Raw genomic sequence first — 288,358 nt, 5'->3', positions numbered from 1 at the left:
AGTGCTACAGTCTTTTTTTTTCTTCCAGTGACCTAGATACACCCAGAGCCTGTGAGATTTGCTCTGAATTTATCTTAAAAATCAATATCAGTTTTCCTTTGCCTACTTCTATAGGGAAAATTTTCTCTTTGCCTTCCATCTATCTGCAGTAGAAACTTTAGTCAGAGACAAATAATATGACAAGCTTTCCAGATTCATCTCTTAGAAAAGAAAGGAATTTTTCACATTGGTTCATTAAGTAGAGATATCCTATCCTGAGCAAAGTCCCAAGCTAGCAGTTGCTAGCTGATGTTCAAAATAGATAGATTTAAATCATCTAGTATAATATTTGCATAGAAGATCTTTTTCTCAGTAATTAATCATTGAATCATAATGTGTGTTCACTAACGTACCGAATAATTAGTTCCAAAAGATGAGCATAAAAATTCCTTACATGTGTTTAGCACTTTGTAAATTCTAAAGATTTTCAAATCTGACAGCACAATTGATCCTCATAACAACCCTTTGGGGTAGGTAAGGTGAGTGTACCTGGCATTGTATTGGCTCATACAGTGTTCATTCCTTAAGCATTTCTCTTTTATATTCTTCTACTCCAGAGGTTGGAAAGATGAATTCTTGTTTTCCAGTCTCCCCTGCAACCAAGACTGACCTTGTGGCATAGTTCTTGCCAAAAAGATGAAAGAAAGAAAAATCTAAGTAGTGTTCTGAGAAACAATTTTGATTACTGATGAAAATAAGGACAGATAACATGTGTTTAGCCTCATTCCTTTACCCTCTTTGCCTATAACACACGGATGTGATGCCTGGAAGTACAGGAGCCATCGTACAACCACATGGTAATGTTGGGGAGGAAGAATTTTCCTCTACCCTTCTAGGTTCTTCTGGCTAGTCTAAATTGACATGAGACAGATTAGCAGGAGGAAATCAAACAAAGTTTAATAACATGTATACATGGAAGAGACCCAGGAACACTGAGTAACTCACCAAATGGCTGAAACCCTCACCTTATATACCATCCTCAGCTAGAAACAAAAGAGGATGTTGATGTAGTTAGTGGTTTGGGATTTCAAGGGGGAGAAAGGCAATTGACATGGAGATGGAAAAGCAAATGTTTGGTAAATAAATGTTTGCTGGGCCAGGCAGAGACATTGGGACACAGAAAGGAATTTTAACCAACAGACTTAGCTAAGTCCGTCCCTGTCCACACACCTAGTTCGTAATTGTAGTTATCTTTAGGGATAGCTCCCTTCCTGGAACAGGTCCTCTATCTACATCTTTTTAGGCACTTAGGGGGAAAGCCAAAGGTTCTTCCTGAGTCTTTTGGGCCTTGATTGTTTTCAGCTCCAAATAATCTGCATGCCAAAGAGACATTTTGGGGTGGCAAATTTTACTCCCCTACAGTAATGATGGTGAAACACAAAGAGCCTTAGTCCTTTAATTCATTGTTGAGCACGTGAAACAATGCCTGCTCATTTTTGGATTTCTGTTATTGTGAGAGAAGATAACTCCTATTTGAACCACTGTTCTTCAGGTATTCTGTTATTTGGTGACATTTTCACCAACTGAAGTGTCATTTGTGTTGTATAAGTTCTTTGCCAATGTCCTTTTAAAACAAGCCAGTCTCATCAGCATTGTAAATCTCTTCCCATTACTCTTTTCCTGTACAACACTTAGTGGATACTTTTAAAATTCTTCCACAGCCTCCTGACCTGCAGAACCTGCCTCACCTACAAGTTTAACGTTTTTCACACCATATTGCCTTTTGAAACAAGCAAGCCAATCAGCCAGGATTAATCAAGAGGGTTTAATATTTTCCTAACCCTGAGTAATCTGACTGTAAATTTCTTTGGCTTTCAGCCTCACAACAATGAGGCCCACTATGCTTTTATTAATTGGTTATCATCTTATAAATCCACAGACTTAGCCACTCTTCCATCTTTTCCATAGCATCATCACACACTATAGCTGTTACTTTTGCACTTTCCAGAGCTGCCTGATGTAAAGATGGACAAATTTCCTCTTCCTTTTTCTGGATATACCAAATTATTGACTCATTAACTTCGAACTTGTGAAATGTGAAATAAAATGGAGTCACTTATGTCAAGGGGTCTTAAAATAGAGCTGGGAGGCCATTACCAAGGTGGACTTTATGCATGTCCCAACTGGGTGGAACCCCAATCTGGGTTCTGGCTGGGTTCGAGTCCCAGCGTGTGAGTTCAAGTCCCAATTTGTGTTGCACGGTTTCAGAACCATGAACGTTCTTTTTTCTTTGTTTGTTTTTTTGCAGTATGCGGGCCTCTCACTGTTGTGGTGTCTCCCGTTGTGGAGCACAGGCTCCGGACGTGCAGGCTCAGCAGCCATGGCTCACGGGCCCAGCTGCTCTGCGGCATGTGGGATCTTCCCAGACCGGGGCACGAGCCTGTATCCCCTGCATCGGCAGGCGGACTCTCAACCACTGCGCCGCCAGGGAAGCCTCAGAACGATGAACTTTTGAACTGGGTCAAACTACAGACCAAGGACTGGGAGTCGGCAAGAACACCTGCAACTTGTCACAGTAACAAACTTTACCTCCCTTCTGCCTCTAATTCCAATTAAAATTCCTTGTAATGCAACCCCCCCCCCTTCTTTGCCTTTAAAAGCTCCTAACTTTTACTCCCTAGTGAGACACTTTGGGTTGCAATCCAAATCTGTGTGCTCCAGTTGCACTTCTTTGATCTCAAATGTCAACTACGAATTGGCACTCACCATTGGCACTTGCCATCTATTGCTACAAGGATTAAATCAGGTGCTGCTGCAGCTGCTGACTTTCAACACCCCTGAAAGCAGTTCAGGGTGGAGATCAGGAATGAGGCGCTCTGTGCTCTGGGAAAAACTTGCAGAGCAGGTCTTCAGATAGTTAGATATTTTCAGGAGCTGATTTTATGAGCCCAATTCTTGCATCTCCTCATATCTAGAGAAGCACTAAAAGCCTTCATGGTGACGACCGCTCCCCGTGACTAGTAGTAACCTGCACGAGACGAGCAGAAGCCTTCTGTAAAAATATGTGCCCAATTGCATGTATTCCCCCGTCACCAAAATCAGATATATACTGGCCTTCCCCCCTGCCTCTTTGGAGCAGTTTCTCAGAGCTCTCTGGGATGCTGTCTCCCGGGCTATAGTCCTCATTTTGCCCCAAATAAAACTTAACTTGCAACTCTCACGCTGTGTAGTTTTTAAGTCGACACAAATAAATGCTTTCTACTTGATTATTGCCTCCTAGGTTTATTTAGGTTGACAAACTCATGGCCAACAGCACTGTAACTCATGCCTGAACAAAGTTTATTAATACTCATAAAGCAAATCATAGCCTGCTTAGGAACACTTGAACAGTACTCCAATGCTGTGCTTGGAGGCCATTTTAAACAGCAAAATCACCGAAAACAAGCGAAAAAAAAATGCAAGAAATATGGCGCTAAATAGACCTTGAAAAGAACACTTGTTTACGGTATGAGAGCTGAAATAAGGCAGAGCATTGCCTTATTCGACCTCAGCTGGCAATGTCTGTGTTGAAAGACTCAAATTCACCACTCAGTGCATGATCACAAATGACCACAAAAACACGGTAAGTATTGATTTACAAAGAAATTTTAGTGAGCAAATGAATCCACAAGTACCAAATCTGTAAATAACGAGGAGGGATTGTGTATATTGATGTATGTGTGTGTGGTGAAGTCAGGGTTAAATTTCATTTTTTTTTCATTTTTTTCCGTGTGTATACCCAATTGTCTCAGCACCACTTAAGAAAAAAAACCAAAACTGACCTTTCCCCACTCCTCTGCAGTGCTACTTTTGTCAAATATCAAATATCCATTTATGCAAGATTCTATGTGATATTATGATTTATAATGAGAAGTATGTATTTGGTCTTTGTCCTGTTTCTGGCTCAGAGCTCCTAAAACATTTAGAATTTCCTAAGAGATGAGAGCCATAATGGTGTTTTGTTATGTTAATGAGGTGACTTTTGGAAAGCACTTAAGAAACCTATGGGTGGTAGCTGATTGCCAGGAGAGCCAACCACGTGATTAGAGGGTTGGAACTTTCACTAACCTCCCCCACCTCTGGGGAGGGCCGAGGGGCTGAAGGTTGAATTCAGTTTGCCAATGGCCAATGATTTAATCAACCATGCCTATGTAATTAAACCTCCATAAACCCCCAAAAGGACAGAGTTTGGAAAGATTCTGGGTTGGCAAACGTGGAGATTTGGGGAGAGTGGTGTGCCTTGAGAGGGCTTGGAAGCTCTGCGCCCCCTCCCACATGACTTGCCTATACATCTCTTCCATCCTGCTGTTCCTGAGTCATGTCCTTTTATAACCAACCGGTGATCCATCCAGTAAGTAAAACGTTTCTCTGAGTTCTGTGAGCTGATGTAGCAAGTTAATCAAGCCCAAAGAGGGGATTGTGGGAACCTTTGATTTATAGCTGGTTGGTCAGAAGAACAGGTGATAACTTGGACTTGAGACTGGCCTCTGAAGTTGGGGTCAGGAGCAGTCTTGTAGAACTGAGCCCTTAACCTGTGGAATGTGATGCTGTCTCCAGGTAGACAGTGTCAGAATTGAGATAACTTGTAGGACACCCAGCTGGTGTCCCAAGAATTGTTGGTATGGAAAAAACCCCCTCACCACATTGGAAATTGGTGACCCAAACCATTATAGCAACTCTATTTCTGCCTTCTCCTGTTCTGTCCATTTTACTGTCCTTATACCAATATCACACTGCCTTAATTACTATAATTTTATAATTGTTTTTTTAATTTAATTTAATTTTTGTCTGCATTGGGTCTTCGTTGCTGCACGTGGGCTTTCTCTAGTTGTGGCTACTCTCCTTTGTGGTACGCGGGCTTCTCATTGCGGGGTGGCTTCTCCTGTTGCAGAGCATGGGCTCTAGGCACATGGGCTTCAATAGTTGTGTCACGTGGGCTCAGTAGTTGTGGCTCGCATGTTCTAGAGCACAGGCTCAGTAGCTGTGGTGCACGGGCTTAATTGCTCCACAGCATGTGGGGTCTTCCTGGACCAGGGCTCAAACCCATGTCCCCTGCATTGGCAGGTAGATTCTTTACCACTGTGCCACCAGGAAAGTCCCAGATGTTATCTTTTTAAATGTCACTTTCTATCTGTTGTTGATGGTACACAGAAATACCATTCTCTTTTATGTGTTTTTTTATGGAGAACTTGCTAAACTTACTTATCAATTCTAATAATTTATCTCTATATTATTTTGTATTTTTATGTGCCTAATTATATATATAATGTGCACGTATATATATATATATAATGTCATCTTCCCCTGCCCCCTTTCTGATGAATATAACTTGACCATGCTGGCTAGGACTTCAGTACAAATGTTAAATTGAAGTGGCGGTAGTGGGCCTCCTTGTGTTGTTCCACATTTCAATGGAAATTGCTCAGTGTGTCACCATTAAGTATCTTTTGTAACTGTTTTCAAGTAAAGAAAGTTAAAAAAAATTTTTTTTTTTTGGTCACACTGTGCGGCTTGTGGGATCTTAGTTCCCCAACCAAGGATTGAACCCAGGCCCTCAGCACTGAAAGCACAGAGTCCTAACCAGTGGACCGCCAGGGAATTCCCTTAAAGGAAGTTTTCTTATAGAAATTTAGCCAAGTCTTTCTCTTATGACTATGTTATTAATTATATCAAGTGATTTAACTCCACCTATTTTGATGATCGTATGATTCTCCCATTTTAATATGGTAATATGGTACATTACATTAATTAAAATTTTAAAGCAAAACAGAACAAGCATTTCTGAAATAACTCCACAATCTAATGATATATTATCGTTTTTTTCTGTTGCTGATATTTTGTGAGGATTTTTGCACATATACTTTTGAATAAGATTCACAAGTAATTTTCCTTTCTTATACAACCCTTCTTAGAGTTTTTAACAAGCTGTTAGACTCACAGAATGAGTTGCAAACTGTATCTTCTTATTCAATTATTGGGAATAATAGTGTAATGCTGGAATTATTGTTGTCTTGAACGTTTGGTAGAACTACTAGTGAAGCTCTTTGTACCTGCAGCTTTCAATGTAGGAAGATTTTCATTACTAATGCAAATGCTTTAATCATTAAAGAACTATTCAGTTTTAAATTGCTTCTGGGTAATTTTTGGTAAATTATAGTTTTCTAGAAATTTATACATTGTATATAAATATTAAGTGTATTGCCATAAAGTTGTTCATGACATTCCCTTATTAATATCTGAAAGATCTGTGACAAACTTTTGTTGTTCATTCTTAAAGTGTTTTGGCAGACATTTATTGAATTTTTAGAATAAATGTTATTTTTAATTTTAATTAATTGCAGAAAAATTGTGAATGTGAAATAAGCTACCTAAAAGCCTTATAAAGGGTTATTTAGATAGTCAAAATGTTTGCTTTTCTCCCTTCAAGATGGTTTTAGACACTAATTTTATTAATTCCAACTTTAAGCTTAAAATATCCTTCTAGTAACTGTAATTTAGTGTGAATTATTTATACTCTTTAGAAGAATTATGCATAGAGAAATGCTGAATCATAAAATGGTGGTTATTACTTATGGCAGTAGCAATCACAGCCAAGTTCCCTTGAATGGTCCTATCTGCTGCCTTAGTAGATAGAGGTGGGTTGTTGGTACCATTATGGCCACCCAGGAGGTGCCGAGGGCTCACTCTCCACCTGTTCTGAAGGAGTAGATGATATTGTGCATGCTGATTTTCAGAGTACTGAGGCCAGAGTTTATTTTATTGGCAGCTTGAAAGCTAAAACCCCGGTCTTCTGCCGACCTCTGCCTCTCACAAATGAAGCCGTAGTCTTTCCACCTGGGCTCTAATGGGCTGATGGTTCTGAAGGATGCCTGGGGATGGCCTTCATTATTTCCAAACCAGCATCTGAGGCTAGTGGTTCTGAACATCCAGCTCTACTCTTACAAGTTATACCTGAATACAAACATTGATATTTCTGTACACTTTAAATCTGAGTTCCATTCAGGTCTAGTTTATTTTAATCTCACAGGAAGTTGGATGGGCACTGTTTGGGAATGGTGCTGTAGTGTAATGTAAAGGTCAAGAACGATTGTTTTAGAATTAGATAGGCTTGGGTTCACATCATGACTCTGTCACTTACTAGCAGGAGAACCTTAAGCAATCAATGTAACCTTTCTGAGCCTTAGTTTCTCCATGTCAAAGTAGATAATGATAGAATCATAATATCCATCTCATAAGGCTATTGCTGAGATTAAAGGAATCTATCTAGCCAACCATCCATCCATCCATCCATCCATCCACTCACAGCATCCATATAGGCTTCACATAGTACTTGGAACACCATAAACACTCAAAAATGGCCTTTGAAGTCAGAGAAATGGATAAGATTACACAAGCCAAATGTATAGAGTGAGATAAGAAGAGGGTCTAGGACAGCAACCTGAAGAACACCAAGCCTTAGTCCAAACCTCAGCTCCATCACTCATTAGCTCTCCGACTCCTGGCAAGAGGCCCTGTTGGACATGAACTGCCAAGTATTTATTAGTTTTAGCATCAGTGATGATATTGATGACTTTGGTATGAGAACTTTTTCAGTGCAGGGGAAGGTATTGGAGGGTAAATGAGTGAATGGGCAGTGAGGAAGTACAAACAATAAATATAACAACCACGACTACTAATATTACTCCTCCTCTCCCCCCCGCCCCCACTGCCATGAATGAGGTCCTACTGTGAGCCAGGCTCTGTGAAGCATTCCTCAAGAATGATCCCAGTCACACGATTACTAACTCCATTTTACGGATGAGGAAATGGAGGCTCAGGAGGATTAAGTAACGTGGGCAAGGTTACAGTTAGTAGGTGGCAGGACTGGGACACAAATACAAATACAGGGGCTTCCCTGGTGGCGCAGTGGTTGGGAGTCTGCCTGCCAGTGCGGGGTACACGGGTTCGTGCCCCAGTCCGGGAAGATCCCACGTGCCGCGGAGCGGCTGGGCCCGTGGGCCATGGCCGTTGGGCCTGCGCGTCCGGAGCCTGTGCTCTGCAGCGGGAGAGGCCACAACAGTGAGAGGCCCGCGTACCACAAAAAGAAAAACAAAACAAAAAAAAATACAAATACAATTTCTTCTCACACGTGACATGTTAGAACGCTCTAGGCATCTATTTCACATTTGCTGCAGATGAGGATTCCTGTGTGCTTAGTTTTCTTAGCATGAGGACTCTGAAGCAAAAACACATCATAAAGCAACTTTCTAACTCAAATAACTGTATTGCAAGGCTGGGGCTTTGAACCCAGGGCACTACACAGTTGCTGGGGTGACTGAGACTTTTCAGATTTCCACTAATGATGTGACTACAAGGCAGGGATGCTTCAGCGGTGGTGCCCCAAACTGACATTGCTGGGGCAATGCCAAACATTTAGCTGGAATCACAGAGAACACACAGCAAAGGAACAGTCACAGTGAAAATTTTGAAAAATGTGGCCTGGGTTGGAAAAGAGCTAGGTTTTATCCATGTACTTTGGGATGCTCTCTTGTCTCCTGAGAATGTAGATGGATTTTTTTTTTTTTTTTTCAGTACGTGGGCCTCTCACTGTTGTGGCCTCTCCTGTTGTGGAGCACAGGCTCCAGACACGCAGGCTCAGTGGCCATGGCTCACGGGCCCAGCTGCTCGGCGGCATGTGGGATCCTCCCGGACTGGGGCACGAACCCGTGTCCCCTGCATCGGCAGGCGGACTCTCAACCACTGTGTCACCAGGGAAGCCCTGGATGGATCTTTTGATTTGAACTTCCTTATGCAGCTCCTCTTGGGTTGGTTTCACCGTTATCTTCTCTACTGGGTACCCAGTCAAAGCCTAGCTGGTGACAGTGGCCCCATGAGGCTGCAATGACAAAGACCAGCAGAAGGTCCTTGGGATGCGGCAGTCCTGTTTGCAGAGCAAAAGGAGAGGGCCAAAGAGCTGTAGTGGACTAGGTACAGCACCTGTCCCACTTCATCAACCCATTGCTATGCTCCACCCTAGACCACATCCTCACCCAGACCCTGGACCTCGTCATCACCCACACTGCCAACCTGAAATAACAAACTCAAACTCTCCTCTCTGGCCTGGTCAAAGCAGAGAGAAGCAGGGACTAAAACCAGACTTACCAAAGCTGTACCACTTCTTAGCTGTGTGACCTTACACACATGATTTAACCACTCAGTGCCTCAGTTTCCTCTTATACAAAATGTGGAAAATAATAGCCTATGTCTCTTCAGGTTATTTCGACTTGATGGCTTAGAACAATGGCTGGCTTTTCGTAAGTGCTTGCTCTTGCTACTCTTCTCTCTCTCTCCTTCAACACTGCCTTTAAAAAACCCATTTGATAGCTCCCAACTTTAAACTCTTCCATTTTCTCCCAAACCATCTGTTTTCTTTGGTTATCGGCCCCTCTTCTGTTTTAATCTAGATGCTAGATCTATCTCCTCAATTAGTCAGTGGCTGACCCCTTTACCTGCTTTGAGTCTTCACTGTCCTGTGTATCATCTGGAAAAGCCATAACCCTGGATCAGTCCAACTGTCCTTCCATTTCTGACCTCCTTCTCTAACCTCTCCTTTCTCCAACCACAGTTACCTCATTGTACTTATTTTTAAAATTTTGGATAATAAGTTTTTTTCTATGCTGCTTCATGAAGGCAAGGTTTTTATAAATTTATTTATTTTATTTATTTTTATTTTTGGCTGCGTTGGGTCTTCATTGCTGCATGTGAGCTTTCTCTAGTTGCAGCGAGCGGGGGCTACTCTTCATCGCGGTGCACGGGCTTCTCATTGTGGTGGCTTCTCTTGTAGAGAAGGTAGAGCAATAGGCACACAGGCAGAATCTGTAGGCACACCGGCGGATTCTTAATCACTGTGCCACCAGGGAAGTCCGTCCAACCACAGTTAAAGACCTACTCTTCTGTCTGAAGCAAATCCCATTTCTCACCCATTTTCAGATGCAGGAGCCTATCTCCTCTATTTCCAATCTTGTCTACTGGCTTCCTTGTTCCTTCTCATTAGCACTTAAACATGCTCAGTTTCTCCCACTATAGAACGAAACACAAAACAAAGAAAAAAAAACACACCCTCCCACTACCCTGTGTCTCCATTTAGCTACCCACTAGACCAGCAATGCTTCTAGATTCCAGATTTCTAGAATCTAGAAAAAACACTTTACACAATGTTGTCTTCACATGCTCATTAACCCTGGCTCCTCAGTTAACTGCTCTGCATCTTGCCTCTCTCTTGTCACTGACATCATCCCAGCAAAGTCATATGTGCCTTATGGAGGCAGTAATCACAGGGGGAAAGATAGAGAAAAAAGTTTGTCTTCCTCACAGGGTATAATATGATACCTGACACAGGATAGGAGTTCAGTAACTGCTTCTGGGAAGAAGGAAAGATGTACAAAGGATCAGTCTCGTTATAACAAAAGAGTGACTTACAATATTTCTGTCTTGAGCCCAAGCTCATACAAATTCATGGGAATGTAGTCAGTAAAACCTCTCCTTGGAAAGAATGGAGAGACTTGAGCTAACTTTGATTAGGTAGCAACAAATGGTGTCAGTTGGCTTTTTAATTTTATTTTCATTAAATATTCATGAGGAAATTGCTAACTCATTTCAGAAACAAAAGTATAAAGTGGCATGTTATCAAGTTTAATGCATTAAGAGACCAGCATGGGAAAGTCTGTGAACCACAGTTTGAGAAACACTCCTGGTATGTAGAGGGCATGCCCCTCCCCTTTGCCCAGTTGCTCCTGGCTATCTTCTGTATCTTAGCTCCATCCCAGCTTTGTTTGCATCCTTTCCGCTCACTGATATTCATGGCAGCTTTCGATTTTAAGTTGAGAAGGAAGGAGTCATTTTCCCTGGGGGCTGGGATGGAAGGAGGGCAGAAATGTGGAAGATCCATGGCTAGTTTCCCATCAGTGGAGTGGATACCTTGGTCCAGATCCCCCATGCTGGCACCATCCTTAGCTCCTGGGAATTTGGCTGCTGAAAGGTCACAGTTGCTTCTTCTCACTGGGAATCACTTTAGGCCTCAGAGAACTGTTTTGCTCCAGGTTACATCTCCTGCCTAGGGCTGGATAACTGACTAATTCAAGGACAGAAAGGCTGGGGGTCCTTGCTTGAATTTGGGACAGCTCTGAAGGACCACGTCAGCTCTGGAGCCCCTATGGGATCAGCTGAGGCCCCATTTGCAACTACACTGTCCTTTGGCATCTTCTACCACTCAGCCGTTCCTCCCTAACCTCCTCACAGCCCTGTCTCTGGTCAAAGACAGAATTAATGGCACAAGGCACTTAAGGAGATGCAATAGGTAGAATATTCATTAATAAGGAACTTCTCAAAGAAAAAGAAGGGGGCTCGAATTTTATAAAAGCAGGAGACAAGAGAGTCATTTGCTTCATCCAAGAGTATTACAGAGGCCAAGTAGATGGATAGAGATGGTCTTATCTGGGCTTATGCAAATATGCCAGTGTTGGATGGTCCTTTGTGGTTAGCCATTTCCAGAACAAAACAGAGTGGTCGTGGTGGATGAGTTCTTAACTGCTACTGCCTTCTGGGAACCCAGGGCTCAGGTAAACTTCAACACTGCCACTCTCAAGAGCTTTCCCCAGTTCACCTCTGGTAAGCAACTTTCTGCCTCAGAATCTGTTTCCAGACAACCACCAGAAAACCATCAGCCATCTGGTCTTTTGGCCTGGGTTTGAGCTCCTCTGGTTTGAGCTCCTCCTGGGCCCCAGGAATCTAGAGAATCATATTTTTACAAGATAACTGATGAAATTCTCAGCAAGTAAGGGGTGAGATTCCAGCCCAAAGCTTTCAAAACTCTCCATGTGCAACAACATGGACCGCAAGCTGAGCTGCTTCAGGGCTAAGGTGAGACCCTGAACTGGAGTTCTTGGAGTCTTTTCTCCCAGCAATGCCTTATACCCTGAAGATGGGAACCTGAGACAGCATCTGGATATAGCACTCTTGGTGTTGACCTTGGGCCTTGCAAGATGGGCAGTGAAAATGGTTAAGCCTCTTCTCACTTACTTGGAAGGCAGCAACCTGGGGGAGAATAAAGCAAAGAACAGAGTGGACCCTGTGTGATACCTGCAACTGAAAGTACCCCAAGATACACCAAGGGGATAGTTTGGAAATAGAAGCCTGATTTCCAGCAATCAGGTTGGTGGAGGCTTGAGTTTCATGCTTTGGTTATGAAAAATAAATGTGATCTTTCAGGCTGGTGAGTTCTGGGATGTCTGGATTACTTGAAGGTATCTTTAAGTTGGTCTCATTAAAATAAGAATGTTTTCTCTGCAAGTTGGATCACACTTAAATAAAATTACAGATCAAAAAATTCTTTGAAAACCATACAGTACTTTAGTAATGTGAGATTTAAAAACAGATATTATTGTTCCTGTAAAGGGAGGTCACCTTTGTGGCTAGGCACTTTGGTTTTAGAGTCTGGCCAATCTGTGTGACTCTGGACTAGATTTTAATCAATGGGGGAGCAAGAGAGGAGAGAGGGATTTGTAAGTACTTTAGCCTTCCACATGCGATGGTTCAACAGCCCTATGCTCCACAATCTACCCCAAAGGAACACATACCTAAACACTGATAAAGACAGATTGCATCAGATACAAATGAAGCTTCAAGACAAGTACCCTAATCTTGAGTAACTTCCACAAACCATGCAAAACATTTTAAACAAAAACAAACAAAAAACACTAAGTAAAAAAACTGTTTTGTAGGCAAATTTAACTTCAAAACAAGTCAGTCCTTTAGCCAACTCCCACTCCTGGCTGTTCACTTCTGTGTTCTTTCTTTCATTCTCTCTCTCTCTCTCTCTCTCTCACACACACACACGCACACACACACACACACACTCACATACTAATGGAGACTGCAGGCCTAAACTCTTCCATACAGAAATTTCATCTCCTCAACTCATGATATATAACTTTTCTGAGCTTCCGTTTCCTCATCTGTAAGATGGAAGAAACAATCAGTATTTAATGAGATCTTGCACATATGGGGCTGCGCAGTGGGTGGCCCATTGTCAACATGTATCTCTATGGAAAAACAGAATTGGAATGACATTTGTATAGGTGTTATATCTGGTAATTTATGTCACCTATAATTAAACATTTATTGCATTTTTTCACCCACTTATGGGTAGAGTGAAGAGAGGGCCATGTTTCTCTGTGTCTGTCTCTGCACCACGCCGCTCATCAGAATCCAAGATCACTGGACTGCAAGGAACAATAAATAAAAACCTTTCAAAAGAGTTCAAGTGAAAAGGCGGTTTACTACTACAAGGACTCTCTTGGAACCCAATTTCGAATGTACCTACTTTATTTGCATTAATTAATTTGATCCCCTAAAACAATTAAGTAAATAGTATTTCCAATTTACACATAAGGAAACAGACTCAGAAGGGTAGCAGGACTTAACGCTTTAAAGAGAATTTCCCTGGCTGGGCGCACATGCGCCCCCTCCCCACCAAGTGATCGGCTGTTCCCGGCCAGTCCCGCGCGCTTTAAAGAGAGTTTCCCTGGCTAGGCGCGCATGCGCCTCCTCCCCACAACGTGATCGGCCGTTCCCGGCAAGTCCCGCGCGGAGCTCCCCTCACCCCACCACACCCTGGCCTGCGGCGGGACATTCCCTCCTTCCTCTGCCGGACTTGTCCGTTGGGTCACCTCAGGGTGACCTCCTCGCGTCTGGGACACCAACATGGATCTCACCCTCAGTCTCTGTCGGAGAAAAGGGGAAAACCACTCAGGACGGCGGGGCGTGCCCTCAAGGCCTGACTCAGGTTCTCGGTGAGAGGGGCGCGCGGGGCAGCGGGGAAGTGGCCGGAAGTGCGGGGCTGGGCGGGGTTTGCACGGACCGAGGGTGCACCTCCGACCTGGGAAGAGGGCTCGCCGCCTGAGTTGACATTGGGGAAGTCACTCAAACCCTCAGGGCCGTCACTCAAACCCTCAGGGCCTGTGCCCTGCTCTCTAAGATGGTAGCAGTGAGAGAAGCGACCTCCTAAGGGCTTTTGGTGGTTTGATTGAGAGAATTTATGGAACTTTCTTACTACAGAGCCTGGTCTGTAGCATTTGATGCATGGTGGGTGTAAACGTAGAAGTCGGGCGAGAAGAGCAGGTCTGATGGTGGAGACCCTGCTCCCAAGGGAGGGTCTGTGTGTCGGGAATAGGAAGAAATGAGACTGCAGAGGCCAAGTTTTTATGGACGCTGAGGATTTGGGACAAAATATCATTATAAAGCTGACAGTTCTGAAGGACCGATTATACACTTCACGGTTCACCTGAATTATCCTCACAACCCTATGATGTGGAAGTGATCAAATTAAATAATCATGGAGTGCCTCTGGGAAAAAAATTATTTCCCTATTCTTGGACATTTAAAGTGTTTCCATATGTTTTCTATTATTAAAGAACAGTAAATATTTTTGTTCTTATTGGGTTTTGTTCCTTTGGAAATGATTTTGTGAGGATAAATTTTGAGAATTCATATTATTTAGACAAAAGGTATGAACTTTTCAATGACTCTGTATGCATTGCTCTGGGTTTTATTTCAGGAGGTATTTACATTAACTAAGAAATATACAATCATTTTTTAAAGGTAAAGATCCTTTGGCTGCACTTAGTAATTATTGGACACTGGAAGATGTGTTAGATGATGAACATCAGAATTGAATCAACTGTGGGCACTTCCTCTTGTGTGTTTCTTGACTCTTTCTCATAATATTGAGCACCTGCTGAATGTGGGCCTTGTCCTGGAGTGTCCATGGCCATCAGCTCTGTAGTCAGGCAGCTTTGATTTCTAAAGGCAGGGATCCGCACCCTCGCTATGATGAATCCTCTTCTGAAGTCATTCCACACATAATTTTAGGAAGGGGAATTGGACTGAAAAAATTGGAATTTTTCACTTGCTTTCCCAGGTGGTTTTGATTAATCATAAGATAGAACTATTGTAAGGGTAATTAGGTGCTTTGTTCTCTTTGGAATAAAGGTTCCATAGGAAGAAGAGTGCAGTAAGAAGAAAGAAATGGTGGTGGTGGTGGTGACAATGATAAAGATGGTGAATGCTGGACTGGAATTGAGGGGTGATGACATTTTTTTTCTTTCTCTAGCTTAGCTTCCTCCTGTGATCAGAATACAAATGTTTAATGGAATGAATCAGCTCAACTAAAAAGCGTTCATTAAGAATATATGAATTTTTCATTAATTCAACAAATAGTTATTGAGTACCTCTATTGTGCCTATAGATGTATAATATATATGCATATATACACATATATGAGACAGAGAGAGAGCATGCTCGCACACAAACCATGCTGGGGAAGAACAAGGGAAATCATATTTAAGTGCTTATATCATACCAGTAACTTCTGTTATAAGGAAATTCAGGCATAGAGAGGTTAGATAACACGCCCAAAGTCAGACTCCTAAAAAGTAGTAGGCCTGGGATTTTAAACAAAACTTATTTGACTCCACCTTTTCTCCTAAAGTACACTACCTCCTAGTGTCATAAGAAAAAAAAAATAAAATGAAAGACTTACAGAGGTTTGGAGACGTTATTAATTCTTTCCCGGAGGAAGCGAAGGTCTCTGATGGTTGAGGAGGCGTTGATAGGCAGGGGGTAAGATGTAACTGAGGAGGTGAAAAGGCTGTTAAAGGTTGAAAAAGCAGCGAGAGCGAAAGCAGTGACCAAGGAGTTTGTCTGAGGTTTCAGAGAAAGGGACGTGGATGGCCCTTGTGGGTGGAGCAGAGTTCGGGTGCGGAGTGGTGAGAAACAGCCTGGAAACAGAGCTTGGCGCCCCGGTGTAGAGCGCCTCTGAATGGCGTGCTGGGGACTTCGGATTTCCTTATATCTGTGGTGCCAAAGGGGGGCGAAGGACAAATGTGAGCCATGAGAGCCTGACACAAGGCTGAGGCAATGAACAAGAACAGGCTAACAGGATTCCACAGAGTTTCATGGCGAAATGGGTGAAAGTTCATGACCAGTGATGCGGTGCTGAGAGAGGAAGGAAGGCGGTGAAATGCTGTCAGGGTGCCAGTCTGTGAGGAGCTGTCTAACTCAGCTTTGTTCAGTTCCACCAGCATCTCCTGAGAGCGTCTGTGTGCGGCTCCAGAGCACAGTGAGGCTGGTTTGTTTTTGCCAAGACATTCCTCGTGCTCCAAGTGTTAGGTGGTGTCCTTCCTCCAGGGGCTGAACTTCTGCTTTAATGAAGCAAACGCCCCAGAGCTCACCTGACCAGACTTTGTGGACCTGAAGAAAAGAGCTTCTTGTTGTCTATCCTTAGTGAAATCAAGAATTGTTTCAACACATGATGACAAGCTATGAATGCCCCCCACCCTATACACACATTCTCTTACCCTTGGTCTGACATCTGCATTAACCTAAAGGGATGATTGATGTCCATTCAAAACCTTAGGCAGACTGGACTTGCCTTTTAAGTATCTTTTCTGTGGCGCATATTCTAAGGTGGGCTGTTGGATTTTTCAGTGTCTCAAAACCATGAGGCAAAAAACTCACCTGTGAGAAGAGTGGGATGAGGTACGGACATGGCAGAAATTTACCTGTCACTTTCCTAGGTTCCTTGTTGTCATGGAAACGATTGCCCGGGCCTATACTGCCTGTGTGTGTTTGGGAGAACCCCTCTTGTATTATGGATCTCAAGGCAAGCCTTCTATGAAACGAGGAATCTTAACACATTAAACTCCAGCAATGGGAGTGGGCTAGCATTTCGGCCTCCAGAGGATACTAAGTGAAGCAAGAGGCCACCTGGTTATCACTTCTAAATCCAGTGAACCAGGAAGAATGAGTACTTACCTCACACCTGGCCACGCTTTACATCTTTTTAAGCTAACATTTATGGACCACTTGCTATTTGTCAGGCACTGTGATGTACATTTAGCTTCATGTCTTGCTTAATCTTTAGAATGAGCCAGTGGGCTGTACTATTGTTCTCGTCTGCACTTTAGTGATGGGAAATTGAGGCTGAGAGAGGTGAGGAGACTTTCCCAGGTTCGGCCTGGCTCCTTCTGTTGCTCTACCTGGCTGTGGGCTTCCTGTGACCTGTTCTGTTTGGCAGCAGTGGATATCTTGCTTATTCTGAGATCCCTGTGACTGACGCTATTGGTAAATGAGTAACCCTAAGTCAGCCGAGCAGCCAAGGCAGGGATGGATCTGTTCTAGGGAAGCATTTGTAGATGAGGCTGAAGTTCCAGAACTCCTTTGGTTTTGTGTTTGTGCATGTGTTCAAATGGGTCTACACCAATGTTTCTGTTTTTCTTTCACATAAAATGGAAAGGATTTGAGGCCTGGACCCTCCACATAGGATATCATCATTCACTAGTTTTCTGTTCTGTTTATGGGTAATAAGGAGAAGACCAGCCCTTAGAAAACGGGTTCAGCTTGGACATCGTTAAGAGTTGAATGGTATCCTGCAAAATACGCACGTTGAATCCTAATTCCCAGGACCTCAGAATGTGACTGTATTTGGAAACAGGGTCTTTACAGAGGTAACCAAGTAAACACCATGAGATCCCATATGACTGGTGTCTTATGAAAACGGGAAATGTGGACACAGAGGCACAGATAGAGGGGAGACGATGTGAGAGACGGGGGAGAAGACGGCCATCCACAAGCCAAGGAGAGAGGCCTGGAGCAGATCCTTCCCTCACAGGCAACTGATACTCGTGTGGTGTGTGCGCCTGTAAAAACACATGCACAGGAAAGGAATGGGGTGGGGGTGAGCTGTGTGTGTGTGTGTTAGGATGCAGGGCCAGACTGACAGGGTTATTCTCTAAGTCCCCATTTGTTTCCCTTGTCTTGACATTCTTAGCAACCTTTGCCCATCCCCAATCTCCTGGCATCTGTCTCCTGTTCTGCAAGTGATGACAAAATTTACTGACAGTGACTGAGATGATACCTGTGTGGTCCTTCAGCAGCAGGAACATCGGTCGTTAGGCTGACCGGAGGGCCTGTATGTGTTGTAAATGGTTAAATAATCTCCTGCCATCTCCCGATGAACCTGTGGCTGCCATTCCCTCCTTGAGCTGTCTGCTCTGTCATTTCGAATCAGAAGAACATTATCTTTCCTGGGTAAAATGGGTGCACAATAGAAAATTAGTGGTCTGGACTTTTTCAAATAATCCATGAACAAGATAATTTCTTTTTCCCCATTTTCTCTTCCTATAGGAATGTTTGCAGTCATTGGCATTGTGACCACCCTCTTCTTGATCTGCTTTCTTCACGTGAAACCATTCTCTCCTGATTTTCTCTCTGAGTGCAATCCTTCTTCAGACTCTGCCGGATAATCCTCTTTCCCTACTCACGCTTTAAAAGTTTATGTTTCCTGAACCTCTGCCTTGAGTGCACTGGGCATTCCTGCTCTTCAGATGTGGTCAGGGGCCCTCATTCATCCTCACCCTCACTGCCGACACCCTCACACCCGGATCCACCATGCACACCTATCTTCTAGAGACGCAGCTTCCTCCTTGGCATCTCCACTTGGATTTCCCCATAGATCCCGGAACCTCATCCTGTCAGACACTGACTGAGTCACTTATTCCTTCTTCCGTGAGGCACTCACATTGCTGCTAGGGGTCCACATGAGTTCAAGGTGCTGTAACAAAGATGCCACAGACTGGGTGCCTCAGAAACAGCAGACATTTATTTCTTACAGTTCTGGAGGTGGGAAGTCCAAGATCAAGGTGCCAGCAGGTCTAGTGTCTGGTGAGAGCCCTCTTCCTGGTTTTCAGAAGGCCATCTTCCCATCTTGGGAGAGACAGGGAGCCATGTCCCTCTTGTTTCTCTTCTTATAAGGACACTAATCCCATCCTGAGGGCTCCACCCTCATGATCTAATTGCCTCCCAAAGGCCTCACCTCCTAATACCATCACATTGGGATTAGGGTTTCAACATATGAATTTTGAGAGGACAAAAACATTCAGTCCATAGCACTAGGGTTGGGGAATTTACATCAAATTTTGCTGTCTGAGACGTTAAAGCGATTTATATCTGCTTTAATGTGGTTTCTGGCCTCCATATTTGAGGTAGGTTTAGCAATAATACCAAACGTCTGATAATAGGTAGAGAAGGAATAAAAGCATCCATAGTAGACTTGGATCTCAAGTACAGTTGAGACTGCCAACTTTAGGACTGGAATTTATATGATTGGCTCTCCTAGTTCTCAGGCTTTTGGACTCACACTGGATCTCCACATCAGACCTCCTGGGTCTCCAGCTTGCTGACTGCTGGTCTTGGGACTTCTCATCCTCCGTAACCACGTGAGCCAATTCTTTATAATAAATGTATGTATCTGTGTATCTATATATCTATGTATCTGTCATCTATGTATCTCTCTACCTGTCCATCCATCCGTCCATCCATCCTTCCATTCTATTGGTTTCTTTCTCTGGAGAATCCTGACTAATACCACTATTTTTTCACATACTTAACTCTCCCCAACTCCAGTGTTGTCTTTGTGATTGTTTTTAATTAACATACTATAAAATTAACTTTTTTGGTGTGTACAGTTCTATGAATTTTAACACATGCATAAATTCACATAACTACCAACACAGTCAGGATGCAAAACAGTTCTATCACCCCCTAAAATTCTCTCATGTCGCCCCTTTATTGTCAAACTCTCCCACAGCCAGAAAACCTGACAGTCACTGATCTATACTTCTTTCTATAGTTTTGCCTATTTAAGAATGTCATCCTAGAGTGTATAATCTTTTGAGATTATCTTTTTTTTTCTCTCAGCATAATTCTCTGGAAGATCATCCAGATTGCTTATATTAGTAGTTTGTTCCTTTTTATCACTGAGTAGTATTCCATATATAGATGTACCACTTCTGGATATCCATTCTCCCACAGAAACTCATTCCTGTTATTTACAGTTTTTGATGATTATAAATGTGCTATTAAGCATTCAGTTACAGGATTTTATGTGAACATAATTCACTTGGGTAAATGACTAGGGCAAATATATTAGGAGTAGGATTGCTGGGTCATATGGTGAATATATGTTTAACTTTATAAGAAACTGCAAAATAATTCTCAAAAAATATCATACCTTTTTGCATCCCAATCAGTAGTTTATGAAAGATTTAGTCGTTCTGAATCCTTGTCAGGACTTGGTATTGCCAGATTGTTATTTTCCCATCCTAACAGGTGTAGTGGTAGCTCAGTGTGGCATTAATTTGCATTTTCCTAATGGCACCTTTTTAATGTGTTTATTTGCCTTCTATATCTCTTTGGTGAAGGGTCTATTCACAGCTTTGCCAATTTTTAAAAATTGTTTTTTAGTTGAGCTTTAAATGTTCTTTACTCTGTATACAAGTTCTTTGTCAGGTATAAGATTAGCAAATATGTTGCAGGGCAAGAATAGAGACACACACATAGAGAATGGACGTGTGGACACGGTGCGGGAGGAAGAGGGATGGAACGAATTGGGAGATTGGGATTGACGTATATACACTACCATGTGTAAAACAGATAGCTAGTGGGAACATGCTATATTGTGCAGGGAGCTCAGCTTGGTGCTCTGTGGTGACCTAGATGGGTGGGATGGGGTGGGGGAGGTCCAAGAGGGATGGGATATATGTATACATATAGCTGATTCGCTTCATTGCACAGCAGAAACTAATACAACTTTGTAAAGAAACTGTACCCCAATTAAAAAATAAAAGATATATGCACACCAAAGAAAAAAAAAGATTAGCAAATATTTTCTCCAAGTTTGTAGCTTGTCATTTAATTCTCTTAATAGTGACTTTCTCATAGTGAAGATTTTTTTTTACACATTTTGATTAAGTTCTGTTCATTCATTTTTTTCTTTTATGGGCCATGGTTTTGGTGTCATATCTAAGAACTCTTCACCAAGCCCTAAGTTCTAAATATTTCCTTTTATGGTTTCTTATAAAAGCCTTATAGTTTTAAAGTTTACTTTTAAGTCCATGTACAAATTTTAGTTAATTTTTAATAAGGTATGAAGTTTAGGTTGAGGTTTAATTTTGTTTTCCATATGGATGTCCAGTTGCTCCAACAACATGTGTTGAAAAGTCTATTCTTTCTCCATTGATTTGCCTTTGTTGAAAATCTGTTGTCTATGTATGATAATCTATTTCTGGACCATCTGTTCTCCTGAGTGATTTTTAACTTTGCTAGTAATGCCAGTCTGAAGGTGGGTTGTACTGACTGGTGAGACGTGAGGTGCCCTTATTCTGCCAGAGGGTGGCCTAACAGGTGGAGCTGATTTTCATTGGATATACAGTTCTCTAATCTGATGTGGGGCTGGGATTTGAACTAAAAGAGGATTCAAGAACAGATGTTCGGTTGGCATTGAGCCACGAGGGATCAAATTCTTCACTCCATCCGCAACTCCAGGTATATGACTTGAGTTGTTTGGACCTGTTTTTGCAAGCATATAGATCTGTCAGGGAAAATTGACTTCCTCTATTGTTACATGCTATGAAGAATTTTAAGGAAAAAGATGATTGACTCTCTTTGTCCAGAGTAACTTTTCCCCCTTTATGTGCCCCCACTGACTTTCCACTGGGCAAAGGCGTAGTTCCCTCCATCTTACCAGCCTCTCCCTGCTGTCTCCTGGCTCCTCAGGAGGTTGAGGGGCTCCTTTCTCCGTCCTCCCACAGACTTTTACAGAGTTTCTTTGAGCAGGAAGGGGTCCTGTCTGCTCCATCTCTACTCCACCAGCACTCAGGGCAGTGTCTGGACGTCTGGAGATACTATGTGTTTGCTGTTCTTGAATTTGTTCCTGATTATTTTTGAACAAAATAAACAGTATGAGACATTTGTAAAACCTTTTCTAGAGTGAGGGGGAACCTGGATGATGCTGTATGGGATTTGGACTGAGAGTCAGAGACCTGAGTTTTAACCCTACCCACCACAAAGCAGTTGTGTGACTTAAGTAAGTCCTTTCATTTCCTTCTGGGTTGCTGTGTTCTTATCTGGAACTCATTGATACGTGACAGTTGGCAGCCCCTGGTAACCACCAGCCTACTCTCTGTTTCTACGAGTTTTGCTTTTTTAGATTCCACATATAAGTGAGATCATACATATTTGTCTTTCTCTGACTTGTTTCACTTAGCTTAATGCTCTCAAGACTCATCCATCTTGTTGGAAATGGCAGGATTTTCTTTTTTCTCATGTCTGAATAGTATTCCATTGTGTGTGTGTGTGTGTGTGTGTGTGTGTATCTATCTTCTTTATTCATTCATTCATTGATGGACACAGGTTGTTTCCACATCATGGCCATTGTGAATATATGATCTGTCCCTCTTTGAGCCCTGACAATGTCCCCTACCCCTCTTTAACTGTCTCTCTTGCTCATGCCATATCACATGCTATTTCCCATGGAGGCTACATGTCCAATTCATCGCGGTGTCCCTCACAGCTCAGTGCCTGGCCCAGGGAAGGAGCTCAGGAGATGATCAGGGATTTCAATGGGGAACATGCTGAGAAGTGGACGCTGCCATTCCCATGAGCTTCTCCGGTGTGGGCATCCAATGCTGGGCTCCTAGGGGCAGAGTGCATTCTGGCTGCAAGTCCATCTGGATGTTCAGTAATATGACACGATGTCTTCATGACTTTGGCTGTTTCTGGGGGTGACCTCATGGGATTCTGTCACCATTTGTAGTCCTTGTTATCTGTCAGCAGTGCACCCACAATTCTTCTCATGATCAGATTGATCCTGGCGAAATGTAAGCATCTTCCCACGTAAGGACAAAATAAATTTAACTGCAGACTTTTGTTGAAACAAACCATTATTAGTGAGAATCATATTTTCTTCTATCATTGCCAGTGGGTAATTGTCATTGATCCTAGAGCCAAGCTCACCCCGAGTGAGAACTTTGCTAATTCTAGGTCCAGTTTTTGGAAAACCGGACATCTCTCTGCCCTTACTTTCCTCCTTGTCCTGGAATCCCCCCAGCAGAGCATGTGGAATCCATGTTCTCCTCTGTGACATCCTGACAGCTTCACAGACGACAGCTCTTGATTCTGATTGAACCGAAAGGACTTCAGAGGGAGTGTGTGAACCTTAGGTGGAAGGTGGATTGTGTCCCCTATGTAAGGAGCAGAAGGGGCCTATTAGAAATGGAGGTCTGTGTGTGTTCATCCAGTGGCCCATTGGAGCCCGCTGTTCTGGTGAATGTAAATGAGAAAGAACCGCCACCCATCCTACCTATACTTATATGTTCCTGTGTTAGAAATGTATGCTTTATAAGGTGCAAATGTTCTATTAAATGTAAAGTGCTATACAACAGAAAAGTAAATAGCAGGAAAAAGTTGCTTATTGTTTAATGATTGGAAAGGCAATTCTAAAACAAAGTTTTCAATGCACCTTAAATGTTTATGTTCCTGGGGTAGTGAACTCAATAGTCTCTAACTGAGGTCAGTATGCCTGGCAAATATGTTGATATCTGCCAAGTGCACCCATTCAGAATAGCCATCAGCTGGAGAGGAAAGTAAACCAGGGTGAATGAGAAGAGCTGATTTCAAGCTGAATGTGGGCTGCACAGTAGTGACGTGGGTTATGCGTGGAGCCATGGGGATCATCTTTTATGCCAGCGAGGCTATTATTGGCTTTATGACATTTCTGCTTTGTACTATAATTTCCTGAAACTTATAATTTCATTAAGTCTATAGAAATTGATAAAATGATTTTTAAATATCAAACAGTTTAATCTTTATAGTAATAAAACCCCTTCTTGGTGGAGTCACATGGGTTAGAGGGACAAGACACCTTTGGGTTCACCTTGGAGACATGTGTGGACCACAGACCTAAGTGCCTCTGTCTTTGACCTTCAGGTGGTGCTTTTCTGCTTGGAGTTCAGAAGGCCTTGGAAAGATGATTGAATCTAAAATATGAGTAAAACAGGAAGCTCTTCTCATCAGGATACACGTGGGGGTAAAGAAAAATGTGGGGCAAATTTCAATTCTGTACTATTCTAGGTTTTTATCTACATTGTCACTGGTAACATGACAAAATTAACATAGGGGCTTCCCTGGTGGTGCAGTGGTTAAGAATCTGCCTGCCAGTGCAGGGGACACGGTTTTGAACCCTGGTGCAAGAAGATCCCACATGCCACGGAACAGTTAAGCCCGTGTGCCACAACTACTGAGCCTGCGCTCCAGAGCCCGTGCTCCGCAACAAAGAGAAGCCACTGCAATGAGAAGCCCGCGCACGGCAAAGAAGAGTAGCCCCTGCTCACTGCAACTAAAAGAAAGCCCGCCCACAGCAATGAGGACCCAACACAGCCAAAAATAAAATTAATTAATTAATTAATTAAAAAAATAAAATAGGAAATATTCTAAATATTGATAGGCGAAAACGTTTTTTTTTTTGTTTCGCCCTCTACTCAGATTTAATAAATGTTGACATTTAGCCACATTTTTTAAAGTTGTTTTTTTTTTTGCAGAAAATGTTGCAGTTAAAGCCTCTTTTCTAGCTCACCCTGATCCCATTCCCCTGCAGCTTTCCTAGAGGCAGCCAGTCTTCCAAAGTTGTGTTGTTACATGCATGTTGTTGCATTTGGCTCCTGGCTATGTGTCATGAATAATAACTGGTATTATTTTGTGAGTTTAAAACATTTACGGTAACGTTCTTACTCAGTAATCCATCTTTCTTCAGCTTGCTTTATCACTCAAAGTTACGTTTTTAGGATTTATCCTAATTAATTGATGTAGAGCTAGTTTCCTTACCTGCTGTATTAATTCCTTTCAATGAATATATCATAATATATCCATTCTCTAATTGATGGGAGTTTAGATTGTTTCCACCTTTTCATTTTACAGACAGTTGTTGTGTACTTCTTTTTTTTCTTTAATAAATTTATTTATTTATTTATTTATTTATTTTTGGCTGCATTGGGTCTTCATTGCTGTGCGCGGACTTCCTCTCATTGTGGTGAGCGGGGCCATTCTTCGTTGCGGTGCATGGGCTTCTCATTGCAGTGGCTTCTCTTATTGCAGTGGCTTCTCTTGTTGCGGAGCACAGGCTCTAGGCTCGCGGGCTTCAGTAGCTGTGGCTCGAAGACTCTAGAGCGCAGTCTTAGTAGCTGTGGCACACGGGCTTAGTTGCTCCGCGGCATGTGGGATCTTCCCAGACCAGGGCTTGAACCCGTGTCTCCTGCATTGGCAGGCAGATTGTTAACCACTGCACCACCAGGGAAGCCCCTGTTGTGTACTTCTTTGGGCTTGTTTCCATGTGGACATGTGAGCTTCTCAAAGGTATAGATGCAGATGTGGATTTCTGGGTCTTAGGGGACAAACATCATCCACTTTGGTAGATGTTGCTGAATTGCTCTCAATTTGCACTTCCAGAGCTGTGTATGAGAGTTCTAGTTGCTCTGCATCTTCTCCAACTCTTGGCATAATCAGGCTTTTACATTTTGCTAATCTGATACATTGAAAGGTATCTCATTGTGGTATTGATTTATACTTCTCTGGATTTCTGGTGATTTATGCTTTTCTTTCTCATGATTGTTGGTCATTTGGGTTTCTTTTTCTATGCATTGCCAGTTTATAGATTTTGCTCATTTTTTGTAGTGGGTTACTTGTGTTTTTCCTTACAGTTACCAATCATTCACTATATATCCTGGACACTTAATAAACAAAAACAAAACTACTCTCTCCATTTCTGTTTTGTTTTGGTTTGGTTTGGTTTAAAACAGAACTAATTAATTTTCTTACAGTTCTGGAGGTCAGAAGTCCAAATTGAGTCTTAAAGAGCTAAAATCAAGGTGTCAGCAAGGCTGGCCTCTTACAGCTTTCAGCTCTGTCCATTTCTTGCCTTTCACCTTTGTTTTCTGGTGTCTTGTCACAAAAGTTTTAAAATCATATTGGTCAATATTTTTTTTTTTTGCTTCATGGTTTGTGCTATGGTGTCATTGCCTAGTCTGGGATTATAAAAATAGTGTCTGTATTTTTTCCTAAATCTTTTAAAGTTTACTGTAATTCTCTTGGAATTCATTTTTGGATACAGCATGAGTTAGAGATCTATTTTTTTCCCCTGTAAATAACCAGTTGTCCCAGGACCATTTAATATATAGTTCAGTCATTTCCCGCAGTTCTATAATGCTACCTCTGTCACATCACAAGTTCCTACACACAGAGGGGCTCTCCCTATTACATTGGTCTAACTCTGTACCAATCCTATTGTGTCTTAATCATAAGGCTTTAATAAATGTCTTGATATCTGGTAGGACAAGTGTCCATCTTACACTTTTTCAATATCGTCTTGGCTGTTTTTTGGCTTTAATTCTTCCATATGAATTTTAAAACCAGCTAAAAATGTTCATGAAAAACCTTTCTAAGGGGCTTCCCTGGTGGCGCAGTGGTTGAGAGTCTGCCTTCTGATGCAGGGGACACGGGTTCGTGCCCCGGTCCAGGAAGATCCCACATGCCACGGAGCGGCTAGGCCCGTGAGCCATGGCGGCTGAGCCTGCGCGTCCAGAGCCTGTGCTCTGCAACGGGAGAGGCCACAACAGTGAGAGGCCCGTGTACCGCAAAAAACAAAAAGAAAAAAACCTTTCTAGGACTTTAATATTAATTACATTCAATTTATGTATTAACTTAGGAGGAACTGATGTTGATGTTGAATCCTCTCATCTCTGAGCATGAGATATATCTCTCTTTATTTAGGTCTTAGGACTTTCAGTGAAGTTTTATAATTTGCTTTCATTTAACTCTTGCACCTCTTTCTTTAGATTCATTCCTAGGTTTGTCATAGTTTATTGTTATTGCTAATGGGATCTTTTAAAAATTACATTTTCTAATTCATTGTTGCTGATAAGGACGCCATGGATGTCTGTATATTAATCTTGTCTCCAGCATTCTTGCCAAACTCTCTTATGACTTTTAATTGTTTGTAGTTTCTCATGGATTCTCTATGTAGAAAATCCTTTGTGCACATGATTCTTCTTTTTTTTTTCTCCATTTCAAATCCTTATTTCTCTTACTCCTTTTCCTTTGTTTATTGTGTCAGCCCGATATGTCACACAATGATGAGTGGAGTGTTGTTAGAAAAAACATATTTGTCTAGTTCCTGACTTTAAAGGAAATATGTTCCTAAAGTTTATTGTAGGTTTTTAGTAGAAACTGCTGAGTAAAAACTTCCTTCTATTCTTGGTTGGCTAGGTATTTTACTGTACTCTTAAATTGTGAATGGGTACTAAATTTTATAAATGTTTTTTTTCTGCATCTATTGTGATGATTAGTCTTTCCTTCTTAATCTGTCCGTGTGGTGAATTACAGTATGATTTTCTAATGTTGAATCTTCCTTGAGCTTCTGGGATAAACCTTACTGGTCATCACAAACACTCACACACACCATATATTTACCATGTGATAAATATGATATATGTGATCATGATATATATGATACATGATGTATATCATATCAAAAAACATATATTTTAAAATAAATATACATTTATTTACACACCACACTGCTGGATATGTTTGCTAATATCTTATTTAGGATTTTTGCATTGATGTTTTTAACTGAGATTGACCTATTGCTTTCCTGTTTTTGTACTGTCTACTTCTAAAATAGAGCTTTAGACTGAACTTATAAAGATACATTCAGCAGCTTTTGTTCTTTTTCTATTTTTTGGTGTCAATTTTGGTACCATATTTTTCTAGGAGATTTCCCATTTCATCTGTTTTTAATTTTACTGCTTTAAAGTAGAGAATCGAATTCTCATACTTAAAAAAAACATCTTTACTGTATTTATAGTTATGGCTCCTTTTCATGCCTAATAGTGTTTATTTTTGCCTTCTTTTGTTTCTCTTGTTCATTCTTGTTGAATATCTACCTATTTTCTTAGTCTTTTTAAAGAATCCACATTTGTTTTGTTCCTATGTGTATTGCATCTTTGTTTTAATTTTATTGATTTGTTATTATGATAGGCAAAAACTTTTAACAGCACGATCTTCTGTTCACTCTCAAAATACCTAAATACCTAGCATTGATTTCCAGAAAAGTGCCCACAAATAGCCTCTTTGGAAAAAAAGAATATTCTTTCAAGTTGTCAGGCCACGGGGTAAAAAGAAATCAGAATGCTTTTTTCTCTCTCTTTGATATGTACAATTGAAGGTATTTCTTACTGCAAACTGATATTCCATCCATCATGTGGCATTAAAGCATTTTTCATATTAGGCTTAGTAATAAAGGGTCACACTCCATAGCCTTAGGCATTTCAGAGGAAAAAAAAACTTAAAGTGTTGAGCATTGTAGAAAATGTCTGAATATTCAGAATGTTTGATTTTAAGAATTCAGGTTTATTTTCTATTAGCATGGAAATGACTTTGAGACATCTGTTCAGGATGCCATATGGGGAAGTACCCATTCGGGAAGGCATGGAGCAGATACATTTTCTTCAGAAAGCGTGTGACGAGGACCATGTCTTATTGGTCTCTGTATTTCTGTGCTCGACAAAGAACACATGCTTCTTCAAGGGTTGTTGAGTGGCTTAACAGTCTTTGTTCTATGGCTTACTTCTGTCTAAAGCGCCCTCTTTCCAGGATAATCCCCCAGATTCAACCAGAGACCTTGTTCTTAGGGGCCGACTGGGTCTGGTGTCCGTCCAGGGATGACTGAATTAGAAAGAGCAAGAGGGCAGCTCCAGCCGGGATGGCCCCTCGCTTATCATTTTATACTTCCGGGTTGTAAGACTGGTTGGCTAGAATCATAGTGATGAAAATTTAGAGGAATCATAATATTATTAAAAGTGAGAATTATAGAATCATAACACATTTTCTAGGGTTAGCATCAGTTATCCCAATTCCCTCACCCCATGGATGGGGAACTGGAGACTAGAGAGGGCATGTGGTTTATCCAGATGACCAGAGAGAACACAAGACGCAGGGCCTGGAGAACTGGAGTCTCGGTCGTCCCTCACAGTGTAGCACAAGTTATTTGGCTTCTCTGAGCCTCGATTCCCTGAATTGTCAGTGGGAATGGTAAATGGTGCCCACCTCCTGGGTTTGCTGTGCGTCTTGTATCTCTGCTGGGCATCTTCCCTCTGAGCATCCAGATCCACTCTCTACCCTTCTCTACCCTCTCTCTATCTTGGGAGGCAGTGTCCTGTGGATTACATCAAGGAGCCCCCGGGACCTCCATTGGGTTTGGTGGCTGGGGAGCCCCAAGGAGAGTTGGGGAGAGGAGAGTGGGGGCGGGGTGTTTCATCTCCTGGCTCCCTCCCTGCTAGTCATCGAGGACTGGCTCAGTCTCTTGGAGAGGTCACTGCTCTTCCCAAGATTGCCTTGTCCTCATGATAAGTGATCTTTCCAGGTTTGGGTGACCACTCCCTCTTCCCGTGTCTTTAGGTCTGAGGTGACAGTGGCTGGGCTGCTGCGAGCTCTGCATTATTGCCCTCTCCCTGATGGTCTCCCTGTGCCCAGCTCCTTGTCTCTCTATGCGTCCTGTTTCCTGCACTCTGACTGGTACTGGATGCTTGGACAGAGCCTGTACGTGGTTGGGTCTTGGTGCAGGAATCTGCTCCTAGCAGTAGGCATGTTAAGTGGCAGAGAGCTTGAGGTGGAGGTGCAGGCTCTGGTGTTGTCCAAAGCCACGTGGCGAATCCTGGCAAAGTGTGTGGGAAGTACCCCTCCCATCATCCTCACACAGCTCTTTCCTGTCTTTTGTGCTTGGACTCGAGAATGGATGGCTGACCTCCAGCACCTGTCCTTTGTGTCCAGAGTGAAGCAAATGCTCAAGCAGATTCCATCCTGTATCTGGTGCCCTGTGGAGTGTTTAAACCTGCCTTCTATAGTTAAAACATACAAGACGGTGAAGGAAATATAAGAAGTAAACCAAGTAAAAGCTGGTTCTGTTTTTATCGTCACCTCCATACCATGACATTTATAAATAATGTCAGTTATTAAATACTCTTCTTCCCCCAAGTCTTTACTTTTGGGGGATGGTGGTGAAGGGGTTTTAATATCAAGTGTACCCGCTTGGCTGCCTTCTGCCTGGACAGCATAGGCGTCTGGGGTGGGGGATCCATGAGGAAGAGGAGGAGCATGGGTAGGGTCATCCGACCTTGGCACTGTCTCTGCACTTGGATTGACAGGGGGTCATCCTCTCCATTTCTTGAGTCCTTGTGGCTGGTTGTTCTGTGCTTGGGGCTGGTTGTTCCGCACTTTGAAGGGGTTTTGTTTTGACTCATGTCTGGATTGTGGGTTGAGTTAATCATGTTCCTTGAGTTAATTGTTCAGGACCCTCTCCTGTTTCTTCACTGTCTGTTGCCCTTTATTTCCACTCCCCAGCCCCATTCTCCTAGGCAGTCATTCTAATGTATTTGATGCATATCTTTCCTTTGCATAGGAAACTAAACCAGATGCCACAAACCTGGCATTGATAAGACTGCTTTCTTCCTAAGAAACTTTGGAGGGGAGTGGTGGCCTCCCAAGGGTGAGGGGTGGGAGTGGCCCACCCCCCTCCATGCAGGCAATAAAGGAGAGCATTGTAGAGAATTTTAAAGCAAGACTAAAACCAAGTAAAAGCCAGTCTTTTTTATGATTACCATACTCCAGTATTTCTAAGTAATGCCAGTGATGAAATAATCTCCTCCAAAAGATCTTTTCCAAAGTGGCTTTTTATTTCTCACAGAAAATAGTTTTAAAACCAGCTTTATTAAAATACAACTGGCAGGGCTTCCCTGGTGGTGCAGTGGTTGAGAGTCCACCTGCCGATGCAGGGGACACGGGTTCGTGCCCCGGTCCGGGAAGATCCCACATGCCGCGGAGCGGCTGGGCCCGCGAGCCATGGCCGCTGAGCCTGCGCGGCCGGAGCCTGTGCTCCGCAAGGGGAGAGGCCACAACAGTGAGAGGCCAGCGTACCCCAAAAAAAAAAAAAAAAAAAAAAAAAAATACAACTGGCATACAGTAAACTGCACAAAGTATACAATTTGATTAGTTTTGACCTATGTATTCACCTGTGAAACCTTCACCAAAATCCAGATAGTGAACATATCTGAGTGTTTCACAAGTGCAGGTGCCACTGGGAATGGACCAGAGTTTCAGGGAAAGTCCAGTGTATTCCAAGTCATATCTAAGCTCCAGGCACACCTGGAGAAGAGTTGCTACTCTCACGTCCCAAATTTCTGTCCACACCTTGCATGTGTGGTGCTACACACACCTGATTCACTGACAGTGGTTCACTGTCAGTTCTCCACTTTTCAAGAGCATTTAACATTGCCTGAATGCGTAAGATTGTTCTGTTTTTTTAAGTAACACATAAATATTTGAGCATTGTTTTTCTCATATCCCATCTTGTGAGCGCCCCAATTTTTTCTATGTTCATCAGATTTTGTTTGAAATTTTGCTTTCATATGAACACTCAGCAGAAAACTACTTTTTTCCAATTATCTAGTAATAAAAATCTTTGATTTGTAGTTTTAAAGATTAACGCTCAAAGTTCTCCTCATAACTGCCTTGATGTTTAGGGTTGTTCTGTTAATTTTCATTTGCTTTTTTGTGGTTTTTGTTTTTACTTCTGCACTGAAGACCATTAAATTTGATTTTGTTTTGCTCAGGAAAAAAAAAACTCAGAAGTTTCCTCATGCCTCCTGGTAATCCTCTTCTGCCTCTCTCTCCAACTCCATCTTTAAGCATCCACTGATCTGCTTTCTGTCACCATGTAATAGGTTTTATTTTATGAAACTTTATGTCAATAAATCAGATAGTATTTACTATTTTTGTCTGGCTTCTTTCACTTGACATAATTACTTATGTAATTATGTAATTACTTATGTAATTCATCCATATTGTGTGTATCAATAGTTTACTCTTTTGTCTGCTGAGAATTCCACCGTAGGGATATATGAAAACCTGTTAATGGATATTTGGGTTGCTTCTATTTGGGGAGGACCCCAAAATGAAAAGATGAAAAGATGAATATTTGACTATCACAAATAATGACTGTTAGTGGGAATGAGGTTTCTTTTTTGTAGAGAGGAAAGTGTTCCAGAATTAAATAGTGGGATGGTATCACAACCATGTGATCATTACTAAAACCCACTGAATTATACATTGTAAAAGGATGAATTTCATGGTGTATGACTTATATGTCAAAAAAATGAATACTCTTTGAATTATATATTTCACTTACAGATGTTTTTAAAGAAGATAACTATTCATGTGTCCAAAAATTATGTGCAGGGATGATCACTGCAGTGTTTCTTCAATACTGAAGTATTTGAAGCAAATAATTGGGACTGATTTAATATAATTCCTATGTATCTATAATATGAATGTATACAGCATTAAAAAATAGACACTAAATTTAATTGCCATAGATTGATCATTTGTTAGTGGCAAGCCAACAGAAATTCATCAAAATTACCATTTTAGTGTTCATACCAGTTTATGGTCACAGTGGTTTCTATTCTAGGTAAGCAGATATTGGCTGTGATTCTGGATTTGCCTGTCTTTCCAGACTTCTGGATGACTCTCACCTCAGTTTACTGATGGATCCAAGAGAAAAATCATTGATTTTCAGTTTGTCCAACTTTTTTCTTGTTGTAAATACAGGTCCATTTGGGCTGCTATAAGAAAAATGCCATGGACTAGGTGGCTTCTAAACAACAGAAAATTTATTTCTTATAGTTCTGGAGGCCGGAAGTATGAGATCAGAGTGCCAGCGTGGCTAGGTTTGAGTGAAGGCCCTGTTCCAGGTTTCAGAGGGCTGACTTGCTGAATCTTCACATGGTGGAGAGCAGAGAGGGGAAGCAAACTCTAGTAACTCTTTTAAATGGCACTAATCCCATTCATGAGGGCTCTGCCCTCATCTAATACTAATTACCTCCCAAAGGCCTCACCTCCTAATGCTATTACATTGGGGTGTAGTGTTTCAACATATGAATTGGAGGACACTCAAACATTCAGTTTGTAACATTCTGCCCCTGTCCTCCCCAAATTCATGTGCTTCTAGCATGCAAAATACAGATTCCACCCCCCAACCCCCAAAAGTCTTAACTTGTTCCAGTATCAACTCTAAAGTCTGAAGTTCAAAGGCCCATCTAAATGTCATTTAAATCAGATATGGGTGAGATTCAAGGTAAGAGTCATCCTGAGACAAAATTCCTCTCCAGCTGTGAATATAAGAAACCAAACAAATTATATGTTTCCAAAATACAATGCCGGGGCAGGCATAAGATAGACAGTCCCATTTCAAAAGGGAGAAATAGGAAAGAAGGAAGGAGTGATGGGTCCTAAGCAAGTCCAAAATCTAGCAAGACAAACTCCATGAGATCTTAAGGCTCTAGAATAATTTTCTTTGGCTCCATGCTTTGCCCTTCAGGCCCACTGGGGCAGCAATCCTGCCTTCTGGGCACACTGGAACAGTTGTTTTGCCTTTTTTGTATAAGCAAAGCAATGCCCCTTCCCCCCTTTTGAAACTGAGGAGGCAGCCCTAATGATCTCTGAATCATTTTCAGGGTCATACTCTTTTTTTGAAGAATAGCACACATGCTCAGCCATATACCTCTATGGTCCTATCCTGTAAAAGCCAAGAAGTTCAACAGTCTTCCTTTATTCCTTCTCATCTCCTTCCCTTTCAGTTCAAAAATGGCAGATTTCCTCCTGGGGTAGCTGATAAAGTATGCAGTTTATACTCAGACTGATTTTCCTATCAAATGGTCACTTGGCCACACCCTTAGTGTTCTCATTTTTTGCAATATGGATAAGCTGAGAATTTTCCAAATCTTGACATTCTGCTTCCTTTTTTAAAAAATTGATGTATAGTTGATTTACAATATTGTGTTAGTTTCAGGTGTATAGCAAAGAGATTCAGTTATTCTTTTCTGATTTTTAGATTCCATATATAAGTGATATCATACAGTATTTGTCTTTCTCTGTCTGACATACATCACTAAGTATAATATTCTCTAGGTCTATCCGTGTTGCTGCAAATGGCAGTCTTTCATCTTTTTTTATTTTTTAAGATGTTGGGGGTAGGAGTTTATTAATTAATTAATTTATTTTTGCTGTTTTGGGTCTTCGTTTCTGTGCGAGGGCTTTCTCTAGTTGTGGCAAGCGGGGGCCACTCTTCATTGCAGTGTGCGGGCCTCTCACTATCGTGGCCTCTCTTGTTGCGGAGCACAGGCTCCAGACACGCAGGCTCAGTAGTTGTGGCTCACGGACCTAGTTGCTCCGTGGCATATGGGATCTTCCCAGACCACGGCTCGAATCCGTGTCCCCTGCATTAGCAGGCAGATTCTCAACCACTGTGCCACCAGGGAAGCCCCTTTCATCTTTTTATGGCTGAGTAATATTCCAGTGTGTGTGTGTGTGTGTGTGTGTGTGTGTGTACACTACATCTTCTTAAGCCAGTCGTCTGTTGATGGGCACTTGGTTTGCTTCCATATCTTGGCTATTGTAAATAGTGCTGCTATGAACATTGGGGTGCATGTATCTTTTTGAATTAGAGTTTTCATTTTTTCTAGATATATACCCAGGAGTGGGATTGCTGGCTCACATTTTCAGTTTTTTAAAGGAACCTCCATACTGTTCTCCACAGTGGTCACACCAATTTCCATTCTCACCAGCAGTGTAGGAGGGTTCCCTTTTCTCCACACCCTCTCCAATATTTATTACTTTTAGGTTTTTTTTTTTTTTTTTGCAGTATGCGGGCCTCTCACTGTTGTGGTGTCTCCCGTTGCGGAGCACTGGCTCAGGACATGCAGGCTCAGCGGCCATGGCTCATGGGCCCAGCCGCTCTGCGGCATGTGGGATCTTCCCGGACCAGGGCATGAACCCATGTCCCCTGCATCGCCAGGTGGACACTCAACCACTGCGCCACCAGGGAAGCCCAACTTGTAGGTTTTTTGATGATAGCCATTCTGACTTGTGTGAGGTGAAATTCTGCTTCCTTTTTGTTTAACAATTCTATCTTTTTTTTTTACATCTTTATTGGAGTATAATTGCTTTACAATGCTGTGTTAGTTTCTGCTTTAAAACAAAATGAATCACTTACACATATACATATGTTCCCATATCCCCTCCCTCTTGCGTCTCCCTCCCACCCTCCCTATCCCACCCCTCTAGGCGGTCACAAAGCACCGAGCTGATCTCCCTGTGCTATGCGGCTGCTTCCCACTAGCTATCTACCTTACGTTTGGTGTCTATATATGTCCATGCCTCTCTTTCGCTTTGTCACAGCTTACCCTTCCCCCTCCCCATATCCTCAAGTCCATTCTCTAGTAGGTCTGTGTCTTTATTCCTGTCTTACCCCTATGTTCTTCATGACATTTTTTTCTCTTAAATTCCATATATATGTGTCAGCATACAGTATTTGTCTTGCTCTTTCTGACTTACTTCACTCTGTATGACAGACTCTAGGTCCATCCACCTCATTACAAATAGCTCAATTTCGTTTCTTTTTATGGCTGAGTAATATTCCATTGTATATATGTGCCACATCTTCTTTATCCATTCATCTGATGATGGACACTTAGGTTGTTTCCATGTCCGGGCTATTGTAAATAGGGCTGCTATGAACATTTTGGTACATGACTCTTTTTGAATTATGGTTTTCTCAGGGTATATGCCCAGTAGTGGGATTGCTGGGTCATATGGTAGTTCTATTTGTAGTTTTTTAAGGAACCTCCATACAGTTCTCCATAGTGGCTGTACCAATTCACATTCCCACCAGCAGTGCAAGAGTGTTCCCTTTTTTCCACACCCTCTCCAGCATTTATAGTTTCTAGATTTTTTGATGATGGCCATTCTGACCGGTGTGAGATGATATCTCATTGTAGTTTTGATTTGCATTTCTCTAATGATTAAAGATGTTGAGCATCCTTTCATGTGTTTGTTGGCAGTCTGTATATCTTCTGTGGAGAAATGTCTATTTAGGACTTCTGCCCATTTTTGGATTGGGTTGTTTGTTTTTTTGTTATTGAGCTGCATGAGCTGCATATAAATTTTGGAGATTAATCCTCTGTCAGTTGCTTCATTTGCAAATATTTTCTCCCATTCTTAGGGTTCTCTTTTGGTCTTGTTTATGGTTTCCTTTGCTGTTCAAAAGCTTTTAAGTTTCATTAGGTCCCATGTGTTTATTTTTGTCTTTATTTCCATTTCTCTAGGAGGTGGGTCAAAAAGGATCTTGCTGTGATTTATGTCATAGAGTGTTCTGCCAATGTTTTCCTCTAAGAGTTTGATAGTTTCTGGCCTTACATTTAGGTCTTTTTTTTTTTTTTTTTTTGCTGTATGCGGGCCTCTCACTGTTGTGGCCTCTCCCGCTGCGGAGCACAGGCTCCGGACGCGCAGGCCCAACGGCCATGGCTCACGGGCCCAACCGCTCCGCGGCATGTGGGATCTTCCCAGACCGGGGCACGAACCCGTGTCCCCTGCATCGGCAGGCGGACTCTCAACCACTGCGCCACCAGGGAAGCCCAGGTCTTTTTTTTTATTTATTTTATTTTTATTTATTTATTTTTTTTAGAGACGGGGTCTCGCTATGTTGCCCAGGCTGGAGTGCAGTGGCTATTCACAGGCGCGGTCCCACTACTGATCAGCACGGGAGTTTTGACCTGCTCCGTTTCCGACCTGGGCCGGTTCACCCCTCCTTAGGCAACCTGGTGGTCCCCCGCTCCCGGGAGGTCACCATATTGATGCCGAACTTAGTGCGGACACCCGATCAGCATAGCGCACTATAGCCCAGAACTCCTGGGCTCAAGCGATCCTCCTGCCTCAGCCTCCCGAGTAGCTGGGACTACAGGCGCGCGCCACCGCGCCCGGCACATTTAGGTCTTTAATCCATTTTGAGCTTATTTTTGTGTATGGTGTTAGGGAGTGATCTAATCTCATACTTTTACATGTCGCTGTCCGGTTTTCCCAGCACCACTTATTGAAGAGACTGTCCTTTCTCCACTGTACATTTCTGCCTCCTTTATCAAAGATAAGGTGACCATATGTGCATGGGGTTATCTCTGGGCTTTCTATCCTCTTCCAATTATCTATCTTTCTGTTTTTGTGCCAGTACCATACTGTCTTTATTACTGTAGCTTTGTAGTATAGTCTGAAGTCAGGGAGCCTGATTCCTCCACCTCCATTTTTCGTTCTCAAAATTGCTTTCGCTATTTGGGGTCTTTTGTGTTTCCATACAAATTGTGAAATTTTTTGTTCTAGTTCTGTTAAAAATGCCATTGGTAGTTTGATAGGGATTGCATTGAATCTGTAGATTGCTTTGGGTAGTAGAGTCATTTTCACAATGTTGATTCTGCCAATCCAAGAACATGGTATATCTCTCCATCTATTTGTATCATCTTTAATTTCGTTCATCAGTGTCTTATAATTTTCTGCATACAGATCTTTTGTCTCCTTAGGTAGGAGTATTCCTAGATATTTTATTCTTTTTGTTGCAATGGTAAATGGGAGTGTTTTCCTGACTTCACTTTCAGATTTTTCATCATTAGTGTATATGAATGCCAGAGATTTCTGTGCATTAATTTTGTATCCTTCTACTTTACCCAATTCATTGATTAGCTTTAGTAGTGTTCTGGTAGCATCTTTAGGATTCTGTATGTATAGTATCATGTCATCTGCAAACAGTGACAGCTTTACTTCTTCTTTGCTGATTTGGATTCCTTTTATTTCCTTTTCTTCTGTGATTGCTCTGGCTAAAACTTCCAAAACTATGTTGAATAAGAGTGGTGAGAGTGGGCAACCTTGTCTTGTTCCTGATCTTAGTGAACATGGTTTCAGTTTTTCAGCATTGAAGACGATGTTGGCTGTGGGTTTGTCATATATGGCCTTTATTATGTTGAGGAAAGTTCCCTCTGTGCCTACTTTCTGCAGGGTTTTTATCATAAATGGGTGTTGAATTTTGTCAAAAGCTTTCTCTGCATCGATTGAGATGATCATATGTTTTTTCTCCTTCAGTTTGTTAATATGGTGTATCACGTTGATTGATTTGCGTATATTGAAGAATCCTTGCATTCCTGGAATAAACCCCACTTGATCATGGTGTATGATCCTTTTAATGTGCTGTTGGATTCTGTTTGCTAGTATTTTGTTGAGGATTTTTGCATCTATGTTCATCAGTGATATTGGCCTGTAGTTTTCTTTCTTTGTGACATCCTTGCCTGGTTTTGGTATCAAGGTGATGGTGGCCTCGTAGAATGAGTTTGGGAGTGTTCTTCCCTCTGCTATATTTTGGAAGAGTTTGAGAAGGATAGGTGTTAGCTCTTCTCTAAATGTTTGATAGAATTCGCCTGTGAAGCCATCTGGTCCTGGGCTTTTGTTTGTTGGAAGATTTTTAATCACAGTTTCAATTTCAGTGCTTGTGATTGGTCTATTCATATTTTCTATTTCTTCCTGATTCAGTCTTGGCAGGTTGTGCATTTGTAAGAATTTGTCCATTTCTTCCAGGTTGTCCATTTTATTGGCATAGAGTTGCTTGTAGTAATCTCTCAAGATCTTTTGTATTTCTGCAGTGTCAGTTGTTACTTCTCCTTTTCCATTTCTAATTCTATTGATTTGAGTCTTCTCCCTTTTTTCTTGATGAGTCTGGCTAATGGTTTATCAATTTTGTTTATCTTCTCAAAGAACCAGCTTTTAGTTTTATTGATCTTTGCTATCGTTTCCTTCATTTCTTTTTCATTTGTTTCTGATCTGATTTTTATGATTTCTTTCCTTCTGCTAACTTTAGGGTGTTTTTGTTCTTCTTTCTCTAATTGCTTTAGGTGCAAGGTTAGGTTGTTTATTCGAGATGTTTCCTGTTTCTTAAGGTGTGGTTGTATTGCTATAAACTTCCCTCTTAGAACTGCTTTTGCTGCATCCCATAGGTTTTGGGTTGTCGTGTCTCCATTGTCATTTGTTTCTAGGTATTTTCTAATTTCCTCTTTGATTTCTTCAGTGATCACTTTGTTATTAAGTAGTGTATTGTTTAGCCTCCATGTGTTTGTATTTTTTACAGATCTTTTCCTGTAATTGATGTCTAGTCTCATAGCATTGTGGTCAGAAAAGATACTTGATACAATTTCAATTTTCTTAAATTTACCAAGGCTTGATTTGTGACCCAAGATATGATCTATCCTGAAGAATGTTCCATGAGCACTTGAGAAAAATGTGTATTCTGTTGTTTTTGGATGGAATGTCCTATAAATATCAATTAAGTCCATCTTGTTTAATGTATCATTTAAAGTTTGTGTTTCCTTATTTATTTTCATTTTGGATGATCTGTCCATTGGTGAAAGTGGGGTGTTAAAGTCCCCTAGTATGAATGTGTTACTGTCGATTTCCCCTTTTAGGGCTGTTAGTGTTTGCCTTATGTATTGAGGTGCTCCTATGTTGGGTGCATAAATATTTACAATTGTTATATCTTCTTCTTGGATCGATCCCTTGATCATTATGTAGTGTCCTTCTTTGTCTCTTCTAGTAGTCTTTATTTTAAAGTCTATTTTGTCTGATATGAGGATTGCTACTCCAGCTTTCTTTTGGTTTCCATTTGCATAGAATATCTTTTTCCATCCTTTCCTTTCAGTCTGTATGTGTCTCTAGGTCTGAAGTGGGACTCTTGTAGACAGCATATATATGGGTCTTGTTTTTGTATCCATTCAGCCACTCTGTGTCTTTTGGTGGGAGCATTTAGTCCATTTACATTTAAGGTAATTATTGAAATGTGTGTTCCTATTCCCATTTCCTTAATTGTTTTGGGTTTGTTATTGTAGGTATTTTCCTTCTGTTGTGTTTCTTGCCTAGAGAAGTTCCTTTAGCATTTGTTGTAAAGCTGGTTTGGTGGTGCTGAACTCTCTCAGCTTTTGCTTGTCTGTAAACGTTTTAATTTCTCCATCAAATCTGAATGAGATCCTTGCTGGGTAGAGTAATCTTGGTTGCAGGTTTTTCTCCTTCATCACTTTAAATATGTCCTGCCAGTCCCTTCTGGCTTGCAGAGTTTCTGCTGAAAGATCAGCTGTTAACCTTATGGGGATTCCCTTGTGTGTTATTTGTTGTTTTTCCCTTGCTGCTTTTAATATGTTTTCTTTGTATGTAATTTTTGACAGTTTGATTAATATGTGTCTTGGCATATTTCTCCTTGGATTTATTCTGTATGGGACTCTCTGTGCCTCCTGGACTTGACTGACTATTTCCTTTCCCATATTAGGGAAGTTTTCAACTATAATCTCTTCAAATATTTTCTCAGTCCCTTTCTTTTTCTCTTCTTCTTCTGGAACCCCTATAATTCGAATGTTGGTGCATTTAATGTTGTCCCAGAGGTCTCTGAGACTGTCCTCTGTTCTTTTCATTCTTTTTTCTTTATTCTGCTCTGCAGTAGTTATTTCCGCTATTTTATCTTCCACGTCACATATCCGTTCTTCTGCCTCAGGTATTCTGCTATTGGTCCCATCTAGAGTATTTATCATTTCATTTATTGTGTTTTTAATCGTTGCTTGATTCATCTTTAGTTCTTCTAGGTCCTTGTTAACTGTTTCTTGCATTTTGTCTATTCTATTTCCAAGATTTTGGATCAACTTTACTATCATTATTCTGAATTCTTTTTCAGGTAGACTGCCTATTTCCTCTTCATTTGTTAGGTCTGGTGGGTTTTTATCTTGCTCCTTCTCCTGTTGTGTGTTTTTCTGTCTTCTCATTTTGCTTATGTTACTGTGTTTGGGGTCTCCTTTTTGCAGGCTGCAGGTTCATAGTTCCTGTTGTTTTTGGTGTCTGTCCCCAGTGGCTAAGGTTGGTTCAGTGGGTTGTGTAGGCTTCCTGGTGGAGGGGACTAGTGCCTGTGTTCTGGTGGATGAGGCTGGATCTTGTCCTTCTGTTGGGCAGGTCCACGTCTGGTCATGTGTTTTGGGGTGTCTGTGGACTTTTTATGATTTTAGGCCGCCTCTCTGCTAATGGGTAGCGTTGTGTTCCTGTCTTGCTAGTTGTTTGGCATAGGGTGTCCACACTGTAGCTTGCTGGTCATTGAGTGAAGCTGGGTGCTGGTGTTGAGATGGAGATCTCTGGAAGATTTTCGCCGTTTGATATTATGTGGAGCTGGGCGGTCTCTTGTGGACCCGTGTCCTGAAGTTGGCTCTCCCACCTCAGAGGCACAGCACTGACTCCTTGCTCCTCAATTTGGGATGATTTTTTGTCTCTTCATGTATTCCACAGATGCAGGGTACATCAAGTTGATTGTGGAGCTTTAATCCACTGCTTCTGAGGCTGCTGGGAGAGATTTCCCTTTCTCTTCTTTGTTCTCACAGCTCCCGGGTCTCAGCTTTGGATTTGGCCCTGCCTCTCCGTGTAGGTCGCCAGAGGGCGTCTGTTCTTCGCTCAGACAGGACAGGGTTAAAGGAGCAGCTGCTTCAGGGACTCTGGCTCACTCAGGCCGGGAGGGAGGGAGGGGCACGGAGTGCGGGGCAAGCCTGCAGTGGCAGAGGCTGGCGTGACGTTGCACCAGCCCGAGGCGCGCTGTGCGTTCTCCCCGGAAGGGGGCGTGGACAATGACCTGCACTCGCACACAGGCCTCGTGGCGGCGGCAGCAACCCCAGCGTCCCACTCCCGTCTCTTGGGTCCGCGCTTTCAGCCGTGGCTCGCGCCCGTCTCTGGAGCTCCTTTAAGCAGCGCTCTTAATCCCCTCTCCTTGTGCACCAGGAAACAAAGAGGGAAGAAAAAGTCTCTTGCCTCTTCGGCAGGTCCAGACATTTTCCCGGACTCCCTCCCGGCTAGCGGTGGCGCATTAGCCCCTTCAGGCTGTGTTCACGCCGCCAGCCCCAGTCCTCTCCCTGTGCTCTGACTGAAGCCCGAGCCTCAGCTCCCAGCGCCGCCCACCCCGGTGGCGAGCAGACAAGCCTCTTGGGCTGGTGAGTGCCAGTTGGCACCGATCCTCTGTGTGGGAATCTCTCCGTTTCGCCCTACCCAGGTACGTGGGGTGTTTCTTGCCTTTTGGGAGGTCTGAGGTCTTCTGCCAACGTTCAGTAGGTGTTCTGTAGGAGTTTTTCCACGTGTAGCTGTATTTCTGGTGTATCTGTGGGGAGGAAGGTGATCTCCGTGTCTTACTCTTCCGCCATCTTCCCCGGAAGTCCTAACAATTCTATCTTTAAGTCATTTCTCTTTTCTCAATTTTTGCTATAAGTAGTCAGCAGGAGCCAAAGCAAATGAATATATTTCAGTAATAATAATAATCTTCCTCTGGTGTTTTCAAGACGAAGCTTTGCAAGTTTGCTTTCACTTAGTATTTTTTTTTGGTAATTAATAAAAACTTTATTTTTATGCTAGCAAATGTTGTGATTTGCAAACTCTTAAAAATCACATGAAACAATCTTGCAAACTATTACATTTGAGATAGTTTGTCAAACATGTTAACCTAAGCATGCTTACTTGCTGTAGGCATAATCTGTAAATGGTTTAATTTGTATGCAATATTCAGCATAGTTTAGAGGAGAATCAACTAATTGTAGTTTGCAATGGATTAAAGTCACAAATATTAATGTTTTCTCTTTTATTATTGAAATATGCTCATTTGATTTCATTAGCATGTTTTCTATTTTCTCCTTCACTGACAGTTGTGTAAATTAAACATTAATTAAAAGAGATGTAACAGCAGTTTTGAATTTATTAGAGTTTTTTTTTTTTTTTTTTTTTGCTGTACGTGGGCCTCTCACTGCTGTGGCCTCTCCCGTTGTGGAGCACAGGCTCTGGACGCACAGGCTCAGTGGCCATGGCTCACAGGCCCAGCCGCTCCGCGGCATGTGGATCCTCCCGGACCGGGGCACGAACCCGTGTCCCCTGCATCGGCAGGCGGACTCTCAACCACTGTGCCACCAGGGAAGCCCTATTAGAGTTTTAATGGCATTCGTTCTGTCCCTGAAAACAAAACATACACCTGGAATTCTAGAACAATTTGTTCTGATTTCACGGTTGCACTTATGGAATTCAATACTTTAGCAAATTTGGCAATTTCCATAATATTTGGATTTGCTTTAATAATATATTTTTAATAATTTTTTGTGCCATAAATGTCCTTTCATGCAAATCCATGAGAAAGTAATCCTGGGGAGAAATATTCTTAAGAAATAGTCTTTTGTTAATTATACTTCAACCTTTCTTCTAAATCTCAGAAGCCAAACAGTGTTCCAACATTGTCCCTGATCATATAATGTATTTAAATAATTAATTTACTTTTTAACAATTTATAGTATTGACTTGACAAGCCATTAATTGCACTCTGGCAAATAACTGTTTTATGAATGGAGAAGTTGAGTTCTGCAGAGGTCAGTTGCTGGTGATGGAGTTTGTCCATTTTTTCCTTCTGAATACTGAAGCAGGAGTTAGATTGCACCTTTGTTTGAGCATTTTGAGTGAAGCAGCATGATTAAATGAATTTGCATACCTTTTGTGAGCACCATTTAGCGAGATTGACTTCAGTTATAGTCACCTCTTCTCAGGTGACAGGGGCTGGTTTTGGAGGACTAGGAGTCTAACAGAAATCATTGCAGTCATCTGGCATACATATAAGTACAAATTAATATGTGCCATACAAATTATTTTGCTATATGAAATTAATATTTTGAGTTGCAAATTTTGCAATTTTGTTGATTTATGCTCTTATTTTTATTATTTTCTTCCTTCTGCTTATCTGGGTTTAATTTGTTCTTACTTTTGTAGTTTCTTAAGGTGGAACTTTTGATCAAGTTTTCAGATATTTTTATGTAGGATTTTAATGCTTTAAAAATTTTAATTAATTACTGCCTTGGGTGAATCCCTCACAAATGTTGATATGTTGTGTTTTCCTTTTCATTTATTCCCAAAATGCTTTCTAATTTTCCTTTTGATTTCTTCTTTGCCTCCGGTTATTTATTTATTTTTTTTTTGCAATACGCGGGCCTCTCACCACTGTGGCCTCCCCCGTTGCATGGAGCACAGGCTCCGGACACGCAGGCCCAGCGGCCATGGCTCACGGGCCCAGCCACTCCCCGGCATGTGGGATCTTCCCAGACTGGGGCATGAACCCACGTCCCCTGCATCGGCAGGCGGACTCTCAACCACTGCGCCACCAGGGAAGCCCTGCCTCCGGTTATGTAGAGGTGTGTCATCTATTTTTCCAAGTATCTGAGTATTTTCTTGATTTTTGTCCATTTTGGAATTCTATTTTCATTCTTTTGTTGTCAGTAATAATATTTTGCATGATTTGAATTCTTTTAAATTCATTGAGCTTTTCTTACGGCCCAGAATATTATCTATACTGGCAAATGTTCTATGTACTCTTGAGTAAATGTATATTCTGATGTTGTTGGCTGAAGTGTTCTATGAATGTCAATTAGAGAAAAGTGGTTGAGTGTCGTTCAGGTCGTCTACATCCTTACTGATTTTCCTTCTAACTGTTGCATCTATAACTAGAAAAGGAATGTTAAAGTCTCCAAGTAAAATTGTGGATCTGCCTATTTCTTCTATTGGATCTATTATTTGAAGCACACACACTTAGAATGACGTCTTGGAGAACGAATCCTTCTATAAATAGGTTAATATCCCTTTTTATCTCTGGTAATATTCCTCATTCTGAAGTCTACTTTGTCTGATATTAATATAGCTGTTGCATCATTCTTTAGATTTTTGGTGCTATATATTTTACATCCTTTTACTTTTAGTGTATCTATTTTTATTTGAAAAGGATTTCTTGTATAGAACCTATATCTGTGTCTTGCCTTTTGAAATCCAGCCTATATTTTACTTTGTGTTTTAGGAACTTTATACTTAATGGCATTATCATTATGGTTGGATTAAAATCTACCATCTTGCTAGCAGCTGTCTTTTTATTACACCTACTCTATGTATTATTTCTGCTCTTTTTATGCTTTCTTTTGGACTGAGTATTTTTATTCCATTTAATATCCACCACTAAGGAGAGGTCAACAAGCAGTGGCCCATGGACCAGCTGTCTGTTTCTACATAAATAAGGTTTTATTGGAACACAGTTAAGCCCCTTCATTTACATATATAACACTACGAAAGCAGAGTATGTAGTTGAACAGAATTATATGTCCCGGAAGTCTAAAATATTTGGTATCTGGCCTTTTAAAGAAAGTTTGCCAAGCCATACACTATTGAGTTGTTGCCCTAGGGTTTAAAATGTGTCCCTATGATTAATCTTCCCTTCAAATTAGACCTTAAAATTATATTCAAATAATATTTGACTTCGGTAAGGAAAGACCTTCGCCCGCGGGTGGAGGCTGTCTGGAGCGAGCCGTGACCCCAAGGCCAGTAGTGCAGGATACCAAGTACACCGGCGTGTGGTTGCTCCATGTCCGCATGGTCCTGATGTCTCATCAGCTCAGGCCACTGGGGCCCATGACATCACCTACTGTGTGATCCTTGGCAAGCTCTGTGGGGGGGTTCTCAGCTGCTGCCGGGGAGGCTGGGGTCCACCGCAGTACCTCCAGGTCCCAAGGCTAAGTGGTGGCCAGAGCTGCTGGGGAGCACACCCTCAGCTGCAGGGGTGGGGTTGGAGGCAGCTGCAGGCTCCTGTGTAGCGGGAGGGCAGGCTGCACACACACACACATGCACAGTGTGTATACACGCCGAGTGGTGAGGGCCGGAGCTAGTGGCAGGGCTGGGTCCCTCTGCAGTGATGCAGGTGGCTGGCAGAGCGCGGGTACAGAGCCGCAGCTGCTGGCTTCAGGTGAGCCCAATGGTGTGGGCCAGGGATGGGACCCAGGGCAGGATCCAGGTCCACAAGCAGCTCTGTGACCTTGGCTCTCAGCCCAGCGGCTAGGCTGACCTTTTGTACACTCATCATCGCTGCAGAGGCTGCACCTGGCTGCCGGCGTGGATCCCGGGCTCCAGTGGAAGGGGAGGGAAGGGAGCGGGAGGGATTCCGGCAGCTGGTTCTGCAAATGCCAATCCGCTTGGTGCGGTGAAAACCTCAGCATCTAATCGGCAGGGGTTCCACGGCTGCTGTGCTGGCCATTGGTTTTTACAGTGGCGAAGGCTGCTGGGGTCTTCTGCAGAACAGTCAGCTGGGGTCTGTGGTGAGGTCCTCAGTGATGAAGGCTGAGTGGGTCTGCAACGTCCACAAGGGCTGTCGAGGTGCGTAGCAGCACAGGCTGCTGGGGTCGTCTGCAGAGCAGGGCATTGGGAACCACCCTCCCGCTGCCTGGCTGATACTGGTTACCTCCGCCCTTCTGCCTTGTTCCTAAATGTCTCAGCTTTGCTGCTCTTTGGGTGAGGGGACACTGAAGTGAGTCCTTTGACCAGTGCCATGAAAGGCTGGGGAAATGGGTCACTCACCCGCTGTCCTTTTCCCAGCAGGGGAACTGTTGAGCCTGGGGGTTCATTCTTGGTGCTGGGCACTGCTGACCTGGGGAATAGGAAGATGCAGGCAAAGTGAAGCTGTTCTTACCCTTATTGTGCAGCTCTTCTCAGGTTTTTTTGTTCCACTTTGTTGCTGAAGCTCCTTAAATTCACTCCTGATCTCTCCCATGTGTATTTTCTTTCACAGGATAGCTGACTAATGTTGATCTTTGTGGGTGGATGGAGGCTGGGGTCTCCTACTCCACCATCTTGGTGACATCACTCCCTGGTTCCTAGAGATCTCGATCACCTTTCTTCTCTAGACAGTATCATACTGGACCATTACATTGATGACATTATGCCGATTGGAACTTGTGGGCAAGAAATCGCAACTATACTAGACTTACTGTTAAGATAGTTGCATGTCAGAGAGTGGAGGATAAATCTGACTGAAATTCAGGGGCCTTCTACTTCAGTGAAATTTCTAGGGAGCCAGTGGTGTGGACCATGTGAGAAATCCCTTCTAAGGTGAAAGATAAGTTGTTGCATCTGGCCCCTCATGCAACCAAAGAGGAGGCACAATGCCTAGTAAGCCTCCTTGGGCTTGAAGGTAAAATCTTCCTCTCATGGGTGTGCCATTCCAGCCTGTTACAGTATGACCAGAAGAGCTGCTCATTTTGAGTAGGGCCCAGAGCAAGAGAAGGTTCTGCACCAGGTCCGGGCCACTGTGCCACTTGGGCCACATGATCCAGAAGATGCAATGGCCCTTGAAGTATCAGTGCAGAGGGGGATGTTGTTTGGAGCCTTTGACAGGTCCCTAAAGGTCAATCACAGTGCAGGCCTTTAGAATCTTAGAACAAGGCCCTAGCATCATCCACAGGTAACTCCTTTTGAGAAACAGCTCTTGGTTTGCTACTGGGCCTAAGTAGAGACTGAATTCTTGATGATGGGACACCAATTTACCAGGCAGCCTGAGCTGCACATAACTGTATGCTCTCGGACCCACCAAGCTATAAATCTGGGCGGACACAGCAGCACTCCATTATCAAATGGAAGTGGAATTTATGTGATTGTGTCTGAGCAGGTCACAAAGGTACAAGTCAGTTACATAAAGAGAAGTGAACCAAAAGCCCATGGCCCCTGCTCTGAGTATAACGCCTTCTCTCTCCCAGCCTGTGCCTGTGGCCTCATCAAAGAAAACTAAACAAAATCAGTGATACCAGGTCAACAATTGGTATCACTACCTCAAAGCTTCTGCTCTGAGCCACCAATAGGGTAAGGTTATGTAGGGCAAGACCCTCCCCAATTTTTCCACAACTAAGTCTTGTTCTCCGAGACTTGGTCTATTCCTTTGATTTAGGAGAACACCTAGATGTTGCCTTACATCAGTATGGAATCGCAAAGATACCCATATTCAGAGGTGAGAAGAAACCCAGTTGTTGCATCTCCTAACAGCTCCTTGGTCTGCCTTTTTATTCAGTCACATATAATGTCAGCCATAACTATAAGTTACAGAATATTGGTGTCAGTTCTGAAAGAGACTCCTACAACTTACTTCCTGGAAATATCACTTTCTGTCAAAATAGGTTACTTCTCTGGGTTCCTTCCATGTATTCCATGGCTCTCTAATAGGACCTTCTGGTAGGGAATACCTACTCGGTTTTCATTGTCAGTGAATTTTGTTTTTCCCATTTGTATATTTACGTAGTTGATCAATGATCATTTTAGGAGTAGGGAGTTGTGTAATTATGCTCATGCTTATACTGCTATCTTAACTCAGAAATAATGTTGCCCTTAGTTATTTGAATCAGCATGCCATTTAGCTTCTCTGTTTGTGTGCTTTGGTGTGTACCTTCTAATCCATAGGATTGGATGAATGTTTTTTCCATGCCCCATGACAGTGTTCAGTCTATGTCCAACTATATAAGTACTAGTAGAGTGGACAAGAACTTATCCGTTAGTCTCCAGATGAAAATCAATGAGGGAGCCCATTAGCAAATACTCACTAACTCTTTTCGTCCTATTTGAAAATTGCAGTATCTCCAGGGCAAAAATGTATGTCACTTTTGTTTTTGAATGTTGAATGGTACTATTTGTCCTTAATGTAAGGAAGATTGATGATCTAATAATGTGGGTAATTTTTACATATATAAATTTTCTCTTGTTCCATTTTCCTTTGTTTTTTAAAAGTGTATTTGTCCCAGTTTAAAATTAAGCACATATTTTAAATGTTAGAAAAATAGAGAGTAAAAATAAACAAATCCATAGCCCCACCACCCAAAGACTACCCAATTGATTTGATATGTACATTTTTCTTCATGTTGAAATATATTTGTGATCAACCTTCCATAAAATTTGGTGTCTTGCCTCCATTTTCAGGTACTTTAATTATTCAATCAAACTTCTTGCCAATTTTGGAATATAATTTTGAAGGGATAACTATACATGTGCACTTTGCCTTATACTTTAAAAAAATATAGAAAATAAGTTTTCCTAATTTTGGTCTTTATAGTTTGAGCAGTAGAAACCATGGAAATTCCCCTCCAGGCAGGGAGAATGATTATGCCATGTGTGAGTGTTTACTTGGATTCTCCAGCCCTAGTTCTGAACTATTTTCAGACCTAGAGCCCAAGAGTGCTTGTCAGTTCTTCTATGAGAGGGAATATTTAGGTCTTTTCCCTTAGTTCCTACACAGGGATCAATAAACACATAAAGAAGTTGATGCCTTTGGCGAAGACCATTTGCTCCTATCTCAGGAAGCTGCTAAATATGCTTATGGTCAACGCTAGTAATGTTTCAATTGAATTTTCTCAAAGATTATGATTTAATGAAAATACTTTTATCTCAACCAGTCTAATAAATCTGGTCACTGACACAAATAATTAGGAATTATTAACTATTCCTTAAACTGGTCCAAAGTTACTTCTTTGACTTTAGAGCTTCTTAGAGGAGAACCGATTGATTCTCATCTCATTTCCTCAGTGAGCTATGGACAAAACATTGAGTGACATGCTTTGAGGTAAGGGAATTTCTAACTCATGCTTTATATGGCAAAGGAGAAAATCAAATGTCTTTTCAGAGCCTAGTTAAACAGGTTTGGAAATAAAACATCTAGAGTCAAAGCAATGCATGTATATAAGACAACTATCAAGCTTTCAATAGATTTAGTGGCTCTTGTTTACTACATTAATATCACAGCTCTACCTAGTGGTCAAAAGGAAAACTTCTAGCTTCTGTATAATAAATCAATTATAATAAGCAACTAACAACAACAACAAAAGAATTCAGTTGTAAATGTATGAATATTAATGAGAATGCTGCATTTCAGTTATGGAGTTTATTTTCTTTGCATATAATGCAATGATACAGTTTATTAAATTTCCTTTATTGGGTTTGAATTTATCATTACAGATGTAATAACAAAGTACAAGAGTAATTGCATTATAATGTTACATTCATTTTCCATTTCGTGGATACACAAAAATACAGATTCATTTTGAGATAACCAACTTTATTTTGCAAGAAAAGCTACATCATGAGTTTTTTAAAACTATTTGGTATTTGACAGTACAAATGTTAACATTGTCTAATGGGTTTTTTTAATGTATGTAGGTGTAATATATAAGAAAATTATAAAGGGGCAATAGCAAAGGTAGCTACATGGTGGCAAAGATTCTACATTCCACATGAAATGATAACATGTTGATTCTAAGTAAAAAGTTAATTATTTTTAAAGTTAATTATGTGTATGGTAATCCTGAGTCTGTCTATTAAAAATATATATATACACACAGAGATATAGCCAAAAACAATAGATCATTTAAAATTGAATATTAAAATATGTTCAAATAACCCAAAAGAAGGCATGAAATGGTATGGATATGAAGAACGAAGAGAACGATCTGACTAACTGATTTTTCACCAGAGTGTCAAGTCCATCTGATGGGGGAAAAAACAATCTTTTCAATAAATGATGTTGCAACAACTGGATTTCCACATGCAAAAGAATGAAGTTAAACAACTATTTCATACCATATACCAAAATTAACTCAAAATGGATCAAAATATAAATATGAATGCTAAAGCCATGAAACTCTTAGAAGAAAACATAAGGGTAACATCCATGAGTTTGGATTTGGCAATTGGTTCTTAGATATAATACAAAGAGCATGAGCAACAAAAGAAAAAATAAACTTGCCTTCATCAACTTCAAAAAATGTTTTACATTCAAGGACACTATCAAGAAAGTGAAAAGACAATCTAAAGAATGGGAGAAAATATTTGAAAATCATATATCTAATAAGAGTTTAATATCCAGATTATATAAAGAACTAAAACTCAACAACAAAAAAACACCAGAATTTAAAAAAGACAAAGAACTTGAAATAGGTATTTCTACAAAGAAGATATGCACATGGAAAACAAGCACATGAAAAGATGCCCAAAATCTTTAGTAATTATGGAAATTCAAATCAAAATCATAGTATATACCACTTCATACTTATTAGGATGACTATAACAAAAAAATTGAAAATAATAAGTGTTAGCAAGAATGTGGAGAAATTGGAACCCTTGTACATTGCTGGAGGGAGTGTAAAATGATGCAAACACTGCAGAAACAGTTTGACAGTTCCTCAAAAAACTTAACATCGATTCCTGTATCACCCAGCAATTTCACACCTACATATATACCGAAAATAAATGAAAACAGAGACTCAAAGAGATACTTGTATGCCAATGCTCATTGCAGCATTTTTCACAAGACCTAAAAGGTAGAAACGAGGCAAATATCCATCAACAGAAGAATGGATAAACAAAATGTGGTATAAACAAACAAGGGAATATCACTCAGGCATAAAAAGGAATGAAGTTCTGATACATGCTACTACGTGGTTGAACCTTGAAAACTTTATACTAGGTGAAATAAGCCAGTCAAAAAAGGACAAATGTTATACGATTCCACTTACATGAAATACGTAAAATAGGCAAATTCATAGAGACAGAAAGTAGATGTTATCAGGGGATGGAAGGAGGAAGGAGTGGGAGTTATTCCTTAATGGTTATTACAGAGTTTATCATTTTTGTTGATAAAAATGTTTTAGAAACAAATAGGACAGCTGTACAACAGTGTAAATGTAGCAAATGTTGCTGAATTGTACATTTAAAATAGTTAAAATCCCAAATTTATGCTATATATATTTTACCACAATAAAAAAAGCAAACTGGAAGCAAATAATATAGTGGTAGAACTAAATTCAAATATATCATTAATGACATGAAATGTAAATTATGTAAATATACCAATGAAAAGACAGAGATTATCATAATGAATTTAAAAATGACCCAGCTAGAGACACAGACCTACTGGGGGTGGGCTTGGGGATATGGGGGGGGTGGGCTGTGACGGGGCGGGGGAGAGGCATGGACGTGTATACACTGCCGGGCGTGGGGTGGATGGATGGTGGGGGGTGACCACGTGGCGCGGGGGGATCGGCTCAGTGCTTTGTGGCCTCCTGGAGGGGTGGGATGGGGAGGGTGGGAGGGAGGGGATGTGGGAACAGATGTATATGTATGACTGATTCACTTTGTTGTAAAGCAGAGACTAATAAAAAATAAATAAATAAATAAATAAAAATAAAAATGACCCAGCTATATGCTGTCTACAAGGAGACCACTTCAAATACAATAACATAGGTAGATTAAAAGGTATACTAATCAAAAGAAAGTTAGAGTGCTTATATTAATTTCAGACAGTAGCCTTCAGAGCAAAGAAAATTGCTAGGAATATAGAGGGTTGCTACAAAATAATAAAAGTTTCAATCAACAAAGAAAATGATCCTAAATGTATATGCAAATTATGAAAGTGATGGAAATTTATGAAATAAAATCTGAAAGAGGTAAATTAGACAAATCCACAGTTATAGTTGAAGACTCCAACACTCCTCCCTCAGTAACTGATGTAAATAGTAGAGAAAAAACCTAGAAATATATAGGAGAACTAAAAAATACTAGCAACTGACTGGATCTGATTAGGTCTAATGTTTATAAAACATTCCACCCAACAACAGCAGAGTATACCTTCTTTTCAAGTTCACATTTGACATTTGCCAAGATAGACCATACTCTGATCTATCTTAAACCTAACAAAAAGATAATGGGAAAATCTCCAAACACATGGAAATTTTAAAAATAAATGTATCAAAGAGGAAGTTTTGAGTAAAATCAGAAAATATTATGCATTGAATGACAATAAAATACAACATACCAAGTTTGTGGATTGCAGGTAAAACAGTGCTTTATTTTATTTAGCATTTAATTTATATAATTAAATGCTAATATTTGCAAAGTAGCAAGGTTTCAAACATTACTTTAAGCTTCTATCTTAAGAAACTAGGAAAAGAAGAGCAAAATAAATCCAAAACAATACAAGGAAGGAAATAATAAAGGTAAGAACAAATCCATTAAATCTGTAGCAAAAAGTAGAGAAAACAATGAAGTCCGAAGCTTTCTCTTGTAAAATATCAAAGAAATCAATAAACACCTAGCAAGACCTAAAAATTTTAAAATGGGAGAAGACACAAATAGTATCAGGAATAAAAGAAAGGGTAGCATCATGGATCTCACATAAAATAAAATGATAATAAGGCAATATTATTAACAGCTCCACACATATAAATTTGACACAGATGAAATGGACCAATACCTTAAAAAAATCACAAACTACTAGAACCATTCTATTATGAGAGAAATAATCTTAATAGTCATCAGTAAACCATAAATTGAATTGAACTCTCTCAAACTAATAAAGAACATCTACAAAAACCTACTGCTAGCATTATATATATGTGCATTCTTTCCCCCTTAATAACAGGAATAAGGCAATGGTGTCCACATTCAACATTCCAATTCTTCCCAGTTCTTCCCAGTGTAATACGCAAGAAGAGAAATAAAATGGACATACATTTATCAGGAAGAAATAAAACTGTCTCTATTTGTATATGGCATGAATTCTACATAGAAAATCTCAAGGAATCTACAAAAAACAAAAACCCTAGAACTAAAAAGTGTGTTTAGTAGTATCATGAGATACAAAGGCAACACACAAAAAATCAGAAGTATTCCTATATTCCAGCAAGGATTAATTGGAAATCAGAAAAATACCATTTATAAATCCAAGAGAACATATATAGGATCTATATGCTGAAAATTACAAAACACTGAAGAAAGAAATTAAAGATAACAAATAAATGGAGAGACGTACCATGCTCACGGACTAGAATACTCAGTATAAGAGACATCTGTTCTCCAGGTTTAACATAATTATACTACAGGTTTAACATCAGTCTACAGGTTTAACATAATTACACTAAAAATTTCATCAAGGTTTTTTGTAGATACTGCCAAGCTGATCCTAAAATTTATGTGGAAAGGCAAAGGGACTACAATAGCTAAGACTTTTAAAATGAAGAATAAATCTGGAGAAATCATACTATACAATTTTGTCTTAATATAAAGCTGCAATATTCAAGTTAGTGTGGTTGTGGTGAAGGTATAAAAACAGGGACCAATGAAACAGCATGGTGTCACAAGATTGACTCATAGATATATGACCAGTTGTGTGTGAGCAAATTCAAAGGCAATTCATTGGAGAAATGAGAGTCTTTTAAACATGGCTTTGGAACATTTGGAATCCATATGCAGAAATAAGAACTTTGATTCCTATCTCATATGTACAAATATGAACTCAAAATTGATCTTAAATCTCAATGTAAAATGAAAACCATAAACCTTTTACAAGCAGACAGAGAAGAAGAATTTAACATGGACTTCAACAAAACTAAAAATTTTGTTTTGCATCAGACACACTGAAAGAATAAAAAGGCAAGCTAGAGAAAAAAAACTTGCAAATCATGCATGTATCTGACAATTTGTTTTCCTTTGGGTATTTATCCTGATTATTGTTCTCTGAGTTTCTTGGGTCTGTGGTTTGCTGTCTTGTCATTAATTTTTAAAAATTCTCAGCCAGTCTTCTGCCCTTTTGTCTCTCCCTCTCTCTGTGTGCATGTGTGTGTGTGCATGTGTGTGTGTGTATCTGTCTTTCTCTTTCATTTCATTCTAGAATCCCAATAATGCCTATGTTACACAGTTAGATATGTCCCATAGCTCTTGGATGTTTTTGTCAGTTCCAACGTCTGTGTTGTGTCGTATCTGAGTTTGGCTCTGATGATTGTTTTGTCTCCTAGGAGATTTTCTTCCTCTTATCTTTTCTTATGCCTTAGAAAATGGTTTTTGAAAGCTGGAAATGATGTGTGACAGTAGAGACTAAGATAAATAGTTTTTATGTTTGGAAATAGGTATTGTTTTCCTTTTTAAGGGTGATTTGAGTTAATCTAATTAGGAATTGGGCTGGGCTTGTGGTTTGATATTGTCACCATCACTGCACTACAGGCTTCAGTTTCCTCAAGAAATACCTTGTGTTTAGGGTAGGGGCTGGTTTGCCAAGAGATCTTTGTTTTAATGTCTGCTTGGCATCAGAGAACTTTCCTTTCTCTCAGTTCTCCAGCAGAATGCCACTGTTCCTTCTAACTGATGCCTGTTAGCCTGGTGGTAGGGCAGGTGAGAGACTATTCTTTATTTAACGTGCAGATTAAGGCTCAGTTTTAGGCCAGTTTAGGTCCCTGGGTCTCTGGGGTGTGACTTTCAGACTGTCACAGGTGCCCTTCCTCCAGTGGATTTTGGTCCAGCAATTATGCCCGTCCCTCCCCTATGATGAGTGTTTTCTTGTTTGTTCCCTTCCCCAAACTGCATTAGGTTTTTGTTTTTTCTAAATTTTTATGGAGTATAGTTGATTTACAATGTTGTATTACTTTCAGATGTACAGCTAAGTGACTCAGTTATACATATGGAAAACAGTATGGAGGTTCATTAAAAAACTAAAAATAGAGCTACCATGTGATCCAGCAATCCCACTCCTAGGCATATATCCGGAGAAAACCATAATTCGAAAAGATACATGCATTAGGTTTTTTTTAAATTTAATTTTATTTTTTTATTAGTTTCTGCTTTATAACAAAGTGAATCAGTCATACATATACATCTGTTCCCACATCCCTTCCCTCATGCATCTCCCTCCCTCCCACCCTCCCCATCCCACCCCTCCAGGCGGTCACAAATGCATTAGGTTTTGACAGTGCCCCAGGCCAGCAGATTTTGTTCTTCCACAGATTGGGGCTTTTGTTATGTAGAATGAGGGAAGAGGCTTGGAGGGTTCTGGGCCCCTCCTGCAGCAGCTACTCTTTTCTCCTAGGCTCCCTCCACAAAGGAAGATCTTTCTGGACTCTCCTCAGCCTTCCTTATGAGTACCCATTAGGATCCAGAGACAATAACGCTTCAGGAGTATGACCTGCAGCCCCCAGGAGCTTCACATGTTCTTGCCTGCCTGAATCTACCTGTCTGTCAACTATTACAGCTGAATTTCTCTCACCGGTGTTCAGTAGCTTCTGTCCCAGGTAAGCCAGCATGCATACTCAGTCTGTTTCTGCATGTGGCTCTCTCCAGATTGTGGCTTATTTGGGTTTCCTTCAACCTTACCTCTATTATACAGTCAAAAAGTGTTGAAAAGTCACAAATTAGCGATTTGTCTATTTTTCTTTCTTGCAAGGATGGGAGCTGTGTGCTTTCCAGATGTGTCTATACCCAAGCAGAAACTGGAACTTCTGTAAAGATTTCTAAATACTGCTTCAGTTTCTTTAATAGCTATAGGCCTGTTAAGGTATTTTATTTCTCTCTGAGTCAATGTGGTTAGCTATATTTCTTCTGTTTTTTGGAACAGTTTGAGAAAAATTGGTGGTAGTTCTTTAAATGTTTCGTAAAATTCATCGGTGAAGCCATTTGGTCCTGAGTTCTTCTTTATTGGGAGGTTTTTTGATTCCTGATTCACTATCCTTACTCATTATTGGTCTGGAGATGACTCTTTCTGGTTTGAAAAGGTCACGTGGGTCAGAGTTAATGAATGGACTACCGATTGGTTTAAAAGTTGAGAGTCATAAGTAAAATTCTAAGCCCAGATTCCCTTTGGTCCCAAACTCTAATACTATCCTCACTTCCATACAACTTGAAGCCACTGATTTTACTATTATTGACTTAAATTCTCTACTTTCTTCGGTATACCCTTTCTCCCTAACTCCCACTACCTATTTTCCTTTACACTGTAAAATCAGTGGTTTCCAGAAAGGTCTGGGTCTGACCTCCCTCCCCAGCCCACAGAGGAGAAAGGCCATCTTGGACTCCTGTGCCCAAGCAGAGGTCTGAGCACCCATAGGGGCAGGCCCTGGCTCCCACTGATGTCCTGCCACTGCCACCATCACCACCCATCCAGCATGGGCAGCAGCGACTACTTGTTCCTGGCTGCCTGGTCTTGTGTGTCCTGGATCCTGCTCAGGCATTTCTTCCAAACAGGGAGAAAGATGAGCAGTCCTGACCCCTGCACCTTCCCCCGCCCTCCACCCACCCCAACCTCAGAGCCCCCAGTTTCTCCTCACTTTAGTATACTTTCCCCTTTAGGTTTTCATAAGACTTTGTTCTGGATACAGTGATTTTATACTGTCAGGCATGAAATGGAGAAGGTATTTGACAAAGAGATTTAGTGGATTCCTTGAATGTGAGAGAGTCCTTAGTAGCAAGGCTTGACTTAGAAGTTGGTAGTAATTATGTCAGTTCACCATCATTTTTTGCATCTGCATCATCATGGTATATTGGACTTGAGATCAAACTACCTTCTTTCATTCAAGAAATTAAAACTTCTTCCAGCTCTTTACTTAAAGTATTATTAAAAGAATGGTTCTAGAAGTAACTGTAATTAAGTTTTAATAGTGTTTGGTTTGTACAGTTGGTAAATCCTGTCCAATGGGTAATGCCATGTTACAGGAGGTGCTTCAGTATGAAACAGTAGATTGTATCAATGAGGGTCCAATCCAGAGACAGAAACTGTAACAGTAATTTGAACAGTGAAAAGTCAGTATTAAAATTACTAGCTAGCCTCTAAATAGGAATAGCACATGTAGGGGGCAGCTACCACCTCTAGAGCTTGGGAGAATACCAAAGGAAGGAACAGACTTGGAAGAGCCTCCTACCACAAGGCTGAAATTTAAACATTATTGGAGAGTATGTGGCTGCAGCCTACTGGATGGTGGAGGAGTTTGCTTTGGTGTCACAGACTAGATCTTGTTCACAAGAAGCCGTTGGATGGGGTTCCAGTGAAGTTCTCAGGGGTGCCATGGGCTGGTGCTGGCATGCAGGATGCCACGTGCTGGGATACTAGCAGGCTGAGGCTGGTCCACAAGAATCTTCCCACTGAGGTGCCAATAAAAACCTTGAGGGTGAGTAACGTTGGATCTGGAGCATGCTGCTGGCAACCGCAACCATAGGTCACCAGTTGATTCTAAAGGGATATAACTCAGGGACAAGCAGATGGAAGACATGCATAGGGCCAGGTATGTGGGAAAGGGCATGGAACTCCCATGCCTTCTCCAGCTGCACCACCCTCCCAGCACCTACACGTGTTAACCAACAGCTCCACCAGCTGTATTTCAACGTTATTTTTACTTACTGCATATTAGCATTGCAGTGGGGTGGGTGAAGGAAGTAAACTCTGAAGTCTGATTCAACCTTAGTTTTAGGCATTGTATAAATCAGTTTCATGTGTGTGATCTTCATGAGTCTTTCTGCCCGTCCACCGGACATAATGCTGGTTCTAATAGCCGTTCATGTCTTTCTCCCAGGAATAGTGTTTTTCTCCCTTCCTTCCAGCTGCACTACAATATTACATTATTCTTAGTGATGATAATACTTTCCCAAATTGAACCATTTCCACATTTTCACTTTCCCCCCCTATATTGTAATTCTAATATAAGGTGGAAAACTAAGCATGGTGATAGTTATGCAGGATGCTCAGAGAGGTAGTTGATGTAGATAAAAGAGCCTGAAATTTGGAGTCAGGCAGACCTGCATTCAAAGCTTTGGGAACCTTGCCAAGTAGCAAAGATTCTAGCTTCTGTGTCACTAACATAGCTAGCTAATATCTCCCCTTTGTGTTCTTAGTGTTAAGGGCAGCAGAGAGCTAGACCCATGGATTGTAAATTGGCAGAATTTATGTTATCTCAATAATTTGGTTTCCCATGACTAAAAGGTGTTAAATTCAATTACACCAGTATATACATTTAATATGGGGGCCGTAATACATTACCACAAACTTAGTGGCTTAAAACAATAAACATTTATTATCCTATAGTTCTGGATGTCAGAAGTCCAAAATGTGTCTTACTGGGCTAAAATAAAGGTGCCAGCAAGATGTGTTCTTCTGGAGACTTTAGGAGGCAATCTGTTTCCTTGCTTTTTTTCCAGGTTCTAGAGGCTGCCTACAACCCCTGGTTCATGGCCCCTCCTCCAACATCAAAGAGCAGTGTGACATCTTTAATCCTCTCTCTCTCTCTGACTGACTCTCCTGCTTCTACTTATAATGACCTTGTGATTACAACGGGCCCAGAAAATACAGGATAATCTTCTCATCTCAGAATCCTTAACTTAATCAAATCTACACAATCTCTTTTGCTATGTAAATTAACATATTCAAAGGTTTGGGGAATTAAAACGTAGCCATCATTGAGGGGCATTATTGTGCCTATCACAGTATATATAAAATTGGGGGGAGGTGCTGTAAATATGCCCTAGGCTATGAAGCAACGGTATTTCCATTATGCAGTGGTTCTAAAATCTAGCTTTGCTTCACAGACAAAAGGAAAGATGCCTCCTCCAAGCCAAATATAGGATCCTGAATTTATCCCAGATTTCCAGGTGTAGAACCGAGGAAAATGCATTTCCAAGAAACCTCCTTCTCACATCTCCTCTCTAAAATGAATTTCTAACAGCAAATCTATAAGTCAGCATTTGAGGCTTTTTAAAACCCTCTTTCAGTTTTAATGACTTACCATGTCACAACATTGATGCCCCAAAACTGTTTGTGAAGTAATTTTCCCACATTGACATGCTACAGAGAAAAAAGCTTGTGGTCAAAAATTTCTGAAGCTTTCTTCATGTTTGATTCTGCTCTTGGAGATTAATGATGGATATTAATATACAAAGGCTCTGAAGATGCTGCAATACAGAAGCCTGGTTAACTTCGTGTAACCCAGTTCCTTCAAAATTTGTCTACAAAATACTTTTCTATTCTTAACACTTACCAATATCCCACAGAATACACCTTGATAAATGTTTCCCTAGGATCCAGTGAAAGAGAGATCAAAATTCTTGGTTCAAAGGAGGAAGAGAATAAAGTATGGTTATTCTTTGGCAAATGGGATGTGGACATTTCTGAGAAAGCTAGTAATATCAGGTTATATCTGTCTATGCTCTATCTAAAATATACCGTGTAAATAAAACGTTCAACTCAGAACTTGCAGATAAAAATTGTCTGTTGCTAATCTTTTGCCTCATTTATTTCAACTCTCAGCTTCTTAACTTGTTTAATATTAATTTGAGTCATGGCAAGCAAGCAACAGGCTGCTTTTCTCATGGTAAGAGATAGTATGTATCTTTCCAGGTGGTTTTTAGAGAAAACAGATTGCTTCAATCTTAAAACATGTATTGGCACTTGGACACATACTTATGTTGTTTTTTGTTTGTCTCCGGAAGATTTTTGATAAAAATTGGAAATGAGATGAGCTGAATATTGAGGCTTTCCAAAATGTAGACCAAAGAAATGTGTTCTTAAAATACAAACTAATGAATATTGACTAGTAAAATATTGGGACTAACTGGAAAGTGGTATTCTGAATTAGACCAATATCAGGGTATAAAATATTTCCAGTAGGTATAATTCCTACTAAACTATGAGTATAAAGGCAATCAATGTGCAGTGGATAAAAGTTACAAATACTGGAGCTACCCTGTCTGGGTTAAAATACCCCGGTTCTTTTATTGCTAGTTGTATGGTCTTAGGTAAGTGATAATCTTTCTTTGTTTTAGTTTGTTCATATGTAAAATGGGGTAACAATAGTATCCACTCATAGGATTTTTTTTTTTTTTGCGGTATGCGGGCCTCTCACTGTTGTGGCCTCTCCCGTTGTGGAGCGCAGGCTCAGTAGTTGTGGCTCACGGGCCCAGCCGCTCCGCGGCATGTGGGATCTTCCTGGACCAGGGCATGAACCTGTGTCCCCTGCATCGGCAGGCGGACTCTCAACCACTGCACCACCAGGGAAGCCCTAAAGCAATATTTTTAATAGGAAAAAATGAGATCTGTTGAAAATGAAAGCATTCAGAAGGCAGAGAAATGGAACCATTTTATAGCATTTCACTACTATGTATTGAAGTTTTTATTTTGTAAACATGAGGAATTTATTTCATAAAAGAAAACTAATTATTCCCCAAAATGGGGACAGAAATCCCATAATTTCCCTATTCCACTCAGAATTAAAGATAAACTCCACAGACTTGAAATTAGACCATTCTTTTGAATGCTACTGGCTGGCATTTACCAGTTAGGTGTTACCTCTCTAGCTTTCCCATTAAGAGGCAATACACTGTCCTTGGAAGAGGAACAGAAAGCAAATAAAGGTCAAAATAAAACAAAGGCTGGAAGCATTTCAACAATTTAATATGCTCTGTTCTTCTCTTCCCTTACAAACATTGGAGTTAACTGTTGTTTAAAATGATAAGGTTTGGAAAGGAAACCTGGTAGCGTCCGTTGACTTGAGCAAAACTTTTTATTTTATAGGCAGGGGCAGCAAGTCAGTGGAGGTGATCCCAAGCACAGAATGTTTGCTTGCATTCATCATTCTTTTATGTCAGGAATTAAATGTTGAATTACCTCTCAACAGCCACTGTACTCAATAGTCATCCTTCTCTAATGGGTGAGTATTGTTTGCTTGAAGAAAAGTGTTCCCAGGATTTCTTGTTGGAACAGAATCCTTTCAAGGATTATATTTTTATAGCTTTTGAATACAGGTATACCTTGGAGATATTGTTGGTTCAGTTCCAGCCTATCACAATAAAGCGAATATCACAATAAAGTGAGTCACACAGCTTTTTTGGTTTCCCAATGAATATAAAAGTTATGTTCACACTATCCTGTAGTCTGTTAAGTGTGTAATAGCATTATGTCTAAAAATGTGCACACCTTAATTAAAAAACACTTTATTGCTAAAAAATGCTAACCATCATCTGAGCCTTCAGCGAGTCGTAATCTTTTTGCTGGTGGAGGGTCTTGCCTTGATGTTGATGGCTGCTGACTGATCAGGGTGGTAGTTGCAGAAGGCTGGGGTGGCAATCTCTTAAAATAAGATGACAGTGAAGGTTGCTGAATTGATTGACTCTTCCTTTCACAAACAATTTCTTTGTAGCCTGCAATGCTATTTGATAGCATTTTACCCACAGTAGAACTTTCAAGATTGGAGTCAATCCTCTCAAACCCTACCTCTGCTTTATCAACTAAGTTGATGTCATATTCTAAATCCTTTGTCATTTCAACAATGAAACATGAGATTTACTGTTTAAATTCAGCAGCTGAAAGAATCCCTTTATCAGGAAGATGGGAAATAAGAAATTTATAATGTGCATTACTTCCAGACTGCATTACTCTTTGGAAACATATGAGTACAATAAGTCCCTTACATATGAACGAGTTCTGTTCTGAGAGTACAATTTGTTCATAAGTCCAACAAAGTTAGCCTAGGTACCTAACACAATTGGCTATATAGTACTGTACTGTAGTAGGTTTTTAATATCTTTCACACAAATAATACATAAAAAACAAACACAAAAAATAAAGAAAACATTTTTAATCTTACAGTACTACAGTACCTTGAAAAGTACAGTAGTACCAGCTACATCACCACTGCTTTTATGCTTGCTTCCAGACATTCTGGGCTTGAAATAAAGATACTGTACTACTGTACTCTATACAGTACTTACAGTAAAATACAGAAAAGCACAACCAGTTGTAGAAGATGCACGCACGTGACAATGTATGCCAGACACATGAACATGATTGGACATGAGAACACACGTTTGCATCTTTGGAGAAGTTTGTAACTTGAAGGTTCTTATGTAGGGGACTTACTGTAATCATTATTGTAAGGAGTTATTTCATGCCTATCTCATCCTCTGTTGGATGCCCAACAAGAGCAGGAATTGTGTATGTTTTGTGTGACTTTTCTTCCTGTTTTTTCATGTAGAATCCCCTCACATGGGTCAAATTCACGCCTGTTTCCCTTTGTCTTTGATCACTCTTGACACTACTTTCTGGTTTTCCTTCACTTCTGTTCAATCTAATGCATCCTTTATCAATTTCATTTGATTAAAAAAAAGTATAGAGCAGAAAGGCATCCTGTTTGGAAAGAGGACAGTCAATTAACAAATAGGAGAAGACATTATTTGTTGTCAGATTTAATTAACCCACAAAACTAATACTGAAGGGGCAAGTCTGGGAAAAATTTGAATTGAGTTTTAAAAGAGTATTTTAAAAGAAAATAGATGGCTCTTTTTTAGCAGACTTCTATTTAAGTCTGCTATTCTATTTAAGACATTTAAGTTATCTGTAGTTTAACAATGTTTCTATTTTCATATTTATTCATATGTCTTTACCTATATGTACAAGCATGTCTCTAGAATGAATTACAGGTAACAGATTCACTGGGTCAAAAAGGAGATACATTATACGTTTTGAAACATATTGCCGAATTACATTTGATGAATGTGCATCAATTTATACTCACATAATCAGGGTATAAACATGTCTATTATGAATTTTCTACAATATCCTCTTTATTATTACAATAAAATAAATACATGTACAGATAAGAAAATTCCATTTGATTCATCAAGTACTTAGTGTTTATAAGTCTTGCCCTCAAGAAACTTTAAGTCTAAAGGAAAAGACAATTACAAAAATCCCAAGAGTAAGAGGTATTCTGTGGTAAATGCTGAGATGTATTTTTATCTGAGTTTGGAGAGTTTAGAAAATGGACTAACACATTGGACCTCCACAGTTACACACTGCAATGTGTGTAGTTAATCCTCCAAATGCCCTCAATAGTTTTCTGTAAAAACATCAAGAGGAAGAAAGTAAAAGTACACCTTCGAGCCTTTTTTTTTTTTTTTGCGGTACGCAGGCCTCTCACTGCTGTGGCCTCTCCCGTTGTGGAGCACAAGCTCCGGATGCGCAGGCTCAGTGGCCATGGCTCACGGGCCCAGCCGCTCCGCGACATGTGGGATCTTCCCAGACCAGGGCACGAACCCGTGTCCGCTGCATCGGCAGGCAGACTCTCAACCACTGTGCCACCAGAGAAGCCCATCTTGGACCCTATTTTAACCTATGATTGCTCTCTCTAAAATAGATTCTAACTAGACTACTCCTCCCCCTGCTCAGGAAATGGACACAAAGCATCTATTTCCTTTTTAGTTTTTCTTCCATTACTTAAGCACAGGTTTCAACCTTGGCAGGATGGAGAAGGTTGTTTGTGAAAACAAAAGAAGAATCAGTGTTTTCTCAAATATAACTTCAGTCTAAAAATAGATACTAGCTATTTTACCTGCAGTTTGAAACTACCAGCCTTTCTTCTTGTTTGTCAAGCTCCATTCTGCCTTTGTGATACAGGAGAGAAAAGTGCTGGGTGAGTGAAGGGCAAGACCTCCATGCTGTCAACCCAGCCGCTAGTGCAGAGTAGTACAGCCCCTACCCCATCTTTAGCGGGATCAGTTAGCCCCACAAGGGACAGACAGTGTCTCAGCAGTTTCTGACAAACCCCTCCTTGGCTTACTGTCCTCCCACAGAAGTCCTAGATACGGGATGATGAAGATGATGAAGGTGCGGGGTCAGGCCCTAGATTCTCTTTTCAACACTCCTAAGAGACCCAGGGATACTGGGACCTGCCTGCCTCTGAATTAGGACTCTACCATTGGTGAATCATGAATTATCCTTTGGGGAAATTCTGTATTTCCTTTGCTGCTTCTGAAGAATAGACTGTTCATTGTCCTCATGTGAAATATAAATTAACCTGTTAGAGAACATGTCTTCAGGGAGTGTGCTCTTTAAGCCTCTAAAAATGCTGAGTGAGGCCTGGCAAGGTTCTCAATTGCATAGTACATGGGAGGGAGGAAACAGAGGCACCGGAAATCGTCACACCCTCCCTGCTCTTACCCTTTCAGCCAGTGAAATTCTCAGCCACTTTCAAAGGTGATTGAGTCCTACTGACTTGGACTGTCAACTTCCTTCTTTCCCACCTCAAAATGTCCCCAATTTTTCTTTTCTACCTCAGAAAAATGAGTGCACTTTCTGTTCCAAGAATGACCCTTACACTTGTGATTAATTTTTCTTTTTCATTTCTTTTTGGGTTTTTTTGGCTCTCTCACCAAAGAGGTAGAGAGAAGACCTCTGACCAAGTCTAAATTTTCTGTTTTGTAGACTGTAAAAGTCTATTATTTTATTTTGCTCTTTTGATTTATTCCTGAAAAAAAATGTTACTTCTGGTAAATTTCCTGGCAAAGGCTCTTTCACGGGCTGTTATCAATGTCAAGTTTGGTTCATTTCATCACACTACTAGATCCAAGTGCAGGACATCCCTTTAGTGTGCTTTCCACAAAGCCTTGCCCAGGGGGTGGGGCTGGGAGGGGATGCGTCAAGAAAGGCACACTGTCTTTGCTGGGCTCTTGATTTCAGTTGCTGGATCTCATTCCTTTTATAAGTGCTTAGCGGATAGAGTAAGGAAAATAATTCCTTCTGTGTATGTGCTAAGGTTCAGAGTAATAACCACCACTTCCCCACCTCTTTAAAATCCAGTATGTCAAATAAGGAGATCGTAGTTAAATATACACACTAACTTCTACTACTGCTGCTCGAGTCCCTCCTGGTTCCTGGATCCCTGTCCACATCTTCAAGGAACACTTATCTCGACCCCTCTATGTGTCAGGCACTGCCCCATAGACTGATCTTGTAGAGGAGGGAGACAGACAATGAATGGAATAAATGAGTGAATTATAGTAATCTAGATGCTAAGTTCTATGGATAAAAATAAATAAGGGGAAAGGAAAGGGTGTGCTGTGGGGTGTGGTAGCGAAGGCCTCACCAAGAAGGTGTTATTTGATTACAATCATGAAAAAGGTGAGGAAACTGTGCCACCTCTTGTTTATCTGTGTACTCTTGAGTAGGTTATTAACTTCTCTGTGCCTCAATTTCCTCATTTGTGATTGGAGGATAAGAGCTACCTGACAGAGTTATTTTAGGATTAAATGAGAGGGTGTTAGTAAAGTACCTGCCACACAGTAGATGATTTATACATGGTAGCTTTATTAATAATGAATCCCTTTCTTCTGGGGTTGAGTGTTTCCTAAAATGAGTTAAGGTCAGTTATTGTTTTCTTTATATTCCTTTTGATATTAGTTAACTTTTCAGTTAACTTTCTCTCTTGGCTTCTGAATTTGAAAGTTGCCAAGTTGTTAAGAAGCATTCAAAATGTGATCTCCAATAATCAGTTACATTGTCTGCTGAGGTAATGGGACTTAATGAGTGGATTAGAATTGTCAGCCAGCTCCCTCGAGTTCATTTCTTCCTATGGAACAATGGTGAGAGAAGCAGCCAATAGAAACCTTACAAAAAGTTTCTATGAGATAGAAAGAGCCTATAACACGAACATGGCTTCAAGGAGATGAAATATGACCCAGTTATAAACATATGTTTACAAATTCAGTCTAGGGTAATAAAATGAACACACAGCTTTTTATTCTAAATGCCAGAGTTACTTTGCACAGTGCCAACAGGAAAAGAAAATTGAAATGCTCCAAAAAATAATAGTCAAACATAATTATGAGTAGGAAATGAATCAAATAGAAATATTTCCCAGTCTGAAAATTGATATGTTAAACAGTAATAATGCATTCATGTCCAAGGGGGTGAATCATCAAGTTAAAGAGCCAGATTTTCCTGGGAGAATTTTCAGAGTGATTTAGATGTGCGGTTTTTCTCTGAAGTCTTTCAAAATTTTAACTGTTACTAAATACCTGGCATTTGTCTTAGTAGCTTGACCTGAAAATGTGACATTTACTGTTATTCAGGAAAATCGACGGTAGGAATAAAAGTTTGTAATAAAAGTGGAGGGGAAAAAGGAAAAAAGAAAGTGGAGTGGGAATGGTCACAGGACTGTGAAACGTCAGGGCTCCAGTCACATTGATCCCATTTTTCATTCACTCCCTTTTTGGTCAGGATCATGACTGTAGACTTAATGTACCATGGAAATTATTTCCCACAGGATAGCTTTGGAGCCATCAATGAAAGAATGTGATTTTCCAGCAGGGCAAACTTGTGTATACTGGAAGAATTAACCTCTAGATCTGGTTGACTACTTTTATGCAATTTGCATATTCCCACTTTCCTGAAACAGTTTTAGCTTCCCAGGACATCAGTCTCCCTTATATTTCCTCCTACCACAATGAGCATTGTTTCCTAGCCTCATCTGTTACCTCTGTGTCCTCATCCAAACCTCTTAATGCTGAGGACATCAAGGCAGTCCTTGAACTTACGCTGTGCTCTATCTACACTTAATCCTAGGTGACTCATTTAGCCCCATGATTGAAATTACATCTATAAACTTAGGTCCCCGAAATGTATGTATCTCTCACCCAAGTTCTCTCCTGAGTCCAGACATTCACATACAACTGTCTACATCTCCACGTAGATGTCTAATTGGCGTCTCAAACTTAGTATATCAAAACTAAGCTCCCAGTCCCTTCTCTAAACCTTCTCCATCTCAATAAATGCCAACTCCATGTTTCCAGGTGCATAGGCAAAAAAATAGCGTTATTTTTGCCTTCTCTCATTCTCTCACACCTCATAATAAATCCAACAAATTTTACCACTTATACTTTCAAAATATATCCAGATTATGACCACTTCTCACCACTACACCACTGACACCCTTGTCTAAATCACTACCTATGAAAGTGTGTGGTAGCCACCTAATTGCTTTTTCTCCATCTATTCTCATCCCACAAAGTAGAGAAAGTGATCCTTTGAAAATATAAAACAGCTCATGTCACATCTTTACTTTCAACTCTCCTATGGCTTCCCATCTCGTTCAGAGCAAAATCCCATGGCCTTACTCTATTCTCATGGTACCTGGCTTCTTACATCTCTGACCTTATCTCCTCCCACTGCCCGCCTTGTTCATTTCGCTTACAGCCATAATAGTTTCCTTCCTGCAACTCAAACATGACTAACAATTTACTTTCTCAAAGATTTTGTATTATTTTCATCTGGAATGCTTTTCCTCCAGATATTTGCAAAGATTAAATTACCAGTGTATTCATCAGGTCTCTTCTCAGATTTTGTCTTACCAGAGAGACTTTATCCACCTCATGAAAAACAGTAACCCCTGTAGACACTCCCTATCCTGTTATCCTGCTTTATTTTTCTTCAGAGCACTTACACTTTCTGACATATTATAGCATGCATTCACTTATTTTTAATCATTTACACATCATTTAGTTATATGTATTGATGCATGTGTACACGCACACACGCACATGTGTGCGCGCACACACACACACACACACACACCATTAGAAGCTATGGGAGAATCATGAAACAGATTCTTCCTCACGGCACTCAGAACGAACCAACGCTGCTGACGCCTAGATCTTGGCCTTCTGGCCTCCAGAACTATGAGACAGTACTTTGCTAAGGCAGCCTTAGTGAACTAATACAATGCCTTTTGTCATGATGAGAAAGTTCCTATCCTTATTTCCCAGTCTTTTTTTTATCATGAAAGTGTGATATACTTTGTCAAATGCCTTTTCTACATCATATGAGATAATCATGTGCTTTTATCCCTCTTTGGTGTATTACATTGGTTGATTTTTCTTATGTTGACCCATCCTTGCATCCCTGGGATCAGTTGAACTTGATCATGGTATATAATCCTTTTAATTTGCTGTTGAATTTGGTTTGCTAATATTTTGTTGAGGATTTTTGCATCTTTATTCATAAGGGATATTTGGTCTGTGATTTTCTTTTCTTGTGATATCTTTATCTGCCTTTAGTATCAGAGTAATTAATATTGGCCTTGCAGAATGAGTTAGGAAGTATTCTCTCCTCTTCTATTTCTTGGAAGAGTTTGAGAAAGACTGTTGATAATTCTGCTTTGTTTGGTAGAATTCAACAGTGAAGCCATCTGGTCCTATACTTTTCTTTGTTGGGAGGTTTTTGATTACTGATTTAATCTCTTTACTTGTTGCAGGTCTGTTGAGATTTTCTATTATCTTCTTGAATCAATTTAGATAATTTGTATACTTTAGGAATTTGTCTGTTTCAGCCAGATTATCTAATTTTTTGATGTACAATTATTTATAGTCTTCTCTTATAATCCTTTTTATATCTGTAAGGTTGGTAGTGGTAGGTAGTCCCTACAACATTTCTGACTTCAGTTATTTTCACCTTCTTTCTCTTATTTTTTTCTTTGTCAGCCTGACTAAAGGTTTGTCAATTTTGTTGATCTTTTCAAAGAATCAACTTTTGGTTTTGTTGATTCTCTTTATCGTTTTACTCTTCTCTATTTTATTTATCTCCACCCTAATGTTTATTATTTTCTTCCTTCTGCTAGCTTTGGGTTTAGTTTGCTCTTCTTTTTAGTTTTCTTCTTCTTTTTCTAGTTCCTCAAGATGTAAAATTAGTTTATAGATTTGCATTTACAGCTGTAAAATTTCCTCTGATCACTGCCCTTGCTGCATTCCATAAATTTTGGCATGTTGTGTTGTCATTTTCATTCATCTCTAAGTACTTTCTAATTTTCCTCGTGATTTCTACTTTGACCCATTGGTTATTTAAGAGCATATTGTTCTTATTACACTAACTAGACTGTAACTCTTTGTGTCTTATACTTCTCAGCAGCCAGTACAGTTCTTAATGCAACAATAAATACCCAATATTCATTTAAAAGAAAACCGTATTGTTCAAATTCCACACACTGGATTTTCAAAGTTTTTTGTTTTCTTTGCAGTGGACTCTAATTTCATTCCATTGGGGTCAGAGAAGATACTTTGTATGATTTCAGTCTTTTTAAATGAACTGAGTTTTGTTTTGTGGACTAATATATGGTTGATTCTAGAGAATATTCCATGTGCACATCCAAGGAATGTGTATTCTGCTGTTAAGTAATTTTGCTTCATTTTCTAAAGTTCTGTTACAGGTCTTCAAATGGTTTATTCATAAAAAGTAACAAGTTCAAAATTTTTGAGTTCTTATAAGTGTGAATTTTTCATTCATTTGCCTTTTCTAATGAAGAACCATATACAGGATCTAGAATGTATTTGTCTTTAGAGTTCTTCGAGTGTTGCTCCATTGTCATTTAGTTTGGGGATTTGTAGAGAATTTTGATTTAATTCATTCACCACATTTATTTTAACCCCACTTCATTGCAGGTTTTAGTATTTCACTTCTGATGGCCAATAACACAGCCCCCTCAGGGACAGTAACAGTTACTTTGGTGCTCATTTCACAGTTATGTTACGGATGGTCAGGATGCATACCGTTTGCCATAGCTATGTTCTCCCCTATTTTTAAAGTAGACTATTTTTTAGAATTGTTTTAGTTTCACAGCAAGATTGAGCAGAAAGTACAGAGATTTCCTATATGCCCCCTGTCCCCACACAAGCATAGCCTCTCCCACTATCAACACCCCCACCAGAGTGGTACCTTTGTTACAATTGATGACCCTACTTTGACACATCATTATCAACTAGAGCACATAGTTTACATTTGGGCTCACTTGTGGTATTGTATGTTCTGTAGGTTTGGACAGATTTATAATGACACAACTGATAAGACATCCACCATTAGAATTAATTATCATACAGAGTAGTTTGACTGCCCTAAAGATCCTCTGTTCTCCACCTATATATCCCTTCCTCCCCCCAACCCCTGGCAACCGCTGATATTTTCACTGTATGTATCAGTTTTACTTTTTCCAGAATGCCATATAGTTGGAATCTTAGAGTATGTAGCCTTTTCATAAGGACTTATTTCACATAGTAATATATATTTAAGATTCCTCCTTGTCTTTTCATGGCTTGATAGCTTATTTCTTTTTAGCGCCAAATAATATTCCATTGTCTGGATGGACCACAGTTTGTTTATCCATTTACCTACTGAGGGACATCTTAGTTGCTTCCAAGTTTTGGCAGTTATGAATAAAACTGCTATAAATATCTGAGTGTAGGGTTTTGTGTGGACATAAGTTATCAACTCCTTTGGCTAAATACAAAGGCACATGATTATTGGGTCATGTGTTTAGTATGTTTAATTTCCTAAAAAATGGACAAACTGTCTTCCAAAGTGGCTGTATCACTTTGCATTCCCACCAACCATGAAGGAGATTTCTTGTTGTTCCACATCCTCACTAGTGTTGGCTGTTGTCAATGTTCCAGATTTTAGCCATTTTAATAGGTATGTAGTGGTATCTCATTGTTTTAATTTGCAATTATGATGATATGTGAAGCAGCTTTTCATGTGCTTACTTGACATCTCTATATCTTCTTCAGTGAAGTGCCTGTTAAGGTCTTTGGCTCCCTTTTAAACTGGATTGTCTGTTTTCGTATTATTGAGTTTTAAGGGTTTCATGTGTTTTGGATAACAATCTTTATCAGATATGTCTTTCAAAAATATTTTCTCCCAGTCTGTGGCTTATCTTTTTATTCTGTTGACAGTGTCTTTCACAGAGCAGAACTTTAAAATTTTAATGATGTCTAGCTTATTGAATCTTTCTTTCATGGACTGTACCTTTGGTGTTGTATCTAAAAATCATTGCCATATCCAAGGTCATGTAGGCTTTCTCCTATGTTATCTTCTAGAAGTTTTATAGTTTTGTGTTTTACATTTAGGTCTGTGATCCATTTTGAGCTAAGTTTTATGTAAGGTGTAAGGTCTGTGTCTACATTTATTTTTTTGCATATGGATGTCTAGTTGTTCCAGCATCATTTGTTGAAAAGACAATCTTTGCTCCATTGTACTGCCTTTGCTCCTTCATCAAGGATCAGTTGACTATATTCATGTGGGTCTATTTCTGGGCTCTCTGTTTTGTTCCATTGATCTAGTTGTCTATTCCTTTACTGGTACTACACTGTCTTGATTACTGTAGCAGGTATATATACCTTCTCCTGTTGCCTCTCCAAGCTGATGGGATTACCTCTGGAATTGCAATTTTGCTGGGTTTGAGGCAGGTTGTGAGGCTGTTGCTGGGTCCACAGGGGAGTCTGCGGTTGGCAGGCCTATTACCAGGGGCTTAGGCATGGATCTTATCAGGTCTTTGGGTGGATGGGACTGCCTCCAGGACCTTATTCAGTAGGGTGGCACTAGGCCAAGGGTCAATTCCCATGTTCACAGTTCGGTCCTCAGACAGTGAGCCTGTAACAAATTGTTAAGTTGGGGTGGTCCTGCTGAGTCCCTAGGTGGGTTCCTAGGCAGGCAGGATTTCTTGCTGACTATGGCTAGAAGGGGCTGGGGACTACTTCTAGGGCCCTTTTAGGATCTCCAGGGCTACAGACAGGAGTGTCTTCTGCCGGGAGCCTGGGTGGGCAGGACTGCTTCATGGACTGCAGCTGCGAGGGGCCAGAGCCCAGTTATAGGGCTGTTTGAAAATCTACAGTCAGACCGAGTTTGGCAGGCTTACCTCTAGGGGCTCCCAGACTATGCCTGAGCAATGCTGGAGACGGGTCACAGGCCACATCAGTGTCCACAGCCAAGACCAAGGTCTGTGGGCCTTTTACTTGAGACACAAGTGGGCATGACTCCTCATGGGTCTCTTGTTGTAGGGTGCTGGTGGCAGAGCCAAGGACAAATGGGGCTGAGGTGTGAGTCCACAGGGGCTATGAAGCTGTTTCTGGGTCTGTAACCAGGATCATGGTTGGCAAGTCTGCTGCCTGGGGGTGTCTGCCTTCTAAAAACAACTCGGCTGGGTTGGACCCCATCAGGGATTCGCAGCCTCCTACCTGGATCCCAGAGTTCCCACAAAGGTACTTTTGTCCATGGATGGCTGCCAAGTTATTGTTGTGGAGGGAGAATATGAGCGGGACCTCCTATTCCACCATCTTGCTGATGTCACTCCTGTTATTATTTTTAAATAACAGTTTTATTGAGATGTATTTCACATACCTTAAAGGTTATGACTCAGTGATTTTTAAAATATTTTACAGAGTTGTGAAACCATTACCACATTTTAATTCCAGACCATTGTTATTATGCCCAGAAGAAACTCCATAACTATTAGCAGTTATCTCCTGTCTCCCCTTTCACCCAGTGGTCCCTTTTGACTGACTTATTTCACTTAGTAAATATTTTCAAAATTGATCCATGTTGTAGCATCCATCAGTACTTCATTCTATTTTCACCACAGAATAATATTACATTGTATGGGTATATGACATTTTATTTATCCATTCATCCACTGATGGACATTTGGGTTGTTTCCACTTTGGGGATATTATAAATAATGCTGCTATGAACATTTGTTACAAGTTTCTATGTGAACGTATGGTTTTAATTCTCATGGGTATATACTTCGGAGGGGAATTGCTGAACCATATAGTAGATGTATGTTTAATATTTTAAGGAAATAACCAAATATTTTTGGAACCATGCATATTAGAGATTAAATATTTTTGAGAAAAAAATCACTTATCTTTAACTATAAATTAATATTGACTTGTAAAGTTGATACTGAATCTGGCAGGTAATTTCACAGTGCTAGGTTTGCATCTGCTGGCTCCTTAAAGTACATAGTCTAGTCATTTGCAACTACTCTCTCCTTTTGTGTTGGTATACACCATTTTTGGCTCAGTCTTGTTAGCAATGGTAGAAGATCAAAGTTTTGTATAACCCCTATGATTTTTTGTTAGTGTAATACCCATGCTTTCTATATATTACTTCGTATGCCCTGTTGAAACAAGTGTTATGTTAATCTATAGTATTTTGAACTTTCCATTACTCTCTAAAATTTAGGTGTATCCATATCTATATGGCACCATTGCAAATCAATTCAGTCAAATCCTTTAAATTTATTAGAAGAATAAAAAATGGATTTTATTTTTTGTTGATATTCTTATACACTGAACAAAAATGATTTGGCCACATGTTTGTCTTTAACCTCCTGTGCTGGTATCTTTAAGTGTAGTAACAGATTAACAGAGAGCATGAAGGGTTAGTTAATTCTGGAGTAGATTTTTTTTTTTTTTTTTTTGCGGGACGCAGGCCTCTCACTGTTGTGGCCTCTCCCGTTGCGGAGCACAGGCTCTGGATGCGCAAGCTCAGTGGCCATGGCTCACAGGCCCAGCCGCTCTGCGGCATGCGGGATCCTCCTGGACCGGGGCACGAACCCGCGTCCCCTGCATCGGCAGGCGGACTCTCAACCACTGCGCCACCAGGGAAGCCCTGGAGTAGATTTTAGAGGGTGGGTTCTTTTTGGTTCTCTACTTAATTTTGTAAAGTGAGAACATGATGTATGTAAATTTATGGCATTTTGATCAAGGATGAATAACAATATATAACACAGTATTCAGTATGCATAAAGATGTTAGGCCTTTAAATATAACATTTTGATAATTATTACTAGAAATATGCATTATTTATATATAATAACAAATAGAAATAGAATATACTAATTAAACTTTGAAAAAGGAAAAAAAATCTACTTGTTACATCTTGATGAATTCAGTCGATTAAAGGCCTTTGTAAATTAATGTTTATTGTTTCACACTTTGTTTCCTATTTGTCTGACCTCCTTCACTGAAAACAAATTTACATTACAGTTTCCTCTTATTAAAACTTTTCACCAAAGATGAAAGTAGAAATAACTTTATGGCAGCAGTAAGTGGGCCAATATTTGAGAAAATGGTAATGGCATTAACTAGCATAATTCTTCTGATGTATACTGTAGGGTATACTTTTTCTACAGAGAGGTAAATATCTCCTTTTAAAAGCCTCCTCTAAGTAATATTACTTCTTTCTCAGGATTTACTCTCTCAAATCTTCTTTAATATATTCTGGAACCTGAATGAAGCATTGCATCTTTCATGTTTTGTTTTGTTCCAATTTTACTTCCTAGCCATTTTTCAATGGGTTTTTCTATTACCTAATCAATCTCAAATAACAAGTGGATAATTGCTCAGTATATCTTGAAGTATAAGCTCATCTACAAACAAACAAACAGTTTTTGCCATTGTCTGGGATTATATATGTGTATTTGTATATATAAAAGGTAACACTGAGTAAAAGAGTTGAATATCAAGACTTGTTTCAAAAAAAGATCAAAACTTTTGAAAATATTATTAACTTTCAGAAACTATATATCTAGGCTGAGAAAAATTATAACATCAATTATTAGAAAATTTGATATATGAAATATTCTGAAGTGTTAAGTATTGACATGACATGGTCCAGTGATTTGCTATTTTGTGGAAATAATCTTACTGTAGACACAAATGAAAAGAAGGTTTCAGAAACATAAGGTCTTTGGGAAAGAACAGGTTGAAAACTTCTCCCTTGATCCATGATACACGCTCCAGATGGGACATGAGTCTGGATGAGTCCCATATCCCAGGAAAAAAGAAGTGCTGACTTTGTATTAATATTGGATTTAGAATCATTGGGCCCATTGCCTTTGATGAACTGCATTAACTTCATTGTTACCAGGGCCCTCAATCTGCTTTATCTGAATTTCAGAATTATTAGTTCTTCCATGTATCTATGCGTCCAGTTATACAATCTTACAACAGATATTTATTAAGTTTTTATAAGTTCCAGGCACTATTGTAGGTGCTGAGCATAAAATGAAGAGCAAGAAGATTGTATACACTGGCCTCAGGGAGATTACATTCTTTTGAGAGAGGGGAGCAGAGAATAGAGTAAGCACTAATAAATGTATTGAAAATTATTTTAGATGGTAATGAATAGCAAGAAGAAAAGAAATAAGATGTCACAAACCTACTTTTACTCAAGGTGTTCTTATTACACATAGAAAAATAACGCCTTAGCAGCTGTTTTCTATTTAAACAGTTTTATACTTTTCCCAAAGTTCAATAAAATTAACATTAGAGAAAATTTGTCTTCCTTATATAAAGCTTATGCATCAACATTTATTGTATATAATCCTCATTAGGGTAGTGGAAATATGATTATAACTATTCAGCAAACTGAATGAATTGACCAGAATAACTCCTATGTAATCCTTAAAATATGTAATTTAATATTGTAAGAAACATTTTTCACTGATCAAAAGAGATAAATGTAAATATAGCCTCCACTAAAATTCTCACTAATTCTAAATTATAGAGATGAAATGTAACATGGTTTTGTTGTATATCCATGTAAATTTTTCAAAAGGTCGTTATTGCATAAAGAAAACCATCCCTATACATAATCTATTTGTGGAAACTCTCCTGGTGTTTCATTGCTCATATGATTATAATATCTAATAGGTATATGACAACTGCTATGTTCAGGCACTCTTCTAACCACTTTACATGTATTAAGTTCTATAATACTTAGAATGACACTACAAAGTAGGTCCTATTATTATCCATATTTTAGAGGTGAGGAAACTGAAGCCTTCAGAGATTAGGTAACTTGTTCCAAGTCACAATTAAGAAGTGTTGGAGCTGGGATGCTACATCCTGCTTGGGGTGTTTCCTAATTCTGTCATTCATAATTAAGCTCTCTTTTATCTGTTCTCTTACAAGCTGTTTGTGTTTGTATCATTGCTTGGCAAGGGAGAAGCAGGGAGCCTCATTAAAAGAGGTTATTATAACAATATAGACTATAGAAGAAATCCAGGCAAGAGATGATGGGGTAATGAACCAGGGTGATAGGAGTGTGGGTAGTTAGAAATAATCAGATATAAATAACATTAGAGCCAACAAGACCTTCTGACAAGGGGGAGGCAGGGAATAAGAGAAAAAGGGAATGAAAGATGATATCAAAATGTTTGTCCTTGAGCACTGTATGCACAGAGTCGCCATTAATTAAGATGAGAATGCCTGTTGAAGGAGCAGGTTTGAGGGAGAAGAAAAGAAGATCAGATCTGCGTATTCGTAGGCATCCAGGTGGGGGTGTTGAGTATGCCATTTGATGTATGAGTCAAGAGTTCAATAGAGGGATATATGCTCAAGATAGGTGGTATTCAAAACTATAATACTTGCTGTGATTACTAATGGAATGAGTATAACTAGAAAAGAGAAAAGATCCAAGGACTGAGCCCTGGAGCACTCCAAAGTTTAGAGATCAGGAAGATAAGGAAAAAGCAGTACAAAGTAATGAGAAGGATTTTACAGTAAACCAAAAGAGAGATTTTTGGAAGCCTGAATGATTCATTGTGTTAATTGCTGCTAATATTTAAAGTAAGATAGACATCACATTGGGCTTAGCAATTTAGCGGTCATTAGTGAGCTTTATAAAAGCAGTTTTGGTCAAGGGAATGGAGATGAGAGTGGATTCAAGGAGAATGAGAAGAGAAAAATGAAGACAGTGATATAGACCACAATTTTGACGTGTTTGCTGTAAAAAGAGACACAGATTAACAGCTACACAGAGAACTGTGTGTCAAGAGTTTTTATATGAATTTGGAAAAGAGGTAGAATAAAGGGGGAAATGGTGATGCAGGATAGAGAGGTGAGAATTGCTAAAAATAGGCAAGAAGTGATAATCTAGCGCCCAATAGGAGTGATTAGCCTTAGCTAGGCACACCATTATTTCATGTACTGTAACAGAAGACAGGATGGAGAGTAATGGGTTCAGATGTAGGTAGCAAGTTGTGATGATGGGAGCTTTTGGAAATTCTCTTCTAATTTCTTTAATTTTCTTAGTTAATAGGAAGCAAGGGAAGGAAATAAGGATTATAAGCAGATAATGAGGATGGGTGATGGTGTTGGGGGTTTTAAGAGAAAGATGATGTAAAATACTTTCCTATGAGCAACGATAATGAATAGTATCACTGCTAAGTTGCAATACATGCCCACTTGAGATAGTGATTCTCAACTTAAAGTGAGACTGCTCAGCATAATTCTGTGTCCACCAGGATAAGCTTCATGGGGAAATGTGAGGGTAGACAGAGTTCAATTTAACCAGGGTATGGGTTTTGCCCAATGTGTAAGGAAAAGAAAGAAGATGAAGCAAGTGAAGTCCAGGAGAGTTGAGAACATATGTAGCCAAATGATTATACTGATGGATCATGAATTTTAAATGGATTAACGATTAAAATGGTGACATAAGGATGATGAGGGACAGTGAAAATGTAATCGTTTCAGTGGAATGTATGTCCTGATGGAGTCAAAAGATTGTTGCACTTTGGGTACTAATTAGTGTGAGCTGCAACTGTGTAGGTGGTGGTTGCAGAATGGGTGCTCTAAAATTAGGTGATGGAGGGAGTCCAGATGTTGGGAATTCTAAGGTCTAGGGTATGACCATGGAAATAGGTGGCCACAGTAGGGAGGAACAAAGGACACCCAGGAGAGGTTAAAGTGTTGGAAATGTTTGAAGGATCATCTGTGTAGATGATGAAATAATCACTATTCATTATAAGAATAGTGTTAGAATACGTGTCAGTGAGACTGCAATTAAAGCCTCAAGAAATGAGGAGGAGTGCCCAGGGATATGGAGACTGCTGCAACAGGGAGGAAGAGTGGGTGGCATCGTCTAGTTGTTGGGTATATGGGTATTTATTTTACTATTTTAATAGCTTTTATACATATCAAATATTTTATAATAAATTATTTTTTTAAAAGAAGCTTGTTGCTGAGGAAATTGATATGTCATTTGCAGAATGTTCTTTTGAAGACCTTGACTGTGAAACAAAGACGAGAGAGGAGAGCAGTAATTTAAAGGGTTATGTAGTCCAAGAAGACTTACTCTGTGTGTTATTTATTTATTTATTTATTTATTTATTTATTTATTTTGGCTGCGCCGGGTCTTCCTTGTGGCATGCATGATCTTTGTTGCGGCATGTGTGATCTTTTTGTTGCGGCATGCGGGCTTTTCTCTAGTTGTGGCATGCAGGCTCCAGAGTGCGTGGGCTCTGTAGTTAGCATCATGCAGGCGCTCTCACTGAGGTGCACGTGGGCTCAGTAGTTTTGGCACGAGGGCTTAGTTGCCCCACGGCGCGTGCGATCTTAGTTTCCCAACCAGGGATCGAAACTGCATCCCCTGCATTGGAAGGCGGATTCTTTACCACTGGACCGCCAGGGAAGTTCCTTTATTTCTTTATTTTTTATTTTTTTTATTTTTTTACAATAGGAGGTTCTTGAGCATGTTTAGCTTTTACAGGGAAAAGCTAAATAAATGGAGAATTTAAAAATACATAGGGAGGGCTTCCCTGATGACGCAGTGGTTGAGAGTCTGCCTGCCAGTGCAGGGGATATGGGTTCGAGCCCTGGTCTGGGAGGATCCCACATGCCGCGGAGCAACTGGGCCCGTGAGCCGCAACTACTGAGCCTGCACGTCTGGAGCCTGTGCTCTGCAACAGGAGAGGCCGCAACAGTGAGAGGCCCGCACACCGCGATGAGTGGTCCCCACTTGCCACAACTAGAGAAAGCCCTCGCACAGAAATGAAGACCCAACACAGCCAAAAATAAATAAATAAATAAAAATACATAGGGAAAGTTATCCAGCATCCTGGAGGAGATGGAACAATACTGAACAATGAGGGATTTTTCTCAGAACAGGGGAATGGGAACATTATACTCTGAAGCTGGGGAAATTAATAGGGAATTGGATAAGAAATTAAAGAAGTATATGTCTAATATACTCAAATTTCTCTATGAAGTCGAAGGCATCTACACTATAAGACAGTCCTTAACCTCTGCTCAAATCGCCTGCAGTGATTAAATGGTACTCACTACTTCCTGAGCAATTTAATCAATCTTTAGATACTTCTGGGTCCTGAACCTGTTTGTTTGCTTGTTTGTTTGTATTTTTGTTTTAAGGTGTAGCATCTAATAGCAGTTCTATATCTGTTCTTTGGAACATCACGTAAGAACAGGCCATCACTTTCTGAAAACTGGTATCTTACTTGTCACATCTTAAAATATTCATATTTTCTTTGTCCAATAACTCTTTGTAGTGAACAAAGAAATGAATGTTTCCTCTCATTAATTTTAATCACCTTAAACTTGAAAGATTCCTTAGTCTTTTTATATCTCTAGAACTTACATTGAATTTTATAGTCATGAATTACATATTCCAAGTATTTTATTTTAGTTGCATCTATAATAAAATTATCATTTGGTTTTGAAATTCCTTGAACTATAATTGTTAATTATGTTTGGAATGCTTTTATGGCTTTCAGTTAACAGAACTAAAATGTTTAAATTTGTTGAAATAATTTTTAAGTGATTTCAAAGCCATTACATACAATATAAATGACTTTAAATGAAAAACAAATATCTGGCATTTTTAACATATTCAAGTATTAAGTGCTGGTACTATATTATATATATTGACTATCACCACATTTCTGCATAGTTTTGTTGTTCCTTTAAAAAACTTAGAAACAACGGCATTTCCATTCTGTAGTTTACATTCATTTTATTACTTGCTACTTTTTGTCGGGATGATATTCTGAGATCTCTAAGATTATTCTCTTAATCTTTTCCTTACAAAAGTAATTCAGAGCCCTGAAAAACCTTTTGGTTCCTATGAAATCTAAATGAAATTTATAGGAGGCAATAAAATAATAAATTAACAGAAAAAAAGTACAAGACCATTTTCGCTCAAATATCATTGTGTTCATTTGAGTATACACATTTATTTCCCTAAAATTAATCTTTACATTTATTTCCTTCCACATCATTATCTCCCTCTGTCTTACTCCATATCCTATCTGTTCTTTTGCTGTGCAATTGCTTACATCTATTGCCTCATTGCCATTTTCACTGTCACTACCCTATTTCAGAATATTAGTACTTGAGACCTGGACTACTGATAAAAATCTCCTAAAGGATCTCTCTGTCTTTTTTTTTTTTTTTTTTTTTTTTTTAAGTTTATTTATTCATTTTTTTAATTAGTTTCTGCTTTATAACAAAGTGAATCAGTCATACATATACATCTGTTCCCACATCCCTTCCCTCATGCATCTCCCTCCCTCCCACCCTCCCCATCCCACCCCTCCAGGCAGTCACAAAGCACCGAGCTGATCTCCCTGTGCTCTGCGGCTGCTTCCCACTATCTATCTACCTGACGTTTGGTAGTGTATACACGTCCATGCCTCTCTTTCGCCTTGTCACAGCCCACCCTTCCCCCTCCCCATATCCTCAAGTCCATTCTCAAGTAGGTCTGCGTCTTCATTCCCGTTTTGCCCCTAGGTTCTTCATGACATTTTTTTTTTTAATTCCGTATATATGTGTTAGCATACGGTATTTGTCTTTCTCTTTCTGACTAACTTCACTCTGTATGACAGACTCTAGGTCTATCCACCTCATTACAAATAGCTCAGTTTCGTTTCTTTTTATGGCTGAGTAATATTCCATTGTATATATGTGCCACATCTTCTTTATCCATTCATCCGATGATGGACACTTAGGTTGTTTCCAGCTCCGGGCTATTGTGAATAGAGCTGCAATGAACATTTTGGTACATGTCTCTTTTTGAATTATGGTTTTCTCAGGGTATATGCCCAGTAGTGGGATTGCTGGGTCATATGGTAGTTCTATTTGTAGTTTTTTAAGGAACCTCCATACCGTTCTCCATAGTGGCTGTACCAATTCACATTCCCACCAGCAGTGCAAGAGTGTTCCCTTTTCTCCACACCCTCTCCAGCATTTATTGTTTCTAGATTTCTCTTTTTTTTTTTTTTTTAATTAGTTTCTGCTTTATAACAAAGTGAATCAGTCATACATATACATCTGTTCCCACATCCCTTCCCTCATGCATCTCCCTCCCTCCCACCCTTCCCATCCCACCCCTCCAGGCGGTCACAAAGCACCGAGCTGATCTCCCTGTGCTCTGCGGCTGCTTCCCACTATCTATCTACCTTACGTTTGGTAGTGTATATATGTCCATGCCTCTCTTTCGCTTTGTCACAGCTTACCCTTCCCCCTCCCCATATCCTCAAGTCCATTCTCAAGTAGGTCTGTGTCTTTATTCTCGTTTTGCCCCTAGGTTCTTCATGACATTTTTTTTTTAAATTCCGTATATATGTGTTAGCATACGGTATTTGTCTTTCTCTTTCTGACTAACTTCACTCTGTATGACAGACTCTAGGTCTATCCACCTCATTACAAATAGCTCAGTTTCGTTTCTTTTTATGTCTTTAATCACCTTCTTCCTCCTCAATAATCTATCTTTCTTACAACACCAGGGATGCCTTCTTTAAAAACAGGTAGGTGATAACATTCCATTGCTCAAAAACCTTCAAGAAAAAGTCCTCAGTCTTTCAATCAAGGTTGTTTACTATTTTGCCCAAGCCTGTTTTCTCACCTTTACCATCTGTTACATCTTCCCATGCAGTATACTTTCTATTTAACCTGGTGTATCAGTTTTTCTCCCAAATCAATTATAACACTCTGATTTCTGTGACTTTGCTCAAGCTTTACTCCTCTTGTTTCTCACAGATTCCTGTCAAGTCATACTATCATTTTTTAAGGCACAGCTCTGATTCTTTTTCCCCTAGGAAGACCATAAAGTATAAACAGTATGCATATAGCTACTGGTGTCAGATTGACTGGATTTACACTGGGCTCTACCATCTTCTACGTGTATAATTTTAGATAAATCACTTACTTATTGCCTATTATGGTTAGTGAGACTCATCTAAATTGCTCTTGCTCAAGGGCAACTTGGGAAAAAAACAAAACAAAATTTAAGAACACTTTATCACACATGTACTGAATTTTCCTTATAAAGCAGTAATTTGGAAAAAACAACTTATTTAAACGAGTGCAAAAACAGTATTCGGGAATCTAGTAGGAAATTGCAATTTATGGATGTATGGTAATATTCACGATGAAAATCATACTATTTAGCATCTAGTCAAAAGTTGCAAGTCATAATGAGGAGAAAAAAATAATTAAAAACAACTCAGAAATGACAGTCTTGTTTGGGGAGGTCAGTTTTGGGGAGCCAGAAATTGACACACTTGTTCTTAAATTCATATGGAAATTGAACGGACCTAGAGTAACCAAAACAATTTTGCTAAAGTAAAACAAAGATTAGGTACACCACCTGATTTCAAGACTCAGAAAGATACACTGTGGCAGTCGTATAAAGATCGACATGTAGATTGGTAGAACAGAATAGAAAACCCAGGAAAAACACTACACATGTGGTTAACTGGTTTTCTACAAATGTTCAAGGCAACATAATGAATACAATTATTATTTTCAGCAAATTGTGCCATAATGATTGCCTACCCCATGCAAAAAATGAACCACAGCCCCATATAAAAATTAACTCAAAATGGGTCGACATAAACATAAAACCTAAAAATTTTAAACTTTTAGGAGGAAGTTTGTGTGACCTTAATTAAGGGAAAGATTATTTCTACACAAAAGCATAAAAGAAATCCATAAAAATTAAATTTAATAAATTGGGCTTCATGAAAATTAATTTCTGCTCTTTGAAAGACACAGTTAGAAAATGAAAAGAGAAGCCATGCACTGGAGGAAATTTTTTTGAGATAAAATATCATATCCAAATGCAAGCACATGAAAGGATGCTCAACATCATTTGTCATTATGGAAATGCAAATCAAAACCACAGTGAGATATTCCTATATACCTCTTAACATGGCTAAAATTAAAAAGACAGACATACCAAGTGTTTGTAGGACGTAGAGCAACTGGAACTCTTACACATTGCTGCAGGGAGTACAAAACAGAACAGTCACTTTGGAAAACAATTTATCAGTTTGTTAAAAAGTTAAACATGCATTTATGATTTCACACAGCCATTCCACTCCCAGGTATTTACTCAATAGAAATAATATTCACACATACACACACACACATACCGCAAATTTCTATCAACAGGTGAATAAACAGACACAAAAATGAATGAACCATTGATACGTGCAACAATACTGATGAGTTTCAAAATAATTATACAGAGTGAAAGAAGTAAGACACAGAGTATATACTGATTCCATTATGATTCCACTAATATAAAGTTCTAGTCATGCAAATTTATAGGGTCATAAAGCAGATCAGTGTTTGGTTATGTGGGGTTAGGCTAGGTTGGACATGAAGGAGGGACTACAAAGGAGTATGAGGAAACTTTTGAGGATAATGGTTATGCATGTTATCTTTATGGTGGTTGTGGTTTCAGAAGTATATACATATTTCAAAACTTATATCAAATTGTGTGCTTTAATTATGTGCATTTTATTTTATATCAATTGTACCTCAATAGAGTGTTAAAAACAAGTATCTGATTCTGGAGTACCATTAACCACTGTGATGTATACTCTGTTAAAGGCAGTGGCCATGTTCTTTTTTCCATTTGAATCCTTACTCTCTGGTATAATGTGTTACATATAGTAAGTATGGAATAATTCCTCTTCAAATTGAGTTAACTACAGTCTTTCAGATCACAAACTGACAAAAAAATGAAAAAGCAATAAAGTATTTGATATTCAGAAATTATGGTAGATTTCATTACTGATATTTTACCTCAGAGTATAACATTATTGGGGTTAGGAAACCCAAAACATAGGTCATGCCACTTTACAAGTGCCAAGTGGGTCTTTCATGGCCACAGGCTAAACCCATACTTCTAAACAATTTCTTTGTGAAAGAGGGTTCTCAACCACATGGCTAATGGGGCATAAAGGGAAGAATGGTGCAGTCACCTCACACAAGCTATTGGGAACACACCACAGAATACATCCTGTTAACAGTCCATCTGTGGCCTTATTTTTAATGTATGGTAAGGAGTATGTTTTTGTTTGGTTTTATTTTCTGTCTGTTGGTTGTGTTTTATTTTGCTTTGCTTTGACCTGGGAGTAATTGGCAGATAGATAGTCATTTACCACTTTAATCAAGCAATCTAATAGATGTAAACACTACTCTAAGATCAGAATGTAGAGAAGATTTGCTGATTAGCTAATAAATATGAACATTATAAATACCCCAAGTTAGGGACTTCCCTGGCGGTCCAGTGGTTAAGACTCTGTGCTTCCACTTCAAAGGGCACAAGTTCGATCCCTGGTCGGGGAACTAAGATCCCGTGTGCCACGTAGCACAGCCATAAATAAGTAAGTAAGTAAGTAAATAATTAAATAAATGAATGAATGAATGAATGAATACATAAATAAATACATACATAAATAAATACATACATATATACATACATACATACATACATACATAAATACATACATACATAAATACATACATACCCCAGGTTAAACCATTTTGGGAAAAAATATATAACTTTATTGTACCAATGGGCCCTAAGTCTGAAATAACTGATAGGCTTCCCAAGGACTCCAACAGATCTCTGAACTTTACACTGAGCCAGTTCCCACATTGTACAATCCACTTGGGGAAGGAAATGTGGCCTATTTAATATTAATTTGTACCTATTGTTTGCAAACCAGAAGCTGTAGATGGGTGATGAACACCATGCGCTGAGCTAATAACATGGCTCTAGTTCCTTGGTTCTGAAATTAACATTAAATCATGAGTTCAATCACTTTTCTGAGTATAATATACTAGCCACTGAGTTGGGGGTTCTTGGTGTGCATCAAGGATGAATCAGAAAGAGTTTCTTTTTTCAGTTTGCAATAAAATAGACGAGACAAGTATGTAAACAACTAGGAAGAATGCAGAGCAGAATCAAATAACACACTAAGCAATACAAGCAATTTTCTGTGGGAATATAGAAGGAATAAGTCTCATAAGATCACAATAGTTCATGAAGCCCAAGAAAATATTTTTCTCATTAAATGTGGCTATTATTTTATTTAACAAGTCATGAAACGAAGATAGCTGTTAGGTGAATAAAATGGTATGATTCTTCACTTTCTCCACTATTGCCACTGGCATAATATTCATCAGCTCTGCCCCTAAGTTCTTTATCTTTAATAGGGAACGATAATATCAGTACATTTCAAAGAGCTTTTATGATGTGACTCTTTACCACAGAAAGGACCACTGAATACCAGAGCACAAAGGACAATTGCTAGAGAAAGTTAAACATCTGTAACCATGGAAAAATGACTTTCAAGTATCCCTACCCTCATAACTGAAATTAATCATGTAAATCACATAAGAAAATCCATTTTATTAATTCCATCTTGTATCCTTATTACCAGTAGTTGATAAGATCCTATCATTAGAATAAAATAAAAACACAATTTTATGGATGTATCACAAATTATGATATTTGTTTATGGACAAAATATAACTCATTGTGTTATTTTAAATTTACATATGTATTTTTTTAATTAAAGAAGTCACTGAGTAGAACATGGAAAAATTTGAACTATGGAGTGATAGATAAAACATCATTTGGCATTTCAAGATGTGATATGCAAGATAGTACTAGAAGTTCTAGCCTATGCAATAAGGCAAAAAAAAAAAAGGTAAATGAAAAGAAAAGGCATACAGATTGGAGAGGAAAGAGTACTATTGTCCCTATTTGTAGAGGACATAATTGTCTACATAGAAAATCTAAAGGAATCTACAGTTCTCCTAGAAGTAATAAGAATGTTTAGTAGTGCTATAATGTACAAGGCCAACACACAAAAATCAATTGTATTTCTATATTTTAACAATGAACTTTTGGAAACCAAAATTAAAAATATAATGCCATTTACAGTCACTCCAAACAAAATAAAATTCTTAGGTATACACTTAATCCAAACTTTAAAAGTTTTTCTGTGAAAGACATTGTTAAGAAAATAGAAGATATGGACTGGGAGGAAATACTTGTAAGTTGCATATTTGATAGAGGATTTGTATTCAGAATATATAAAGGACTCTCCAAGCTCAGCAGTGGAAAAGCAACCAACTTAATTAAAAAAACAGACAAAACACTTGAAAAGACATCAAACAAGATATACAGATGGCAAATAAACACATGAAAAGATATTCAGTATCACTTGCCATTAGGGAAATGCAAATTAAGAGCATAATGAAATATTACTATAAACCTATCAGAATGGCTGAAATAAAAACTAGTTGTAACACTACAATGAGATATCACCTCACACCTGTTGGAATGGCTATAATCAAAATGACAAGAGATAAGAGGTATTGGAGAGGATGTAGAGAAAAAGGGAACCCTTGTGCACTGTTGATAGGGATGTAAAATGATACAGCCACTATGAAAAACAATATGGAGTTTCCTCAAAAAATTAAAAATAGAACTACCATAAGATCCAGCAGTCCCTTTTCTGGGTATATATACAAAGAAAATGAAAATAGGATCTTGAAGAAGTATCTGTGCTCCCTTGTTCACTGCAGCATCATTTACCATAGCTGAGATATGGAAACAACCTAAATGTTTGTCAATGGGGGAATGGATAAAGAAGACACACACACACAATGGGACATTATTCAGCCATGAGACAGAAGGAAATCCTGCCATTTGTGACAAAAGGGATGGAGCTTGTGGGCATCATGCCAATTGAGAGGAGTCAGATAGAGAAAGACAAATACTGTATGATATCACTTACATGTAGAATCTAGAATAGGCAAACTCATGGAAACAGACTGGAATGGTAGTTACCAGAGGATGGGGAATTGGAGACATGGAAAGATGTTGGTCAAAGGGTACAAACTTCCAGTTATAAGACGAATGAGTTCTGGGTTTCTAATGTACAGCATGGTGATTATAGTTAATAATACTGTGTTATATACTTTAAAGTTTCTAAGAGAGTAGATCTTAAATATTCTCACCACAAAAAAGGAAATGGTAATTATGTAACATGATGGGGGTGTTAGCTACATCTATGGTGGAAATCATTTTGCAATAGGTAGGTATCAAATTAACATGCTGTATACCTTAAACTTACACAATGTTATATGTTAATTATATCTTAATAAACCCGGAAAAAATAGTGATAACACCAAATGATGGCCAGAATGCAGAGAAACTGGCTCACTCATAGATGGCTGTTTGGGATGTAAAATGGTACAGCCACTTTGGAAAAGAGTATGGCAATTTCTACAGAATTAATAATGCACTAATTGTACTCAGCAATTGCAACTCTCAGACATTTATGCAAGAGAAATGAAAACTTATCACAAAAACCTGTCCATGAACCTTCATACTAGTTCTAATTTAAAGCCCCAAAAAACCCTCAGAACAATTGAAATATCCCTTAAAATATCAATGGCTAAACAAACTGTGATATATCCATACCAAGGAATACTAATCAGCAGCAAAAAGGAACTACCTATTGACACACACAACAACTTGGATGGATATTAAGGGAAAAAAAACAATGTCAATTGGTCACATACTTTATGACTCCATTTACATAACACTCTTGAAATGAAAAATATTATACAGATTGAGAACGTATTCATGATTCCCAGAGACGGGTGAACAGGGAGGTGGCTGAGGCTATAAAAGTGTAGCATGAGGAATTCTTGTTATGGAACTGTGGTGATGATCACACAAATCTAGCATGTGTTAAAATTGCATGGAACAAAATACACACACATACAAACACATACACAATTGAGCAAATCGGTGCATGCAAAAAAACTGGTGATATCTGAACGAGGTTGATGGATTTTATCAATGATTTTCTGGTTGTGATACTGTAGTATAGTTATGCAAGATGTTACTCTTGGTTGACAATGGGTTAAAACTATATGGGATCTCTCTGAATTATTTCTTAAAACTGCATGTGAATCTACAATTATATCAAAATCAAAGTTTTTAAAAAATGTGATTCAATGTAATGTTTTCCTTCACGATGACATTACATGGGCAACTGAACAGGCTTTTAATGAAGACTGTGATGGTCAGTTTATATTTTGTGGTTTCAGGGTTTTGAATTAGGACGCATGGTTGGAAGTTGCAAGGAGAAAGATTTTGGTTTAAATGAATAAGAATTTTCAAGCATGTAATTTAGAAAAGTAAAATCAGAAGCTATGTTACAATTTGTTGTGGTTGTGTTGTAAAGGAGATTCAAACACTGGGTTAGTAGATGAAAACCATAGTTATTGTCTTTATTATTTATTTATTTATTTATTTATTTTTGCGGTACACGGGCCTCTCACTGCTGTGGCCTCTCCCGCTGCAGACCACAGGCTCTGGACGTGCAGGCCCAGCGGCCATGGTTCACGGGCCCAGCCGCTCCACGGCATGTGGGATCTTCCCAGACCGGGGCACGAACCCGTGTCCCCTGCATCGGCAGGCGGACTCCCAACCACTGCGCCACAAGGGAAGCCCCCTCTGCATTTATTAATTGGAATTGTTTTGTAAGCAAGAGTTGTCCTTTTGCCACCATTCATTTGTGATTTGGATCATTTATATCAGCATGCGCTCATGGATATTAATTTTATTCTTTGAGTTTTAATCCAAAACTACCATTATTTCTTTTATTTTTCACATTGTTTCACCTTTGGCCATTTGGATCTCTTTTAGACTGGCAACTTTGTCCTTTTGGTGTCCACTCTCTTCTCTTTTTTTGAACTTCTGTGTTTTCCGGCATCACAAGATATTCTAGGTGCATCACCAAGCCCTAGAATTAACCATCACTCAGGGGACCTGGCTCTTTTTATTAGGGAATGGTGTTCAAAGACCAGAACCTGGGAACTAGGTGTGTGTGTTGCTGCTGGGGTGTCATTGCTTCTAGGTCCTCTCAGCAGACATAACTATGAATTAAATGTATGCAAACTAATTAATTCAGGCATACAGAATATATATTTATGTATTTATTTATATAACTGTATACATACTAAAATAAACTTGAGTTCTTAATGATATTTCCAATTCTAACCCACCACCACAGGGATCATTATAGCATTTCCTTTTGCGTAATTGTCACCTCTTTCTTTGACAATGAGAAACTTGGCTCTCATTACTACAATGTGTTTTACTTATTTTTAAAAACCTAGTATACATGTGCAGTGATTTCAGATTTGCTAACCCTTACTCCTGTGAAAAAACATATTTAACAATGAGAGTACAAGGCTTCTGTGCAAGTGTTTTTCTCTTTAACCTTATGATATCTAGTCAAAACATCATTTTCCAAATTTACTTAAGTCAACTCCTTTCTTCCCTGCGTCCTTCAGTACAGTTACTACAGTTAGATTCATTTATCAGTCTTCATTCCATCTTGAGTTCCTGTGACATCCTGTTTGATTTTTAAATTTTTTCACTAAAATTAAAACTTCGTAGTGTAAAGTTCTAAGCATTTTGACAAATGCATAGAGTTATGTATCCACTCTCACAGTACCATACAGAACAGGTCCAATAGCACAAAAATTAGCTTGTGCTGACTCATTGTAGTCTACCTCCTTTCCCCAATCCCTGAAAGCCCCTGGTCCTGTTTTCCATCCCTGTACGTTTGCCTTTTTCAGAATGCCATATAAATGGAATAATACCATATGCAGCTTTTCTCTCTGGCTTCTTTCTATTAGAAAAATCTATCTGAAAACCATCCATGTTGTTGCATAGATCAATATTTTCTTCCCTTTCATTTCTGAATAGTTTTGTATGTTATGAATGTACTATAGTTTGGTTATACATTAACTTGTTGAGAGACATCTGGTTTGTTTTCAGATTTTGGCAATTATGAATAAAGCTGCTATACACATCCATGTACAGGTTTTTGTGTGAACATAAGTTGTCGATTCACTTGGGTAAATGCTTAGGAGTGGGATTGCTGGGTCATTATGGCAAGTGTTTATTTTACTTTGTAAGAAAGCGCTAAATTTTGCATTCCCACCAACTGTGTGTTAAGAATTACAGATACTCCACATCCTCACCAGTACTTTTTTTTGTCTTTTAATAAAGTGTACAACGGAGCATTATTCAGCCATGAGAAAGAAAGAAATCCTGCCATTTGCAACAGCATAGATGGAACTTGAGGGCATTATGCTAAGTGAAATAAATCAGGCAGAGAAAGACAAATACTGCATGGTATCATTTATATGTGGAATCTAACAAGAAAGTTAAACTCATAGAAACAGAGAGTAGATAAGTGATTGCCAGGGGTTGGGGAAATGGGGGAAATAGAGATAAGTTGGTAAATGAACAAACTTTCAGCTGTAGGATGAATAAGGTCTAAGGATCTAATGTAAACTATACTTGATAACACTGCATTGTGTAACTGAAATTTATTTTTCTATCTTCTTTTTAAAATTTATTAATTTACTTATTTTTGGCTACATTGGGTCTTTGTTGCTGCACATGGGCTTTCTCCAGTTGCGGCGAGCAGGGGCTACTCTTTGTTGCGGTGGCTTCTCTTTGTTGCGGAGCACAGGCTTTAGGTGCGCAGGCTTCAGTAGTTGTGGCTCGCGGGCTCTAGAGCGCAGGCTCAGTAGTTACGGCGCATGGGCTTAGTTGCCCCGTGGCATGTGGGATCATCCCGGACCAGGGCTTGAACCCGTGTCCCCTGCATTGGCAGGCAGATTCTTAACCACTGCACCACCAGGGAAGCCCTATTTGGGACTTTTAAAAAATCTGAATCTATCAGTAAACGTTTATGTTTGCCTCCATAAAGATATCATAGGTTTTGTGATTTGTAATTCCTTTTAGGTGACTTCTGGATTTTGTTGCTGTTGTGAATGGGATATTGTCTGTTATATGTTCTAATTAATTATTGCTTTTGGGTGGCAAGGCTCTTGATTTTGCTATATTGTCCTCCCATACACTTTCTTTCTGAAGTCCCTTATTTACTTGAATATTCCACACACTGATTCCTTTTAATTTTCTAGGCAGTTGATGATATTGTTACCAAATAGTATCTCTTTCTTTTCAATATTCATTTATATTGTTTATTTTGATATCCATATCTCTGGCTTTGTGTTCCAGTGCAGTTTTGAATAGTAGAGGTGAGAGTATCTGTCTCATTGCTGACTTGAATGAGAATGCTTCTAACATTTCACATCTAACTATGTTTGCTGTAGAATTTAGGAAAAGCAAGTTCCCTTCTATTCTTAGTTTGCCAGAAGTTTGTACCATGAACTCATGCTGAATTTCTTTCAAAGGCTTTTTCTATACCCATTGGCACAATCAAACGTTTTTTTTCTCTTCTAATTTGTTAATGTAGGGAATTACAATTGAAAGTATTTTCTAATGTTAAATCATATTTTCATTTCTTGGGCACAGCCCATTTGCTCATTTAATTCACTGCTCAGTTGACTATGCTATTGTAAGATATTTACTACTGTGTGAATGAGCTTGGCTCAAGTGTTCTTTTCATGGGGGTGGGGATGTCCACATTTGGTTTTTGAATCAAGGAGAGCTGGCTGGGGAAAATGAGTTGCATAATTTCCCCTCTCCCTTTTCGGGAGTATGCCTTAGAAAAGTTTGTTTTCTGTCTTCCAGAAGACCACTCCCTAGGTGGTGTACTTCCATTAGGAGGTATATAATGCCTGGTTGTTCTTTGTGTTGATGTTAGCAGTCCATGGTTATCACCTTTATCAATCCATTAGGAGTCACAGAATGTTCATTCTCTCATTCCTTCTTGTGCTATTAGCTGAAATACCTCTATATGTGGAAACATTTCCCTGTCCACGGTTTAGTTATCCTGAGGGAACTTGCTGTGTTCCCTTATATTAAAATCCCTTCATCCAAATTTTGTACAAGTTTATTTCATGTGTTTGTTCCTGATTTTTCTTTAGTAATCATATTGATATTTGCAAATATGACCATCTTATAAGTATTTCTAGAGGAATGTCTTGTGTTCAGTGGCTCTGCTGTTTCTATTTCATTACTTCTGCATTAATCTTCATTATTTCCTGGCTTCTACTTCTTTAGGTTGAATATACTATTCACTCCATACATTCTTGAGGTACTTGGCTGTTCTAAATATTTCTTATTTTCCAATACATCTATTGAAAACTATACATTTCTCACTGAGTATCACTTGAGCTGTATCATACAGATAGTATTTTATAGCTTCATGTGTATTGCTTGAATATTTTACAAGTTGAGGGTATCACTATTATGCTATTTGAATTTATATATGCATGTGTATGTATACACACACTAAAGTGTGTAAAAACTTTTTGAGTAGGCTTTAAAGAGGACAAAAGAGATAGAATATTTAGAGGATGTTTCATGATCCAGGGGTATTTGTTTTTGTTTTTTTGTTATTAATTATAACAGACACAAACATATTTAACTGCCAGTGACTGAGTTGGGTTTATCCCATGAATGTGAAGAAGTTTAATGCTAGAAAATCTGTCACTATGACTGGCCACATGTAAGTCAGGGATCGTCCAGGCAAATAGAAACCAAAGTAAATATATAACACAGGGAATTTAATGTAGGGGATTGGTTTCACAACTGAGGGAAAAGCTAAACAAGGGAGAGTTGGGAAACCCAACAATTAGCAACATGAGGAAGTCACTCCCACCTCTAGCCTGAAAGGACAAAGAAAGATGATAGTGTTACTGGAGTCCAAGTGTTGCATTCAATAGGATCTGAAGCCATGGTGGGCCAGTCCTAGGGGAGCTGGAGCCATGGAGAAAATGTTGCCATGGAGGGAGAAGCCACCTGATATAGAGCAAAAAGGACTCTGACTGCTTCATTCTCCTGGGTTGTAATCTCCTGCTGGTGCCACCAGTTGGCTAAACCAAGATGGCAACAAAATGTAAGTGAGCCTAGGAATTACAGGCTGCAGATGTCAGCTCCTACATAATAGAGAGCAGAGCAGGGGAAGAGGGAGGGATAGATCTCAGGGCAAATAGGTCCAGGACAGGCATACCACATTGAAATACATATCAGTAGAATAAAGGATAAAATTCATATGGTCATCAAGATAAATTCATCCTCAACAAACTAGGAATAGAAGGGAACTTCTTAAACCTAATAAAGGGCACCTATAAAAAAAACACAGGTAACACCATACTTAATTGTTGAAAGACTTAAAGCTTTTCCCCTAAGGTCAGAAAGAAAATAGGGTCTGCCTTTACCCCTTATAGTTAACATTGTACTGAAGGTTCTAGCCAGGGCATTTAGGCAAGAGTATGAAACAAAAGCCATACAGATTGGAAAGAAAGAAATGAAACTTTTTTTATTCACAGATGACATGAGGTTGTATATAAGAAAATCCTATGGAATCCCCACACAAAATAACTATTAGAGCTAATGCATTCAGGAAGTTTGCAAGATACAAGATCAAATACGTATAGCAATTGTATTTCTATAAACTATCAATGAAGAATAAAAAATAAAAAACATTTCTATTTACTGTAGTAACAGAAACAAGTATTTAGGAATATCTATTAAAAATGTATAAGACTTGTACACTTAAATTTATAAAACATTATTGAAAGAAATTAAAGAAGACCTAAATAAAGATATCCTGTGTTCATTGATTAGAAAACTTAATATTGTTAAGCTGGGAATACTTCTCTAATTGATAAACAGATTCAATCTAATTGTTGTCAAAATCCTAACTGACATTTTTGCAGAAATTGACAAGCAGGTTCTAAAATGCATGTGGAAATTCAAGGGACCCAGAATAGCCAAAAAATCTTGAAAAATAAGAACCAATGTCAACAGCAAAGTTACGATAATCAGGACAGTGTAGTATTGGCATAAGGATAGACATATAGATCAATGGGAAAGAATTTAGGGGACAGATATAAACATACACCTATGGTCAATTGATTTTTTAAGAAGGCTACCAAGACAATTCAATGTGGAACGAATACTCTTTTCAACAGATGGTACTGAAATAACTGAAAAATCACATGCAAAAAAAGAGTTTGTACCACAACCTCACAACATATACAAAATTTAACTCAAAATGGACCACAGACCTAAATATAAGAGTTGAAGGTATTAAACCCTTAAAAGAAAACATAGCTATAAACATTCATGACCTTGGATATAGTCATATTTTTAGATAAGACACCAAAGTTATAAGCAGTCCAAAAAAAAGGAATTTGAGATCATCAAATTGAGAACTTTTGTGCATCAAAGGACATTATCAAGAAAATGAGACGACAACCCACATAATGGGAGAAAATATTTGTAAATTACATACATGTATATCTGATAAGAGTCCATTACTCAGAGTATAAAGAATTCTTAAAACTCAATAATAGGGCTTCCCTGGTGGCACAGTGGTTGAGAGTCCGCCTGCCGATGCAGTGGACACGGGTTCGTGCCCCAGTCCGGGAAGATCCCACATGCCACGGAACGGCTGGGCCTGTGAGCCATGGCCGCTGGGCCTGCGCATCCGGAACCTGTGCTCTGCAACGGGAAAGGCCGCAACAGTGAGAGGCCCGCGTACCACACAAAAAAAAAAAAACCCAAAAAACAAAAAAACCCTCAACAATAAAAAGACAAATACAGGCATACCTCAGAGATATTGTGGGTTCAGTTCCAGACCACTGCAATAAAGTGAATACAGCATTAAAGCGAGTCACACAAATTTTTTTGGCCTCTCAGTGCATATGAGTTATGTTTATACTATATTGTAGTCTATTAAGTATGCAATAGCATTATGTCTAAAAAACAATGTACATACCTTGAATAAAAAAATACATTATTGCTAAAAAACGCTAACTATCATCTGACAATGCTGGGTTGCCAGAAACCTTCAATTTGAAAAAAAAAAAAAAACGCTATATCTGCAAAGCACAATCAAATGAGGCATGCCTGTAACCCAAATAAAAATGGGCAAAAGATTTGAATAGATACTTATCCAGTGAAGATATACAAATGGCCAATAAGCACATGAAAGATGCTCAACATCACTAGTCATTAGGCCAATGTAAATCAAAACCACAATAAGATAGCACTTCACACCCACTATGTGGATATAATTTTTAAAAATGAAAAATAACAAGTGTTAGCATGGATGTGGAAAAATTAAAAACTCTTGGATTGCTGGTGAGAATGTAAAATGGGGTACCCTCTATGGAAATTGATTGACTTTTATTTGTTGACCTTGTATCCTGCAACCTTGTTATGCGTACTTGTTAATTCAAGGGGCCATGCTGAGGTTTGAACATAGATATTGGTCTGGTGGGCACAGATCTAAAGACAGCATGTATCACTGTAGTCCTCTACATAGTATAAAAGTCCTCTGTTTCTGCTCACCCGCCAGGGCGGGTTGGGGCTGGGAGCTGAGGCTCGGGCTTCAGAGGTCAGATCCCCGGGAAAGGGATTGCTTTGACTATTCAAGGTCTTTTGTGTTTCAATACCAATTGTGAAATTTTTTGTTCTAGTTCTGTGAAAAATTCCACTGGTAGTTTGATAGGGATTGCATTGTATCTGTAGATCACTTTGGGTAGTATAGTCATTTTCACAATGTTGATTCTTCCAATCCAAGAACATGGTATATCTCTCTATCTATCTGTATCATCTTTAATTTCTTTCATCAGTGTCTTATAGTTTTCTGCATACAGGTCTTTTGTCTCCCTAGGTAGGTTTATTCCTAGGTATTTTATTCTTTTTGTTGCAATGGTAAATGGGAGTGTTTCTTTAATTTATCTTTCAGATTTTTCATCATTAGTGTATAGGAATGCAAGAGATTTCTGTGCATTGATTTTGTATCCTGCTACTTTACCAAATTCATTGATTAGGTCTAGTAGTTTTCTGGTAACATCTTTAGGATTCTGTATGTATAGTATCATGTCATCTGCAAACACAGGAAGTTTAATTCTTCTTTTTTGATTTGGATTCCTTTTCTTTTTCCTTCCTGATTGCTGTGGCTAAAACTTCCAAAACTATGTTGAATAATAGTGGTGAGAGTGGGCAACCTTGTCTTGTTCCTGATCTTAGTAGAAATGGTTTCAGTTTTTCACCATTGAGAACGATGTTGGCTGTGAGTTTGTCATATATGGCCTTTATTATGTTGAGGTAGGTGCCCTATATGCCTACTTTTTGGAGAGCTTCTATCATAAATGATGTTGAATTTTGTCAAAAGCTTTTTCTTCATCTATTAAGATTATCATTTGGCTTTTATCCTTCAGTTTATTAATACGGTGTATCACATTGATTGATTTGTGTATATTAAAGAATCCTTGCATTCCTGGGATAAACCCCACTTGATCATGGTGTATGATCCTTTTAATGTGCTTTTGGATTCTATTTGCTGGTATTTTGTCGAGAATTTTTGTATCTATGTTAGCATTTGCCTTATGTATTGAGGTGCTCCTATATTGGGTGCATAAATATTTACAACTGTTATATCTTCTTCTTGGATTGATCCCTTGATCATTATGTAGTGTTCTTTGTCTCTTGTTATAACCTTATTTTAAAGTCTATTTTGTCTGATATGAGAATTGCTACTCCAGCTTTCTTTTGATTTCCATTTGCCTGGAATATTTTTTTCCATCCCTCACTTTCAGTCTGTATGTGTCCCTAGGTCTGAAGTGGGTCTCTTGTAGATAGCATATATACGAACCTTGTCTTTGTATTCATTCAGTCAGTCTATGTATTTTGGTTGGAGCGTTTAATCCATTTACATTTAAGGTAATTATCAATATGTATGTTCCTATTACCATTTTCTTAATTGTTTTGGGTTTGTTATTGTAGGTATTTTCCTTCTCTTGTGTTTCCTGCTTAGAGAACTTCCTTTAGCATTTGTTTTAAAGCTGATTTGGTGGTGCTGAATTCTCTTATCTTTTGCTTGTCTGTAAAGGTTTTAATTTCTCGAATCTGAATGAGATCCTATCTGGGTAGAGTAATCTTGGTTGTAGGTTTTTCCCTTTCATCACTTTAAATATGTCCTGCCTGTCCCTTCTGGCTTGCAGAGTTTCTGCTGAAAGATCAGCTGTTAATCTTATGGGGATTCCCTTGTATGTTATTTTTTGCTTTTCCCTTGCTGCTTTCAATATTTTTTATTTGTATTTACTTTTTGATAGTTTGATTAATATGTGTGTTGGCGTGTTTCTCCTTGGATTTTTCCTGTATTGGACTCTATGCTTCCTGGACTTGATTGACTATTTTATTTCCCATATTAGGGAAGTTTTCAGCTATAATCTCTTCATATATTTTCTCAGTCCCTTTCTTTTTCTCTTTTCTTTCTGAAACCCCTATAATTCGAATGTTGGTGCATTTAATGTTGTCCCAGAGGTCTCTTGAGACTGTCCTCAATCCTTTTCATTCTTTTTCTTTATTCTGCTCTGTGGTAGTTATTTCCAGTATTTTATCTTCCAGGTCACTTATCTGTTCTTGTGAATCAGTTATTCTGCTGCTGATTCCTTATAGAGAATTTTTAATTTCGTTTATTGGGTTGCTCACCATTGTTTGTTTGCTCTTTAGTTCTTCAAGGTCCTTGTTAAAAGTTTCTTGTATTTTCTCCATTCTATTTCCAAGATTTTGGATCATCCTTACTATCATGACTCTGAATTCTTTTTCAGGTAGACTGCCTATTTCCTCTTCATTAGTTTGGTCTGGTGGGTTTTTACCTTGCTCCTTCATCTGCTGTGTGTTTCTTTGCCTTCTCATTTTGCTTATCTTACTGTGTTTGGGGTCTCCTTTTCGCAGACTGCAAGTTCATAGTTCACGTTGTTTTTGGTGTCTGTCCCCAGTGGCTAAGGTTGGTTCAGTGGGTTGTGTAGGCTTCCTGGTGGAGGGGACTGGTGCCTGTGTTGTGGTGGATGAGGCTGGCTCTTGTCTTTCTTGTGGGCGGGACCACGTCTGGTGGTGTGTTTTGGGTTGTCTGTGGCCTTATTATGATTTTAGGCAGCCTCTCTGCTATTGGGTGGGGTTGTGTTCCTGTCTTGCTAGTTGTTTGGCATAGCATTGTAGCTTGCTGGTTGTTGAGTGGAGCTGGGTCTTAGCATTGAGATGGAGATCTCTGGGAGAGCTTTCACTGTTTGATATTATGTAGAGCCGGGAGGTCTCTGCTGGACTAATGTCCTGAACTCAGCTCTCCCACCTCAGAGGCACAGGCCTGACACCTGGCCGGAGCACCAAGACCCTGTCAGCCACATGGCTCAGAAGAAAAGGTAGAAAAAAAAAGTAGGAAAGAAGAGAGAAATTAAAATATAATAAAATAAAGTTATTAAAATAAAAAAATAATAAAAATAGTATTAAAAATAAAAAAAGTAGTAAAAAATGAAAAGAAAGAAAGAAGAGAGCAAGCAAACCAAAAAACAAATCCACCAATGATAACAAGTGCTAAAAACTATATAAAAAAATGGACAGACAGAACCCTAGGACAAATTGTGAAAGGAAAGCTATACAGAGAAAATCACACAAAGAGCATACACATACACACATACACACTCATAAAAAGTGAAAAAAGGAAAAAAATATATATATAAAAGGAACCGAGCAACCAAATCAGTAAACAAATCTACCAATGATAATAAGCTCTAAATACTAAACTAAGATAAACATAATACCAGAAACAAATTAGATGCAGAAAGCAAACCTCAAGGCTACAGTTGCTCCCGAAGTCCACCACCTCAATTTTCGGATGATTGGTTTTCTATTCAGGTATTCCACAGATGCAGGGCACATCAAGTTGATTGTGGAGATTTAATCTGCTGCTCCTGAGGCTGCTGGGAGAGATTTCCCTTTCTCTTCTTTGTTTGCACAGCTCCTGGAGTTCAGCTTTGGATTTGGCCCCGCCTCTGCATGTAGGTTGCCTGAGGGCATCTGTTCCCGGCCCAGACAGGACGGGGTTAAAGTAGCAGCTGATTAGGGGACCCTGGCTCACTCAAGCCAGGGGGAAGGAGTGGTGCAGTATGTGGGGCGAGCCTCTGGCAGCAGAGGCTAGGGTGACTTTGCACCAGCCTGAGGCACGCAGCGTGTTCTCCAGTGGAAGTTGTCCCTGGATCATGGGACCCTGGCAGTGGCGGGCTGCACAGGTTCCTGGAAGGGGAGGTGTAGATAGTGACCTATGCTTGCACACAGCCTTCTTAGTGGCTGCAGCAGCAGCCTTAACGTCTCATGCCCGTCTCTGGGGTCCATGCTAATAGCCGTGGCTCGTGCCCATCTCTTGAGCTTGTTTAGGTGGTGCTCTGATCAGGAAATGTGATGCCTCCAGCTCTATTCTTTCTCAAGATTGCTTTGGCTGTTTGGGGTCTTTTGTGGTTTCATACAAATTTTAGCATTGTCTTTTCTATTTCTGTAAAAAATGCCATTGGAATTTTGGTAGGGATTGCATTGAATCTGTGGATCATTTTGTATAGTGTGACATTTTAACAAAGTTAATTCTTCCTATCCATGAGCACAGAATATATTTTCACTTATTTGTGTCTTCAAATTCTTTCATCAAATTTTTATAGTTTTGGTGTCCTGATCTTTCACCGTCTTGGTTAAATTTATTCCTATATATTTTATTCTTTTTGATTCTATTATAAATAAAATTGTTTTCTTAATTTCTTTTTCTGATAGTTTTTTGTTAGTGTATAGAAATGTAAGTGATTTTTGTATTTTAATTTTGTATCCTAAGGTTTTACTGAATTTTTTATTAGGTCCAACAGTGTTTTGGTGGAGTCTTATAGTTTTCTGTGTATAATATCATGTCTTCTGCAAATAGAGGCAATTAAAATTTTACTTTCCAATTTGGATGCCTTTTATTTCTTTTTCTTGCCTAATTACCCTGGCTAGGGCTTCAAGTACTATGTTGAATAAAGTGGTGATAATGGGCATCCTTGTCTTATTTCTGATCTTAGAAGGAAAAGTTTCATCTTTTTGCCATTCAGTATGATGTAAGCTATGGGCTTATAATATAGAGCCTTTATTATGTTGAGGTATGTATCCTCTATACTAAGTTTCTTGAGAGCTTTTATCATGAAAGGGTTTTGAATTTTGTCAGATGCTTTTCTGTATCATTGAGATAATCATATGATTTTTCCCTTCCTTTTGTTAATGTGGTATGTCACCTTTGATTTGCAGATGTTGAACTATCCTTGCATCCCTGTAATAAATCCCATTTCATCTTGGTGTATGACCCTTTAATGTATTGTTGAATTCAGTTAATATTTTGTTGAGGATTTTTGCATCTATGTTCATCAGTGATATTGAACTATAATTTTTTTCTTGCAGTGTCTTATCTGGCTGTGGTGTCAAGGTAATGCTTGCCTTATAAAATGAGTTTGGAAGTGTTCATTACTCTTCTATTTCTTTGGAAGAGTTTGAGGATTGGTATTAATTCTTCTGTAAGTCTTTGGAAGAATTCACCAGTGAAGCCTTCTGGTTCTGGATTTTCCTTGTTGGGAGGTTTTTGATAAATTATTTAATCTCCTTACTAGTAATTGGTCTGCTCAGATATTCTGTTTCTTCATGATTCAGTCTTGGTAGGTTGTATGTTTCTGGAATGTATCTCTTTTTTCTTGGCTATCCAGTTTGTTGGCGTGTAACTGTTCATAGTAATCTCATGATCCTTTGTATTTCTGTGGTATCATGTGTTGTGTCTCCTATCTAATTTCTGATTTTATTTATTTCAGTCCTTGATACTAACATTATAAAATTGTGGAATTCCAACTTACACCAACCCTAATAAAAATGTGATATGTCATGTACTAGCATCATTGCAATTTTATGTGTGACAAACGGCAATTTATATGAAATTTATGAGCTTATTTCCTCATATACCTAAGCAGTGGTTAATTCATCAAGGGAGTTGTAGCCGAGGACTCAGACCCTCCTGGGTCAGCCTTGATTATATGCATAGCTGCATTCCTAGCCCAGGTGCCACTATTCAGAGACTTTATTAGGGGTCTTAACTGAGGCACTTTCCCAGTGCCTTGGAAAAGACCTAATGATATGGGGGCCTTGGCTGAGGCACTTTTCTCCACCTTGGCTCAGTACTTTTCCATTTTTAGTCCTTCCCTTTTCTCCAAGGCCCTGGGTTCGTAAAGAGGCAGGAACCCTTAGTTTGCAGCACCTTAGCAGTGAGACAGTCCCCCTGTGTATCCCTCATGTCATCTGACCCTCACCTGGTGCCATTCTGTGGGGGGGAGAAATGGAAAACTGAGGAGATGGTGCCTCTTTCTACTTCTTGCTTGTACTGTCATAGTAAGTGAACAGAGATTTAGTTGTTTCTTTCAGTTTGGCTCATTGTCCTAATTGAATACCTTGATATGTGGCAACTTAACAATATTTTTGTGTGCATGTATGTGTATAAAACTGTTGTAGTCATCATTCATAATGGTAAAATCTTGGAATCTTTCCATTTAAGATAAATAATAAGACAAAGATCTGTGCTACCAACACTTCCATCAAACGATTTACAATTAGGTAAGAAGTTAAAATAAAACATATAAAAGTGGAAATGGAAGATGATATGATTGTGTATTTAGAAAACGCAAAAAATTTGCATAGGAACTATTAGAATTAATAAGTGAATTTATCATGTTTACTGTATATAAAGTCATTATGTGAAAGTTTGTCTTGGTTCTATGTACTTACAACAAATGATTTAAAAATGAAATTTAAAAGAAATACAATTTATAATAGCATCAAAAATATCAAACACTTAGAAATAACTCTAATGAAAGATGCATAAGACCTCTAGATAGGATGCTGTAAAACATGACTGCAGTAAATTAAAGACCTAAATAAATGGAGGAAGAAACTTTGTTCATGGTTTTAAATTCTCAATATTGTAAAGATATTCTTTCCATATTGATATATAGAGCTAATGCAATTCGAAGTATAATCTGAACATGTTTCTTCGTGGATATTGACAAAATAATTCTAAAACATACATGGCAATGCAGATGCTAAGAACAGGCAAGACAATCATGAAGATCAAATTTAGAGAACTTCTACTACCAGATACAAGTCTTACACAACTAAAGTAATAATTTTTTTTTTTTTTGTGGTACGCGGGCCTCTCACTGCTGTGGCCTCTCCCGTTGTGGAGCACAGGCTCTGGGCGTGCAGGCTCAACGGCCATGGCTCACAGGCCCAGCCGCTCCATGGCATGTGGGATCCTCCCGGACCGGGGCACGAACCCGTGTCCCCTGCATCAGCAGGGGGACTCCAACCACTGCGCCACCAGGGAAGCCCTAAAGTAATAAAATTTTTGATTTTGGTGTAAAGATAAACTTATAGACCAATGGAAAAATAATAGATGTACCAAAAGGAGATCCATACACAACAATCACCTGATTTATGACAAACGTGCCACTGCAATGCAGTGAAGATTAGATGATCTTTTCAGCAAGTGGTACCAGATCAATTGAACACACATATGGAAAGCAGTGAAGCTTGAACCCTTCCTCATAGGATACACAAAATCAAATCTATATGATTCATAAGCCTAAATGTAAAAGGTGAAAAAATGATCTTTCTTTAAGGAAAATATAGGAAAGCATACTTTTGATCTTTGAGTAGGCAAAGATTTTTTAAAGAGGTCACAGAAAGAACTAACTATACAATAAAATTTAAATTGAACTGTGGTAAAATTATGAATTGTTTATCAAACAACATCAGGAGCAAGAAGCAAGTGACACAGTGAGAGATGTTTGCAATACATATACTGGACAAGGGCCTCATATCCAGAATATAGAAAACATTTGTGCACAGCATTAAGACAGATACAACACCATGAGCACAATACTTGAACAGGTACTTGAGTCCAAATAATATACAAATGGACGATAAATATATGAAAAAGTGCTCAACCACATTTGTCAAAAAAGAAATGCAAATTAAGCACTTGATATAGTACCACTATACAGATACCAGACAGGTTAAACAAAATAACAGTATTGAATGTTGATGAAGATATACAGCAACAAGACAGTTCATGAGTTATATGACTATGTATCATTACAATAAATATGTAAATTTATTTTGAAATATCTATGAATGCTGAACATTTGCATTCCTTATGACTCAATAATTCTAGTGTTATATATATATCCTAAAGAAATATGTACATATGCACTTAAAGACATGTTCAAGAATGCAGAAGCATTATTTATAACAGTCAAAGATTGGAAACAACTCATATATATACAACAATAGTAGAATGAATACATAAATTGTAAGATAGTCATATAATGGAATATAACATAACTAAGATAAAAGAACTGCTACATGCAGCAACATGGGTAAATATCAAAATCGTGTGATATAGAGCAAAGGAAGGTAGACAAAAAAGAGTACAAGAATAGAGAAAGGTGTTGAATTTATTCAAAATGAAGACTACTATACAACAGTTAAAGTGAACTAACAAGAGCAACATCAGGGATAGAAACATTTACAAACATTATATTATGTAAACCTTACAGTACCCTTACAAATTAGATATGTCACCCAGTGTACAGACGAGGAAACTAAAACTTAAAAACTTTAAGTTCTCTGGAGTTATAACCTGAAGCCAGGATTTAAATTCTGATCCAGAGCTATATGAATTTCAAGTTCATATTCTCTGCACTACTGTATAGGACTTTCAGGATTTGTCCTCAGTCACGATGGAGCAAGTGAAATGATGAAATATTTTTCCTTCTTACCAGTCCCTAATTCCATTTGTCATTGAAAGGCTATTCTGTTCTGAAGGTCTAGCATGACTAAAATGGAAGATAGATTTCTAGTTTGTGATATATAATGTAGACATCAATATTTTTTTCTTCAGACTTGGGTCTATTTTTAATTATACTGATACACCTAAAGATGCATACTTTATTCTTCAGTGTAGATCAGTACTAAGAATGATATTGATTCTTTCCATAATCTCATCCCCAGACTTTTGAACACAGCAGTCCCATATGGTATTGATTGATGAATGTCTGCTCCAACCTGCAATTATGGCAACATCATCAGTACATTCTATGCTTTTCCGATTGAACTTTTTTCCAAAGCTCTAAATGTAGGAATTTAAATAAATAATAATAATCTTTCTTATTTATAGATGCTCCATAATAAAACATTAATAAAAATTTAGCCTTGGGTATGTAAAATGTGTACATTCAGCTGCATAACAATACCAATACTTGACAGAGTTTTGATTGGTTGTCTTACCAAGAAACCCTCTCTATTCTGTAAGTCAGTAGTCCACTCCCCTGCATTTCCTTTGTTAAAATTATTCCTCAGAGATAGGGTCCTTCTGAAAGAGCAAAACAAGTAGAATAGTTTCCATGGATGTATCCTGTACATAGGATGTATGCTATATATGCTATTATGACACACACAGAGATACTTATAAATTTATATATTGGCATATTTGGGGAAAACCAAACATACATAGAAACATGTAAAAATATCACATATTTCTAGAACAAAGCCATAAGAAAACTAATATTTCTCACATTTGGACTATGGACTAAATTCACTTTATCTGAATGCCTAAACATAAAATAATTTTACATGTGCAAAACCCAAATACATATAATTGTATGGAAACTAAGTGGGAAGGAAAAACACTTATGAAGAACTCTACAAAATCAGCAAGTAAAAACAAAGACACTCCAATTAGAAAATGGTCAAGAGCACTGAAAGACTTGAACAAAAACTTGGCCAAAGAAGTTACAGCAATGGCAGATAAGCACATTAAAAGGTGATGAGCGTCATTAGACATTAGGGAAATGCAAATTAAAACTACACCGAGTTCTAATCTCTCCACATCTATCAGAGTGGCTAAAATTTTTTAAAAAGTGACAACACAATAAGCTGGCAAGGATGCAGAGAAACTGGATCATTCATACATTGCTGGTGAGAGTATAAAATGGTACAGTTATCCTGGAAAATAGTTTAGCACTTTCTTATACAACATGCTCTAAACATGCAACTACAATTTGACAAGTTGTACTCTTGGGTATTTATTTTAGAGAAATGAAAGTTTATGTTCACATAAAAACTTTTACATGAATTTTCATAGAAACTTTATTTGTAATAACCAAAATGTAAACAGGCTAGATGTCCTTCAATGGGTGAATGAATGGTTAAACTGTGGTATATCTATACCAGTAACACTACTCATCAATAAAATGGAAGCAAATGTTAATACACATAACAACGTGGATGAATCTCAAGTGCATACCAAAGTTAAAAAAAAGGCCAATTTCAAAAAGGTTCATACTTTATGATTCCATGTATATATCATTCTCAAAATGACAAAATTATAAACATAGAAAACAAATCAGTAGTTGTAAGGGGTTGGGGGAAAGGAATGCAATTACAAGGTTGTGGTGTTAGGGAATTCCTTTATGGTTATAGAATAGTTCTATATCTTGATGTGGTTATGCAGATATATGTGTTATATAGGTCATATATATGATAAAATACTATATCCAGAATATATATGAGAACTCTCAAAAGTCATTAATAAGAGAACAAATAACCAATAAAAATGTGGCAAAATATTTGAATAGCAATTGATTGACATAAGATATACAGACAACTAGTAAACTCATAAAATGGATTAAAATAATGTCATTAGGGATATGCAAGTTAAGTACACAATTGTATCTTCACATTTTTTTGGAAAGGTTAAAAGAAACAAAGTGACAACACCAACTACACTCAAGAAAAGAAAGAAACTTGAACTCTCATCAATTGCTCATGAGAATGCAAAATGGTAAAGTCACTTTGGGAAATTTTTTTCGTTGCTTATAAATATCTACATACCATAAAACTCTGTAATCCCATTCCTAAATAATTCGCAAGCAAAATGTAAATTTATGTTCACACAAAACCATGCATGCCAATGTTTATGGTGGCTCTACTAATAAAAGCCCCAAACTGGAAACAGCCCAAATGTCATTCACCTAGTAAACCAATATACAAATGGTACATCCATACAGTGTAATACTACTCAGCAATAAAAAGGAACAGACTATTGGTGACTACAAGAACATGGATGTTTTCCAAATTAAGTAAAAGAACCAGATCAGAAAGGCTACTTACAGTATGAGTCCATTTATATGACACTCTAGAAAAGGCAAAATTATAAGGACAGAAGACAGACTGGTGGTTGCAAGTGACTAGGAAAAAAGGGAACGGTCAACCACAAAGGGACAGGGGAAGGTTGGAGGGTAATAGAACTGTTCTTTATCTTGACTGTGGTGTGGTGATGGTTACATAATTATATGCATTAGTTACAACCCACAGCATTGTACTCAAAAAAGGGTGAATATTACTCTATGTAAATTATATCTTAGTAAAAAATTCAAAATAAAATTAACATCTTAAAACAAAAATTAATAATGTTTTGAAGGCTTTCTCTACATTTCTTAGTAAAAGATATGAAAATAATAGCACAATGAATGGAGAGAATGAAAGTATATTTTGTAAGCTTGTTACAGTATAGGAAAAAAGATATTAGTTGCATCTAGAATTAATAATTTTTAAATGTATAAATGTTTTGCTAATTCTTATACTTATGTCAATAACCAATAAATATTATCACTCACCATGTCTTGGTGACTCTGTAAGAGCTTTTATGAAATGAGCTGTGTCCTATTAGGGCACCAGAGCTGAATCCTTGCCTGATTCTGCCCTTGAACACCTGAGGAAAAGTTACAAAAACTACTTAATCCTTTTAAGTCTCAGACACTTAATTTGATGAAGACCCATGAAAATAGCATGTTGTGTAATAAAAGATATTTACAAGTGAAAGCATAAACCAACATCAATTTTATTGAGTTAGGAAGCCATGTCTGATGTGTTAATCTTTGTTTTTCAGATAATATTTAGCATAAAAGAGCCAGTAGTCTTTATTTTATTCCTCTTAAGAGGTATTTGCTGAGAGTTTAATGTCAGTGGAGTTCAGCAGCTTTAGACATTTCAGAAACATGATACCATGATACTCTGAACTCATTGGCTCACTTTCTTAATCTGTTCTGGCTGCTATAACAAGGTACCATAGACTGAGTGACTTATAAACAACAGAAATTTATTTCTTACAGTTCTGAAGGCTGAAAGTCCAAGGTCAGGGTGTTAGCATAGTCAGCTTCTTATTTTTTTTTAATTTAAAAAATTTTATTAAAGTATAGTTGATTTACATTGTTGTGTTAATTTCTGCTGTACAGCAAAGTCACTCAGTTATACATATATATATATATATATATATATATATTCTTTTTCATATTCTTTTCCATTATGGTTTATCATAGGATATTGAATATATTTCCCTGTGCTATACAGTAGGACCTTATTGTTTATCCATTCTATACATACTAGTTTGCATCTGCTAATCCCAAACTCCCAATCCATCCCTCCTCCAACCCCTCTCCCCTGCCAATCACAAGCCTGTCTCTATGTCTGTGAGTCTGTTTCTGTTTTGTAGTTATATTCATTTGTGTCATATTCTATTTTATTTTATTTCATTTCATTTAGCGTGGTCAGCTTCCAGTGAGGGCCCTCTTCCAGGTTGCAAACTGCTGTCTTCTCATTGTGTCCTCACATGGTGGAAAGAGGGTGAAAGTGCTCTCCTTTATGAGAGCACTAATCCCATTCATGAAGGATTCATGACCTTATTAGCTCACAGAGGCCCCACTTCCTAGTACCATCACGTTGGAGGATAGGATTTCAATATATGGATTTGGGTGGGGGGCTAAAACATCCACTCCATAACACTCACTGTAGCCACAAAATGATGTCCATACTCATTATCAAGTCCATGGGACCTGTTACAAGTTCATTTCAACCTCCTCCTGCAGTGTCATCTCCTGTCACCCCATGCATGTACTATACTCCAGCCACACTCACCTCTTAAGAAATCAAAGCTCTCTCAAACTACATTCATTGCATCTGTTGTTCCCTTGGCTAACACTACTCAGTTTATCCTTCCAGGAACAGCTAAAATAGCACATCTTCTATGAAGGCTTCCTCAAACATCCTCATCCCATTTTTCTCTCTCCTCCAGCTCACATGGCCCTTTATACTTACTTCTTTTGTTGTATTTATTACAGTGTATTATGCTTTTTATACCTGGTAAATTGTGAATCTCTCAAGGAAGAGAATATACCTATCTATGTTTTGATTTTTAAGTCCCAGTATAGTACATGGCACATGGTAATCACAGAGTTACTGGATGAATGAATCAAGGATGAGTGAGGTTCAGTCTTATTGCTATCTTTAAAAAAAACACACAACCCAAACCCTCCAAGTCACATCCTCTTTCAGAGGGTAAATAAGACATGTTGACCTACATGCAACCTGTGATCAGGACAGTGTTTAGAGAAGAGAATGGTGAGGGACGGAGCTGGGGTGTCTAAAATTTTGCTGTCAGGTATTCATATACATGTGGCATCTGAAGTCAGAATAATCCCAAGATCAGAAATTTACAGGTGAAAAAAAAGAGAAAAGGTAGTCTTGTGAGATGATAGATATGTTAATTAACTTCATTGTGAGAATCATTTCACAATCTATACATACATAAAATCATTGTGTTGTATGTTTTAAATGTGTTACAATTTTATTTGTCCATTATACCTCAATAAAGCTGGAAAAAAATTGACAGATGAAAAGCTAATAAGAGTTTTAGAAATTTTCTTTAGGTATTGCTCAAAAATATGCTGTGTCTCCAATATTTATAAACAGCTTTTGAAATTTTCTCTGGTGAGGAAATATAGAAGTAGTTATATTATCCATTGCCAAAATCACCACCTTGACTCATCATAAATGGCATTCCTTTTGATGTAATCATAATAGTATTAATAGCCATTACCTATTAACATCAGCTATACACCATAATTGTGATAGTTGCTTTGCATATATTATTCCAAATCTTAATACGAGCTCTACAGTCACTTTATAGATGAGTAAATTGAGGCCCAGAAAGCTATAGCAAATTGTTCAAGATTAGTTAAGTAGAAGAGCCAGGATGTAAGTACAAATACAACTTCTCCAGAATTCATGATCTGTCCTCTATGTCATGAAGCAGTTTTGCTCCATAGGTGTTAAAAGGAGCTAGAGTTAGACAAGAAAACTATGTGTGTGTGTATGTATGTGTTTGTGTGTGTGTGTATGTGCGTGTAAAATCAATAAAGGTGAACTGGGAATACAAGTTGTTTCAAAAATAATTATAAATTTGGTGACCATGTAATTGTACTAGATTCCTTTAAGAAATAGTACAATAGTTATTCTAGCAATAGATAGTAGCTATAGTTAATGCTCAGTACATTTATCTATTGCATATTAATAGCCTGTAGTCTGCATATAAGAATACTTGAGAAGATATAAGCCTGCAGTGTTGGGTATTAACTTTTAAAGAGATCTGAAAATTGGATAGTATACTTTAAAAGGTGTATCTTTATTAAATAGAAAAACCTAAACATTGAAGAATAAAGTCGACAGTGGTTTCAGAATGGAAAATAGAAAACTGAGGAGAGCTACGTGAACACTGAGAAAAGGAGGTGAGATGGAAATGGTTCCTCATAGGTGGCCCAGAAGTACATGGTCTTCAAGGTGCATAAGAGCACCTTGTAGGAGGAAAGTGGAAGGACTATCATTTCCACAGACACTTAAATGCAGCCTCATTACCATGGAGGGATTTTAGGCAAGACATACAAAAACTAGGTAATGGTGAAAGGTGGGAGAGGACAGAAAGAACCCCCGAATCATGTGGCAGTGGGGCAAGGTTTGGAGGAGACACCTTCTCCCTGCCATGTGACCCATCAGAACTGACATGGGGAGATGAGGATGGTAGGTGAGTTTGGAGGGCTCTTTAGGGGTGCTAAAAATGCCCCCTTTCTCCCACCAGAACATCTGGCTTGCTTCCCATCCTCCCCTAGAGGTGTCAGGATGGGGCTTTGTGATGTCAAGGCCCACCCAGAGCCACCATCGGCTGGGGGAGTGACTTGCTGACCCCATAAAGCTGAAGGACGTGGCCCCACAGCACACTGGGTAGGGGCGTATGAGGGTGGGATGGGGCTCTGGGACAGACTGCTGGGAGTCTTCAAAGTGGCCAAGGTGACTAGGAAGCCACAAGGGCCAAGTGCAGTTAGGGACTCCCAGCTGACTCGAAGCACCAAAGGGCTGAAGAAGACTGCATCAACAGAGACGCAAAAGCAGGGTCAAGGTGAGCTGAACCCACCCAAGCTCCTCTTGCCCATTGACACCCCCCATAAGAACCCTTCCCCTGTCCTTGCCTGGCACATACCCCATCTCAGCCCATATCCCTTCTCCTGAAGCCCCCATTCCCATCCATACCCTACCCTCTTCCCCAAACCAGTGTCCTTCTGTGCTCACCCGCTTGTCTTTCTAGTTGACCAAGGCAACCAGGAGATTAAAGAGGCACCTTCCAGGGAGTTCGAGCAAAAAAGACTCTCCAAAATCTCCCGCCCCATCGAAGAAGGTTAAGAAAGCCGAGTTGCTCGTGCTTGTCAAACACTTCTACGGTGAGTGAAGAGCTGAATCAAAAGGAACACACACAGGTCCCAGAGATCGTGGAGAAGGCCGCTGCTCCAACTGAAACAGTGGGCAGCCCCTGAAGCCCCCATTCCCATCCATACCCCACCCTCTTCCCCAAACCAGTGTCTTTCTGTGCTCACCCGCTTGTCTTTCTAGGTGACCGTGAGGTTAGAGCCACCTTCCAGGGAGTTCAAGCAAAAAAGACTCCGAAAGCTCGCACCCCATCAGAGAAGCTAAGAAAGCCGTCAGAGCAGCCTGCCCCTCCAGCTGAAACAATGGGCAGAGCAGGGTCAGAGACCTCAGAAATCTCCAGGGGTCTAAGAAATGGCTAACTGTATAGACCCTGAATCTTACGTTAAGTAAAAATCCACCTGATATGAACATGTGTGTGTCAGAGTTCTCTGACGGTGGGGAGCAGAGCACGAGGGGAAGAAGCAAGTATGTGACGTGGGAGGGAGACGGGTGCTGCGGCGCTGGGGGTCGGACCAGAAGGTCCAGTTAGCCAGAAAGTGGGGAGAAGGACTCGGTCAGGACTGAGCCCCAAAGATACACTTCCCAGGGGACAAGAAGACAAGGACTTAGTGTTTCTGTGTGTGTGTGTGCAGGAGAGGGGACTTAGCTAGGGAGTGGTGTTACGTGTGGAGTGGCAGTGCCATCTCCTAAAAAGGCCTACAAAGTAGTTGCCCCCAGGGCACCTACCTCATCGTAGTGTTTGTTGCATCTCACCGTATGTCAGCAACTACCAGCCCTCAAGAAAACCAGACGCCTTGCCTTACTAAAAGTTAGTCCAAAGGACTAAAAGAATGGTGGTTTTAACCAAAATATTCATACATTTTAACTTTCTTTTTTAAATATTATATATTCACATCAGGTTCAGAGATCTGGTTCTATAATTTTAGCAGTAATATTTTTTTCTTCAAACCTGATTTAAATGAATTTTGAAACACCCTAAATAGGAGACAAGTTCAAGTTAATACCTAACTTTTTTCACCATTCTGTTCCTTTAATTGTAATTCATTTGACTATTTAGAAAAAAAAATCACTTATCTCCCTAATTGTTCCGTCAGCCCACCCATGTATTGTAGGACTTAGAGCAAAACAAGTGGCAGAGAAATTTATTCTGATTCACAAGGCCATACTTGAATATATGTCTGGCATTCTCATAATAATGAGTCCACATAAGAGACTAATTTGAAATATTCCCTCAATGTTTAATGTGAAACAATGTACTCTGAGAAAGTACACTCTTCATATAAATGCTACATGAGGAAGGGTGACCCTCCAGAATGAAATTAATGACTTATTTGCCAATCCCTTCTTGAAAACACTTTTTAAAATGTCAATTGCTGTCACAATTTTTCTTATTTGTAAAGGCTGTACTGGATGCCAAACAAGACTCATATGCTATGAAGATAGGCCCTGAAAACACTTTAAGACAAATGCCAGTGCATCTTTCAAAAAGTCCTATGTAATAAGTTTTTAAAATAGATATTCACATATATTCCAGGGACTAGAGGTTGGGGGAAATAGATACACAGATCATTCCATCCCAGCTGAGGTGTGGACTTACTATCCATAATATGCCTTTACAAAATACAATCTCGAATTGAGCTTCTCCTGCTCACTGGCTGTGTGAGCTTGGGCCAGTCTCTATGTCCTTAGAGCTCAATCTCCTCTTTGACATCAGAACACCTCTGAACTTTGACTAGATGTATAAAATATTCTTTCTGAACCTCAGTTTCTTTTCCATACAATAAAAATAATGCTAATATCTCCATTCTGAAGCTGTTGTGAGGGTTACAATAAATACGACAGCATATGTGAAAGCACTTTGTAAACTTACATACTACATAAATGCTCAAAGGAATGTCTATCTGGCTTACCTTAAAAGGTTGCGAGAAAAGTGTGGTTAATTTATATAAATGAATGAGTGGGTAACAATAAAGATAACTTTTCCTACCCCTCTCATTCTTACTTGTGGCTTTATTATGGTGCTGGCTATAGTCTGCCTCACAATGCAGGCACTTTCGTTTCTGTCTTGCCCACTAGATTCTGGGTACTTAAAGTGCTTAAACCATTTTTTAATTTATCTCTGTGTTTCCTGTAATGCCTACTGTTCTAACAACTTTACAGATATTAATTCATTTAATCCTCAAATGCCCAACTAAGAATGATGAAAGCTTAGATGAATTTGATGACAGTGAGGATACAATATAACAATGAACGTAAAAGAATGAGTAAACAGGCCTTTTAACACTTTTTAAAAATCTGCTATCGAATTCAAGGCAATAGTTTAGGTATTACTTTATCCAGGAGATCTTTGAGAATTTATCATCTTTGAGAATTTTATTTCTATCCTCCGTGATATGCTTCCACCTTATCAAACTAAACACCGGATACAGGTTCCCAAGTCCTCTGATTTTTAATTCAATGCTTCTCAGTCTTCAGAGACTTTCTATGTTAGGAAAAAATACATTCCAGTTTCAGTTCCATGTGTTTGTTAGTGAACTTTGGACAAATCATTTTCTCATGTTTTTCTATTTATTCTAAATTGTAGGAAATTATAATGGCTATTGCCTTCTCAGGATAAAACACAAATAATTCACAGCCATATTAGCAACCTCCTTGGAGCAAAGCTACTACATAAAGTGTGACTATTTTATGGTGCTCATGTAATCAGAAAGCCTGGTTTCTATATGACCTTAGCATCAAGAAATGCATTTTTCAGGTTGCAAGTGCAAATCTGAATATTAAAGGATAATCAGACAGAAAGAAATAACAAGCAATTCAGCATGCTGTCAAGAGTTTCATTAGCTAGTTAATATCCATTTTCAAAATTACCTATATATAGGACAACAGACCCCATGGATTCTGTGAGCAAAAAGTGCCCATTCCATACCAGAGTTTTGAGATCAAGGGTAAGCTTTCACTCTAAACACAAAGCAGAAGTTGCTTATACTATAATCCCTGAATTGGCAGCAAGAGAAAGGATGACTGTTTATTTCACTTACTCTCCCCATGGGATTCCTGGGTACCTTGGAGAAGGAACCATGGCAACAATAACTGCCTTAGAAATACATTAAGTTTAGCCTCAGGATGCCCTTGTAGTTGAAACTCCTAGAACAGTCATCTTTTCATTATACTATGCTCCTGGGTTTGGCAGAATTCCAGGGCTCCATTCTATTTGTTCTGTTTTGTTTTGCCCTGACTGAATGTATATTGCACCCAAGAAATTGGTTGAAAATTGGAAAAATTCAAACAAAGTCGTTATCTCACATTCCTGGCCATTTTACTGAAGTCAATCCATTAGTTAATGAGTTTTGCTAATTTTTCTCTGATTATCTGCATAGAAAAATCTGCCTGTGGACCTCATGGTAGCACTGCTACAATGGTAGCCTGCTAATGGGGTAACTATCATAAAGAGAGGGCAAAGAATATAAAGGATTGCTCATGTTTTTCAGTTGTATTGAAACAGAACCGAGGTTAAATATTTCTTCACTCATAATAGACCAACTCCATGTTATTACAGCTATTCCTATTCCCTATGCATTATTTATAGAGCAGTGGATGACTTCTGATTTGCCTTACAAAATATAACATACATTTGAATAAATTCAAATTCTGAAAAATCTTGGAATAGAAATTAAACTCTGGATATACGAAGTGTGACTTAAAACTAAGGTGATTGATTTTATTTTATTTTATTTTTCAACATCTTTATTGGAGCATAATTGCTTTACAATAGTGTGTTAGTTTCTGCTGTATAACAAAGTGAATCAGCTATACGTAAACATATACGCCCATATCTCCTCCCTCTTCTGTGATTGATTTTATAATGTGAAGATTTGAACTCATCCATCCAAATAAGTGTCATCCCCTTCTAAGGAGTCCACATGGGAGAATGTAACCTTATTTCAATGATGAAGCTACTGCTCAAATAATTCATAAAGCTTCATTCTTGGAGATATTTTGGAGCCTGTGTCTCACTTATTCATTTGCCCGTGAAACATTAATTTAGCATCTTCCATGTACCAGTCACCATTTTTGTATTACTCCCATCATTTGCAGGACTAAAAAGTAACGTAAGTTTACTCTCATAAGTGTGAGATTGACAAATATTTTGGTCTAAAATAGGTGTAATAATTACTTAGGTAAGTTTCTCAAGTGGCTTTCAGCTGGCTTCCAAGAAAATTCCAAATGATGAATTTCAAACCTGTTCTGAACACTAGCAATAGTATTGGAATAAGTGTTATTTTGAAGCAACACCTTCATTGGATATATAAGGCTTTACTATATATTAAAATCAGTATCTTTACTTGGTAAATAATGTGTAAATTCTTATATGTATACATATAAGGGTTAAATTATTTTATATTTTGTGATTATATTTTAGAATGGGCTTTTGTTTCATAAAATGAAATCAATATCTACCATTTCTGTCATCTATTCATGGTATTAATGTAAACCAAATTCTAGAAATTTTTCATCACAGTTATAGTACACAGTGCAATCATTTGTTGAAGACTCCTAGCCTATAAAATCCTCGCCAAGTCTCTCTGTCAAACTAAACTATAACCTTGGCAAGCCAAACTAATGTGATAAGTAAAGCTTCCGAATTATGCCTTTAATTTCACAAATTTAGGATTGATGCTTCATTCTGGGATGATAAGATATTCTTAACTGGGGCTTCCCTGGTGGCGCAGTGGTTGAGAGTCTGCCTGCCGATGCAGGAGACACAGGTTCGTGCCCCGGTCCGGGAAGATCCCACATGCCACGGAGCGGCTGGGCCCGTGAGCCATGGCCGCTGGGCCTGCGCGTCCGGAGCCTGTGCTCCACAACGGGAGAGGCCACAATGGTGAGAGGCCCGCGTACCACAAAAAAAAAAAAAAAAAAATCTTAACTGGAGCATCTTATTTTATTGCCACTATCTGCTGCTAACTTATGACTGGATTGTTTTTGTTGGGTACATTCTCAGCAGCATAGTTGTTAATCCTCTGAAACTTTAAATTATGTTAACATTATTTTCTCCCATGAGCCTCTGAAAGATGTAATTTGGTTGTCTTTGATTATATTTTTCTTTTTCACATATCAAATCATTTGTCAATATGTCAGCACTAAAACGATTAATGCTGTTTGTTGCAACATCAGGAGTATTAATAGTCCTATTAAAATGAGGAGGGTTATAAATATTCTCAGTTGATCAGTGCAGCATATCATTATGGAAAGAAATCCAGGTGACTGAAGAAATGATGCATATTCTTTTCATACATTGAGTGTAGCAGACTGACTGAGGTTGATTTCACTCACAGCTGAAGCTGTGCATTTCCAATGGTAAGAATAAATACATTCTTCAAAAAACAAAAGTTCCAACAGAGTGTAGAACACAGATATTCTGTGAGTAAATGGCAGGCATCCTGTATTTTTTTTCTTGTTAATTAGCATAATCTGGCTACAAAGCCCTGTGGACTTCCTAGTACAATCCACAAAGTCCATCAAATCTAAAGAAAGGATGAAAATCAAAGTAGAAAGGCTAAATTCCATCCCTGAACAAACGTTCTGATGATTTCTTACCAGATTAAAGAGGAAAGGATGGTGTAGCCCTTAAATTCACGGGCTGTAGAGTCAGACTGCCTGAATTTGAAAACTAGCTCTGCCATTAACTAGCTGTGTGACCTTGAGCAGATTTATTTCACCCCTCTGCACCTCAGTTTCATCATCTATAAAATGGGAAGAAGAATAATACCTTCATCCTGAATTACACGAGCTCATACTCTAAGGTGCTTAGAACAGTGCTTGGCATATAGCGGGTTCTCTTATTACTAAGCATAGTTGAGATGGTTGGTTTGTTTTTAGCTAAACTTTAAAAAATGATAATTTTTCCTCCCATGGCTACTATTGGAAAATGTCCTTCATTTTATGTTTTGCTGGTAGTGGTCTGCGTCATATATGTTATGAATAGGGATTATTTAAAACATTTAAATTTTAAGTTTGGTCAGTTGACCTGTAAGATTTCTTCAAACTCTGAGATGCAATACTTCTATGAAATATGTGGATATCAAAATATCATGTGTCCCAAGAGTAATTAACATGTTATTAAAGATAATGACAATAATCAATAAAAATGCCAATTCTGAAAATAGGTTCATAAACCACCTACAATTATCAGATACTTTAGCGATTATGGTAAGATAGAGCTTGTCTTTTTTATACTGCAAGTCAACATAAAATTTGAAAGGACAGACATATTTCATTATGTACAAAAAAGCTAACTGTTGAAGAATCAGAACAATTGGAAACTTGTAAATATTTAGGTCTCCTTGAAAGAATTGGACATCCCATAATTAAAGGAAAAAAACAGATAATAACAGAAAATAAAATAAAAACCAAAAAATGCATTTATTTTGGTATAAAAATTATAAAACTATTTAATTCCATGAAACATAATTAAGATACTATTTATTAGAAATATACCGTATTCTAATTACTAGGTATCCTAAACAGTCCAATGTAGACTTGGGAATGATCACATTTAATACTGCAGTTCTCTTTCTCAAATCTGCCCCCTCCTATTAATCCACTTCCTAAACCACAAATAAAAGGATCATTTAACCACTTGGAATAAGTAGGCAGAAATAATTAATTTTGGGTTCAGAATCACAATAGTACTTGCTAGTTATATAACACTGGCAATTTACTTAATCTCTCTGTGCTTTGGGTTACACATTTTTTCAAATGCAGAAAATAATATCCATCTTGTAGGAGTTTTAAAGTATTCATTAAGATAACATATATAAAACACTTATGCGAGGCACAATGTAAATGCTTGACAGAGGGTATTGCTTTGGTGCATCCGCAGAAAAGGAATATGATATCCCCATAGTTTCTTCGTGGGAAGATTAGGGAAATAGCAAATCAAGGTATGGAGAGAATTCACCATGGTCAGAGGAAAATGATGGCCTGAGACAAGTCTGTGATGTGAAGTGATCAGTGCCCTGGCTTGTAACCTCTAGGAGCTGAGAGATGATACTTAATATATCCTTTATCTTCTACATTGCCTACTATACGTTAAGTGTTAAATTCCTATTGAAAAGGTGATTTAGATAGTAGTTTTGATGGATATGGCCATAATGAGGGGAAGTGAGATTGTATTTGGAGAGGGAGACATTGAGCAGATGATATATAAATTAGAAAAATGATTTGTGAGTATGAGAGGTAGGGTGGGACCACACTGGCGAGTCCATGATGTGCAGTAGAAATGGACAGAAAGTGAGACAATATAAAGGTTAATTCACTAAAGAATTAGCAACATGAAACTTACTTTATTTCATGTCTTCTGTCAATCACCATTTTCTCCTAAATATATTTTTAATCTGTCCCCTTCTCTCTATTCCTACCCTTAATGTTCAAGGTTCTCATCTGTCACCTAGGTTACTACAACCTCATAGCTGCTCTTCCTGCCCTAAACCTTCCATTCTTCACACTATAGGCATAATGTGTTATTTTTTCTTCTCTTTCTGCCTGTCTTTATGAATTGGCCACTTTCCATGGCGGTATGCTCTGATTCCACTCTCTTTTGCCTTTTGCAAAATGTACTCCAGGTATTTCCTCTGTGGTGACCATGCGGCTTACATAAAACATCTCATAGATAAAACAGTCCACTTTAAGCTGATAGGAACCTAACTTCAGTTGCATACAAAAGCTTTACACTTTTACTCCCCCTTTTAGGTTTTGATATCACAATGACCTCTTTGTATATTATGTATTCTTTAACAAATTATAGTAGCTATAGTTTTTAATATTATTTTCTTTAACCTAGTTAAAATTTTAATACACCATTATATTACAGAATTAGAATTTTCCAAATTTAACTCTATATTTACCACTACCAAAGTGTTGTATATTTTCACATATTTTCATGTTACTAATTAGCCTCTTCATTTCAGTTTGAAGGAGTCTTCAGCATTTCTTGTAAGGCAGGTCTAGTGATGATGAACTCCCTCAGCTTTTCTTATCTTGGAAAGTCTTTACTTCCCCTTCATATCTGAAGAAGTTTGTTGGAGCTTTGCTGTTTTTGCATTTGAAGTATCAGACACCTCCTTAAATCTTTCCCTGTTGTCTTCAGGTGGCAGATATTTTTTGGTTGGTTGGTGTTTATATCTGGGACTTTCTCCAGCCTTGTGTGGATACACATGCTCCACGCTTCTTGCTCCCTCTTGTGGCAGAATTCTTAAGCTTGTAAATCTGTGGTTCTTACAACTCACCAAACTGGCTGCTGGAAACCTCTCTAGTTTTTCAGAAGGTGGCACTGCAACTCAAGTTTGTGGTTTCTCTCACGCCCACAGACGCTGGCCTGATTTCCGAGAGCCTCCCTGTTTACCAGCGTTCACTGTCACTGCCGCATTTGAGAGGACACACTAGGGGCCAACCACAGGCTGGGGGGAGGTGTGGGTTTAGAACTCAGGGCATTGGGATGTCCACGCTCCAGGTGGGGGGGATCCTCAGGTGAGGTTCTCCCAGTGGCTAAATGACAGGCTTCCTGCTGGAGTCCTGAAAGCAGTCAGCAGGAACCGCATTCCTTTAATGCCCTTTGATATTATCTGTCTCTTTCCTGATCTCCTCCCTTCCCCCAGTCATGGAGGTCCTGCCTTAGTACTCTGGGTTTTGCTGGAGAGAAGCGTGCTTCTCCAGCAGCATCCCACACAGCTGGGGTAGCCGAGCACTCACTCCCCTCTCTCCCTTTCCCACATCGGGAGATCACCGCCATCCAGTTCCACCCAGCACTGTGCCGCCTTGGGGGAGGGGTGGTGCTGGCAGAATTCCTCTTACCCTCTCCACAGCATCCAAACTTGCATTTTTTTTTTCTCCAACAGGATGCTGGAATCTCTCCTTGGGAAGGCTGGACTTTTACAATTGCTCTGTCATCGGTGGGTGTCTGCCCAAGTCAGCAATCTCCTGGTGTTCCCCTGACTGTGGCTGAGAGAGTCTCTGAATGGTTCTCAAGCTCTTGCTGGTTCCACAGTTCATACTGTGGTCTGTCTGCCTAATACCTGATGCAGAGGTAGGTAAGAGTCATCCCAGGTCCCGTGGCCTGGATCCCTGGATCTAGTATCCCACAACTCCCACAGAGGTACTTCTGTTTGTGGATTGATACCTAATTTAGTTGTTAAAAATGGGAGACCAAAAGGAGGGATATTTTTACATGGCAATGATGCTGATGTCACTGTCTCTGTAATGCCATCTTTAAAAAATTGTCTACTCTCCAAACCAAAGGGATACTTAAAGCTGGAGAAAGCTGATGTGGGGAGAGAAGGTGGAATGAGGCTCCAGCCACCCCAACTTTTGAGAGGATCAATAATAGCACAACTGTAACCCATTTTTTGCTTTTTGATGGTGTCTTAGTCAGTTTGGGCTGCCCTAACAAAATACCACAGACTGGGTAGCTTAAAAGGTGGAAATTTATTTTGCACAGTTCTAGAGGCTGGAGTCCTAGATCATGAAGCCAACATGGTTGGTTCTAGTGAGACCTCTCTTCATGGCTTGCAGATGGTTGCCTTCTTGTGGTGTGCTCACATGGCCTTTCCTCACTGCATGCACATGGGGTGGAGGAGAGAAAGAGAAACATCTCTACCTCTTCCTATAAGGCCACCAATCTTTATGACCTCATCTAACCCTAATTATCTCCCCAAAGCCCCGTATCCAGTACCACCACATTGGTGGGTAGGGCTTCAACATATACATTTTTGAGGGGTTACAATTCAGTCCATAGCAGATGGTGTTAATAATGCACTGGTTAAGGGCTTGTATTTTACTTCTGGATACTTGGATTCAAGATCTGATTTTTGTCCTTTACTGACAATGGAAAGTTTATTTTTTAAATTTTGTGATGATCATAGTCCCTACCATATGGGCTTGTTGTGAGATTAGAGGTAGTTAAAGTGTATCACCTGGTTACTATTCAATACATATCAGTTGTAATTATTAGTAGTAGTAGAAATTTTTTAGGAAAACTATGTACTACAGTGTTATAATAGTGTTATTCTTGAATGTGGAGGTGTTGGGGTCTTCTGAATATATTCCTTAAATATAAACAGACTCTTCTGTCTGGATGTCAGACTCTTCTAGTCTCCTATTCACATACTTGTGATTTCTCTAATCATGTTGTTTATATTTAAGAATATACATGAATAGTATGGAGAGTGATGGATGGGAAATTCCTTCTTTGCTATCCGTAAAATGACAATAGATTATCATTAAAAGTGAATCTCACATACTTGAATTTTGCTGTTTCTCCAGAGAAGGAGTTACAGAGCAGCCAGGAATGCTTGTTTTGTACATGCTTTCTGTCAGATTATTTGGGTAGAAAAATTGTACTTACTTAAAAAAATTCTCTGAAATAATGTATCTCTTTCAAGGTCTTTTGTACTTTAGTGCTAAAAATGATGACAGGTAAAACATATAAGTTATGTATTATTCAGAAAGAAATAATTTGGGAAAATATTTTAGGTTCAATGAAGTAAAACATAAATCTCTAAGAGATTGACTTCATAACATATAAATTAAACAATCAAAATAAAGCATTATGCAGTTTCAGCTAGATTATAAAGCTGTGACCTTAAACATATAGCAGCTGTGTTAGCTCTAAGAGTAATATTTTAGAAGAAAATCTAATATCATGGGAAAATGGTGATGGCATATTGTTAAGAGAAGCAGTCCCCCGAAGTAGAAGCCAATAAAGTAGGATCCCAATTTATGGTTAAAATGTAGGCATGTAATACATTCAAGTAGAGAAAACAGTGAGAAAACATACAATCATGTCAGTTTTCATCTTTGGGTCATTAAACTAGAGATGTTTTCTTAGTTTATTATTCTTAGTATTGCTTTTATAACCAGAGATAAAAGTTATATTTTTTAAAGTTTTTAAAAAATAGAAATTATATATAGAAAAACCTGATATCTGTTACAAGGATATGCTGATCCTTTCCCCAACATTCAGTGCTAGCTTTGTAATGGGGTTCACTTTGAGTAGAATTACTTTAATGCTACAGTAATAGAAATTGCTTTCATAGGGGTTTGTCAGTAATTCTATAATGTCTTGGGGGAAACTTGGCAAGGTCCTAAGATGTAGTTGCAGATTTAGGATTTTTTCATTTCCATTCTCTACAATACGAAAATAATGAGTTACTTACAAGCCTTAAAGACATTCATGAATGTTTCAAATCCTTTCTCAAGTAGAATTGCAACCTGGACTACAATGGAAACAATTTCGATATAGAGAGAATAATGATATCCTTCCCTTTTCCGCATGTTAATTAACAACCAGGGCTTGATTTAGAAATTCTATGGCAGTTCGAAAACCAATTATGGATCACCTGGATGCAGTGATTTTCTGATAAAACCTATCACAATTTCATGAGTAAATAAGTCCCTAAATCATCTTGAAAATGTTTTTTAAAAATCCCGATCTGTTAAGTTAATGCTGACCAATATTATGCTACCCAGAGAAAAGGAATAGTAAAAAGTTTGCTGTAGCTAATGAATCCCTTTGAGGTTGCTGTTGATGATTCTCATTTGGGTTATAATTTTAATATTGTGGGTTTTCCTGGTTTGTTATTAATATTGAAATCATGCAAATTCTTACCATTAAAAACTGGACATTTAATTTGTCATCAGTCTGTGGAATGGATGGAGTACATCATTAGGGGCATTGATGACAAGAGTTAGGCTCTATTGGCAGCCACCTCCTGGTCCACCACTGCAGTGATCTTTCTAACAAAGGAAATGAGTTTTTCTGCCATGGTTTTTTATGAGTGTCCACTAATGCTCCTACAATTATTTCCAAATGCTCTCAAGACATCTCTTTAACATTCAACTAACGTGTCTAGTATTACTGTCAAATACATTGGACTATAATCTGGGGAATATGCTTCCTTCTGTCTTTATGAAAATTATGACTTGATTTGCCTATCATCATTTTTCCATCATTTCTCTCATATTTTATGATCCTTTAATGATTACTGAGAGTGGCTTGAAACCTTTATCCACAAGTTCTTTCAACAACCCAGAATATAATTTATTATTTCAGGAACTTAAAGGAAAATAATTTTTCAAAGCAGGGGAGTTCTGAAAATATATGTAGGGATGAAAAAGAAGTTAGAGGATATTTACTGAGTAAATAAAATAGCATAATTACAAAATTAATGCTGGGGAAAATAAATAGGCCCTCCTTATTCTATTTAAAAATAAAAATTGGGCACTAAAAGTGAAGTAAATCTCCCCTGCTGAGAAATCTGAAAGGAACATTCATTTCGTTATCTAAAGGGTTATTTTCATAAGAGTAAGAGGCTATATCTACATGTATGTAAATTTTATATGCTATGAGATGTTGAGAAATTGTTTATCCATGTTGTGCATCAGTTTTTTATCTGTACAATGGAAATACTAATACATCCTCACAGAGTTGCTCTGATCTCTAGATGGGATAATTTTTTTTATTGAAGTATAGTTGATTTACAATGTTTCTGGTGTACAGCAAAGTGATTCAGTTATAAATATAAGTATATATATATATTCTTTTGCACATTCTTTTCCATTATAGGTTATTACAAGATGTTAAATATAGTTCCCTGTGCTATACAGTAAATCCTTGTTGTTTATCTAGTTTGTATATAGTACTGTGTATCTGGTTAGTCCCAAACTCATAATTTACCCCTCCCCCCCTTCCCCCTTTGGTAGCCACAAATTTGTTTTCTATGTCTCTGGGTCTATTTCTGTTTTGTAAATAAGTTCATCTGTATCATTTTTTAAGATTCCACATATAAGTGATAATATAGATAGGATAATGTATTAAAGTCTCTGTCATAGTTATTTAGACAATTTAAAGCTGAATGCAAAAGAAGATTGAATGGGTTATCTCTTGATTTGCATTATCTGATTTTTTTATGTAATCAAGTATTTTAGCACCTCGATATTTAAAATGTTTAATTGATATTTTATCTTAGAACATATAATATTCCTGACACAATATTCTTTAAGGATTACTTATGTTTTTACTTATAATTTGGGATAGGAATTGATTTCTGAAATATTTGCTCTCTTTTGCTGACATTTATAACAAAGACTTTAAAAAGAACATAAATTATTTAAACTACTACAACATTAAAATATTGTTCAAGCAAACCAGGAGGTAACTTTTAGTTCCTTCTCAGGTGCTGACAATATTCCTTCCACTACCCAAATTTGCTCCTCTTTTCAGATTATCTCAGACAGTAAATGTCTCTTCTGGAATAGCAAATATTTTAGACATACAAAACAGAATGCTTCAGTGGTACACTTCTGAGTGGTTCTTGTACTACCTCATAAGTATGTCCTATAAGTAGGATCACCTTCTGAGAAACAAAAGGGCAAAATAGACTCCCAGACCAGCTCTAATCTCAATTTGCCTTATCTGGGATTGCATTGTATAGGCTTTATATACATTTCTGTTGCTCTCACTGGACTTCCCAGTTTTGGGGTGGGGAATCAAAGACCATTTCATGTTTCCTTTTATCTCCCACAACTTCGGGAACAGTGCTTGAACTGTTATATAGAGAAATATATATATATATATATACACACACACATATATATAGTTAGATATAACTATATAGCAATAAAACCTATATGAAGTTAGTGAATAGCAGTGTCAGAAACCACTCATCAGACAGAACCCTGAAGACTGTTTCTCAACTCTCTAGATTATGAGGCTTACTGAAGCTTGGGTCTGCCCATCTCTGCATCTGTGAATGGGGTTTAACCTTCAACCATGATGAGATGAGAATAGCCCCTATCAGACACAGAAAGCCAGAGAACAAGCAAGAGATGAAGGCTCGCATGTAACCTATTCTTTTATTTTTCAGTATTGATTATTATGCGGCCAAGTAGAATTCTTCTAGGTAAAAATTTACTTTTGTAGAAATAGTGTCATTTTGCTTTCATTAAATCACTTCCATTTTCAGCTATAAATATGCATTCTGCATTGACACCTCAAGAGTTGGCAACATTCCAAAAGTGAGAATAATTCAGTAATATTTTAGAAACACCAAGTGAAGACTCTGAACATCAAAGACTTATGACTGGTCCAAAGTGGGCAGATCATGAATAATTCCTCAGGAAAAGTGTTCTTAACCCCGCAAACTAGGTTAGGCCCCTATATTCTATGCTCTCGTAGCACCATGTATTAATATATTTGGGGGTAATACTTTATTTTAAGCTGCAAAATAATGTTATTGTTTCCATTTGGTCCATGGCCTAGGATAAGGATCCACGTTGGTTAAAAAGCTGCCTAGTGGCTGGAGAGAGAGGCTCAGGCAGAAGCCCTGTTACCAGGTAGCTGAGAGGGCCCTCTCAAAGTCTGCTGGGATTCAAGGGCTCCTAGCTGTGCACTTGGTAGGCTCCTAACCCAGGGGCTGACCAGCCTGTCAAGATCAGTCTGATGGTTGCTCATCTTCTTGATGAGTTTCACCTCCTCGTCTAGGCAGTGGCTCTCCAGGAAGTCACAGAGATGAAGTCTGTGAGGGCAGAATCCATGGAATGCAGATCCCAAAGGGCCTGGTTCAGATTCTTCTCCAGAGCCATGGCAGCTTCCATGGCATCCAGGCTGTCACCCCACTCGTCTTGGGATAGCTCTGCCTGTCCTGAAAGTGGGCACAGTCACTGCTAGTTTTGCATCTTCAGCAAACACTCAGTGCCCTTGCACTTCTCCTGGGTCATCTCACAGAAGTAGCCCATGTTCTCTATGGCCATGGGGTCACCTTCTAAATAGAAAACCCAGAGACTGGTAGACCTCGAAGGGCTGCAGATGCAGAGTGACCATGAAGTTGATGGCAGTCTCCACGTTAGTGGGATAATTCTAATGAATCTGAGAACTTGTGGCTGATAATAAGGTGGTAACCACAAAACACAGTGTTGGCTAGTCCCAGAAGCAGACGATGGGCCACAGAATGGTCCCTGAGGTAGTGAGTGGAGAAGAGGTTGGAAGCTGGAAGAAGGGGAGTCCCCGTGTCTGTTCTGTCCAAACAATAGTGAAGCCAGAAACAGATGGCCAGGCATACTGCCCATTCTATTATTATATAATTTCAAATTTGCAGAAAAGTTACAAGAATAGTACAAGAAATCCTGAATATACTTTACCCAGATTCTCTAATTGTTTACCATTTATTCCATCATTTGTCCTCTCTCTCTCTTTCTCTCTCTGTCTCTCAATCTTTCTTCCTCATTCTTTCTTCCTCCTTATCATGGGAGAATAATTTGCACACATGCTCACTTACCTCTAAATATTTAGGTGTCTTTTCTTTAAGACATCTCTTACATAACCACAATAAGTTATCAAAATAAGAACATTTAACATCTATACAATATTATCTAATTCAAATTAAAATTCAAATGTTGTCAAATGTCTCAGTAATGCCATTTATAGGATTTTATCTCCTAGTGCATGAGACAGCCAAGAGTCAGGCATTGTACATCAGCAACATGACTAAATAAGATGCCCCTAATCCTATCCCTCCCCAACAATAACAATTTGGCATCCATCCATGTATGAAAGTGCCATTGTGGGAACTGGGATCCAGGACCATATGCCAAAGGACCCTGGAGGAGTCTCGCCTGCTTGTGCATTGGGTAATAGGTATACAGACCTTAGTCCCAGCTGTGGGCCCTGCAGTGGCCCGTGAACCAACTCTAGCCCCTCCTGGCTGCAGTCTTGGAGCCCCTGGAAAACACTGTCTTAGACAATCACCCAGACAAGAGAGTCTTTGTGGAAGTCTAGGCTTCCAGCAGAGAAGTGCTAGCACACGATTGGAGGGGGAAAAATGAGTTTGGATGCATTAGAGAGCTGTGCTACTGAGTCATGAGCTACACAACTCAGGGGTGAGAAGAAGTTGTGTGAGTGGCAGATAGGGCTCTCGGAAGGCATTAAAGAGGTGAGGATCCTACTAACGGCATCACGGACTCCATCAAGAAGCCCACCCACAAGCTACTGGGGACACCTCACCTGCATATCCCACCAACTGGCCCATGGGCACACCCAGTGTTCAGCATGCTTCATACGTGCACCCCCCTACACACACACCCTGTGGTCAGCTCCTCGTGCATTCTCCCAATAAAAGCAAAAGTGAACTTTGGCAGATGGCTAGTGAGCATACACAGAATGCTGGAGCAAATATACATGCCAAGGAGAGACTGCAAACTTGAGCTTGTGGCCTCTTCCTCCATTGTTAAGGTATATCACTCCAATTTCTGCTTCTGTCATTATACCAGTTGCTCCTCTTCTGTAGTCAAATATTCCTTGGCCTCCCTCTTATACGGACACTTATATTTACATTTAGGGCCCACCTGGGTAATCCGGGTGGAAGGGGATAACGTCCCCATCTCAAAATTCTTAATCACATGTGCAATGCCCCTTTTACCCTATAACATAACATTTACAGGCTCTGGACATTAGAACATGGACATGTAGTGAGAGGTATTAGTCAGCCTAACACAGGGACACAGGTTTCTGATTCAGTGAATATATTTGACGTAAAGGATGGTTTCCCATCCTCAAAGAATATTGCCAGTGAACAGGTGCTTCAGTTAATGTCTTCAGCTCTTTCTTTTTCCAATTGTTCTACCAATTACTTAGTGAAAAATCTTAAACTCTCCAACTATCTTTGTGAGTTTGTCTGTTTCTCTTTTTAATTTTGTTGTTTTTTTTCCTCCATGTATTTCGAAGCTCTGTTATTAGGCACATTCACATTGTTACTTTTTCCCGATGAAGCATTCCTTTTATCTTTATGGAATATTATAGGTTCCCAATAAATATTTGTTGAATTAATTTAGGTAAAAATACAGTATATTATTAAGTTCAACATAAATGCAAAGTAAAGTATTATAACTTGATGTTTTCTTCAAGTAAAGACTGGCCCCAGAGCTCCAAATTTTGGGAAACTTTTTAGGACACTTCTCAACTCTTTAGATGCTTATTTCCTTATTACAAATATACCTGTGCTTGCTGCTTAGAACTATGAGCTAAGAAGAAGGTGACTATTATATTTATAGGATAAATAATGGACCTTAGAGAATAAAATATCCAGCAAAATTCTGTGTCCTTAGGATGAACACAAAGAGAGTCCTTGATGTAGTTGATTTTGTCAGGTTCTTCCTTAGAACCTCCTAGAAACCTTGGTAACTGTGGTCTGCAGTTTGGGTGGCCCCCACTACATGGCAATCATATCCTCTGAAGTACAGTTTTCTTTTTAATATGACATTTTTGTAATTTTTTTTAAAAGTATGGATATACAGATATGAAGTAAATCTGTGGAAATAATTGAGTAGACCAAAACTTTTGAGTTCAATATAGAACGACAGGGGTCTTAGACACCCTGAGGATATCCTACCTCCCATACACGTGATAGAAACCTGATCTTTTACTTATTGAACTTCCTCAGAACAAGTGACAAATATCTTTCTTTCATTACAGGTCAGAGATCTCAAAACTAATCTTAACTTTCAGCTGCAGGATGGAGGTTAACTTGCTCAGGCTTATATCCAATGTTATCTTAAGTATCACTGACAGAGCATAGTAGAACCCATTTTGCACTGTGGAGTTGAACTATTCCACCAAAGAATCCATATCCCCTTCTTAAATTCAAACTGAGCTTCTCATCCTGGTCAACTTGGAGGAAGCCCATTATAGCCTCTCTCTCCCACTGATTACTACTAAAAAAAAATGGACTGAATATAAAAGCAACTACCTGAAGACCTTGAAAAGTAGGAATAACAGGTCGTTGGGGGAGGGAGTAAAAATGTGAAGGACAAGCACCATGCTGTGATTCCTGGGTTTTTTGGTTGTTTACTGTTTTCTTCCTCTATCTCCTGGCTTTGACCCAAGTTGCAGAAATGCACAGAACACTCCTAGAGAAATCTTTTTATGGCCAGAGGACCAAGAAAACATTGCACTTGAGAACTGGGAAGTAAGGTAGAACCAACCTACCTTCCTTCCTCCCTCCATCCCACTCCCTCCCTTTCTCCCCCCACCCCTTCTTTCTTTCTCGCTTTCCCCTCCCTTTCTTTCTTTTTTCTTTTTCTTTCTTTCTTTCTTTCCTCTCTCCTTCTTTCTTCTCTTTCTTTCTTCTTCTCTCTCTCTCTTTCTTCTTCTCCTTTTTTCTTGATTTATCTTTTTGCCATGATTAGGATAGAAGAAAGGTTTCTCTCCAGAGGGGCACTATGATGAGATTTGGGGGGAATAATTGAACTGTTTCCTCTGTTGTTTGCAGTGGTGGTTACATTGCTCTATGCATTTCTCAAAACTCACACACCAAAAAGAGTAAATTTTACGGTATGTAAATTAGAAAATAAATTACCAAAAACTCGAACTTGCCCTAGGCAGTGTGCTGTTTTGGATAGAATATGAAGTTTGAATTAGGAAGGCTCATTTCAAATACTAGTTCTGGTACTCACCAATTTTGTGATTTTTTTTCTGTATCTCATTACATAAGAATATATATATATTTAAATATAAATATATACTTATATATATATTTAAATATTTAAAATATTTAATACATTGTAAATATATTTTAATATATATATTAATATACATTTATATATATTTACATATAAATACATATTTATATATATATAAAATAAATTATTGAAATGGAAGTAAATTCAAAATATCTATTCTCAATTATATCTATCTATATCTTATGTATATCTATATCCATATCTATAGAGAGAGATTGAGATCTCAATAAATAGTAGTTGTTAGTAGCTCCTCCATTAATACTCAAAGAAGATTGTGAAGTCACTATGTTTTTGTTTAACCATGACTTTGCCAGTCAGACCTGGCCAGCCCTGCTAGCTTCCATCTCTGCCAAGTATACAGTACTGACAGGAAGAGTATGGGTCTTTAGACCTTCCTCAGCCTACTAGAGATATAGCTAATAGGTCAAAAACCCAATAGACCCTTGTCTGTTTTTTATCTCAGAGTGACTTTTTAAAGCTAAATTTGCAAAGGAAAAGTCCACATTACAAAACTAAGTAAATTTAATATTAATATGTGACTTATGTATGTAAGTTTGTGTCAGTAATGAAAGGCAAAATGAAGCTGCACTAAAAATATAAAACAACAAGGCTCTTGGGCACCCTGATAATTATAATAATAATTAATATGATATATCATGGAATTAATATATTAGAACAAACCGAACATTTAAATGGTAGCTTTCCCACACACATAGGTGGTTAGAGTTAAAAGGGATTTTAGTTACTACTGTCTCAATGCTTGAATAATCCTGAATAGGTTTTAGTTATGTTTATTGTTTTTCAATTTTATTTTATTTGCTTTCCAGTGAGAAGTCTAACCTTTCGTTGGGCAGAAGCCTGGAAAACTTTGGGAGAAAATTACAAAGTTTTAACAGCCAAGTTTTTGCTGTTTCAGTGTAATTAATTGAGAAATACTTAGGTTTTTGGTACATTGATTTCTTCAAATATTTTTGACAGTGCTGTACCAAAGAAAAAGAAATTATATAAAGATTGTAAAATTCCAAGACAAATGGAAACTGTTTTGGGTTCAGATACTGGATGCCCTTTGATCATAGCTTCTTCATAAACTGACCCCTAGACTTGAGTATAAATGAGGATACTTTGTGCAATCTCATCTTTTCCTTGAATTCAGACTACCCCCTCTTTGTGAATAATTTTTATACTGAGAACCTCCACAGCAAAAAAGAGAAAGAGAGAAATTCTGTATTGTTTTGACCCAAGATAATGTCCACTAGCTTTCCCTGATTCAATGATTATAGAATGATGTATTTTCTATGAAATGACATGTTCTCTGAGGAGTGTCCTCGTGGGCAAGGATAGAGGCCAGAGGGGAATGACAGCCCGATTTACATACTCTAGTGTTTTGTAACACTGAATTTGAGTTCCCACTCTAAGACAATGATCTCCCTTTTTCTTCATCCTGCCCTGGAAGATGTGCTGTTGCTGGTACTTGATGTAATTTAACAAAAGTTAAAGAGCAAATTTAAGGGAATCCCTTCTGAGTTAAATATATTAATGATGGGACTATTTCTCCTGCAAGGCTGGCTCTACATGAATATAATGATAAGATGGTACAGTTATAGTTCAGCCATGGTGACTAGTGAAAAGAGCTGAACCATCTAGGCTGACTATGTGTGATTCATGTGGTTGGCCATCCTGAAGTTATATGGTAGAATCATAGACTCTTCAAGGTGGAAGGGACTTTAGAGGCCATTTCTAATTCAATCTCCTTTCTAATCAGAAGTCCCTTTTTCAAAACATTTGGCACATTGATATTTAGCCTTTACTCCACTCCTTTCAGTGATAAGGGAGCTCACTGACTTAATTCTGTGTGAGGCACCAGGCATCCCATAATAATATTGTAATAATGTACACTCTAATCAATTTAACACAGAAGGTGCTCAATCCCCAAACCTAAATCCAGCAAGAAAGTTAGTGAGCTTCATTTATACAAGTAGTGCTTTGAACGATTAAAGTCTATATGAATTTGGGAACAATGGAAGAAATTTGTGTAAATTAATATAGTGTCATAAAGATAAAAATGTGTGTTGAATTTTCTATGTATTATTTACATTTTACAGACATGTTGATTATAAGACAATTCTGAAGAAGCTATGCCTTGATTTTTAAAATTCTTCAGTTTGTGTTTCAAAGGTTATTTCATTGATTATTTATAACTAATATTTACTGAGTTCTGCTCTGTGCTCCAAACTGTGGGAGATGGAGAATACTGGCAAACATTTATCACTGGTTATTGAGGAACGATATTTTAAAAAATTAATCTAACTCCAGATATAACTCCACTCAAAGCTAGATAACATTCAAATGTACAAATCTGATTATACACATATATTTTAACAAAGATAACTTGAAACAGGTACATGTAAAATGACCTGTCATATAATATGGCATGAGCAAAACAAAATTCTGAAATATTTGAAAAAGATAATGGCTTGTGTAATAGTATGCTGTTGTACACATTACAAACTAAGAAGAATTATTTAAAAACTATGACTTAGTATCTCAGGAGAACCAGAGGACATATAGATGTATTGGATACCACAAGGTGAAAGTGTTGGTAAGTGAACAAGTCACTCCCTGATGACATGTCTATTAAAAGGGCACAATTGAAAGAGGCAAGAAAAGTTTTAAGTGGTAGCTTAGAACTTTCATGGGTAGGGACTCTGTATTAGTTCTTACTGATGCAAATTTACAGGCTTAAAACAACACAAATTTATTATCTCACAGTTAAAGAGATCAGAAATTTGAAATAGGTCAATGGGGCTGTGTTCCTTTTGGAGGTTTTAAGAGAGAATCCATTTCCTTGGCTTTTCCAGCTGCCAGAGGCTGTCCACATTCCTTGACTCATGGCCCCTTCCTCTATACTCAAAGCCAGCAGCATAGCATCTTCTAATCTCTCTTTCTCACTTTCCCTCTTCTTCTCCCTCTCCCTCACCCCCTCTCATACACACACACCCCTCTGCTTCCATCTTCCCATCTTCTACTCTGAACTCTGAGCCTCCAGTCTCCCTCTTAAAAGGACCCTGTGATTACATTGGACCCATGTGGATAATCCAGTCTACTTCCCCATCTCAAAATCCTTAACCTTAATCATGTCTGCAAAGTCCCTTTTACCATTAAATTAACATATTCACAAGTTTTGAGGATTAGGACATAGACATCTTTGGGAGCCATTATTCTATCGACCACAGCTTCCATCTGCCTGAATGTGGGTGTATGACCCAGACGACCCAAATGTAGTAGTTGTGTGTTTAAAAAAATAAAAGCAGTCCCCCAAAGAAAGTAATAAGATATTTATATGTTTATTTTAGGTCAAACTTTTTTAAAAAGTAAAATGTCATGACCATAATTAAATAAATTAGTAATGATTATGTCCTTAAGTGTTGATAAGAATAGTCCTACTAGGAAAGTTTAAATTAGAAATTCAAATAGAATATTAGAAGGTCATTCTCCCATTGATTTACCTACAAAACCCACCATTTTCACAAGCTTATTTAAACAATTGAATTCTGCTCCTCACATCACTCCTTTTCTATGCTCTTTGCCCCAAGTTAATACAACATGACAAATATTTGAAGAGTAATCAGTTGCTTCAGTACATATAGATTTAACATATAAAGATAGTTCCTTCTATTAGGTAGTATACTCCTCGAATAATAAATATATTCTCTGTCAGTGTTCCTTTCTAACTATGCAAATGATATACTTTTGATGTTCAACTGGTCTTGTATGCTTTATTTGTGCACCATATGGTTTTCATAGATAACTGTAGTCTAATTGGTTTGAATCAAGCAACTAACACAAATATGCAAATATAGTCAGGATAGAAAATACTTCTACCAGAATTCCCTTCTGCACTATTGATTGAAATATGAATGCTTAAAAATAGTTCTGTAGAGCTAGTCTGTTTGAATAGTTTGTAATTACATCCATTCTCAATTGTCTACATTCAGGAGTATGCCGCTAACAAGGAAAAATGACTGACCATGTGCATTTATTTAACACAGGACCAACTCTAGAAGAACATTATGCTTGTGATTATTTGTATTTGGTTAGCACAAAGTCAGCATGTTTCTCAATAAAACTGTTAAGGGGCCTCCCTGGTGGCGCAGTGGTTGAGAGTCCGCCTGCCGATGCAGGGGATACGGGTTCGTGCCCCGGTCTGGGAGGATCCCATATGCCGCGGAGCGGCTGGGCCCGTGAGCCATGGCCGCTGGGCCTGCGCATCCGGAGCCTGTGCTCCGCAACGGGAGAGGCCACAACAGTGAGAGGCCCGCATACCGCAAAAAGAAAAAAAAAAAAAAAAAAAAAAAAAAAAAAAAAAAAAAAACTGTTAAGGATATACTGTTGTGTGACAAAATTCTATGCTGTTAGGCTAATGTTAGATTACATTCTTGGTAAAGTTGTTATTGTTTAAAGGGAACTTCGTTATAGAAACATTTTTTTCTTTCTTTTAGGTAGCTTCTTACTTTTTGAAATAGAAAGCCAAGTACAGTTGCTTTAATTAAGGTCTCTAGCTAGTTCTATCCCTGTTATTTGCTATCATTCTTTTTTTTCCTCTGACCTTCCACAGTCTGTTCACATTAGATATGAGGTGGACCATGTCATCAGTGAACACATTTTCGTTTGAAGGACTGCCAGCGTAGCTCTCTGCTGTTCCTTTCCATTAGCTCAAGAGTATTGATGGGGGTGTACTGTACTCCATTTAGGGTTTAGTTCTGTCAATAAAAGCTGAGTCACTCCTGATCATTCCTTACACCTCACCATTTTCCTTCTTACTTTGGACCATTTCTATAGTGCTTATTAGTATTTTGCTTGATACTGATTCCAAAGTCTATTTTCCCCATGAATACATATTCTTATGAAACTCAATGAGACTGAAAGTGTCAAGAAGAGGAAGTACATTTTCTGTGTCATGTATCTCCCCATAGTAACTAGCACAATGCTTTACATACAATAGGAACTCAACAAACGCTGTTGCCTGTCAGCCCATGTATGTTCACAGTATACTGTGAATACGCATTCTATCAGCCAGTTTTTCCCAGTATATACTTAGTCTCTGAGTGCAACTTCTACAGGTTTTTTTTTTCCTGTGGAGAGTAATTTGCTTAGGTCACAGAGATACTATCAAAGGACAGCTTTCTATAGTCAACGAACTGAAACCTTAATAATAATTTGCAATTATTAGTCTGTCTCCAAAATTTCAAAGTGATTAATTAAATATACAAAATCTTGTTGGGCTGATTTTCCCCTTCAGGTTGATCAGCATATAAAGCTAACTTTAAAGTAGCTGCTTATTTCTTTGGGAGAAACCTAGGTCCGAGGATTCTCTCAGTGGTTTTGTCCCTCATTTTTAACTGATCCAACAATGAAGCACAAAGTTAAGCAGAGACTGAAAACAATTCAATAAAGTACATTACTTTGAGTTTATCACCTTCCATTTCTTAATGATCTAGGAGCACTAATGGTAACATGACCTTGATATTATTCCTTGGTTAGAGTGGCTATATATCAATTGTCAAACAATCCATAGAACATAAAGTATGGTCATCATTAAGTTCTGGGTGCTTATTCTCTTTGAGGAAAGTAAACTGTTCTTCCTTTAAACAGTGATTCATCAGCCAGTATTTTTGTAAACACTGAGTCACTTCTTAATTTCTCTTTCTTATCTAGGCATTTTTCACTAAAGCTGGTAATTCTTTCAATGACAAGAGTCCAATGTTGAAGATAAAATAACAAGGAAATTGGAAAAGGCTTCTAAAGAATGAACTTTCTTTTTACACTTGTCATTGGAAAATTGTCACTACAGTAATTTGAATTTTTCTATGACATATTTATTCTTTTCATTGATGTGAGCGCTACCCCTTACCCATTCTCAAATAATTACATAAAAATGGAGCCATATACATGTACATTTCAGTAGATGTCTGGGATACTTGCTATATTTGAACTGGTTGAGAATCAGACCACTAAAAACTGAATTAATGCTATTTGACATAGAAACCAGATGGAGGAATGAGCAAGGGTTGTGTGTAATGACCCTACTATATAGGGGACAAATTCATCTCTTGCCAAAATGCACTTTCAATTCTCACTAGGGAATCTTACTCACTTCTGTGTCTTCATGTGCCATCTGAGCCCTGTCCATCTGTGACTCACCTTCAGGCCAAGAATCACTTGTGCTTTCAATACTAGTGAAAAAAAACTCATATCATAGATCTTTGCTTCCCCTACACATGTTTTCATGCTAAGTCTGTCCCTTGGCAATAGCCTCTTCTGTACCACCTCGAATTAGGAAAGAATAAATAATTCAGCTAACTATCTCCTGACCAAGAACAAACCATTGCCATAATGGCAGATGATATTTAGCATTAAATGTCTTGCAGTGACACAGGAGGTATATCATTTATGATCCCTACTTGCTTACAAACATGGCACATCAAGACATCCTTATGGATCGTGGCTAATTGGCATAAATTCTAAACCGTTATCTGTAGCCAACTGAAAAGGAAAATAATAGGTGGTGAAAATGATTGTAAAAGTTAAAAACCTCATTATAAATGTACACTACTACTATGAATTTTCAGATCAAATATAACTATGTGTAAGACAGGGTTTGACTTAACATCTAGTAAATCTTCAGTATTTATAGAAAGTTTCTATCCTTATAGCTAACCAGATTGATGTATATGGGACTTATTACTATTATTATTATTATTTTAGTGCAGTATACTTGTTCATTAGAAAGCACTGGTCAAATTCTGGGCAGGCAGATGTCTTCCACATGTGTCACACTGTTGAGCACTGGGTGCTTATTCTCTTTGAGGAAAGTAAAGAGAAGGGATGTGCATCCCTTCTGAAGCCATGTTATCAAAGAGGACAGCTTTCCCACATCATGAAGGAATATTCCTTATTCAATAGTATGCAAATAACTGTAATCCCCAACTAGAATCACAGCTAGTAAATACTATTAAGTCTCTTTAAATCAAACTTACTAGATATGTTCAATTCATTGCTCTAAGTGTTGACCACATCTCAAGTGTAGTGTGGTCAACAGGTAAGGTTGTGTCTGTTTAATGCTAAAATCACTCAGTTCAGTAATTAACAAGCAAACAAACTGTGGAGTCAGTAGTTGGATGTCATAGTTGCTGAAAACCTTATTAGTTAATTTTTTACTCCTAAGTAGGCATTATATTTTCAATTAAGCATTTCATTGACTATATCATTGTTTGCTTTGATTTTTCCATTTACACTTATAGATCTAAAGAAAACTGTACTCTTTCTCTGTAAAGTCAATATCCTGTTTTGTTGATAAGAAACTGCCAGCAATTATTTCTCATTCTGAATTTACTTTAAAAATAATTTTAATGGACTTGATAATGTCACATTACTTCTTATTAGAAATATTTGTTACCAAAGATACCTTTTCTATTTTCTCAAAAATATGGGGGATGGTAACCCATATAGACCTTAATTATTAGATCAGAACTGTTGTATGTACTTAAAGAGAACTTTGAACAAAGACGTTAGCAATGAGGGGAGTGTGATTAATTTTGACTTCAGCATTGGGAAGGACTTGACAGAAGATGACACATCTGAATTGAACCTTGAATCAAGAATCGTTTCATTCATAGTAAAAAAAGAGTAGCTGAGGAAATTATATTAACTATATTTCCTTATTTTCTGTATTCTGATGCTCTGGTATCTGGGGCCTTGCTGACCACTGAGGAGGGCCTGCCCCTCCCAAGGTTAGCTAATTCCTACAGATCAGACAGCTCATCCAGAAGTATGCCTTTTGTATGCAAACCAACAAATTCCAAACCTATACTCTCCAACTACCTCCTTTATCTAGTTCTTATACTCTAGATCACTATCCATCTTTCTTAATCACTCCAGGGCCAGGTATCATACAATTACAGAAAGCCCCTGTACCCTAGAACCCACTGAAATTATTCAAACTAGCCAATCCTAAACTTCCTTACCCTGCCTTGTCTTGCCTTTCTCACAGAAACCACCATAAAGGTTCTTGCCTGTGTTTTCCCCACTCCCTCTGTTCCTGATTGGCCCTGATGCTTCCCCATACAGCCCTAGATGGTGTACCATGCTTCTTATTTCTAGGGAACTGTGAATAAAACCTTATTCCTTCATGACAGTCATTTCCATGTCTGTGTGTCTTACTATCCCTGATTGGAACAAATCCCAGGTACATTTTGAAATAGCAATAGCAGAAACAAAAACAAAGAGGCATGGCATTGCATGGTATATTCATTGAATGGGTGGAATGTGGATTTGTGGCAGGCACGGTAAGGAACAATTGGTGAATTTGGTTGAGAAGCAATTGAGAAAGACCTTGAATGACAAAATAGGGCATACGATCTAATGATTTTACCAAAGTATAGTTTTACCATCTGGTACAGGGAAGGGAAAGAGAGCAAATAGGTTGAGGACAGACTGTGAAGATTAAATGAGTATAGGAAAGTATTGTCATATATGTTAAATAGTTGTTGAATATGAATGTAGACCCTTGGAATTTATTCTCATCCCTATCTTATCCTTTCCAATGAGGCCAGTTGATCAACCTAAAACAGCAAACTTGATTTTGTGGTTCCTCTGAAGAAAATTTCTGATAGCTATTAATTATGTATACATAATACATAATTATGTATAATTCTGAACATCACTATACCCTTCCCTGTACTTTTCTTATACTGCAGCTGTACCAGCCAACTTAGAGCCTGTGTTTTCTTGGAAGGGCCTCTTATTACCTCTTTGATTGCATCTTCTCCCTCTTATTCACTTTGCTCCAGCAACACAGGTTTCTGGGCTTTTTCGCTAAGACACCAGGGCTACTCCTGCCTCACATCATAACAATCTTCTCTTCTTTTGTCTGGAATATATTTCAAATAATTAAACAGAACATTACCAAGTTGGATTTGAATCCAGTTTTGTCTTGTCACTCTGAAGATGATTATTTGTTACTACCCTATGGTACCGCTAGTACTTATAATTCCCTGTGTAGTCTTTATGTTTTCTCACATTCATACCTCTGCTAATTATATTATATTGACATTTCCCCACAACCTTCTGCCTAAATCTTCTCCATCTCGGTTGATGGTAACTCCTTCATTCCAGTTGACTCCTCTATTTCTTTCATATTCTTCATCCAACCCATCAGCAAATCCTGGGGTTTCTACTTTCAAAATACATCCAGAATCCAACCACTCCTCACCACCTTCACTGCTAGTATCCTGGTTGGAACCACCATCTTCTCTCACCTGGATTATTTTAATAAGCCTCTTAACTAGACTTCCTGCTTCCACAATTGCCTCTCTTATTCTATTTTCTACACAGAAACCCCAGGAATACTAACAAAATAAGAGCCAGATTATGTCACTTATATGATCAAAATCCTCCAATGACTTCATATCTAAACAAAGTCTATATTCACTGTTTCCATTAGCCCTTCTCCATTGTCTCTTCCACTTCACCAAAATGGCTCTTATCAACAACCCTAATGACCTTAATGTTTCTAAAATCACTGATCTTTTCTCAGTCTTCACCTTTCTTGGCCCATCACTAGCATTTGACTCATATCCTCTTTTTTTTTTTTTTTTTTTTTTTTTTTTTTGCGGTACGCAGGCCTCTCACTGTTGTGGCCTCTCCCGTTGCGGAGCACAGGCTCCAGATGCGCAGGCTCAGCAGCCATGGCTCACAGGCCCAGCCGCTCCGTGGCATGTGGGATCTTCCCGGACCGGGGCATGAACCCGTGTCCCCCGCATCGGCAGGCAGACTCTCAACCACTGCACCACCAGGGAAGCCCTCATATCCTCTTTTGGATACACTGTCTTCACTTGGGTTGCAGGATGCCACAACACTTCATTTTTCTCTTACATAACTGGCTGCTCTTTCTTTTTTGTTTTTGTTTTTTGCGGTACGCGGGCCTCTCACTGTTGTGGCCTCTCCCGTTGTGGAGCACAGGCTCCAGACGCGCAGACTCAGCGGCCAGGGCTCATGGGCCCAGCCGCTCCGCGGCATGTGGGATATTCCCGGACCAGGGCACGAACCCGTGTCCCCTGCATTGGCAGGTGGACTCAACCACAGCGCCACTAGAGAAGCCCCTGGCTGCTCTTTCTTAGTCTCCTGTGTCATATCTTTCATTTGTCTTCAGATTTTTAATGTAACAGTGACTCAGGGCTCAGTCCTCCGTCTTTGATACTTACTAATTTGTGTCTTTTCCACTTCTGTGGATCTTAATACCGTCTTTATGTTTATGATTATAAAATTCTTATTGTCAATTCAGGCCCCTCTCAAGAACTCTAGACTCATATACTCAAATACCTACTAAACATCTTTACTGAGATGTCTTATAGGCAGCTTGAACTTAACATGTCTCAGTAGCAAAATCTTGATTTCCATCCCTCAAACCTGCTTTTCCCATAGTCTTTCATATGTCAACAAATAGCAGCTCCATTCTTCCAGTAGCTCAGGATACATATGTAGAGGTCGTTCTTGACTTCCCTCTTCCTCTCATACCTCATGTCATCAGTAAATTCCATCAAAATATATCCAGAATCCTACCACTTTTTACTGTCCACACCCCTGTAGTTCAGTTCCAAACAACTATCATCTCATTGCAATAATCTCCTAATTGATTTCATAAGCTTCTTCCCTAGCCTCCTTCAATCTATATCAATATAGCAATGAGTGATTCTATTAAAATGTAAGTCAGATCATGTAATTACACTTCTCAAAGCCTTATAGTGGCTTCTGATCTCATTCAGAATATAATACAAATCCATACACTGTCCCTTGAGGCCCAGCCTAACTTCTCTCCCAGTTTCTTCTTGGCTTGAACTCCCATGGCTACCTCTCATTCACTTTTCCACAGACACACTGCTCAACTGGTATTCCTGTAACTTGTCATCATCTTGCCTCAATGTTTGCACTTACTGTTTCTTCTGCCTGAGATGCTGTTCCCTTAGATACATACATGGCTCAATCCCTCACTTCTTTCAAGTCTTAACTCACATTTTACCTTTTCAGTGAGGATATCCTTGGCCAACGTAACTAAAATATGCTTACTCATTCATATCCCTTTCCTTATTTTTTCCTCTTGATCACTTATCATTATCAAGTACACTATATATTTTATTTACAGTTGACCCTTGAACAATGCAGGGTTAGCGGTGCCAACCCTCTGTGTAATCGAAAATCCGAGTATAGCTTATAGTTGGCCCTCTGTATCCATGGTTCTTCCATGTCTGTGGTTCCACGTCTGCAGATTCAACCAACTGCAGACCATGTAGTACTGTAGTATTTACTGTTGAAAGAAATCTGTCTTTAAGTGTACCCCCACAGTTCAAACCTGTGTTGTTCAAGGGTCAACTGTATTTATATCCTTAATTTTCTATATCTTCTACTACAATATAAACTTCACAAATACAAAGATTCTTATGTGTTTTATTTACAGGTGTCTCTCTAGCACCTAGAGCATTGACTCGTGCTTAGGAGAATAGAAACATACCAGTCCAAGCAATTTTTGGCATTTTTTGTACATAAAAATAAAATGGGAAAAATTATAAATGGAAAGATGAAGTGATTCTTCATTATATTTTACCATATACATTACCTTAAACAATCAACGAAAAAATAAATCTAGCCAGATACTCTGCCTGACACTGCTGCTATCCTTACTTCTTACCTATAGTGTTATTCATTTATACATTTAGTGATATATTCCTTGAAGTAACACAAAAGAGAGAAAAGTGTATGGCCCTAGCTCATCAATTAAAAACAGTCACGTTAAAAAAAGTCATATTAATAAGCAAACATAGCTTTTCAACATGTAAACGACATGGCTGGGTGTGTGTGTGTAGAGGGGCAAAGAGATGAGGGTATAGTGGAAGCCTAGAGAGATCTTTTACTGAGCTATACTTACTGATACAACTATGGTAAATGAAAAACAATGGAAAATCAGTGCTTTAATTCAATGTTTTATTGTGTTTTAGTCAAGGGAAATAGTAGCCAGAAAAACTTAGGTTCTTATCCTAGAGATAACTTTAATGACTTTATAGTTTTAGAGAAATCAAATTACTTATTAGAGAGACTATCAAGTACAATTCTTATTTATTCATTTGTAGCCTTATTGGACTAATATCTATACAGTTCAATTGATCCTTCTAAGATAGAAGGTATTAAAATGAAGAGCTATGTATTAATGATATTAACAACATAAATGAGTGTCCCCATTGAATTGCCTTGCTAATGGTAAAATAAACTTTCTCTAAAAACAAGATCTGATATTGTCAGAATCAAACTAGTCTCTTAGTTGTGGGGGTTAATGTAGGAGAAAAGTTTATTTTATCTCTTGACACTTTTTAAAAAATATTTATTTATTTATTTATTTTATGTTTTTGGCTGCTTCAGGTCTTAGTTGCAGTGCGGGCTCTTTGTGGCGTGTGGGCATCTCTGTAGTTGTGGTGCGTGGGCTCTGTAGTTTGCAGCACACGGGCTCTCTCATTGAGGTGCGAGAGCTCAGTAGTTGTGGTGCACGGGCTTAGTTGCCCCACGGCATGTGTGAGCTTAGTTCCCCGAACAGGGATCGAACCCGCATCCCCAGCATTGGAAGGCGGATTCTTTACCACTGGACCACCAGGGTAGTCCCTGTCTATTGACATGTTGATATAAAGTTTTTTATTGTCAGATGCCAAGATATTTGTCAGGTTCCAGCCTCTACGCTCCCTTTTCCTATTCCATGCAGAGAGAGAACATGGTCACCAAACCCTCATTCATTCTCTTAAACTGCTCTACATGGCCACTCCTTCAGGAATAGGAAACCTGGAAACACAATGCAGTATAACTTGAAAGTCTTCAAACTTAATGGAAATTTTCTTTGTTTTTGTATTAAGTCTGGTTTAAAGTTAGGCATATAGGCAAGTAAGTTTCAGATTGTGAGCTCTTTGAGAACAACTCATAAGTGTACCATAGAGTTCTTATTATCTGATTTAAAAAAAATCCTTTTCCCCCACAAAAGGTAAGCATTTTCCTTATTCTAAACTCTAGAAATATTTTATAGGGTAGCCTGTTCATATATATATATATATATATATATATATATATATATATAAGTATAGGACTTTGGATAAATTAGTCTAACCATGGAATATGCAGATGCAATATTTTAAAAGCCATTTCTTTTATTTACCCATCAGAAGCACAGGCCATAGAAGAGAGTTGTGGGTGTTCAGAGAGCAGGCCGGTGGGCAGGGGATCATCCTTCTTATTGAGCCCAAGGGTTTGCTGTCACCACCTCTGCCCCTTCTCTGAGCAAGTTACCCTTAAAGCAAGTAATCATTATACTTAGAAAGCATAAAGGAATGGAAAATTTAGGAATCCTTTCAAGCACTCTTTTCAAATTTCAAACTTGTGCCATACAGCATGTTGATTGCAAAGCCACAGGATACACATGATGTCTCTTCTTTGAGTCAGTTTACTTGAACCTTTCAGGGGGGAGATGTTTTAAATAAATTTCATGGGTAATTTAAAATAAATTTATGTTTTTAAAGGTGCAACTTTTCATGGAATATAAAGTACACATGAATGTTAAAGATAAAATGGAAGACATAAAAGAAACCTCTTACTTTAGAGTATTCCTCCCAGACCCATCTGGAGTTTTAGTTTCCTCCTCTGTCATAGAGACATTCATTGGACACAAATAAACAGCCCTTTTCTACAATGTTTATAAAACATCAAAGATTTCATTCTGTAGAGAAGTCCAATCAAAGCTAGATTCACTGATAAATACCTGGAAATGTAAATGAGATTCCAGCAATGTATAAAATGTAAGCATTATAACAAGTTTATTAGTTGTTGTAGTTTTTCTAAAACTTTGTGTTCTTTAGAAAAAAAGTATAACGTAGAGTTTGGGAGCATGGATTTTGAAGTGAAATCTGCCCATCTCTGGCACATAATGTTTGTGTGAACATTGGAAAATTAATTAACTTCTCTATGCCTCAGTTTCATTGATGTATAAAATAGCAAAAAAAATATTACCTTATGAGTTCAGGGGAAGATTAAATAAGATAATGCACATGTAACACTGAACAAAATATGGCACATAGAAACCTTTTACATGTTAGATATCATTATTGTACATGAATATTTAGAACATACAGAAGAGTAAAGTAATGGGAAAAATCACTCATACTCTTGGTATCCAAGGTCAACTACTGTGTGTGTGTGTACGCCCACATATGTGTATATATATTGTGTGTGTATATCTCAGGTGCACATTCCTAAAATTTCATCATCTTGTGAGGGTTTCACTTCGTTACTCTAACCAGTGAACACTCAGGTATCCAGTGATCATGGTAAGGATACAGTGGGATGGCCAGGCAGTAATTTTTTTTCTTTTTTTTTTTTGTGGTATGCGGGCCTCTCACTGTTGTGACCTCTCCCGTTGTGGAGCACAGGCTCCGGACACACAAGCTCAGCAGCCATGGCTCACGGGCCCAGCCGCTCCGCGGCATGTGGGATCCTCCCAGACCAGGACACGAACCCGCGTCCCCTGCATCGGCAGGTGGACTCTCAACCACTGCACCACCAGGGAAGCCCCAGGTAGTAATTTTATAAGAATGAGACGTGTTTATGACTGTTTAGTTACTTGCTTTAAAATATATATATATATTTATAAAATCAATAAAATAATTATTGAATGCCTACTAATTGCAGGCACTGAACTAGACTCAAACATGCCCTAAGAAATATCTTTTATGAATGATGAAGTTATGGAAAAGATGAAAAAACTGCTAAATTTGTAGATTCATTATGTGACGTCTGATGAAATAAAAGCATAGTGCACAGCATTATTTTAAGGCTGAAGACCAAAGAAATTTACAGTCATGTTACCCAGGGTCAGGAAGATGTTAAACCCTTTGGCTAGTGTTTTATTATAAAGAAATAGTGAAGGGAGGGGATATGGGGATATATGTATACATATAGCTGATTCACTTTGTTGTACAGCAGAAAGTAACACAACATTGTAAAGCATTTATACTCCAATAAAGATGTGAAAAAAAGAATAGTGAATAAATTATTTGTAAGAAACATATATATCAAACTAATCTTTAAATGGAGACACACGTATAACAAGGTTATGTGTTGATCAGTTGATAAAATGTTGTGACCAGAGGCTTGAAAGAACCAAACCCTGTAATCACTGTTCACTAATGTAGTGTTTGCATCAACTTCATCGAACATAAATATCACAAATAACAAGAATCAACTGTATTTCCCCTTTTGTGAATTGCCTGTTCATAGACTTTGCCCCTTTTTCTTTTGTTATTTATCTCTTATGTATTTGAAAGAATTGTTTATATATACTTGATATGTATCCTTTCCATGCATAAATGCAGCAAATATGTTTCTATTTGCTGTCACTTCCTTGCCTTTATTTTTATTTTAGCTTTATTAAACTATAATTAACATATAGCGTTATTTGAGTTTAAGGTACAAAGGTGTTGATTTGACACACATATGTTGTAATGATTACCAATGTAGGATAACCTAACATCTCCATTACATCATGTGATTAACATTTCTCTTTTGAGGTGAGAACATTTAAGATCTACTCTCTTTCAAGTGTGTATATATATTTATATATATATATATATATATATATATATATATCCATGTATATATATGGATATCACATTTTCTTTATCCTTTCACCTGTCAATAGACACTAAGGTTGTTTCCATGTCTTGGTTATTGTAAATAATGCTTCAACAAACACAGTAGTGCAGATATCTCTTTGAGATAGTGATTTTATTTCTTTCAGATAAATACCCCTAAATTAGATTGCTGGTTCATATGGTAGTTCTATTTTTATTTTTTGAGGTATTTCCATACTGTTTTCCATTGTGACTGCACCAGTCTACATTCCCACCAACGGGGTACAAGTGTTCCATCTTTTCCACATCCTTGTCATTACTTGTTATCACTTGTCTTTTTGATAATAGCCTTCTAAGGGTGTGAGGTGATACCTCACTGAGGTTTTGATTTGCATTGTCATGATATTAATGATATAAAGCATCTTTTCATGTACATGTTGGCCATTTGTATGTCTCCTTTGGAAAAATGTCTATTCCGGTACTTTGCCCATTTTTAAATTGGGATTTTTTTTTTTTTTTGCTATTGAGTATATGAGTTATTTATATATTTTGGATATTACCCCCTTTTCAGATACATGGGTCACAAATATATTCTCCCATTCTGTAGGTTGCCTTTTCATTTTGTTGGTTGTTTATTTTGCTGTACAGAAGATTTTTCTTTTGAGGCAGGCTAACATTAAATTTTGCTTTTGTTGCTTATACTCTTGGTCTCATATTCAAAAAAATTATTGCCAAGACAAATGTCAGGGAAATTTACCTCTAAGTTTTTTTCTAGGAGTTTTATAACTTGAGGTCTTATGTTTAAGTCTTTAATCCATTTTGAGTTAATTTTTGTGGTATAAGTTAGAGGTACAATTTCATTCTTCTGCTTGTGGTTATCCAGTTTTCTCAACACCATTTATTGAAGAGAATATTCTTTCCCCATTAAGTATTCTTGACTCCCTTGTAAAATTAGCTGACTGTATATGCAAGGGTTTAACACTAGGGTCTTGATTCTGTTCCATTGGTCTATGTGTCTGCTTTATGCCAAAACCATACTGTTTTGATTATTTTAGTTTTGCAGCATAGTTTGAAACCAGGAAGTGTGAGGCCTCCAGCTTTGTTCTTCTTTCTCAGGATTGCTTTGGTTATTCAGTCTTTTGGGGTTCCATACAAATTTTAGAAGAGCTTTTTCTAGTTCTTCTAAAAAATCATTGGAATTCTGATGAAGATTGCATTGAATCTATAGATGATTTTGAGTAGCATGGACATTTTAACAAAAACGAATTCTTATCCATGAACATGGGATTTTTTTATTGTTTGTATCTTCAATTTCTTTCATCAAAGTCTGGTAGTTTTCTGTGTACAGATCTTTCATTTCCTTGGTTGAATTTATTCCTAAGTATTTTATAGTTTTTGATGCTATTGTGAATGGGATTGTTTTCTTTATTTCTATTTCAGATATTTCATTGTTAGTGTATAGAACACAACTGAATTCTGTATGTTGACTTTATATCCTGCAACTTTACTAAATTTGTTGATTAGTGCTAATGTTTTTTTTTAGTGGATTCGTTAAGATTTCCTCTATATAAGGTCATATCATCTGCAGACAGAGACAATTTTACTCCATCCTTTCCAATTTGGATGCCTTATTCCTTTCTCTTGCCTAATTTCTCTAGCTAGGACTCCCAGGGCTATGTTGAACCTGAGTGGCGAAAGTTGGAACCCTTGTCTTATTCCTGATCTTAGAGGGAAAGCTTTCAGTCTTTCACATTGAGTATGGTGTCATTTGTGTGTTTCTCATGTATGGACTTCATTATGTTGAGGTATGTTCCTTCTATATCCAATTTGCTGAGAGTTTTTTTATCATAAATAGATGTTGAATTTTGTCTTCTCTTTCATTTCTGATTTTATTTATTTAGTCTCAGTTAGTTTTCTTAATTAGTCTAGCTATTGAGTTGTCAAATTTGTTTATCTTTAAAATAACAGTTCTTAGTTTTCTCAATATTTCCTTTTGTTTTTCTGGTTTGTATTTAATTTATTTCTGCTTTGATCTTTGTTATTTCTCTCCTTATGCTCACTTTGGACTTAGCTTGTTCTTGTTCTCTAGTTCCTTGAGGTATAAAGTTAAGGCTTTTATTGAAGTATAGCTAATTTACAAGATTATATTAGTTTTAGGTGTACAGCATAGTGATTCAGTATTTTTACAGATTATACTCCATTAGAAGTTATTATAAGATAATGGCTATAATTCCCTGTACTATACAATATATCCTTGTTGTTTATCTATTTTATACATAGTAGTTTGTATTTCTTAATTCCGTACCCCTAACTTGCCCCTCCCCCCTTCCCTCTCCTCTTGGGTAACCACTAATTTGTTTTCTATACTTGTAAGTCTGTTTCTGTTCTGCTATATACATTCATTTGTATTATTTTATAGATTCCACATATAAATGATATCCTGCAGCATTTGTCTTTCTTTGTCTGACTTATTTCATTAGGAATAATATTCTTTAGGTCCATCCATGCTGCTGCAAATGGCAAAATTTCATTATTTTTTATGGCTGAGTAATATTCCGTTGTGTGTATGTGCACATTCACACACACACACACACACACACACACCCCACATCTTCTTTATCCATTCATCTGTGATTGAACACTTGGGCTACTTCCATATCTACTGGACAGCTAATCTAATGAGATTAGAACATTTCCTCACACCATATAAAAAATACAAAGTCAAAATGGATTAAAGAACTAAATGTAAGACCTGAAACCATAAAATTCCTAAAAGAGGAAATGGGCAGAATGCTCTTTGATGTAAATCATAGCAATATTGTTTTGCTCTGTCTCCTAAGGCAAAAGAAATAAAAGAAAAAATTTAAAAATGGGAGTTTATTAAACTTAAAAGCTTTTTCACAGAAAAGGAAACCATCAACAAAATGAAAAAAAAAACCTTACAGAACAGGAGAAAATATTTGCAAATGATATGACTGACAAGGGATTAATAGCCAAAATATATAAACAGCTCATATAACTCAATATCAAAAAAACAACCCAGTCAAAAAATGGGCAGAAGACCTAAATAGACATTTTTCCAAAGAAGACATAGAGATGGCTAACAGGCACATGAAAATGTACTCAACATTGCTAATTATTAGAGAAATGCAAATCAAAACTACAGTGTGGTATCACCTCACACTTGTCAGAATGGCTATCATCAAAAAGTCTACAAATACCAAATGCTGGCAAGGATGCAGAGAAAAGGGAACCCTCCTACACTGTTGGTGGGAATGTAAATTGGTGCAGCTACTATGAAGACAGTACAGAGGTTCCCTCAAAGAACTAAAATAGAACTACCATATGATACAGCAATTCCACTCCTGGGTATATATCCGGAAAAAAAGAAGACACTAATTAAAAAGGATACATGCACGCCAATGTTCATAGCAGCACTATTTTCAATAGCCAAGGTGTGTAAGGTTGTTTATTTGAGATATCTCTCTTTTTTTTTAATGTAGGGGCATTCATCACTATAAGATTCCCTCTTAGAACTGCTTTTGCTACATCCCATAGGTTTTGGTATACTGTATTTTCAAGTTGTTTATAATTTCTTTTGTCTTTTGATTTCTTCTTTGACCCAATGATTGTTTAGTATTGTTTTGTTTAATTTCTACATATTTATGAATTTTCCAGGTCTCCTCATGTTATTGATTTCTAGTTTTGTACCATTGTGGTTAGAAAAGATACTTGGTGTGATTTCAGTCTTCTGAAATTTGCTAAGACTTATTTTGTGACCTACTTATGTTCTGTCTTGGAGAATGTTCTATATGTGCTTGAGAAGAATGTATATTCTGAAGCTATTTGATGGAATTCTCTGGATATGTCTGTTTGGTCCATTTGATCTAAAGTATGGTTCAAGTCCATACTTTCTGCCAGGATGTTGAAAGTGGGATATTGAAGTCTCTTACTATTATTGTATTGTTGTCTACTTCTCTCTTCAGATCTGTTAATATTTGCTTAATATATTTAGGTACCCCAGTATTGGGTGCAAATACATTTACAATTGTTATATCTTTTTGATGAATTGATTCCTTTATCATTATGTAATAGCCTTCTTTGTCTCTTGTTACTATTTTCTGCTTAGAGACTATTTTGTCTGATATAAGGATAGCTACTCAGCTCTCTTTTAGTTTCCACTTGCATGAAATATGTTTTTTCATCCCTTCACTTGGAGCCTATCTGTATCGATAAATCTGAAGGGAAACTCTTGTAGGCAGCATCTAATTGGTTCTTGTTTCTTTTTCCATTCCAGCCACACTATCCATTTGATAGGAGAATTTAACCCATTTTCATTTGGGGTAACTGTTGATAGGTAAGGACGTACTAATGCCATCTTATTAATTATTTTTTGCTGTTCTGTAGTTCCCTTGTTTCTTTCTTCCTCTCTTGTTACCTTCCTTTTTGAGTTGATGGTTTTTTATAGTGATATGCCTAGATTCCCTTCTTTTATCTTTGGTGAATCTCTTATAGGTTTTTGCCTTGTGGGTACCATGAGGCTTACATAAAACATCTTATAAGTAAATAATCTATCTTATGTTGGTAACTTAACTTTGACGAATACAAAAACTCTACCCTTTTACGCTCAACCATTTTATGTATTTTATTTCACAATTTACCTCTTCTTAAATTGAATATTCATTAACAAATAACTGTAGGTATAGTTAAATTTAATATTTATCTTTTAACCTTTATACTAGAGTTAAGTGGTTAACATGCCACCTTATTACAATATTAGAGTATTCTGAATTTGACTATATACTTACCTTTACCATTGTGTTGTATGTTTTTATATATTTTAATATTACTAACTAGTATCCTTTCACTTCAACTTGAATGATTCCTTTCAGCATTTCATGTAAGGCAGGTCCAGTTGCGATGAATCGGCTTTGCTTATCTTGGAAAGTCCTTCATTTCTGAAGAATAACTTTGCCAGATAGAATATTCCTGACTGGAAGGTTTTTTTCTTTCAGCACTTTGAATATCTCATTCCCACTCTGGCCTTCAAAGGTTTCTACTGAGGAATCTGCTGATAATCTTATGGGGTTCTCTTGTAAGTTTCAAGCTTTTTAATCTTTTGCTGCTTAAAATCTCTTTTTGCTTTTTATTTCTGACAGTTTTATTATAATGTGTCTTGGAGAGGATCTTTCTGTCTTTTTTTTCCTAAGAGTTTACTTGAACAAAAATTGATTTGAAGCAGTGGTTAGGTGCACTCCCAGAGAGGATATCTTTATGTCAAGTTTGTTTGGTGACCCATGAGATTTGCAAACTTGAATATCAAAATCTATCCCCAGATTTTGGAAAGTCTCATCCATTATTTCTTTGAAAAAGCCTTTTGACCTCTTCTCCTTCTTTTCTCCTTCTGGAACTCCAATAATTCACAAAAATTGGTTATTTTGATTATATCCTATAGATCAAGTAGGCTTTCTTCACTCTTTTCCATTCTTTTTTGTTTGTTTGTTTTGTTTTCCTCTGTTGGATAATTTCAGTGTTCCTTACTTCTATATCACAGATTCTGTCTTCTGTTAGATCTATTTTGCTGTTGTTGCCCTCTACTGCATTTTTCATTTCATTCATTGTGTCCTTCAGCTCTAGAATTTGTGTTCAGTTCTCTTTTATGATTCCTATCGCTTTGTTAAACTTCTCATTTTTTTCATGAATTGTTTTCCTTATTTCTTTAAACTGTCCTGTGTTTTCTCATAGCTCACTGAGTTTCCTTAAAACAGTTATTTTGAATTCTTTATCAGATAAATCTCAGAACTCTGTGTCTTTGGAGTTGGTTACTGGAAGATTATTGTGATCCTTTGGTGGTGTAATGTATCCTTGATTGTTAACATTCCTTGAAGTTTTGTGTTGCTGTCTTAACATTTGAAGTAGCAGTCACCTCCTCCAGTTTTCACTTACTGCCTTCGGGAGAGAAACACCTCTGCCAGCCCTGTTAGGGACTCAGAGGCTTTCTCAGACCTTCTCAGATCTGTTCTATGCTTCTTGCTCCCTCTTGTGGCAGAATTCCTACACTTTATGCCTTCTCAATCCTGCAGTTCACCAACCTGGATGCTGACAGCCTCCTTTTTGTTTTCCCAACGGCGGCGCTAAAGCTCAAGTTTGCCATCTCCTCTTGGCTTGCAGATTTGGGTCAGCTTTCTGTGCATGCTCACTAGCCATCTGCCAAAGCTCTCTCTCACTGCCTCGGTTGGGAATGCACACAGAGAGCTAGCCACAGGGTGGGGGTGTTTTTGGATTAGGTGCTCTGAGCACTGGGAATACCCATGGGCTTATTGGGGGATCTGTGGGTGAGGTGTTTCCAGAGGCTCATGGGTAGGCTTCTTGGTGGAGTCTGTGATGTAGTTAGTAGGATCTGCATCCCTTTAATGTCCTCTAAGAGTCCTATCTGCCACTCTTCCAGCCTCTTCCTGCTCCCCAGTCATGCATCTCATGATTCTGCACTCTGGATGCGGTAAGAGAGTAATCAGCCTCTTTGTCAGCTTCCCGCACAGCTGGGGAAGTCAGGTGTTCACCCACATGCTGTCACTTTCCCCTTTGAGAGAAATCATGGGCCAAGAATGTGTCTTTTGGCCCTTAGCTGTGCCGCTTTGGGGGAGGGGTGGTGTGGGTTAAGTCAAGCTGTTCTTTTTACCCTCTCCAATGTGTCCAAACTCAATTTTTTTTTTTTTTTGCTCCAGTGGTGTGCTGGAACTTTTCCTCTGTAAACCTGGACTTCCACAAAGGTTCTTCCATCTGTGGGTTATTATCTAGGACAGTATTTTCCAGGGGCTTTTGGACTGTGGCCGAGAAGGGCTGGAGCTGGTTCACGGGACACTGCCAGGTCCACAGTCAGGACTGAGGACTTTATGCCTATTTCCTAATGCACAGGTGGGAGAGACTCCCCCAGGGTCCCTTGGTATATGTTGCTGGATCCCATAGTTCCCACAAAGACACTTTTGTCTGTGGATGGGTACCAAATTATTTTTGTTGTGCGGGAGGACAAAAACCAGGAACTTTTTTTTTTTTTTTTGCGATACATGGGCCTCTCACTGCTGTGGCCTCTCCCGCTGCGGAGCACAGGCTCCGGACGCACAGGCTCAGCGGCCATGGCTCACGGGCCCAGCCGCTCCGCGTCATGTGGGATCCTCCCGGACCGGGGCACGAACCCGTGTCCCCTGCATCGGCAGGCGGACTCTCAACCACTGCGCCACCAGGGAAGCCCCAGGAACGTTTTATTCCACCATAATACCATCACTTCTTGCCTCTATTTTTTATGATTCTTTTTGCATATAAAAATGTTAATTTCATGTAGATGAATTAATCACTATTATCATCTATTCATGTGTTTCTTTGTATCTTCTTTAAGAAATCATTCCCCACCTCTGGGGGGTAAAGTTCTCAAAGTTGAAGCTAGGTTGATTTATAAACATAAATTTATATGTTATCCCTTTCCAAAAAAAAAAAAGAAAATCATTCCCCACCGCAAAGTCATTTAATAGTCTTGTGTATTGTTGCTTAATAATTTTGAAGACATGTTTTTATCATTTAAATCTCTAACCCATTTATAATTAATTTCTGTGATAGGTGAGAAAATCTAATTTTATGTTTTAGATGGATAACCAGTTGCTCAGCACCATTTATTGAGTAGCCTATCTTTTCTCCACTGACTTGCTATAACCTCTCTTTTATATATCATTTCCATATATTTATGTGTCTTTTTCCTGGGTGTTAATAATATATCTTGATAGCTTTTAGGATGTATCTCCCCACTTCATTGCTCTCTTCTTGTCTTCATTGCCATCATTGTTATAGCTTCCATCCCCACCTTCTCCCCCACTCTTTTTTTCTATTCTCTGAAAAAGATCATATAAATTTGGACTTTCTTCTTTGCCTATTCAAGTAGCTGTCATTACTAAAACTGTCTAGGCCTGTTTGGGTTCTGTTTGCTTGGTTTTATGTTTTGTTCCCTTTTCTTGGTATTACTTTCTATGAAATGGAACATTTTCATTTCTTTTTATCCTTCCAAACTTCCATCGAGCCTCCAATGCCTGCTTTTGGACTTAGAACACCAGAAGCTTATGGCTCCAGCCTACTCAGTGCTTTGTGATTCTATTCTATTTCTGATCCTCAGCGATATGTATCATATTTTTGAGACTAGATATATCTATTTTGTTTTGTTTTAATCTGTCATTGCTATATGATTGGAATATGCGTGTGAATACATAAACTCACTTAGCCATACTGACCAAAAGTTAGACATATATATCTCTTTTCCTTTCTTTTCAAAAAATACCATCCTTCTATAATATTGGTTAAAGATCAGGAAACCATGGCCAATCATTAGGGTTCCCTTCTGTTAAAATATTAATTATATCCCAGCAGTAGGCACTTTTTAGACTAAACCATGGGCATAAATGCATTTAATAACTTATTAATGCCTTTGGTACATATAGAGGGAGAATCATGTACTTAGAAAAGAGTAGGGAACATATTCAGTAATAATTAACAGGGTGCCGTGGAGAGTAATGTGAGGGAGAGGTAGTTATTTGCCATCCTGTTGTGATTTTCACACTGTGTGTATTAAATGCATTCTAAGAGAACAAGTTGATCCTCCCCAAAAAGGGTTTCTTTATAAAAGAAAGCTTTCCACAATGATAGCAACAAATCAGATGAGACGAAAGTAAAGTAAACCCAATACAGTAGCCAAGATTTGTAACCATCTAAGACACAAGAATTCTACTTCCAGAAATCTATTCTAAGTAAACAGAGATGTAGCAAAATAAGTTTATAAAAAGATATTCATCACAGTGTCAGGTATAAAAAATTAGAAACCATCTAAATGACTCAAAAGAGGGGATAGGTAAGGCAAATCATGATGCATCAGTGAGTAGAGTGTTTCTGAGTTCTATAAAAAGATACACTAAGAAACCGTATTAGGGTATTGTATATAAAGGGCAATTACAATAATAGCAACCACAACTGACATTTACTGAGCACTTACTCTGTGCCAGGGACTGTGCCAACTGCTTTACATTTATTCATTTAAATCTCACAACTCCCCTTGGAGGTAGAGAATATTATTTTCCTCCATTTAAAAAATGAGGAGTCTGAGGCTTATTGAAGTTACATGATTTGATTGGTATCACCCAGCCAAATGGGCCATGATTCATAAATACACATGTGTGTGTGCCATGTGCATGTGTGTGTATGTACTATGTGGGAAAGATAGCTGGAATGAAATGCCCCCAAATATTAAAAGATCATTATACTTATATGGGTTATTTACTTCTCTTCATATAGACATACACATGTGGTGTGTGTGTACATGTACTGTATGTAAATATTTATGTATACTTTTCAAATGATTTACAGTGAGCATGGATGTCCTTTATAATCAGAAATGTAAATTATATAAATACTCCATGACCTTCATCCATTTGTTTCTTTGCTTTCACCTCATGATGTGGTCCAAAATACAGGAAGGTACAGGAAGGACTCTTTTTAGTGGAATCTTATTGTCTTATAATGACAGGGAGATCAACAAAATAGTCATGATTGAATTTACCATGGATATTATTAAACTTGCTCTTTTTTAAATAGAACTGTGTGTGTGTGTGTGTGTGTGTAAAAGTGAGGCAATGAATTTTAATTGAGCATTCCACATGCTGAATGCCACCTATAAGCATACAGCACTACATTATGCTACTCAAAAGCAACTTCTGAGCTAGAGATGAGACAGTAGGTGGCATTATAAATGTGAAGATGAATTTGATAGACTAGGATTTGAATGAAACATACTATGGTATGAAGTGAAGGGGAAACTAGTAATAGCACAATAAGACATAAGAGTGCTGGTCTTCCCTGGTGGCGCAGTGGTTGAGAGTCCACCTGCCGATGCAGGGGATGTGGGTTTGTGCCCCAGTCCGGGAAGATCCCACATGCCGCGGAGCGGCTGGGCCCATGAGCCATGGCCGCTGAGCCTGCGCGTCTAGAGCCTGTGCTCCGCAACGGGAGAGGCCATAGCAGTGAGAGGCCCACGTATCACAAAAAATAAATAAATAAATAAGAGTGCTAAGAGCTTTGTGATAGGAGTTTGAGCATACACAGTATTATTGAGTAGATTGGGGTTAACTGGATTCTCCTGCTACACTCATACAATTACAGGGAATCATGCATCCTCACTCACCCACTGCATCCCACTTATCCTATGAATATGCTTTTATAATATAACTGCCAAGACAAAAGAAAACTACAGAATAAAATGGTCTATGTTTTTCTCTTCTCTTTAGTGTATAATGTTCTGCAAATATTGAGGTCTATTTTGCTATGTTTAGAAGAATTTTCAGCACACTCTAAAGGAGGGGTCTTCAAACGTTTGGATGAGATTACAGTGCTTCAGGAAGAGAATTAAGTCTTCAAAGAGGGGTTAGCCTTCTTGGAGATATTTCTTTCCCTGATAACACTCAATCTATTATTTGTGAGAATATCCTACCATGACCAGAATTTCTTAATTCCTCATCTGGTACTCTACAGAACTTACTCAGTGCCCAGGGTGTAGACCTCAACACTTTATTACTTGCTAGGACTTATTTACACATTTCTATGTGCTTTCTCAACTGTTTAGCTTTTTTAGCTGTTCTGAACTGCATATTTCCTGCTAGGACTCCACTAATACCTCCCCACACACAGAGTGACAGCCATATAGTTGTTTGACCTTCAGCCTGCCTGTCAAACTCACTTAAGTCCACAAAAGAATAAAAGGGAAGTGTTTGATATACATGAAACTTTAGGACACTGGTTCTCAATTTGGGGGGAGGGGCCAAAGATTCTGTTGAGAATCTGATGAAAGCAGCAGACCCTTCCCCATCAAGTGTTATATACATATACTATGAGTCACATAAAAATTTCACATGTTTTATAAATTTCATGAAACCCATATATGAACTCTTTAAAAGTATCCAGATTCCAGGTCTAAAAGTTTTGCTCAAGCTGAATTCAAGGCCTTTCCCCTCGGTTTATCCCCCAAGAGAATCAGATCTGTTATCATGGAATTCACTGTGATAAACTGGACTGTGGAGATAGAGGGTTGGGCTTTCAGCATAAATGAACCTAGACTAGCAATATCCTGATATAAAACACTAGGAAGAGGTCTGGTGAATAGATGACTATAAGGCCACTGGATGTGTCCTCCAGTTTAGTCAAGTTATCCTGCTTCTTAAATGAATTTATCCCAGCTCCCCAGGGCCTCGATTCACATGGCTAAATCCCTAAGTGATATGCATTTACCTAGGGTATCATGTGTTGATAAGTCTGTGTATATGGTATGGCAGTAAATGGTTAGAAGAGAAATGGGAATTTGAAATGTGCCCCCACCAGATATTTTTTATCTTAGGTAAAATTAACACCAGCCAACTGGGAAGAAGAAATTATGACAGCAAACTAATATTTGAAATCTGGAAGATTCTTTCCTCTATAGCTTCTGCAGATACGGTTGTGGCAGAGCCAATTTATGCATTTGAACGAAGACTTGGGTCTTTGATCACACATGTTGGCTACAATAGACTGAAATATACTCCAGTACTAATTGGGTATGGACTCTGATTTTTCGTTAAACAATGTAATTTTGGAGCAACATACCTCAGTGAAAGGAATAGAGGCTTTGGAATCAGACACAGCTGGGGCTAAATTCTAGCTCAGGCACTTCCCGTGATCTCTTTATTACTCCTCAGCTATGAGTCTGTTTTCTAATCTGTGAAAGGGGTATAAATAATACCTACCTTAGGGTCACTGTGAGAATTCAAAATAGTTTAAAATCCTAATCTTAGCTCTCAGTGAATAGTAGCTTTATTTGATTATCACCTTGGGACCAGTATGATCCATTCAAGGTAATTATTCAAACCACTGCACAAATTGTGGTAGATCTTAATTCCAGGATTAGAAGCCCATAGTTTATTCCATAGATAATGGAGAGTCGTTGAAGATTTCTTTCTCCTATTTTTTTTTTTTTTTTTCTTTTTGCGGTATGCGGGCCTCTCACTGTTGTGGCCTCTCCCGTTGCGGAGCACAGGCTCCGGATGCGCAGGCCCAGCGGCCATGGCTCACGGGCCCAGCCGCTCCGCGGCATATGGGATCCTCCCAGACCGGGGCACGAACCCGTATCCCCTGCATCAGCAGGCGGACTCTCAACCACTGCGCCACCAGGGAGGCCCCTCTCCTATTTTTTTATGTGAACAAAAACAAAACAAAATAAGCTGAAGGAAAATGACGAGAAATTACTTCTTCAGTACTGAAAATTTGGATTGATTTAATTAAACTCTGCAGGCTCAAAACAGTCATTTTTCAAATGAATGATTTTAGCATTTCAATGACATGCTCTATCGTAGAGTTTTTGTTATTAGAAAGGCATGTTGTGGACAATTAATTTACACCTAAGTGATGATATTTGTTCAGAAGTGGCCAGTATCTCTTGTGAAAATCTGAGCTGCACTATTTGAAGAAAAGTGAAGACCCAAAAGATGAGAGGTTTTATGTACATCATATTTACTTCTACAATAGGGGTTATAATTGCTGGAAGTGTTCTTAGATTGCCCAGCTGGGGAAACCGAGGCCCGGGTAAAGGAGGAGAGTTGCATGGCAAGATAGTACCAGATTAGAATACAGAAATTTTCTTTCTAACACTGAGAAGTGTGAGTGAAACTTTGCAGGGGAAGTTTGTTCATTCAACAAATGTGTGAGTTCCTACTTTTGTGTGAGAGGTGGAGTGGGGGAAGGTCATTCATTCAGTAAATATGTGAGTCACTATTATGTACCAGGCACTATACTAAGTGAACAGGTCAAATAAACCCCAGCCCTCATGGAGTTTATAGATTAGAGGAGTGAGGCAGACAGTAAAAAATGGGCAAATAATTTATTTGATTTAATTATAATTCTGTAACTGATGCAGGAGATAAACAGGGCTAAGAGGGAATATGAAAGGGGAAGCTTATCAATATGTTGGTCTCCATATGTTGCCCTACTTGACTTTATATTTTCATCATATGATTTCTTTCTTACTACACAAATGAGAAAACTATCTTCACATTTCAGTTTGTGTTTCATTGGTTTGAAGCTATTAACTTCACCAGAGTGATCTGGGCAGGTCTAACCACTAGGGGTCACCTTGGCCACGGCAGCAGCAAGAACACCTCTTAACCTTCATCTGTGGCTATAGTCAGCATGAATACAAAATAGTGTTCAGGACCTGAGTTGGGCCCAGAAGAGTAGTTAAGATTTTGGATATACAGAGCTGGACGTGAGAAGAACCTCAGTCATTTATCCCAATGTTAGCAAAAGCAGAGAGGGGAATATGTAGGAGGTTAATGAAGAATAACAACTACATCAGTTGGCCTCGAACACTGAGTGTGTGGTGGATACAAGTAGAACATAAGGTTGGAAGGGTGGTTCGGGATGGAATTTTTGAGAGTCTTAAGTACCAAGCTAAGTTTTAATTTTATTATGCTAGCAATTGGGAGCCTTTGAATATTTTTAAGAAGGAAATATAAATAGAATTACCATGGTTTAGGAAGCTTTTAAAATATCCTAGTGAGACATAATGAAAGAATTATCAGTAATGGCCAATCACTGCAATAGAGAATGCAGCCAGAGGAGGAGGACTGAGAGAAAGCAGAATTTAAGTGTGTACATGGTCTGGACATAGTGGTTTAATGGCCCTGGGAGTCATCCGTATGGAACACAGAATAGGCACTTGAAAATGAAGAACTGGAGACTGATAGAAAATGAGGGCTACCAAAAAAAAAAAAAACCTCAAGGAAAATAAGAGTAAAGAGGCCTAAAACCATATCACGTGAGGATTATCAGCATAAACTTGAAAACTTACACGAAGAAAAGACATGGTGTGGGTACCTTTTTGCCATTATTTCTGTGAATTGTTGAGTGATTAAGCTTGCTTTACATGGTGTCCCAAGGACAGGACTGGGACCTGTGATAGAATTTGCAGGGTAGAAGATTTGGCTTGACATAAAGATGGAATTTTCTAGTATTAAACACTTTTCATTAACAGAATGAGGTGCCTCAAGGGACAATGAACTTTGGAGAAATTTAGGTTTTTAAGTGAAGGATGGATAGTCACTTGACAGGGATATTGCAAAGGTGTTTCCGATAGTGAGTATGGGATAGACAGGCAATCTCTAAGCCCTCTCCAGCCACGAGTTTGTCATCATATGAAATGAAGATAACTGTATTGATGTATCCATATGTTCTCTGTCAGCTATTTCTGCATCAGAAATCTAAGTTGGGGTATGCAAAATAGTACAACTCCAATATCTCAGTTGTGTAAAGCAACAAAGCTTTATTTCTTCCCCATACTAGAGCTCTCTTGTGGATCAGCAGGAAAGCTCTGCTCTATGTAATCACTCAGTGCAATACCTGCTGATGCTGACTGCCCAGAGTTAGGCTAAACTTCACAAGTTAAGGGTACAGTCCTCCACAAGACTGCCCTCACTTCAGATATCAGCCACAAGCTTGGGGGTTTCAGGGTCACCTGCACTTCTGATCAACTAGCTAAAATTTGGGGGGTTCGCATTACCCCCTCAGGTTCAATAATTCATTAGAACAATTCCCAGAATTCAGGATAGTGCTACACTTAATATTACAGTTTTATTCTAGCAAAATGGATACAAATCAGAACCACAAAAGAAGAGACACATTGAGCAAGGTCTGGTAGTGTCCCAAACGTGGAGCTTTTGCAGCCTTCTTGTGGAGTGAGGACTCATCACCCTCCCAGCACAGAGTATTGTTCACCCAAGCTTTGGTGTCAAGACTTTTATTGGGGCTTTTTATTGGAGTTTCAATCTGTAGGTATGGTTAATTGAATCATTGATCATGAAATTGAATTCAACCTCCCCTCCCTAGAGGTTGGACTGATATCAAACCTTCAATCACATGGTTGGTCTTTCTGGTGTGGCCAGCCCCCATCATGAGTTATTTCCTCAGTAAAAACTATCTAGGGGCTCAGCATGAGGAACCTCATTAGCATAAACTATCAAGTGTGGTATGTGGGGCCCATGATGAATAACAAAGCCACTCCTATCACTTAAAAAAAAGACCAAGGCTTTAGAGGCTACCTCCCAGGAACCAAGACCAGGCAGATTCTTTATTGTACAACACTCAGAGGAACCCAGGATGATGAAGCAGCCACCATCTTGAAGTTTGGTGGTTGCTCTGGGGGAGAGGGAGAGAGAGGAGAGGGGAGGGGAGGGGGGAGGGTAGGGGAGGGTAGGGGAGGGGAGGGAAGGGATAGAGAGACGCAATAGAGAGAGGGGATAGATAGAGGGGAGAGAGAGATCTGGATGTTCTCACCCTGGTGTTTAAATGCTCTGGCCCAGAAGTGGCATGTTCCTTGTGCTCACAACTCATTGGTCCAAACTAGCCACATGGCTTCACCCAACCACATGGGGGCCAGGAAGTACAATCCTCCCATGGGACTGGAATGATAAAGTAAAAACAAATTTAATAATAGCCCTGAAAATTTACTGTATATGTCCTTCAATTGTGCAATCATTTTCTTAACATAGTCACATTTTACCAATATTTTCATTTACATATTAATTTTCTTACATGAATGTTATCTTTAAACCTAGCTAAAACATCATTATAATGAATGATCTTATTTGGAAACTCATGATTATTTCTATAGGTTTAAGTTTTTTAATGATATAAAATGATTTCTATATAAAGCACCTGTTTTCATCTTTTATTTCCATTTTCCACATTAACTTTAAAGTGTATGTTGAAAATAGAAATGATATGTAGCAGAGAATTGGACACTTTACATATTTTTTGCTTCTTTGTAAAGTTATTTCAACAAAAATAATTTTAAAGGGTAAAGTATAACCATTTTATTATATTAAGTTAAAAACTTGGGTTTGAGAACAAATATTTCTCTTTTACTTGCTAAGCAATCTAGTCTGCTATCTAGCTTTATTTATTTATTTTTTAACATCTTCATTGGAGTATAACTGCTTTACAATGGTGTGTTAGTTTCTGCTGTATAACAAAGTGAATCATATCTAGCTTTATTTTGATATCACAAACACTAAGGGGAATGAAGCAATCTTAACCTATTAGGCATAATGTCATGCAAACACACAGATAAGTAGTTATTAATATGACTTCAGAAGGTAATAGATTTTTCCTCTGCAAAACAGAACTTATAGATAGACTAAATAAAGAAGGAAACTCAAAGGCAGTATTCAAGACCATTCATCTGACATTCATATGCTCAGTATATATAACCGTTTTTGGATGATGTCAAGGATATCACATCTGTGGGAAAGAATGAAAATAACTGAAAAGGGGAAAGATGATTATTTTAGAGAACAGACTAGCTTTTGTTTAGAGACTTAGAATAGTTGAATCTCCTCCCTTTCCCCATGCCCCAGGCCTATGTGAATAATTGGTGGGTATTTTATTTCACATCAATCATCACCTAATAAGATGGCACTTCTAGGATCTTCCTGAAATTACATCATACTTCCCCATCTACTCCTCTGCTAGGAATTCAAAGAAGGAAATGCCTAACTAATCAGGCAGCATGGGAATTTATACTTAATTTTGAAAACACTCTTAACAGTATTAGAAACTTTGATGGGAAGGTCAGTTATAAAAAAAAGAAGATAGCCTCAAAATGAACTGGGCTCTTCCAAGTCAAGAGAGATCATATAGAAAAGTTAAAAATAGTTTAACAACAACAATAACAAAATTCCCTTGGGACTCTGATGACCAATCTTTAAATGGCAGTGATGAAAAGAATGATAATGATTTCTACATACTGAGGGTCTAACATGTGTGGGTTATATTCACTCTAATGATCCTAGTAACATGTAAAATAAATGTTAGGATCCTTAAGTTTAAGATGAGGAAATTGAGGCTCCAAATTATAAAATCACTTGATCAAAACAGTACTTGTTGGATCCAATAGTAGACCACAGTCACCAGATTCATGCCTAGGACTATTCTCCTTTCCTTGCTGGAGCTGACCTATACTGGTATGCAGGGGCCAATTGTTAAATTTTCAGGGATTTTTCAAGCCATTATTAAAAACTAAATTATATAAACCTACAATCAAATTATATTTTTAAAAGGCAATACTCAAAACTCATCACTTGCTAATTATTTTGACTACATTTTACTATTATCTGAGTTACTGAGGTTTTTCCATTTATTGTATCTGTATGGAAGAAATAATATACAATGTTGCACTGCTATGTCTCCCTTTCTAGCTCCCCATTCAGTGACATCATGTCAGTAGCTTGAAGTCAGTCACGGTGGGAGTATTTACATCATGGAAATCAGCAAATGCTACAAACCAGAGCTTGGATTATTGTTCTGATAATTTTCTAGATTTAATAAAGTGATAGAGAAAGTGTTAATAATGCAGAGTAAACTTAAAAGTGTTCCATGCCTGTAGCCGTTACATTGTGAACAGCAGAAATAAATGAGGAAATACACATTCTTCCATATTTAAAAACTATCATCTAATTTAGCAAAAATTCACTCATGTCCTTGACAGAATGAGTGAAGTTTCAATATTCATCTTTGATGTTTCACTTTCATCTTACTTCTTAACATAAATGAAAATATCAACCAAGATTTATGTCAGAACTATATTAATTCATCAATTGTGACCAGAATATAGGAGTTTGGCAAAAGCATTCTGTGATGATAACTTGACTATACAGAATTGACAAAGTATCAATACAATAAAGAGAATTGTATATTAGTATTTGTAAATCACATGCTGCACAATCACTAACATTTATTTAAAAATGTGTATGTATGTATAGCACACACCTCTTTTTTCTGGAGAGCTGGTTAAACACTTGCCTGAACACCAGAGCTTTCAGTGTCACGATATTGTCAAAACTGAATGAAACTGCTTTTGCCAAAGTCACAAATTCCTTTTTGCTGAATTCAATTCTTTTTAATTTGATTTCTTTGTAGCATTTGGCACTTCAACAACTCTTTTTTGTGTATGAAATATTTTTAGCTTCCAGAACCCACTCCTTCTTTGCTTTTACCATAGTTCAATCTAAGTCCCTTATTTTGATCTCTCTTCTACTTCCTACATCCTAAATATTGGTATTCCAAGGAGTTCCAGCCTAAGGTCTCTACTCTTATAAATATTCACTCTTTGGATAATCTCAACTACTAACAAAGTTTCACAACTTGCAGTTTCATAACTTGCAAATCTGTATTTCTGCCCTAGATATCTCTCTTAGCATTACATAGGCAATGTGTAGATATCCCTAAGTGGATATCTTTTAGTAGCTACCATAATCTGAATGTTCATGTCTCCAAAAATTCATGTTGAAACCTAATCCCCAATGTGATGGTATTATGAGATGTGGCCTTTGGGAGGTGATGAGGTCATGAGAATGGAGCCCTCATGAATGGGATTAGTGCCCTTACAAAAGAGACCCCAGAGAGCTCCCTCACCCCTTCGGCCAAGTGAGGACACAGTGAGATGATGGTTATCTGTGAACAAGGAAGTTGGCCTTTACCAGACCCTGAATCTGCCTGCACCTTTATCTTGGATTTTCCAGCCTTTAGAACTGTGAGAAATAAACCTCTGTTGTTTATAAGCCACACAGTCTATGGTATTTTTGTTATAGCAGCCGGAACAGACTAAGACAGAAATTCTTCACTAAACACAGCCAGCACCTAATATGTTTTCCCTTGCAAATGTGCTCCTTCTTTGTTATTTTCTAATCTGATTAATGGCATTATGCAGTCATCCAAGAAATATGTGAGTCATCCTAGACTTTTCATTCAACTCCAATTTCAATCAGTTATGGCATCCTTTATCTGGTACATCTCTCCTTTCTTTCTAAACCTTAAACTAATGTTTTAGTTCAGCTCTAAAATCTGTTGTCTAGACTACTGTAATAAGTTTCTAACTTCTCCTCACGTGTCCTTTTGCCCACCTATAATCAGTCCAACAAACTGCTGCTAGAACTGTATTTCTAAAATGCAAATGTAGTCATGTTATTCTCCTACAGGAAATCTAATTTCCTATAGCAGTTTTTCAGTATTTTTCACTGCAACCTTATAGTAAGAGATACTTTGTTTATCAAGACCCAGTGTGTGTACACATGCAGGTATGTACATGACCCTGCACATACACACACACACAACACACACAATTGAAACAAAAATATAACAAAGCAACAGTCACCTTTCTTATATGTTTGCATTTGGTATTTGGTACATAATATTTAATGTTTTAAATGTTGGCTGACTACAAGCCGCTAAATTTATTATATGACCTACTAATGGGATGTGAACCATCGGTTTCTAAAATACTGAAGTAGAAAAAAAAATCTGCATCCATGAAGCATAGTACACAAAGCCTCTCAAGATCACAAGTAAAACTAGAAAATGCTTTAAAATGAATGATAATAAAATATAACCTATCAAAACTTGTATGATTCTGTAAATCTAAAGCTGTTCTAAAATAAAGTTCATAAAAGTTTCGTTGGCTATAGCTAACACAGTACTTAGAAATTTAAGGTAAAGGTGAGGCTTAACTAAAAACAGACATGAGGAAACTTTTGAATGATGATAATATTCTATATATTGAAAGTTTAGGCTACACAGACGTATGCATTTGTTAAAATTCAACACAGTACTAATATTTGTGTATTTTATTATATGTAAAATTTACCACTATAGGAAAAAAAGGAACATTTTCAACTACAGTTGAAGATATGCATGCTGAGGTATTTAGGAAACATATGAATCTATGCAACTGATTTTAATATGTATAAAAATTTAAGATGTATTGATGAATAGATATGTGAGAAAGCAAGTATAGTAAAAGGTTAACAGTAGACTCTAGTTGGTAGGTACATGGGCTTTCACATTCACACTCCTGAAACTTTTTAATGTGTTTGAAATGCTTCTTCATAAAATGTTCAGAAAAATCATACTGTGTGAAAGATTACAGGCACAAAAGAGTACAGACTATAAGATTACATTTATATGATATTCAAGAACAGTTAACAATAATCTCTGGGGAGGAAAATGAGAACAGTGATTGGCAACAGGGATGGGAATTGAGTAGAAGGGGTAAGAGGAAATACTCCAGGGTAATAGAAATGCTCCATGTGGTGGTAGATATGTTGACATATATATATTTATTAAAATTCATCACATCTACACTTAAGATATGCATGTCTATGTAAATTTTGACTGAATAAAAACAAAAATTTTTAAAAAGACACAGGTTGTGATACTGATACCAGACATATTGAATTCAGAGACAAAAGTACTAAATAATACAATGAAGGGTACTTCATAATGCGAAAATGAACAACTAACAATGTAGATTTTAGGTTATGAATTTTACATACCAAATAATATAGCATCAAAATTTAGAGTGTAATAGTCTGCTTCCATTATGGTTGTTGAACTACTAACAGATTTCAGGTCCCACTACTCCTTCCCCATCTGCCCTACATGTGGGAAAGGTGATAAAGTCTGGGTGCTACCTCCTTTGGTACTTGTGGACAGTTCAAACCAAGCAAGCCCTGGTCCACAAAGGGAGAACCGTCACTCCAACCCCCTCCCCTAACCACGATGAAACCTCAAGCCAGTCTCCTTTCCCTGCCTTAGGAAGCCATTTGCAGACCTCATTGGGAGCCACCCAGCTCTCCCTTCAAAGCCTTATTATGAGTCATAAATTATTTCAAACCCTTTTAGTACATGTGTAATGTCATCAGTCTCGATATTTGTACCAAATTTTGGGCGAGAGTGTCCATCCTATTTGTGTGGAGTGGTCGCTTAAAACAGGGCAGGCAACAAATAGAGATCATAGAGATATCCTTTAATTTATGTCTTTTGCCCTTGAAATGTCATATAAACAAACAAACAAAAAAGCATTTATCATTTGCTGCATGACAAAACACCCCATTACTTAGAGGTGGAAAAATAATGTATTATTTCTGACAGGTCTTTGTGTTGACTGAGCTCAGGTGAGTGGTTCTCACTAGGTTGCCATCAAATGCCATGGATGGAATCAGCTGAAGGCTTCTTCACTCACATGTCTAGTTCCTGGGCTGGAGTGGCTCGAAAAGCTGGGAGCTGTCAGTCTCTCCACATGGTTTAGGGCTTCCTCACAGCGTGTCATTCTCAGGTTACTCACACTTCTTACTGGCGTCTGGCTCCTAAGAGGCAGGAGCTGGAAGCTGCCAGGTCCATTATGTACTATGCGTGCCATTTCTGCAATATTTTATTGGTCAGAACAGTAACGGGGCTTACCCAGATTTTAGGAGGTGGAGAAGCAGGCTCCTCCTTTTGATGGGAGAGTGGCAAGTCTCATTGCAGAAGAGCATGGAGGATGGGAGTTATTGTTGTGGCCATTTTTCGAAAATACTATCTTTCATAATAAGGATAAAGGACTGAAATACCTAATATAAACTAGAGCCAGTCAACATATGTTGAACCCTATAACCTGAAAACTGAAACCCTATACTTTATTCAAATGCACATAAAACATTCATGACACTGACCATAAATAAAAATTAACACATTCCAAATAGAAGCAGGGAAGACAACATTTTCTGATCATTATATCTGAACAGTAATACTTGTTATAGATTATGAAAACTAAGGCAAATATTATCCCCCCTGGAATATTTAAATGCAATAAAAATTTTAATGCTCTACTAAACAACTTGATTCACAGAGCAAATCACAACCAAAATGTTGGAATCTCAGAAAATAACAATGAAAATTTATATGTAAGAAACTAAGATACAGCTCAATCAGAGCTCAGAGGTAAATTCATATAGAACATTTATTAGTGAGGATGGGCTGATGGCTATACCATGATCTACATCTATAATGGCTCAAACACAACAGAAGTGTATCTCTTACTCACGTAAGAGTACAGTATTGTGAAGAGCTCATAGGGCTACCCTCCACTACATAGTCATTTGGAGTCTCTGGCTAACGGATGTTCTGCCATAGTGAATTTCTGGCTTTAAGGGCTTCCCTAGGTGTCATCTCCATTCCACCCACCTAGAAGGGCAAAACAGCAGAGAGGAATGGATAGTGCTTTTTTATTTTTAATGGTGCCAGCCTTAAAGTGGCATAACTCATTTTGGTTCCCATTCTATTGGCTAGAACTCAGTCACATGGGTACACATAACTGTACCTCCAGGGAAGATGAGCAAAAGAAGCAGAGTCAATGTTTATGAAAGTGATCTTTCAGATAGCAAGTGCTTATTGAGAACCTAGTGTTTATTGGGACCCGTGATATGAGCTTGGGATTTAGTGATGAATATAAATGAGATATACCATACTCTCATGAATCTGAGAGTCTAATGAGAAAGCAAGTAATTATAATAATTTATGAATTATGATATATTCATACAGTGGAATGTTTTCATCAGTAGAAGTAAATGAATTAGAGCAGTATAAATATGCATACATCTTAAAAACATTGTATAGTAAAAAAACCCAGTTGCATAAGGTTACATTTTATATGTTTATATACATATATATGTATTACTTAGGAATCTTATATATTAGTGAACTAATTGATACATGTATATGAGTGATGAATGCCAAATTCAGGATTGTGGTCAGCACTGGGAAAGTAGAAGGGTGAAAGAGGGCAGGGACTGTAATTTGCAGGAAGTTCAGGTGACTTTAATTGATTTTGTAATGCTTTATTATTTTTAAACTTTTATTTATTTTTTAAAATTTATTTTTTAAACTTTTACTTATTTATTTTTGGCTGTGTTGGGTCTTCGTGGCTGTGCATGGGCTTTCTCTAGTTGTGGCGAGCAGGGGCTACTCTTCATTGCAGTGCATGGGCTTCTCACTGCAGTGGCTTCTCTTGTTGAGGGCTCTAGGCATGCGGGCTTCAGTAGTTGTGGCCCACGGGCTCTAGTGCACAGGCTCAGTAGTTGTGGCGCAGTGGCTTAGTTGCTCCGTGGCATGTGGGATCTTCCCAGACCAGGGCTCGAATCCATGTCTCCTGCATTGGCAGGCGAATTCTTAACCACTGCATCACCAGGGAAACCCAAATTTTTTTTTTTTCTTCTGTACGCGGGCCTCTCACTGTTGCGGCCTCTCCCGTTGCGGAGCACAGGTTCCGGACGTGCGGGCTCAGCGGCCATGGCTCACGGGCCCAGCCGCTCCGCGGCATGTGGGATCTTCCCGGACCGGGGCACGAACCCATGTCCCCTGCATTGGCAGGCGGACTCTCAACCACTGCGCCACCGGAGAAGCCCCAAATTTTTATTTTTGACAAACAAAAATTGTGTATATTTAAGGCATACAACATGATATTTTGATATCTGTATACACTATGAAATAATTAAGACAAACAAACTAACATGTTCATCACCTCTCATAATTATCTTTTGTGTGTGTGTGTGTATATATTGAGAACACTTGAGATCTACTCTCTTAGATTTCTAGTATATAATATATTATTATTTGCTACAGTTACCATGCTGTAATTTAGGTTTCTAGTACTTATTCATCTTATAGCTGAAAGTTTGATCAATAATTCCCCTTTTCCCTATGCCCAGCCTCTAGTAACTAGCATTCTACTATGTTACTATGAGCTCGACTTTTTTTCTTTCTTTGTAATGCTTTATTCTTTACCTTGGTCATGGAAACACATATGTTCATTGTATTATACTTTTCTTGTTTTTGTATGTCTGAAATTTTCATAATGTGATGAAAATTCTGAATGCACTTCAAAATAAAACTATAATCCTATGCCTGTATTTAGTAGTAAGTTCATACACAAGTGCTTGTGTCATAATCATCGGTAAATATTTATGGAAAGCTCTTTTTTAAAGAGTGTGGGGAAGACACAACATTCATTATTCACTAATCCAAAAGGTGACTGTATTATGCTAGACAGGGATGGAATGTTTGATTGGATCAGTGACTCTCATGAGCATTTTCTAGACAAGAAATGAATTTTTTTATATGGCCAATCTGGCCATCTCTGCTTCTGCCTGTTCAGATGATTTCTCTCTAAAGTGTCCCTCAATCCCAATGATGAGTTAGTAAGGATTTCCCCATGGCTGGAGCAGGTTTGAAGTTTCTATTAACTTAGATGGCCATTACTTCTTGGTGCTGGCCTTAGGGATTTAGGGTTGATTGAAAGGCTGAGTGACCACAAGTCACTGCCAATTTTTTTTTCTGGAATTATAGATCAAGTAAAATTTTAGTTGACTGCCTGACAATTCATTCTGGAGAATTCTATTTGAGAGCAACTATTGCCAAAAGCACCATTGGGTCCTGTTGTTTGAGTCCCTGAATGAGCAAATGGAAAAAACATTTGCCCCCCTTCCAGGGATTCTTTTTTTTTTCTCTTTGATAAAGCTTTTGACTTTTGCTCCATGCTTAATGGCCTTGGCCTCACAGTTTGGATAAGAAAGCTATTAGGTTGGGGTGTTGGATTGGGTGACATCTTTAATCTTCCTTAGGATGTTACATTGGCTTCCATGTTGCATTCTGTCATACCCATAATCACTTCTTTTTATTTAGTAGAGGTAGTACAGGAGGTGCATTGGAGAGGCCTTAAGCTTCTGGGTCCTCCAATTCCTCTGGCGTCTCCCAGATAACCCCATTCAAGTCAATATAGTGCATGTTTACTTAGTCAGCACACTTATTTTTATTTTAGGGATTGGCTGCAGCAGAGAGTTTGTCTGCTTCAATTCAGCAAAGTTCATGGTTATAAAAATTTCAGTGATCTTAAAAACTCTGGCTAAAGTCAGAAAGGACTTCCTTAACAGAGCTTTCCCTGCCGTTCATTATAGATTTTCAGGTGAACAACCGTGGATTTCGGCACTTATTATTTAACTTTTATCTTTCAGCACCCTGGCAAGAAATTGATGGCATGCTCAAAATGAGTAATTTGAAAATAAATTAGTAAAGGAACTATTAATATAAGAGTGTTTAGAAAAACTAATCATGGAGAATGTGGTATCCCAGGACTAACAATGACAGATAGCTCTTATGACCCATAGACCTAAAACTACAAAGGAAGGAACCTGTTACTGAAACCTAGTAGATAGACGTATGGAGAGGGCTGCCTGGCAGGAGTTCTGAGCCTTTATAGAATGACTCAACTGTGGTGATGCAACAGAGTTGGAAGCACGGGAATAAAAGTCTGACCTTAATTTGCTTCTTCTGTCCGTTTATTTCCTCTCATTGTCAGATCCCAACCAGACACCAAAGGTCAAGGCAAATCACTGATGCAGTCCATATGGATCAGCCTACCATGGCACAGAGCCTGGTGGGGAAGGGAGAAGGGTGGTTCTAAAGGGACAAATGTAAGATATCCAGCATGCCTCACTCTCTTTCAGTTTTTTAAGATAGTTATTTTTTACAGCAGTTTTAAGTTCACTGCAACATTGAGAGGAATAAACAGAGATTTCCCATATACCCCTCATCCCCACATATCCATAGCTTCCCCACTATCAACATCTCATTTGTTACAATTGATGAACCCACATTGACATACCACAATTACTCAAAGTCCATAGCTTACCTTAGGGTTCACTTTTTGTGTTGTTTATTCTATGGATCTAGATAAATGTATGATGACATGTAGCTGTAATTATAGTCTCATACAGAGTATTTTTACTGCCCTAAAAATCCTCTGTGCTCCACCTATTCATCCCTTTCCCCTACACCAACCCCTGGCAACCACTGACCTTTTTACAGTCTCCATAGTTTTGCCTTTTTCAGAATGTCATAGAGTTGGAATCATACAATATGTAGCCTTCTCAGACTGGCTTCTTTTAGTTAGCAATATGCATTTAAGGTTCTTCCATGTCTTTTCATGACTTAATAGAACATTTATTTTTAACACTGAATAATCCTTATAGTTTCTTACTGAAGATCAGAAGAGTAGCTTACATACTCTGATACAATGGCAGTTTCCTAGAACTCTATCTTAAGCTTAAGCCACAGTGTAACATATGCTGAATCTTATACTCTGATTCACATGGCCCATGGAAGATACTTAACCGACATTTCCTCTGATTATACGTAGCTCCAGAAAACCTAAGAGAGTCTAAATCATGTCTCATTGTTCTAATCCCAAATTCCTGGGAAAAGCATTCTTTTGGACCTGAGATTGGTTCAGGAACAGACTAACTTTGATAAATCAATTAATTCAGACTGGGGCATATACAAGGCCACAAAACAGAAACACAGTTGCTTGGAGCCACCTCTAATCATGTGGATTAGAGGGTGGGGTAGGCATTTCTTTGGGATGGAAAGAAAACCCAACAGCTGTTTTGTTCAATAGTGGTCCTCATATTTATTCTTGTGATATATTCTCTCCTAATATAAGCTATCATTATAATATAGTGAAATGATCTCTAGACACAGGTTCATAAACCTTGTTTTGAATCACTACTCTGTGACTTAGGAGCCATGTATTATTCAATAAGTCACTAAAATCTCTGAACCTCAATACCATTATCTCTAAAATTGACTTCAGTAATACATGCTCTAACTACCCATTGGGGCTTCATTACCAAAAGACTATAAATAAATTATTGTGAACGAATAAAATGAGATAATGTATGTGAAAGCTCTTTCAGAAACTGTAAGTCAATGCAATTTTAAGTTGTTTGCATTGTTTAAACAGCACTTTCTCCTGTTCTAACTTCTCAAGTTAGATGCATAGAGCATTAATTTTCATTCATTCCTCCTTTTAAATATACAATTAAACGTTATACATTTCACTTTAAATATGACAGCTGAATCCCATGAGTCTTGATATGGTTATTTTTATTATCATTCAGTTCTAAATGTTCCCTAATTTCCATTTTTATATAGTCTTTGTTCTGTGAGATTTTTAGATACAGTTTTTTTAAATTCCAAATTTATGAATTTTTAAAATTTATATGTTTCCTATTGGTTTCTAACTCAATTTCACTTTGGCCAGAGGATGAGGTATGTCTCCTTTGAAACGTATCAACAACATAGATTGTTGCTTTGGTGGCTCCTAGTGAACCACAGTTCCCTTTATTCATTCCCTTCTATAATATCCCCACCATATTGACTCTTGGGTTGGCTATGTGATAAGCTATGGAAAATGGAACATTAGCAATCACTATACAACATGGATCTTGATAAGCACTAGAATTAGAGTTTGTCCTCTTGGAACATTCCTTCTGGGAATCCAACTACCATGCTGTGAAAAGCCACATGGAAAGGCCATGTGTTTTGGTTATCTGTTGCTGTGTAACAAAACACCCCAAAATCTATTGGCTGAAAACAACAATTTCTTATTTCTCATTATTTTATAGGTTGGCTAGGTGGTTCTTCTACTTAACCAGCTGGGGTGCTGGGGCAGCTGGACTGTACAAAGTGGCTTCATTCATATGGCTGGCAGATATCTGGAAACATAGGGGATTGTTAGCCAGGGGCCTGTTTTCTCTCCCATGCGGGCATTCCCAAATGGTTGCTTGGGCTTCCTACCAGCTTGGCAGCTGGGTTCTAAGGAGTGTTTCAAAAGGACACGGCATTACTTAATAGCAGAACCAGTACTTCAAGGGGGAAGGAGCAAACAGGCAAATATATATAACACTGTATTTGAGAAGCATAAACTTTAAAAAAATCTAGCCTTCTAGATACGAGTTTCACAAAAGCAAAAGTATTAGAACAGGGAGGCTAATAATATATAATCAGTCTAATAAAGCCTACTAAAAGAGATGGACCTAGAGATTGTCATACTGAGTGAAGTAGTCAGACAAATTTCATATGATATCACTTATATGTGGAATCTAAAAAAAGGCTACAAATGAACTTATCTACAAAGCAGAAATAGAGTTACAGATGTAGAAAATAAACTTATGGTTACTGGGGGGGGGTAAGGAGGGGAGTAGGGATAAATTGGAAGATTGGGATTGACATATACACATTACTATATATAAAAGAGATAACTAATAAGCACCTAGTATATAGCACAGGGAACTCTACTCAATACTCTGTAATGGCCTATATGGGAAAAGAACCTAAAAAAGAGGGATATATGTATATATATACCTTATACACTTTGCTGTACACCTGAAACTAACACAACATTTTAGTCAACTATACCCCAACAAAAATTTAAAAAATAAAAACTTAAAATTAAAAAAAGAAGGAAAAAAAGAATGATGTAAACCATATGAAACAATACAAGAAGATGAAGAAGAAAATATTAGGTAGCAAAAATATAATAATCAAAATAAACTATGCTGGGCTTCCCTGGTGGTGCAGTGGTTGAGAGTCCGCCTGCCGATGCAGGGGACGCGGGTTCGAGCCCCGGTCCGGGAAGATCCCACATGCCGCAGAGCGGCTGGGCCAGTGATCCATGGCCACTGAACCTGCATGTCCGGAGCCTGTGCTTCGCAACGGGAGAGGCCACAACAGTGAGAGGCCCACGTACCGCAAAAAAATAAATTAAATAAATAAATAAATAAATAAATAAATAAACTATGCAATATATGAGATAAAGAGCAGCATGGATATAACTGAGGAAGAAATTAGGAAATTCGTAGACCAGATTAAGAAATCTCATAGAAAGAAGAAGAAAAGAAAAATATCACATATAAAAGAACAAAAATCAAATTTATATTGGGTTTTTCAACAGTAAAACTGTTGAATATTAGAGTATAATTTTTGAAATATAGAAGGAAAATAACTTAGAATGTACAGCTTATATCCAACCAAACTGTCTTTCAAATGTAAAGTCATAATAAAACTATCCTTAAGTATAGATGGCCCCCAGAATTTTGCCACGCAAAGCTTCACACTGCAAACAGTTTTGAGTGAAGTGCTTAAATAAGAGACAATAAAGGGAAAAAATAAACAAAATTAAGGTGATCAAATATCTTGGCAAGATTCATTGATATCTTTTAAAAACCTAAGACCAAGTTAAAAAGAAGAGAAAATATATTCATAGCAACTAGAATGAAAAATTTTAGATAATAGTTACATGATGGAAGTTGGGAGTAAGGGAGACCAATGTGTGATCATACTAAAGTTCTTGTTAAAGGGGCAAGTTAGGTAACATTTTAAAAATAAAGTAACAAAGGATAAAGATGAAATGAAAAATTATGGGATGAATGGAAATAAATTAGTGTGATAGAAATGTCTAAATATATCAATAATTAGGATAAATGTAAATGGAATAAATTGGCCAGTTAAAAGATAAAGATGGACTAATTAGGAAAAATACAAATATATGCAGTTTACTAGAATGACATTAAGTACATGCTGATTGAAAGTAAAATGATGAAAAAAGATATATGAGCCAACTATAAATCTGAAGAAAGCTAGCGTAGCTGTATTAGTAAAATAGTCATTAACATACACACAAAGCATTATTAGGAATGGTAAAGTTCACCACATATAAAGATAAGTGTTTACCTTCAAGAAGATCTAACAATATTAAATATGTATGCACCTACTAAAATAGTCTTAACACTTATGAAGGAATATTTGTAGAACTACAAAAGTAAATTGATGGAACATCCTCATTTTGAAGATTTTAACACAACTCTCAATTGATAGATGAATCAGAAAAATAAAATTTAAAAGGATATTAAACACATGAATGATACGATTAAGCTTCACCTAATAGATATTCAAGTGCTATATGATGGATATTAGGATATTGTATAATGGACATTAGGATATACGTATGTATGTGTGTAGGTAGATAGGTAGATAGATGGATGGACAGATACAGATGATAGATAGGTAGATGATAGATGATAGTCTTCCAACAGTTTGAAAACCCACATTTTCCCAAGCACACATGGGACATAAAGTATTGAACATGTACTAAATAGGCCATACCGTAAAGAAAGCCTCAACAAATTTCAAAGACTGGGTGTCATACAAACCATGATCTCAGATCTCACTTCAATCACATTAGAAGTTAATGTGAAAAAAACACGCCCACCCATGTTTGGACAATAAAATATGTACTAACAACTAAATTGTGGGTTAACAAAGACATTTTAAAAGGCTTTTCAAATATAAATACCCACTTTCTATGAGTTCAAGTTCTCCCGTAATCATATGACCTTTCAAGTACAAGCCCCCTCCTTAATAAAACAAAAAATTCCCCCAAACAACTTATTGCTGTGGATTTCTGTTCTGTCTCTTCAATTTTATTCCCATAGGATTTCTCGAATTTTATTATGAGTTTGGATATTCATTTAAAGTGATGTTGTTTTATTTTATCCAGCATTTCTTGGTGGGTTTTGGTTTGGATTCTGCTTAGCTTTGGTTTTTATGATATCTAGTCTGTCATGTTGCTGGAAGCAGAAGTCTGTATTCTCTTTTATTCATTCATATAAATCCATCTATCTTATTTCCTTCAAACTTAAAGTGGTAGATATAATACCTTCACTAAAGATTGTTTAGCAGATACAATCTATCTAATTATAAAAGCACAGAACACTTGAAAATATGTATCATAAAGATTCTAGAATTTAAAGATAGATGTTTAAACGAATACCAGAGAAAATACCAGCATTTTTCTATCTATAATCACATGATGCTTGGTAATTCACATCTGATTTATTTCCTGCCATCCTGATATTTTCTAGATTTAGTCATATATTATGTGTAGTTCCTGCCTCTGGCACAGCTAGAAACATAAACCAATTGGGATTTTCAATGCTATGACTGTGAGTTAAATTACTTTGTCATTTGGACCAGAAAGTGAACAATAAACTCAGTGACAGTTAAGAAAACCAAAGACTTGACAGGTAACCAGACCTGTTCTCTCTCTCAGCACATGGACATTGCATCAGAGGTGATACATGTCAAAATGTCCTGCCCAGGATGTAGATGGAAAACACATGCTTAATCTTGAATCTGGCAATAGACTAGATGTCAAGGGTGTCTCTGATGTTTATGGTGTGATATGTCTTATTTATTTGAAGAAGCACTCCTCAAAGTTACCAAAACAAAGAGAATTTGCTTGTGCTAATGATAACAATCCAAAATGAAGTTAAATTTTTACTCATTTTTTTTCTTTCGTTATTTGAGTATAAGTTACCTGGCTGAATAAATTGCCTCTGAAGCCAATACAATTCAATAATTTCTTTCTGTATTTCCCTGTCTCATCCTAGTAGTCTCTTGTGTCTTGTGTGTGCTCTGTACCTTTGCAGCCATCTTCCCAACGTCTCTTTTCACATCAGTATGTTGATAGACTGACAGCTGGCTGAGCTGTAGCTTATAAGTATAAAACAAGAAACTGCCTCTCCTTTTTGACCTGACAGAATCCTGTGTAGATTGATATTAAGGAAACTAAAAGTGATTTTTAAACTTCAGCGAAATAGAGCAATTCTGTAGCTTTTACCCTTGGATACAAAGTGTAATAGGTGGTTTAAAGACCTTAAATAAATATCCTGAGTTTCTCCTTTATAAAACGTGCTCTTTACTATGCTGACTTCCAAGAAGTCATCATAGAATTATCTATTATTTTCAACTTATTGTATTTTAAAAGTGAAAACCACAGCCTCTTATATATCTCATTTAATGTTCTCATATGTGCAGGTAGGTGGTGCAAAAGCTCAATTTAACTTTACTAAAGTTCTCTAGCACAAACATTCCATAGCTTCATTTCCCACTAACCCATTGCTTATTATTAACACTCCAGCCAAACTGGCCTATGGATTTATTTTATCAGTTACCAAAATAGTCACTCTATCCCTAATCCCTATATTAGCCTGTCAGATCTCGGTGGCAGAAAACTGTCCATCTCATCTTTAATCTTCCACGGTGTCTAGCCTTTCTTACAAACAGAAGGCATTCAGCAAGTGTTGAATTCAATCAAACAATCCTAAAATTTTACTTTGGACAGTATTCATTTTTGTTTCATAGAGAATAAAATTGCCACACATTGGTGCCATAGATATCTAACTAATTCAATTTTTACCTTTTATATTCTTGTTCTATTCTTGTTTATTTACCAATATGAGGCTGAAACCTTAGGCAGGTCTGAAACCTATTTCTAATGAGGTCGATGCCAGGAACTGGCTTCTGATTTAATCCACACCAGAGTGGATTGTACTAGCTCTCTTGCTTACATGGTAAGTGAATGGATATAAATGTTCAAGGGCAAGATGCATTAATACCCTAATGCAATTGATTTATACATGGCTGCATCAAGCCAGCGGGCTGGCATGAAGTCAGGATTCCTTCATGCCTCTCAGAACAATTAGAGGTTGCCACAGGGGAATGAGACCTCCCCCAAACAACAACGAAAAGATGAGGGGGAGGGTGCTAAGGTTTATCTTCCTGAAAGACAATGAAATACTAATCCTGCTCACACAATATAATGGACAATTGTGTGGCCTCTTGTGAGCTCAGAGGAGATGCAACTCCACCTGAGAAAATGCTCCTGTGTCTCTTTCTCTGTGTAGCCATCTTAGATCAGTTACTTTGTTGTAACTTTTATTTATATTTAAGGAAATTGTATCATATGTTTCTGGGTTGATATTACTGCCATACTTACAACACCTATGTCTAAGCTGTTCTATAAAATTTAAAAGAATGGGGCTTCTCTGGTGTCGCAGTGGTTGAGAGTCCGCCTGCCGATGCAGGGGACACGGGTTCGTGCCCTGGTCCGGGAAGATCCCACATGCTGCGGACCGGCTGGGCCCGTGAGCCATGGCCGCTGAGCCTGTGCATCCGGAGCCTGTGCTCCGCAACGGGAGAGGCCACAACAGTGAGAGGCCCGCGTACTGCAAAAAAAAAAAAAAAAAGAAAAAAATTTAAAAGAATGATTATTGAAATATGGGTGATATTTTTTTGTACAGAAACCCCATAAATTATACAAACAAATGGGTGCTGTCATTGTTTTAACTCTTCTGCAGGAACTTGTTTTCTTAAATCACATTTCCTCTAAATAAAACCTCTGCTTTGCTTTAATTTTCTTATTTTCTAGGGTGTCCTAATGATACTCCCATTGCTACTTAATAACTGTATGACCTTGGGTAAGTTACTTAATCTCCTGTCAACCTCTTTTATCATCTGTAAAATTAAAATAATGGTACATATTTAGTGGTGGGTCATGTATTATGAAAGGATATTCAAGTATTAATATTTATAGAAAGGGGTCTGCTATCAGATCCTTCCAAAGGGAATACGGAATATAAAAAAGATTTTGGGGGAGACTAATTAAGTGGCTCTTGTAGTATTTGAGGACAGATGTGATTTGAGCCTGAAGTAAGGTAGTGGCTGTAGAAATGGAGAGGAAGGGGGACATTCGTGACATATGGTATAAGTGCCATGGTTATGGTTGGAGACGAGAGGGAAAGGAATCCAGGATCACTAGCAAATATCTGACATGGGACACTGGATGGATGGTTTTATTACCAAGACAGAGAACTTTGTGAGAGGGGAAACAATGAGTTCAGTTTTTCTAATATCTAATTTTTTTGAATGATTATATGTCAGACCCTAATTTGAATGCTTTATGGGGAATATCTCATTTAATATACACAACTTTCTTAGGAGGTTCGTGATGTAATGATCCTCATTTTCAAATAAAGAAAGTAAGGCTTAGAGAGGTTAAATAACTTGCCCACATCAGAAAGCCAATGAGTTGTGTAGCCAAGCACAAAACTACATCTGCCCAATTCCAGGGCAGATCTCCTAACTATTACTAGTATAGCCTGTCCCAGCTCAATCAATGGTGGATACTGCCTTTGTAGTATCCAAATTTTTAAATGTGTCCAAATTTCCTATCATCAAGCTAGCATATCTTTATTCTTTTTTTCTATAGCCTTTGAGTCTTTGTTAAATAAATTTTCTAAGACTGTGGTTGCAAAATATACAAAACATTGAATTCTGTTTTCTTTATCGAATGTATTTGAATTAATGTAGTTAGATTTCACAATCATGTCCTCCGATGTACAAAAGGTAAATTTTTCTGTAACTAAAGCCTTCATTGGCACTCAACAGTGGTAAAAGTATTCGAGCTAATTCAAAATAAACTTAGTCACTTCCAGTTTACAGCTCAGTTCTTTTTGCATGGTCAATTCAGGATTCCAACCCCCTGCCCCCGTTCTCCTTCCCTTATACCTAAGAGGATGGAAGGTGTTTCTTTCTGTCTTAAAATCAGAGGGAGCAGGGGCATCTGGTTCATTATCAAGAGTCTACATTGGCTTCCTCTGAGAGGTACCTCATATTCTTCTGTTCATTTCATTGTATTTTACTCTCTGTTGCTGATGGTTGAGGTGCTGCTGTGATCTCCAGTCATGGGCACTTGTGTTTTCAGGTCAGTTTGTAAGGCAACCTCACATACATTGGCCTAGGCCCTACACTCAGCCATTGCTGCTCTACAACTCTGGCTTCTATCGGCAGCTCCCCTTGCCTCAAGTACTATAGTCCGTGCTGGGAAACCACTGTTACCTTCTGCGTCCATTCTCACTCTGCAGGTTATGTGAGTTCAGTTTTAAGTTTGCAGTGGTACTTATGGGAAAGGTAAGAAGAGATGGTTAGTGACAAACTGGATATATGAGCCTGGAACTCAGGAGAGAATCCTGGGAAGCATCAGTATATGGATGCTGATAACATCACCAAGGAGCCATATATGAAGTTATGAAAATGGAGGCAAAAACCATGGGTCACAGTGATATTTAAAGGATATATAGAGGAAGCAGACCCTACAAAATATATTGAGACAGATACGCACCTGTGTGGTCCAGCTGACAAATATTATACTCAGATATTTCAAATAATGCAAATAACTGGGTCTAAAAAACTAGAAAAATTTTGACAGGACCTAGTTTGCATTTCTACTTAAAAATTCAGTTGTACACAGGTAGAGGATGAGGGAAGTCTGGTTTAATACAAGCTGGTGTTGAAAACACCTTGCAGGATTGGCATTAGTTGACAACAATCTCACTGCCTAAGGTATGATATGATCCATCTGATCAAAACTGATTTTTCTCAGGGTATGTGCCCAGTAGTGGGATTGCTGGGTCATATGGTAGTCCTATTTGTAGTTTTTTAAGGAACCTCCATACTGTTCTCCATAGTGGCTGTACCAAATACCATATGCTAACACATATATATATGGAATTTAAGGAAAAAAAATGTCATGAAGAACCTAGGGGTAAGACAGGAATAAAGACACAGACCTACTAGAGAATGGACTTGAGGACACCGGGAGGGGGAAGGGTAAGCTGTGACAAAGTGAGAGAGTGGCATGGACATATATACACTACCAACCGTAAAATAGATAGCTAGTGGGAAGCGGCCGTATAGCACAGGGAGATCAGCTCGGTGGTTTGTGACCACCTAGAGGGGTGGGATAGGGAGGGTGGGAGGGAAGGAGACGCAAGAGGGAAGAGATATGGGAACATATGTATATGTATGGCTGATTCACTTTGTTATAGAGCAGAAACTAACACACCATTGTAAGGCAATTATACTCCAATAAAGATGTAAAAAAAACAAACAAACTGATTTTTCTTTTTTTTATTTAATTTTTATTGAAGTATAGTTGATTTACAACATTGTGCAAATTGCTGGTGTATAGCAAAGTCATTCAGTTATACATATACATATTCTTTTTCATTATGGGTTATTATAAGATATTGAGTATAGTCCCCTGTGCTATGCCGTAGGTCCTTGTTGGTTATCTATCTTATATATAGTAGTGTGTATATTTTAATCCCAAACGCCTAATTTATCCCTCCTCCCCTTTCCCTTTGATAGCCATAAGTTTGTTTTCTATGTCTGTGGGTCTATTTCTGTTTTGTAAATAAGTTCATTTGTATTATTTTTTTTAGATTCTACATGTAAGTGATATCATATAATATTTGTGTTTGTCTGCAAAACTGAGTTTTCAAGATAGCTTTCTTAATTCCCTCCTTTAACTTGTAAGGCCATTTCTCTTAAAATTAGCAGTAGGCTCTCTTCTGGCTCTTAAGTATGCAAAGTGTGTATCACTTCATCTGCTTTGTTTGCCAGCTTCTGCTTTAGGATCCCTGTAATTGTCATTTCATAATATTGGTATCCTTCAGTATCTAGTACCTTTCTCACTTCACAGTGAAATAACTTGGCTGATATACCTCATGTTATTTTCTCTCTCGGTCACTTTAGCACTTTTCATCCTCAAAAGTCAGTCTAATTCAGCATTGAATTCATTACACCCAGACCCCTCTGCTTCAACAACTTGGAGCTAATAGTGAGTTGTCAAGCTGGGATGAATTACTCACACTGTTACATTTCTTTGGCCTGATGCTGAGCTCTGGCTGAGATGACTTGACAGTATTGGAGCCTTTCACTCAACATGTTTCTGGCAATTGGAAAACATGTATTAATGAGCCCAGTAGAGACTAAAGACACCAGAAGTTGGAGCCTTGGGAAGTTGATCATGATCCCTTTTTAACCCCACCCGAAACTTTGTCTCCCAATTACCCTCTTTAGATTATTTTCAGAATTTCTTCAAGTAATGTAATCTTTCCATTTGTCTCCCAATTACCCTCTTTAGATTATTTTCAGAATTTCTTCAAGTAATGTAATCTTTCCTTTTGTCTCCTCTACTATTACTGACCTGACCCTGACAATCTAGACCTTTCTCATTTATTTATTTACAGTAATTCTTGAACATCTTTGTCTGCATCTTTTGTCTGTTCTCTCTGAAAACTGTATTAAATTGTGGGCACATTTATTTGATGTTTGTGAATTTACTATTACTACTACCATAACTATTATAATTACTACCACTACAGCAGTGATCACTATCACTCACCTCAACAAGCGCATCATCTTTTTTTTAACGTCTTTATTGGAGTATAATTGCTTTACAATGGTGTGTTAGTTTCTGCTGTATAACAAAGTGAATCAGCTATATGTAGCATCATCTCTTTCTTATTCATTACCTTGATACTGTGATTGTGACAGGTCCTTAAACATATATGTGTGCTTCTGAAATATATAACATTCTTTTCTCCGTGAGTATTTTAATTCATATAAATGATATTGTGTATAGATTCCATTATCTTCTTTAATTCTTTCACTCAACCATACAGTTTTAACATATGTCCATGCTACTGTTTACCTAGTTCATAGCATTACATAGTATGCATCCATCATATTGATATTTTACTGTTCATTTTACAAAAACGATGGAGTAACATGTTTCTGCTCCTTTTTACAATAAACCTTGTTGAAAGAGATGTTTATCTTGTTGTCTTCACTTCTTCAGCTCTCATTCTCTCTTAAACACAGTCAAGACTCTTGTCCCAACACTGCACTGAAAACACATTTGGCAAGGTCTCCAATGAATTCTGAGTTACTAAATCCAGTTGTCATTTTTTTAATTGTCATCTTAACTTGATCTTTCAGCTGTATGATCCAGCCTACCTCTTCAACTTCATACTCCACCACTTTCCACTGCATTCATTAGAATCCAACTTCATATGCTACACTATTATTCCTCAAACCCATTAACTGGATTCAATATCATCATATTTGCTTTTTCTGGTTATTCTGCCTGGTTATTTCATCTCCAGATAGATATATACCTCACTTATTTCCTCCATTAATTAGCACCTGCTCAGGTCAGCCTTATTGCTGTTATTTTCTCTTCCCTTATCCTACTTTATGTTAACTCAGAACACTTAGTATTATGTGAAATCTCATTAAATCATTACTTATTTATTTTGCATATTGTCTGTCTCTCCTCACTAGAATGTAAGCTCCCTGAAGGCAGGGATATTTTTTATTTCTTTCACTGTATATTGCCATAGTCTAGCACAATGCTTGGCTCATAGTAGATTTTGATTAAATTTTAGTTGTATTGATAACTGAATCATGTCACATGAAATACTCTTGTAGTTTCTATAAGAAACATAGTTTTGCTAAATCTTTTGCTTGCTACTTTAATAGTGTTAGTAGAAAAGAGCTAAACCAGACAATCAAATTATGATTGGCTGTTACTATGGCCAGTAACTTCTGCCTGAGGAGGTATCATGCCATGGGTCCTTTCAAAATAAGCAATGAAATAGAAATTATAAGAACCAAGAAATATGAACCAGGTACATATTTTTCTTCTGCCTCTTTATCTTCTACCTTGAATAATATTAAACAGCATTCAGATATTATCCACACTAGTTTTGGCCCTCTCCTTGTGAGATTTTTCTGCTTTCCCATTGTCTGTATTGTTCTGTGCTTCCTACAAGGAGTGGAGAGGGGTGGTAGGCACAGAGGGTTATGATTCCTGAAATTTCTATCTCATTGCTTATTTTATTTTTTAATTTTTTTATTTGTTTTGTGGTACGCTGGCCTCTCACTGTTGTGGCCTCTCCCATTGCGGAGCACAGGCTCCGGACGCACAGGCTCAGCGGCCATGGCTCACGGGCCTAGCCACTCCGTGGCATGTGGGATCCTCCCAGACCGGGGCATGAACCCGCGTCCCCTGCATCGGCAGGCAAACTCTCAGCCACTGTGCCACGAGGGAAGCTCTCATTGCTTATTTTAAAGGAACCAGAATTAGGTCTAACCATAGAAGGGAGTCTTCCTTGAATTTGGTAACTGCCTAAAAAAACTATAAACTTGTAAAGGACTATAAAATATCCATTACATAGTAAGTATAATGAAAAATGTACATACATTTAAAACAGGCTTTCTCCTATGAAAACCTCTAATAATGAAAACTTTATTTACAAACAGTATATTTGACTCAAAAATAATAGTCTTGCTGTATATGTCAAATTATAAACACAGAGAAGAAGCTTGGTGTTTCATAAATATTTAATTACGTCCTTTGACAGATAGTAGTTTTCCTCTATAAAGAAATAGCAACAATCAGTTCATTATGAATTATTAGAGGACAAGATGACCAAATTGACCTCTATTCTAGAAGACCCTACTAAACCATATCTGGTAAACACGAACTAATAATTTTGTCGCTTGGTATTGCCATTTGCATTCCAAAATTAAGCTGTCTTATTGTTTCAGCCCTTGTTATACTAAATGCCATTTGTTCTTGAAACAGATGGGCCCTCGCTAATTAAGAAAACTGCTCCGGTTCATTAAAGAAATAGCAAACAACCAAACGAAGTGTCAGTTCTTAGGGTCACTCAATGTACAAAGCTTGATCACATTACTCATTTGTTCCATCTTCCTCTGAAACATTAACTTAACCTAATGATTTACCATATATTACTTTTAAGTACTGTAATTGCAAAAAACACAGCATACCATAAGGCTGAAGTATGTGTAATATTATTTGGGAGGTGAATATTTCATAAGTTTTTTTGAACCCTAAAAAGATGATTTCTAAAAGTATTATCATCATACTTAGAAGAGACCTTAGGGATCTTTTAGTTTGATGTCTTTTACTCAGTTATTCAATACTTATTCAACCCCTTTTTCTTGCTAGGATTTGTGCTAAATGCTCATGATATAGATATTAATAGGACTATCCTTGTCCTCAAGCTTTCAAGGTCTCTTTGGGGATGGATATATATATATATATATATATATATATATATATATATATATATATATAGTAAAAACCCATCAGAGAGTTGGAAATGTCTCAATGAACTAAATATGTAGATTTCAAGTCCTTTTTAGGTGATAAGAAAACTGTTGCTGCTTCCATCCCCAGCAACACTGGAAGAGGAAGAAAAAAATCCAGTAGATGGCCGTAAGGAGAAAAGAGCAAAACTTTTAATAAACATTTAATGGCTACATGTGGACTGGAGTTACAGAATAGAATTCTTAAGAGCCCCAGCCTCAGAGCAAGTAGGCACATACCTGCCAATTCTTTCCCATGGGCCTTCTACAAGATCACTGGTGTGGTCCAGCAAAGACTGAGTGGAGGCAGGAGAGCCGAGAAATATACCCCACTGAAGCACACATGGAGCATTCAGTGAAAAGCCAAGGCCTGAAGATATGACAGGAGAGCTGGCTCTTAATCAAAGTCACTGAAGTGACAGTCATCCTCCAAAGGCTTCGGGAAAGAGCTTAGATCACCCAACAAGCAGAAATCCAGGGGCAAGACTGAGAGCAAAGAGAATTCTAAGGAAACCCAATCATTGTCATTCAAGTTGTAAATCACGGAGTGATTTCCCATGGACCTGAAAGCTGGTGTCTTCTGTATTAAGCAGAAGGAGTTCTCTAGAGGCTTGCCAGTACGTTAATCTCCTTTGAAGGGGAAGTTCTGACCCTACCCTTGAAATATTTGAAATCAATGGTGAAATAAATGTAACTAAAACTGATGAAAAAGCCCATGCTCAGGTCAATTATAGATTAAATAGACTCAGCTCCCCACCTCCAATATATTAGTGGCCCAAAGAAGAAGGAATATGAACTTTTCCTGGGAAAAATATTATTTACTTTATATTCTACTGTCTTTTTTACACATAATATCAAGAGCACAATAAATTATGAGAAATATTAAGAAGCAATAAATTATAATCCATGATCAAGAGAGGGAAATAGTCAATTGTAAGCAGACACAGAGATGGTCATATATTGAAATTTTCGAGCAGGGGCTTTACAATGTCTATGATAAATATATAGTGTATTTATTTGAAAAGGTGAACAATGTGTGGTAACAGAGGAAGAATTCCACCAAAGAGATGGAAAGTTTTTTAAAAAATCTTCAAAATGAAAATGCCAGGATTAGAAAATACAACATCATGAATGGAGAACTTATCCCAAGGGATTAATAACAGACTGGACACGATACAACAAATACTGTTTAGCATGAAGGGCAACAGAAACTATCACACATTCCTGTAGGTATGTAAAATACTACAATGATTTTGGGTAATTATTTGTCAGTCTTTTATAAAAATTAAACATGCATCTGTAGTATGACCCAGTATTTCCATTCCTAGCTATGTACCCAATAGAAATGAATATATAGATGTACAGAAAGGGACTTCTATAAGAATGATCATGGCATCATTATTCATAACAGTAAAAAATGGAGAACAACCTTTTATTTCTTCTCTGATTGTTGTGGCTAGGACTTCCAATACTATGTTGAATAAAAGTGGTAAGAGTGGGCATCCTTGTCTTGTTCCTGATCTTAGAGGAAATGCTTTCAGCTTTTCACCATTGAGTATGATGTTAGCTGTGGGTTTGTCATATATGGCTTTTATTATGTTGAGGTAGGTTCCCTCTATGCCCACTTTCTGGAGAGTTTTTATCATGAATGGGTGTTGAATTTTGTCAAACGCTTTTTCTCCATCTATTGAGATGATTATATGGTTTTTATTCTTCAGTTTGTTAATGTGGTGTAGCACACGGATTGATTTGCAGATATTGCAAAATCCTTGCTACCCTGAGATAAATCCTATAACCCTGAGATAAATTGATCATGGTGTATGATCCTTTTAATGTACTGTTGGATTCAGTTTGCTAATATTTTGTTGACCATTTTTGCATCTATGTTCATCAGTGATATTGGCCTGTAATTTTCTTTTTTGTGTGTGATATCTTTGTCTGGTTTTGGTATCAGGGTGATGCTGGCCTTGTAGAATGAGTTCAGAAGTGTTCCCTCCTCTTCAATTCTTTTGAATAGTTTGAGAAGAATAGGTATAAGCTATTTTTTATATGTTTGGTAGAATTCTCCTGTGAAGCCATCTGGTCCTGGCCTTTTGTTTGCTTGGAGTTTTTTAAATTACAAATTCAATTTCACTACTAGTAATCTGACTGTTCAGATTGTCTGTTTCCTCTTGATTCAGTCTTGGCAGGTTGTATGTCCACCAACAGATGAATGGATAAAGCAGATGTGGTATATATATATATATATATACACACACATACGTACATACATAATGGAATATTACTCAGCCATAAAAAGAATGAAAATCTGCCATTTGCAACAATGTGCATGCACCTAGAGAATATTATGCTTAGTGAAGTAAGTCAGATAGAGAAAGACAAATACAGTATGTTATCACATATATGTGGAAGCTAAAAAATAAAACAAATGAATGAACATAACAAAACAGAAACAGACTCACAGATATAGAAAACCAACTACTGGATACCACTGGGGAAAGGGAAAGGGGGAGAGGCAAGATAGGTTTATGGGATTAAGAGATACAAACTACCATGTATAAAATAGATAAGCAACAGGGGTATATTGTACAGCACAGGGAAATATATCCATTATTTTGTAGTAACTTTATATGGAGTATAATCTATAAAAATATTAAATCACTATACTGTACACTTGAAAGTAATATAATATTGTAAATCAGCTATACTTCAATTTAAAAAATGGAGAACGACCCAAATGTCAGTCAGTTGAGGAATGGATAAACAAAATGTGGTATATTCAAGTTAAAAATTACAACTTCAAAGTAGGTAAGAATGAACTGTTCCATGTGACACATGGATGAATCTCAAAAACATTATGTCGAGTGAAGCCAGCTGAACAGTACATACTATGTTTTTCCATTTATATAAAATCTATAAGAGATGAATCTAATTTACATTGATAGAAATTAGAAAGTGGTTGCCTATGGGGGTTGATGGGAAGATAAGGCAAGGGAACTTCCTGGGGTGAAAGAAATAGCCTATATTTGGGGGTGGGTGGGAATTATATTATTATATAGGATTATAACTTTTAACAAGAACTGGACACTTAAAATCTGTATATTTTATTGTATGTATTTTATACTTCAGTCATAAAATATGTATTCTTAAAAGTTGAGGCTATGTAACAAAGAAATGCCAATATACAGTGGGTCATATAAAATCAAAGTTTATATTTCTCTCATGTAACAGTTCAGTTGTTCTGAGCTGGAGTCACTCAGGGAACAACATTCATATATTCTTTTTGCTCTGCCATTCCCTAAAGTTGTCTTCAACTGCATGGTCAAAGCAGGGTTGCTGCTATGTCCATGTTCTAGTTCATGGGTAGAAAAAAAATTCAGGAAAGTTCATTTTCTTTCCTTTGAGATTACCTGGAATTCAAGCACATGACTTACACTCCCACTCCAAAAGCTCAAATTAGTCACATGGCCACTCCTAGCTGAACACTCACCTGAGAGTTAAGGCAAAGGAGCGGGAAGAGCATTAAGGAAAACGAAGGTAAAATATAGTCACCTAAGAGAGTGGGAAAGTAAAACTGACCAGGGGAAACACTATGGTTTCAGATGGCATTTAAGGCCCACTTGAGGTTTAGGAATGTGAGTTTTAGGATTAGGAATTTCAAGTGAGACCAGTGGACAGAGTTCTTGTCTTTCTAACCATGCTCAGCTCCACCATATACACATGGAATAGCCTGAGAGTTGTACTCAACCAGAGGTGGCTTTGCTAAAAGAGCATAACAAGTGAGAAAGGAGCAAGGGAATTGTGAGTGTATGCATGGAAATGATTATAACGACTGATCACTTTACAGACAAATAAACAGTATCATAGAAGGACAAGAATTCCCACAATGTCATGAGCCCAGAAATGTGTGCAGCCAGGGGTTGAACCCAGGTCAACCTGATGACAATCTCTGTCTTTATTACATTGTAGCATAGTGTATCACTGCTTTAAGCCAGAGCTGAACACAATTGGATGGATCAAATAACATATATGTCAGAGAAGTGGGTGTACAACTTTACACAGTGGTAATAGTATTTGACTGCACAAATAAAGAGGGAAATGATATTTAAATAGAAAAAAAATATGTGAAGGATATAAAATAAATAAAAAGAACTCTCTAAGGCATCTACGCAGATAAGGCAAATTTATTTAAAAGGTGCTTGGTTACCATCTAGTGATTAGAGGAGTGCGATCACTTAATTTTGTAAATGAAGAGACTGAGATCTAGAAAATATGAGGCAGAACCTGAACTAGAGCAGAGATCTCCTGATGTGTAGGCTATCATTCTTTCCATTACACCATGCAATTTTAGAGGGTTTCGATACAGTCCTGCCTAATGCCAAGAAGATTGGACCGATGACCTCCTGACACTGCCTTCATTCTTTTTAAGATACATCCTCTGATTCTGTAATACCTACCACAAAATTATAGACACTGACATCTAGTAACAGCATTATCTTAAGCCTCTTTCTTTTCTGCTTTATTGGGATATACTTGACAAACAAAAATTGTATATATTAAGGAGTATAATGTGATAATTCGATATTCATATCTATTGTGAGATGCTTAACTACAATCAAGGTATATTAGCCTCTTCATGACTGTTTATATCCCTTATCCTAAAGACTCCTGGAAGCTAAGAATTCAATGTATTAATTTTGGTGTTTTGAGAGAAGCTGAGCAAAAATAAGTAAGGGATGATGATTTTAGCTAAGATTGTAATAGAAAAGGCAGCAGTTTTCCTACAATCTCCTAAGTCATTTTCAACTGAAGAAATCTGAAGATGAGCTTAAGAACTGTAACTGGTAGGCAGTACTTATTGAACTTTTTCTTACACTGCTGAATAATTTCACATGACTTAGGCTGTGTCATTATGTATTTCTATCACAATGGGGGGGGGAAAACATTAAACTAATGAACATTGTGCCTCGTTTGTCAAGATCTGAGTCACTGGCATGAAGCATATTTCATTACAAATGCAATTTGGGAGATTCAACCATAATTCTCCTATTTGAAAATACCCGAGTGGTTAGTACTGAGCCATTTTACTAATACATTGAACATTAAAAAAGATTTGACATACGGGAAAGCTATTCGAGACTAGGTGATTAAAAAGGAAGACTGAATGAGAGGCTGTATGTTTTTATTTCTACAAGCCACAGTTCATCCTTTTGTGAAGAATGGTAAGGCTTTTCTGAAAATGGATACTTATAGAATGTCATATTATTTAAAACGTTGTGAAGAAATCAGTTTCCGTCTTTCTAGACACTTCTTTCAAGATCCTGCTCTTACAGGTATCAAGTGGATATCCTTCACTGTAAACTCCTCAGGACATGAAGGCATCAATGGATGCAGAGTTAAAGACAGTGAGCAAACTGGCTAATCCATATTTGGAGTGTCAAACTACTGAGGCCAGGAAAAAATTCGGGTTAGGGAAGGTTAATAAAACACTGAAAGAAGGAAGAAGCAGATGTCAGACCTCCCTTTATTCACCCCTGTTTATGAAATTAGGAGCTCCAACCTACATCAGAAGGAGAGAAGAGAAATGAAGCCTAGGAAAATAGGAAGGGGCAGAGGCTTTGCGGGATTCATAGTCATTTCTGTCAAATATTGGGTGTGAACTTCTGAAGACTACAGTGCATGCCTGAATCCTGAAACATTATGTATAGACCCGGAAGAAAGTGGAGTTGAGACTTGCCTGGACATCTGTTCGCCGTGGTTGGGTGTCCTGGCTACAGTGTCTGGTTCTTGAGAGATAAGTGGAACACTCTGCAGGGGACTACAAGAGTCTTTTATACTAAATATAATCCTGCCATACCCTGAGGTGACCTTGAATGATTCCCACCTCCTGGTATTTATGACTGTGTGAAATCCCCTCCCCTTGAGATTGGGCAGAACCTGTGACTTGCTTCTAACCAACAGATTATGGCAAAAGTGATGGATCTCCCTCCCATGATTAGGTTATATCATATGACAAACTGTGATTTTGTTTGTCACAACTATGTGACAATTATGATTGTTATATAAGACTCTGTTTTTTTTTTGTCTCCCAGTTTTGGAGGCCAGAAGTCCAAAATCAGGGTGTTTGCAGGGTTGGTTCCTTCTGAGAGCTGTGAGGGAAGGATCTGTTCCAGGCCTCTCTCCTTGGCTTGTAGACAGCCATCTCATCCTTAACATCTCTTCACATCGCCTTCCCTCTATGTGTGTCTCTGTGTGCAAATTTCCCCTTTTCATAAGGACACCAGTCATACTGGATTAGGGCCCACACCAACGAACCCATTTTATTACCTCTGTAAAGACTCTATCTGCAAATAAGGCTCACATTATAAGCTACTGGGGGTTAGGACTACAACATATCTTTTGGAGGGGGGGCACAAAATTCAACCCATAATATACAGTAATGGACTCCTCTGTGGCTTGCTGGATTCACTGTGGCAATGTACTTTTGTTCAGCTGCTGTTACTTGGTGCTAAAGTTTAATCTGTGATGGGAAATAAAAAGAGCATAAGCCATACCAACTTCCCCATCATACTGACATTACTACTAATCCTCAGTACAGAAATTTGCCCTCTTACAGAGCAGTCTAGAAAGCATCTACACCCCTCTTCACTCTCATGTAATGACCTTACATATATATATATATATGTTTATGTATATATGTATACATATATATGTATATATATGTGTGTGTATATGTGTGTACAGCTATCTATCATCTATCTACTTATCTATCTGTCTATCTATCTATCAAATGACATTTATTGAGTGCTCACCACATTCAATTAAATAACTTGCCTGAGGTCACACAACCAGTAAAGCAAAGAGGTATAGTTAAAAAATAGGAAGCAAATCCAGGTAATGTGGTTCAAAGCCTACAGTCTTAACCATTACACTGTGGTGTATCTCATGATACAAATGGGAAGGTAGCCATCCTCTGGATGTACTGTCCTACCATACTGGGACTGCAGGCATTGCTCTAAGCCAGTATTTATTCAGTACTGAGACCTCTCTGAGGAGTTTTAAATGTTTTATTTCCATGCTAATGATAATCTAGAAATATTAATAAAAACATATTCTGCATTATTTGGGTTATTATCTTTGCAAGAGTTCTGCCCATATATCAGTGTCCCTGGATTTACATATGTGTTTAAATGGCACTAAATGACCACCTCAGGTGACATCCTTTAGATACTATTGCACTTTTTCTCAAACTATGATCCACAGACTCTTGGGCATTTATATTTTCTTGAGGTAACTTGCTAAGTTTATAAAGTACTCACCTGGCCTAGGGTGAAGGACGATTATAAACAAGTCAGAAAAATAGGATACCATTTACCAGACTTAACTTTGGAGCAGACTTGACAGTCTACCAAGGGCATGGGTTACAGGATAGCTCCTTCAGTCAGAAGCAAAAAGTAGAGACCTACAATCACCACCTCCAGCCGTCTGGGGTGCCTAAGTGAAAGAGCAAGCAACTGAGTGAGATGTACACACACACACACACACACACACACACAAACATTATATGAAGGGATATTTTGATTATAGGGAGGAAGAAATGTGACTGGGGGGGATAACTGGGGGAAAAGGGATTAAGGATGTTTCTGAGGGACTAAGGCCTAGGTCTGACTGTCAACAACACTGAGGAAGCAATACAGGAATCCAGCCAGCTTGCCTGGAAGCCTGGATCTGGGAAAATGATTTAATTGTAAATCCCAGACCTTCTTACTCAGAGCATGGTCCCTGGAGCAGCAGCATCACATGTGAGCTTATCAGAATTGCAGAGTCTCAGGCACCACCCTAGACCCACTGAATCAGCATCTGCATTTTAACATGATCACCAGGTCATTCCTGTGCACACTAAATTTGAGAAACATGGATCTAGCACAGTAGTTCTCAGACTCCAGCACTTAGAGGGCTTATTAAAAACAGATCTTGGAGGTCTAACTCCAGTGCTTCTCATTTAATAGATCTGAGGTGAAGTATTTCTAATAAGCTTGCAAAGGATGCTGTTACTTATGCTGCTGTTCTGTGGACTATACTTTGAGAACCACTGCCCTAGTACATGGGAGCAGTGGAAAGCAAGACAGAGGGTATAGATATACTTCCTGCTTTATTCAGGATTCAAACAGAAGATGAAGTAGACCTGAGCCTATAGGTGGAAATTATCAGCTGGTTCAGCCTTGAAGAGCTAGCAATGTCTGAATATTAAGGATATAATTTCTTCTTATACATGAACAGGCCCTTGTACCTTAGTTTAGACATCCTGCATTAGTTAGGGTTTCTCCAGAGAAATAGAACCAATAGGATGTGTATCTGAATCTATATCTATGTATCTATATCCATATCTATATCTATCTAAAGAAAGAGAGATATTGCTTCATTATAAGGAATTGGCTCACATGATTATGGATGATGAGAAGTCTCAAGACTTGCAGTCAGCAAGCTGGAGACCCACCCAAGACAGCTGTTGTGTAGTTCCAGCCCAAGTCCAAGCCTGAGGACCAGGAGAGTTGATGGTGTAAATTCCAGTCAAAAAGCCAGCAGGCTAGAGACTCAAGAGGAGCCCATGTTTCAGTCTGAGTCTGAAGACTGGAAAAAACCAATGTCCAAGCTGAAGCAGTCAGGCAAGAGGAGTTCCCTTTTACTCAGCCTTCTTGTTGTATTAAGGTCTTCAAGTAATTGCACGAGGTCCAACCACATCATGGAAGGCAAGCTTCTTTACTCAGTCTACCAATTCAAATGTTTATCTCATCAAGAAACATCCCCAAAATAATATTTGGCCAAATATCTGGGCACTCTGTGGCCCAGTCAAATTGAGATACAAAATTAAACATTACACACCCATAGTTTTGGTTGCTACTGTGAATTTTTAAATCATTATTACCTTGCTTAATTGGTTGTGTGGCTATATAGAAATATTTTTGGTGTCTTAATCTTGTGTGTACAAATTGCTGATGAAATCTTCCTAAAGTTTATTTTGTAGGTGTTTTTGCATCTTCTATGTAGACAATCATATCAGCTACAGATAACTTCCTTCCTTTCTTTCTAATCAATAAACACATTACTGCTCCTTATTATCTGAGATTTTTAAGACTAGTTAGAAGTGTTGAATCTGTACCCAACTTCTTGGTTTCAATCCCAGCTGTGGAACTTATGGTACAGTCTTAAGTAAGTTATCTCATGTCTCTGTATCTCAATTTTGTCATGGTTGTTCTACCTAGCGTGTATCTTCATACTGGTTATAACTTGAAGAATTGTTATGAGAATTAAATTAAACAAAATTGGTGTAAACTACTTATGATTTCTCTGGCTTTTATGTCTTTCTTTTTCTGGCACAAGGGTACTTCCCTTCTTTCAAACTCACCTATATATTAAAAAAAATTTTTGTTAAATCTTATCCAGCATTTCTGTGTTTGCAGCAAAATGGGACCTATCCGCATTAGCTTACTTCTCCAGATTTCAGGAAGGAGCCTAGGTCAGTTTTCCACAAATTGTAGTCTAAGTTTGATCTATACCAAGTCACGTGGGGTGCTTGTTAAAAAGCCTGATTGCAGGGCACCCTAGACCAGACCTACTAAAATGAAACTTTGGAGCATGGTGCCTGAGAATCTGCATTTGAAACTAAAACATGATATCTATGCACATTAAAGTTTAATAGTCACCTTTTTGACTGGAATTTACACCTATTTATTTATTTATCTATCTATTTTTTATTGAAGTATAGTTGAATTACAATGTTGTGTTACTGCTGTTCAGCAAAGTGACTCAGTTATACATCTATGTATTCTTTTTCATATTCTTTTCCATTATGGTTTATCACAGGATATTGAATATAGTTCCCTGTGCTCTACAGTAGGACCTTGTTGTTTATCCATTCTATATATAACAGTTTGCATCTGCTAATCCCAATCTCCCAATATACCTTTTTAATAGTCACTTGCAGCACCAACTTGGTGCTCCAGGACAGAAAAGGCAACCAAAGCCCTACTGAAGAGAAGAATACCAATAATATAGATTCCCTTACGTGGTTTTCCATATAAATAAATTCTCAGTCTCACAAAGCTAAGGGGAAATCCTCAAAATTCTAGAGTAGTTGTGCTTTTCCCCTAAATTTCAGAGCATTGTTGACTCTCTGATTCTGCTGGCCTTAATAATGAATTCCTAAGTGTTGGAGTGCCTGTTGTGTGTACTTCCCTAGCAGAGCAATTTCAAGCAGAATAGAAAGAAATTGGACTACAAATCTGGTTTGGTTTAGGTGAAGAAAAATAGGAATTTTCCACTTTCAGCTTACTGGAGGCTGTAGTGACACTACATTCCATCTGTTTGAAAAACCTTCTTACACCAATTAAATGTGGCATATTTTAATTTAGCTTCTAATAAGTTTAGATTGTATAATTTAAAGCTTTTTTCTTCAGGAGACATTACAGTTTAGTCCCTAACCCAGTGAGTTCAGTGGTTGCCAAGGGATTATTCAATGCATGTTTGAACCATCAAAGCTATACCTTCAATGGACAGAGTTAAGGTTAAGAGATGTAATCAAGCAGCTGGGAAATGTCCTTCTGAATGTAAGAGGATGATTGCAGGGTTGACTGTAGAGGCATGTCACTAATGAGTATTTTTTTCTCAGTTGCAAAATTAAAGAATCAGGTATGCTTAGCATTCCACTAGCTAATTTTGAACTCTGGGAAAGACCCTCAGCATCTTGTTACTCATGATTGTTTGAGGAACTGGTGTCTTTATCAGTGGAGGGAAGATTCCTCCTGCACAAGAAACAGCTGAGAACAGTGATGTGACTGAGAAAAGGAGGCCAAGAAACATCTCTGAGGGGACTGGGGGACATGCAGGAGCCAGTGATACTACTCATAGAAGGAAGATTCCACCTGCCACATCCTAAACTCAGAGAGGTCCTATATAAACTCCTGATTCTTCTCAAGTATTCTGAACTGATCACATGCCATACCTGCCCACTTACTAGGTACTGGCACCTAACAAAATTCACACACACACACACACACACACACACACACATGCACGAACATACATATACACAGACATATACATACACACTCCTGAGTGTTTACTGGGAGTCTAGGTGAATGACATAACACTTTCCTAAGTACAGTGTCCCTCAGCAGGACCAGTCTTTAGGACTATTTGATGTCTGCTTTAAACTACAAAAGCTTTTCACAGAAAATTGGCCAGATATGTCAAAACTTAAACCAGTTTGCAAAAGTTTAATCTATTTTAAGGAAAAGGGTAGAGTTGGAAGAAATGTTATATTTAGGGAAGACAGTAGTCATATTAAGTAGTGGTAAAATTAAGTAGTAATTGATAAGAAGGACTAGCAAGTAACATATGAAATTGACCTGAGGTATGTGGGTTCTTTCAATCTTGCTTTAGATCATAACCTATTAGGTCAGTAATATTTATTAATGAGCAATTTTAATAAAGAAGCATTTGGATATTTTCTATGAAATATAAAGCATAATTGAGTTCAAAAGTATACCAAATATATATAATACATTTTACCCACTCATTAAAGAACTAGGGAAAGAGGGGTGCAGAAATGGTAAAATTTCTTTCCTAGCAAAGTATTGGTAGTTAATCACAGCCCAGATTCCCAGATTTTCATCCCAGTGCCTACAGTATACTATGTTTTTGGCTCTCTCGTTCAATTTATTTTTGCCTGTGAAGAGACTAGTTGTTTAGAGCTTGAAGCCATTACGAAGGCACTTTCATCTATCATAGAATATAACCTAGTCTATTTATGAGCAAAAGAAATAAAAGGGATACCAATTGTCAAGGAAGAAGTTAAACTGTCGCTGATGGAAGATGACACGATCTTATATATAGTAAATCCTCAAGATTCCATAAAGAAACTCTAAGAATAAATGAATTCAATAAATTTGCAGGACACAAAATGTATAAAAATTAGTTTTATTTCTATACACTAACAACAAACTATCTGAACAAGAAATTAAGAAAACTATCATATTTACAATAGCATCAAAAAGAATCAAATACATAAGAAGAAATTTAACTGAGGTGAAAGATCTGTACACTGAAAACTAGAAGTCATTGATGAAAGAAATTAAAGAAGACACAAATAAGTGGAAAGATACCTGTATTCATGGATTGGAAGAATATTATTAAAATGTTGATATTACCCAAAGTCATCCACAAATCCAATGTAATCCCTCTCAAAATTCCAATGGCATTTTTCACAGATAAAAAAGCAATCCTAGGGTTTCCCTGGTGGTGCAGTGGTTGAGAGTCCGCCTGCCGATGCAGGGGACACGGGTTCGTGACCCGGTCCGGGAGGATCCCACGTGAGGACTCCATGGAGCAGTAACAGGACAGACAGCAGGACTCACAGCCCATTCATTCGCTCATCACAGTGTTCCTGACAGTGAACAAAGCACACAATGGCCCTGGCTTTCTGGAATCCACAGTCTATCAAGGAGCAAAACGATAAACATAAATTAGCAAATTTTTAAGTCTATCAGAAAGTCTTGAGAGCCATGGAAGGAAATAAAACTGGGGAGAGGGTTAGGGAAGGTGGAAAGGGGACTAACCTCTAACAGGGCGGTCAGTGAGGTGTTTGCATTATTTTATAGTGAGCGCTTGTCTTAAGCCAGGCCTGGTGTAAGGCGCTTTACAAGACCGTTTTCATGGAATCCTCACCTCAGTCCCAAAGGGTACTTATCATTCCATCTTCTAGATGAGGAAACTGAGGCTCAGAGGTGAGGTCCCATGACTGATGAGTGGCAAAGGCTGGTCTGTGTCCATGTGTTCAGCCTCCACTAGCTGCAGGGGTTTCCCAGGCTGGAGTCAGATTCAGGAAAGCACGGGGTGGAGGACTAGATCCACCTCAGTGAGGAAGGGCTGGGAATGCTGACATGTACCCATTATTCCAGGGAAGGGGTGGAGCCCACCGTTCTGACTCCTGGGAGAGGCTGTGTGGACACTGAGGCCAAGGAGGGGGGGCCCTGCCAGCGGGAGCCTTGTGGCTACCTGGGACAAGGGAGCCCTCAGGTTTCTGTTCAGTTCCTAGTCTGGCCAATTCCTGGCTAAACAGACCACCAGAGGTTGGGTGGGAAAACATGCGGGGTGTATTCATTTATCTTATCTAACAAAAATGTAGACAGTCCTTGCTATGTGTCCAGATCTTCCCTAAGAGCTTAACAAATACGGATTTATTGTAATTCATATAATAAATACCAGGCCGGTACTACTATTGCCCCTGTCACAGATGAGTAAACCGAGGCCTAGAGAGGTTCAGGAACACGATCCATGGCTGAGTCCAGGTGCTTCCTTAGCCACGCTGCTGTGGGAATTTCAATCCTAGCGGCAAGACCAAAACGAACATTATGGGTTGTTATCACGTCTCAGGGACTGTGCCCAGCACCTTCAGTGCATTCATGAACTTCAGTTACGTTTATGGACTTATCTGGAGAAGTTACACAGTTAACACACAGAGTCTCATCATTCCAGAACATGGTATGATTCATCGATTCATTGATCCAAGGCTCGCATAGGTTCTTGCTGTTGTAGGCCCTGTACTAAATGATTCTCCTTCTGGTTTTTCCTCACAGCATCCCCAGGATGCAGGTGTTGTGACAGGTGCCATTTCATGAATGAAGGCATGGAAGCTCAGGGATGTGAACTGATTTGTCACAGGGCATGCCTGGAAATGGCAAGTTGCCGAGCCAAGACAGGAGCCCAGGTATGGCTGTGGCTGGCATCTGTGATGTTCATCTACAGAACTACACCACGTGGCTTTGGAAGGTGCCGAGTCCAGGCATGATGACGATGATGATGACATCGATCATAATCAATCATGGTCACAACACGGAGCACAACCGCCAATCTGCACAGTCAGTGAACATCAAGCTCTGTTCTAAGCCTTTTCATACATTCATTTATTTGCCCTGGCAACAGCCATGCGAATTAGATACTATATTACCCCATTTTACCAATGAGGAAACTGAGGCACGGGGAGGTTAAGTAACTTGTCCAGAGTCACAGAGCTCATGAGCAGCAGAGCTGGGATTGGGCAGCAGGCAATGTGGCTGCAGAGCCCGGGCTCCTGAGGTACACACCAAGGAGGAAACAGCTCAGAGCCTGGCGTGGGGCTAGCAGCTTAGGAGAAAGTGGGCCATGGAGATGAAGGGCTGTGAGTGGCAGGATTTACTCCGGGGAAAATAGGGGCCAGTGGAAGTGGCTAATATGGTGATTCCCAGAATTGGGCATTTCATGAACTAGTAAAAAATATAATCCAGGAAACCCACATAGTTATTTGGTCAATTATGGACATTGATTCAGATATCAGGCACCGTCTATTCTCGAGAACATTTCACAAAAGAAGGGCAGAGGCCACCTCAAAGTCAAGGGCCGTCTTCTCAATTGAGACTCACAGCACTGGCTGAATTTTCCTGCATCACCAAGGACTGAGATGCTGGGAGAAGGAAATGAGAGGGGCATGGATGGTGCCCAGAGCAGGATTGACACGTGGCCAGTGCTCATGGAATGGTGCTTGCTTCTCTTTATGTTGACCCACAAGGGAAGGGGGAACTAGAAGAAAATAATACACACAGCCAAGTTAAACTCATGATTAAGTTAGAGAAACAAACACGGAGACGAAATCTCATTATTTTATCTGATAAAATATTAGACCCGAGGCTGAGGCAGATCAGTTTCGTTCAGTTCTTGATTTCAGTCTCTCTCAGGGCCCAGCTGGACATTTGGCCCTTGGTTTCTGCAATATATCCCTATTCCTTTCTAATAAATTCACCCTTTGTTTTGAATTATTTTGAAGGGGACTCTGATTCTAGCCCCACCAATCCCTGGTAGAGACACTGGGAGACCAGGAAGGATGTGAGAGTCAAACAACACAGGAGCTACGGGGAGGAGGGAGGAACAGCCAGGCCTGGAGCGTGGGGGCGGAATGCAGGAGGCTGCAGGTACCCTCAGGAGGCTCAGAGGAGGACCTACCTGGGTCTAATGCCAGGGCTTCTCTCTGTGTCACTCATGTCACTCTCAGCTGAGTGGCTCTTTCTGCTGCAGCAAGTTTGAGGCAGGAATTGGCTTCCCCAGTTCTCACTCTCTGAGGCCCCTGGATTCCTGCATCCACTTTTCTCTGTGAGCTTCACAGCTTTACTTTCAAGCTCTCTCTGCAGTTGGACTTTCCTGTGTGGGTGTCCTTGAGGCAGGAAATGGCCACCTGAGCCTATATTTCCCTCGACTTCTCACCCCAGTGCCCATCTGAGGCTGGCCTGAGAAACTTATCCCAGATTTCCACAACAGTATCCTCAGGCTGCCCGTCAATGCCATTTGACAATGTGCCTGTGCATCTCCTGTACCATGGAGGACCCTGGCCCGTGCCTTAGGAAACAAGAGACGGCCCTGCAGTCACCTGGGCATGACTGAGCTTTTAACCTTTAACTGAGATTGTGTTTTCCTCTGAAAGATACCAGGCGACAGTGATGGCCACACCTATCTGACTCACCATCCCCCTTGGAGAACAGCTTGTCATGAGTCCCTGCTCTGGGGGCTGTGGGGACCCCCTTCCTCAACCAAAATGTGGGTGGCTTTCCTGCTTTTTAAGCATTTAAGTGAATGTGATATTTCAGACTTTTAATTTTATTCAAATGTTTAGAGGTACGGGAACTTTTGAAACAATTACAGTGAGTCCTCTACGTACGAACCTTCAAGTTGTGAACTTCCAAAGATGTGAAAGTGCATTCAAGTGTCCAATCATGTAAGTTAGTTCAGGTGTCTGGCGTACATTGTCACGTGTGCATTCTCTACAAGTAGTTGTGCTTCTGTGTACTTTACAGAACTGTATAGAGTACAGTAGTACAGTGTCTTTATTTCAAGCCCAGGATGTCTGGAAGCAAGCATAAAAGCAGTGGTGATGTAGCTGGTACTGCTAAGAAGCGCCAAGAGAGACAAGTGGAAGAAGTAACTGAAGAACCGAAGAGATTCACGACACAGGAAATGGCAAGGGGATTTTCTTTACTTGAGGAGGCACTGTTAGTTTTTGAAGCACAGGCCCTGAATGCAGAACGGTACAGGAATGTTGCAGCAGCTGTTCAGAATGCAATCCAGTGCTACCATGTCATCTATGACAAGAAAAAAAAAGACCTACTACCCAGACATCACTGGATCACTCTTTCAAGAGGGTAGACAGAATTGAATCCAGCACAGAACCAGAACCTGTGCCATCAACGTCAGGCATGAGTGAAACTGCAGCTTGCCTTTCATCTCCTATCGTGGGAGATCCTTCAGCTCTACCATCTCCCACCTCCTCTCCCTCCTCCAGTCAGTAACTCTTCTTGTCTGTTCACTTGATGCCAGCCCCTGTATGCCAGCTGTTGTACTGGACAACTGTACCTTTCAAGGTACTGTACTGTAGGATTCAAAATATTTTCTTTATTTTTTGTGTTTGCTTGTTTTTTTTTGTATTATAAACCCATTACATTACAGTACTAGATAGCCGATTGTGTTAGTTGGGTACCTAGGCTAACTTTGTTGGACTTAAGCAAAGTGGACTTAGGAATGCTGTCTCGGAACGGAACTCGTTCGTATGTAGGCTTACTGTAGTAAGAATTTGCGTACATTTAACTAGCTAAATCCATAAATTTTAAATTTCTATTGTGTGTTTAAAGAAGCAATTATTTCATAAATAAATAAGTTCTGGGGAGTGGGTCTGAACAGGCCAGTGGGATGCTAGCCCTTTCAGCAGTGCAGCCTGCCTGCTGCATGCCCCCCCCAAAGGTGAACCTGCTCAAGGAAATGTCCATTGGAACACTGGATCATCCCTCCTGCTGAGGGGCTTGTTGAGCTGGAGGAGCTGACACACTTGTCTGGCCTGGCTGACTCTTCTCTTGCTCACAGGGAGTAGACACAATGTCTTGCTGAGTCCACAGGGCAATGAACATATACCATTCCCCAGCTCGGGCTCCTTACCCATGCAGGCCTGTCTTCCCTCAGATAACAACCAGAAGCACTGGGCCTGAAGGCCCCTAGCCCTCTGGAGGCAGTTTTGGGGATGCCCACCTGCTGTACCTACACTCTAGCCCTTCCTTCCCTCTGTCACTTCGGGCCCTTTTGAAATAACAACCTGAAGATTCCCTCCCCCCAAATCTGATCCCCTGGCTATGCCCTGGTCCACATATAAAGCTCCCTTGACATCTCCAGCCTAGACACCGCCCCCAAAACTGCAGGCGTGCTTGTCCAGTTGTCCATGTCACACACACACACACACACACACACACACACACACACACTTCTGAACATCTCAGAATTACCAAGACCAAAATCCAACCTCTGACCTTCCCCCCTAACACACAACCTGCTCCCTTCACCCAACTTCTCCATCTCCATTCTCCCAGATAAGGAAGGAAGGAAGGAAGAAAGAAACAAAGAGCAAAAAATCTTAGGATAGTCCTTCACTCCCTACCTTCCCTCACAGTATCTGATGCAGCAGGGAACCCTGAAGGCTTGGCCCTCCTCTGCTGCCCTCACTCTGGTCTGGCCCAGCCATATTGCAGCAGCCTCCTCTTTGGTCTCCCTGCCTGCACCTTCATCACGGCTCCCTCCACCCCACCCCCACTCCATTTCCCCCCGAGCAACCTTTGGGAACCTTAAAATCTTAACCCAGATTGTGTCCCATTTCTGTTCACCATTCCCCAAGGCCTGTAGCGCCCTAGGAATGAAGGTCCAGCTGTTCAGGTTGCCATTTCAGATACGACTCCTCCCCTTCACGCTCCATTCCTTGTAGACACCACACAGATCCTAGGTTTGCCAGATGCTCCCGACTCAGTCGCACATCCAAGCCTTTGCATAAGCTGGTCCTCTGCCTGCAACGGTCCCACATCTTTTCCCACTGGCTGTCAGGAGGGGACCCCGCTCACGAGCACCCCACTGTCCTGGACACAGGCGCCTGCGCTTCAGTGCCCTGAGCAGGCACCTTCATCCAGGGGCTTTAGGATTCGGAGGTGGGGGTCGGGTTGGGTGACGACCTAGGAATGGCAGCACCCACCTGCGCCGGTCCGACAGCGCAGCCGCCGTCACCAGAGCCCTCAGCGGCGGGCGACAAGAGCGGGGACCCGGGCTCCGTCGTCCCCAGCCAGGCCCGGCGGCAAGGTGACACGGGCAGCGACACTGCCAAGCCTCAGACCCGCCTCTGTGCAGTGCAGACCACGCTTTCTCTCCTGCCACCTCAGGGATGACACTGCTCTGGAGCTTCTAATCCGGGGTAAAGAGCCAAGAACAGATAAAATAACCAATGGGAGGACTAGGCCAGAAGTCCTGCCCCGAAGTGGCACTTAAGACACAGGAACGTCCCTCCCCCAGCTCCTCATTGGTCCAGCGACACTGATGCTCTGGTGCAGAGCCTTCTGGGTAATGTAGTTCCCACAGCCGCCAGGCCAAAGCCGATGCTCTGGGAGCTCACAGACCTTCAATACAGGTAGCGTAAGAGTCAGAGTCAGATATGCGAAGTTCAGTGTTTTCAGTCAGGGAGGAGAGAAAAGACTTCGGACAGGACCATGGTGGCGAAGATGGAGGAGGTGTCGACTGAAGAAAAACACATAACCTAAAAGTGGTGAGTTATGTTTGGGACTTCCTAGAGCTTCGGAAAAAGCCTTTCACAGGGCTCTGAGGGACTGTTCCAAAGAGGTAAGGGAGGAGCCAGGGTATATAGGAGTTTTTTTTGCTTGTTTGTTTTTGGGTTTTTTTGCGTTACGCGGGCCTCTCACTGTTGTGGCCTCTCCCGTTGCGGAGCACAGGCTCCGGACGCGCAGGCTCAGCGGCCATGGCTCACAGGCCCAGCCGCTCCGCGGCATGTGGGATCTTCCCGGACCGGGGCACGAACCCGTGTCCTCTGCATCGGCAGTCAGACTCTCAACCACTGCGCCACCAGGGAAGCCCTCCCCCCACCTTTTTTTGTGGTACGCGGGACTCCCACCGCTGTGGCTTCTCCCGTTGCGGAGCACAGGCTCTGGATGCGCAGGCTCACCGGCCATGGCTCACGGGCCCAGCCGCTCCGCGGCATGTGGGATCTTCCCAGACTGGGGCACGAACCTGCATCCCCTGCATCGGCAGGCGGACTCTCAACCACTGCGCCAGCAGGGAAGCCCATATAGGAGTTTTTGGTGGAAAAAACAAACAAACAAACACACCATGTAGTCTAAGGAAAGATTACTGCTAATCACAAAAGCAGAGATCTCCAGTTAATGAATTTAGCCCTTTTCTCTGTATGAGAAGGTACAAGAGTCTGGGCTCATGGAAATCATTCCTTTGATGTGCACCTCAGCTCTCTGGGGCCAGTATCCTGTGTTTTCTCATCCTGCATTTCCTCAGGGCTCACTGTAGGGAGTGGCTGCAGTCTGATGGCTGTTGATGGCAGGTATTCTTTCCTTCATGAGTTTACTCAGGGCTCACCGGCTCACACTGGAGGGCTGCAAGCACTGATGATTGTGACATCCTTTGTTTACTGCTGCGACATCCTTTTCTTACTGATATGGCAAGAAATACTCCATTTCTCACTGGAAAGTGACTATAATTTCACCTGAAATATCAGTGACAGTGTCTGCGTTATGTAGGGAGTTGAGATTATCTCAGAAAAAGGGTTGTGAAATACCTACTTAATTCAGGCTACTGATAATGATTATGTAGTTATTCTAAGACAGATGCAGGAAGAGCTCTGGGTAAACATATCTGTGACTTTTGAAAAAGGTTAGGAGCTCATTGAAGTTTGACCAGGGAACGCTGAAGTCTGAGAAGCTGAGGCCGTGGTTACACTGGAAACTTGGCTATTCTGAGGCTCTGACTTCCTAAAGTTGGTATTTTTATCATTCTGGAGCACACTGAGCAATAGCAACATGAAGATAGAGGCAAAGTGGGAATATGGAAAGAATTTTCGGAATGGTAATGGCTCGCACAATTACTCATAAGTTTGTATGGTTTGCCGGCTAAAAAATGCACAACCTAAAAATTGAGAATTATGTTTTATTTGGCAAACAAAACTGAGGACTTAAGCCAAGGATACATCCTCTCCGATGGCTCTAAGGGACTCCTCTGAAGAGGTAAGGGAGGAGCCAGGATATATAGGAGTCTTTGCAACAAAAACCAGGTAGTCAGAACATCAAAAGTTTACTGTTAATTAAAGAAAGCCAGACATGTCAAGTTAATGAATTTAGCACTTTCCTGTGTATGGGAAGATGCAGGAGTCTGGGATCATTGAAATCGTTCCTTTGATATGCACCTAACTATCCAGGGAGTATCCTGCTTTTCTCCATCCTGACTCCCCTCAGGGGGCACAGTTGGGGGGGGTGCTGCAGTGGCTGCTGGCTTGATGGCTGCAACATCCTTTGTTTACTGATATGGCAGGCGACATTTTGCATCCACAGGTTTGACCAAACGTTATTCAGGCTTCTCTCCACAGACCCCTAAATTTTGGTTCACCCTCAAGCTTAAGCAAGCACTAACATGCAACTCACTTCTGCCTGTCCATAAGACAAATATTTCCTGTTAAACTGCCCCACTCAAGCTGTCTACTCACCCCCACAGCTTCCCCTCACCCCCCAGCAAAATTCCTGCTAGCTCTGCTTACCCCTCTCTATTAAAAAAAAAAAGAAGCCTTTTCTGTTTGATTTTGAGATGCTTATGGATCTTGTGGTCCGCGCACTCTCCCTATTGCAATAGCCTTTTTGAATAAAGTCTCTCTTACTGAAGTCTGGATTTGTTTTATTTGACAGTTTTATATTGCCATGAATTGGCTCAAGATTGGACTTTCTACATGGAACCCTGTCATTCCTGCCCAGGTAACTAATGGCACCTTACAAATCCTTTGAACTTCTCTCTTGTTCATGAATTTGGGAATCCTTTGGTGAATTCAGTTCTCCAACCAGTGCTCTGGACATCATGTCTGTTACAGCATGGTAAGGAGTTATTTTGATTCTTTTAAGCAAAGAATTTTTTCTCTGGCATTTTGAGTGGGGAATCATTCCTTAACTCTTGAGCAGGAAACTTCCTAACTCTTTGGTGTGAGGATTCTTCTGTTTTTCCTTGGTTCTCCTAGTGGGAATTGGGGGAAGAAATTTTCCTGGCCCTTCAGACAGGGACTGTACAAGGGAGGATTGTAATTGAGCAGGACTCTTCCCTGGCTCCTTTAAGGTCCCATCTCTGATTTGATTAGTTAATCCCGTGGGTAACGCTCTATTGTGTTCCCTCCCTCCTCTTTCCCTGCTCTACCAGTATGGCCTTAATTCAGTTCAATATCTTAAAAAAATGGCAACATTTTTACAAAAGACAATTTGGAACTTCAGTGGCCTCGGAAACATGGGCTCTCCCCCTATTACCTCAGCAAATACCTCTCCCTTCCCATCTCCCTGCCCCTCATCCTCCTTCCTTCTTCTCATGACCTTCAAACTTCCCTTCAGCTCCCTGTATCCTTTGACTTACATGTCCCCCTTCAACACTCCTGCCTCCTCCATCCTTCTATCCACCTCTGCCAAACCTTTTCCATCCCACTTCAGCCCTTCAAAGTCCTCTAGTCACTTTATCTCTAGACCACTCTCTGCCTGTTGGGGGCTCTTGAGGGGCTCAAAGACCCCAAGAGCAAACACTTAAGGTGGAAAAAGCTAATTAGGAACAGGCTGGATGTTTTATCTACCCAGATGAGCTTTAGAGACACCCAGACTTGGTGTATCCTCAGTCTGTTGCCCCAAATTCGATACAGAGCCTCCATAAGATTACACATCAGAGCAAAGAAAGTCTTAAAGGTCACCTCCACTAATATTGTTGGGAACACTTCAACTCTCATATTGGGTAGGTAAGTTTGACTTGCCCCATCTACCAGAAGTGCATTCCTGATTTTGTAAAAAATGTAAGGTGGTCAAAGGGCAAGAGCCAGCACTTTTATATAAACCAATACATTAAAAATTTAAATTAAAGCTATTAGTTTGCTATTTGTGTCTGGCTTTGTATTTATGTATGTATGAATGTTATTTTCCTACTTCCAGGTAAGAGTACCATATAGACTATAAAATGCCTTAAAGGAATTCTATTCTGATTGGCTTAGAGATAAATAAGCACTTCCATAAGTTAAATATTCCTAAACTTCTCAAAAATTAAGGAAATTTAACATCTAAGCCTTTCAGAAATATTCTTAGAGAAACAAACCCAAATATTTAAAAAACTCAAGTTTACATAATTTAAATCTTGACAAACAAGACTAATAAAATCAGTTATGTCTTCTGAGTTATCAAGTTTAGATAAAATATAAGCACGTATTTTTATTCTATTTGGAATATTCTTCCTAAACTCATACAGGTTTATTGATTGAGTACACTAGCACTGCATCTATTAAATATTTAAGATTAGAAAAAATGTAAATTTAGATTTAACCAAATTAAATTACTATTCTGACAAACTTTATTTTGACACTAATTATGTTTTGTAATAGATTAGCTTGAAAACAGTTTTCAAGATCTTTGGTAAGTTAGAACTTTAGACTTAGACTTAAGTTAGTTAATGAATATTCATTAAATAACTAGATCAATTTTTAAAAAGATAAAATACTGAAATATTAATTACTGAAGCATACTTTTAAGACTATTTATGTTTGGGTCTATTAATGAATGCATTCATTTCTTTCCTCATTGAAAAGTACTATAAAAGATAGTTATGGCTATATTCATAAACTCTGCTAATCTGCTGCAAAATACCGATGCTATGACAGAAGTTCAAAATTATCCACCTCCAAGTTTTTTCTAAAATAAAAGTTACTGTGAATGAATGTTATAATCAATATATGTGAATAAAACTCTACTAGAAACAATAGTAACATACAGAAACAACTTTGTATGCAAAGTGTAAAAGATATATTTTTATTAAGGAAAAAATATAGTTTTGTCTTAAAGTAAAAATGACTGGTTCTTCCAAAATAAGAAAGAAGAAAATTTGGGATAAAATTTAAGTAGATATAAAAAGCTGTAAAGGGGAATGTTATGTGTGGTGTTCAAAGCTGGTGAAAGATTAATGGGTTTATTTATAATTTTTTAAAAAGTAACTTTAATTTCAAATGTTATACCAATATAAAACTGGACTTTAGTTTTCTCTCTATTAAATGACAAAATTTTCTTGGATTGTTGATCTACTCTTTTTTAAAGTTCATGTATAGTTGATTTACAATATTATATATATATATATATATATATATATATATATTTCTTTTTAGAATGTAATCCTTTATTTCACTCAAGCTCCATTTCTGAATCATTCACATAAATATGTCTAAATAAAACATCCCTGTGGCAGAGCTTCCTAACTGCAATAGCACAAAGGGAATAGATAATAGGTATGCTGTCATATTGCTCCTCGAAGGTGTCAGGGCTCCCAGGTGGGGCCTGGAGCAGCTCTGTATGGAGCCAGCTGCCCTCAGCATATGCAGCCTCATCCATTTAACCCAGGGTGCTCTACAGATATTACTTCTATGTATACCCTTATGTGAAAAAGTTTGGAAAGAACTATCCTAGCACCACCAGGTATTCTCACTATCAAGGGCTGAATATGGTCCGTATTTATATGACCTCTCAATAATATTTACAAAGAAGAGTACTGATCATATACAAAAGCTTTTGATGATTCCCCATTTCCTGTTGAGCAAAGCCTAAACTTCTTAGGGTGGTATTCAAGCCCATACACTGTCTGGCTCCCGGCTACCCTTCCAGGTCTATTTCCCACCAATACCCTTCCATACCTGACACTGGAATGTCAGTCTCATTTCCACATACCCATACCTTATGTGATTCAAATGCAACTGTCTCTATATAGCCTTCTTGATTCCTCCAGCTAGAACTAATCCCTCCGTTTTCTAAGTAACCTCAGCATTTTATTTTGCTCTCTATGTGGCTGTTCTCATGTTCTATATGCATCTTGTACCCCGATGTTAACTAGGATAAAGCACAGCTCTGTGTAGCTAAAAATTATCAAAATTACCCAAAATAACAAGAGCTTAAGCAAATAATTTTGTTTTCTCATTCATATAAAGTCCAGAAGGAGGCAGCTAAGCACTGTTGCAGTGTTCCAGTGTCACCAACCTAGGTTCTTCTATGTTGTTGCTCTTCCTTCCTTTGCACATGGCTCCAACCTCATGGTCCCAGATGGCTGGTCAAGCTGGGGCCATCATGCCAGCGATCTAACCAGCTGTATTCCATTAGCCAGGATTGAGTCACATGTCCACATCTAGCAACCAGGTCAGCTGGAAAGGCAGCCTTTATTCCACATGGCCACATGCAGTTTTGGAGGCCAGAAATTTGAAATCAAGGTGTGGACAGGGCTGTTCTTCCTCCGAAGTTCCTACTGGGGAATCCTTCCTTGCCTTTTCAAGCTTCTGATGGTTCCAGGTGTTCCTTGGCTTGGAGCTGCATAGCTCCAAGCTCTGCTCTCTCTTCACATTGCCACCTCCCCTGTGTGTCTCTGGGTCTCAAATGTCCCTCTGCCTTTCTCTCATAAGGACACTGTCATTGGACTCAGGTCCCACCCTAAATCCGGGATGATCTTGTCGCAGGATCCTTCACTTCTACAATATTATATTAGTTTCAGGTGTATAGCATAGTGATTCAGTATTTTTGCAGATTATACTCCATTATAAGTTATTATAAGATCAAGGCTATAGTTCCCTGTGCTGTACAGTACATCCTTGTTACTCATCTATTTTATATATCTGTTAATCCCATACCCCTAATTTGTCTCTCCCTCCTTCCCCCTCCTCTTTGGTAACTACAAGTTTGTTTTCTATATCTGTGAGTCTGTTTCTGTTTTGCATATAAATTCATTTGTATTATTTTTTAGATTCCACATTCTCTTAATAAGAAATTATAAAATTTTTTCTTTGACTTCTAAGTGATTTGCCTAAAAGGCAGAAATACTGTGTCTTAGAGTAACCCCCTGTGCTTTTATGTTGATTTTAACATGTCCTTGATTATTTAAGAAACCAAGGTCTTCTCAGTTTTAAGAGTTCTAGAGTTCTTTACAAACTCCCACAATTTCCATGCTTTGCTCTGGGAAATAAGCAGGACTTGGACAATCTTACCAGAACCACTAACATGATTACCAAAGAACTACATCAACTCCAACATGTGGTCCTGTAAAACTGTCTGGCATTGGACATGATTCTGTCTTCCAAAAGGGACACTTATACAGTAGTCAATGGTCAGAAGTGGGTGCTATTCATATGTTCCCCAAAACATCACTGATGTCTATGCCATCACCAAAAGTATTCAAAACACAAACTGGAAAATCCATCAGATCACCACTGTGATTCTCACTCTGCCATCTAAGGACACTTTGGGTCCAATGTGCTGGAATCCTTTTGACTGACTCCTTTCCAACCTCAGATTTTGGCTTTACACTCTTATTTAGCCTTTAATAATCATTCTTTTCCTTGTATTCCCAGGCATACCTCTCACCAGTGCTTATCTCTAAAACCCTCCAACAGCTGTCACTTGACCACATGGTCAACATATAATCTAGCTAATATTTCAAAGCCAACAAGCATGTGAAGGCCAGCCCACCTTGAAAAATATTTTGACCAACCTTAACCTCACAGTGACTCTTATTCTATCCACAATAAAGGCTAAGGACAGACTTTGCCTCTCTTAAACAAAAGCAGAGACTGACCAAGTGCTCACAGTTATCCATAAAATACCCACTGACTTGGCTTGACTAAACTTTAGCCAGGCTTCTCTTCCCTGAACTTTGACTTTCCCCCAGGCCTGAGCAAGCACTAATATTCAGATATTCCTGGCTCCCTTAACAGCTCATTCTGAGAATCAGTTCACTACAGAAAGAAATACTTCCATTAAACTGCCCCATCATGCTGTCCGCTCATCCCCACCACACACACACACAAAGTTCCTGCTAGCCCTGCTTACCCTTCCCTGTAAAAGAAACATCTTTTTCTGTTCAGTTTTGAGACACGTGAAGAACTTATGGTCAAAGCATTCTCCCTATCTCTATACAGTAAATCCCCGACATGTGAACTTTCAAGTTGCGAACTTTCGGAGATGCGAACGTGTGCTTGCATGTCCAGTCACTTAAGTTAGCTCATGTGTCTGGCGTACATTGTCACGTGCATGCATCCTCTACAAGTGGTTGTGGTTTTATGTACTTTATTGTACATTACTGTATAGGGTACAGTAGTACAGGATCTTTATTTCAAGCCCAGGATGTCTGGAAGCAAGCATAAAAGCAGCGGTGATGTAGCTGGTACTGCTAAGATGTAGCAGTGGTGATGTAGCTGGTATCTCCTATTGCTGATGATCCTTCAGCTCTACCATCTCCCACCTCTTCTCCCTCCTCCAGTCAGTAACTCTTCTTGCCTGTTCATTCGATGCCAGCGCCTGTATGCCAGCTGTTGTACTGCACTACTGTACATTTTAAGGTACTGTACTGTAAGATTAAAAATGTTTTCTTTATTTTTTGTGTTTGTTTTTTATGTATTATTTGTGTGAAAAATATTATAAACCTATTACAGTACAGTACTGCGTATCCGATTATGTTAGTTGGGTACCTAGGCTAACTTTGTTGGACTTAATGAACAAACTAGACTTATGAACATGCTCTTGGGATGGAACTCGTTTGTATGTAGGGGACTTCCTGTAGTCTTTTCAAATCAAGTTTCTTTTTACATAAGTCCGGATTTGTTTTTATTTAATTGTAAAAATGAACAGGAGTTATTTCGTGTAATTTTTATTTCCCACTTAACAGATATTAATTAAACCCTTGCTGTGTTTCAGGCACTGTTGTGGATGCAAGGCTCACATTGGTAACCAAAGATACATAGGCCCCTGCCCTCACGGGGCTTACATTCTAGTCAGAGAAGGTGGAAAGTAAACATTAACAACAAAATAGTGAATTATATACAATATAGAGAGAAACTTATGGGTTATGAGAAATGGGGAGTTTTTCCTCCCCAGAAGTTAGTGAGGGAAGGCTTTATTAATCTAGGGCATTTAAGCAAAGATTTAAAGAAGTGAGGGACTGACCTTATGGATATGTTAGGGAATAAATTCTAGGCAGAGGAAACAGCCAGGGCAAAAGCCCCAAATTGGTATTGTCTATGCCCTTCTGATTAAAACAAGGAGGCTGGTGCAAGTGGGACCAGGTGAGTGAGGAGAAGACTAGAAAGAGATGAGCTGCTGGTGAGAGAGAACAAGGAACGAAAAGGATTAAAGTAATATTAAATTTATTTTTCCATTTATGTGATGATTTGGTTTGCAGTACACAAACCGCACTGGGCTGTGGTAGTAAAGAGGAGAGGCATTTGTCAGTCTGAAGGCAAGGAGGTGGGGAAGGGGTGCTTTTAAGTAAAGACACCTGAGATGAGTCCTAAAACACCTGAAGTAGATAACCAAGTGAAAGGGTGTGAAAGTGTTTTCCAGACAAAGGGGGAGAATCTGCATAGGCACTGAGATCCAAGAGCTGGTTTTTCTGGAGTACATGTGTTGAATGTGACTGAAATCTAAGGTATGATGGGGGAATTGGGAAGAAACGTGGTCTTGGAGGTATAAAGAAGTAAGAACTTGAAGGGACACCTGGGCATATGTTAATTTAATGTCTGGGTTACTCTGCTTTGAAAAAGCATTATTAATGTTTTCTAATTGTAAATATATACTCAATGCAAACCAATTTGGAAATGCAAAAATAAGTATAAAAAATGAAATTAGAGGGCACCAATGAGGCCATCAATAGAAACATATACTGTTAATATTTGGGTGCTTATTGTTCTATGTTAAATGTTTATAACATATATAATATATATATCATTATATATTATATGTGTTATATAATGCTAAAATATATATAATACACATCTATTTGGATGGGCATATATACATAAGTGAATTTTTTTTAAGTTATAGAAATTGAATCAAATTACATGCTATATTGTAGCCCTCCTTTTCAACACAATATATTGGGAGAATTTTTCCATCTCAACAAACACGTATCTGCCATTATTTCTAAGAATTGGTATAGTGTTCAAATTCTTGCATATCCCATACTGCATGTAAGTTCCATGAAGACAGGGATCATGTGTATCTTGTTCCTTGTCATGTCCCTAGGATCTAGCAGAGTGTCTGGGGAAAAAAACCTTAATAATGTGCCTAATTAATTAATTGTAGACTTTCAGATTGTTTTTAATCCTTGCTATTACAAACAGTGCTGCTGTGGGGAGCCATGTGTATAAATGTTTACAAACTTTTTGGCAATATTTTTAGATTAAATGCCTAACAGTCAGAAGGCTAAGTAAAAATGTATATTCTATATTTTTATTGAAGTGTAGCTGATTTACAATGTTATATTAGTTTCACTTGTACAACATAGTGAGTCAATATTTTTATAGATTATACTCCACTCCAGTTAAAGTTATTATGAAGTATTGGCTATATTTCCTGTGTTTTATAATATATTCATGTAGGTTATTTATTTTATACATAGCAGTTTGTACCTCAGTTCCCTATTCCTATGTGGCCCCTTCCCCCTACCCTCTCCCTGCTGGTAGCCACTAGTTTTCTGTATCTGTGAGTTTGTTCCTTCTTTGTTATATTCACTAGTTTGTTTTAAAATTTACATTCCACATATAAGTGATAGCATACATTATTTATCTTTCTCTGTCTGATTTATTTCCCTAAGCATAATACCCTCCAAATCCATCTATGTTGTTGTAAATGGCAAAATTTCATTCTTTTTAGGCTACTATTCCATTGTGTGTATGTGTGTGTGTGTGTGTGTGTGTGTGTGTGTATATATATATATATATATATATATATATATATATATATGTACCATATCTTCTGTATTTATTCATCTGTTGATGGACACTTGGGTTGCTTCCATATCTTGGCTATTGTAAATAATGCTGCTATAAACATTGGAGTTCATGTATCTTTTTAAATTAATTTTCATTTTCTTCAGATATATACCTAGGAGTGGAATTGCTGGGTCATATCGTAGTTCTATTTTTACTTTTTTGAGAAACTTCCATAATGTTTTCCATAGTGACTGCACAAATTTACATTCCCACCAGCCATGTACAAGGGCTTCCTTTTGTCCACATCTGCCAACATTTGTTATTTGTAGACTTTTTTGTGATAGCCATTCTGACAGGTGTGAGGTGTTACCTCCTTGTGGTTTTGATTTGCATTTCCCTGATGATTAGCAATGCTGAGCATTTTTTCATGTTCCTATCAGCCATCTGTATATGTTCTTTGGAAAAATGTCTATTCAGATCTGCCCATTTTTTAATCTTTTTTTTTAAAATATTGAGTTGTATGAGCTGTTTATATATTTTGGATATTAACCCCTTATAGTCATATCATTTGCAAATATTTACTCCCATTCAGTAGGTTGTCTTCATTTTGTCAATGGTTTCTTTTGCTGTGCAAAACTTTTAAGTTTAATTAGGTCCTATTTTTTTTTTTTTTTGCTTTTGTTTCCTTTGCCTTAGGAGACAGATGAAAAAAACTATTGCTATGAATTATGTCAAAGAATGTTCTGCCTATGTTTTCTTCTAGGAATTTTATAGTTTTCAGTCTTTCATTTAGGGCTTTAATTAATTTTGAGTTCATTAATTAGTTCTAATAGATTTTTGGTGGCGGCTTTAGAGTTTCCTGTATACAGTATCATGTCAACTACAAATAGTGACAATTTTACTTCTTCCTTCCAATTTGGATGCCTTTTGTTTCTTTTTCTTTTTTTAAAAATAAATGTATGTATTTATTTATTTATTTCTGGCTGTGTTGGGTCTTCATTGCTGTGCATGGGCTTTGTCTAGTTGCGGCGAGCGGGGGCTACTCCTAGTTGTGGTGCGCAGGCTTCTCGTTGCAGTGGCTTCTCTTGTTGTGGAGCATGGGCTCTAGGCTCGCAGGCTTGCTTCAGTACTTGTGGCTCACGGGCTCTAGAGCACAGGCTCAGTAGTTGTGCCACACAGGCTTAGTTGCTCTGCGGCATGTGGGATCTTCCCGGACCAGAGCATGAACCCGTGTTCCTTGCATTCGGAGGTGGATTCTTAACCACTGCACCATCAGGGAAGCCCTATTTCTTTTTCTTGAATGATTCCTGTGGCTAGGACTTCCAATACTATGTTAAATAGAAATGGCAAGAGTGGGCATCCTTGTCTTGTTCCTGTTTTGAGAGGAAAAGCTTTCAGCTTTTCGCCATTGAGTATGATGTTAGCTGTGTTTGTCATAAATCACCTTTATTATGTTCAGATATGTTCCCTCTATAGCAAGTTTGATGAGAGTTTTTGTAATGAATGAGTGTTGAATTTTGCCAAATGCTTTTTAAACATCTATTGAGATGATCATGTGATTTTTGTCCTTATCTTTACTAATGTGGTGTACCACATTGATTGATTTGTGGATATTGAACCATCTTTGTACCCCTGGAATATATCCAACTTGATAATGGTGTATGATGCTTTCAATGTGTTGTTGAATTTGGTTTTCTGATATTTTGTTGAGAATTTTAAATCTATATTCAACAGATATATTGGCCTATAATTTTCTTTTTTGGTGGTGTCTTTGTCGGGTTTTGGTATGAGGATAATGGTGGCCTTGTAGAATGAATTTGGGAGTATTCCATCTTCTTCAGGTTTTTGGAATAGTTTGATAAGGTTAGGTATAAACTCTTCTTTATATGTTTGGCAGAATTCTGCTGTGAAGCTGTGTGGTCCTCAACTTTTTTTGCTAAGAGGTTTTTTTATTATAAATTCAATTTCACTACTAGTGATTGGTCTGTTCAGATTTTACATTTCTTCCTGATTCAGTTTTGGAAGATTGTGTGTTCCTAGTAATTTGCCCATTTCTTCTAGGTTGTCCAATTTATTGGCATATAACTGTTTGTAGTATCCTCTTATGATTTTTTTGTATTGCTGTGATATTGGTAGTAATTTCTCCTTTGCATTTCTTATTTTGTTTGAGTTCTCACTTTCTCTCTCTCTGATCTTTATTATTTACTTCATTCTGAGGACTTTGGACTTTCTTCTTTTTCCAATTCATTTATATGGTAGATCAGGTTGTTTATGTCAGATTTTTTTTTTCTTGAGATAGGCCTGTATCACTATACACTTCCTTCTAGAACTGCTTTTGCTGCATCCAAAAGATCTTGGAAAGTTGTGTTTTTATTTTCATTAGTCTCAAGGTATTTTCTGATTTTCTCTTTGCTTTCTTCATTAACTCATTTGTTTTTAGTAGCATGTTGTTTAGTCTCCATGTATTTGTGTTTTTCCCATACTTCTTCCTGTAATTGATTTCTAGTTTTGTACCACTGTGGTCAGAAAAAGTGCTTGATATAACTTCTGTCTTCTTAAATTTGTTGAGACCTGTTTTGTGGCCTAGCATGTGATCTATCCTGGAGAATGTCTTATGTGCATTTGAAAAGAATGCGTACTCTGCTATTTTGAGATAGAATGTGCTGTAGGTATCTATTAAATCCAACAGCTCTAATGTGTCATTTAAGACTACAGCTTTCTTACTGCTTTTCTGTCAGGATGATCTGTCCATGGATGTAAGTGGGGTGTTGAAGTCTCCTATAATTATTGTATTATTGCGCATTTCTCCCTTTATGTCTGTTAATATTTGCTTTATATATTTAGGTGCTCCTGTATTGGATGTGTATATGTTAATGAATGTTATATCACTTCATTATCATTGTATGATGCCCTTCTTTGTTTTTTGTTATAGACTTTGTTTTAAAGTGAACTTTGTCTGATATGAGTATTGCTACCCCAACTTTCTTGTCATTTCCATTTGCATGAAATGTCTTTTTCCATCCCCTAACTTTCAGTCCGTGTGTGTCTTTAGCTCTAAAATGAGTCTCTCTCTTTTTTTTTTTTTTTTTTTTTTTTTTTTTGTGGTATGTGGGCCTCTCACTGTTGTGGCCTCTCCCGTTGCGGAGCACAGGCTCCGGACGCACAGGCCCAGCGGCCATGGCTCATGGGCCCAGCCGCTCCGCGGCATGTGGGATCCTCCCAGACCGGGGCACGAACCCGTTTCCCCTGCATCGGCAGGCAGACTCTCAACCACCGCGCCACCAGGGAAGCCCCTAAAATGAGTCTCTTATAAGCAGCATATAGATGGGTATTGTTTTTAATCCAATCAGCCACCTTATATATTTTGATTAGAACCTTTAGTCTATTGATATTTAAAGTTATTACTGATAGATATGTACTTATTGCCATTTTATTACTTGTTTTCTGGTTGTTTTGCAGTTCTTCCCTGTTATTTTCTTCTTTTCATTTCTTCCCTTGTAGTTTGATGATTTTCTTTAGTGGTATGCTTGTGTTCTGTTCTCTCTAGTTTTTGTTTATCTATTGTAGGTTTTGATTTGTGGTTACCATGGTGTTCATATATGTTGAACTATAACTGTATCTAGTAGTTTTAAACTGGTAGTCATTTAAGTTCAAACACATTCTAAAAGAGCTGCATTTTTTACTCCCCTCTACCACATTTTGTGTTTCTGAATGTCATATTTTACATCTTCATGTTTATCCTTTCAATGTTTATTGTAGTTAAAGTATATTTTATAATGTTTTGTCTTTTACTCTTCATACTAGCTTATTTAAGTGGTTGATCCACAGCCTTACATTTACTAGTGGGATTCTTCCCTTCTCTATGGATTCTTACTTCCTTTCCACTTAGAGAAGACCCTCTAACGTTTCTTTCAGGGTTGGTTTAGTATTGATGAACTCTTTGTTTTTGCTTGTCTGAGAAGTTCTTCATCTCTCCTTCAATTCTGAATGATAATCTTGGTGGGTAAAGTATAATAGGTTGTAAGTTTTTCCCTTTCAGCACTTTATATATATCTTGCCACTCTCTTCTAGCCTGCAAAGTTTCTATACAAAAGTCAGCTGATAGCCTTATGTGGGTTCCCTTTTATGCAACTGTTTGTTTTGCTCTTGCTGCCTTTAGAATTTCTCTTTGTCTAACTTTTGCCATTTTAATTATGGTATCTCTTGCTGTGGGTCTCTTAGGGTCATCATATTTAGGACTGTCTGTGCTTCCTATACCTGGATATCTGTTTCCTTCTTCCTTCAGATTTGGGGAGTTTTTGGCATAATTTCATCATATAAATTTTGACCCCTTTCTCTCTCTACTCCTTCATGGACCCCAATAAATTGAATATTGGTATGCTTGATGTTGTCCCAGAAGTCCATTAAACTGATCTCATTTTTTCATTTGTTTTTCTTTTTGCTCTTCTTATTGAGTGATTTCCATAATTTTATCTTCCAGATTACTTATGCATTCTTGTGTATCACCTCATGTGCTGTTAATTCCTTCTAGTGTGTTTTTCATTTCAGTGATTGTATTCTTTACCTCTGATTGGTTCTTTTTTATACTTTCTAGTTGCTTGTTAAAATTCTGACTGTGTTCATCGATTCTTTTCCCTAGTTCAGTTAGCATTCTTACTACTAATGCTTTGAATTCTTTATCTGGTAAATTATTTATCTCTGTTTCTTTAGTTGTTTTTTCAGGTTTTTTCTTATTCATTCATTTGAAACAAATTCCTCTGTTGTCTAATTTTGCTTAACTTTCTCTGTCTCTATGAAATTAGGTGAAATACCTAACCTGGTCTTGAAGGGGTGTCCTTATGTGGGAGCATCCCTATACAGCCTGGTTGTGCCCAGTGGCTTTGTGGGAGAGCTGGATCTGAAGTCTTCCCCCAGGGTGTACTAGCAGCTCTCACCTTGGTGAGAGGGGGGGCTGGAGATGGAGGAGCCAGAGCCAGTGCCAGGTGTGAGCCAGGACTTCTCCTGTGCTTAGTAGCCAACGCTGCCCTATTGGGGATTAGGTTAGGTCTCCAATTGCTGGTGCAGAAGCCCTGAGTTTCAGGTCTGAGCTGATTCCATCTAAGTGTGTGCTCTCTCCCTTCCCAGAACTGGAAAGTTTGCCCCAGGGGAGAGAAGTGCTGGAGCAAGAGGGGGTGCCAAGTGTGGGCCAGGGTACACACTGGGGCAGTCCCCGCACACCAATCAGAGTTCCAGATGCTCCCACTGTGCTGCCTCCATAAGCACTGGTAATGGCTACTCTCAACCTGTTCGATGTAGGCCAGGTCTGTGCTGGCTCCATCCCCAGCACCTGTACATTCTCCTCAGCCATGGAAGCTTTTGCTCTAGTTGGGGATGTGTGTGCTACAGAATAAGAGGGGCTGGAGCAGGTGCTCAGAGTGGGTTGGGACACATCCTGGGGTGGTTGTGGGAAACCAGCCAGCATCCTGTGCGGTTTCAACCTGCTTCTTCTGCCTTGTTTTGTTAGTAAGCAAGCCTGTGGGTGCTCTTCACAAATGGAGTCTAGGTTTGTTATAGCCCTCCTGTTAGTCCCACTGGTTTTCAAACCAGCTAAGGGGACTCATCTTCCCAGTTTCTGACCCCAAGGTTGGAGTTTCCAAGATGTGGTTTGACCTGCTCACTCCCAGGAGGATCTCTGAGCCCGTGTAATCCCCTCCCTACTCTGTGTCCCCTCCTAGAGGTGCAGGTCCTGACCTGATCGCTTCTCCTCCCTTCCTACCCAACCCCATGTAGACCTTCCTTTACAGCCTTGGTCGTATAAGCATCTTCCTGCCAGACTCCAGTTTGTTTTCAGTGAGAATTGCTGCACATGTGCATGTATGTTTTATGTGTTCACAGTGGGAAGTGAGCTCAGCACCCTCCTACTCCACCATCTTGGTTTCCTCAAATGTATGTTCTTTTTGAGAGTTTTTATATGAATTGCCAAACTACTTTTCAGAAAAGTTTTTATTGCCAATTCCTAGTCTCACCAAAAATAGATAAGAATGCCATTTTCCTTACATATTTGCCAACCCAATATAGGAACAGTAATATTCAATTTGAAAATATGATATGTGAAAAGTTAATCTCACTTTAAAATATGTATATATGTGGTTACTAGTGAAATAGAAAATCTTTTTATATTTTATGGACGTTTATCACTTGTGTTTTTCCTTTTGTGAATTTCTTGATCACATCCTTTGCTGTTTCTCATTTTGTGTTTGTCTTTTCCTTTTTTATGATAGCCTTTTATTTATATTTTAAAAATATTGGCATTTTTTCTAGGCAGCAAATATTGGAATTGCTTCTACAACATTAATTTTACCCTTTCCCAATTGTACAGCATTCACATGGTTTCAAAAGGATTAACCCCATACCCAGCTCTGGTAGTAGACTCATATTGGTCTAAACAATAGAGACTAATTTCATCTTCTTTCCTTAGTGATTAGTTCAGGCAGTGGAACCATATTTAGGCCTAAGCCAATCAGTGATTCGTTCAGAGGTGGCAAGTAGCACTCCCCTGGAGGAACATTAAACTAAAGAAATTGGGGTAATTACATCCTACTGTCCACAGGGATAGGCATTAGCCTAGGCTTAAGTGAATCAGGTGATGGAAATACTCCCTGAACTGAGTGATTGGGTTTAAGAGTGATGTAATCCGAAATAAGCTTAAGACATTTTTGATGGTTATGGGAAGTAGAACATTTTTTCCCTCTTGCAATGAAAAAGGGCTAATATAGCCCCAGTTGCCAGTCACAAACATCTTATGATTTTGAAGGAAGCCAAACTGAGGATGAAGCCAACACTAGAAAGTATATGGAATCAAGAGAAAAACAGACAATTAGACCCAGAACTTTGATATAACCATGCTGGAAATCTAATCAAACAGAGAAAATAGAATTTTCTAAAAATATTTTAAGGCAGTTTAAGTTGTGCTTTCTGTCACTCATAACTAAAATCACCTGGATATTGTAGTCTTATAATTTTTGTAATTTTCCCAGTTTTTCATGTGTCACTTATCTTTGTTCATGATAATTTTCATAATGATATTTTTCATAATGTTTTACCATGTATTCAAATCTATTATTCTTGGTGTATTTTTTAAACTGTGACATTTGTCCCAGTTGTCATCCAAAGTCAGTGATAACTCTCAAGACCCAGGCAAAATTTCAAGGTGTCATTTCTTTACTACCATTCTACACATACCAAAACATGTAATATTTTATTTCTCAGGATTTGTGTTACTCCTTAGCCAAAAGAGATCATATGATCTCCATAAATCCTTACTTTTCTAATTCTGTAACTTTTATTTTATTGAGCCCATTAAAGAATTCTGGCTGTGGACTTTTTTTGAGACATTGCTGGGCCCTTAAGCAAGACAGAATACTGTTTCTAAATAGTTCTTAGTTTTCCCAATTCAAATTCTGTATATAATTGTTGGTGTTATTTTAAGAACATCTTCTACAATTTAACAGCATATCTTAAACATTAGTATAAGTGATGAGCTAATGAATTTTAATTTTTTTAGAATAAATAACTTTCTATGCATGAGTAGCCTTTAAAAAATAAAAACACCTACACACAAGAAGTAAAATAGTCTATCAACCAAATAATGTGAGAGATGTGTTCATTTCTTTTTTAACATCTTTATTGGAGAATAATTGCTTTACAATGGTGTGCTAGTTTCTGCTTTATAACAAAGTGAATCAGTTATACATATACATATGTTCCCATATGTCTTCCCTCTTGCGTCTCCCTCCCTATCCCACCCCTCTAGGTGGTCACAAAGCACCAAGCTGATCTCCCTGTGCTATGTGGCTGCTTCCCACTAGCTATCTATTTTACGGTTGGTAGTGTATATATATATGTCCATGCCACTCTCTCACTTTGTCATAGCTTACGCTTCCCCCTCCCTGTGTCCTCAAGTCCATTCTCTAGTAGGTCTGTGTCTTTATTCCCATCTTGACCCTAGGTTCTTCATAACCATTTTTTTCTTCTGGGAAATCGTTAAAACATCCACAAGCAAGCAAACAAACAACAACAACAACATAGCACTGGAAAGGATAAAGCAGTGAAAGTCAGGCTGAGGCCACTAGCTTTCATTTTCACATATGCAGAGACTTACAGAGATGTTGCCACCCAGGGTCAGGGATATGAAGGAAATCACTCCCCACTTTATAGGTCTTCAGCCTCAAAGCAGATTAAGTGGCTGGGGAATGCAGAGGCTGCAACAACAACAGAAAAACATGCACTGGGGGGTCTTGTGAGTCTGCTTGCCACTTACAGAGGAAGCAAGATGGATCATGCTTCTCATCTGTTTCCAAACCTCACACTAATGCATCTTACCGTGGAGTCTAAGACTCTTTGGACCTTGGCTGGCAAGGCCATCTGGTGCATGTATCCCAAGTTTTCATCCTCTGTAACAGAGGAGAAGATATAGAGGGGGGATGTAAAAGGGTACTAAATGCCAACGGAGAATATCAGGTCCAGCATAGATTGGGAGGCGTGATGAAATTCATAGGGGTCTCTGTCAGGAGCAACTTTTTAAAGAGCTTCTTAGGTACAGCAAGGGAACAAGTGCAACATTTCTTTTGCACTTCCCTGTTTAACTTTGGATAGCCAAAGCCATCTGCTTATAGATGACTGTATAATTTATCATACAAGCTGGGATACTTTTTAAAGTGAAATTGGGGCTATTAATAATCACACCTGGATAAACAAGAGTAAACTAGGATTGTGCTGGGAAAACAAGGACAAACAGTCAAGCTATCTAAATGAGAATAGCCCTCTGGATCAATTATTTTATGTTGTAGATAGGACTCAGCATTCTCCAAGCAACAGTTTGACAGATGGTCATAAGATGTCTCTGAGGTTCTCTGGGAATCCTCTAATTGCAGTCAGGCTTGGACAAGATTGTTTCACCTAAATTATAGTGTTGGAAGAAAACGAGTTTGAAATACTCTACCTCTCATTGCTCTTTATTCACGTGCCATTATTTGGACTAAATCTGGTCAGAGAGAGTAGTGAGGACTTTGTGATGAGACCTCAGAGGCTGCTGCCTTCAGGAAATGTAAGACTCTAGCTGATGTGAACTTGCATAATAACTTTGAGGCAGCACAACAAGCTACAGAGTTAACCAGAGAAGAGAAATTGGTATTGAGGTTCTGGGGGGAAATTTAGAGATGGTCCTCAGGTAACAGATCAATCTTTGATTTATTTAAGCACTCTGCTTATGTCACTCAGTCCATTCTCTTAACAGCACTATAACACAGGTCGTATTAACCCAATTTCATTAAGCGAAAGAAATGACAGCTAGAGAGATTAAGTATCTTGTCCAAGTTCACACAGCTAGTAGTGAGTCAGGAGTTGAGCGTAACTCTTTTGACTCTAAGCTTAATGTTTGTTCCACTGAGGCCATGCTGTCCTTAGTATAGTCATTTATCAATAATTTCTTTTATTTCTCATAATATAGAGACAGATCTGAGTACGGACCTGTTGGGAGATTCATGAAACTGAATCTCTAGCTGGACCTGGAATGTTTTTAATGTTCACTTGCAAAGCCATACTGAAAGTAGACACGGGAACCTAGTGGTCTATTGTGTTTTAGGCAGTGCTTCTCAAGCTTTAATGTGCTTACAGATCACATGGGGATCTTCATAAGATGCAGATTCTGATTCAGTTGGTCTGGGGTAGGGCCTGATGTTTTTGCATTTCTAACAAGTTCCCAAGTAATACTGATACTTCTGGTACATGGACCACTCTTTGAGTAACAAGGTTATAGAATATGAATTGATCTAGGTCATTCTTGAATCCCATTTCAAGAAAGTTTAATGATGCTAGTGACAGAAAAACTCATTTGTGACCCTGTTTTGTTTTGCCTCTAATGTGGACCCATTGGTATTAGAGCAGACCTCCAGTATATCTGAGTTTTTTTTTTTTAAATGTGTCTGAAACCTGGCTGTTTATCATTCTTGGATTGTATTAGTTCTAGGTGGGTTTAAGCAACGTACAGTGTTGGATATATTGCTACTAAACAGATGCACCTTTTCATTTTTCTTATATTAATTCTTATGTCAAAGTATGTGTTCTGTTTTCTGTCTTATACTGTCTAGTATCAGCACTTATGTGAATGACAGAGCTGACCACTATGTTCTCTGAATAGCCACAATCAATATAAATACTAAAGAAGGCTATCTATCGACACATTTGGATCACTGCAGTTATCCAAGAGAGATTGACATTGAATCTATTCTATTGAGAGGATGGCTGACTCAGTTGTTGAGTAACTCTCAACTATAATACACTTTCAGTGGGGCATTCTTCCTTTTTGAGATGACATTATTTCCAACTGAATACTGATAGAGTTAGAAAAATCAACTGGAGAGTATTCTGTCCTTTGATTTATTTAGGGCTCTTGGGGGCCTTGCTAAGAGTGCCTGAAGTCTCTTTTAAAGGATTAAACATACTTACACAATTCTTTAAGGACGATCTCTGAGGAAGATCACCAAGAAAAGGATAGAAATCTTAAATCAGGAGTAAAAACAAATGGTATTTTAGAGGGTATAGAACAAAAAAATCAGAAGGATTTGGAGAAATGAATTTTGTTTAGAGAGAGAAAAGGGACAGAATGAATATATAATTACTGGAAAGCCTCTTCCTTCCCTTCTTCTGATGATAAAAAGAGCAATATCACCAAAATTCAATCTACGGCAAGCAGTAGCCAGAGGACATGATCTGACCTCACACTATACCAGCTACTCCCTCTTCCTCTTTGTTTTGCTCTACCATGAATTACTTCATTACTTTGAAAAGATCTTTAAAAAGTCTTGAGTCATTCTGAAAGTCTTTCCAATTGTGGTCCGAGCAGCCAATATTAGGAATTACTTTTTTTAAAACGTTTACCTCTTGGAAACAAAGAACATTCTAATAAATTGACATTGCTTGTGTCATTTATTTAATACTCATTCCCTTATAAACATCATACTACTCAAAAGGCAACACTCAGAAATACAGCTGCCCTTGTCTGCACTGACTTTCCCACAGTTCCAATAAATGTCCCTGATGCTTTCCTTAAGAAAACATTAACCCCTCTTCCCCTGGATTTTTAAATATTTACTCACTGATGATAACACGAACAGATGTGTTTCACTTGGAGGAGACGTGTTGGTTCCTCAAAGGCTTTTCAAAAATCAATAGTGTGCAAACTGATCCATGAGACCATAGGGCAATTCTGTTACTTTGAAGTTTCAAAGTGTTTTCATCTATATTTCTGGTGGATCTTCAATTGTCAGAAGGCTCTTCAATGGCCCCCTTTTACCATGTGTGGTAAAGGACCTGTAAATAGCCACAAGGGTGAGGATAACAGAGAATCTAAAGGAGGTCTTTTATTAAGTCAATCTTGGAGGTTTGTTTGTTCAAATTCTACTGTATTATTTTGGGTTTGGGTAACACTCTTCTGTATTTCAGCTGGAAAAAAAATCAATAATGTCAGCCCACTAAATCTTGCAAAATCCTCAGGGAAACAGTCTCAATAGAGAAGGGCTTTCTGAGTTCTTCCTCCCCCTCTCCTACTATTCACTTTTCAGCTACTTTTCTAAAAGCGTCTTTGAGACCACATATCCTTTTGGTCAGTGCTAGAAGAAGAGGGCTTTCTGACTGTGAAGCCAGCTCCTCTTAGCAACAGATGACACACACGCACCCGGAATAGCTACAAGCTCTGTGCTCTCTGTGTGTCTCTTGTATGGTCAGTGACAATTTGCTTAGTTTCCCCTCACCTGCTTCCTAGCTAGTAATTACCCAGAGACAGAATCTTTGTGTAACCCTGACTTACAGCTATTAGAATAGGATGTAATTGTACCCAGTGTAATTGGCTTCAGTGGCAGAGCCCCATTAACCTGGCACAGCCGTTCTTAAAGCAGTCTGTGATCTAGCTCATTAAATTTTATCTTCAGTAATAACACAAGTTATGACCTTTGCTGTTCCTGTCTTAATGTATTTATGCGGACATGTCACCTAGGATATCAAAACATACAGTGTCATCGAAACGCAGAGGCAGGCCAACCTTGTATACTCAGAGTGACTAAAAATTGAGTTCCAAATGTGATGCAGATGAAGCACATAACCCATACTTAAAGAGGGTCTTGAGAGGTCTGTGCAGGAAAAGCATTCTGCTGGGAGAGTTACCCTCACATCCAGGCACCCTCCCTTTCCAACCACACAGACACTGGCTGTGAGCTGTGTGCCCTAGTAGAGGGGCATGGGACGATTCCTCAGTGCACATGTGTTCCCACAGTATAAAGACTAGAAGAACCAAGCTGGAGAGTTTATCTCTTTTCTCAATTTAGCCTAGTATGCCCCTTTGACAGTTGTCTGAGAGGTACTGTGCATAGAAAACTGGACTGGGTTCTCATTTTAGGTTGGGTCTGAACCTGCCAGGTAAATGTGAGCAAGGTGCTTTTCTACTCTGGGCCCAGTTTAACCACTGATAAAGTAAGATTATCAGCTTAGGTGCTATCTAAGATCTTTTTAAAGTAAAGATTTCAAAACAGCCAAATAGGTCTCATGATTTATTTTGTTAAGTATCTTAAGAAAATTAAATTGCATCCCATCAATTCTCCTTTTCATTCAGAGACAGGACTAATAATAGCTACCTTACCAGACCTATGTCTGATACAGGCAATCCAAGAAAATTTTGTTAAGAAAAACAACAAAAAAGCTTTGTGTGCTGAGTGCTTTAGAATATGCTAGAACATCAGAAAGTTCTTGATCTGATAATTTAATTTTATGTGTGTGATGGTTAGTTTTCTGTGTCAACTTGGCTAGCCAAGATACCCAGTTCAAGCAAACACTAATCTAGATGTTACTGTGAAGGCATTTTATAGATGTGCTTAACATCTACAATCAATTGATTTTAAATAAAGGAGAGTACCCTTGATTGTGTGGGCCTCATCTAATCAACTGAAAGGCCTTAAGAGCAAAACTGAGGTTTCCCTGAGTAAGAAGAAATTCTGCCTGTGGACAATGTCTCAGCTCCTACCCAAGAGTTTCCAGCCCATTGGCCTGTCCTATATATTTATGACTTGTATAACCAGATGCCACAATTGCACATAAGCCAATTCCTTGAGATGTGTGTGTGTGTATGTGTGTTTGTATGTGTGTGTCTGTGTGTGTGTATATATATATATATGTGTGTGTGTATATATATACATATATATATATATATATGTATATATATACATACTGTTGTGGGTTGAACTGTGTCCCCCAAGAGATATGTTGAGGCCCTAACCTCCAATCCTAGAATCTTGTGAATGTGAAATTATTTGGAAATAGAGTCTATGCTGATGTAGTCATATTAAGGTGAGGTCATATTGGATTCTGGTGGGTCCTAAATCCAGTGGCCAGTGCCCCTGTGATTTTCTGTTCTTGTGATATCTTTTTTGTGTGTGTGTGTGTGGTACACGGGCCTGTCACTGTTGTGGCCTCTCCCGTTGCGGAGCACAGGCTCTGGACGCGCAGGCTCAGTGGCCATGGCTCACGGGCCCAGCCGCTCCACGGCATGTGGGATCTTCCCAGACCGGGTCACGAACCCGTGTCCCCTGCATCGGCAGGCGGACTCTCAACCACTGTGCCACCAGGGAAGCCCGAAAATGCATTTTTATAAATGAAATTATAGGACTTTTTTCTCAGGCTATCCCCATAACTACTTTTCCACAAATGGAACTACTTCTGAGACATGTTCGCAGGATAAAAAATGTCATGGTCAAATAAATGTGGGAAACACTTGGAAAAAAGTAACTTTGGCGTCTCTTATATTGAAGGTCTACTCAAAGCCTGTAGTATGATCGTATATGTCAGTTGTCTCCAAGAGGGATCTATAGAATGTGGCATTTTCCAAAATTATATAAGCTTGGAAATTCTGTTCAGGTACACATATGAATATCTCCCAGAAGTAATGCTTCTTAAAAATGCTTTGAGAAATGCTGGATTAATACCAAATTAAATTATTTTCTATGCCATTGCCTTTTTTAAGGATATGATCTACTGATGATCAATATAGAGATAAGAAATTCAGAGCTGAAAGTGGGGACAAGTTCACATACGGAACAGCAGAGCCAAGTATGTAGTATAGCACTTCTTGAAACTTGATGAAATCTTTGAGAAACTGGCAAAACCTATGGCCATCTCTATTAGTTGGGCCAGGCTAGAAAGGTAAAAACAATGCTATGATAACAAACCTGAGTTCTCAGGGGCCTTAATCAACAAAGGCTTGTGACTCATGTCATAGGAACATGTGGATCAGACTACCCTTCAAGCAGTGACTCAGGATCTGTGCTCCTTGCAATTTGTAATGATGCCATCTACAAGTCCATCACTGCCAGCCATAGAGGTTGGAGAGAGGAGGGTGGGGTGTGTACACAGACACTTAACTGCCTTGGCCCATATCCTGCTGGTCACATTCTGATGGCCAGAACTCAACTTATAGTCCTAATTCATTGCAGAGTCACTTCTTCCATTTTAGTGGCAAGTAGGAGGCAAACTATACATGTACAGGGGAATGGTAGATTTGGTGGTGGGAAAACAAAATATTTCTTGTCTGACTGCTTTTACTCCCACTTTGCTTTTGAACTATAGGCTTATATTTACTTCAGCTTTCCAACTTAGCCTGGCACCAGCATAGCACTCATTTACTTGGGGTTGGAAAGGACAGGTTTTGTTGATAATACTATATTTTGGGGTTCCATTTGGTAATGTTAGCTGACAATTAAAATTATTTAAAACCACTCTTGTCAATCCAGGGATCTCCTGGCAGTTCAGTGGTTAGGACTCCACGCTTCCACTGTAGGGGTCATGGGTTCGATCCCTGGTCGGGGAACTAAGATCCCTCATGCCGTGCAGTGCGGCCAAAACAAAAAACAAAACAAAACCAAAAACAACAACAAAAACAAAACATTATTGTCGATCCAAATAGAAGTTAAATAAAATAAACAGCACAGTACACTATTTCTTTAATTTCTTCTCATATTTTTAGCAACTTTGCTATTTAGCGAAAATAATATAAAACCATCTGTCTCAAAGGCAAGGTTTAGAAAACTCAGTTTCAACAGTTATATCAAGCCAGCAGTTTCAGGATCTATTCTTTTTTTTTCAATAAAATAAATAATTTAACAAAATATCCAGTCTTTTTCCTATAAAATAAAATATTTAACAAAACTCACTGAAATTGCTTAAGCAACAATTACTGCCAAGTAATTTAGAAATTCGATCTGTGGAATTAGCAAATAATGAAAGACACAATTTTAAAGCAAGGCATTCCTAGATACAAATTAAGTACCTTCTCTTCATAAACTTCAGTTGGAAACTATTTCTCTAACTCAGTTTTCCTTAGAGTCTTGGCTTGAAATTCCCTCTGGCCATTGTGCTGTGTTCACACTCTGGGCTGTGCGCACACTCTGGGCTGTGCCACTACCGAGGTATTTGCATTGCAGTTACAGAAGTGAGTTTCCAAGCCGAGTAGAATCACAAAAGCTTCCTCTTTTATCTTTTTAATATATTAGAATCCTGGGTAAGATTCCAGTGGAAAATAAGGTACTACTGCTTCAAAAAAAGGTTACAAGCTGCTCTGTTCTGACTTTTCACTACTTACCTATACCTTAGAAGAGGATGATGCTCTTTTCAGCACTCACCTTTTTCTTTCCCACAGTTTCTCTTGTACCCCACTGAACCTTATAATTTTGAACCTTTAATCCTTCTGTCCTGTCTCCTTCAGGCCCAGTTGAGAAGGAATACAAATAAAGAGAACAAACTACCTTCCCTATGAGAGGTCCCTCCAATTGTGTGGCTGTCCTTTTGTAATCAGTGTTTCCCTGACAACTTGAGTACCTCAATAAATGGAGAGAAGAGGGAACTAATATTGACAAAGTGTCTACTGTGTAGATTTTACATGGTATTTATTCTCACCATGCCAGGCACTTCCTATACGTTCCCTCATTTCCATGCACCACCTTTCTCCCCACTCCAATAGGTGTACTAAAGGAGTTCTGCCTTTTTCTTTGCTTCTTGCAATGTTGAAAATAACTGGGTCACCGACTAAATTAATTCAATAAAATTATAAGGTATTTCCCTCACATATATTCCCTACTGCTTGTGTAGAAACAGCTTTAATAAGGGATGCAGCAACAGGGCTGAACTCGTGTCTCCATAAACATATCTAAGCCAATTACAAAAATATTCTGCCATCCAGAACTTCACAGACTACATCAAAAATGTGGTTTATAATTATTTGTTTAGAATGGCCTCTTAGGAAGCAAACAGCATTTCTCCTGATATAACAATTTTCCTATGTGAAAGAACATTTACTTGGAATAATTTTAAATATTATGCATTCATGCTCACACCTTTTTTCCTGGCAACTGCATTCTTTTTCATGACCAGGAAAATGTGAGTTTTATAGGAAGAAAAATGCAAGCTAGTAAAAAGGTGTGTTTTAAACATAGTTTTCAGCGAACCATATTTTTCATTTCTTAGACAGAAACACAATTTCTATGATGCATGAATAATGCTACCAATGATTTTTAGCTCAGACATTTCAAGGACATAACCTAAAAATACAATTCTAAAGAAAATTGCTTTACCTGTAAAAATACATAAAGAACCAATATAAACTATGGGTACGTTGTTGTATGTTTTTCTGCATGGGGACCTGAATAATAAATTCATAAGTGATCAAGTACCCAGACATACTGATACATGTGTCTTATATTAACAAAATAAACTACACTGGAGGGACATAATGCGTCTTTCAACATTGTTTGTGACCATTTGTTGAAAGCCTACCACGCGCAGGTGCTGAGTTAGGGCCTGCAGTACAATAGTTAAAAAAAAAATTGGCAAATTCCTTGCTTCATGATGCTTATTATCTAGTAGAAGAGATGGAAATCAAGCTAATTATCAAAAAAAGTGTAGAGTTTTAAGCTGAGAAGTTTCAATGAAGAAAATTTACATGGTATAAGCAAAATATATAAAAATCGGTAGCTGAGTGGATCTGGGAGTTATGCAAAGGCTTCCGTGAGGAAGTCGCTTTTGAGATGAAATCGGAAGGATGAAGAAACAGTAACTAAGAAAGGGGGGTGAGGAAGCAGGAATAACATTCCAGGAAGATAGAGCAAAGCTTCAAAGGTTCTGAATCAGGCAGAAAGCAAAGAAACCTAGTAACGCTGGAGGGAGCTGAACAAAGGAGAGAATGGAGCAAGATGTGATTAAAGAATGAGACTGGGACCAGATCCTATTGAACACTGCAGGCCCTGGGAGAGATTTCAGTTTCTCTCCTAAAAGCAGTGGAATCCACTGAAGGGTTACATGCTGAAGGGAGTGGGCAGCAGAGGGCAGGGTGTGACAGATTTGCTTTGAACTGATTTCTCTGGCATCCGTGGTCCTCTGATTGCATGGAGAGAAGTGTGGATGTAGGTAGGAGCCTGGTTAGGGCAGAGTTGGAGTTATCCTGCCAAAACCTTATGGTGACATGGGATAGTCTCAAAAGCTTTGATTCCCACCTCATCCTTCTGTGCAAAAGCTGTGACCTCTCAATGTATGCTGATTTGCTCTCTGTTCCCCCAGTCCACCCTCCCCAGATCCACTTTATACCTCCTTCTGCCTGTTCTGTGTACTGGATATGGAAATTTGATCCCTTGCTGGCTGTATTCTGGATGGGTTTTAGCCCATCAGAGGCACCAATAGGACACTGGAGGATGGGAGGCAAGAAAGGTGAGGGTAGTGTTTCTTCTCAACTCCTCCTCGGCCTCTGCACTGCTTCACTGGCAGTAGTTGCCTTCCTTCACAATGACAACTCCTACCGGGTGGACCCTCCTCCGCGGATCAGCTCACTGAGAGCTCTGGATTGCTCTTTTTTTTTTACCATTTATATATTTTTTTACCATCTTTATTGGAGTATAATTGCTTTACAATGGTGTGTTAGTTTCTGCTTTATAACAAAGTGAATCAGTTATACATATACATATGTTCCCATATCTCTTCCTTCTGGTGTCTCCCTCCCTCCCACCCTCCCTATCCCACCCCTCTAGGTGGTCACAAAGCACCAAGCTGATCTCCCTGTGCTATGTGGCTGCTTCCCACTAGCTATCTATTTTCCGGTTGGTAGTGTATATATATATATATATATATATATATATATGTCCATGCCACTCTCTCACTTTGTCATAGCTTACGCTTCCCCCTCCCTGTGTCCTCAAGTCCATTCTCTAGTAGGTCTGTGTCTTTATTCCCATCTTGCCCCTAGGTTCTTCATGACCTTTTTTTTTTTCTTAGATTCCATATATATGTGTTAGCATACGGGATTTGCTTTTCTCTTTCTGACTTACTTCACTCTGTATGACAGACTCTAGGTCCATCCACCTCACTACAAATAACTCAATTTCATTTCTTTTTATGGGTGAGTAATATTCCATTGTGTATATGTGCCACATCTTCTTTATCCACTCATCTGTTGATGGACACTTAGGTTGCTTCCATGTCCTTGCTATTGTAAATAGAGCTGCAATGAACATTTTGGTACATGACTCTTTTTGAATTATGGTTTTCTCAGGGTATATGCCCAGTAGTGGGATTGCTGGGTCATACGGTAGTTTTATTTTTAGTTTTTTAAGGAACCTCCATACTGTTCTCCATAGTGGCTGTATCAATTTACATTCCCATCAACAGTGCAAGAGGGTTCCCTTTTCTCCACACCCTCTCCAGCATTTATTGTTTGTAAATTTTTTGATGATGGCCGTTCTGACCGGTGTGAGATGATATCTCATTGTAGTTTTGATTTGCATTTCTCTAATGATTAATGATGTTGAGCATTCTTTCATGTGTTTGTTGGCAATCTGTATATCTTCTTTGGAGAAATGTCTATTTAGGTCTTCTGCCCATTTTTGGATTGGGTTGTTTGTTTTTTTGATATTGAGCTTTTGCACAGCATAACATAAACAAGACCAAAAGACAACCCTCAGAATGGGAGAAAATATTTGCAAATGAAGCAACTGACAAAGGATTAATCTCCAAAATTTACAAGCAGCTCATGCAGCTCAATATCTGGATTGCTCTTAACTCCCTTTGCCCTTTCAGCCCTCAAGATAGTAATGGCTTCCTGCTGTTGCTAGTCTCTGGGTGCCTCAGCATCCATATCCATCGTTTTTTTGTTTGTTTGCTTGTTTTTCTGTTTTTGGCCACACCACACAGCTTGTGGGATTTTAGTTCCCCCACCAGGGGTCAAACCCAGGCCCTCAGCAATGAGAGTGCAGAGTCCTAACCACTGGAATTCCCTCAACATCTGTCACTAGTTCTCCTAGTCCTGCTTCTCATCTCTAAGAAGTCTCTTCATTAAAGTGGTTTCATTTGAACCACCCTAGGTGAAGATTACTCTCTGCTGGAACCGTAATTACACAAAATATAATGGAAATAATCATTTTAGAAAGAAATTTAAAGTACTGAGGGTTGGAATCGACCATAACCATAGAATGCCACATGTCCGTATAAAATGTGAATGTCTGTGTTATCCTAAACCACCTGGAAGTGAATCCCAACAATATGAAGATGGGATTAGGTAGAAACTTAGTTTTATACAGCACATACCAGGGACTGAATACTGGGCTGCCTTAATGCCATAGGAATATATAGCTGCTTGGGATCATCTAGAGACTGCATATCTGGTTTAGTCCCTGGAGTCCAACCTCCTATACATATTTTGGCCATATAAATGGAATGTTCATTTGATCAGTTATTTCCTCTGATTGACATATCCCCAGGCTGCTGAGTGGGAATAGAGTCTTTTTCTTCAGTTTATGCAGGGTGATGGTGGGTAATGAAAAAGTAGCTTCTGATATAGGCAGTGGTATAACATTAGAAACATAATGACTCTAGGTCAGCCTTATAGACAAAGAGCAATAAATGGGCCAATTGTAGGGGTATAATGAGAAAACATGTGAATGATCTCACAGCTCAATTTCTATGTGCATGCCATTCACATTGCTCAGTCCCCTCATAAATGAGTACATTTCTTTTCTAATTCAGTGTATGGATATTCTCTTGGCACACACATTCCCAGATAGTATACTAATTCCTTCCAAGACCCCACTAATTATCCAAAGCAAGACATAAACTGTTGGTGAGAAAATGAACTGCTTTAATAATATATGCTCTATCTTTGGCAGTTCCTTTTGCTTGTCAATAGCTATACTATATCTCAACAGTAAACTGAGAACATGAGACTGAAGTACTGACAAGAGGTCAATACATGCTGTTCTCAGCATAGACTATAAAGCAGTGTTCTTGCATTCCATTATGAAGTGGTAATGAAGGAAGAATATAACACTTGCAGAAGACCTTAGTCTCCATTTCACTACCAGTTGCCTCTATCTATTCAGGACACTTGATTTCATGCAAAGAAAGCTTTCTAGGGTCTTCACATTCACTACTGAGTACTCAAGGACAATACAATAGGGACAGTGTCGTTGACAATTGTGCATCTCAGAAGAAGACTAGGCTTAGTACAAATCAAAAAGCTATTGTTAAAGGCCATCATTCCTCCCTGTGACAAAAACTATGCTTACTTACCCATCAATTTTATGGAAGGAAATGAAAAGGCAACTATTAAGATGAGCCTTCTAAGGTGATCTATAAATGTCTCCCAATATACATGGACACTTGCTAAGGCCTCTCCCTACTCATACACTATCTAGAGAAAAGTTACCTCTTTAGGGGATTTGCTCATTTAGACTTGTGCTATGGAAGCTTGGATATGCTAAGTGGAGGCTGTGCTTTGTTTTTAATCTATTTATGGTCACAGTGCTAGCCGTTTATCTCCACATACAAAGTCAGCTTCCAAGAGCAGAGGTTCCTAGAAATATCTGCTACCCCAAAGGAAGATTTACGTACAATCAAAAACAGAATTCTAACACATTCTAGGTCTGCTAGTTGGGGGATATGAGCATAACGCAGATGTCGCCATTTAATCCAGTCAGTTCTTTGGCTACGACCTGAAACCACTGGCCCAGCCAAACAACTGTCATTAGCATGTTGTTCAGAATAGAAGCCAAGTGGGTTAAGCACATCCTCACCTGCTGCTCATTCCCAGTAAGAGGCTGTCAGATGTGTCATTTTTAAAGTAACATGAAACTACTTTTTCTAAAGGAGGAAATTTTGATTTTTGAAGTCTACTGAATTTCTTATGTTGTATCTTGAGTAGGATACAATATGGAACACACTATGTCAGTGAGGAAGAGAAGGAAACTTAAACTCATTAATGTTTAGAAACATGCTGCTACAGGGCCAGACTCAGAAGGAGTGAGTTGGAAATTAGCATAGCTGGGAGTCTAATATACAGTTAGTAAAAAAGAGATGATGAAGGGAGAAATAAACAAATCCATAATCATGTTGGATATTTAAATACTCCTTTGTTAGTAACTGATCAAACACATAAACAAAAAAAAGATTTAGTAATTATATGGAAGATTTGAACAGCCTATATAACATATGTGATATTTATTGAACAATATCTTCCAAAACTGCAACATATATTCTGGGCCATAAAATCAGTTCCACTATATTTAAAAGAATTGAGATCATCCAAAATGTGTCCTCTGACCACAGTGGCATTAAATGAGGAATCATTAAGATATTTTATAATGCCTAACCATTTGGAAATTCACCAACATTCTTCTGAATAACCCATACATCAAAGAAGAGATCACAAGAAAATTATTAAATATTTGGACCCGAACAATAATAAAATCACTACACATCAGAATTTGTAGGATGCAGCTAAAGCAATAGAGGAGAAATATATCTTTAAATGAACATATTATAAAGAGGAAGAAAAGTTCCAATTTTAGTGGTCTAAGTTTCCACAATGAAGAGCTAGAAATAGAAGAGAAAAATTGATCCCAAAGCAAGTAGAAGGAAGGAAATGCAAAGTTAAGAGTGAAAAGTCAATACTAGACAAAAATAGAGGAAGTCAAGAAATCAAAAATTTGGTCTTGAAAAAAGTTGATTAAAAAATTGATAAGCACCTAGCAAGATTAATCCAGAATGAAAGAGGGGAAAAAACAGTATTAGGAATGAAAAAGGGGAAATTATTACACATCACACAGATGGTAAAATGAAAGTAAGGAAATAATATAAACAATTTCATGCCACTAAATTCAATAACTTAAATGGACAATATTCCTTTGGGAATACAACTTCCCAAAATCAATAAAGAAGAAATAAAAATCTGCATAGCACTATATCTGGTAAAAAAAAGTATGAAGGTACTTCTGGCCAAGATGGAGAAAGAGAGACTGGATTTACCTTGCCACTTGAAATGACAAATAAAAGCCCCCCAAATTATATGAAATGATGGTTTTCAAGATGATAACTATCAATCAATGAAAGACAATGATCCCTGAGATACAGGAAACAAATGGGGTGAGTACTATGATTGCCCCAGCTTAACACCTTGAGAAATTTTTCAGGCCACAGTGTAGGGAGAGGGAACATAGGCAGAACCTAGAGAAGGCTCTAGGTTGAGTTGAGGAGCGAGAACTAAGAGTGCAAGACAGCTAAAGTCCAGAGGACAGAGTACTGGAGAGGAGGGAGCTACACAGAAAGAGAAAGCCAGCACTGGAGGAGTACAGAATACTCATCAGCACGTACTTGTGAAGGAATTACCCAATGGCAGGGAAAGAACCTGAAAGAATTAATGGTGACAGTGATCAGAATCAGGAATAGCTTAGTACCCACCAACCAGCCTGGGAAAAAGTCATGATTCACAGGGCACTAAGTAAAGTACTCAGAAAAGACTTGCCTCGGTAGTGAGGAAAATGAGCCCTAGACAAAATCCTGCTAAAGTTCTGCCTACAAAATATAAAAGCAAGACCTTGATGGATCAGACCATTTCCCAGAAACAAATATTTCAAGAATACAAAAATATTCATGTAAGAAAGTAAAATCCACAATGTCTGGCATCTAATCACACAGATTACCAGGCAGGAAAACATGACTTATAATAAGAATAATCAATCAATATTATTTGGCTATAAAAATAAAAGAAGTACTAAGACATGCTACAACATGGGTGAACATTGAACAAATGATGCTAAGTGAAAAGAGCCAGGCACAAAGGGCCACATATTGTATGATTCCATTTACGTGAAATGTACATAAATAGGCAAATCTATAGAGACAGAAAGTAGATTAGTAGTTGCCCAGGGCTGGGGGTGATGCAAGGTTTGGGAGTGATAACTTAGTAGTGCAGGGATTCTTTGAAGGAAATGAAGATGTTGATGGTGGTGATGGTTGCACAGCTCTGTGAGTATACTAAGAACCATTGATTCATGCACTTTAAATAAATGAATTGTATGGTATGTTAATTGTATCTCTATAAAGTTGTTATAAAGAAAGAAAAAAAGCATTCCATCCTAGGGAACCATGAGGTTAGGGACCAGAGCAGAGCCTTTCATATCTAGAGGCCTGTTTTATCATAGGTTATTTTTCAATCTCTAACACCTTTTGAATTTAATGACTATAGCTGATTCTTTTAAGCCCCGTTTCTCTATGCAGCAATGAGAAGGTTTTGCCACAAAAACATCATGTTATAAAAGCTGAATATATTTATGAGGATATGAATTGATGAAAACTGATCATTTGTATTAACATGATCTCTTGCAAGACCATTTTCCACCTTTGGGGACCCTTCCCAGACAGAGGTCAGAATCCCCTTTTGTGGCTCATTTGGCCACACTTTTTAAAACGTGGAGATAAGAAGGTGAGGGGCTGCTTCAACAAGTACAGATGTGGGTTTCACCTGCAGCTCATTCCCTCCAATAGCCACGGCTACCAGTGCTGACCACCCACCATACTGGTATGTAGCAAGCACTTCATGCTAATGTAATATAGTACAGAGCAGGCTCATTCCTGCCTAGTGGAATTACGAAGAGACATCAATTCTCTTTATATAGATATTTTTATTTAAGATGGATCACTATGTAGAACATGTTTTTTCCCCTAAGATTCTAAAATCTTAAATGTATAACCCATTTCATATAATCTATGGTGCCTATGGTCCATGAATTAGAAAGTAACATTTTTATGTGCACGGATTGAAAAATGAATGCAGAGAAAAATGATATAAATAATATCACAATCAATTTTCTCTGAGCACTGATATAAATTGCAGTTGGCTATGCTTTTCTAAAGTCCTGATTGCATTGTCACACCCAAGAATTCTCAGCAGATATGCCTGAACTTCCAAATGAAAAGCCAAACACAACTGATAGTCTCACATATTTTAATATTGGTTCAATTGCTAATTAATATAAGCAGGGCTTAAGAGTAGGATTGAAAAATGGACATGCCCATACAACATCCCTATGACCACTCATTTTTCTAAACTCCCCTTATAATTTTTTAAAGTATGTTTGAGCATTTGCAGTACTGGTAAAAACCTAACTTCTCTGATTCAGTGGAGTCCTGTATAACTTTAAGCTTATTTTTGATTTTTAGCCATCAGGGAGAACATAAGATAGTAATACAAGCTGAGAAAAATGATCCAGTCCCTCTTATACAAAAAATATAGAATGTTTATATAAGTGAGCTCTTAAATGTACATATTTCATTGTCTTTGAGAGCCACCTCAAAGGGTCCCCACTGCTGGGATCTTCCATAGCTCAGGAGCCAATATTCTTTTAGATCAATGGTCATTTAGTAAATAGATACTCTGGTCTGTTTTTCTACCCGCAAATGCTTCCGACAGGAAATGTGTGAGCTTTTTTCCCCCCAACACCAACCAATTCTCCAACTCTCCAGATATATCAAATGGGTGTCCCACAATTCAACTCAACTCTGACAATAACTGCCTGGAGTTAGCATCAGACTGCACAGGTGAAGGGTTCAGTCCCACGAGACTGCCCTGTACTTCAGACACCAGTCACAAGTCTTACAGGCCTCCCATACTTCTGACGAACCAGCTACTACCATGACCCACTCCTTAGGTTTGATAACTTGCTGGAATGGTCCACAGAACCCAGGAAAACAGTCTATTTACTATTAGATAAAGGATACAACTCAGGAACGGTTAAATGGAAGAGCTGTATAAGGCAAAGTGTGGGAGGAAAGGGTGCTGAGCATCCATGTCCTTGGTTGCACTACCCTCCCAGCAACTTATTGTGGCAACTAACCAGAAGCTCTCTGCACCCTGTCATTTAGGGTTTTTCATGGAGATTCTATTACATGGACATAATTGATCAAATCATTGGCCATTGGTGATTAACTCAATCTACAGCCCTTCTCCCCTCCCTGGAGGTTGAGGGGTGTGGCTACAAGTTCCAACCCTCTAATCATTTTGTCTTTCTGGCAACCACATCCTGATGCTATCTAGGGCCCCTGCAGCCACCAGCCATCTCATTAGCATACAGAAAAACGCTCTTATCACTCCTGACATTCCCAGGGTCTTAGAAGCTCTTGTGTCAGGAACTGGGACTAAGACCAAATATTACAACAAATTGATTCTCCTATCACAGCTATCACTCAGGAAATGAGAAGAGTTTTTAGGAGCTGCGTGCCAGGAACCAGGAACAAAAACAAAATATATATTTCTTATTATATCCCATCACAGATACCAAGATTGCTTCTTTATTTGTTGAAGCTACAGGACCTATAAAAGCACTTTATGCCCCAAAATAAGGTCATAAGATCATGTGTTTGCATCACTTTGGGAATAAAGCACACTGTTCTAGACCCTAAACAACAGAAACTAAAAGATGTGGATCATTACCTCCCCCGCCACCCCGCAATCCAGTGGGAAAAAATAATGTGATTTGTGAAATTATAACATAAGGTACAATTAAGCAAACACTACCCTAGAAATATAAGGAAGATACTAGATACTGTAATTACTGACTAGAGTTGAGAAACTGAATGAATGCTATCATTCTTTGCTGTTGTTGTGTTTAGCTTTTCCTATCTTTGAGGTGGGGGTTACCCAAAACAAAAGAGTTCCTTTTGTCTGTTGGCAACATTTTGGTATTTGAATGGTGGTGTATCTTCCAATGTACCTAGATCAGCAAAAGCCCAAGGGACAGCCCTGTATATTAGAAATAATAGTGAAAGGGACTTCTACTGTGAGCACCTAAAGCAAAACTCATAGGGAGAGAGCACAGTAGAGATTCTGGTTCAGGTTCAGATTCTGGTTCAAGACTAGAGTCAGACTGCTTGAATTTAAATCCAGATTCCTCCTCGCTAGCTAAATAATCATGGGCAAGTTAATAAACCCTTATGTGCCTCAGTTTTACCACCTGGGAAATGGGTATAATAGTAGCACTTATTAGAATTAAGTGAGTTAATTAATGTAAAGCAATTAGAATAATATTTAGCACATAGTAAGTGCTTGATAATTTCAGCCATTATCATTATTGATGTTAAAGACTGGGATCATCATACTTTTAGTTGGTTTCTTTTTATTTTTCCATGGCATGCAGAATCTTAGTTCCCCGACCAGGGATTGAACCAGCGCCCCCTGCAGTGGAAGCGTGGAGTCTTAACCACTGGACCACCAGGGAAGTCCCTGGGATCATCATATTTTATTTCATAACTTCTCAAATGTAACTGTTCAGTCAAAAGAATACCTTAAGGAAGTACTTGCATAAATATGCAAATAAGTAGATACAATTATGTTCGACAGAGTACTTTTTCTGATGGTAAAAGAAAACCTAGATGTACAACAACAGGGAAGTGGCTAAATTAATTCTGGTTCATCCACACAATGAAATATAAAGCACCTATTAAAAGTGACAAAATGTATACAAATGTGTATGTTTTAAAACAAAACTATATCTACATTTATTTACATGGAAACAGAAAAACAGATTACAATTATACTGAGTGATCTCATTTTAATAAAATATGAGTACATGAATGTGGAAAGGACATTCATTAAGCCTAGGGAACAAAGAATCTCTGGAGGTATATGTAATAAAGTTTAACTGTAGTTTAGGTGGTAGGATCAATAGTCATATTTTTCCTTCTTTTTTTTTTTTTTTTTTTTTTTTTTTTATGCGGGCCTCTCACTGTTGTGGCCTCTCCCATTGCAGAGCACAGGCTCCGGACGTGCAGGCCCAGCGGCCATGGCTCATGGACCCAGCCGATCTGCGACATGTGGGATCTTCCCAGACCGGGGCACGAACCCGTGTCCCCTGAATCGGCACGTGGATGCGCCACCAGGGAAGCCCTTTTCCTTCTTTTTGATTACCTGTATCTTATCAATTTTCTACAGTGGACAGGTAAGACATGTATGATACTTTAAAAATATCTCTCAGAAAGAAAAAAAAAGAAAAAAATGTTCTTGAGTTTTCTACTTAGATGACTTGTGCGAGGACAATGATACCATTTTTTGGTAGAGAATGTAAGAAACTTGTTTAGAATCGGTTAGCTGGTCCAATGTTTTATGAATTTAACTCCAATGAGAAGCTATGTCTATTTAGACACACCATTTCAGCTCAATTGATGTCTCTGAAAATATAGAATTCAACAAAATGTTTCTGTTTGTTTAATCTGGCTATAAGGTAAAATTAAGAGTTTGACTGTTTCCATATTGCTAAAACTTTTACTTACCTTTGGGTAAAATTCTTTTATTTTGATTCCTCTTGCAAGTATCAGCACCAGAACCCAAGGATGCATTGCTCCCCTTTTAACACTCAAGTTAAGCTGTAGACACACACCTTGCTATGAATCCCCTGAGGCCAAATCAGGCACATGGGATTTTCCAAAGGACCTCACCAAATGTAGGAGAGAATTCAAGGAATAGGAGTGGACAGGAAGTAAGCAGCACCTGAATAACACGGGCAAATTTTGCTTCCTCTGACATTTGGTTCGCTTTCCCCTACCTCATGTCCATTCTCCCCATCTCCCAGCACATTTCAAGGTGGAGGGTTCGGAGCCACCACCACATAGCTGCCTCCTAGATACCTGGATACCCTCATGGGCCAGCCTCTGCTGTGCGCTATGGGGAACGCTAGCCACATGTGGTCATGCAAACTTAAGTTTCAATTAATTCAATATAAACAGAAATTAAAATTCAATTCCTCAGTTTCACTAGGCTTATGTCAAGAACTCAGTAGTCAGCTATGGCCCACAACATAGAACCTATCATCACAGAAAAATCTATTGGCCAGTGCTCCTCTAGAATTTGACCAAGAGTTTGTCCCCACCCTCAAGCATACCAAAAACCCTCTGACAATTCTGGTTCCTGTTATGAAGACTGGATTTTTCCTCCAGATAATTTGATCAGTGCCAGAAATTACTTCCCTCTTCAGGTGAGGCACCCCTTCCTGTGTCCGTACTCTTGCCTCAACTTGGCACTGATTCATTTTCTATCCCTTCACTGGAGAGCAGCTCTAACTGTCACTCAACTGAAGTTATCTGCTTCAGGAATAAGGTTGTTATCTCACAGCAGGTTCTATTTAGGACTGAAGCCCTCCCTTCCAGTGGTATTCCACAAGCGGGAGGCTCTTGTCATTCCAGCCTCACTGAAAAAAATTAGCTTAGGTGTCCAGTCAGAACTAAGTCATCCTGATATTTTGTTTTATTTTTCAAAATGAGTCTTGCTGCACACCTATTATCCTGCTATGATTGTGCCATCATCACTGCCTTGATTCTAGAATTTTCTCTGATCCTTCATCAGATTTTGCATAATATGGAGGTTTCACACTGAGCTGATCTCCTGGGTAATTAGAAGTCTTCTGCAGCTTGTAAGGCTGTAGCTACTGAAAGGAACTTCTTTCTTGGCCTTTTGGGTTACAGTCCTCACCAAATTCATAAGCATGAATTATTCCACAGAATGTCACTTTGGGAGAATATTTTCCTTTGCATACAGAGAAGGTTTTTTTTTAAACATCTTTATTGGGGTATAATTGCTTTACAAGGGTGTGTTAGTTTCTGCTGTATAACAAAGTGAATCAGTTATACATATACATATATACCCATATCTCCTCCCTCTTGCGTCTCCCTCCCAGCCTCCCTATCGCACCCCGCTAGGTGGTCACAAAGCATGGAGCTGATCTCCCTGGACTAATATATACTACCAAATGTAAAATAGATAGCTAGTGGGAAGCAGCCACATAGCAGAGAAGTTTCCTTAATGACTCAGCCTTTCTCCAGGTTTTTTCACCACCCACATACCTGGGCTGCTCATTAAAAATGAACTGATCTAGACTAATTTCTTACACTCTTAAAGCGGTCCCACTGAGTCACAGATTCGAATGCTTTAGTGCCATGGCTTTCACACATTTTGAGCATGACCCTCTAGTGACCCAGCGTGCGTGCCTGCACACAACCACATGCACACTCACACAACAAAGTGTCCAACTAATATTTGCCCTCATTTCATGTGATCCACTCAAAAATACTCTATTTATTTTGTTCCATTATTTATTTTCAATTTTTATTTCATCACTGAATAGTGGATAACAAACTGGCATCGTATATTAGTGTGGCCTGTTATGATTGTTAGGCAAGAGAAATCTCATTTAACATAGCCTAGGTAAAGGGAGTATGTTTTGGAAGGTTGAGAAGTGTTCATAAAAATGAACGAAGAAATGAACAACCAAGCTTCCAGATGGCAATAACCAAAACACTCTGGAGCTAGAAGCAGGGGCTTGACCACTGTTTGTTAGAATACGGCACGTTCTTCTCTCTTTCTCTCTCTCTCTCTCTGCTCTCTTCTCTCTTTTCTCCTCTCTCCTCTGATTGGACTACTTTGGGACACGTACCCTCTCCCCAAACTGACAACTGATCCTTGTGGCTGGCTTAGTAAGGTCACATCAGGATATGGAAGCACTCATCTGAACCATGGACAGTATTCAGGGTGTAAGAAGAGGTAGTTTCTTTGAGGAAGAGCTGATAGCAGAAATGTCACAATTAAAAGAATCACTGGAAGCCAGATAGCCATGTCAACTTCTGAAAAATGTATCTTACCCCTTGATTGCCTAACATATACATACCTTCTTTCTATAACATATCTTTTAAAATACCCCTCTTTCCAGTATCATTAGCATCAAGAATAATGAAATTTCCCCACATGCAACCATAAACTTGCCTCAGCCTCCCCTAGGTGAGACAACTCAGGGTTGGTTAGATTAATAGTCACAGCATCATCTCTAAGTCTAGAATCTCAAAATGACATCTGTTCCTCTGGACCAAGTTCAAATGTGGTTCCTTATGGTCATATACCCTATGACTTAGTGACAAATTTAACCACCCACAAGATAACTTATATATAATAGTGAAACAAAACCAGAATAAAATAGCTATAAAAAAACTCCCATTTAATAGAGGGAGAAGGGGAAAGTACCACACAAGGGCGCACATACTTTACCCTGATGCACAGTGATAGCAAACTGAGTTGAAAACATTCCTTTGTTGACTAATTTTTTGGCTGCAGAAGGAATTATTTGATCAGGCAACCTCATGGTTCATGGTTCTGCTCCCATTTTCCAAGTCCTTCAAGGCTGTTCCTGATAATAGAATTAGGGCTAATTCTAGATCACATGCTTTTTTAAGGTTTGGTCAGTTTCTCCCTCCCTTGATCATAGACTATGACTAGGAGGTGTGTGATGTAAGAAAATACAGTTGACCCTTGAACAATACAGAGGTTAGGGACACTGACCCTTCCCGCAGTCAAAAACCCACATGCAACTTATAGTCAGCCCTCCTTATCCATACCTGAGGTTCTGCATCTGTGGATTCAACTAATGGCAGATTGTGTGGTACTCTAGGATTTACTAATGAAAAAATCTGCCCATTAGTAGACTGGCACAGTTCAAACTCATGTTGTTCAAGGGTCAACTGTAGTACATTCCATTTATACTATGTGTTTGGTGGCAAAGGAGAATTCGTGCAAAGGAAGGAAGACAACACAGCCTGTGGATTATTGTGAGCCAGACTGTGACCCCATTTTACCTCCACTACTATTATGAATGAACTCCAATGAACAAACATTTATTGAATGCCTGCTGTATCTGATTCCTCCTCTTGGGGACCGGATTAAGCCAATATGATTGGATGCCAGCCCTACGAGCTAACTCTGAAGAGGATTATGGCATTTGGTGGCCTTATCAAGAAATGTAGTTACTAAGGGCAGCCAGAAAAGACTGGGCAGACCACAGGGCAATTTCAGCACTGCCATATGAGTTTCAAAGCTGGAGAAGAAACTGCAGATCCAAGAGGGTGAATGGAGGGTCCAAAATGAGAACTCATGCAAGAAATAAGAAACTGGAGAAAAGGAGGGACAAGTCAGGAAACAGAGTGATGTCAAGGAAAAGGGGTCAAGGGCTTTAGCCACGAATAGGGCTCAGGGGTTTGGAGCTCTCTGTTTGCTGGGTGCTGGCTGTACAGGGATGAATCAGAGTCAGAGTCAGGAGTAGACAATGGGCCAACATAAAATCCAGTTTTACAAACTACGCTGTTGCCAAGGTTCTGGCAGAAGATACAGCAGTATCCTCCCTTATGGGAATTTTGCCACCTACCCTGTGAAATGAGCAAGAACACAGTTCCTTAGGGCACAAAGTAGTATGGTGTAGTCAAAAGAATCAGAATCTAGAAATCAGAGAAACTAATTTTTTGTTAATTTATTAATTCAACAGATATTTATTGAGTGCCTTTTATATTTATTTATACTGTCCTAAGGGCCGGTGATACAGCCATGAACAAGACAAGGCTCCTGCCCTGCTAGCTTAGATTCTAGGTGAGCAAGTGATGCAGGCAGTTACCTCCCCGGGATCTCAGCTGAAGGATTCTCTTTAGTCAGCACCCCAGCTTGTCCCAAGGTGATCAAAGCCTAATGGGGTTCACCTAGTTGAACCCCATTGAACCTAGTGAACCTAGTTGAGCTAGGTTCACCTAGCTCAACTTGGTATGCTAGCTGGCACTGCGGATTTATGCATAGCCTACTGGTGGAGATAAAGGAGCAGGGACTCATTTCCTTCTCCTCAGCTCTGGGGTCTGTATCGGGAGGTAGACAGTTGGATGTAGTTTGGGAGCTAGTTTCTAAATTCCTTGAGGGCAGGGACTTTGGTTCATATATGTGTCCGGAGGCTTAGAAGATTATTCAGCACTTAGTAAACACTCAAAATTTTATTGAATGAGTGAATTAATCCATGGAGATGAGCTAATTGTGGCATCTTTTTGCACTGTATTTATAGTGAGACAGCCCACTAGTGAAAAAGGGAAAAATTTAGTCAAACAGGCATTTGATGGCATAGGGCTGTGAGTGAAGGGGTTTAAGACTTTTATAGCCACACTCTGGTAAAAAAAAAATGCATTTTTCTGTATTTTCAACAAATTGATTCATTCTTTGATGTGACCGAAAATACCAGTTTTAGCATCTCGAGTTGGCTTCATAATACCTATATATATACACACACATATGTACGTTAAAGGCCTTTATGAAATGGGCCAAAAACATCAGAGAACCTGTCTCTCAGGAGTGACAGCTCCAAATGATTCGTTTGCGTTCTTTTCAATCATTACTGACACATCATCTAGTTAATCTTCTTCTTTTTTTCTTCCCTACTCTTGAAATGTATTGTGATGGTATTTTTAGCACTGTTAAAGCCAGAGTGTTACAATGTGCTGTTTCCCAGGGACAAACCAGAGTAGCCATTTGATAGCTATGGAGTCTCTCTACTGTCCCTGCTTAATTATTTGAGTATTTTGGCAAAAGAAAAAACTTAAATCTAAAATACACATTTATTTGGATCTTGTTTGTATGCAACTTTTTAAAGTACTATTACCATGTTTATTGCTGTATATGTTAGTAGAAGTGATCGGTTAGTTTTTGATCATAGGCTGTCCTAGATCTGTCAGTCTCTATCCAGGCCCATCCCAGATATTGCCTCACTAGCCTGACAGTGTATTAGAATGATTCACCCGTGAAGAGAATATTGTCATATACTGTTGTGTGACACACCAAAGTCCTAGAACCCGAGGATGGAGAAATAGCAGCATGCATATTCCTTGGAAAGTGGGTGGTCCTCACGACTGCCTCTCTACTTTGCCCAGGACCTCGGGAGATAGGTTCCTTATCTATTGCATGTTCTCTGATACACAAGGCTACCTAGCCCTGCTTCTTGCCTCATTCCTGTTAGCTAGCTCTGTGGCTAGAGGCTGCACCTGATTCTCCCCATTCCTTCCTTATTGTCAACTTTCCCTACAGGAGCTCTCCTGCCACAGCAGTCTTTGTTCCCAGTCTTGAAACTTTATTCCTAATGTTTTTCTCTAGGGTTTCAACTCCCTTGGCTTCTGACCTCTACTTAGCATTCTACTCAAGTTTAATATTCTCAGAGGTCATTTTATTAACAATTTCTGGCCTCTGACTCCTGAGGGAAAGGAAGACTGCAGATTCCACCAGGGGAGGGCGCTCTCCTGCTTCTGCCCCTGGGTCTGCCCCCATCCCACTCCTCTACTCCACCCTGCTCCGAGCATTTTATGTGGCCAGTATTGAGTCATGGTGTATAATAACTTCTTTTTAGGAACCATATCTGACTTGTTCACCATATCATTATCTTTTTCGTTCAATGGATATTAGGTAAATATGGTTGTCTTTATTATCACCATTTTGTAAATAAAGTAAATGAAAGTCTGAGGCAAAAAAAATAATATTATCTAATAATATGCAATAACTTGGTGATACAGTCAGACTTTCCTTTCTCCTACGTTTCTTCCTTCATCACTTGGCAAAAGGAACTTTGCAGATGTGATTAAGAAGCTTGAGATAAGGAGATTATTCTGGGTTATCCAGGTGAGCCCAATGTAATCAAAAGTGTCCTTATAAGTGAAACAGGGAGACGGAACTGTGGGTCAGAGAGAGCTTTGAAGATGTGAGGCTGCTGGCTTTGAAGATAGAGCAGAGAAATCATCATAAAGAGCTATGGTCAGAGAGAGAACACTGGCCAGATCAGGTAGCATCTCTTAGGCGATGGTGAGGGTCTTGTATTTAATTCTGAATGACAAGGGAAACCCTTGGAAGATTTGGACTGGAATGATCAGGGTTGGTTGATTGGAGTTAGCATTCTCGCTGACTGTAGAAAAAACAGGAGTGTATTCAGCAGATAGAGTGTCAGATATAAGAGGATAGAGTGGTTGGAGTTCATGGAAAGTTTGGAGGTAAAATTAGACTAGTTCACATGGTGAGGTACTGTAGAGGCCAGGGTGGGCGAAGCCTGCAATAGGAAGGTAAGAAGTCTGGGCTATTTATTAGTAAATGAGTGTTAAGGTTATTTTCTAGATAATCTGAGGGAAAAACACAGTGCTGTTAATTCTAAAAAATAGATTGAATGCCTGTACTGATGGCCTTCTTCCATTTTACCTGTGCAGATCAAGGCAACCAAAAAAACAATTTTTTTTCTCTTAAAATGAAATTTAGAAACTCTAGTTTCTAATGAGAAACCCTCAAATTATCACTGGTCATACGTTTAAGTTAAAAGTACCTTCACTGTTGCTTAATATAGTCCCATTTTGGAAATAATAATTGCTAATGTTGTTCATGAAAATATTTGCTTTATACTGCTATGTAAAATAGCTTTTCTAGGGGTATCTCCCATTTATAATAGAAAATATCAAAACTGATGGAGGGGGGCTTCCCTGATGGCGCAGTGGTTGAGAGTCCGCCTGCCGATGCAGGGGACACGGGTTCGTGCCCCGATCCCGGAAGATCCTACATGCCGCGGAGCGGCTGGGCCCGCGAGCCATGGCCGCGGAGCCTGTGCGTCCGGAGCCTGTGCTCTGCAGTGGGAGAGGCCACAGCAGTGAGAGGCCCGCGTACAGCAAAAAAAAAAAAAAAAACCTGATGGAGGATGTGAAACATATCAATACTTATTCTACTTGCATTATTAATTAAATATTTTAATTAGAATACAGTTGACTCTTGAACAACATGGGCTTGAACTGTGCAGGTCCACTTACACTCGAACTTTTCTTGATAGTAAGTAAGTACTACACAATCCACAGTTGGTTGAATCTGAGCATACAGAATAACCAGACATGGAGGGCCAACTATAAGTTATATGTGGATTTCCAACAGCACAGAGGGTCTGCAGCCCTAAACCCCATGTTGTTCTAGGATTAACTGAATACTACATATTGTACATCTATGGGAAAAATGAATGTTTACCTAAACCTCACACCTTATACAAAAATTAACTCTAAATGGATAATGGTCTTAAATGTAAAATGTAAAACTATAAAACTTTTAGATAACCACGTAGGAGACCTAGGGCTGTAGGACCTAGGACTATGCAAAAAGTTCTTGGACTTGAAACCAGAAGTGTGTTCCAGAAAAAGAAAGATTGATAAATTGCTCCTCATCAAAATTTAAAACTTTTCCTCTGTGAAATACTGTTAAGATGATGAAAAGACAAGCTAGCAAGTAGGAGAAAATATTTGCAAGCCATATATCTGACAAGAGGCTAGTGCTAGACTACAAAAAGATTTCTCAAACCTCAACAGAAGAAAAACAAGCGATCTAATTTTAAAATATGCAAAAATATGAATATTTCAACAAAGAGGATATATAAGTGGCATATAAGCACATTAAAAGAGATTCAACATCAGCCATTTAGGGAAATACAAATTAAAACCACAATGAAATATCATTATACACCTGTCAGAAAGGCTAAAATAAAGAATGTGACAACATCAAATATTGGTAGGGATGTGGAGAAACTGGATCACTCATACATTGCTGGTGGGAATGTGAAGTAATATTCTGGAAAACAGGTTGTCAGTTTTTTTAAAATACTAAACATACATCCACCATATGACCCAGCAACTGCAGTCCTGGGCATTTATCCATAAAAATGAAAATTTATGTTCACACAAAAACCTGTACACAAATGTTTGTAACAGCTTTTTTTTTCTTAACATCCAGGAACTGGAAACAACCCAGTATCCTTCAACAGGTGAATGGATAAATAAGCTGTGGTACATGCTCAAGTACCTTCCACCTTGAGAAAATAATAACCGAACCTCCCTTGACCCCACTCTGCCTGCTTTCCAGATACTGTCTCATCTCTCTGCCACTGTTCACAGAATAATTTGTCTAAAATGCTGTCTGTACACATTGTCACCACTTCATCACCTGCTCTTCTTTCTTGAACCCTTCCAATCATGCCTCCAACTCTTTACCACTCCCCTGAAACTGTATTGATCACAGTCACCTATGGCCTCCATTCTGCAATGGCAATGACCACTCTTCTGTCCTAATGTTGCTAGACCTCTCAGCAGAGTTCCATACAGCTGACTTCCCCCAGCACCCTTTAAAAAAATCATGGCTTCCGTGATAGCACACATTTTCCCCCTAGCTCCCTGGCTATTTTTTTCAGTTCTCTTTTCTGTCTCTTCCTTCTCAGCTCTACCTATTAATGCTAAAGTATCCTATAGCTCAGTACTAGACTCCCTTTTCTTCAACCGTTAACTTAATCAGTAACTACATTCCAGCCACACTGGATTTCTTTCTAATCCTTGAATGTGTCAATTCCATTCTCACTTTAGGGTGTTTCTCTTGTTCCCTAGAACATTATTCCACTGGATCTTCATATTACTTGCTCCCTCACCATATCCAATCTTTCCTTACATGTCCCTCCATCCTTGAATCTTCTGTCATTCATATTTTAGATCACATACCCTCATGGAACATATCCCTAACCACCTGGTCTAAATTAGCTCCTCACCTCCAGTGATCTTCTATCACACTTCTTTTAGTTTATTTTCTTCCTAGTACTTCTGCATAACTAAACTCATGTTACTTATTTAGTCATTTGTTTTCTGTTATCTGCCCAACACACCCCACTAGAATGTAAACTCAATGAAAGCAGAGTAACTATTCTGACGACAACGCAATGAGACTAGATATCAATTACAGGAAATGATCTGTAAAAAATACAAACACATGGAGGCTAAACAATACACTACTTAATAACGAAGGGATCACTGAAGAAATCAAAGAGGAAATCAAAAAATACCTAGAAAAAAATGACAATGGAGACACGATGACCCAAAACCTATGGAATGCAGCAAAAGCAGTTCTAAGAGGGAAGTTTATAGCAATATAATCCTACATTAAGAAACAGGGAACATCTCAAATAAACAACCTAAACTTGCACATAAAGCAATTAGAGAAAGAAGAATAAAAAACCCCAAAGTTAGCAGAAGGAAAGAAATCATAAAGATCAGATCAGAAATAAATGAAAAAGAAATGAAGGAAATGATAGCAAAGATCAATAAAACTAAAAGCTGGTTATTTTATTTTATTTTATTTTATTTTGCAGTATGTGGGCCTCTCACTGTTGTGGCCTCTCCCATTGCGGAGCACAGGCTCTGGATGCGCAGTCTCAGCAGCCATGGCTCATGGGCCCAGCTGCTCTGCGGCATGTGGGATCTTCCCAGACCGGGGCACAAACCCGTGTCCCCTGCATTGGCAGGTGGACTCTCAACCACTGCGCCACCAGGGAAGCCCTAAAAGCTGGTTCTTTGAGAAGATAAACAAAATTGATAAACCATTAGCCAGACTCATCAAGAAAAAAAGGGAGAAGTTTCAAATCAATAGAATTAGACGTGAAAAAGGAGAAGTAATAACTGACACTGCAGAAATACAAAGGATCATGAGTTATTACTACAAGCAACTCTATGCCAATAAAATGGACAACCTGGAAGAAATGGACAAATTCTTAGAAATGCACAACCTTCCGAGACTGAACCAGGAAGAAATAGAAAATATGAACAGACCAATCACAGGCACTGAAGTTGAAACTGTGATTAAAAATCTTCCAACAAACAAAAGCCCAGCACCAGATGTCTTCATAGGCTAATTCTATCAAACATTTAGAGAAGAGCTAATACCTATCCTTCTCAAACTTCCAAAATATAGCAGAGGGAGGAACACTCCCAAACTCATTCTACGAGGCCACCATCACCCTGATACCAAAACCAGACAGTGATGTCACAAAGAAAGAAAACTACAGGCGAATATCACTGATGAACATAGATGCAAAAATCCTCAACAAAATACTAGCAAACAGAATCCAACAGCATATTAAAAGGATCATACACCATGATCAAGTGGGGTTTATTCCAGGAATACAAGGATTCTTCAATATACGCAAATCAATCAACGTGATACACCATATTAACAAACTGAAGGAGAAAAACCATATGATCATCTCAATAGATGCAGAGAAAGCTTTCGACAAAATTCAACACCGATTTATGATAAAAAGCCTGCAGAAAGTAGGCATAGAGGGGACTTAACTCAACATAATAAAGGCCATATATGACAAACCCACAGCCAACATCGTCCTCAATGGTGAAAAACTGAAACCATTCCCACTAAGATCAGGAACAAGACAAGGTTGCCCACTCTCACCACTATTATTCAACATAGTTTTGGAAGTTTTAGCCACAGCATTCAGAGAAGAAAAAGAAATAAAAGGAATCCAAATCAGAAAAGAAGAAGTAAAGCTGTCACTGTTTGCAGTTGACATGATACTGTAAATAGAGAATCCTAAAGATGCTACCAGAAAACTACTACAGCTAATCAATGAATTTGATAAGGTAACAGGATACAAAATTGGTACACCGAAATCTCTGGCATTCTTATACACTAATGATGAAAAATCTGAAAGTGAAATTAAGAAAACACTCCCATTTACCATTGCAACACAAAGCATAAAATATCTAGGAATAAACCTACCTAAGGAGACAAAAGACCTGTATGCAGAAAATTATAAGACACTGATGAAAGAAATTAAAGATGATACAAATAGATGGAGAGATATACCATGTTCTTGGATTGGAAGAGTCAACACTCTGAAAATGACTCTACTACCCAAAGCAATCTACAGATTCAGTGCAATCCCTTTCAAACTACCACTGGCATTTTTCACAGAACTAGAACAAGAAATTTCACAATTTGTATGGAAACACAAAAGACCCCGAATAGCCAAAGCAATCTTGAGAACGAAAAATGGAGCTGGAGGAATCAGGCTCCCTGACTTCAGACTATACCAGAAAGCTATAGTAATGAAGACAGTATGGTACTAGCACAGAAACAGACATATAGATCAATGGAACAGAATAGAAAGCCAAGAGAAAAACCCACGCACATGTGGTCACCTTATCTTTGATAAAGGAGGCAAGAATATACAGTGGAGAAAAGACAGCCTGTGTAATAAGTGGTGCTGGGAAAACTGGACAGGTACATATAAAAGTATGAAATTAGAACACTCCCTAACACCATACACAAAAATAAACTCAAAATGGATTAAAGACCTAAATGTAAGGACAGACACTATCAAACTCTTAGAGGAAAACTTTGGCAGAACGCTGTATGACATAAATCACAGCAAGATCCTTTTTGACCCACCTCCTAGATAAATGGAAATAAAAGCAAAAATAAACAAATGGGACCTAATGAAACTTAAAAGCTTTTGCACAGCAAAGGAAACCATAAACAAGATGAGAAGACAACCCTCCGAATGGGAGAAAATATTTGCCAATGAAGCAGCTGAAAAAGGATTAATCTCCAAGATTTTCAAGCAACTCATGCATCTCAATAACAAAAATACAAACAACCCAATCCAAAAGTGGGCAGAAGACCTAAATAGACATTTCTCCAAAGAAGATATACAGATTGCGAACAAACACATGAAAGAATGCTCAACATCATTAATCATTAGAGAAATGCACATCAAAACTACAATGAGATATCATCTCACACTGGTCCAAATGGCCATCATCAAAATATTTACAAACAATAAATGCTGGAGAGGGTGTGGAGAAAAGGGAACACTCTCGCACTGTTGGTGGGAATGTAAATTGATACAGCCACTATGGAGAACAGTATGGAGTTTCCTTAAAAAACTAAAAATAGAACTACCATATGACTCAGCAATCCCACTACTGGGCATATACCCTGAGAAAACCATAATTCAAAAAGAGTCATCTACCAAAATATTCATTGCAGCTCTATTTTCAATAGCCAGGACATGGAAGCAACCTAAGTGTCCCTCAGCAGAAGAATGGATAAAGAAGATGTGGCACATATATACAATGGAATATTACTCAGCCATAAAAGGAAACGAAATTGAGTTATTTGTAGTGAGGTGGATGGGCCTAGAGTCTGTCATACAGAGTGAAGTAAGTCAGAAAGAGAAAAGCAAATCCCATATGCTAACACATATATATGGAATCTAAGAAAAAAAAAAAGGTCATGAAGAACCTAGGGGTAAGACGGGAATAAAGACACAGACCTACTAGAGAATGGACTTGAGGATATGGGGAGGGGGAAGGGTAAGGTGTGACAACAAAGTGAGAGAGTGGCATGGACATATATACACTACCAAACGTAAAATAGATAGCTAGTGGGAAGCAGCCGCATAGCACAGGGAGATCAGCTCGGTGCTTTGTGACCACCTAGAGGGGTGGGATAGGGAGGGTGGGAGGGAGGGAGACGCAAGAGGGAAGAGATATGGGAACATATGTATATGTATAACTGATTCACTTTGTTATAAAGCAGAAACTAATACACCATTGTAAAGCAATTATACTCCAATAAAGATGTTAAAAAAATTGTATAAAGTATAAAAAAAATAGAGTTACAGGAGGAAGAAAAAAAGCAAAAAACACATGTACTTCATTTAGAGCATTGAGGTAATGAAAGTGGAATTATATGTGTATGGAGTTCTTAAGTATCATATCTGCTATCATATGTTTAATGAATTCAGCTAGTACTACTTCAATATGTCAAATTAGAAGCTTTAAATAGCATTAGGGAATGGAATTTTATTAGAAAGTCTGTGTTCAATCAAAGCCCCTTGTATTTGAACTTTAATTGGATTTAGAGTGATCATTTGGGAGCTTGTTTATTTGTTGGTCAAAAGAAGAGATTTTATGGTTATTTTGTTTCCCTTTGCAACCAAGAATATCTATCATTGAGCATAGTGACCAAAATAAAAGAACTAAAAAGCTAATGGTCATGGCTTTAAAAGTAAATAAGAAAAGTACACATAACAAATTAATCAAAGCATAGTAACATGAAAGCAGTACTAAATCCATCAGCAAGGAGCATGGGGGGCAAAGAGGGAAAGAAGTGTTATGTATCATGAAATTAGAAAAAGAGAAATGAATAGTGTAGCTACTTATTTATTCACTATCATCTGAAAAATCATTTTTAAGATAAATGAAACTTAACTTTTGATGCCTTGATATTTTTATTTACTGAATGAAATATTTTTAAAAGGCATTGCATCCTTTTTTGTCTGACAATCTCTTCATTGTCCACACTCACAAACAACATATTTTACTTTTTGAAGCCTTCTAAGCCTGTCTTCCCACTCATAAGCAGTAGCTTCCTGATACCCAGTCAGAAATGCTGGAGAAGGAATTTCATAGCTCAAACTTAGCTGGGAATTTTTAAGATTTAAAATATTGTGTTGATTCACTTTGATTCTAATGACCTTTCAAATAAAAGCATTGGTAGGTCTTCCCTGGTGGCGCAGTGGTTGAGAGTCCGCCTGCTGATGCAGGGGACATGGGTTCGTGCCCCGGTCCGGGAAGATCCCACATGCCACGGAGTGGCTGGGCCCATGAGCCATGGCTACTGAGCCTGTGCATCTGGAGCCTGTGCTCTGCAATGGGAGAGGCCACAACAGTGAGAGGCCCGCGTACTGCCAAAAAAAAAAAAAAAAAAAAAAAGCATTAGTAATCCCTGATGGTTGATCAGTTGAATAGGCAACATAGTGCAATAGCAACTGTATAGTTGAATTTAGTCTGAGGTTGGACACACTCTTCTCCCCTTCAGCCTCATATTTCTAATCTGTAAAGTGAGGTGATTGGCTTTTGTTATATTTCTAAAACAACTTCTGCCTCTAAAATTCAGTGATGCAATTATTATATAAAAATGCCCTAGAATCTAGTGATGGTTTGCGATGGAACCTTTATTATATTGTCAACATTTTCTTTTCTTTCCCTATTAAATTTGTATAGACTCAAGAGTAAGCATAAAAATCCCTTCAAAGTAGACTTATCTGTAGACTTTAAGGACAGCATTTGTAGCTCAGAAAATTGGGACGTCCATGGAGATGAACATTTGGGTTCAGTAATCCTTAATTTACCACAGGAGATTTGAAATGTTTTCCTGCTATGTTATTATTTTACTCTAAAACAACTGAAATTTAAAGTTGAAAAATTGGGAAAGAGTAATTAAACTATACAAGTGACGTAGGGAGATGTAGTAATGAGCTGTTGAAATATTCTTCATTTCCTAGCTTTGTTCGTTGTCATGATTTATTCTTGTTTTGTTACAGGGTATAGACTGGCTATGAGCACTGAGTTTGTTGCCAAGACACTCTTGGTAGTTTCAGAAAAGAGATGAATCCCCTTACTGTCCTCGGCTCCACCTTTCCTAAGAATTAATAAACTTGTCTATCTGTTCCAATGCCCACATTTTCTCTCTAATTCTTTATTATAATGTAATTTCTAGCCAACCCAATACTTTGTCCTTCCATTTACTTTATCCCTCTTGTTTCTCTGTTAGACAAGGCTAAAATGAAATCTATCAGCTTAAGTCATTCAAACTGAGCTGCTAAAACAGCTCAGTGGAAAGCAAGATAAGAAAATCACCCCGCACCCATCCTCCCTTTCTCACTTTTTACTTGTCTAATTTCAGGTGTTCCTGGAAGTGAGCCCTGTGGTTTCAATAATGAAAAAAAACCTGACATTTAAAAAATGATGGTTTTTATTTTTCTAATTGAAAAACAAAAGAAGTTTTGATATGGAGAATTTGGAAAATACATCAACATAAGAAAAAGGAAAGAAATATTCCAATCAGAGAGAGATCCCATCATTTTATATAATTCCTTGAATGTTTTTCCCTCTTTGTAGGATCATACTGTGAACAAAGTTTTGCATCCTTTTTTGACATTTAAGATTATACCAGGGCTTCCCTGGTGGCGCGGTGGTTGAGAGTCCGCCTGCCGATGCAGGGGACGCAGGTTCGTGCCCCGGTCTGGGAAGATCCCACATGCCGCGGAGCGGCTGGGACCATGCGCCATGGCGGCTGGGCCTGCGCGTCCGGATCCTGTGCTCCACGGCAGGAGAGGCCACAACAGTGAGAGGCCCGCATAACGCAAAAAAAAAAAAAAAAAAAAAAGATTATACCATAAGACTGTCAGTTGTCATTAAGTATTCTTCAAAAATGTGATTTTATTGGCACAGCATATCATTCCATTGTATGGACATACAAAAACTGACAGTTAACCAAACCAACAAAGAGCTGATTGAAGTGAATTCTTAAAGCTCTCTTTCTCTTCTTTCCACCATTCTTGTTCGTAATGAAGCAGTCAATGTAGTTTGAGTTGTATCATTTCTCCTCTGTGGGCCATAATGGCAAGAATCCCATTATTATCTGTCCCTGGTAACAAAAGTGAAAGTCACACTGTCTTCTTAACCCCTTCTCAAATGTTTCTGTCGCTTGTTATATCTTCAGGCCCTCTCCTATGTGTGGTGTGGAATCATTTAGTAATCAGTGGAGAGGAATTGACAGGGGCTTGATGTCACTTGATGTTGACATCTCCACCCCCACTTCCAGACCACAAGACAGACAACAGAAGTCATGCTAACTAACTGAGCCACAGCCACAGCATCACCCTACTTGGAGCAGGCAGCACATCAGGAATGCTGTTTGCCTTTCTCTCTGGATTCTCCAGAGAGTACACGTTTGGAAAATGGGGTGATCTCAAGCTCTACTCCCAAATCCATCAGTCCTCAGGATCTAGTATCACAACAATCAGAGAAAATCTGACATCTGTTGCAAGGAAAGCTGTGGAGAGTACCAAGGAGTAATAATAGTTCTTTTGAGAGCACATTACACATTGTTCTACTTTTAATGCAATGTGAATTTCTTTCTTTTGTTCCCAGAAGGAAGTAGTAACCCCTAAACCTCACCTTCATCATACTATCACCAGGATAGAGCCCATTAAGAGTAGTCTCACTTACACATCTGGTTGGTCTGGGTTCATCTTTCAGCAAATATAGCCTAGTCTGTGTTTCATCAAAGACTGTGTAGCACTCGTAGCAGCTTCAAAATTGAGTTTAATCCAACTTTAAGTCTCCCATGTGTCCTACTTTTCCAAATATCTAAAGACTTACCAAGGTACCAGCCCAACACCTACAAAATTGAAAAACAAAATTTGAACCAAATTTTCAACTGCTTCAACTGCTTATAATATTTTCTCCAGCTTTTTTGAGCTATAGTTGATGAATAAAGTTGTAATATATTTAAAGTGTACAGCATGATGATTTGATATACATATCTGTCATGAAATGATTCCCATAATCAGGTTAACTAAAACAACCATCACCTCACATAGATTTTGTTTTTTGTGTTTGTTTGTTTGTTTTTTTTTGCTGAGAACGCTTAAGATCTACTCTCTTAGCAAATTTCAGGTATATAATACAGTATTTTTAACTATAGTCACCATGCTGTACAGTAGATCCTCAGAACTCATTCATCTTACAACTTTTCCATAATGGCTGTACCATTTACATTTTCACCAACAGTGTACAAGAGTTTCCTTTTCTCCACATCCTCACCAACATTTGTTATCTCTTGTCTGTTTGACAGTAGATATCCTAAGATGTGTAAGGTGATATCTCATTGTGCCTTTGATTTCCATTTCTCTGATAATTAGTGATATTGAGCTCATTTTCATATACCTGTTAGCCGCTTATATATATGCTTTGGAAAGATGTCTATTCAAGTCCTTTGCACATTTTTAGTGGGGTTATTTGGCTTTTTGTTTGTTTGTTTTGCTATGGAGTTGTAAGACATCCTTGTATATTTTGTTTTTTTAATTTTTTTCTTTTATTTTGTCCAAAAGTCAAATATTTCTATAATTATAAAAGGCAATACAGTTTATATTTAAAAAGAAAATGGTTTACCCTAAATGAACTTTGCTCTTTCAATATGTATTAATCTGGAAAGGAAATAATATTCTGAACTACGGAATGTATTGACATGTATTAGTACAAAGAACCTAATGCAAACAGTAATTCCAATGAGTCACTTTCTTTCTGGCTTGTTTTAACCTGTGAGATAGCAATCAGGCCTAATTATTTGGATTTATAAATATTTACTCTCAAGACAAGTTCCATATGTTGATAATGCAAATGCAAGTTGACATTGATATATCACAAGACTTCCTCTTTTAAGTGTTAGGTGTATTGAAAGAAGTTAATGAAGGAGAGAAAGAATAAAGGGAGCAAAAAAGAGCTTCTCTGACTACCCAGTTTTAACCTGCAACATCTCGAACAAACACCCACACATTTCTTGCTTCCCTTTCAACCTTATTTTCCCCCATAGCACTTATTAACATAGTATCTGTACCACTGGGATATGTGAAATCTGATATCCTTGTATATTTTGGACATTAAACTCTTATCAGATATGGGGTTTGCAAATATTTTCTCCCATTCTGTAGGTCGTCTTTTCATTTATTGATTCTTTCATTTGATATGCAGCATGGTTTTAGTGTTATGTAGTCTTGTTTATTTTTGCTTTTGTTGCTTATGCTTTTGGTATCAAATAAAAAAAATCATTGCTAAGACCAAAGGCAAGGAGCTTTTCCCGTATGTTTTCTTCTAGGAGTTTTATAGTTTGAGGTATTATTCTTAAGTCTTTAATGAATTTTGGGTTGATTTTTTGTGTGTGGTTTCAGATAAGGGTCCAGTTTCATTCTTTTGCATGTGAATATCCAGTTTTCCCAACACTATTTATTGAAAAGACTGTACCTTCCCCATTATGTATTCTTGGCATCTTTGTCAAAAAGTAGTTGATCTTATATGTCTGGGTTTATTTGGAGGCTCTCTATTCTGTTCAGTTGATCTATGTGTCTGTTCTTATGCCAATACCATATGCTGTTTTGATTACTATAGCTTTGTAATAGAGTTTGAAATTAAAGTGTGATGCCTCGAACCTTGCTTTTCTTGCTCAAAAGTTCTTTAGCTATTCAGGATCTCTTATGTTTCCATACAAATTTTAGGGTGACTTTTACTATTTTTGTGAAAAATGCCATTAGAATTTTGATAGGGGTTGCATTGCACCTATAGATCACTTTGCGTGGTATGAACATTTTAACAATATTAATTCTTCCAGTCCAAATATTTTTCCATTTATTTGTGTCTTCTTCAACTACTTTCATCAATGTTTTATAGTTTTCAGTGTGCATATCTTTCATCTCCTTGTTTAAATTTATTCCTAAATATTTTATTCTTTTTGGTGTTATTGTAAATGGGATCGTTCACATAATTTCTTTTTCAGATAGTTCATTGCTATTGTATAGTAATGCCACTGATTTTTGTATGTTGATTTTGTATCCTGCAACTTTGCTGAATTCAGTTATCAGTCTAACAGTTTTTTAGTAGTGTCTTTATATATAAGACCAGGCCATTAGCAAACAAAGGTTATTTTAATTCCCCCTTTCTGATTTGGATGTTTTAATTTTTTTTCTAATTGTTCTGGATAAGACTTCCAGTACTATGTTGAATAGAAGTGGTAAGAAAGGGCACCCTTATCTTATTCTTGATCATAGAGGAAATTTTTTCAGCTTTTCATTGTTGCATATCCTGTTAGCTGTGGGCTTGTCATATATGGCCTTTATTATATTGTGGTGTGTTCCTTCTAAACCTAATTTGTTGAATTATTAGAACAGAAGGATATTAAATTTTGTCAAATGCTTTTTCTGTATCTATTGAAATGATCATAAGATTTTTATCCTTCAATTTGTTAATGTGGTATATCACATTTGTTGGTTTGTGCATGTCAAACAATCTTTGCATCCAAGTGATAGATCTCACTTGATTACGGTGTATGATTTTTTTAAATGCTGTTGAACTGTGTTTGCTAATATTTTGTTGAGAATTTTTGCATCTATGTTCATCAGGGATATTGGCTTACAATTTTCTTTTCTTGTGTAGTGCTTGTTGGGCTTTGGTATCAGAAAAATGGTGGCCTTGTTGAATGAGTTTGAGAGTGTTCTCTCTCTCACTCTCTCTCTCTCCCTCTCCCTCCCTCCCTTCCTTCCTTCTTTAATTCCCTTCTTTTCCTTCTTTCTTCTCTCCTCCTCCTCCTCTTCCTCTTCTTAATCTTACTTTCCTTCTTACCCTGCCTTTTTTTTTTCATCTTTTGCTACTACAAAAACACTGTGATAAGTATCTTTGTTTACATAGTACATTCTGGTGATTTTATTTCTATGAAATAGATTCTGAGTGACCCATCTCACTAGCATATATAGCCTAATCAGTGCCATGGAATAGCTCCAATCCTTAGAAATTCTTGATTCCTTGAGTGGAAATCAATGTGGGTGGGGGGAAAGGAATTCTTTTTCCACTAAAGTCCTTCAATGACCATATTGGAGATGGGAAAATAAAAGTGCAGGGAAGTCAACTGACTAATCGAATGTTTTAGTTGGGATAACGTTAACTGCCGTAATAAAGAAACCCCAAAATCTCATTGACCAAAACTAAAAGAAACTTATTTCTCACTCACATGTTAGTCCAATGTCACTGTTTGTGTTTGGCAGACTGGTTTTCCACGTGGTGAGTTAAGAACATAGGCTGCTTCTGTATTTTGACTCCACCTTCCCATAGGACCTCTATGTCATCTAGATTCAGCTATCAGATGGAAAAAGAGAGATTAGAGAAACCACAACTACATAAGTGCCTTGGACTGGAAATGTCTCACATCACTTCCACTCACGCTTCACTGGCAAGAACCAGTCATAGGATTCCATGTAGATGCAAAGGGAACTGCAAAATGTAGTCCACAGGGCTTCCCTGGTGGTGCAGTGGTTGAGAGTCTGCCTGCTGATGCAGGGGACACAGGTTCGTGCCCCGGTCCGGGAAGATCCCACATGCCCCGGAGTGGCTGGGCCCGTGAGCCATGGCCACTGAGCCTGCATGTCTGGAGCCTGTGCTCCACAACAGGAGAGGCCACAACAGTGAGAGGCCCGCGTACCACACACACAAAAAAAATGTAGTCCACAGGTAGATATCCACTTCTGAGTAATAATTCTAAACTATGTTAGGGAGAATGTTAATCTTAGGTAGAGAACTTTGCTAAACCTAAGTTCACAGAAATATTAAAGAAAGGGGTTGTGGGGCTTCCCTGGTGGCGCAGTGGTTGAGAATCTGCCTGCCAATGCAGGGGACACGGGTTCGAGCCCTGGTCTGGGAAGATCCCACATGCCGCGGAGCAACTAGCCCCGTGAGCCACAATTACTGAGCCTGCGCGTCTGGAGCCTGTGCTCCACAACAAGAGAGGCCGCGATAGTGAGAGGCCCGTGCACCGCGATGAGGAGTGGCCCCCACTTGCCACAACTAGAGAAAGCCCTCGCACAGAAACGAAGACCCAACACAGCCAAAAATAAATAAATAAATAAATAAGTTTAAAAAAAAAAAAAAGAAAGAAAGGGGTTGTGATGGCAACCTTCCTCTTGCTATTTATATTCCCATGTGAATTGGTCTTTAGAGTTTTTAATGCTATCCTTTGAGTTGAACATCATGGTTACACTAGTCTCATAAAACAAATTGGATAGTATGTCATTGTTTTCCATACTCTGAAAAGTTTAGATACGTGACAATTGTTTATATCTTGGAAGTTTGAAAGAACTTACCTTTAAAATCATCTATGTTTGGTGCTGTTTTGTCTGGTGACTTTTTGATAATTTTTAAAATGTTTCTGTGGTTATTGTCCTATTCCAATTTCTTACTTCTTAATATAATTGTGGTAATATGTATTTCCCTAGAAAATTGTTCATTATGTGAAGATTTTTGTGTGTATTAGACTAAATTTCTATATATAATATTTCAAATATTATCCAAATCTGTAGTTATATTCTTTCTTGATTTCAAATACTATGCATGTACATTTCTCTTTTTCTATTTTGTTATTAGTTTTACCAGAAGTTTGCTTACTTTATTGATCTTTCCAAAGAACCAAGTTTTACATGTACTTATAGATTTTATTGCTTTTCTCTGTTCTAATATATTAACTCCCACTTTCGTCTATATGATAATTCCCACATTTGTCTATGTTAGTAACCTGATAGTTCCCACTCCCACTTTCCAAAGTGATTATTTACAACTTCTCCCCTCAAAACTCCAATGTCCTCTCACTGTCCTCACTCTGAGCTGATGGGCTTACCTTTTAATTCACTGAGAAGTTTGAAGTAATTTAAAAAAATTTTAAACAAACTCTGAAAACTACATATGATCACCTGCCTGCATGTGGGCCCACATACTCTACTTCTTTCTCCTTGGCTTGGATGAACTCTCTATGCTCCTAGCTGAGGCCAAAATTTCCTCTATTTTTTACATCTTCAATTTTTCCTCTCTACAGTAGCCTCCCAATCAATATGCAAACATAATTTAATATCTTCTGTCTTAGAAAACAAGCCTCTCTTAACTTCACATATCACTTTCTAGCTGTCAACCCCTTTCTCTGTTCCTCATTGCAGAATAATTCCTTTAAAAAGTTGTTGATTCTCACTGCTTACACTTCCTTACCTCCTATGCTTTCATCAGACTTCTATATAGACTCATTCCCTCAGTGATTTTATCCAGTTCCATGACTTTACCATCTATATATTAGCAATTCCCAATTTCTCTCCCAAAGTCTTATGTAAACAACCACCTACTTGACATTCCTACATAGATGATTTTAAGAGTAAGGATGGCTTAGGTTATATGGCAGTAACAAAAAGTACGAAAATGTCTGTGGCTTAAAGCAACGAGCATGCTGTATACCCACCATGAGTCAGCAAGAGGTCTCCTGGACCCTGGCTAATGGAGACCCCATCTTGACATCTGTTTCAGTGATCATAGAGGTAGGGAAAAGGGAATATAGCAAATCATGCACACTGATTCTTGAAGCTTTTGCTGTGGAGTAATACGTGTCACATTTGTCCACATTTTATTGACATTTAAATATGTCTTCTCTGTTACCTTGCCTTGTTATTCTTAGCTCTTACCACCTAACACGTTATTCACCTGTTTTTGCGCTATTTTCGATCCCTCTCTCTTACAACGTAAGTTCCATGCATGCATAGACTTGCCTTTACTGCTGTATCCTTAGTACTTAGCACAATGTCTGGCACATAGTAGCCACTCAATAAATATTTATTGAATAAATAAATTAATTCCTCCTGCTTTCTTCCCAGTTACTTAAATTTCTTTTTATTCTTTTTTTTTTTTTTTTTTTTTTTTTTGCAGTACGCGGGCCTCTCACTATTGTGGCCTCTCCCGTTGCAGAGCACAGGCTCCAGCCCAGCTGCTTCGCGGCATGTGAGATCTTCCCGGACCGGGGCACGAACCCGTGTCCCCTGCAATGGCAGGCGGACTCTCAACCACTGCGCCACCAGGGAAGCCCTATTCTTTTTTAGTTGAATTCTTACTTTTTCTTTTGTGTTTAGTAATAAAACATATATGGCTGTAAATCTTCTAAATGCATCTTCGATCACAATCCATATATTTTGAGATGTAGTGTTCTCACTGTCATCATATTCTAAATAGTCTATAATTGCAGTTTAGCGTTCCACTGTGACCTAAGCATTATTTGGAAGAATATTCAAAAATTTCCAAATGGTTGGATTTTTCTATGAATTTCAACTGTTTGTACTTAATTTCTAGCTTTATTTTATAGTGGTCAGGGAAGCAATAGAGGAGGGTGCCAAAAAGCAGAATTTCTACCACCTACATACTCTCTCCACAGCTAAAAATGTCCAATTATAGCAAATGAACATGAAGTACAGAATAAAATATCAGATCCTTTGGATTTCCATGCAATCTTACCATGCTAAATATTTCATCTCCTCTGTTTTTTCCCAAGGTTTCAGCCTGCTGCCTCATGATATAAGTGCCTTTGAACAGGGTTATAAAGTCTTAGCTTGTCATCCCAGATAAGTATAAGTTAGCTTGGTCATGGGAGAGAAAATCAGGTTTTTCTTACTTTGGCTATATATGATATTTAACAACTCTGCTCCTCTAAATTCTCATCAAAAAAGTTATGCTATGGGATGCTCTAGGACCCATAATCTTGTGAAAGTTTCCTGGCTGTTTGAGCTCTCTGATTCTCATAGCCCTTGAAATTTGAATTGCTAGTCACTTTTCTCAGGTGCTATAATCCAAACTGTGTCCTTTCTCACAGTGATGGTTCTGCAATCCCTGGCCTCTCTCTATTCCCAGCTGCTTCATTATAGAGCTTGTTCTGCAGCTAGGATCTACCAAAATATGATGCTTAGAAAATGCATGCTGCTGTGACAGGGGAAAACATCAACAGATAATTTGTTTCTTCAATTCAACTGTCTTAGAAATTTAATCTACTTTTTGGCAATTTATGGTAATCAAAGTAAGGGTGAACAAAGAGATACTAAAATGAGAAAAATTGCATTACATCAAAACTGCTCCAGGTCGTTGTAATAATAAGATTACATATACAAATCGATCCTCAAGTAGACTGTAATGAAACTTAATAATCAATCTTATGAGACTTCAGGCTGTAAGAAATCTTTTAGTGAATAGAAAAGAAAGAAAACTAACATTCCTTGAGTACTTATTATTTTCTAGGGGTGTGTGTGTGTGTGTGTGTGTGTGTGTGTGTGTGTGTGTGTATTCCCTGAAATATTGTAAGCTAGATAGTAAGATAGATAGATAGGTAGGTAGATAGATAGATATAGATATTATAATCTCATTTTACATTTAAGGACCCTGAAACTAAAAATTGCCTAAGGTAATATGGCAAGTCATTGGTAGTCCTGGGTTTACAGCTTATTTCCATGGGAGAGTGGCAGAAAGCGAATTTATAGTGGTCAGTTTGCCTCAAAAACCTACACTTCTCATCCATTCATTTGATACTATGTGCTTGTGCTCCCCCACCTAGCTGCCTCCAGAGGAAGTTAGATAGATACTTGGGTCTAAGTATGGGAGACCCAAACATCTCCTTAAGTTTTCATGTTTGTTTGTTTTTTTTTTAATTGGGAGTGTGTCATTATCACTCTGGGTATGATGATTACTTCTCTTAGTTTCTAATTGGATAATCAGCTCTCACAATTCACTGTGACTTCCTGATTGGTTGACATGGGAGAACCAGATCCCTCGTCTCCTCTCCTCTCACTTAATTATCACACTCTTTTCAGCACTTAATACAAAATAATTCAGATATACCCAAAGTGTAGAGAATAATGTCACAAATGACCATGTACCCACCATCTAGCATAAGAACTAGAGCATTGCAAATACAGGTGAAGCTCCCTGTGTACCTCACCCTGATTGCATTCCCCTCACCTCCTTCCCTGCCATATACATGCCTTGCCCAGAATTAGCCTCTATCCTGAATTTGGTGATGATCATCCCTATTTATGTCTTTATAGTTTTACCATATATACATGTATGCTTTAAAACACCATATGGTATTGTTTTGTAAATTTTTAGACTTCATATAAATGATATTGCACTGTGAATACTCTTCTGCACATCTGACTTTTTTCTCAGCATTGTGTTTTTGAAAATAATCAATCATGTTGACGTGTAAGCTATATAGTTCATTCATTTTCTGCTGCTGTATATATTCTATTTATTGAGTAAATCACAATTATTTTATTCACCCTTCGACTGATGGACTTTTAACTTGTTTCAAATTTTTCATTATATAAACAATTCTGCAATTACCATTTCTGTTCATACCCTATTTTGGACATGCGTAGGAATTTCTCTAGGGTATATATCCAGGAGAATATTTGTTAGGTCAGAAAGTTTATGCGTCGTCAACTGCACTAAATAATGCCAAATCAATCTCCTTGCTCTTCTTTATTTTTTATGCAATCCTAAGTGTGGACTACCTACTACTATTTAATGGTCCTGTAAGATCAACCTGACTTCAGAATTTGGGTTGTAAATCATTCTTGTTCTAGTTGGAATGTTTTATAATCTCTCTCCTCCCTTCTCACTTTTCCCACCCTGCCTTTCTCTTTCTCTCTCTTGTTCTCTCTCTCATATATATATATCATTTCTTTTGAAGAAAGTTTGAACTAGTTTGTTGATCAGTAGGAATATGTTATCTATACAATTCATTCTCTATGCAGAATTAAGATAAATACTAACTGCCTTAATAATAGCTACATTCAATTGTCAGCTATTTACCTATTAACTGTCAAGTATTTTCCTTATACTGCCTCATTAAGTACTCATAATAACCATGAAAAATAGCTATTTTGATACAATTTTATAGATAAGGAGTTCAGAAATATTCATTAACTTGTTCAAAGTCACAAAACAAATAAAGTGCTGAGCCAGATTTCAAACCTAGTTACAAGGTATTTTCATATGTTTATCAAGTGTGATTTATTGCTTCGGTATTGCCCTCTGAAGCTAGGTTACTACTGTTCTTATTTTACAAATGAGAAAATGGAGACTGAGAGAATTTATATGCTCTGCCAAAAGTTAGACATCCTGAACTCAGGGCTTTGGACTTCTGGATCCGTTCTTTTCCTCCTGCTTCATATTTCCCCTGAAGTAATGAGATTGCCAACATAGTGTTGGGCCAGGGCACATTGGGTAGAGAATGCCTAATTCAAGAATGTGCAACATATTCTGTAATTGATAGAGAACTTTGAGAGTTTTTGAGTATTAGAGTATAAGCATGCTCTGAGAAAATGACTTAAATGGTGCAGGACGTAGAGATGGGAGGGCTGGGACAGACACTGGAGTCCAGGAGGGCCCCAGCAATTATTTCTTTGCATGAAGGCAGGGATTTTTTTATCTGTTTTATTCACTGGAGTGTTATCAGTGCCTAGTACCACAGTGCCTTGTACACATCAGGCAATAAATATTTGTTGCACGAATTTAGAAATTTGGCACTGGAAGAAAACTTGGAATTTACTTAGCCCAATCCATTGTTTTATCATTGAAGCAAATGAGACAGAAATGAGCTGAAGTTTTACAGCCAGCTTCTGGTAGAGCAAACACTAGAACATTATCTTCAGATAAAAGATTCTTTTCACTCAGCAGTATTATCTAGCACTAATATTTTTAAATGGAATTCATGTATAGCTTTCAAGCATTACAATAATCAAATAGTCACTTTATTACTGCAGTGTACATACTGTAATGTCATATATTATTTCCCCTTCAATTTGTGCAAAACTTCTCCAAATTAAAAATATATATAAATTTTCAACAGTTTCTGTATATAGACACAAAAAATTAAGTAATTTATTATGAACTTGGAAAACTGTCTATAAAACAGCCTGTAGGAAGCAGCTATGTACAGAGAATTATTTGAAATGCATAAGAAGATTGGTTAGGGTTATTATATTAGAATACTCAGGATTTAATGAAGGCATTTTCAGAATTGCAAGACAGCTATAATTATAACTCCTACATAATTTTTTCCTCTTCCAGGGCTGAAAATGTCTATGTTGCATTTTGTTACAATTTTACTTCTTTAAAGGAAAGTGGATTTTGTGCCCATAATCATATAAAAACAAAACATGTAGTGAATGTATTTGATTTTCATGCAGTTGACATAAGCATGTATGACCCACCCAATGAATTTTTGAGAATCATGAAGCAGGTTTGAACCTTATGTGGAATGTTAATCTTCCTTTTGAATGATAGGAGTACCACAGGTCTTAAGTTGACAAAAGAGCTAGTCTTGCTAAGCTGATCAAACTTTACATTTTTCCCTCTCAGGGCAGGGCTGGCTTCAGATGACCATTTCTCTTGTATAATACACAATTCAACTCATAACAATGCCTATCTCCTGGAAGTGGTTGGCAGGACAGGAGTGGGGGGGAAAGTAAGGGAGGTAGTTGGTAGAAACAGATGGGAGCTCTACATCCTCAATCTGATGCATCTGTGGTACATCTGTTGATGTCTGTGACTGTATCATTCAGTGTGTTGTATCCACTATGGAAAAAACAAAGCTTGTCCAAAGCTGTTAATTGTGTATGGAACGATCAATGGTTTATAAGCTCCCCTCAACAGCTATCTGATACCAATGGTTCTACAGAAGCACAACCGTTACCCCAATTTGGGTTTCACCCCACAACTTCTAATTGAAACCCTTTCATCCCAGTGGATGGCTTCTTAGAAGGATCTGGCAAGCTAGCAAGTGCCCCCTGCTACTTCCTGTAGCCCTCCCTGCCAATTGTTGTATGAATAAGAAAGCTCTTTGCCCTGGTTTGATTTCTTGGACTCTGGCCTCTCTGTGCTGCCCTTGTCCTTCAACTAGCAGTGCCAGGTATATTTGTGACCTCTGAGGTGGTGTGAATTTCAGACAGGTTGCAAGTCAAATCCCTCTATTCAGAAATAGCCCCAGATTGTTAAGGAGATTATTTGGTATTGAGGAATGGGGAGGGTCACCCAGAAAGGAGGAAGAAAACAATGTTATATTTGCTATTCTCCTTTTTGGAAGCTGTTTAATGAACTTCCTCTCATTCCTATCTTGGTGAGGATTAGAATAATGTGGCCCCCTAAATGACAGTTCTTTGAATTTAGAAGTTAAAAGGATATAACTATTTTTTCACAGCTCTGAGCTTTTTCTAAGGCAGCCCTGTACTTCCAACTTAGCCACCAGATGGAGAAGAATCCAGCTCAGCATTTTAGGGAACAGCAAAGAGTATTTGCTTGTCTTCTCCAATGCAGCTGGACATAGTTGGAGAACACACAGACCTTGAAAAGTGGTCTCACTTTGAAATCATGGCCATAAACCTCAATTGGGCCCCTATGCTGCTGAGCTCTCATACTCTGCGTCCCTAGTTCATTCCCTCTCCCACTCTCCTAGATGAGCACTTAACATTGTCTCCTTGCTACCCAGACCTCCGACATTGCCTCTCCTTCCTTATGCTTCATCCTCATGATCACCAACCTTCTCACTTATTCAAGGACTTTGCTTCTCTCTCCTTCTCTCCTGCATCATCAAAACCCCACCCCATTCATTAGATCTTTCCAATCAGCATACAACCATGCTTTTATTTCTCTTATATTAGGAAAAAAGAGAAAAAGAATAACTAATCTTCATTTGACTCCACTTTCTACTCCAACTACTGGCATTCCCTTAAGCAAAACAAAACAAAACAAAACAACCTCAGAAGATTCATCAACATTATCTCCAAGTTCTCTCTTCAACCATTCCAAACAAGCTTTTTCCCCTACTACTCCACCTAAACTTCCCTTGTCAGAGTCACCAATGACCTCCACATTACTAAATCTGGTGGTCATTTCTTGGTCCACGTATTATTGCTACTTGCAGCAGGACTTGACATAGCTGATTACTTATCCTGAAACAATTCCTTCACATAGCTTCCAGGACCCCACACCCACTTAAATTTCCCTTCTACCACACTGGGCAGTCACTCATTCTTTGTCTCTTTTGTTGGTTCCTTAAACTTTCTCCAACCTCCAAATGTTGAGATGCTACAAGGCTAAGTTCTTGGGCATTGTCCGTCTTCTATATACACCAACTCTCTAGGCAATATCATTCAGTTTTGTGAATTTGATTACCATCTATTTTGTAACCCATCAAAAAATATTTCCAGCCCACGTCATTTCTCTTGAACTCCAAATTCATAAATCCAAATGCCCAATCAACATCTCTAATTACATGTCTTATAGACATCCCAAACTAAACATATCTCACACTAAACTGTGATTCCCATTCAAATATCCACTCCTCTTCCAATCCCATCTCTCTTACAGTCTTCCCCATCTCAATGCTGATTCCATCTTTCCACTAGGAGGTGAGGCTAAACTGTCAAGAGGACACATCTGAACCTCATTTATCACCAGAACTTTAAGGCCCTTGGTAATCCATTATTACTAAGTTCTTATCCCCATCCTACTTACTACATTGTCTTACACGACCCAACCCCCACCCTTGTTATATCTTCCTAGTGTGTTGACATTTTATCATTATATAATGTCCTTCTTTGTCTCCTGTGACAATTTTTAACTTAGGGTCTATTTTGTGTGGTATAAGTACACCCACCCCTGCTCTCTTTTGGTTAACCATTTGCATGGAATAGAATATCTTCTCCCATGTTTTGCTTTCAGCTTTGTCTTATCTAAATGAATAACTTCTCTTTTAGCCCTGTCAAACAAATACTGCTTTTTATTTGTTTTTTGTTGTTGTTGTGGCTGATTTTCTCATATTGGGCATCTCAAGAACAGGAGACAGGGAAGCCAGCTCCTTTGCTCTTCATTGCCAGTTCCTGATGATTTGTTCTCCTACCTTAGTTGCATGAGACACCCTAGTATTCTGATAATAATGTCTCTCTTTTTGCTTAAGCTGGTTACAAACAAAAGGATTGTAGCCAATACAATTTCTGCATTATTGTTATTACTAATACCATATAGTGTAGGTACTTATGAATAACTGGATGGATAGATGAAAATATATAAATAAGTGAAGTAATTTGCCCAACATCATATAATGCTTCATGGCATTGCTGACACAAGAAGATAGTTCTCTTGCCTGCCAGTGCAATGCTTTCTCCTCTTCATTGTAAAATGACTAGGTAAAAATAAACATCAGCGTGAGATCAATATTATGTTTTGAATAAAAGCCACTCGTATTTACTTAAACTATCAAGAAACCAATAAAAATATTCTGAAGCAAGTTTACATTATAATTAATATTTGGCATTTTATTTCAACAGAGAATGTCTACTTCTCTTAAAATATCTTTTAAAATACATCTTTCACAAGTTTCTATTGTCAAGCACTTGTTCCCTTCTTTGAAATGGCCTTCTAACATATTTGGTATATTATTCTTTCACTACTAACCTGGAGCAGATGGTTCAATACCCCCTCCCCAAAGAGAAGGTAATTCCTGGCACCGTAGCAAGGCTCAGCATTTTGTTTTCCAAGTCACTAGCTGCTCAGAGAGACACTTATTTGATTCAGAGAAATGGCAGATTATTTACAATTTTCAGTGTTTCAATAGTATTCTTAAAAATCTCAGTGTAACATTGTACACATTAAATATCTTAGAATTTTATTCATCAATTATACTTCAATAAAGCTGAAAAAATCTCAGTGTAGTATGCTACATCCATTGCCAGGAATTCTGAATGCTGACTATGTAGGAAAACATAAATATGTAAGAGAATAAGGAAGAAGAAAAAATATTGGTTCCATAATCCGATTAAAAATTGGGCAGAGGATCTTAAATATTTTTCCAAAGGAAACATACAGATGGCCAACAGGCACATGAAAAAATGCTCAACATCACTCATCATAGGGAAATGGAAATCAAAACCACAAAGAGATCTCACCTCACACCTGTTAGAATGGCTCTCATCAAAAAGACAAGAGATAACAAATGCTGGCAGGGATGTGGAGAAAAGGGAACCCTTGTGCACTGTTGGTGGGAATGTAAATTGGTGCAGCCACTATGGAAAACAGTATGGAGGCTTCTCAAAAAATTAAAATAGAGCTACCATATGATCCACCAATTCCACTTCTGGGTATTTATCTGAAGAAAATGAAAAGACCAATTTGAAAAGATATCTGCACCATTGCAGATATTATTTACAGTAGCCAAGATAGGGAAATAACCTAGGTGTCCACTGATAGATGAATAAAGAGGATGTGGTATATACATACAATAAAATATTACTCAGCCATAAAAAAGAATGAAATCTTGCCATTTGTGACAACATAGGTGAACCTTAAGGATATCATGCTAAATGAAATAAGTCAGACAAAGACAAATACCATATAATTTCACTTAGATATGAAATCTAAAAAACAAACAAAGAGCAAACAAAACAAAACTCATAGATGCAGAGAACAGATTAATAGCTGCCAGAGGGGAAGGGAGTTGGGAGATGGGTGAAGGGAATCAGGAGGTACAAACTTTCAGTTATAAAATAAATTAATCATGGTGATGTAATGTACAGCATGGTGACTATAGTCAATAATATTGTATTTAATATTTGAAAGTTGCTAAAAGAGTGTATTCTCATCACAAGAAAAAAATTGTGTAACTTTGTGGTGATGGATGATGACTGGACTTGCTGTGGTGATCATTTTGCAGTGAATGTAAATGTCAAATTAATTGATCAATCAAGGATCAATTCCACATGTAGGTATTTTTGAAGGCTTCATGGAGAAGGTGTCATATGAATCTGTTCTTGCAAAAAGAGAATTTCAGCTAGAAGAGACTGAAAAAAAAGGACATTCCAAGCAAAAAGAATAACGAACAAAGTTGAGAAGGTGTGCAAGTGCAGGCACATTTTGAGACTGTGAAGATAGTCTTCTTTACATAAAGTATGAGGATATGAGAGACAGGTAGTGGGAGATGAGACTAGAAACATTAGGGACAGGCATGACCATATCTGGGTTTGGAAGATTATTTGGGAATCATTTAATCCAGACTCAGGATTTTAGATTCCACCTAGATGCTTAAGGAAAACATAATGCTAAACTTTGTATGCTCCCTAGTTGTAGAGTGGATTGTTTCTCAGTATTATTGTGTCAGTGGCTGACTGAGATACACCCCTATATTCTGTTGAACACAGCCACCTTTGAAAGCTTAGATCAAATCATAGCACTCTACTGCTCTCGATTTTATAATAACTACAATCATGCTTAGAATAAAATTCAATGTTTATACCACCACCTCTAAAGACCTACATGACTCTGGTTCCTGCCAACATCTTGCTCAGTACATGCCAGGCACATGGCTTACACGAAGTAGGCTCCCACCTAAGGGCATTTACAGCTGCAGTTCTCTCTGTCTTGATTTTCTTTTCCAGAAATATTCACATGGCTTACTCTTATTCAAGTGTTATCTCTTCAAACACACCTCACCTTACTAACCAATCTAAATATCTCCTAACTTATACTTCAAGGAACCACTTGTCTATCCACTTACCCTGCTGTATTTTTTTCTTCCTAGCACTTAACACTTTTAAAATATATGCTATAGCACAAGCAACAAATGCAAAAATAAACAGTTGGGACTACATGAAACTAAAGGGCTTCTGCACAGCAAAAGAATGATCAACAAAATGAAAAGGCAACCTATGGAATGGGAGAAAATATTTGCAAATCATACATCTAGTAAGGGTTACTATCCAAAATCTATAAGGAACTCATACAGCTCAGTGGCAAAAAAATAAATAATCTGGTTAAAAATGGTCAAAGGAACTGAATAGACGTTTTTCCAAAGGAGATATACAAATGGCCAACAAGTACATGAAAAGATACTCAACATTGCTAATTATTAGAGAAATGCAAATCAAAACCACAATGAGATCTCACCTCACACCGTTAGAATGGCTTTCATCAAAAAGACAAGAGAGGGCTTCCCTGGTGGCACAGTGGTTGAGAGTCCACCTCCTGATGCAGGGGACATGGGTTCGTGCCCCGGTTCGGGAGGATCCCACATGCCACGGAGCAGCTGGGCCCGTGAGCCATGACTGTTGAGTCTGCGCATCCGGAGCCTGTGCTCCACAAGGGGAGAGGCCACAACAGTGAGAGGCCCGCGTACCACAAAAAAAAAAGACAAGAGATAACAAATGCTGGAGAGGGTGTGGAGAAAAGGGAACACTTGTGCACTGTGGGTGGGAATGTAAATTGGTGCAGCCACTATGGAAATCAATATGGAGGTTCTTCCAAATATTAAAAATAGAACAACCACATGACACAGCAATCCCACTTCTGGGCATATATCTAAAGGAAATGAGACCACTATCTAGAAGTGGTATCTGCACCCCCATGTTCATAGCAGTATTATGCACTGTAGCCAGGATATGGAAACAACCTAAGTGTCCATCAATGGATGAATGGATTTTAAAAAGTAGTATAGTATATACAATGGAATATTATTCAGCCATAAAAATATTATTCAGAAAATAATTCTGTCATTTGTGGTAATATGAATGAAACTCGAGGGTATTATGCTAAGTGAAATAAGTTAGACAGAGAAGGATAAATTCTGTATGATCTCACTTATATGTGGAATCTTAAAAGTAAAACATACTCATAGAAACAGAGAGTAGCCTGGTGGTTGCCAGTGGTGTGAGGATGGGGGAAATTGGTGAAGGTGGTCAAAGGGTACAAACTTCTAGGCATAAGATGAATAAGTTCTGGGGATGTAATATGCAGCATGGTGTCTATAGTTAACCAGCCCCCCAAATTTGGTAACTGTGAGATGATGGATGTGTTAACTAACCTTATATATTTCACAATATATACATATACCAAATCATCCAACTGTACACCTTAAACTTACATAATGTTACATGTCAATTATATCTCAATGAGGCTGGAAAAAATTTTAATATATGATCTATTTGGCTGTTGATTAATTTTAGGTTTCCCCCAATCAAACAGAAAACTCCTTGAGAAGTTGTCTGTCTTGTTCACTGTCATATCTCTAGTGTCTACACAACTGCATGTCAAATAGTGGTCACTCAATGAACATCTGTTAAATAGGAGGGAAGGAAAGGAGGCTTTGGAGGATATATTATTGAGAAGAAATCATGTTTAATCACAACAATAAAGAGGCCATTACAATAGTTTTGGTGAAGGACTCTGGGTAAGGGCAGAATGATTGAAAAGGAGGGACTTATGAGACACTTTAGAGGTGGAATCCATGGAATTATGTGGTTGATTGAATGTCAAAATCACAAAACAGAGAAATCAAATATAGTTTCAGGGGGTCAAGTTAAGGAACCTGGAAGGGTAATTATAATATCCATACATGAGCTCACTTCAACAAATACCAGCTCTATGTTATATATTATGCTTGGTCTTGAGAGCACAAAGATAAATCAGACACGGTTCCTGTTCTAAAAGTTATTAACTGCTTCTAGAAGGAGGCAGAATTTCAACAGAATGTGCTGAGTGCTATGATAGCTATTTGCACAGGGGGGCAACACACTTCCACATATAAAAACATAGATAGAGAACACAGGAACAGAAACAGGTTTTCAAAAAAATATGATGAGTTTGGTTCTAGTTATGTTGGACTTGAGACTCAAAATGAAGACGCCCAGCAGTTCACATTACCTGCAATTTTAGGGCAAGGCCTTGACTAGTGTAAGGAGTCATCAGAGCCAGCAACAATGAGCTGACTGGATTGGAAGAGACCATCTCAGGAAAGTACAATGAACAAGTGAATAGTGGCCTAAGATCAGAACTCTGGGCAACTCAATAGTTTGGAGATGAGCAGAGAAAGAGAAGCCTATGAAGGGGAATAAATAAAGCAATCAGATATGGGAAATGAAATAGGAGAGGAAAGTTTGCACACAAGAGAAAAAGCAGTTTTAAGTAGGAAGAATTTGTAAAGGTTGGGATATCTTCTAGGAGGTCACTCAATTTTTAGTTGAACTAAGATAATAGTAGAGCTATTCATCCATCCATCCATCCATCCATCCAAGTATTTATTGAGCAGTTACTGCTATGTGTCAAGCACTGTGCTCAGTATTAATGAATATAAAGTTCTTTCCTTCATATGATCTTCAGTCTAGTTGGAAAGATATGCATTAAGCAAATAATCAGAAATACATAGAGATACAAATTGTGATGATTCGTAATGAATAAAGTAGAAAGTGCTATGAGAATAACTCCCCCAGGTGACCGAATACTAACAAATGTGCTAATCCTTCCGGTCATGTGTTCTGCTTTTGCTTCATGAAAACAATACTCTATTCTGACTCTGCCTCTAAGACATTGGGTAGTTTCTGCAAGTACTCTGCTTTCTAATTATTGTCCTGAGATATGGTGCCTGCTTTTCTCCACCCTCTGTACTTGCAAATTCTTAATTTTTGTCTCTCTAACTAGGCTTCTGACATTTCTTCTGACCTCTTTGCATTTCTATAAAATCACTACTGATTCATGATTTTTTCCTGACTCTTGATGTCTAGCTTGTTTCTCAAGTTTTGTTTTATTATTACCATCTCAGCTCCACACAACAGACCATGCAAACTGGAGTATCATGGGATGGAAGCTGACAAACAGTATATGAGGCAGAAACAAAGTGTTAGACAATCACCAAGGGCAAAGGCAGGAGACAAAGTTTGTTTCAAACCCTCTGTCCCTCAAACCAAAAGAAACTATGGCACCTAGAAATTTTCTGGTACTGTTAATATTGATTGAAAAGTGAACATACAGATTTGACGTCATGTGATGTTATGTTGGATGAGATCTTCAGAGCAGAATAAAAAAGAGTCACTTGGTGTCTGTGGTAGAGACTGGCCAGGTATTCACCAAAACATTTCTTCTTATTTCTACATTTCCTAGCCCACCATGGAGTTAGTGTAGTGATATGACTGAGTTCCAGCCAATGGATTCTGAGAGGAAGTCATATGCACTCCTTCTAGGACTGTCCCTAAAATCTTTCACACTGGATTCTCTAGGATCTGTCTCTTCTGATTGAAGCGGTGGAGGCTGATGACCTTGATAGGCATTTATTGAAGATGGTAGATCCATGAGAGAATGAAGGATCCTAGGTCCCTGAATCACCACACAAAAGAGAACCACTTGTTAATCAGAAAAACCTGTTTTGGAATTTATGTGAGTAGCTTCTATCAGGTTTGAGCCATCATATATTTTGGGATTTGCTTATTACAGGAGCTAGTGTCAAATTATTTAATAAAGTTACCAAAAACAATAGCTAATATGTATTGAGCCCTGAGTATGAAACAAAATCTGGAAATAAAAGGTGATGATGGGGGCTTCCCTGGTGGCGCAGTGGTTGAGAGTCCGCTTGCCGATGCAGGGGACACGGGTTCGTGCCCCGGTCCGGGAAGATCCCACATGCCGCGGAGTGGCTGGGCCCGTGAGCCATGGCCGCTGAGCCTGCGCATCCGGAGCCTGTGCTCCGCAACGGGAGAGGCCACAGCAGTGGGAGGCCCGCATACTGCAAAAAAAAAAAAAAAATGATGATGGAACTTGCCCCAGCTGATACAGCTAATAAATAGGATAGGAATAAAGTTTCAAACCCTGATGTCTTTTCATTACACATCCATTGAAACGTGCCTCAAGTAGTTTAGAAAGAAAGCACACTGTGTTTAGAACAAAAGAGTGGGACAAGAGCCCACGGTGAATAGCTTCAGGTGCAGCCAGTCTAAGGGACCATGAGAGGAGATGGTTTGAGTCAGCCTTAAATCAATGTGATTTATGCCGGAGTCTGTCTCTCTCACTAATATAAAGCCCCTGTATTATTCCAATTTGCATCCCCTTCCCCCCTCCATTATTTTGTTCAGTATCCTGCACATAGTGGATGTCCATTGAATTACTTTACAAATGAATTGTTTTGAATGCAAAGTATGAAGCATGGGACTGTGGTAAGTTGGTTTAGTTTCCTTGTTCCTCTCTAAGTTCATCCTCCTGCAAATTGTCCTGTGTAGAAGCTCAAATCTAAAACTAGCTTTTAAGACACTTAAATCATTTTTAAAGTGACAGTTCAGTTTATACCACTTGTAGCTTTCTGTGCTTTTAAAATCAGATAACCCATGTAAAGCTCTTACAACTCCAAGAACATGGCAAGCTCTCAGTAAAACAGTAACTGTTATTATTAACCTCAAGTTTTATTGTGAGATAGTTCTCTTTCATATTCTCCCTTTGGACATTTTTCCTGCCAAGTGCTGGTGTTTTTTAAACTTTATTGAGGTATAGTTACTATACAAAAAGTTATCATATTTAATGTATACGTTTTGAAGCTTTTGGACATATGCGTGTACCTGTGGTACCATCACCATAAACAAGGGAATAAACATATCCATCACGTTGAAAAGATTTCACACTCTTCCTTACTCTTTTGTGTGGTATAAAATCAGCTTGGTGCTTTGTGACCACCTAGAGGGGTGGGATAGGGAGGGCGGGAGGGAGGCACAAGAGGGAGGAGATATGGGGATATATGTATATGTATAGCTGATTCACTTTGTTATACAGCAGAAACTAACACACCATTGTAAAGCAATTATACTCCAATAAAGATGTTAAAAAATAAACACTTAGCATGAGATGTACCCTCTTAATAAGTTTTAAGTGTGTAATACATTATTGTTAACTATAGGTGAAATGTTGTACCACAGACCTCTAGAACTTATTTACCTTGTATACATGTAACTTTCTGCCTGCTGAACAGTGACTCCCCACTTCCTCCTTCCCCGGCTCCTGGCAACCACCATTCTATTCTCTGCTCCTATGTCTTTGACTATTTTGGATACATCATATAAGTGGAATCATGCAGGATTTGTCCTTCTGAGACTTACTTCACTTAACGACGTCTGCCAGGTCCATCCATGGATAAAGAAAATGCAGTGTATACATACAATGGAATACTTTTCAGCCTGGTACTAGTGTTTCTAATGCTATGACTACTATTGCTTTGCTTTATCTTCTCTAGGCTAATTCATTCTTATATTAGAGATACCAAACAGTATGCTAGGCGCTCTACATATGTTAACTCATTATTCTCCACTAAAAAGGGGGTGTTTTGTTAATTTGTTTTCCAAACGAGAAAACCAGGGCCCATAAATTAATTGTCTTGTCCAAAGTCACATAGCTCTAAATGGTAGAGCTGTAACTTCAATATCTTTCCAGCTACAAAGCTCAGGCTGTTTCCCACAGCACCGATGACTGACTTTTCCTTTAAAGAGAAGGTGCTACCATTAGTAATTCATTAATTGCATAAAATGGAATGTAGAAATTTAAGGTCAGAAGGGATCTAGTCAGTGGTGAGCTGGAGCCAGTTTGTACCAATTTGTGAGAGTAGATTGTGTGCATCTCTTCCCAACACCATGTTCAGGGACATCATTTTGATAGCTTCAAAGTGTCCACAGTGGGTGGGATTCCTTCCACCATAGAAATTGGCAAATGCTACAAAAACTACAAATCAAGCTTTTTTTGTTTGTTGTTACCAGCACATGATTGAACCTAGTAGTACAGACAATTTATTCTGTGTATGAGGGAACTGAAGGTAATAGGCTGCTAATGGCTTATCCAAAGTAACAGGGCTAGTGTGTGGCAGAGATGGGACCATAACCCAGGTTTTCTGACCCTCAGTATAATGTTAAGCTGCTATTACCTCCCTTATTGGGATAGAAGTGTTATGTGTGTGTGTGTGTGTGTGTGTGAGAGAGAGAGAGAGAGAGAGAGAGAGAGAATGAGAGAGAAAAAATATGAATGAATCATGAAGTGTGTGGTAACATAGGACATTATTGACTCTGCATCGGAATGAAAGTTGAACATCGTCTAATCCAGTAATATATTGGAATTTCCTGGAACAACTGTTAAAAATAACAATATCCTGGACTACCTACTGAATGAGACACTCCAGTATGTTTAATATGAATCTCCGGGTGTTGTGATGCAACCACAGACTGACATTCAGGAATTACTTTATACAGTTCAGTCTTATATCACATGCGTGAAACTTCTGTACATAATTCATGCATTTATTCTTAATGGGTTGAACCTTAACCTCTAAGCTTTAAGTAGTTTATTCCCTTAAATAAGTTTTATTTTCATTTGACTGTGGCATAACTTTTGGACCTTACAGTGCAAAACTAGTTTCCAAAAACTAATTACTTACAGTTTAAAAAAATCTTATTATAGTTTTAATTTGCATTTTCCTAATGGCTATTAATATTGAGCATCTTTTTTATTGAAGTATAGTTGATTTACAATATAATATTAGTCGCAGGCATACACATAGTGATTCAGTATTTTTATAGATTATGCTCGATTTAAAGTTATTATAAAATAATGGCTACATTTCCCTATACCGTACAATATATCCATGTAGGTTATTTTATACATAGTAGTTCGTATCTCTTAATCCCTTATCCCTATCTTGCCCCTCCCTCTTCGCTTTCCACACTGGTAACCACTAGTTTGTTCTCTGTATCTGTGAGTCTGTTTCTTTTTTGTTGTATTCACTAGTTTGTTTGTTGTATTTTTTTAGATTCCACATATAAGTGAAAACATTCAGTATTTGTCTTTCTCTACCTGACTTATTTCACTTAACATAGTATCCTCTAAGTCCATCCATGTTGTTGCAAATGGCATTATTTCATTCTTTTTTATGGCTGAGCAGTATTCCATTGTATATCTATATCACATCTTTATCTATTCATCTGTTGATGGACACTTAGGTTGCTTCCATATCTTGGCAATTGTAAATAATGCTGCTATGAACATTGGGATGCATGTATCTTTTTGATTTAGTGTTTTTGTTTTTTTTTGGGGGGGTATATACTCAGGAATGGAGTTTCTGGGTCATGTGGTAATTCTATTTTTAGTTTTTTGAGAAACCTCCATACTGTTCTCCATAGTACCTGCACCAATTTACATTCCCACCAACAGTGTAGGAGGGTTCCCTTTTCTCCACATCATCACCAACACTTGTTATTTGTAGTATTTTTTTATTGGAGTATAATTGCTTTATAATATTGTCTTAATTTGTACTGTACAGCAAAGTGAATCAGCTATAAGTATACATATTATACATATATCCCCTCTCTTTTGTATTTCCTTCTCATTTAAGTCACCACAGAGCAATGAGTAGAATTATTATTTGTGTTCTTTTTGATGATAGCCATTCTGACAGGTGTGAGCTGATATTTCATTATGGTTTTAATTTGCGTTTCCCTGATAGCTAGTGATGTTGAGCATCTTCTCCTGTGCCTGTTGGCCATCTGTATGTCTTCTTTGAAAAAATGTCTATTCAGGTCTTCTGCCCCTTTCTTAACCGGGTTGTTTGTTTGTTTGATGTTGAGTTACATGAGCTGTTTATATGTTTTGGATATTATCAGTGATAATCATCTGCAAATATTTTATCCCATTCTAGCATTTAATGTAACAACTTGGTATAATAAAGCGTACATTTGCTCTTGGGGGCTTTATAATCACTGTCTCCTTTGGGAAGCAGGAAAGAATTATCAGAAAATGTGTGTGTGTGCAGAATGGCCTGAAGAATGGCCTCATTTTAGGGCTCTGTGAGGAGCTTGGAGTGCTCAGGGGATGCCCTGCTTTGTCACTCAGTGCGAAGCATGGAACATCCCACTGAAAGAAGCCAGTCGTGATCACTGGCAGGGAGAGCAATAAAAACAGAGACTTTGTTCTCAAAAGCTTGCTGAAAGCATAACATTGGACTATTGAGACAGCTCAGCGTCTCACACACACTCCCACTAGGCTTTGCCAAGGTGCAGGACGGCCCTGCTCAGCCCAGCACACAGAGAATTGCTTCTTCTGAAAGGAACCAAGTAGCTCACAGACAGCAATAAAATTCTTGAAAGAATGTGCCAAAGGAAGGTCTTCGGTCTTTAATTTGTTTACAACTTAAGCCTGGGGTTTATCAGCAAAGATGACTTGGAGACATTCAGGATTAAGTGAGTGTATTTTTTTTTAATCATGCAAAGTTCAAAGGCTAGCAGCAGTTGCCAGAACATGGTCTTCTCTGAAATTCTTGTTTCTTTTGAAAAGGTAGCAGTGGAGTATACCACGTTTATTAAGTTGTGGCTGAGAGCCGTGGAAGAGGCTCCCAAAATACTCCTGGTACTTGGGAGAGCTATGCTGTTCATGGTTGTGGTGAACTGTATGAATTCAACTCTGGAATCTCAAGTTTTTTAATCTCATGAATGAATAAATAAGTAGATGGTCTAATGAATGAATGGAAACCAGTCATCTCCCTGTTGATAGTGTCTAAAAAGCAAGCAAGAAGAAATGACACATCCTAAAAGCCTCACATGGAGGAGAAAATGCTGATTTATTAATTAATTCATTAAAACTTTCCTGAGCACATACTATGAGCTAGAACATGTAGACTGCTAGGAGGGTCTGTCCCAGTGGTTCTCAAACTTGAGTGTGCATCAGAACGACTTGGATGGCTCATTAAAACACAGATTGCAACAGAAATAGACTCACAGACATAGAAACAGATTATGGTTACCAAAGGGGAGGGAGGGGGGGATAAATTAGGAGTTTGGGATTAAAACATACACACTACTATATATAAAATAAACAACAAAGTCCACTGTATAGCATGGGAAGCTATACTCAACATCTTGTAATAACCTATAATGGAAAAGAATCTAAAAAAAGAATATACATATATACGAATCACTTTGCTGTACACCTGAAATTAATACAACATTGTAAATCAACTGTATGTCAATAAAAATTTTTAAAAAACACAGATTGCTGGGTGTACCCCCAGAGACTCTGATGCATTAGGTCTGGAGTGAGGCCTAAGAATATGCATTTCTAACAAGTTCCCAGGTAATGCCGATGGTCCAGGGACCATGCTTTGAGAACCACCCACTTAGTACAGGAGACCAAGTAAATGATTACCCTGCACAGTGATGAGCAGTAAGGGCTATGAAGGTTGCTGTGTGAGCACAGAGCAGGGGCACTTCATCCAGCCTGGGGATGAAGGGACCAGGAGGCGTGGTCAGGAAAGGTTTCCCAGAAGTGGTAACACTGAACTAAGTCTTGGAGGCTGAATGGGCTTTTCTGCCAGGGGGGAAAGCGTTAGAAGGGCATTCTGGATGGAGGAAATAGCATGTGTGAAGGCAGAGAGGTGAGAAATGGCATGGTGGTTTTAGGGAACCACAAGTAGTTTGTGGCAAGAGTCAGGGTGGCTAACAAATATCTACCTGTAACATCTGGCACGGGCTTATCAGAGAAGAGGCACTCAGTAAATGGTTGTGTAAATAAATGGAACTACACAGCACTATTAAGTAACCACAGGGACTCTAGAAGGCTAATATGTGGTCCTGGGCTCAGCCCTCAAAGAGCTGTACAAATTGTTTGGCAGAGAAGACACGATACATGCAAAGTGGAATAGCAATTCAGGAGAGACCACAGGCTGATGTAGTAGACACCAGCCAGGGAGGCTGCCTGGGTCACAATGATTCCTTTCTCCTCTGGAAAGGACACACAACCCAAGGTCCCCTGTGGCAGGGTCTGTGCTAAATGACTCTGCCCCAGGCCATATCAGATTAGTCTGGAGATAGGTGTCTGAAGCAAGCAGGCCAACCAGAGTACCCCTCTATCATTATCTGAAATGAAATTGAGGAGAGAGCATAAATTCTCCTCTGGTGGAAAGCCTGTGAGATGTGCTGCACGGGAATTACTGGCCACCACGTTTCCCAGAATGCAGAAGAAGCCAAGAGAAAGAAGGTGCCGAGTCAACAGAAGCAGAGATGAGACAGGGACCGAACACTGGCAGCATTTGAGCCTCGAACTCCAAGTGTTATTAAGGCTCAGCTGTCCTTGATCTTCCCACCTTTTCTTGGTATATTAAATTCCTCAACAGCCTGGCAGTAAATCTCTTTTTGCCTGAGCCAGATCAAGTTGAATCTCTGTCACTTGCAATCAGATCAGTTGTGACCGGTGTGTGAAATAGACCCTGAATGAGCCTACAGTCCATGGGCTGAACCTGCAGTAGCGGCTGCATGGGGCCAGGGCGACTGCCTTCTGCATCAACACAACTGGGCAGGATTTAGTCAAAGGTAGGGGAGAGGAGGCCCTTTCAAATGGAGGGAATAGGGCTTCCCTGGTGGCGCAGTGGTTGAGAGTCCGCCTGCCGATGCAGGGGACGCGGGTTCGTGCCCCGGTCCAGGAAGATCCCACATGCCGTGGAGCGGCTGGGCCCGTGAGCCATGGCCGCTGAGCCTGCGTGTCCGGAGCCTGTGCTCCACAGCAGGAGAGGCCACAGCAGTGAGAGGCCCACGTACCGCAAAAAAAAAAAAAAAAAAAAAAAAAAATTGGAGGGAATAGCATGAGAGATAGTGTGGTATTGAAAATAAACATGATTCCAAATGCTGAAGAAGAGGTCGGCCTACCTGGACAGAAGAGTCCCTTTGGGATTAAGTATGGTGAAGTCTCAAATATGGTGGGGCCCGAATGCCAGGTTCACAGGTTTGGACTTTCAACTGGAAGGGAACCACTAGGGAAACAAGAGGAAGGAAGTGGCATTTTTAAGGAGCATTAGTCTTGTGACAGATTTTCTTTTCTTTTGCTGGTGACAGTTTTTTTTTTTCTCTCTCTCTCTCTTTCTTTTTCTTTCTGAAAATGGGTTTTCTTGTGGGGGATGCTTGTCGCCAGCCTGCACAGAGTCCACAGCAGAGCCATATCAGAGGATGGCTGGGCACGGGGGATGGGCAGTAGGGCTCACCCTGGCCTCTTTGAGCCCTGCTGTCCTCATCTCTAAAATGGAGACATTCATTCCCCGCCTTGCTTTCCCCTCCGGATGGCTCTGCACAGTACTGAGAAGAAATGTATGACAGAGCTTCTGCACTGCAGAGGATTGTACAAGGGGCTGCAAAGACCACTGCGTGGTTTACCCATTCATTCCAGGAACTCTGTGCCAGAGCTTTCCTGAATCATCACGAGCAGTGCACTTTTATTGGAAGTGTGCTGTATTTCCCAAGCAGCCATCTCACTTTAAAGAGACTGTTTTCCCCTACGTATTCTAGGCCGGCCCATCTTTTGTAAGGCTCTTCTTTTTTTCAGATCAGACAAGCTGCAATTACAAATTACTTTCAAGACATTGAAAATTGACTGGGAAAGCAGGCACATGCCCTGGTCCACGGACACCATGTTTGCTTATCAGGTTGTCTCCTCTTTATTAATGCTGTCTCAGGATCCCTTTCTTTAAGCATCTCCTTCTCTTTTATGGGAGAGAGTCCTGTCTTGCAACTGAAAATGTGCTTCCAGGAACCATTTGTCTTTTCTTTCACGTGCATTGCATTTAGCATTCTCTCCTGTCATGGTCAGGAGAGTGCACCGACTGCAAATCTGCCAGTCCAGGCTTGATGCAGGAAGCGGTGTACACCTGTCTGGCACTGCCAGTTCCCCCTGATTCATTCAGAGATGGAGCCAAGTGCTCTGAACATCTTCAGTCCTAGGAAGTCCTTGTCAACGCTGTGATCTCTATATGCCTTCAGGGGAGAATCGAAGAGACCCATCCAGATCAGGTGTCTTCCTTTTGGTGGATAAAGCAAGAGGGAGCTCAAGCTACAGTATGGCCACAGTGCCTTTAACTCTAACGGTGACATGAGGAATTCTGTCACTACCACACTTTACTTCCTGCGCTCTTCTTTACACCTTGTCATTGGCAAGGTTTCCGAGTTCCTCATCCTTCTAAAGCTTTACAGCATGCGATAGAAAAGAGATTCCAGTTGTAAAGTAAAAAGGCTTTCTGTCACTTTCATCTTCACTGATTCAAGTCAGCACTCGTCTAGAAACTTTTCTGTTATTGGGCCTGCATTTTAATAGGATGATTCCGAAAAGTGCCCATTTTCCTAATTATTTCAGAATTATGTGGACAGTAATTACCACCTTCCATTAGCAGCACTAGTGGAGGTTAGAACAAATTTCAAGTGCATCCAGCAAGTGCTTTATACTAATATGTTTGCTTCATTAACTTCAATCAAAAGACAGCAGTGGCTCCTCATAGCAATAAGTTTGCTTTGATACATTCTCATCAAATATTGATCTGAATAGTCTGTAGGAGTGCCCAGTGCTTAACTAGGCCATGTGAAATTTATTTACTGAATACATTATTTCTATCCCCAAAATGCCAGTCGCTATCTCAGAAAATCTTTTTTTTATGTTAAAACTTTATTAACATTTAGGAAATCACTATTTTTTGGCCATAAATACAAGTCTGTTAAAATGTTTTCAGTGCAAAATCTTCAACAGAAAAAGAGTGGATCCAAAATTATATCAGATGATAGATTTTCTTTCCTACTTGGTTGGAAAAAAAACTTTTTTTTTTCACACAACCAAATATATATAAGAGTGATTGGCAGTCGATCACCCCTTCCCCAGTCAGACTTACCCAAATGTGACTTGATGGCTTGAAGTAACACAGAGATTTTGTTAAAAAGAAGTCCATTTGTAATTTTTTGTAAACTCTTTAATAGAGAAGCAGACTTCCGGTGTTTAAAGCTTCACTGATTCAGGAAAGAGTGGCTATTTCTCTTTGAAATATATGCATCATGGAGCTGAGTTCCCTAGTTCACATGGACTCTTCAGTCGCAGCTGAGTCCTGTGAGGATGGCTGAGCAGTGAACAGAATACAGAGCAGGAAAAAGAGCAGGCCTGGAGAGTTCTGAAAGAGGAGATGGGTGAGGTTGGTAAATAGGTTCTAACAGTCCTGTAGAACCGACAAGAGACAACTCATAGGGCATAAAATGGGAATTCAAAGGCCAGTGAGTAATCCAAAATGGCAACCTGATTGGCAACTGCAAGTTGGCAGGCAAAGAAAAACCCAGAAGATGCTTCCTGTCTGATTTCACTGGAGATTTGAAAAATGAGGTCACAAGAGAGTACATAGGAAGGCTGTCTCTGAGAGGGAAAAAAAGTGAGATAAGTCATCTTCCCAGGACTGAGGTACCAAATCTCCATTAAATGCTCTGTGTAGTGACTGAATGGAGAGTCAATTGATTTTCAGTTATTAGATGTATTGGGGTCACGAAACTTGAGATTGCCTATAATTCTTCAACATATATTTACCGGTCACCTACTGTGTGCTAGGTGTTTGTTGCTAGATAGTGATGATTAGGACATGCTTTCGAGGTTGCGTCTGCATGGTGTGTTCAGCCCAGTTGCCTATAAGAGTCATCAAGAAGCCCGCACTACTACTTTCTCATCTCCATATCCAGCGCCTAGATGGGTCCCTTCCCTGACTCCTGGGCACAGCCTGCAACTGTGGCAGTCGCCCCTCAAGAAACAGAATGGAGAGACTTACCTGGCGGTGCAGTGGTTAAGAATCCGCCTGCCAATGCAGGGGACATGGGTTCCATCCCTGGTTGGTCCTGGAAGATCCCACATGCCACAGAGCAACTAAGCCCGTGTGCCACAACTACTGAGCCTGCGCTCTAGAGCCCACAAGCCACAACTACTGAGCCCACGCGCCACAACTACTGAAGCCCACGTGCCTAGAGCCCATGCTCCACAACAAGAGAAGCCACCACAATGAAAAGCCTGTGCACCACAATGAAGAGTAGCCCCTGCTCGCCGCAACTAGAGAAAGCCCGCACGTAGCAACTGAAGACCCAACACAGCCAAAAATAAATAAATAAATAAATAGTTTTCTTTTTAAAAAAATAAAGAAACAGAATGGAGTTGCTTAGTGCACACGGGGCCAGAGGCTGTGGTCAGACTCCAGGTCTAAGACTGGCCCAGGTATCAGATGTAACTCGAAAGACCATGTGGGAGAAAAGAGTCCTGCACAAGTATTCTCAGCCACACACAGAAGCTCAGACAGCCAGTAATAGCCAGTCAAGACTCAATCACTGATTTCCTGATTCCAGATCAGGCACCCTTTCAATTATTCCATATATCACATTTCCCCAATATCCATGCTTTATAATTCAAATATATGTATATATGTGTGTGTGTGCGTGTGTGTATTTGTTGTATGCTTACATATGTCAATATGCCTAATGAATCTATTCAACTATTTGGTAATTAATAAAATGATTGCCATTGTTTAGATATTTTAGAGCTTAGAGCTTTGTCTTATTTTATCCTCAACAACCCTATGAGATATGTATTCTGATTCACATCTTACAGAGATGAGGAAACAGGCTCAGGCAATTAATATTTGGTTCAAGGATACATAATGAATGTGAAAATCTGTGTCCTTTCTATTATATAATATTGCTTAATTTCTCTGTCTCTGTTTCTCTCTCTCTTCCTCCTTCTCTATTTTCCTCATAGTCCCTCTGTCTTTCTATCTGTGTATGTGTCTCA

The sequence above is a fragment of the Mesoplodon bidens genome, assembly GCF_964165515.1.
Source record: "Mesoplodon bidens genome assembly, chromosome: X".
NCBI classification, from domain to species: domain Eukaryota; kingdom Metazoa; phylum Chordata; class Mammalia; order Artiodactyla; family Ziphiidae; genus Mesoplodon; species Mesoplodon bidens.
This window is presented reverse-complemented; position numbering follows the sequence as displayed.